Below are 288358 nucleotides of genomic sequence, written 5' to 3'. Positions count from 1 at the left end.
GCATCACCTCGTGCATTCGCACTTAACCATGTTCACCCTCGGGGAAATGCTTGGGAGTTTTTTTTTTCATGGCAGTGCTGCTGCTGATACAAAAGTGACAGTGGTTATTTACGCAGATGGCTTCCGCCTTCATTGATAAATTTTAGTACCGGATATGAGCTGACACCCATGACCTAGAAGAATTGAAAATGTGCGTATTTGTCTTGAACAAGTTTTCTTCTTTGAACAAAGCTGCATTTCTTGCTTGGCAGAAGCAAGGCTTTGGTCACAATTACACTGATAGCAAGACGGGAGGTTTTTATAACACGCAACTGTGAATTTCACCTTAGGTAAAATGTTGAGGCTGGAAAAAATGCTTTCAAGTCTGCTTTGTAAAACTGGTCACCTGTATGATTCAACGCTGGCTTGTATGCTTCTTAAGGATGTCTGACTTGTTCCCGCTTGAATTGATGACGTATATAATTGGCCTGCTTGTTAAATTTTAATATGTGTAACATACTTCCAGCTACCTGGTTTGCAAAATTATATAAGATTCACGCTGGCTTTTGTGAGATTTCTTGGGATGAATTATTTTAAACAACTACAAATGGTTTGGGCAAGTAACGTGCCTTAAGTCAAAGGCCTTTTCAGGACGCTCATAAAGTCTATTTTGCCTACAAATAGCTTGATGTTACACTTACGTCTGGTGTCAGGAAACTACTATCTTTAATAATCATGTTTTATTGGTGGCATACTGCCACATGTGACCTCTCGTGTCAAAATGTTTTATAGTTAATCTTGGCTCGAGCGTTGTTTTCCTAAACTCTTGCACTGCACTGTTGTAGGTTTGTGATAATAGAACCGTGTATGGCTTGTTTTTAGGCCTTTCCCTACAATTTAATAGCCAACTGCGTTTTCCGAAACAGTTATGCGTAATCATAGTATGGCAAGCGCAATGAGTCATTCCGCCTTTGAATTACCTTGGTTTATCTGATAAGACAGCATATTTGATGCTCACTGTTGTATAATGTCTGTGTCAGTGCCGCGGTAGACGCACACGTTAATTTATTTGTGAAGCAGTTGCCCCTAATACCGTCTTTATAAACCATGTTTTTGAGTAAAGGTGAATATGTGAAAATGCCACTTGGAGCCTAGTGTTATCGTTATGGTATTTATTCCTTGTACGTTGGTCATTTTCTGTGTCATTTAAAATAGACAGCTATTCAAATCTGAAATGTATGCATACTAACACCCAATAAAGTTGTATAGTATATTGAAAAGCAGTGTATGAGTCATAATAATTGGTTTAGTGCGTATTTTATTGCAAGTATATTGTTTCTTTTACATGCAGCTGAAAGTCAGAAGAGGATTCTGCGGGTGAAGCCAAAGACTGTGTGCCGCTCTAGGTGCCTCAGACCAACTTTTATATAGAACTGTGCTCCGATAGGCAACTGTTGGGAACTGTCAGGGACCACACTGCTGCGGTGGTTTCTGCTTTCCAATTGTTGGTATCACTGCGGGTTATATATCAAGGCTGTGTTAAAATGGTGGTTGCGGTTTCCTGCTGATACCAATGCATCCGCTAGCCTGGCATATGACCTCGGTGTATACCGACAGGAAAGCAGAAATATTGGAAAAGTGGAGTCCCATAGACAGCTTCCCAATGCCTATAGGAACACAGTTTTATATAAACAGCTGGCCTGAAGGTACCTGGAACGGCGCACCGGATAAATTCCATAATCATTTTACATGGATCAATGTTCCAGTAACCTAAACTACCATTTTATTTGGAACAGTGATCCGCATACTTTTATTTCGAACACCGATCCACATAATTTAGTTGCAAAAATATGTGGGGCACTGTTCCACTTAATTTTCAGGATATGTGGAACATGGTTCCAAATATATAACTGGAACTTTTTTGCAAAAAAGTTCCAGTTACTAAGTGGATCTTACGTGGAACCAGATTAAGAGTGTAGGGCCGGCCGAGCTCGACATCTCGCCGTCGCGCAGACGAATTTTCGGGTTCGAGGCTCTTCGGGGCCAACGAACCGTTCCAGCACGCACAGCCGCGACCTTGCTTCGTATCGTAATCCCTTCACAGGAGGTTGGCCGTCATATCGCCAACCAGAAAAGGTAAAAATAGAAACGAGGGGAGTAAGGAACAGCAAGAACCGACGAGATAGTGCCAGTCGTCGCGTAAGTTTCGAATGGTGTTGGCTTGCTGCTGTCGTTACGAGCTCGTTTCCAGTTTACAACCACTGAAAACTCAGTTTGTTCAGTTACGGCAGGCACCCTTACGTTAGTTCACTCCTGGGACATGCTGGCGCTCGTCGCCGACTTCGTCAAATCACTCTGACCTTGGGGAAAAAATGCCGTAAACACCGCGCATTGACGCTTGTATCTTTCTGGTCGAAGCAGAGAGCTCGCGCGAACGGCTTTCCATACACGACACCGGCCAACTGGCATAAGTGATGATGCTACTGAAATTGAACTATTATTAACCGTAATCAAAATACGGCACATACGTACCAGTCTATATTCGTCCGTCGCGACGGGGCCGACGAGGCAGCGGTGCCGACGGCTGGGCGTTCGTCTGTTGTGGCTATCGCGGAATGGTCGCTTTCCCGTCCACCGCGTATCCCACAACTCTTGCCGCTCGTGCACTTAGAAGCATTGAGCGTTTTTGTGGTGTGAGGTTGTTAAATGCAAGCCCGAGCTCCTCGGCGAGAGTGTTGTTCTCCGGATCAGGCGATTCCATGACTAGGGCTGCGGGTGCACTAGGTTTTACTAGTATTTTTAAAATGGCCGCCGTCTCGATCGACTCCCGCGTCTGGGTGCTATATGGAGTCGACATACTAAGTATCTGTTTCATGGACCGGCTCTATGACGCCATTGTACACGTCACGGAATGTTCAATTTTAGCGGGAGATTTAAAATTTTGGCTTAAATTGCCTTATTTCTCAGTGAATAAAGCATCATTTGCTTCCGGGAAAGGGCTTGGGGTACTATGAAAAACCTAATCTTTCGAATAAAACAAACTTTTGTTTTCTCTTCATGGCTCCTTTAACGTATCATTACCGTGCGACTACTCAATTCCGTCGGGTCCGGGTTACCCAGGAGGTGCTTTAGAACACGTTTATCAAGCCATGGGAAGTAAGCGCAGAATGGACGCAAAGCTGCGCCAAAACAAGCCCAATACCGTCGCTTAAGCCAACGACAAAGCAGATGGAAGGGTCCCGATGACACGCCCGCCGGGGTGAGCACGGGGAACGCTGGGTGAGAGCTCCCTATCGGCGCGCCACCTACACTGTGCTCCGTGAGCGAAAAGCGCCCTCCGCCTGCCCAGCCGCGTTGGAAGTTTCTTGTCCCGCACGCTACGAAAGAACCGTTGGCTGGTAGAGGTAGAAAGCTTTGCTTTAAAAAAAATCTGGCCAAGCTTGCACTAAGTCGCGCAAGGCTTGAACCGTAGCGAAGATGCAGGATTTATGTCTATGTGAACAGTGAAGGACACATCACCACGCATTTGTAGAAGTTTGAAATTGTTCATTTACATTTCCCGTCGTCGCTTTGCACTGTGCTAGTACCGATCGACGACACTCGCCATGCTCTGTCAGCTTAGGGACTGGCGCCGCTGTCGTCTGCTAAACTCGCGCCGCTGTAGTCCTCCTGTGAGGGGCAGTAGTGCCTGTGCTAGTATACGCCCGCTGTGATGTTTTAGCGCAATAAAGAGCATATTTCCAGTTGTTCAGTTGTTTTGACAGCTTCTGACACTTCTGAATAGTTTCAAACTGTATCCCACACAAGTTTGAAACACATAAGGAGAGAGAAAATTTTTCTTAAGACCGACTGTCCGAAGATCGTCTGTAACTCGTTCGTTTTAGCTTATTTGCGAGGTTCAGTGAACAGAGCTCCTAAATAAGTATTCAAAATGAGTAGGCTTCCCTAAAGTATTTTTGAGATGATCTTATTAAGACTCAACCATCTAATGATACGCACCAAGCAGCGGGTCCCTACACGCCTATCGCACACCTGGAAATGAAACTGCTGTCTCCTATTTCTTTCGATGTTGTTGATTTGTATCAGATGAATGTTTTTTTCTCTGCCCAACGTATTAATTTTTCTGCACCCTCAGAAACGTCTTATTAGGGAGTTTGGGGTGTTTTGGAGACTAACAAAGTTATGTGGATATTGTCTTGAGGATGTAAGGCATACAGTACCTTCTTCAGAAATTGGCTTCCGTTACAGCTGCGCTCAAGAAGGTGTATATCCGCAGCGTGCACCGTTTATTCACATGGAAATGAAATTAGAAGGTCTGGGCTACGTTACCACGAAACGGCGCAGACGACGTTGTCCAGAGCACTTGAAAGCGGCGTTTCTGTGCCAAATTTCTATCGCAACCATAGTAATCGTAATGAACTGAACCTCAATCCGAATAGTTATTACATTATTACGGTTTTCATATACTCGCCAACGAACGCAATAAATATTATACGTGCCGGTTTCAGTATGACAAGAATTGAAGCCGATGAATATTTCCAAGCAGCTCTTGTTTTCCAACCCCTTCAGAAGCCAGGAACAAATCCTCACCTACTCTAGATTACGTTCTATGAATTGAAGAAAATTATTCTTACGCTCTAGCCTTGGAGTGAGGAGACCGCCCACTAAACATTTTGATTTTACTGTTAAATAACGTTTTCTGCTCCTCGGCTTCCTCCTCCTGTAAGTGCACCTTTATTTGAAAATTGGGAAGATATGGGTGGGGGAAATGTACTGTAAATACCCTCCAGTTCTGAACAAACATAGTGTTACTGTATTTTAACCGTACACGTTACTCGTGTTGCTCAACAAGCCTCCATACTTGGTTAGAAGCTTGGTAGAAGTGGGCTATTTGGAAGTCAACCTATATTTTTGTGCCCCATAGTGCGTGTCGGCATACTTATACGCTATGACAACGTGAAGTGATGTGATACAATACTTTCGAGTATTTGGCAAGGTTGCAAAAACTGTTTTACCTCACATACGATTTCCGGGGATCGTAATGCCTTCTGCCAAACTGACCGCCCCGAAGGCCCGGGATTTGTTTTGGATTTGCACTTTCGCTGTTGTCGGTTATTAGACTCTGACTGTTCCCGTTGTTCGAAAGATTGCTGAATACAGAAGCTGACACTTAAGTTCGGACTCTTCGCGCTCCGCACAGGACCGGCTTCGCAGGAATAGGGCGACGGCAGCAATGTTTCTTCCGGAGCGTTATCAAAAACTCTGCTTTAAATCACGCCATATGCGATTTTAAATGTTGTATCATGATAAAAAGTTGCGCATACGCGAAATATGGTGCGGAAAACCATCAAGAGTCAAGCGAGCAGAAAGAAAACGGGGTAGCGAGCCCGAGTGAAGCAGACGACAAATGCGAGAATCCCTAAGCCGACGTCAAGGAGCCTAGGGTGCCTGGATGTTCCTCCTCGCCGCCCCTCGGAGGGGCGGGCGAGGAGGAACATCCAGGCACCCTAACGGAGCCGCGCTCGCAGCGCCGCCCATGGTCGCGCTCACCGCCAAAAGTCGTTGCCTTTTCGCAGCACTGTCCGCGGCTAGACGCGCTGGGTCGGATCGCCGTCGACGCTATCATTTTCGATTAGCAGCTCGGCGAGTTCTGCGGTACGTGGCTTCTTCCTCGGGCGTGCGTACTTTCCGTGGCCGCCCCATGTCGAGAACTGGCTAAGCTGCAGGATTTTTTTTTTTTACGTGAGCAGTGAAGGACCTATCACCACTGAGCGAGCCGGGGACGCTGAGAGGTCACCGGTAGGCATGTATTGACGAGCCCCGGGCATTTTGCTAGTATCTTTAACGCATTACGCTTTACACGCCACACTTCACGGCCACGTACAACAGCTCCGCTGTCAAAAAATTGACGGAGCCAATGGGCGTCAGCAGGATCTTTCCGTGAGGGCGGCAAACCCTTTGCACCGGTGCAAAATATTTTCATCAAAATTCCACAGAATTCAAGAGATATTCCCAGGCAGCTCGTTTCTATTCCGAAGAGCAAAGACTAAGTTTTAAGATGTTTATTAACGCTTATACATCGCAGAAAGAAAGCACTACGCTACATAACGACGCCGTTTTAATAAACAGAACGATGGGGGCGCAGGGTTTTGAAACAATTGTCGGGAACTGATCAGATAACCATGTAAAATTAAGGAATGATGTCAGCCGAAATTGGGAAAAATTGGTATTTTCTTTGTTCCAACCTGTACTTATATATAAGACTTATTATGAATAAATGACTGATGAATTATGAGACCTTTTATGTAGTTCTATAGAACTACATAATAAATCTTATAATTCATCCATAAACATAAACAGCGTGCGGCTACGGGCGAGCGCATGGCAAAGTAATTAACTCTGTGAACACTATTTGCCTCTATGTTTTAAAACATTTTTCACGATGCAGCTGAAGCATGATGAGTCCACGCAGAATGCTCTCGGACACCGACAAATGAATCACGCTAAACAAACGTTGGATATGTGCATTGTGTCGTCGCGGAGAATATAATGACTGTTTGCTGAGTGCGACGGCTATTAAGATGTACAATCGGCCACAAAATAAAAAAAATTAAAGCAATTCCACCCAACGTGAAGGGGAGCGCAGAGCAGTGATTCGCCATAATGTGCTGTGGGGGCGTCATCCGCTCGCCGGTACCACCGCTCACGCTCTTCTCCTCTCTGTATCACTTCTCTGCTGACGCATTGAACAGAGGTTTGTGCAACGCCATTCCAATTTCCCGCCTTCGAATTGCTAGCGCGCCATCTGCCTGGCACACCACGAGCGGGAGTTCTGTTCTCTCTGTTTTTGCTTTTATCTCACACGTGCTGGAGCCTTACTGCGCAGTTTTGAACAGTGCCTTCCGAGGCCCCTTCGTTCGCTTACTATCGTAAACACCAACCCAACGAGAGTTCCTAAGTACGTGGACGCGGGGGCTGCTGGTTAATTATGCAATTTTGCTTCAGATGTACCTGCAGTTTTCTTTGCGTTAAACAATTGGCAGATGTATTAGGACAAGTGCCAGCTTTTCAGTAGTGTTGCTGAGTAGTTTTTGTAGTGTTTTGTAGTAGTAGTGTTTTCAGTAGTTTTTCTGTCCTCGTTTGTAGCGCTCGTTTTTCCTTAATTCAATGGTTATGATTGTTTTTCAGAGCTTGTGTTACTACATAACGCCTCGCCATGGGGCTCAGTTTGTGTCCGTTATGTCGCTACTTCACCTGACCACGGCGATGGCTAGGCATCGTGACAGCGAACGAGCTACGAGGACAAGCTCTAAGGTGCTCTGCACTTAAAGGGCACATCCCCTCTTACCCACAGAAACTCTGGTGATGTGGTAGTACAGGGATGACACCAATAGAAAATCGCTGATGCCATATGCTATTTCTCCTTGCTATGGTTCGAATGAAGGCACTAACGTAAAAAGGATTACCACATTAAGCTTGCAGCCAGCAAGTCGGTTTCAGAAGGCAATACTTTAAAGTGGCCATACCGACAAAATCCCACTTTGGTTGGTTCTGAAGATTGCCTCGGTAGAGTAGCACTGACACCCATTTCATGTAAACTTCACCCAAAAAGGCTATATAATTAGGAAAAACATTAAATAGTTTCTATGTTATCTGTTATTGTGGTGTCTGATCGTCTTTCTCGCGGCACGGCGACCAATGTCGCACACGCCGGTGTGTAGTGCCTGTCGTGAATTTTTTATGTTTTCTGTTTAATAAGGGTTCCCCCACGAATACGAGAGACAGACCCTGGTTGGCGGCTAGTGCGGGCGCGCCCACTGAGGCAGCAGCAGCCTGCAGCGCAGCAGCGGTCGCCGCCGTGGCGACGGCGTGGCAATTACCTCGCTGAGCCAGCTGGGGAGGAGCCCAGCCTTCTCTCCACTCTCACGGATGGACGGCGCTGCATCCTACTCTGGCATCAGGAGGCAGCACCAACATTTGCGCCAATGCACGGCAGCACCCGCATGGGCCATGCTGCTGTCGCGAGGGGGGCAGCTGATTTGCTCGAAGGACTCATCAGCCCCTCACGGTCTACTCAACGTGAAAGCTGTCGGAAGGGCAGAGCAGTGACTCGCCATAATGGGCTGTGGCGCCGTTATGCGCTCACTGCTACCACCCATCACGCTCTTCGCTTCCCTGTCTGAATACTGTCTCAAAGAAATTTAACTGGATTGCCCAATGCAATTCAAATTTCCCGCCATCGCAGTGCTCGGCGCACCCTGCTCGGAATAGTGAGCGGGAGTTCGGTTCCCTCCGTTATTGCTTTTATTTCACACGTGCCGGAGCCTTACTGCGCAGTTTTGAACGGTGTCTTCCGCGGCCCCTTTTTTTCGCTTACTGTCGCAAAAACCAACCCAGCGAGCGTTCCTAACTAAATGGCCGCGGGGGCTGCTGGTTAATTACGCAGATTTTGCTTCAAATGTACCTGCAGTTTTCTCTGCGCTAAATAATGGCTAGATGTATGACACGCACCACCGCTTCAGGGGCTTCGAACGGTTATTCCTATATGTCGCTTGCGTTTCGAAGCTTCTGTGTTACGATTGCGGCGGTGGCTGGACAGCGTGACAGCGAACGAGCTACGACGACAAGGCGGGACCCTAAAGTGCTCTGGACCTAAAAGGACTAATTGAGCGGCGCGCGAAAACTATCATTACAGCGACTCCCGGGCGAAGGCCTGCTGTCGAGATACCTGAGCCCGCATGCGGGACCTTCGCCAGTCAAGGCATATCCGTTTGCTGTATTTCGGCCGCGACGCTTCCTCTGTCTCCTAAGTAGCACCCGGTGGCGCCTCACGCGGCAGGTCAAGCGAGTGGCACAATTCGTGGAAGCGTGCGGCACGCCCTTTAAGGAGCCACGAAGAGAAAACACACGTTTGGTTCATTCAAAAGATTGCATCGTTATAATCATACTGACACCACTTTTAACGTAAAGTTCGCTCAAATAAGCTGTACAATTAGGAAAAAAGGGAAAGGCCATGCGACCCACTAGCTCATTTCCCGCAACAGAACCTATGATGTCATACCGAGCAGCTTGCTGAACGAGCTATTTGCGCTTAAATTTAGGGCACATTCTTTTTAAAGCCCTAAGAATGGTTGGACAAACAGTGGAATTTACGAAAGCACACGTAAACATAGAAGTGCCGATGCGTATACTGCTGTTGGAACTGCGCCCACTATGCTTGGTTTAGTTGCACAGGACTGCGGGGCTTTGGGGTTGTTTCAGACGACACTGCACGATTGACGCAAGCGACGATGTCTTACGTGACCGTATTTGTCGAGCGACCACCATGTTTCACGAAACGATTGTTCCCATGAACAAAACAAGCCACGTACGAACACGTTCACAAACAAACCAAATGCAGAGATCCGCTTGCCGTGGTGTGGTGGCGCCATCTATGCTCACTAACGGTACACAAGGCCCTGTGATGTCATTGCAGACAACGAAAAATGACGATTTAGAGGGAAAATCAAAATGTTAACCTAGATAATTAATTTCTCATCATCGCTCAGCATCGTTTGCATTCGGACAAGCGCTGGCGGCACTATTAAACACGAAATCTTTCGAATCACACAAACTTGTGTTTTGTCTCCATGGCTCCTTTAAGCTGTAGTTCTCTGGAGCTCCAAGAAATGTTCTGTAGAGCTCGGCTGTAGAAAGTTGCAGGTTGGGGGGAATAACGGGTGTTGGTCACACCCGCCGACCACATGGCGGTGCGTTCCGGGTTCTCCGGAAAGTAGGCCTAGCGAAGAGATCTGGCGGTTAAAAGGTGGAGCCGGATAGGACGGGGAAATGTATTCGTCTGGAGAGCGCGTAAATGGCGCTCTTGCTCTCGGGGTAGAGATAGGTATGGGGAAGCAAGTGTCCGACGAGTCAGCCTGTTCGGCAACGCTTCTCTCGGCGTCAGCCGCCTCGTTTTCAGGGAGGCCGTAATGTGCCGGGGCCGATAGAATTATGATTAGCCTCTTCGGGGGCTGCTGCTGGATTATGCGTAGCGTTGTGTGCAGGTGTACCCTAGCGAAATTACGACAAGCGTGCTGCGAGTCAGTGACAATGACCGCTGGGTTAGTTTGTACAACGAGAGCGATTGCCGCTTCTCCGCTTGTGAAGGATTGACGCCGGCAAGAGAAAGGCTGCAACGGTGCTCGTTTTTGACGACTACGGTGAATACCGTTGCGGACCTACCCGGATAAGACGCCACGTCCGCATACTCCGTTGTTTGTTGGTTACCATAGATCTTGTATATGGCTTTTGCTCTGGCTTCCCTCCTGTCGACGTGGTGCACAGCAGGCACCCGCCCGGGAGGTGCCACGCAGACAGTTGTCACGCGCGCCGCTCGTTTGGTCCGTTGTTTTATTTTGTGGTCGCCTGCATCCTTCATTAAATGTAAGGAACCCTCGAGGAATTTGCTGAAGTCTTTGTTTTTGCACGATAGACGCCAAAGTTCAGCTCCGTAGTCGAAGTTGCCTCAATGACAGTGTTTCTGAACTGCCTCGCAAAGCGGCGTTTTGAAATTTTGCTTGTTCCCTCCACTCCTCTAGGTGGTGCAACAAAAAGACAAAACAAAAACAAATGCGGGGGTGTCTCCAAATCTTTGTTCTTGTGCTGATCGCAAAGAGCCCAAGTAAGGGATAAAGATTGTACGAGTATTTTTCGGGAGTTTGGGTGTGTTTTGCCGGTTTGTATTCGGCCTGCAGTGCGGCGCAGCACACTTAGTACTGTACCAAGCGGTCGTGCTGTCGTCTCATGTGGGATTCAACATTTCACACACTGGTGATTTCCCACCGCGCAGCCATCCGCGCTCAGCAAACATGCCTTGCGAGCGCCGGCTGCGGACGGGTCCGTTGTTTGCGGAGACAGACAAAGGCAGAAGGCGGCGAGGGCAAAAGATCAATGGCAGCATTTATTGCAAAGTGCAAATCAAATACACTGCATACAGAGTGATCGTAGGCCATAACGGTAACATTGGGAGTGAGACATTAAACAACGCTAGAGATCGAGAGGGTTCGACTCACCGATGGCATACCGGAGCAGCAGAGCGCAGCGCTTGCGAGCGCGATTGCAGTCTCCCAGCTCGCCCGGGCGCGTTCCTTTGTGGCGCGTTCCGCAGGTCAGGACCAGCGCGCTGAAACGTCCGCGCACTAGCGCGTCCCCAAGACAAGAGAGCGTCCCCTCGTCATACTACGTCCCACCAGACTTCGCCTTACGGTGGCGATAGTATCGAGGAAGAACTAAGGTCCCTAGGCACCTTAGGAAGAACTGGTTCTCGGTTAAGGCAGAGGGGAAAAGGGTCAACGCCTCCACCAGGGCAACAACAAAACCGTCCGGTCGCTGGCGCCCTCCCGTATGGTTCCCGTCGCGTGAGCGAGGCGCACAATTGTGCAACACCGACCGCGAGGGGAAGCTAGCCAGAAAAGGGGTTCGCGTGAAAGTCGCGATCCCCACATCCCTCCCTCCTAAATTCCTTGCGTACGCCGGCGAGAGCTGATTACAGGACTAGAGGCGACGGAAAGGTCGTTCGTCGATTAAATCGTTAGTCACTGCATCGTGTTGCCTACGCCGTCTTCCACTCGTCCAATGCCACCGCTGGTAGTGTACCAGCAGGCCCGGTCGTCGCCCGCTGATGTCTGCAGGCAGGTAGCTCCCGGAAGAATCGCACCAGCCAACCCAAGCTAGCGTTGCTCAAGTGGCGGCACATCCGTGATGGCCCGTGGCCGCCGAGAGACGAGAGACTGCCGACTCCCTCAGCCAGGCTGGTGGCGGCATGCCGCACCGCACCGCTTCAGCAGGCTCGGCAGCTCGCCCGGAACAGTAGACAGCAGCATAAACACTCTCCGTCATGTGGTCCAAGCCGGGGTGGCTTAGCTGCACAAAGAAACTCCCCGCACCTTCAGTGTACGGCAGAAAAATAGCTCTCCGGTCGCACCGCCTTTCTGGCGCGATCCTAACGACAACTGCCGAGTTGTCAGCATTGCCATCGCTCTGTTATTGTCAACAAAGCCCAATAAATAGTCCGAACCCTACAATGTATATGGCAGGAAAAACTGGCTGCAGTAGCCCTTTAATCCCATTCATCACGTGGTTCGATGTCGAATATCACGATTGCCATGGAATCGACATAACTACCTGCTTGTTAACGTCAACAAAGCACGCCAAAGTGTCCCTAACGCTGCAGAGTGCAGGGTAGGTAGAATACCAACTCGATTGCATTAACAACGTGACACAATCTGACGGTTCAGCTGCTAAGTTTGTCAGCATTGCAACCGCTCTGGAAATGTCAACAGAGCTAGAACCTGTTCTAACCCTATACGGTACAGGGCACAAAGAACACACACGGTCGCATCGACCGCCCGGCGCGATGCTTAACCACACAAATGCGAAAGCAGTATTTGCTCGCATCGGTAACACTTCGTTCATACACATGAACGCGAAAACAGTACTTGCTCCCAACGACAGCTCTATGTTCACACACATGAACGCCGCTTGCGTGAAAATGCTGAAATACGTTTCAACACCCTGGCGCTTAGTTTACGTGAACAGAGCTTGGTCTCTCGTGCCGAACAAGAGGGCTCCTGCGACGTTACAATCAGCGGGCGCAAAGTTTGCCTCGCGTAATTCTCCCCGTCAGTGGAAGAAGGATGAGGCCCCCCTTCAGTCCCGTCGCCCGCGTGGTGCGACAACAAAAACAGCTACGCTGCGGGAAGCAGTTTTCCAAGCAGCGAGGGCTCAAAGTAAGTCTTTCGTGAGGCGGGAGAGATTCCTTTCTGTCGCACGAGGCGATCAACAAAAGAGGGGGAGAGCTCCATGCGCCCTCGCATTGTTCCTAAGGTCGTGCCTTCTCCGGGAGGACCGGCTGTGAAAGCCTTCGGGTCACTCACTTCGGCAAATGACCCGCATCCAAAAAATCCCCGCACCTCCCCGAAGGGGATCGTGCGGAAATGCGAGTGCATTGGGTGCACCGAATTCTTTTTTGGTTGTGACGATGAAACGTAGGTCACTGACCAAGTCAAAGAAGCGGTTTGACGTTTCGGTACCCCTACGGGTACCTTGCCAACTAGCAAATTGCGTTCTGACCTCGTCAACGTAAAAGACCCCCTCTCACGCTCCAAGTTCCCAGGTGTTGTTTACAAGATTCCGTGCGCCGATTGCAAATCAGTGTACATTGGCGAAACGGGCAATCTTCACAGAAGATTAACGCAGCACCGGAACGACGTAAACAAGGGCCATGCAAGAACAAGCGCACTGGCGGAGCACTGTGAGAAAACGGGACACGTGGTCGACTGGGACGAGGCGAAAGTTCTGACAACCGAGCGCAATCTGTCTTCCCGATTGCTGCTCGAATCCCTCATCATTCAGACGACGGCCGACACTATCAACAGAACAGACGGCAATCTGCACCGTATCTATGCCACCTCATTGCGACGCCTCATGCCCAATATATAGCTTCGTTTTCCACGCACATGCTCATTGTGATCAAGGTACCCGTAGGGGTACCGAAACGTCAAACCGCTTCTTTGACTTGGTCAGTGACGTACGTTTCATCGTCACAACCATGCTTTTACCTGACCAGACGGTATTCCGTCAAACTCTGAACTACGAATTCTTCTTTGCGGTATCGTTGCCGCGAGGGATTCCACTTCACCGACTTCCATCGCCATCAAGGCGCCAGTCGGCAAGCAGTCACAGAGAGAGGCGCGCGCTCCCTGCATTTATATGCGCAGCGAGCGGAGAGGGGTACGCGGAGAGGAGAGAGAGACCCGCGCCAGCCCGCGCGCGAGCTCTCTCTCCGCCCCGAGCTCCGCGATTCGAGCGCCCTCCGGTTGTTAGGCGCGCGCCACAGCTGTTGCTAGCGCACGCCGCTCAACGACGCAAGATAACCCGCGGCTAAGAAATGCATTCGCATTTAAAACACAACAAAATAAAACAGACGAAACGAAAGAAACCCTGAACGTGCCCGTACGTGCAGCCGTGAGGAGACATCTGCTTTGTTGAGGGTCCTACACGCTCGCTGCAACACAAGCAGCTTATGAGCGAATGGCGCCTACCGCAATCAGCAGTATCGGAGCGCCTGTGCCAGGCTGCAATACCAGCTAGCCTTTTGCGGCACACGTGGCCCGGCCACACGGCTCCCAGAGCCTCGACTCCCGGAGTCGATAAAACAAACGAAAACTCGGACCCAAATTGCAGCTTCCGTACACACTCACTTCGGCCTGACACAACGGCGTGGGCTCCCGGCCTCGCGTGGATGTAAACTCGGAAACCCTCGTTTCCATAAACAACAACGTCCCGACAAAAACTCGGCAACCACGTGTTAACTGGCAGCGATGTTCTCCCATAAACACGATTGCTACAAACTCAGCGCTTAACAAATTCAAAACACAGCAGCAATAAATAATTCGCCTCACTCTCAGGAAAGTTCGCCTCTGCTAATAACTCGCTCCAATCAGTTAGGCCTGAAGTCTGTTGTCTGTGCTCGGATCGCCCGACGCCAGAACAAAGGATGCTGCCGTGCCTCCTGCTCGTCTCCGCAAACAAGGCCTCACGTTGGGGCGCCAGATGTGGAATTCAACATTTCACACACTAGTGATTTCCCACCGCGCAGCCATCCGCGCTCAGCAAACATGCCTTGTGAGCGCCGGCTGCGGATGTGTCCGTTGTTTGCGGAGACAGACAAAGGCAGGAGGCGGCGAGGGCAAAAGATCAATGGCAGCATTTATTGCAAAGTGCAAATCAAATACACTGCATACAGAGTGATCGTAGGCCATAACGGTAACACTGGGAGCGAGACATTAAACAACGCTAGAGATCGAGATGGTTCGACTCACCGATGGCATACCGGAAGCGCTGCGCATTGCGAGCGCGGTTGCAGTCTCCCAGCTCGTCCGGACGCGTCCTTTGTGGCGCGTTCCCCATGGTCAGGACCAACGCGCCGAAACGTCCGCGCGCTACCGGATCCCCAAGACAAGAGAGCGTCCCCTCGTCATGCTACGTCCCACCAGGCTTCGCCTTACGGTGGCGCTAGTATCGAGGAAGAACTAAGGTCCCTAGGGTAAGGTGGCTGGAATGGGGAGGTGTGAGTACCGGCGGCGGAAACGTGACTCCACAGCGCGCGGATGCCACGGGCGGCGCTGTTGACCAAGGCGCGGTAGGGCGCGGTAAGGCGCACGGCTGGAATGGGCGCACCGCCAGTATCGCGTCGGCTGCATTTCTATCATCAAGGTGAAAATGAACCCGTTGAGGTATCGTGCGCTTTCTGGAAGAGTAAAAGAACGAATATTATCACTAAAAAATTTTTGTCAGCCCATTTCATTACACCCGTGGCCGAAGGAGTCACGCGCGGCCGAAGGAAGGCGCCGCGGTGCTCACACCTTCCCATTCTAGCCACCTTAATCGTGCCCCTCGCGAGGGGGGGCCCAGTTAGCATTGCAGTTTCAAGAGCGTTTGCGCATTACGTGAAGTGGTTCTATAAAAAAAAAAAAAACTTGGGGTTGTAGGGACTTAACAGGGACTTAGCGACAATTACGGAACACTAATACGGGCTTCCTTACGTGATGCGTTTGTCGGAAATGATTGTTTTTGAATTCCATTTTCCATATTGTTGTGTAAATATGCGTGAATTGCCTCGTCTGTTCTTTTTACCTGTATATGATTATGTGACGCCGAACCAATGCGTTCAAGCTCGCTATACAAGTATTTTATTGTTTTTATTTTTTTTGTGATGTTTATCGGCCTTCTCAAAGGTACTGTTATGCTGTATTCCTTGTTTTATTCGCATTGTAGAGTCGTCATTGAGCTGCCAATTTGGCTCGCTGTCCCCGACAAGCTGTAGCGACAGCTTTCTTGCCAGGGAGACCATCGACATTGTATTATGTTGAGGAAAAAATAAAATTGAATCGAATTGAAATATATATGCACTGACACCACCCGCTACACGGGCGCCATGCATTTCGCCTTCCTCGGAATACAGCCGCCGTCTTCCAGATCGGCACTACCGTAGAGCCTGCGAACTGTCATTAACTGAAGACGTCTCGACGGACACTGCAGCGCTTTCAGCTACCCGGCCGTAACAAACCGGCAGCCCGCACGCAGTTTTTCCGCTCACATCAGAAATTATAGTTGACATTACAGCAACACATCTGGTCTCGTCATGAAATCGTTTATTTACAATGAAAAAAAAAACGGTTTATTTGCGGGTGAAGAAGATGGACACTTAAAAAAAAGCATTTCCCGGTGAAAAGAAAACAAAAAGTATTCAGAGGGGAATAACTATTTGCAGGTGAAGAAAAAAAAATCTTTACAGTGAAGAAACAAAAAGAACTTAGAAGTAGGAAAAAAACTAGGAAAACAAACTACTCACAGGTGATGAAGAAATAAAAAGTACTTACAGGGGAAGAGGAAACAAAGTATATTTACAGGGGAAACATAAAAAGTATTACCAGCGGAGCTGTTGTACAAGCGCCGTTGCAGGAAAAAGATACAAAGAAAATGCCGAGCCCTCGTGAGCGCGTGCCTCGCGGCGACCACTGAGCGCCTTCGGTACGCGCGGTGGCTATAATAATAACAAAAAAAAAACAGCGCTGTCGTGAAGCGCTACCGCCCGTGTATAAACAGATAAAAACTTTATCGCAATGTCAAACTTAAAACACCCTGTTGGGAGAGGTCACGGGACCGCCGCATAAGCCATAATGGATAATTGGACAGATGGATTGGAGTGTGCTCCTCCTTCCCGGGACGACTTGCAGATCCCGCCACCGCTGCATGAGAAGAGCATAGTGGAAGTCTGCAATGCTGAGGATGACTTTGCATTTAAGACGACTTCTTCAATGCGTATGACGACGAATTACTAGCCCCGCAACTATGCAAATGAACAATGATAATGAAACTTACCTATGGGTCCTGCAATGCCCACCTACAAGAGCTTCGCCATTCAAGTACTGCGCGTAAATGCAAGCTTCCCTTGGTTTTTTTACAGGTGAAGAATTAAAAAAAACAAGAATTTGTGAAATTCAGCCTGCATCACGCAAGGCTTCACTGCATGCAGTTTCTTCTTTATTACCTTGATGGTTCACACCTTAAGTATAACGTGTATCCTCGTAATGCAATAAAACCGTACAACAGTTGCCGTCAGGGCAGCAGAATGCCCTGGGCAGGCAATCTGCGTGGCACATCACCCATTGACTAGCGAATTTCTGCCGCCGCTTTAGCATGCAAACGTGTTACGCTGAATGCGCGAGTTAGCTTGTTTTCTCCGTTTGCGCCGTCTTCTTTGCTGTCGACTGCATCGCGACAAGAATGCATGGGAGAACGACGCGAGATGGTCCACAACGCACGACGAAGCTGGCCGCGGCAAGGGCAGGGCGACCGCGGGCAGGGCGGCGCGGCCTGGGCGCGGCCGGCTGCGGCTACAGCGCTTCGACAGGCAGCGCCACATTCCCCCTGGTGTCATCTGCGCGCAAAGGAGTCACGCGCGGCCGAAGGAAGGCGCCGCGGTGCTCACACCTTCCCATTCTAGCCACCTTACCTAGGGACCTTAGGAAGAACTGGTTCTCGGGTAAGGCAGAGGGGAAAAGGGTCAACGCCTCCACCAGTGCGACAACAAACCGTCCGGTCGCTGGCGCCCTCCCGTATGGTTCCCGTCGCGTGAGCGAGGCGCACAATTGTGCAACACCGGCCGCGAGGGGAAGCTAGCCAGAAAAGGGGTTCGCGTGAAAGTCGCGATCCCCACACTCATTACCTGAAATATCTACGTAAAGACTTCCTTCGGTTTTATCCTGAGCTCGCTGATTGTTTGTCAGGAAACAGCATCTTGTGCTGCACCTCCAAACTGTCAATTTGTTCATTTACAATGTCTATTCGGTTACAAAGTGAGCGGAAGAACGCAAACTGAGACCGTGCATACTCCGTTGTTCTACTTCATTGTTCACATGTATAGCATCTAGATTTAGCTAGGCCTACATGGCCAGGCTCATTAAAATCATGTCGTCTCTCTCTCCCGTTGTAAAGCCGACGGGCGCTTATCTATTACGCAAGATTAAAACCTTATAGGCGGCTTTCTATGGAGCTAACCTGCACAGGCTTCACCAAGTAAAGGGTGAGCGTGAATTTGCTCAATAACGTATGCAGCACGCGTGTATATCTTAAGCAAACGGGCCAACCTAAAGGCTATGTTCAAGCAAGGGTTAGACAGAACGAGGACGTTGGTCCTCAAAGAACACTGCAGCTACGTAACAATATTGGGAAAAAAAGAACAGAAGAATATATAAATCAGTAAGGAATCGGCTTTGATTATTTTTGAGCCCCAAAAGTGGCTGCATCCAAAAGTGTTGAAGGTGAAAGGCTGGAACGGTACCATTTGGTCTGGTGGAGTTTATCTGCGAGGGATGATTTGTATGCGAAGCGATCTGGGGACGGCCATGCGATGGTTGAGGCTGCCCAGGTGCGGCAGTGGCGGTATAAATATCTTCGCATTCGGCATGGCCGACCGGCTCGGAAAATTTTCTTTTTGTCAAACAAGGCAATACATTAAAGGGGCCCTGAAAGGCATTTTGAGCACACTAAATGAACTAGCGCAACCGTTAGATTGGGTCGTCAACGTCCTCTGTGCCAAGTATTACTCTTTTACGCGCAGCGGAAAGCTCACACTTTTGTTGCAAAGTTTGTCGTTTTTTTCCCACCCTTTCCTTCGTGTTTTTGGACGCCGCCATCTTCGCATGTCTACATCATCGATTCCCCGATGTTCGTCATGAGCTAGACATCCTGCTATTGGGCGGCGTTTTCACGCACTTCCGGCAAAGAGATGAGTCGTCTGCTCAGCGTCGGCTCGCCGGCTGATCTGCCAGCGGAGTGCCGGAGTGCTTGGGCATTTTACGACAAACGAAACAAGTGTAAAACAAACGCTTAACCGTTTGTATTGAATGCAACACGGCCATAACACGACATGGATATTCTCTTACCTGAGTACGTTCCATACAGAAAGCGTTCAAGCCCCGTGGCAGTTCTTTCGTGCAATCGCACTTCTTTCGTGCAAACGCCCTGAACCGAATGCCCGGGTTTGATGCATACATTTTATTCAACTTCAAAACAATCCAGAGATGCGTTTCTAACGAACACAACGTCACAACATGCGTTGAAAGTCTGAACCACGATTGACAGAGGATGGGTTGCCTCCTGCCCGTCGTAAATTCGGCACTCACCTCGCGCGCGGTTTGCTGGGACGAACAGCAAGTCACTTAACTCTGGCGCACAAGCCGATGGCTTTTAGCCACGCACACTGCACATACCCCATGCGAGGTTGAGTCGTACGTCGCTCGAGAAAGATTATCCAGACCATGGGAAGAACTATCCACCCGCAGAAGCACAACGTCGCATTTCATCGCGAAACAAAGGCGTCCACAACACACACACCATCGCCTCCTGTAATACCAAACGCATCTCGCACTTCCCAATAGGAGTGGGTGGTACGCCTGCAGTGCCCACATGTCGCGAGGTGGGGCCCCAAGCTGAACCGGGATCACGGAACCGTAACTGACTTCTGGAGCGGTTTGTGCCTTGTTGCCAAGGCAACCGATGTTTGAGATTGTCAAAGAAATGGCGCTCGCTCCAGCGCTAGAAAGCTCAGAGCCGCGGCGGAGAATGTTTTGCCAACGTTGCCGCTCTCCACCACGCGTCGCCCCAAGCTGAACTGGTCACATCATTGAAGCGTTTTGTGCACGGGTTCTGTATCGGTTTAAAATGTCTTTTTCACATGCCGCCGGCAGGAATTACCACCGCCGCAAAATAAGACCCGGCACCAGCGGGGCCACATCTGATACGGCGCTTTTTGGATAAACAGTGCGTGGTGCATCAAGGGAACGAGCGCACGACCCTCCCCGTGCGGCTGCGAGTTCGCCGCCAATAAAAAGTCATGTGCCGCCAGCAACGTACACCGCGAAAGGGCAAGGCCAGGCCGCCGCATACATACGGCCAGATTTTTCGTTCGCTTTTCCAGCCTTGAGCGGAGTGCGTGCGGGATTCATGGTGTCAACAAAGCTTGCCCGTAGCAGACGACAGTCTGAGCAGCGCAATAGCGGAAGTACGTCACCGCTGCGGAGCGCAGCATCATGGGAGGCAATGCTCGCGCGCCGTCAACAGCGGAGAGTAAGTCGAAAGGAGGAGGAAACTAGGAGCGACAATAATGCGCGGTTTTTGATTTACGATTTCTCAGCTGGTGAATTCAGAAAGCAGTACCGGCCGAAGGTCGTCGAGAACGTGCAAATTTTTTGATTTTCCCGTCGAGCGTTTTTGATGCAACCCTAAATTTCTATCTAGGCGGGAGAACAGCATCGCGCGAGAGAGCTCCTCTTCTATGTCCTCACGCCTGGCCATTTCGGGGTGCTCCCGTTTCAGGCATTAATTTATTCACGGGGTAGCGTTATCAAGCTCATTTTCCGATTTTTACGTGGATGCTAGTCTCCCTCTATGAGCCATTATCATCAAGCGTCCGCGGAAGTACGCCATCACTGCCAAGCAGAAACTACTACTGAGACATTCATATTTTGAGGGCTCGCCTTAATCCTGAATACGGCGCAACGGAAATTTCAGTGCGGAAAGGAGGACAGCGATACTACAATGCAGAGGAAAGGATCAGGGATTTTAGCAGGCACCGTGCCTCCGCAGTGAAGTTCGTTCTGCGCCCTGTCAGTAGTCGCATGCGCGACATGTATACGGCCGCCAGCAGCTCCCGAAACTTCTGCCGTCCCACCAAGGCGCCTTTGTCACCTCCACTGATGCTGCTCCAGCGTTGTATGGCGAAAGTAAAAGGAGAAAAACAAAAATCCGCGCTCTGAAAACCTAGGAAGGCCCAGAATAAACCGTAAACGAACTAGAATGTGTCCCGATGCGAAGTAAAATCGCCCATAAGCCGCATACTTACACAAAATTTAACATAACGTTTGAGATTCACGTCCGTATCACCGCCACATGCACGCTCTGTCCGGCAGACGGTGGATGGTAAGAAGTGGTGAATTTCAAAATAAAAAATCTCTCTAGAGATTTGTCTGGACGCCCTCCCACAGAACGGTGACGTGAGAATCCTCGGCATATGGCCTCACCGGGAAGCGACAGAGCTGTTCACACAATACCCAAAAGAAGGCAACATACAACCATTGGACCCACAATGCAACCTACTAAGGAGTATTCACACAGGCGATAAATTGAACCACGCACTCGCAGCGCCGCGTATCACGTGACTGCACGTCACGTCTATGTGAGGATACGTGCGTAGCCGTCACAAACGCGGGCGGCCAGCCGGCGGTAGCTGCGCCTCCGGGATAGGGAACGGTTTGTCGAAGCTGCAGAGACGACCTTCCGGCTCTTTCGGGGAATCCTTCGCTGTTGGCGGAATGTTTCTCACCCGTCTGGTTGCTCTGCTTCCTTTAAAGTTGGCACATCGCTCTTATCTGAGTTGCTGAATATGACGGATGCGGTGAGTCCGAAGGGCCCAAGATTTGGGCTGGTGTGTGGTGGCGGCTGTCGAAGCGCCGAGTAATTCCACCGGTTATCACCGGCACTTGGAAACGTAATATGTAGAATGTTTCAACAGCGCACCCAAAGAGCAACCTTTGCGCGTTAAGCTGAAGCCTTCACCAACGCAAAAGAAATCCTTCCCGAGAGTTCGCCTCCCGCGAATCCGCTGGTTGCTCCTCATGTTTACGTTCCGAGGCGCAACTTGTGGTCACGTGATACGTGGCGCTGGTAGGGAGTGGATGGATGTTATCCTCCGTGTGAATGCCCTTAATTGGGGAAGAGTTAGAAGGTGAGCAGAAACGACCAAACTTTTCTTGTTGAGGGCCATTTTGTATGCGAGTTTGGCACTAAACGTACCGGTGAAAAGGTGACGGAATTTGTCGATGATTTCGTCGGAGCTTCTACGAGACAGTATTGGTGGTGAGATGTTTGAGTGGTGACCCCTTGCTCTGACGTCGGCTTAGGGACTCGCGCCTCTGTCGTCTGCTACACTCCGCTTGTGAGGGGCAGCTGTGCCTGTTTGATGGGCAGGGCAGCATCGCCCGCTTTGATGCTTTAGTGCATTAAAAAGCGTTTTTTTAGTAATGCAGTAATTTTTGCAAGCTTCTGACACATCTGAATAATTTCAAGCTGTATCGCCCGAAAGTTTGCAACACACAAGAAGAGAAAGAACTACTTTCTCCAGAGCATCAGTCAGGAGCTCGTTTTCAACCCGTCCTTTCTAACTTATTCGCGAGGTTCAGCGCACAGATAAGTATTCAAAATGTGTTGGCTTGCGTACAGTATTTTTTAGATGCTCTTATGACGACTCAACAGTCTAGTGCTACGTACTCGCGCATCGCACAGCAGGAAGTAAAGCGGCTGTCTTTTATTTTTTCGTTGTTGTTGACGCGTTTCTTATAAATGTTTTTTTCTGTGCACAACGCATTAATTGTATAATAACTAACCACCACAAACGTCTTATTAGTTGGTTTGGCACTGTTTGGGAGGCTCGCAAAGATCGTGAGGATACTTTCTTCAGGCTGTATGCATGGCATACATTCCCTTCACAAATCGGCTTCCTTTATGGCTACTTGCAAGAAAGTGCATATGCGCACATGCGTTGTTTATTAACATGCAAATACAATGAGAAGGTCTTTGCTACGCCACCGCGATCGCGCCCGAGGCAACGTTGTCCAGGGTACTCGAAGGCGGCTTTTATGCTCCGAATTTCTATCGTAACCACTGTTATCATAACGAACTGACTTTCAACCCGAACAATTACGACATGGTTACTGTGTCATAGTGTGTCATACTGTGGTTACTGTGGCTTGACATACTGGCTAACGAACGCAATAAATAGTATACGTGGATATGTTCCAACACGTCGTGAACCTGCAGTGGGTGCACGGCCGCTTGCTCGGAAAACACAAAGCCGGAAAAAGGATAGCTAGAACTGGCGTCACACAAATGGAAGCACATGTATGTGACCACTCAATTCTTCGCGAGAACCAACAACGCTAAGCGGCACTCACGAGCGCCAGTTGTTATAAACGGCAGCTGAAGTTTTGGCGGGAACGAGCGCGAGCTCTCCCGTACCGCGCAAGGAAAAATGAAATGGTGACTTACGTTTTCAGCGGCGGCTGCAGCAGGAAAACGATGTTATTCCACCAGTCAGGTATACTTCGAACACAGCCACCGACACCAAAACGCACCTCACAGACACGTACAGATCACAAAAGAGACGGATACGTCGGAGCGACGCCTCCGCCCATCAGCTCCACTGCGGAGAACAAGGACGCGTAAAGGCACAACGCTCAAGTAGTCCGATGGGCACCGCTGCGTTAGGACACACAAATGACCATTCCTACTGAACGTGTAACGCTATCTCTCACGCTCTTTTGAATGCGCTGCACTTTAGTTTAAGTACGCTTTGTTTCATGGCCCGGTGCTCTTTAGGTGGCTACTTTTTGCTGCGTTGTGGCCTGCTCACCCGCTCTAACCGCCGTGTTCAGACGCGCTCGGCGCACGACACGCGCGTGGAAAAAATGCGCTTTATCCGTCAGGTGAAGCTCGGCCTCCGATGGGCTATCCGTGTGACGTTACTTCCGCACTCTAAGAAATGTGGGCAGTAGTTGAAGAATCAAACAGCGTTCCTATTCCTGCCAGGGTCGTTTGACACCGTCCGCACCACCCTTGGCGTTTTAGATGGCGTGTTCACTTTACTAGGAAACCAGAAGAAAACTGCTGGCGAACTCTCCCCAGTCTTGTTGGAGCTAAGCAGCGGTTGTACCACTTTCGCGTGAGAGAATAGAACCGCGTACCCACTCTGTCTCGCATCGATGGAGTTGGTATATCCTCCGTGAGAGAGAATAGAACCGTATATCTACTCTATCAACTTCAGCTGCACGCTTTCACGTGTGCAAAAAGGCAGACACCTGTATGGCGGACGCGAACTGTTTGAAATCGTATGAAAAAGTAGTTACCTAAAGAGTCACAGCACCGGGCCATGAAACAAAGCGTACTTAAAATAAAGTGCAGCGTATTCAAAAGAGCGTGCGAGATAGTGTTACACGTTCTCTAGGAATGGGTCATTTCTGTGTGTTCTAACGCAACGGTGTCCGTCGGACTACATGAGCGTTGTACCTTTGCGCGGTCTTTACTCCGCGGCGGGGCTGGTGGACGGACGCGTCTCTCCCACGTCTCCGTCTCTTTTGTGGTATTGAAACCGCCGTAGTACTCCTGTACGTGTCTGTGAGGTGCGTTTTGGTGTCGGTGGCTGTGTTTGAAGTATACCAGACTGGTGGAATAACATCGTTTGGCTGCTGCGGCCGCCGCTGAAAACGTAAGTCACCATTGCAGTTTTTCTTGCGCGGTACGGGAGAGCTCGCGCTCGTTCCCGCCAAAACTTCAGCTGTCGTTTATAACAACTGGCGCTCGTGAGTGCTGCTTAGCGTTGTTGGTTCTTGCGAAGAATTAAGTGGTCACATACATGCGCTTTCATTTGTGTGCCGCCAGTTCTAGCTATCCTTTTTCCGGCTTTGTGTTTTTCGAACAAGCGGCCGTGCTCCCATCGCAGTTTCACGACGTTCAGCAAGCGTTGAAGCAAGACTGGTGTGCAGTATACGAGTTGCGGATTTATTAAGCTGGCTTGTTTAAGCACTGGACACGTGTACGATTGGCACACGCGATTCGCATGCGACTGATCGTTACGACTGTCGCCACGAGTAGCCGTATGCGTGAATTTGAGACACATGGCCCGATGCACGCATGCGATTTGTCGTCGGCGTCGCTCCGCCCACTGTTTTTGCTCCATGGTCAACTACGACGATCGCTGAGCTGAATTTGTAGATTCCGCGCGTTTGTTCGCAAGAAATGGATAAAGCAAGCAGTCTTGAAGCATTTTCTGCCTTCGGGAACAGTTCGCGCACACGCCGGCCGCGCCTGCCAGCTCGACACTCTCACCGGCTCGAACCGGCGCAGGCCACGGTAGCAACCGCTTGTCGCTGCTCTCCCGAATCAATCTGATCGCTAAAAAGAAGTTCCACATGCGAAAAAGTAGGTGTTAATGTGGTGAAAAATTGTGCTAGGGATTGTTGTCAGGGCTTATTTTAAAAGCGGCGATCAGATATCTGCCGCTATACAAGCCTACGCTGACCGGCCGTGGATGCCGCGGCGCGCGGTGCGCCGAGCGGCCGAGAGATGGCGATACCTGCGCGGAAGCATCGAAACAGGCTACGCAGATGTCTCGGTCACCGATCGCTCAAACGGCAGTTGTAGCTCAAATAAAGTTTCACATGCGAGAAAGGGGATGATAGTGTGGTGAAAAGTTGTGTTACGGATTGTCATCCGCAGTTGCACAGATAGCAGCGATCAAATGTCCGCCAGGATGCCAAACCTAAAGTTCCCAACACCCGAGCCGACCCGAGCAACGCAAGCCTGTTGCGGGCGGTTGGGGCTCAGCAGGCTTTCAGTGGCTGTGGCCTCACGACGATCGCAATGATTGCACGACTGCATCTGGCTTGCCAGTCACACGTCGTGAGCCTCCTCAGACCGGCGAACGACGCCAAAACAGGCCCTAACGATCAATCGTAACGATCAGTCGCATGCGAATCGCGTGTACTAATCGTACATGTGTCCAGCACTTTAACCTCTAGCTATAAATTAGGCTTTCGTTTCATTATTTTCTTGAGCAACGTAAATATATTGTCGAGCGACAAGGTAATTACACTGCCGCTGGGCTTATCCGTCGGTTCCGTTCCCATCTGGCGCGTCTGACAAGACAGAAGTGAGCGACGGCGACAGCAACACCGTAACCAGTTTAATACCCAATCAGTTAGGTTGGTAGCGTCGCTTTATTTGGTTACCCCTTAAAATATAACGCATTCAAAGGTCACAAGGTTTTAATTCAACCTCCAAGTTGGCATAGAGGTCTTGCAAAAAAAAAAAAAGAACGTGAACGTTCGTGCGTTCCGAACCCATTGTGTAGTGCGTTGCCTTGTAGCCTCTGGTACCGTGTTGTTAGAAAACAATACTTACGCTAATAAAACGTTGACGGCACGACATTTCATCGCGAATAATTGTTTATGTGGCTACAGTAGCCACAACAAAATTTCAAACCGCTGGCGTGTTGCTTTGTCTATTAGACTTTTTTCTTATTACCTTGCGCGACTGCAATAAGAGTGAAGCCCATTTTCGATGAAATTCCGTACTGTTTTCTCAAGAAAGAGCCAAGTAACTGCTACCGTAAAACATAGCATTGAAAAATGAATACTGTAGTACGTTTTATGTTTCATAGCGAGTGTTGACAAGCTAGAACTTTAGGCTGAATATTTTCACGTGGACATGTGGTAAAACTGGTGCTAAGTGCTGTATTTTTTTACTTTTTTTTGCTTTTTACTTTTTACTTTACTTTTTTTACTTTTTTTACTTTTTTAACTTTTTTTTACTTATTACAGGTGCTACGACGTAGAGGTGTTTCCCGTGGATGTTTCCAGGGCTATTCTACAATAGTGCTGTTCAACAACATATTGTGATCGCCTGGCGTTCGACAGAAGAAAGAGAGCAAAGATGCCTGATGCGGCAGACAGCTGTAAGTATTAAACACTTTGTCGGGAACCGCGGGGTAGCAGTGCAGCGCAAGAGAGAGAGTACCAGCGTAGCAGGCTTTTGGAATCGAACTGCCACTGCGTGCTCATGCACCCAGCAAGCGCAGCTCGTCCCTTTATTGCCGTCGTCTTTAATAGCCAGCACCTTGGCGCCGGATAAGAGCGCTGACAAAAGGGCGCTACAGGGCCCCCCGCCCAGACGGAATGTCGAACCTCACGTGACGGCGAGGCAGATGAGCGTTGGATTTGGGGGCGAGGAGTTGAGTGTTTATGCCTGTGATGTCTGAGCGGAGTTCGTTGGGTGGCGTCTCGAGGTAGGCCGGTTTGAGGCGGTCCAACGAGACGACTTCTTCTCGGCCATTCAACAGTATGGTGGCGGACTTCTGGGTCTTGTTAAGGACACGGTACGGCCCGTCGTAGGAGGGAGTAAGAGGCGCCTTTACAGCGTCTCGCCTGAGGAAAACGTGTGTCGAAGACGCCAAGTCGGGATGCACAAAGATGCGGTGGTCAGAAGACCGAGGCGGGACCGGTCGCAGGTGCTGCATGCAGTCCTGTAGGCGTTGGAGGTACTCAAGCGGCTGGGGCGAGGAGGCCGAAGGGACGAACAAGTCCCCAGGAAGCCGCAGGGGTGCGCCGTAGACAAATTCAGCAGTTGAACAGCCGAGGTCGCGACGAAGGACGGCACGCAGGCCAATGAGCACTACGGGAAGGTGATCGACCCAGTGTTGTCGATCTAGACGCGCAGTGAGAGCACTTTTTAGCTGGCGATGGAGCCGCTCAACGATGCCGTTGGCACATGGATGGTACGCCGTGGTGTGGCAGTGTTTTGTGCCAAGCAAGCGGCTGAGGGAAGTAAACAGAGTACATTCAAACCGCCTGCCTCGATCCATGGTAACAATGCCGGGGCATCCGAAACGGCAAACCCATGCCGAAACGAAGGCTTTTGCGACCGTTTCTGCCGTGATGTCCGGAATCGGTACGGCTTCGGGCCAACGGGTGAAGCGGTCAACCATTGTCAGAATGTAGCGGAAATCACGAAAGGGAGGAAATGGCCCGACCAAATCCAGATGCACGTGGTCAAAGCGACAGCTAGGTGGCAAAAAAGGCTGCGCGGGAGTCTTCGTGTGGCGGGTCACCTTGGCTGTCTGACAAGCGAGGCACGAACGGGCCCACTGGCGGACATCCGCATTGATGCTCGGCCAGACGTACTGCTGTGTAACGAGGCGCTGAGTGGCTCGGATGCTGGGGTGGCAGATGTCGTGGAGCGAGTGAAAAACAGCACGACGAAAGGCAGCCGGAAAGAAGGGTCGAGGCGCCGCCGCTGACATGTCACACCACAGTGAGCCAGGAACGAACGGATCAGGCATAAGTTGTAGACGGAGGGAACCCGGGTGGTCCCGGAGTGCTTTCAGCTCAGGGTCTTCAATTTGCGCCTGAGCTTGGCGTTCCCAGTCCACAGCAGATGCAGCACTGCCGATGGAGGTAATGCGTGAAAGTGCGTCAGCAGCCTCGTTGTCGGTACCTTTGATGTGCCGAATGTCCGTCGTGAATTGCGAAATATAGGCGAGCTGACGGAGCTCCCGTGCGACGTATTTGGAGGAGTTCGTACGGAAAACGTACGCCAGAGGCTTATGGTCCGTGAGAACGTGAAAGGGCTGGCCCTCCAAAAAGTGCCGGAAGTGCTGGATGGTGGCGTAAATGGCGAGCAGCACACGACCAAAAACGCTGTAGCGCGTCTCGGCAGGTTGGAGCTTCCGAGAGAAGAAACCCAGCGGGTGCCACTCGGAGTCGATTCTCTGCTGGAGAACAGCGCCAATTGCAACGCTGGAAGCATCCGCCATGATGCGAGTGGGGACGTCGATTGTAGGGTGGATGAGAAGCACCGAATCGGCGACGGCTTGTTTAGCAGCGTTGAAAGCCGACTGAGCTTCGGGAGACCAGAAAATCGCGGATGAGGAGCTCTTGGTTGTGCGCAGAAGCTCAGTCAGTGGATGCAGAAGTTCGGCACAGTGGGGTATAAAGCGTCGCGAGAAATTCACCAGGCCCAGGAACTCACGAAGCTGGCGGAGGCTGGTAGGTTCGGGGAAGTCCTTCACGGCTTGAACGTGAGAGGTTAAAGGGCGAATTCCTTGCGCCGAGATGTGATGGCCCAGGAACTCGAGCTCGGAAGCCCCGAAGACGCATTTCTGGGCGTTGACAACCAGGCCAAATTGCTGGAGGCGTTCAAAGAGTTCTCGGAGGTGACGCTCGTGATCTTGGGGAGTGCGACTCGCGACGAGGATGTCGTCAATGTACGCAAATACAACCGGAAGGCCACGCGTCACCTCGGCAATGAACCTTTGAAATGTTTGACCTGCGTTGCGTAGCCCAAAGGGAAGCGCACATACTCAAACAAGCCGAAAATTGTAGTGATGGCCGTCTTCGGGATATCGGCAGGCTCGACGGGGATTTGGGGATACGCCTTGAAAAGGTCCACTTTGCTAAAGATTGTGCACCCTTCCAAGTGGCTGGTGAAATCCTGGATGTGGGGTAAGGGGTAGCTGTCGTGGACAGTCTGAGCGTTGAGCGCCCGGTAATCGCCGCACGGGCGCCAGTCTCCATTTTTCTTTGGAACCATATGCAGTGGAGACGCGTGGTTGCTGGACGATGGGCGGATAATACCGAGTTCCAGCATGTGCTCGAATTCACGTTTAGCAGTCGCCAGACGCTCACCGAAGAGGCGGCGCGGCCGAGCTGCGACTGGTGGACCACGCGTGACGATGTGGTGGGTAACGCTGTGCTTGGGCGGCTGCTTTAAGTTGCAAGGTCTCGTAACCTCAGGGAAGTCTTCGAGGATTCCTGCGTACGGGCATGAGGTAAGCAGCGTGCGGATGCCATTTGGAGCGACAGTAGACAGTACGCCCAGGATGGAAAGGCGTGTCTTGCTGTCAATCAGGCGATGGTGATGCATGCTGACGTCGAGGTCAAAATGGGTGAGGAAATCGGAGCCGAGGATGGGCTGATTGACGTCGGCTACTACGAAGACCCACCGGAAGGCGCGCGCCGCAACCCGAGGTCGAGGGTGAGGGACCGCAGACCATACGTGGCGATAGAGGTAGAGTTCGCTGCACGAAGCGTAGGTCCAGGTGACTTATGGCGAATTCCATTGGGCGAACAGGAGCAGGTGCAGCGAGCAGCCAGAGCAGCACACGGGAGTAACAGGAACGTGTGCTTTCGTTCCACGAATGAAACATTCGCGCTGCTCCGGGAGCAGAGAAAAGAGAGAGAGGGCGTGATGTCAAGGGTCATGTGACCAAACTTTTCCCGCGCTTGCTTCACGGAGCATTTCGCGCGCTCTCGTTGTCCGCACGCAGTTATTCCGCGCCAGTTTCGCCAGATACGTGCCGGTGGTTTTGTGTTTGCCTTCCTCATGGCGATGAATGATGAAGCCGAGCGGATGTTCATGTCCATGATAAAGGGGTCACCACTACGCGCTACACCAGGTAAGCATTGTGCCTCGCAAAAATTAGCTGCGAGCGATAACAGCGTCAATCTTTGTTTGTGCTCACTACAGTCGTTATCGATGCCTTGGCCACGCGGGAGAGCATTGACGGGAATCCCCACGGTAAGCGCCAATAACTAACAAGCAGAGGCCATATTACGCAATACTTTTTGCCAGTTTTTTTTTTTTAATTTCTCGTGCTGAATGGCCCATTTCAGGTAGCGGGAGCGTCGCGGTGTGTGAGAAAACGACGGGCGAGGACGGAGCACGTAATTTGCGTATGTATACGTCACGGGGCCGCACTTTTGTGCTGTACTGTCGAACTTTCTTCTGCCGTTTATCGTCACTTCTACTGGTTGACGCTTTGAAATTATTTGTATGCCTGTTTGAGTTTAGAAAACAAACCTCTTTATGTTTGCGTTCAGCAAGGGCTGATGACATGCTACATTCATCGCACCAGGAGACGTTTACTTCGCGAACAGAACACCATATATAATCATTTCACGTCCCACAGAATAGGCACCTCGGCACAGTTTTTACACTCGCACTTATTTTTCACGTGCAGAAACCACCACTTTATCAAACGCCGGCGAGATGGGAACGGGCCCAGCGCCACAAGGGAAAAGAGGTGGCGGAGGTGAGCTTCTACCGCTGCAGTGCCCGACACATGTGCTTTAAAGCTAGCCTTATTTCTATTTCAGCTCCTGAGTGGACACCAGGGGAAACTAAACTCCTATTAGACTATTATTATAAATACTTCCCTCAAGTTGGCCCTTTCAAAAAGTTTAAGAACAAGAAGATGCTTTTTAAACAGGTTTCCCAGGATCTGGCTGATGTGCTTGGATGCAGCAAAACGCCACAGCAATGTGAAAATCGCGTAAAAACGGTAAGGAGGCAAAAGAGAAAAGCTTGCGATAATAACAACACGTCCGGTGCTCAACCTTGCCCCGTCCCATTCGACGATGAAATGCGAAAAATTGAAAGCATTGATGTCAGCCTCGAGCCCGAAGTCCAAAGGGACTCTTATGGAGCGACGTACAAGGCAACTTCATCAAGTTCCGACAGCTCATCTGATGTCCCCTCAACTTCACCTGAAATCTCCAGTACTCCGGCGAGCGGTTCAGACAGTGGGCAAAGCAGAAAAGGGCCAGCAGATGCCAAGAAAAGGGAACTTCGTGCTAGTACCAGTCGTATGCAGCAGATGCAATATTTTTTTGACCAAATGCGAGCTATTAGTGCCGAGCGAGCGGCTCGCAGGGAAGAGCTGGAAAAAGAAAAGGAGAAGAGGCGCGCCGAGCGGCGAGCTGAGCGCATTCAAGAACGCCAGGAGCGCCGCAAGATGCACGAAGACAAACTTCAGCTCATCCGCGAGGCCCTGGGGTTCAAGCAATAAAGAGGTGCACTTTGGAGGAACATGTTTTCATGACTGTTTATTTCATACTCAACAATAATGTCCCTGAACATTGGCAAAATCAGATGCTGCTTAAGCGTTGCATTTAATGTTTGAGCAGTATGCTTCCATTAAGACAGATTTTGTGGCTGCCTCCTCTTTAGCCCCATCTTGGATTTCAGTTTTTCTCTCTTAACATCAGCAAGTGCCCGTAAGAGGCTCTCTTCTCTAGATGTTCCACTGTAGACTCTGGCTGCACTAGGGCTCGGATCATTAGCACTCTGAGAGTTCACATGCATGTCTGGAACTAGACCATCAGGTGAGCCACCGTTGTCAATGCAGATGTTGTGGAGGACACAACATGCGAGAATAAATTTTGTCATGTTGTCTACTGTCGTGAGGTCCACACGCTGTAGCTGCCGAAACCTACCCTTTAACTCCCCAAACGCATTTTCAATTAGCACTCGGGTAGATGAAAGTTTGGCATTAAATGCCTTGTCACAGGCATCGAGGCTTCCATAGTCTCGAATGGGAGTCATCAGAAACTCGCGAGATGGGTACGCTGCGTCCCCAAGAATGTGGTATTTCCCAGCGCAGAGTTGAGGCAGTTTCTTCGAAATGGTTGAAAGCCGGAAGATCCTGGAGTCGTGAATTTTACTGGGTGCACCAGTGCTGGCATCTAGGAACCTCTTCCGGTTATCGCATATTCCCTGCAGTGTCAAGGATGGGTAGTGGTGCCGGTTCACATACACTGACCGCACCTTACCAGCAGGGCACCTAACCGGAATATAGCTTCCGTCAATGCAGCCAATAGTGTCCGGAAACCCTGAAACCTAAAAGGTGGAAAAAAAAATGTTATAACGTTTCACACAAAGAGCAAAATGAGCTAACAAAGTAGCAAGTGAAGTCGTGCCCTAATTCTTCAAGCTTCAAGCACAGCTCATTTTCATATGATTTCCTTGGATGTTGGTTTTGTACTTGTATCTGTTTGTTTTGTACAGTACTAACGTAAATTCATTGGCATGGTTATGTGCGCAATAAAGCGTGAAATGCATCGACAGTTCCAGCAAAGGGTCATTACGCGTAGTAGCCGAGAGCTTCAGCTTGACATGTTTTCGCAAACTCTACTACGTGCAGGTGTGAAGAACTTACAATGTAACTGAAAACAATGGCTTTGCGAGCTCTTCAACATCCCCATGCAGCTTACATCATAAATGATAACTCACTGCTTGTTCCAACCTTACTGTTATACACCAAATTCAAGGGTGCCCTGTATATACTATGTTTACCAGAAGTTACATCGCCTTCATGAATAAAAACACAGCTTTGAAGAATCATTCCGATGGTAAGCGACTGACATGCAGCTTTGATTAAATCAAAAACATTTTTGCAGTTGAAATTGAAAGTGGGGTTTTTCTTACCTGCTTAAACTCGTTGGAAAGTTTCTCCATGTCATCTGGGAAGGTCACGATGCGGGGGGCAATGTCGAGAAGGAAATCCATGACTCGATACATCATCCTGTGGTGCGTGCTTTCCCCAACTTCAAAACGTCCTGCAACATCCCGTATTCAGGATTTGTTGGCGGCATACCTGCAAGAAATGTGATAACTCTATAATAATCCTAAATGGTAAACAAGCATTTTACGTTGCCAACAAGCATTGAGCGAAGTATCGGAATAATCCACATCTGCCCAGTTGTCTGAACAAGCTTCAGAGCACATTTGGTGCAGACGTGCAGTATTTTACCCCTAGAATGCCTTAAAACAGCACATGCAAGAATTGAATGAAGAAAATGAGCAAATAGAATCGAGTGCGATTCGGCAACTGAAATGTACTTGAGCCTGGGACTAACGGAAGATCAGTGGCACGTAAAAGCAAATTCCAGGCAGCATAAGCATTTAGTGAAAAATCAGTTGGTAAACCTTCACGCGGCGCATTAGTGCATTCAAGTTCAGGCTTCGCTCGCGGGTACATGTGCCGTGAATTTCATGCCCTTAAAGGAGCCATGAAGAGAAAACACAAGTTTGGTTCATTCAAAAGATTGTGTCGTTAGAATCATACTGACACCACTTTTAACGTAAACTTCGCTCAAATAAGCTACATAATTAGGAAAAACGGGAATGGTCATGCGACCCACCAGCTCATTTCCCGCAACAGAACCTGTGATGTCACATGGGCTAAGCTCTGCGATTGGCGGAGGCTGGCAGAAGCAGACGCAAATTAGGTAGAGCTTACAAACTAGACGAACGAGCGATTTGCGCTTAAATTTAGGGCACATTCTTTACAAAGCAATAAGAATGATGGGACAAACAGTGGAAGTTACGAAAGCACATGTAAACATAGAAGTACTGATGCGTTTTGCTGCTCGTACTGCGCACAGCATGCTTTGGTTTAGCTGCACAGCACTACGGGGCTTGGGGTTGTCTCAGACGACACTGGCCGATTGACGCAAGCAACGGTGTCTTACGTGACCCCATTTGTCGAGCGAGCACTGTTTCAGGGAACGAATATTTTCTCCCAGAACAAAAACAAGCCAGGTTTAAATGCGGGCAAAAACAAACCAAACGCTTGCCACGGTATGGTGTCGCCATCTAGGTTACGGAACGTAAAGAAACGCGGGAACAAACCACACCGCTGTACAGGGTGGAGACAACCTTTGAACGGTCCCGTGCCGCCGCAATTGGGCCAACGGGCTCAACGCGTTATTCTTTTCGTTTCCCACGAGACCTAGCAACGCGAAACAGACAATATGATTCAAACTTCTTCAGTAAACCGCGTTGCGGCGATAATTTTAGCGCGGTTTTGACACAATGACTTGCTTCGGCGGCGAGCGAGCAACCGAACATGGCGGCGCCAGCGTTACGTGTCTCTACCCTGTACGGCGGATGCGTGAATGAAGGTACTCTAGGCTGCAGAGCGGTCGGTTCCCGTGATGTCACTTGGGACCACGAAAACGCACGATTGAGCGGGAAAATCAACATTTTAACCTAAATTGTTTAATTTCTCAGTGAATAAAGCACCGTTTGTATCCGGACAAGCGCTGGGGGCACTATAAAACACGAAATCTTTCGAATAAAACCAACTTGCATTTTCTCTTCATGGCTCCTTTAAAATTTCGGCAGGCGCCTCATAGAGGTGAAATTACCCCCTCTCCTGCCCCCCCCCCTTCTTCACCCGAGACCATGTTAATTCTTGCGAGGTCATATGCGCACATTTCACCTTGCGCGCGAAAGTGGGTAGACGGAGCTGTAAGACTGCGACGTCCGGTGGCCGCGAGGAAGCGTCAGGCAAACGAGGGCCCGATGGCGCGAGGTTGCTGGGGTCGGTCATGTCTTAGTCCGGAGTCACCACTGTCGGGAACCGCGGGGTAGCAGTGCAGCGCAAGAGAGAGAGTACCAGCGTGGCAGGCTTTTGGAATCGAACTGCCAGTGCGTGCTCATGCACCCAGCACGCGCAGCTCGTCTCTTTATTGTCGTCGTCTTTAATAGCCAGCACCTTGGCGCCGGATAAGAGCGCTGACAAAAGGGGGGGGGGTTGTGGTTCGCGACGGGAAAATGAAAGGAAATTCACTGGGGATATTTTGAGCTCGGCAGGGAGCTCACCTGCATACAACCCAGTGCAGGGGAAGGGAAATAGAGGGGGAGTGATAGGATAAAGTAGAAAGAGAGAGAGAGAGAGAGAGAGAGAGAGAGAGAGAGAAAGGTATAAAGAGAGCTGTCAGTCCTAGAACGCTGTCAGTCCGGGCACACCAGTCAATCACTGCACTCCGGGCTACAGCCGCTGCGTGAGGCCGGTCGTCTTCAGGAAGTGCAGCAAATAAGTGAACACTTCCCGTTGGGTTGCCGCAGGTCCCTTCGGGAACAGAAGGTCCTCCATGTCGGCGCTAGGAAGGCCTCGACGCTGGAGCGCTCGGTGGAGCTCTGCTCTCGGGCCTGCGTGGTGGGGGCAGAAGCAGAGTAGGTGCTCGAGCGTCTCCAGTTCGGAACAGTCCGCACATGTAGGGGAGTCCTTGCGGCCGTGTCGGTGCAGACGCTCCGCCACATTGCAGCAGTTCAGCCGCATGCGGAGAAGCAGGCAGCGGGCGTCCCTGCTGATGCGTGCGGGCAACGGTCTGGGCGCCAGGCCGCTCACGACCCGAGGGTCGGGGTGCATCGTCTGCACCATGCGGGCCAGGGCAGTGCGGGCCTCGTCGAACGCGGTGACGTCTTCGGAGACTGGGGTGCCCTCCTGGTGGGCCTCCCTGGCGCGGGCGTCGGCGTCTTCATTGCCCCGGATGCCACTGTGGCCCGGCAGCCAGTGGAGCCGCAGGTCGCAGCCTCGGGAGGCCACAGTGCGCAGCTTGATTGCAAGGGAGCGCTCCGGGTAGCCGCTGCTGTTGGTGGGTTGATCGGCCGCGTGCAGCTGCAGCAGGGCAGTCCTGGAGTCCGTGAGGATGACCGCCCCGGGGTGGTTATGGGGCCCCCTTTCGAGGAGGAGGTCGGCGGCCAGGTGCAGCGCTGCCAGCTCCGCCCGTGTGGAGGAAGTGGGGAAGGGCAGGCGGCAGCTCGGGCTGGCTCCCAGCTCAGGCACCACGCACGCAGCCGCCCCCTCGCAAGTGCTGTGCTTGACGGAGCCGTCCGTGAAGAGATGCAGGTAGCTGCTCAGCTTGTCCTGCAGCAGGACGGCCGCCTCTTGGCGGATGGCCTGGGGTGGTGTGGTCCGCTTGTTGCGGACCCCGCGGAGGGTCGTGGTGATCTGCAGGGCCTCCCCGGTGTCTGGTTGTGGCGGCTCCAGACAGGGTCGGTTCGGAACCTCGATGCCCTCCTCGAAGATAGTGAGCAGCGCTCCCATGTGCGAGTTCGGCCGGCTACGGAACCTCTGCAGGAGCGGAGCCCCGTCACGTACGGCCAGCAGACGCTGGATGTGCCGCAGCCCCGTCTGCAAGGCCCGCATCTCGATGGGCCAGGTTCCCGCCTCGGTGTAAGTTCCCGCAACCGGCGACGTGGAGGGGAGGCCCAGGCAGAGGCGGATGGCGCGGCGTTGGTCGATCTCCAGCTCCTGCCAGCGTCGTGGTCCCAGGTAGGCGACAAAAGGGCGCTACAACTTCATCTTTGGTCACTTTGCAATAGTCATCTGGCAAATAAAAATGTGTCTTTTAGCCTTCATGGTGTCATTTGCATACACTTTTGCTTTCTAGCATCAACTGACCTTAGTTGTGTTTTATTATAAATGTCATTAAAGACATAACATAACTGCGTAACCAACTTTCTGCTTGGTTAAAAATGGGTCGTTTCCACTGCAGTGCATTAATGCTGTAGCTTTTTCAGACTGCCAAACACTGCAGTATTTTTTAACAAACTTATTTGGTCACGAGTAAGATTCGATGTGCAGCTTCAAGATTGATGGGGATTAGGAATGCGGCTGTGCGGCATTTATTTTCTGCTTGCCTCTTGTTGCTCTGCATGATTCGGCCTTGTTACTGTTCACTGATCCCATGATTAATTCCAATAATGAGAGGCTGACAGTTTTGCTGTAATATTGCTTGTCTTCAAGCCACCCTTTTTGATAACACCAAGTACTTGCAGGTCGGCCTGAGGTTGCAGGTTCTCTTTTTGGTATGGCTGCTTTTTCTGAAAGTGGTTGGAAAAAAAGAGGAGGAGGACCTTGTTGGTTTAAAATTTCAATAGGGGATCAGGACCCCGATGCTTTAACTTAATCCGTGCTCTCGTTCTTCTCAGATGGCTTTTCAGTGGCAGTGCTGGTGAAAGAAAAGCTCTCAAAGCTGGTATGCATATTTTTCCTCTGTATGTTGAGTAAGGGAAATCCATTGCAGTACTTGTGAATTAGGCTAAATATTCTATGTGTAGACCTGCCAAGCTGTATCTGTGTTTTATGTGAAGCTTTAATATTTTTTTCCCTCTACAACTGTTTAGGTGAGATTTTTCGGGCCGTCAGTGTTCCAACATTTCCCATTGATAGGTATGCGGCAGAAACTGTGAAAAGTGAAAACGGCTGCTGCTCCTGCTGGCAGGACATCTAGTAGTGGAGCTTGGTATTTCGGCACCTAGTCTTGTTTGACAATCAGTAAAACTGCATTATTGTTCTGTCTGATCACAACAGCTGTTTCAGCAGACCACTACAGAGCAAATGCAAAGGGAGAAAAAACTGCAGTCCCACATACTGCACATGTTGCTGACGCCGTAAGAAGGTCAGTTATTTTGTGGGTGGTTGGGGTCAAACACTGATACAGGCAAGGCAAGAAATCGCCTGCAAACGGAACATCCCTCTCGGGGAGAAATACCCCTCAGGGATAAATTTATCTCTGAATTTAAAGGGGCCATGAAGACAAATTACAACTACGGCTCATTTGCCCCGACAACAATAATGCTATTTTTATTGCAAGCTTCAAAAAATATTCAGGATATTAAGGGGAACAGATGAAGCAGTGGCTCGTCCCCAGCCATTTTCCTGCAACACCTCTGACATCGCAGCATCTTGTTTGGGCAATGGGCAGCCACTGACCAAAGCAAATGCCAATTTAAACATGAATGGGTGATTGTAGTGCAATGTTCCTGATTCTAGGATTTAACGCACCCATGCAATGCAGGCAACGCATACCACTTGAATGGTAACGTGCAGTTAACGCACTGAAAAGTATGTTTTTCGTGCGGTCCACTCTTTGTATCAGGCCTGCACATTATCTGTCGCTGTAGCATGAAATTTGAACGCTTTCCAATATTGCTTGTGTTTTCTTCAGCTAAAAAAGGTATTCTGTGGCTGGAATGGAGCTGAGTAAGTTACCCAAAGATAGTTCTTTGAAATTGAATAAAGTTTTGTCTTAATGGCCTCTGTAACTGCAGGCTTGGGGAGCTCTGGGCAAGCTAAAGCTAATGCAGTAAAAATTGTCAGAAATGCCGTGCTGAAAAAAACACATTTTTAGTAAGGCTACATCTTGAGAACTGCATTATGAAAGCATGAATATGGCTTTAAAGTAAAATATCTTTAATTTGAATTCGAAGGGGACCATAACATTGTTCGAATTCAGCGGAGTTCGAATTAGCGGGCGGGCACTTCAATGAATAGACATCGTGCCACACTGCGCGGGCAGAACACAACGAAGCCACCTCTGGAATCGTTATCGCCGATTAGATACCACACTTTTGTTGCGCATGCCCCGAGATCGCAGGCCAAAAGCAGCGACTTCGGCACAAAGAAAACCTGAACCGGTGTGCACCGTTGCAGCGAAAAAAGCCATCGCAGCAGCAAAGCGAGCGCTAAGCTGTTGTTTTTCTCTTTCATTGCGTTGCATCTCTAGTAATTTTGGTTTGTTTTGGATTTGCAACACATTGTAAACTCTCTGGGCTGACGTATTCTGCGGAGAGCGAAGGAAACCAAGGGATCCCAGTTCGACCTAATCGTTCTGGATACATCAGAGTTCGAATTATCGGGCGTTTTCCTCCACTGAAATATACAGGGCTTTGTCGGGACCAGGGCGTCAGTTCGAATTAACTGTAAGTTCCAATAACGAGCTTTTACTATATTTGACTGTTAGTGTTTAGCTACTGTCATGAAAGAAATCAGCATGAACGACATTGTAGACAAGTGTGGGATGCACTGGGGTTCTTGCTGGACTTTGGTTGCCCCTTTTAGTGAAGCCACAATGCCTGAAGCAATGATTCTGAAAAGAGTACGCTAACCCTTCCTGGTGAAGTATTGCAAAATGCTGTTTGGTGGAATAGGGTAATTCTGAGGGGTGTAAGTTAACCTTCTTGGAAGAGGTATCGCAAGATTGTGGTAAAGAATTGTATAACTCCCTGACTGGAGGAATTATTCGACCCGTGGTGAGGGAATTGCCGGATGCGGTTCCCGCAACTCCTGTGAGAATACTCCGACCCCCTCTCCGCGAGAGGCTGGCGACTCCCTTGTGAAGGATAAGGGTATTCTGCTAAAAAGGGAGTTGCCTGATGCTGGAAAAGAGAATCGTATATGGGACAAGGGTTTCTATTCTCTTTGGGGATTGGAGGGAATCCCTTAGTTCTTAGAGTGCGGTCGCCGTTTGCTTGGCGCTCAATCAATCTTTCAGCCGAGTTACCGATGAGTTGCCGATAGCTCGGGAGCCAGTGGGGACCCATGGGGTTTCCAATCATTGGCTATTGGCCTGTGCTGCTTGGGAATGCGAGAATACCTAAGCCGACGTCACGGAGGCGCACGTCGCAGCGCCGCCCGTGGTCGCGCTCACCGCCAATAAAGTTTTAGTTTCACGTTATTACAGAGTTCACGCACGGAAACGTGAAAAGTATACGTAGCCCGCACGCATGTAGTAGCCACGCGCAGAGTGTTACTCCTAGCGCCATCTACTAACAGACACAGACGCTGCTGTAGCCACTCGTAGTGTCTCGAGCCGGTTGCTATGACGATGACAAACGCTTCTTCGTCAGGCTGAACTGCTGAAAAATGTCTCTTCTATCTGAAAAACAAAAGCTGTATGTCAATTTAAACTTTAGCTGGAGTAAGAATTAGCAAATTGAAGGCGAAATAAACAGCTTAGGATGCGATATCGCTCCGAGGGATGAGCGACGAAGCTGTCTTCGCTGCGGAGAGGGAGTGCAGGGCGCCGCCATGTCGGTCGACTCTGCGTACGGAAGCAACGTGAACACTGAAACGTAAAAAAATGGAATCTCACGTGCGTCCATGAGACTCACGTAGGCCCTTTGCGTTCAGAACATGCGCACTGGTCAGCCGTGAAAGTTCTACGTACGTGGAGTTTCTACGTACAGTGGTGAGCTCGCTTAGTGTGAACGTAGTATTGACTCTATGGGGTGAACACCGGAGCTATAGTGAACTAGAATACTAGTTCACTATACGGGAGCCTGGCCGGCGGTACCACTGGTCGGCGACTTTGGCTAGTTTCGGTTTAGAAAATTGGGGCAATCCTAGCGGCAGGTTGATGCGGCGTGGCCCTCCTTTTTCTTTCCCTCAGCGTTTTTTTCCTTCCGCACCGTCCTTGCTTCTGTTCTCCTGCACAGCGGGCAAGTTCGGTGCGTGCGTGAGTGAGCCGGCGTGCGAAGGGTTGCGCGGGCTGAAAGTTTCGCTACAGTATAAAATATATTCGAATGCATTTTAAACGGGGGGCCCCGGAGGAAGGCGCGTCACCAGTCCTGCACCGCTCTGTGGTGCATCTACACCGGGCGAAACAGTTCGCCCAAGTTTTTCGTCTTTCCCAAAGATGACATGGTAAGCAAATAAGCTTTGTACAAATTATACGACACCCTTCTGTTTTAAAAATACTTCGCGCATGTAACGTGAAGTTAAGGAAGCAGGTCAGTTGCTTTGGAGTGGAAAAAATGGTCAAATATATCCCAGTTATTGCAGGTGCGCGAGGTTTAAATGAGAATGAAAGCGCCTTCGGTGCGTACACTCCTGCTCGTGAGTGAATTTCTGTCGCCATCGGTGTTTTGTGAATGCCTTACAAACTGCTTAAACGTTGATTCACGTTTTTTATCAATGTATTTTTTTTTGTTTCGTGCGGCATTTTTGAGGCTTGGGGAGGGCCCCAAGTCAAGGACGGTTTGAAACTTCAGTGGTCGTTTCCTTGGTTTCCTTTCTCACCCGCTTCAAAGTCATCACGGCGCACCTGCTCACAAAGAAGGCAGGCTTAACTGTACGCGCTCCTTGCTGTTTACTGCGTACCTACTAGAACGGCTATTGGTGGCATGCAGGTACTGCGCCCTAACCAATTTTTCCGGCAGTTCTTCCTCCAAAACGTATTAGGTGCGGCGTACCTTAGGACCACACAATGTCCGTCCGCGTTCGCGCGCATAGCATTTACAATCTCAAAAAATCACACAGAAACCGCATTCTTCGAGCCTGTGTTTGGTAGACCAGACAGAGTTAGTGTCAGTCGTCTTACCCACTGGGCTACGACCATTTTTTTTATATTTATTGCCTGGTTTGGGTCAAGGCATACATGCAAAACATCAACAAAATGACACCACGTGAAAAGGCACTAACACGTATACCTTGCTAGTGTGTCAGGTTTAAAAAGGCGGTAGTCCCTCCACACTCTCCAGCACAGTCAGCCACTCGGGTGGACTAGGCTCGGCTTTCAACACCTCTACTACATAGCGGATATTTTCGCAAAAATATTCCCTCCCTGGCATCGCATCGACATCATTGTACCGACGGGCCATTCGAGCCTTCCATATACCGTGTAGGGCCAGTAACATTATGAAGTCGTATGAAACTTCACCTTCATTTTCTATGGCTAAAAACCGAATTCCATGACTATCCACAGGAAAATCTTTCTTTAAGGTACGCTGTAACACGTCCCATAGGAAGACCCCGTCCCAACAATCAATGAACACGTGTTTGATGGTGTCTGGTTTTTTGCATGGGAAGCAGCCAGGGCCCCAAGGCACAAATAAACCTTTCTCAATCATCCAGGTTTTTACAGGTTGTACACCGACATGCAATTTAAAGAAAAACGATTTATCATAGCCAGGAGCTGGCATTCTTTTCACACGCCAAAGAACATCTTGTCCCGCCCCACACGGTATAGGGACCTGTACGTGGGATCGGCAAAACCGTATCCACGAGATCCTTATACAATTTCTTCCTCGGAACATGAGATACATATTCCAAGGTGAAGCGGGGACAAAGAAACCTTGTGGCATCAACAACTTCACGTAGGTAGCCATGGATTCCACCACCATTGTGCTACGACCGTGAGTTAGTACCCGAGAGTCAAACGGCTTACTCCATCGCCTGTAACGGTGCGGAGTACCTTAGGACCTTTCAATGTCCGTCCGCATTCATCCGTGCGCCCACAACCATCAAGCGAAAATCAAGCGAAATTTGATTTGAGCCGTGAGTGGCAGTTTCATTCAGGGAATTATCGAGGTGCAACTGACGGCTCAAATCGAATGACGGTCCGGGCGCAAAGCGGATGTCACTCGGGGCGCAACTTGGATGTCATTTGGAGTACCCGTACATCGCACCCTCGCCATCATCCTCGGAGGGGAGATGCTGGTATTTATTTGCAGCGAAACTGCGTCTAAGCGTTACCTCAGTGCTCCTAAAAATCTGGCGCAATACCGCAATGTTCAATGCCAGTAGATTTGCACAGGGAGCAGTGGAAGGCCAACCCCAAAAGCATGCGTTGTCTGTAGGCGCAATTGAATCGTTTCGCTCACCAAAAAAAAAGACAAAGTATCATTGCCGGCTTCGCTGTTCAATCTCACCTGCGCGGCACGCCTTGTCATTTTATCGGGAGTGAGTTTGCGGTTCCATAGTTTTAAAGCTTTGGTACCTTCCTGCCATATCGGACAGGATGAGATAAAAGGCGCTATTCAGATACGAGCTAGAGGGTAGCTTGTCGCAGCCTAGCCGAAATTTGCAAAACGAGATCGGCAGTTCGGCTTACAATACAGGAACGCTTTTAAAGAAAAGCTTTTTACCTCAACCTCCCAAGGGTTCTTTTGCGACCGTTGGTGTCAACGGAAAAGTTCCGCGAACAAATAAAAGAATTTACTGCCACCGCCAGGAATCTAACCTGGAACTAATTGAGTAACAAAGCCAGCCCCCTTGTCTTACCGATCCAGCTACGAGCCCACGCAGAGACGGGAAAGATAAGTGGTGCGCTCACCAAGCGCATCTACGGGTTTAACCCCTGCATTCTTGCTGAATGCCACCCGATAGCGATTAAACGACGCTCACACCAACCCATGGCATCTAACTTCTAGTACGCCAATGTGCCAAAGCCTGTGGCATCCACTGTTCACGTAAAAAATCTCAGCTCCTTGTCGTCCGCCATCACGCCAGACGACTCCTCAAGGAAAGGAACACATTCAAATACTCCTTGATGGCCAGGCCATCACTCCAAGCCCCAGCATCAAGATACTGGGCCTACATCTCGAGGCCAACAGCAAGAGTCCAGCATCCCTGCAGCGCCTCAAAGACAGCATCAATAAAATCACACACATGATCAGGCGAGTTGCCACCAAGAAGCGAGGCCTCGAGGAATCTGATACCTTTCCATTAGTTTAAGCTTTTGTCCTCTCGAGAATTTCTTACGTCAACCCCCTATCTTCTTCTCGGGAGGACATAAAGATGCTTTAGGCAATGATTAGAAAGGCGGTTGAACAAACCATTGGTCTTCCCATGAGTGCGTCCACAGAGAGGCTGCTCAGCACGGGGCTCTATAACATGGTGGGAGAGCTGATAGAGGGCCATCTTTCTATCCAGAAGCTCCGAATGAGCAGAACGGCGGTGGGTCACCGCATCCTTCACCAGATTGGCTGGACAGCACAAAATGTCCCTCCGCTTGATGTACTCCTGCACTTTTGGCGACAAGAACTAAAGATGCTCCCTTTGCTTAGAAATATGAAGCCCTCACACGAAGAGGGTCGCCGACAAACACGGGCTCAAGCGGTGAACACCATCCTCGGTGGGGATCATGCAATTATCTACACAGATGCCTCCCAACATCGAGGGCAGCAGTACGCCATCATCGTGGCTACCTCCAGAACCAACCTCCTTGCTTGTGCCTCACTTAATCCTGAAGACATGACGGCAGCAGAACAGGCAGCCATCGCCTTCGCTCTCACTCAACCAGGGGGTCGTAAGGTAGTCATTTGTCAGCTAGGTCGTGGCTCGAGTGAGGATCGAATGGAAGAAACTAGGGTTTGAGAATTTAAAAGGTTTAATAATAGAGAAAAACTGAGGTTACAGTAGATCAGGACAGAGGAGCACGGAGAGAAAACGTCTGACGCGGTGCACAGGCGTGGGGCGACTCTCCGTGCACGAAGTTCAGTTTACCCTCGCAAGCGAGGGTCCGAAATCCGAACCACACGCACACAGCACGTATAAACGCGGGCGCCGCTCGGGGCCGCGTGATGGTACGTATAAACACTGGCGGCGACTCGGGGAGGCGTTGGCGGCGTAAGCTGTGGCGGTGTCGTATACGCTGCAGGGCCGTCTTCTCCGCTTTCCGTTCGTTCTTCTATTTTCTTTCGTTCGTCGGCCCCCAGCGAATTCTTCGTAGCCCCTGACACGACCTCCCTTTAGAAGGATCTGTCCCCAGGTCCTTCGCCGAGTTGGCGCCCGATGGAGCTATCCGCGAGCTCTGTGGGTGTCCGCGTTGTTTGACGTCCGTTCGTATCCAGAGACGCAACTGTGCACGAACGTTTGCGCACTTGCTCGATACTGGCGTTTTTTTTTTTTCGTTGCTCCGGGTAAACTTCGTTTAGTGGGCGTTCATTTCGAAGAGGTCGGCGAATTTCAAACTGACTTGATTTTTGCGTACCGTGGGATTCGTTTCGTCGGACGTGAACTTGGGAGCACTAACGGCGTTGCGTTGGTCACGTCGCTTCCGTCGGCGATTGAGTCTGTGTAGCTTCTTGCGGGTTTGATGCGCGTGGGAACGTTGGCGTGCGTTTCGTCTGGTGGCCGGATGCGTTCCGTGAAAGTCGCGGAGTTCGGTGCGTTGAGGGCGTTGTTTTGCTCGAGGTGTGCGTTTCGTACGGTTCGGGAGCCGTTTGTCCTTTCGTTCAGCCTGCGGTGGCGTGGCGTTGTCGTGAAGTGGCGCGGCTGATCGGACAAATTCGTTGCGACTCCTTGCTCGCCTTCGCCGTGGTTGCCCTCGGAAGCGAAGCTGTTGTGGGAAAATGGGCGTAGTTCGTCTCGCTCGTTCGGTCCCACAATTTTTGTTGTCGTAGGCTTGGCCGCCTCGGTAGGGCATTCGATGTCTTCGCGTGGATCGGCCTCATTCGTTGTCGTTCTCGCCGTGTCCGTGTCGTCGCTAAAGCTCTCGTCACTTGCCGGCTGGTTCGAAAGTGGTGCGGTCAGCATTCCTCTCGTGCAAGTAGGCTCGATGGCGTCTCGTTTGCCTGGTGCCCGTACGCTCACGGCTGCATCCTCCTGTACCATGGTGGTGTTTGTCGGATGAGCCTCGATCGGAGCAGCGGGGGCCGGGGAACTTGTACGTTCCGGCTCGAACGTGCCGCGTGCGCTGGGTGCGTAGTTGCTCGTAGACGGGTTCACCTGCGCGAGTGCGGTGTCGTTCGTTGGGTGAACTCGGGCTGGAGCAGCGGGTGCCGGAGAGCTCGTACGTTCCGGCTGGGTTGAGCCACGTGCGCTTGGCGTTTCGTTTCTCGTGGCAATGTTGGTTCCTGTGGTTGTTACGTTCGCTGGCCAAGTCCGGAAGGCAGCAGCGGGATCGGAGGGTGTCATGAATAGCGTTTCCTCCGTGCGTGCTGGCTTAGTCGTGTTCCGTGCGCCGTGCGTTTTGTTGGTCGTGGTCAGCGCCTCTGGTCTGGGTACGATGTCGTTCGTCGGTGGTACCTGGACTGGAACAGCGGGTGCGATGGTTGTCGTGCGTACCAGCTCGGGTGCGTTCCGTGCGCTGTTCGTTTCGGCTGTGGTGGTGAGCTCCACCAATCCGGGTTCGATGTCCTTCGTCGCCACTGGTGCGTTTTGTGCACTTTGCGTCTCGTTCGTCGGGGCCATGTCCACCAATCCGGGTGCGTTGTCGTTGGTTGCGTGGACTGGGGCCGGGACAGCATGTGCGGAAAATTTCGTATGCACTGGCTCGGTTGCGTTCGGTGCTCTGGGCGTTTGTTTCGTGAGCTCCACCAATTCGGGTATGGTACCGTTCGTGGGCGAGGTCTGGACCGGAGGAGCGGGTGCCAGGTACGTGCTGCGTTCTGGCTCGTGCGCGCTGAGTACGTTGCGCGTCTCGTTGATCGTTGCCGAAAGGACCTGCGCGTTGGTGGTGTAGCTCGTCGGTTGGCTCGTTGTCAGAGCAGCCGGTGTCCGCGATTTCGCCAGGAATTCACTGACCTTCGCTTGCGTTTCCGTAATCGTGGCGATCACCTGGGAGAGGTCCAGTGAGCGGGCGGTGCACCGTTTTGCATGCGTCGTTTCGTCCGTGTGCGTGCCGTTGTGCTTGCCGCGCGTCTCCGGATCAAGGTGTGCGTCGTATCGTTGAAGGCTTGCCGCTGGCTCCGGCACCGTGGGAAACGTGTGGCCAATTCTCGCCAGTTGTCTCCGAAGACGTTCTCGTTCTTCGCGCAGCCTCCTGTTCTCGAATAGCGCCGCTTGCAGGTTCGTCTGCCATTTGTCGTCGTAGGCAGCCTGAAGTATCGTTGGCACATTCGATCGTTTGGAGAGCTGGCGACGTTTTTCGTTGTCTTCGAGGAGACGCGAGACGATGTCGTCCTTACGGCCAGAGCAAGGTAGCCCTCGTGATCGTAGTTCGTTCACCAAGTGCTGCTTCTTCGTTGAACACAGGACGTCGCGTTCCGTTGAAATCAGCAGCCGGTCGATCACCATTGACGTGGAGTCCGTCGTTGCCCCTCGTCCGCGTGCCGCACTCTCGTAGTCGTGGTGCAGTTCGTCCGCGTCGTTCGTCTCCTCGTCCTTTCGTTCCGTGGCCTCAAATCCTGATCCTGTCCGCTGCGCCATGTCAGCTAGGTCGTGGCTCGAGTGAGGATCGAATGGAAGAAACTAGGGTTTGAGAATTTAAAAGGTTTAATAATAGAGAAAAACTGAGGTTACAGTAGATCAGGACAGAGGAGCACGGAGAGAAAACGTCTGACGCGGTGCACAGGCGTGGGGCGACTCTCCGTGCACGAAGTTCAGTTTACCCTCGCAAGCGAGGGTCCGAAATCCGAACCACACGCACACAGCACGTATAAACGCGGGCGCCGCTCGGGGCCGCGTGATGGTACGTATAAACACTGGCGGCGACTCGGGGAGGCGTTGGCGGCGTAAGCTGTGGCGGTGTCGTATACGCTGCAGGGCCGTCTTCTCCGCTTTCCGTTCGTTGTTCTATTTTCTTCCGTTCGTCGGCCCCCAGCGAATTCTTCGTAGCCCCTGACACATTGATTCCCAACAAGCCTACCGGAATTACCAGTCGGGTTTGGTGTCCCGACCTGCACTGCGTGTGCTAAAAAACCACTCCCCAAATGGTTCCATTGAGCTCATCTGGACACCCGCTTATGCATTCATTAAGGGCAACGAATACGCCCACCAAGCCTGCCCTTTTAACCCCCGTGCTATGGAGCTGCACGAAGACATTTACCCGCTTGTCTCGTTCAGGGACATAACTCAACATTATCGCCTTCTGAGACAGACCCTACCTTCGCCTTACTCTGACCTTTCCATAGAACAACAAACTACCCTACGGCTCATACAATCAGGCTCCTTCCCACGCCCGACGCGTCTTGACTTAATGCACCCGAATCGCTACTACGCTGTATGTAAATTTTGCTTAGAAGTAGGAACACTCAGCCACATAATCGGGGTGTGCGACTTTTGCCTTGAGCACCCTCCTCCTTTTCCGTCGACTACCCAACAAGAGCAATGGGAGAATCTGCTGTCCAGCCCCTGTCTGCCTACCCAGCTTCAGCTGGTGGACAGAGCACAGGCGGCGCGGACTGAATATGGGCTATGGTGAAGAAGGAACCGCTCCCCTGGGCTGTGCTCCGGGCCGTTCAGAAATCTGAATAGAAGTAATTCCTCGTGCTGCTCCTCCTCCCCCTCCTCCTCCTACTCTGCGTCCTCCTGCTGCCGCCGATCTCATCGCCTCCGTCCGCGACGGCACAAACGGAGAAGTGAGGTCTTCTAACACAGTGTTTGACCTTTAGGTTTATAAAAAAAGAGTTTCGAGTCATTTGCTACACCAATACAACTCAACCAACCACCGTTCATGCATCGTGCATTAATTTAACCTTCACAAGAATACCCCTTTGAAGTAATAGAGGGTGTGGTTAAGTGCATTTCCCTTCTCTCTGGTTTCACAATTTGTAGAGCCACCTGAGTGAATTTACCTTACGTCGCATGCGTAACCGTTCTGTTTGCCGTTTACAGCTTTGCTTTCCAAACACATTCACGGGGTGAATTGGCGCTAATTTCTTTTTCCTTGAAACTCATCAAGACTCAAATAATAGACAATGGTACGAGCGACGTGCGGGGTATTCTCCAGCTCGACTTGGAGAAGACTTTCGATAATATATCGCACAGACACATTCTACACTCCATCTCAGAATTCAACCTAGGCCAGGCCTTTCACGGCAACATGCGGTCGATCCTGGAGGGTCGAAAGCTACAGTAGAGTTCAGAGAAAGCAAATCGGAAGAGTACTCGCTCGGGCCCAGAGGGACGCCACAGGGAACCATGATCTCGCCCTTATTGTTGAACCTGCTATGAGGCAACTTTCTGTATGCCTTACCAAAATCGAGAGAGTTAGTCATACTATATATGCAGACGACATCGCCATCTGGTGTACCGGAGGCTGCGAAGGGGAGGTGAAATCGAGCCTTCAGGAGGTGGTAGACCGAACGTAAATTTTCCGCGATGGCAGAGGGCTAAGATGCTCGACTGAGAAGTTGAATTTGAAGTTTTATTCAGACAGGAGTAGCCTGGGGTAGAGAGGCAAAAGGCAGATGTACCCTGCCTGACGACGGCCTACTGCCCCTGCGGTCGGCATTGCACAGTGTTGACGAGAGCAGCAAAAAAGAGAGAGAGAGGGAAAAAAGATTTTCAAAAAAGAACAGCGTTTACAATGACTACAAAAGGCGATCATCAGCAATGGTGATGGAAAAAAAAGAAGAAAAGCAAAAAAAGGGAAAAGGAAAAAGAACGAAAGAAGCCAGCAAAAGCAACGTTATACACTGTTTACAAGAAAACCGACAGAGAACATGCAGTGTAACACAGAAGCAGAAAACTGAACACATAGCACATGCATTGACCTCGTTAAAAAAAAAGAAACCAGTGCAGACTTCTAGACAATTAAAGTAGAAAAATGTCGTTTGATATTTCGTTTAAGTCTGAGCAGCGAGGTAAATTGAAGAACTATGTCGAATATTACCGTGTTTGTATTAAGAAAATGGGGTATTATATAATCTAGTTTTTGTGCACCAGAGTTAGTTCGAATAAATGGCGTCTTAAGATCCCCTGGTCAAAGATTGTAACGCGGGTTAACTGGAGTGTATGGATCAAGAAACAGTGCGCCTCTATTCATTTCACCGCGAATATGAAGAGCAAGCTTAAGGTCGAACAATTGAGTTACTTCGAGTGGTGGGAGCTCGGCTTCCCATGGCTTCGAGTGGTGGGAGCTCGGCACATTCTCTATGCATCGAACTGCCTTTTTTCGTAAAATTAACAGCCTGTCTAAATTTGTTACGGTTGTGGTACCCCAAACTAAAAGGCAATAATGAAGGTGCGACTGCACAAGAGCATGGTATAACCAGAGTCCTTCAATGCTTTTCCATCAACCAGGTTGGAATCAGAAACTTGATTTTGAATAACATTCCTATAGACCGGGACATACTCGCGTGAACTGTATTTACATGATATATCCAATTTAAATTTTCATTGAAGAGAACACCTAAAAATTTGTATGTGGACACACGTTCGATTACGGTGTTACGAAATTATTACGATATACTGCAATTGTCAGGTTTATTCTTGGGCTTAAAAACAACAAATTTGGTCTTATTTGGTTCAGTTGGAGATGATTGCAAATTAGCCAACTTGAAAATTCGCGAAGCCAAGTATTGACTGACGACTCAATCTCACGCAAACATCTTCCAGAGAAAAAAGCACTCGTATCGTCGGCATAAAACGTAATGTTTGGAGTCAGAGGTATATGCACAATGTCATTTATGTAAAGCAGAAAAACAATGGGCCCAAAATAGAGCCCTGCGGGACCCCGTATTAAATTAGTCTCATCGACGATCGAAACCCATTAAGGCAAGTAAATTGTAAGCGACCCGACAAGTAGCTGGTGATCAAATTTAATGCAACACCACGGATTCCATAGAAGGGGAGTTTATGATACAATACATCGTGTCGAATTGAGTCAAAGGCTTTCCTAAAATCGAGGAACAACCCAACGGTGAACGAATTTTGTTAGAAATTGTTTGCGATTTTCTCTTCTAGATTTAGGAGCGCCATATCAGCTGATCTTTTTTCCCGAAAGGCAGATTGCTCGTCTACAATAGCATGAGTAGAATCAAGAAACTTAGTTAGCCTCGTTTTTATTAAATGTTCTAGAACTTTTGAAAAAGCGGCACGACAGATATTGGGCGATCATTACTAATATTGTCAAATGGGCCACTTTTATGCAGTATAGGCACTCGTGCAATTTTCATTCCTTTTGGAAAAATGCCAGTGACGAATGCGCTGTTGCAAATATGCAATAAGGGGGAACTCAAAATATAGGCTACAGTTTTGATAGGCTCAGCTTTTATATCGTCATAACCAGGTGCGGTGCTTTTAGCTAGAGACTTCAAAAAAGTAGTTATTTCGACCTCTGTACTTGGGGTGGGGAAAATTGTGTTTGCAGTTCGAGGAAAAGTACTCTCGTCTAATCCTACACACGAAGAATGGGTCTGTAATGGCGCACAAGAAGTAAGGAAATGTTGGTTGAATTTTCCAGCTAATGCCCGATCACTATATTTTACACCGTCAATCGTGAGTGTACTTGGAAGGGAGGTGTTGGGAACACCTATGATGCTCTTCGCCAAGTTCCAGATTTTCTGGGGATCATTAGATATGGAAGCCGATCTTAACTTGTAGTAACTTATCTTTGCTTTTCGTAGGTCCGAGTTTAACTTATTTCTTACGCGCTTGTACTCAGCAAATATTTTAGGGTCTTTTCGGCGAATGAATTTATCAAAAATTTTATCTCTTGCTCTTATTCCATTACAAAGTTCTCGAGTACCCACGGCTTTCGGGATCGTCGATATGTCTTAACCGGCTTTAAAGGGAACGCATTCTCATAACAGTCCTTAACCTTCTTGAGAAAAAGGTCGTACGATTCATCAGGGTTTTCACAACTGTACACGTCATCCCACTTAGTCCCTCCAATCATAACCCTGAACGCAACTAGGGCTGGCTCATTGAAATTGCGACATAGCACAGGATGGTCCATCAAACATTTCTTTTTCGTCATTTTACTAAAGAAACCAAATACGGGTAAGTGGTCGCTCACATTAACTGTAAGGATGCCTGCAGTAGCAGTACTCGGTTCAAAATTAGTCACGCACAAATCTGTGAGGGTTTGGCTTTTTGGAGTTATTCTTGTTGGAAAATTATTCACATTCCGGCAGAAAAAGAAAAATTCTTCAATAACACCTTGAAAATTTCGACATCGGGCGTTAGGGGCAAGCATGCCAACATTATAGTCACCAACAAGGATAACGGGTAGACTGAGATTTAAGGAGTATTCAAATACACTTGTTAGATAACGCATAAACTCTGTTGTATCGCCAGACGGTGGGCGATAAACTGACATAATTATCGAATCAAGGCACACAACAGAAATGGACTCATAATGATCGCATACTTTGGAAAACTGGGATAACATTTTATACCTTAGCCCTTTTTTAATGTAAATAGACGTTCCTCTTTCCCTTCGGTCGTTTCGATATACCCCTTCTGAGCTATACCCGTGCAAAGCAGCAACATCATCCTTATTGCAGAACCATGTCTCTGTAAAAGCCAGAACGTCAAAGGTGTACCGGAGGGATTGAGAAACATTGTCAAGCTCGAATATTTTATTTTTCATGCTTCTAATGTTAACATGAAAAACCGACAAGTTGTCATTCTTTCTAAGGTTCAAAGAGTTAATGAGAGGGATAAACGCTTAGGCATCGTAATATTCAGATGTACGAGGATTGTCCATAAAAAAGGAATGAAGACGACGATGCGCAGTGCTACTGTTCAGCAAATCTTATCGAGGTCCGCTTCACACTCGATACGTATGGCACGTGGACCATCGGCTCTTCGCACGAGTAGTTTACCATTGTCCTGCCAAGCCTACTCATACTGCATTTCGGCGCACCGTTCTTTCATCATCCATAGCAGTTTATTGTTCTGGGCCGTCCGATTATCATGAAAGTAAACATCCGATTTCGCAGCCCTCATGTTGCCCTTTTGCGCCATCCTTTGATCACGAGTTGGGCGCGATACAAAAAGAACGAGCACAGCCGGAATTCTGTCTCGTTTTGGCGGCAACCTATCAAGGCCTTCAATGTCAGAATCAGTCAACTGCGCAAGTTTGAGATCACTTGTCTGTGTGAGCTCTGTGTAGCAAGTGTGAGCTACTTCTCTACAGACCGGTCAGAAAAGGTCCCAGGCCCAAGGGGTGGAAGCCCCTCGACGAGGTTAACATCAAGCTTCACACCAAGAGTGGTGCCAACATTCCTAGTGTAGACACTCTAAGGGTACTCGGAATGTTCATTGAATCTAGCGGAGTTAACATTACCACACTCCGTAAAATCACAACCAACACGGAGTGCATGATCGGCCTGATCACTAGAATCTCTTATAAGAGGGGGGTGGGGGTCTGAAGGAGGATAACCTCAGACCCCTCACGCATTCCCCCCGCATTCAGAACCTCCAGGCATTCCTCATGAGCCGCATCATCTACGTGGATGCAATGGACAAGTGGTACGTATAAAAAAAAACAAGTTGGAAGCGCTAATCCCTAAGAGCATCAAGAAAGTATGAGGAGTTACGGTAAATTCCAGCACAGAACTCCTTCTAAAGCTGGGTGTACACACAGCTGGACGAAATCCAATTGACGAAATCGTTGAAGCCCAGGAAACGGCTCAAATATCCCGCCTCTTCAGCACACCCGTCGGGAGGGAGATCCTGGCGATTCTGGGAGTCGGCCCCACCATTGTGAAAGAACGTAGATGTTCTATGTCGGATCACCTAAGGGACAACATCATGGTTGCTCCTTTTCCTAAAAACGTACAGCCGCAACACAATGCGGGTAGACGGAGAGCACGGGCTGTGGCACTGCTGTGGCAGATCAAGGGTGCCCCTCACACGGTCAGCTTCATGGATGCGGCTCAGTAAGAGCGCGCATCTAGCTTCGTCGCAACAGTAGCCAATCACGAAAGCCAGGTCACTTGCGCAGCCAGCATCAGAGGCTCCACCCCGGCTAGGGTGGCGCAGGCAGCGACCGCTTTGGCACTCCTGTACGAAGAGATACCTCAAATCTTCACTGATTCGAGGGCGGCGGTCAGCGCATTTGCCACTGGCTCCATCGCCGAAGAAGCATATAGAATCCTCCACGGTAGAGTACTCCATACACACTCTATCACGTGGTTCCCGGCACATCTCAACTCCCAGCTCGATTCTGTCGCCAACCTCAACGACATCGCGCACGTCCAAGCGCGCGCACTAACCCACCGCACGGACGCGAATACGAGTCGAGGTCTTGTTGAACCTAGGTTTGTCGAGTTCCGAGACATTCTTTACACCTTTAATGAGGTACCTAAGCACTGCTACCTTGATAGGAGAAGGAAGGAAGAAGGAAGGAACAGTACAGGAAAGGCAGGGAGGTTAACCAGGATACTGTCCGGTTGGCTACCCTACTCAGGGGGGAGGGGATACAGGAAATGAAGGGGAAAGAAAGGACAGCGGTACATATTAAAGAAGAAAACGAGAGGAAGAAACTTAGGAAAAACACAAGGCGTCACCATGGCAACTACAAAGGCAGTACAAAGGACGTACACAAAACCAGAAAATGCACAAAACTATGGCGGTGCACTGATAAAACTTGTGAACTAAGGGCACTGCACAGTAGTAATGTCCCTACAATTGTACAGACAGGCCCCTGTCCTTCAAAAAGCGAAGTAAGGCTTTTGTAGCCTTTTCGGCCCGTGACGGACAACGCCTATGACACAAAATTGTCTGTGCTGTAAAGGGGTGGTCGTTGAGTCGGCGAAGTGTGGGGGAGAGCTGTTGCCTCGGCGTAATGAATCGGTCATACTGGCACAGAAGGTGTTCAATCGTCTCGTCCCTGGCGTACACATCATAAGCAGGGCTGTTGGCCATTCCAATAGTGTAGGAGTAAGCACCGGTAAAGGCAACACCTAGCCACAGGCGAAAAAGTAAGGTGACGTCCTATCGTGGCATGTTATTAGGTAGGTGAAGCTGCAAATCCGGGTCAAGCGAGTAAAGACGAGTGTTCGAGAACTTTGTTGTATCCCACTTGGCGAGAGTGACTTTGCGGGCAATGAACCTCAGCGACCTTGCTGAATCAGTGCGTGATAGAGGGATGCAGGTCAATCTTACACTTTTGTCGGCGCCATGAGCATGTTCCGCATGTTCGTTTCCAGTTATGACGCAGTGCCTTGGTAGCCACTGGAAAAAAAACCTGCCCGCATCTTCCCACGAGAGGAACTCGAGTAAATGCGTCGCAGAGTGGTGGGGGTGTCGCGTGAATGTTGCGTAATTGGGTATGGTTGGAGAATACTTAATTGTTATTTCGTCTTTATTATTCTTATTTATTGAATGAAGGAGAAGCGAAGGCAAGGAGTGTAAAGTTAAAGTCTGTCTTTATTGCTTGGTGCCGTCAAGCAAAGCGTCAAGTCAAGCGAAAGCCATGCAAAGACGCCCTTGACTGAATTCCGAACGCGCGCTCGGCCGCTTATATACACACCGCCCGTGTTCGAGGGAGAGGAGTACGGGGGAGAGACGCGCATGCGCACACTTCCGTACACAAGCGCGCGAACTTTCCACGCACCCACCACGCCGTTATCACGTGTACACGCCCTGCCGCCGTTACTGTTGAGCGCGACGCAGCGCACGGGTAGCTACGACGCATGCGCGCACAGACGCGCTCCTCCCGCACCGGCGCACCTGTTGTTGAGAGCGAGGAGGGTACAGGGGAGAGACGCGCACCTGCGCCTCGACGCGACGCGCATGCGCAGTGAGCGTATGGACGGCGCCGGCAACATCGACGAGTGACACCGCGAGCCTAAGAAATGCTCCGCATTTAAAACATATCATGCCTATATTGTGTCATATAAGCACCGGATTTCAGCTACAACTTGTCTAGATTGGCCGCGGTGGAGGGCAGACTGGATGCACTGAAGAACAGGCCTCGAGTCACATAGCACAACCCATTTTTCTGGCGATTCCCGCTGGGTGAATTGAAGGGCCTACCGAATAGCTGCCAATTGAGAAGCGGTTGACGTCGTCGACTTTGAAAGCTTAAAATGATTGTTGATCGACTTTCGTGGTATTATAACAGCACCGGCAGAACTACACGTGGTTACCGACCCATCCGTGTAAACATGGACCCGGTGTCTGAAAACCCCATGTAGAAAGAGTAGGGAGAGATGTTGAAGACCTTTCGGTGGAAGGTCCGCTTTCTTTTTTATTCCCGGGGGACGTTTAGGTGCAGTTGTGGCTGTAACAGCACCAAAGTAGCGAAGAGGGCCGAGACGGAGGTGCATAGCTCGATGGAAAGCTCGCACTGAAAGCGGCAATCACCTTACAAAAAGATGCCTGTGATCGTGTTGAAGACAGTGATGCAAGGTGGTGCCCCTACGGTAAACTAAACAGACCACAATCTATCACACTGCGCATGCTTCAGACATGATCGTATCCAAACTTGGCTTTATTTCACTTCATCAATCCAAACGGATAAAGTCCAGTATGCCCGAGATGTGGCCAGAAAAGTAATTTAGAACCCATACACTGGGGAGGCCCCTCTGTACAGATAGGCCCGAATAGCTGCATCGAAGAAGAGTGGAACTCTGCGCTACGAAGCTCCGAGTTTTCACGTTAGTTACGGGCTGTCTGGAGAGCCCACGATGCGGCTGTGAAGCTTGCACTTCCCGTCCTAACGCGGCTTCATCACCTCCTAAAAAGGGGGTGATCGGAGTCTCTCAGGACCACCAATAAAATTTCTTGTCTGTCTGTGCTTCTGCTTTCAAGTACTTTCAGTGATGCTTTTATGTACTTTAACGCACTGTGTGGCGTAGTATTCCTCTAACTTCATTACAACCACCGTATAGTCGTCCGCTTTACTCTCTCCATCTGCGAACGTGTAGGCTTTTAAGACTTCGAGCACTTATTCTCCAGTAACACTCAGGAGCAAAGCTTCCTTCGTCACTGCCGGTCGAGGTTTTTCAGGTGAGTTGGGTGCGGTCAAGGGATCCTATACATTAACAGCTTCGAGATCTGGCTGGTTTCTTCTAACACACGCAGCGGGTTCGCTGGCTGTTCCGTCGTCGCCGTCCTCCAGTGAAGTAGTAGCCTTCACTACCACTTCTGGCACCTTAAATTTCCTGGTTGATAGCATGTGACATGGCAAAGGGTGCGAAGGTAATTTAGAATACCCGTGCATGTTTATTTGGGTGACCTTTGTATACCGAGCAAAACAATATAGGGGCGGACTTTCGCCAGACTACCACATCGGGAAGGGGCGGGTTTGACAGAAGGCGCATGCTGCACAAGATAAGATACACAGGTAAACGTCCTTTACGTCCGCTATCTAAATACTTCGCGATTGAAAGTCTTATCATGGATTTCCAACCAGCTCGAACACACACATGCATAAATACTGACAGCCAACTCACTAGAATCCCCAACCCCTATATACAAAAAAAAATGGCGTACTCTCCCACACCCGAGTAATCTGCCCACACTTCTATCTCTCACATAAGTACCCCACAAGACAAGAGGTAACCGTACTCTAGAAACTCCAAGCCCACTAGTTCACAACCCTCTGGTTTTTTACAGGGTGAAATTTGCCCTCCCTTAGAATACGCTTAACAGCCACACGCAGGAACAATTAAATACTGAACTTATGTAGGCCACGTTTTCGATGTCAATCTCTAACTCGTCTGAGTTCTCCAGGATGGTTACGTGGCTATAAATTATTTCATTGGGTCACTAGGAAAACCCATTGTTCTATATACCGTATACCTGCACTCAGTGCTAAAGCGCGCACTATGTAGTGATGACAGACTTGTGGAACCAAGCGACAAATTTTTATTAAAATTAGGAACTTGCTTTTTTGGCTTTTTCGCCGCCAACTGACCCCCACAAGATATTTACGAACACAAATACAACTTTTGTAAATCCTTATTGGCCGAGTGTATGTAAATTTATTCTGGCGAGGTCTTCCTGAACCTCTATTTCGTTCACCAGGTTTTCATTCCATTTTGCTGATCTGTTCTTTGGTTAAGCATTGTCCGAGAGCACAATACTGGAAAAGAAAAAAGCCCCAGTGAGCAGAATGTAGTAGCTCTTGGAGAATTTTTGCCGTCCCTGCCACCGGAAATACTAGTGTAATATTCTAAATTTTGTAACCCTAATACAGACACTTAAAAAATCAGACACTTTTCTAATAAGACTAGCCACTTATGTCTTTCACATGTCCGACTAATTGTGGCTCTCCATGCGTGGTAAGACCGGTAAATGGGAGATAAGACTTTCAGGCGCCAGAAAATACACTCTACCATATGCTTAATGTTGCACTCATACCAATCAATGTATGATATTGCTTGCAACATTAAGGCGTTGCAAGGAAAGTGGCGCGATGGCAAACAGTTTTTTTTAGGCCACCCTCAGTTTTAGCGGGAAACTGAAATAAAAGTTGATTTATCGATGTCGTCGTTACAGCAACTAGTCTCATTCGTGGCTGTGCGTTCGTTATTGGGATTGAAGTTTATTCATTCTAAACAAAGAGGCGGCACCGTCGACAGTCTTGTAACAAAAAAGTTAGCCGTTAGCCCTATCGTATAAACTAGGTCTTTTTTTTCTTTTGGCGCATGTTACAGAAAGATAGGAAAGAAAAATCACTTCTCAGGTGCGGCTAAATCCGTTTAACCACAATTCGTTTTAAATAATACATGGCTGTTATTATTGTAAATACTGGCAGCGATACTTCGAAAAAGGTTTTCGAATCTGCAGGTCAACATAAACGTTTAAAGTACTAAAGTGGAAGCAAAGCAAAACTTTTGCTCGACTGAAAGGGTTTAACGTGATAAAATAATTAAAGCAGCGAAGTTGAAGCCACTATTTTGTTGAAATAATTAGATGGATTACTTATTATTTTACATGTTAGAATGTGAAGTGGTCTAGACAGACAAGTTTACTCCTCTTTCTCCTCCTGAAAAAATGAGTCAGCACTTTAGCCAGCACTTTAGCTATAACAGGTGAATGTAGCAGCAGCCCTCTTCGTTGCTTTATTCAAAAGTGAAAAGACGGGCGACATTCCACCCTCCCTCGACTTCCGCAGCGGAGTGCGACCCTCCGCTGCGACAAGTTCTGTGAGACAAATTCTGCGCTTTTAACCTGAAGAATATTCCTCATTTACCTTCCTACTATGCACACACACTGCACTCGCGTCGACATCGACGTAGTACACATAAGATTTCTTGTAAAAACACTGCGCTAAATAAAATTAATGAGGATGAAGGGCGGCGTCCTTTTCTTCTTCGTTAATTTCCATTTAGAGCAGTGTTTTTACTAGAAATATTGTACCAACTGGTCCAGAAGCAAGCTCGCATTGACTACGCATAAGAGACGTTTTCCAATACGTCTGCCATTAGCGCGCTGACGCCATCTTCAAGTGAAAATGACTGGTTCTCTTGCAAAATATGCGTGCCGTAACTGAAAAGCAGTATTTCTGGGGGCTGATTGGTACATCTCTAATGTTGAGGTCTCCGCTAGGGGGCCGAGCGATGCAAATGCATTCTACGTCGGCTCCGCAATTTATCGACCGTGTGGTTTTATAACTGCTCCACCGAGGTAAATCACCTCCGTATCCGATCCGTGAACTTTTCCGCTCTCACGGGATAGCAGTTTTATGTTCCTGTGCCTCTCCAAACGCCACCGGCGAGTTATCTTCTTGGACGCGCCAGCATTCCGCCGCTAAGCCTCGCCAGGAGATCGGCTCACCGGGCGAGCCAGCGCGGGGCGACGCGCGGCTGCCGGCAGCTCCCCTTCTACCTCCAGCAACATGAGTACCGTTCAAGTTCCCGGTGAGTCCATTTCTCCCGAAGAGTATCACAATGGCGTGGGTTGGATGGACTGCTTTCGCCGGCGAAGCCAAAAAGCTCTTCTTGAGCTAAACCTAGCAGCTGAGAACAAAGGAAAACATGGCGCCGGCACCGCAGCTGTTGGCGGGAAGGGCCCAGGCGACGTTCCGTCATCACTCATCCGAGGGCGCCAACGAGTTCGAAAGGCCCCAGAGCTTCCTCCTACTGACATAAAAGTAGTAATGCGCCCTAAGAATAATCTTGACTTGAACAAGACCAGCCAGGCGACGCTCTTCGATAGCATCTGTACCACAGCTGGCATCCCTCGTGAGACGGCGGCAGAAGACACTTTACGTATCAACACTCTCCGCAACGTGCTTGTGGTGAGCACCCCAAGCATTGCCAGAGCGAAGATGTACGACAGCATCACGCAGATTACGATCGGCACCTCTGTTCATGGAATCAGTGCGTATATCGCACCCCCCGAAGGCACGGCGAAAGGCGTCATTCATAACGTTCCGGACACAGACGACGAGGAGACCATAACTAGAAGCTTGGTGAACTCCCGCAACCCAACTATCCTACAGGCACGTCGCCTAGGCCCCACGCACTCGGTGATTATAGCCTTCGATCATGGTGAAGTGCCCTACTTCGTCTATTACCGAGGGACCGAGTACAAGTGCTATCTGCATAAAAAACGTCACGAAATATGCGAGCGTTGTGGACAGTATGGGCATCGGGTCGACGTGTGTCCCAAACCCTGTGGCTACGTGCCGGAACAGTGTTTCACGTGTGGTACGCGTAACCCTGGACCGGGATATCCCTGTGAACCTCGGTGCGCCATGTGTGGCCAAGGACACAAAACAGGAGACCGAGAGTGCAAACAGAAATATCGCACTTTCTACTTAGTGCAGCGCAGAAGATGGGATCGCGAACTATCTCACCGCCGCCGGTCCCAAGAACGTGCCACGACATCGAGAAGCATCCTTCGTACTGGTTGCAGAGACCGATCGCAGTCGTACCCCCGGCTCGTAATCCCGGTCACGTGAACGCCGTCACCAGACCACGGGATCGTCCCAGGAGACGGCACCACACAGCCAGGCCCTACAACAGGCCGGGATCTTCCCCAGCCCATCCCGGAAGATCTCCTTCACGGAACCACCGTCCTCCGACCAGTGGCAAGAGCCAAGATCGTGCAGGCAAGATCCCGAGCCGTCGTGAAACGTCTCGAGAAGGAGACGTCAGACGTCGAAGCCCAACTCCCCGGTTCCAGAAAGTGGCGGGGACCTCGTACCTGGACACGAGCTCCACAACGGCGACCTCACCTCAGGTAAGCTGGGCAGAGACTGTCTCCCCGTCTAATATCAGGCAACACACGCTAGACAAACAACAAACGGAAATTGCTGAAATGAAACAAATGATCGAACTATTAATGGAAGAAAACGCGAAACTACGGCAACAGATTGCCTCTTTCACCAAAACCAACCAAACGTCGGAGACTGAAATAATGGACATTAGTACAGAGCAAACACACAAACGTGATGAGCAAGGCGACATACCCACAAACACATCCCCAGCGGGAGCTACACAGGAAATAGACAGCGACACAGATACCTCTCCAACGAAACGCCGACGGGGGAGCCGCACCCGCTCACTCATTGACGAAAGAGCACAGATACTTCAAACTAAACTGGATCAATCAGTAGATTCCAAGCTTGAGCAACTAGAAACAAAGCTTGACGGCCAAATTAAGACTGACTGCGCAGACGTGAAGACCATGATTAAAGAACTTACAGACTATATAAGCAAACAATTTGAGAAGTACGAACATCGCCTGAGTGAACTGGAGACCAACCAACGACTCTCCGCTTCATCCTCAGGGGGAGGTCCACTGAAACACAAGCCCTACACTCGTCCGGCAGCGGAATCAACACGCAACATTCATAATGAAAATGCGACGACGGCAATCACTCATACCAACTAGCAATGGCCAACAAAACCAGGACACCCTCGGAGCCCCTCCGAATCTGGCAATGGAACTGTCGCAGTTACTCTAATAAACGGCATTTATTACATCAGCACATACTCAATCTTACTCAGAACCAACGGCCGGACGTCCTAGCTCTTCAGGAAACCCACGGAATTGCTAAACTTCCTGGTTACAGCGCGTACACCCCGCAAGCCATTGAGATCCCGCAGCTGACTCTTCTGGTCCGCCGGAACATCCCAACGGAAGTACATGACACTGGCATTACTGGTCCAGAACACCAGCTATTAGAAATTATTCTAACGAGGGGTAAGCGGCGATGCAGTGTATTTGTTCTCAATCTATATAGCAGCCCTCGGGAGAACCACTCTTTCTCCCGCCTCCTCAAAGTTGCCGCAACAAAAGCGGGTAAAGAGAGCCCGTTAGTGGTGGTGGGGGATTTTAACGCTCCACACACCGCCTGGGGCTACCGTAAAGACTCGGCGAAAGGCCAACGGCTTTGGGTGGCGGTGCAGCAAGAACAGTTCACCCTACTTACCGACCCTACACAGCCTACTCGTCTAGGGACTGGTAAATGCAGAGACACGACACCCGATCTCACCTTTCTCAAGAATATCCTACAGCGCACGCATCGCTGGGCCAATTTGCACGTGAATATAAGCAGTGACCACTACATACTCCAGACGGAACTCGATGTGATGCCGGGAACTCCCACGGGTGGCCGAGAGAATCGCATTACGAATTGGTACGCCTTCCGGCAGGCCCGCGAGGCATCACCACGATCATTGAGTGACTTAGATACATGGGTGCGTGAAGTACACCAGGACGTGCGACAGCACACCACACTGGTTCCAGAGGAAGCCAATATACCAGAGGCGGATGCCCGCCTGGCTGGCCTCTGGGAAGCACTCCGGAGTCTTCGTACCCGATTGAAGTCGCATCCTCGCAATCGTTCGCTTCGTCGAAAGATTGCGCAAGTGCAACGAACTCTTGAGGAGCACGCGGCGCGACTCTCAAACCAGCAGTGGTATTCTTTCTGCCAAGAGCTAGGCAATCAGCTCACTACTCGCAAGGCGTGGAACATCCTTCGACACCTCCTCAACGAAAACACCACCAAGACGGCGCAGCGCAATCAAATTGCGAAGCTTATTCACAACAGCAAGACAAATCCGCGAGATCTCCTTCTAGCTTTGGCTGAACGATACCTTAATACGTCCCCGCCAATTGATCCGCCTGCATATCAGGGAGCCCCCAACTCTCGGCTCGATGAGCTCTTTACGGCGGCAGAGACTCGGCGGGCCTTAATGGCCCTTAAAACCAGCACGACACCCGGCCCCGACGGCATAACCAACAAACTCCTGCGCAATCTCGACGACCTCTCTATCCAGCAACTAACTCAGCTTTTCAACTATCACTGGACACAGGGCACGCTCCCACAGGAATGGAAAACGGCTCAGACCGCTCTCATTCCTAAACCTGGAAAACCTATTGATCAAGAGAATCTCCGCCCTATCTCAATTACTTCTTGTCTGGGCAAGCTTTTTGAGCATATGGTACTTCATCGACTTGCCACCTACGTGGACGACAACCATCTCATACCGGAGACCATGTATGGATTTAGGAAGGGCAAATCAACTCAGGATGTCCTGTTCCAACTCCATCATGACGTAGTCAAAGGCACCGGAGTGTCACCCCGCGACACAAGAGCTATACTCAGCCTCGACCTTAAAGGGGCGTTTGACAATGTTCACCACGCCGCCATCTACCAAGGACTCACTGACATCAATGTCGGCCTCCGCACCTTCAATTATGTTCAAGCATTTCTCACTGGTCGCACAGCGTGCATAACCTTGGGAGATCTTAGGTCTGACGTTATGTCACTGGGTACTAGGGGAACACCGCAAGGATCTGTGCTATCCCCTTTCTTATTTAACCTAGCTCTGCGAGACATACCTCCAGCACTCGAGCGTATCCCGCAGCTCCGGCACAGCCTCTACGCTGATGATATCACTCTATGGATGGCGGGGGGCTCGGATGGCAGTATCCAGGAGGCGCTTCAGAAGGGCATGCTCGCAATTGAAGCTCTGGTAACAGCTAAAGGACTTACGTGCTCGCCCCAAAAATCGGCATTGCTTACCATACATCCTGGACGACGCCAACCTTCGGGATCGCAACTCATAAAAGTATATACAGCCCGAGGGCATCCCATTCCCAGAGTGGCTACACTCCGTATACTTGGTCTGACCATCCAGGCCAACGGGCGTAACACGACTACGATTGAGACCCTGTCACAATTCTCCCAGCAGGTAGGGCGAATGCTTGCCCGGGTGGCCAACCGGCGCCAGGGAATGCCTGAGTCGACACTTCTCCGACTGCTGCGCACATTTATAGTTGCGAAATTTGCGTACGCGCTACCCTACCTTGAACTCTCAAAGCTGGAGACACAGAAAGTCGATGCCCTGCTCCGCAAAGCTTATAAGCAGGCCCTTGGACTCCCTCCCACCACTTCCACGGCGTTATTCTCAGCTCTTGGAGCTCACAATACGATTGTTGAAATTACAGAAGCAGTGCGTACAGCGCACATTCAGCGTCTAGCGAAATCTCCTGGTGGTCGCACGCTCCTCACGCGTTTGGGGATCACCATACCGCTACGAACCCCTGACGTTCGCTCCTTACCGACAACTGTTCAAGCAGCCATACACGCGACCCCGCTACCTCGCAACATGAACCCGGATCTACATCCAGAGAGAAGGCAAGCACGAGTTCGGCAGCTAACAAAAACACTCCGCCAGAAGTCCAACGTATGGTACACTGACGCTGCGCAGTATGCCCAACGACCCAGCTGCTGCGCGGTCGCCTGCAACTATCCAGAGACCAGCTTCACGGCCTGCACCGTTCCAACGCCGAATATAGCGGCTGCTGAGGAATGCGCCATTGCCCTGGCCATAGTGCGGATAACGGCCTCCGCAACCCCAGGAACCATCGTCACGGACAGCCAGGACGCCTATCGCACTATATCGAACGGCCTGGGAAGCCCTCACACGCTAGCAGTTTTACGGACGATCTCTGATATGCACCCACTTCCGCAAATCAACCTCATATGGGCACCGGCACATGCTGGGCTGGAGGGCAATGAGGCGGCACACGATTGGGCTTGTGAATGCACGAACCAGGACACAGTCGATCGACCCGTCTCTCCCGACTTGCACTGCCACCCGCTGCTCACATACAGCGACATTCTTCATTACTACCGCGAAACTCGTCAACAATATCCTAACCCCTCCCGCCAGTTTACCCGACAACAGACTACCACACTCAGACTCATACAAACGAATACATACCCTCACCCCAAACTGTTATGCCGCATATACCCAGAGACTTATACCGACCAATGTCCAAGATGCAAGATTGATAAAGCCACACTCCCACACATAATCTGGGCTTGCCCGAAGGCACCACCGACTTTCATTAAGAGTCATCACGACTGGGAGACAGCTCTGCGCAGCAACGACCCGGAGATCCAACTGCGGCTGGTCCGCCTGGCTCTGGACGCGCCGCCACCGGTGGCCCGCCCTCACGAGGGCACAGGGGGTGTCGGGGCGTCCGGGACCCGGGGGACTTGGCCGTTCTCACACGGGTCGCTGAGGTGAGGGAGCTTGGCAACATAGGCACCGGCTGAGGCCCACCGCTGAGACTCCAACGCCTTGGCTGCTGGCCCTCCCGCAAGGGGCTCAACAGAATAAAGTTTTTCTCTCTCTCTCTCTCCCTAATGTTCGATAACAGCGCTAATGCGGGACAACGGAAAGTGTAGGCGAGACTTCAGAGCGCCCAGTCTCGTTTTGCCTTTTGTTTATCACGTCTTAGCGCTGTCATCGTACTTTAAATCCGTGCCGTAGCCTCTGTTGCGGTACCAGTGAGATATCGCAATCACGTAACTGGCTGTTTTAGTGTATTTCTTTTCTCTCTTCGTTCCGGAGGTGGCGCAGTTTCGTTGTTTCGGAGCCAAGTGGCAGGCTCCATAACTCCGGAGCGGTGGCGCGTAGTTAGAATTATCAGTGGCTGTTCCTGTGTAACGGGTTTGATTGACAGAGAAAAATCGTATAGTTTGAAATATTGAAAACATGGAATAAGTTCTGAATGACTAGATTTCATGGTTTAGAGGGAGGGGGGGGGGTTAAGTGGGGGGGTGGGTTAAGTGGGGAGTAAAGAATAAAATATTAGACGCTTTACTCTTTGAGTAGTAATACACATAAATACGTTAGCACAAACACCCCTAACTTACCTTTTCGTGTGCGCACTTAACACCATCCACCGCAGTGTGGATTCTGCTGTTGTAGTGTCTGTCAATGATGCATCTTACCATACAAGAAGAGGTCTTGACATATGCCTGCACAAAGATGCAAAGGGCCACTGTAAGTGTAGAAAGAAGCTCCAACTTGGAAAAATTGTGAAATTGCACGGAACGGCACAGCATTCTTTGCCAAATTACGCTCACAGCAAGGACTTTCTAACACTCTGAATTTACAAAAGCATGTATAATTGATGAAAGGAACACATTTAACAGTTATAATGGCGCGAATAAAAGCAATTGGTCGAACACAATCTTCTAGAAGCAAAAACCCCAAAAAACACAAGACCGAAGGTGTAAAAACATGAACAAAGGAAAAAAGTGCATTTATACATCGTAGCAAACAATGAGAGCTGAAATAAAAATCCTGGAAACGAATTCTGGAAGCATCAACCAAAAAAAGACTAAGCGGGCGGGCGAACTGTGTAATGCAGGAAATATGGATAAATGGCGGAAATAACACATTTAATTGTTATGTACAGTAAATAGGGATAATTGGGAGAACAGTATTTTGAGAAACCCCAAAACACAGGCCTATAAAAATAGAATAAAAAATGAACTGATGAAATCAACGTGGTTCATCTTGTACACCTGCTGCAAAAAAAGGAAGACTGGAGTTGAAAACGTACAAAAAATCAGCAAAAACACGAATGGAATGGACGGCTTTACTGGAGCGAGGAGGCCAAGAGGCCATATTGTAGGAAATGGGTATAATGGTACGGGAAGAGGGTTCATAGAAAGCATTTTCGCTGCACTTGCAGCGAATAAACCGCGATAAAATACATAAAGAGAACAGGGCAACCGTGTAACGCGTTGCGTGTGCTCAAAATGTGTATCTGGCGTGCATAACGTTTGATCATTTTATTAAGATAAATGTAGATAATTTGTCGTGCAGGATTACTCATAATAAAAAATACAAAAATGGAGCTGAAAAGAATTTATTAAATGAACTTATTAAATATCCTTAAAGCGAGGAGCTAAATAAAATTAACACCGCACAACAACGTAGAAAACAAAAAACGGGCGGAGCTTGCGACGCCCCTGATGTGCAGACAAATGTATAACTGGCGAATGTAATACATTTCAACTGAAAAACGGACTTTGTGCGCGGGAAAGAAAAGAAAATGCAGCGTATTGCCATTTATATTTGACAATAATATGGTTAAGTGTGGATATGGTGGACATTACAACTGGAAGCGATGAATTCTCTGTCCTCGTGTTGCCGTATTACCCCATTTGAGGTCAGAAATGGCGTGTGACCCCCTAGACAGTTAGTGAGAGGGAAGAGAGGGAAGGGGGTCTCTCGACGTACTGGAGGCCGCATAATACAGCCCCGTGGGTCACATTCGGCCTGCGGACTGCAGGTTGCCGGCCCCTGCAGTACAAGATAACAGAGTCCGTGGCGATCGTAAGTACGTATTTTGGTGGCGCGCCGTGTATGCAGCTGTGTTATGTTATGTAAATATAGAAGTACACATATATGGAGACAGCGAGCGTTCGATTTGGTGCTTGGTTTGCGGCCTTTATTTGCGCTTAATTTGTTCATTTGGCGCTATTGCCTCACCTACTCGCACGTACACATATACACTGCCCTTCGTAAATCGTGTGGCCTAAAACGTCAAGCAACAACCATTCATTTCGCAAATATACAAAACAAAATTTCCACTCGTTTTCAAGGCAAGGTCAGCTGAGTCGGCTGAGCTTGTCACGTCGGAATGTATACTTCCGCCGAAGCTACCATTTACAGTTACCTAAGGCTATAGGATGAGCAACGTTATGTGTTTATGCTACTTGGGAATTGTTCCTTTGTCGACCGTACGCAAGAACAAAGAACGATAATTATCCTCTGTAAGTCAGACCAGCCGACCTGGCGGTACTGTTCCACGTCGCGACGATCGCGACAGCTCGCTCAAAAGAAAGCCGATAAATCAGCTTGTTGTACCGGATCGTATTTTGTTGAGCCTCTGCAACTGATGATGATGATGATGATGATTGTGATGATGATAGCTCCTGGTTTCCCTTTTGTATCGGGGTGATGACATGTCATCTTACCAAAAAGGGCAAATATACCCACGTTTTACACTCTTGGTTTAATACTAGCGCTGCTTGGGGCAGGCACAAAAAGCTTATTAGGCACAAAATGCTTTTTTTTTCCTTTTTGCAGGTGGTAACTGTCCTAGGCAATATTCCACTCTCTGCTTTTCATCCGCCAGCATTTCAATCTTCTTTTCGTCGCCTGGACAGCCTTGAAGTTAACTTCCTCTGTGCTACCCTTAAATCCTAGGGTTTCTGGAAGCCGAATATTTCCCTCAATTCCCTCATACCATATACCCTCACATTCAAACTCAATCAACGCCGCCTGTATTAACATTGCCTGACGCGTCACGCGCTTTTCAATGGGAAGGGTAGGGACGCTTAGTTGAGGCACTGATCCGCTATGTGGCGCGTGCCGGCGGACATCTCGCCTTACGTCACTGCTCGCGAGTCGCGAACGCTGCACCCACTTCTACGACGTGTGTCTGTCAGCTTACCTGTTGGGCTTCAAGGGCCGTTTCGCTTACATCTTAGCCGCGACGTGGCGCTAGTTCTGTGGCGCAATGGGGATCTCGTTCAACGTGTCGCTCGCTTCATACTTGCTGCATTTTTCCAAAGATAAAGACGGAGGCGGACTGAAATAGTGTACGAACATACTGATTATCAGGTAGACATATAGCTAACAGAAAAACGATATTTTCGGATGGGGCAGCCATTATTTTACTGATATTTTTCTTTCTGGAGTATTTAGAGAAGAAAAAATTGTGTGCACGTTTTTTGTTCAGGCGCTCACTTCTACGATTACTTTCCAATAATATCACGTGCTTGTAAACTTCAGAAAATTATAGGAAACAAAAGGGTAAGCAGCTGGGATCCCACCACGCTGTCCGGCGCTTCTACAGCACAGTCCTCAATTTTAGAAGTGCGTACCGATGCGGAGTGCCAACAGCGGGGTCAAAACAATACCTAAATGCGGAGGTGATAGAGGTGGGATGCCCCACTCAGAAAATTTCAGGGCCTGTGATCCGAGTAGATAAGCGCGCAAAGCCGGCATGAGCCTGTGGCAGCGCAAGGGATTTTGCTTCGTGACAAAGGAAGGTTTATCAGTGACAGACCAAGACAGACAGGCATGGTGAAAAACAAGAAGGCGTAGGAGCGCCGCCTCGGGAACGCTAAACAAACTTTCCACTATTTTGCATAGTTTCTGAGAAGCGGCGCTGGCTGGCGGACACGAAAGCACGCTGGAAGGCTACGGAGCGGGAAAGGGTAGGAGAGAGCAACAGGAGAGTGGCTGTTTGGCCATTTTTCGCTCACGCGTTAGGCAATGTTTATACAGGCGGCGTTGACTCAATGTACCGCATAGTTTCTGTTTCTTTTCCGCAGACCACGCACACCCTATCATTTTGTGAGTACCCCACAAAACTCTAAGTTCGCAAGCAACGTGCTCTAGCCTCAAAAAGCAAAGCACCGCCCTTGGAATTAGCGTAGAAACTTTCCTTTCTGATGCCGATTTCTCCGCCCTGTGCATCTCTAACGACGTTTAACTTCCATTTTATCCCCTCCATTTAACCGTTTCTGTCTGCCTTGCCCCTTTTTTGGTTACCTTGGTTGTTTTAGATTCTCCACTGTTCTTTCCGTATTTCGTCGTTAGCCTTCTAGTCTTCCATAATCACTGCGTGTCCACGCGTTCCAAGTAAAGGTACCCAAACACCTTAGCAGCCCAGCTACGTTGAAACTGCAAATAACTACTTTAACGTCTATTTTATCTGGCATGCAGTCATTCCAATGCACCACAACGCGCTTAAATATGTACAAAAAAATTTCGCTCCGGCTTGTAATTGAAAACACATGGAGGGCGGCAAGGTTTGTCTGGTTTTGTACTACCCAGAGGTGTCGGACATGAGGGGGTGCTGCATGTCGCCAAAACTCCAGCGCAGGAGCCCTATAGTACCCCTAGTTCGTTTGAAAGAAGGAGAAAGGAGAGCCGTGGTTTGAAAAAATAACACCTGTTGAGAGATGTTTCAAATATTTTGGAGCCCCAATTTACCGCATGTAGTGAGGTAAGGTGACTGTGAGAGGGAAAGAGGTTCCCAGCCTGCACCACATATGTATCGCAGGGAGAGAAAGGGAACGGGAGGGGGTAGAAATATGGGTTGAGGTAGTGGTACAAAGGTGGTTGGGGCAGGAAAAGGAAGGGGTAATGGGGAAGAGAAGATAGATCAGCGACCACCGCCCGGGAACGGGAAAACTATCACCGGGCTTTTTTTTTGAACATGAAAGGAAAATTTCCTTGTTTGAAACGAAAAATCAGAAAACTCTACAAGTATTAAAAGAAAAACAACAAACACTAAACCTTGAGAACACTTGGTTCTAAAAATTCATCTTCACTGTTGACTTGGATCCTTGGTAGACGTCTTGTCTTGTTTGTTCTTGTTGATCTTGAACTTTACTTGATTCTTGATTCTTTGATCTTGGTTTGTTGATCTTGTTCTTCATGATTTGTTCGTGACCTGACTTGACCGGGTATATAGATCTGTTACCTCTGATGGTTTGTGATTATGTGTTGTTGGTGTTCTGCTTGGTTTCCTTGTGTTGTTATGGTGTAAGAAGGGAATGACTGGAGATGTGGGCGAAGGAAGCCTCACCAACATGGCGTTTCTGCTCTATCCCATCTTTATATCCCATCTTTATATTGTCGTGATTTGTCGTCTTGGTGTTCTGTATGTTTATTCTATTCTTATGCTTGTAGAATTAATTCGTTAATTTTTAAAACCATATCTTCTAAAATTAATCTTGTATCCTCTTTGTTAATTATTTCCAGTTTTCTGTTCTCTAAGTGCTCTCCTAGTTTGTTAACGAGTCTTTTCCTTGCATTTATTAAGAATGGGCATTCTGTTAGATAATGATCAAAGTTCTCTATATCCTTGCTACACTTGCATGTAGATGCCTGTTGTGGTGCAGGTTGTTTTTCTGGATGAGGAGGTTAAAATCTACCGGGCGGCAAGAGTAGAGACGATTTGGCTACGGACAAGGACCAAATTATATTGACGGGACAAATTACAAAATAACGCGCACAAATGAAATCCAGCTAATCTAATGACAACAGTCCTATGGTAGCAAAGTCCCCTGCGAGAAGTCCCACTCCAAATTGTTCGCGCTCACGTGTAGGTCACAGTTGGTGAGTTGACTCGGTGCGCAAGGCTCGGTGCGCTGGGCTCGGTGCCCTTGTCGATGCCGGTGCTGTGCCCGATGAACAACACGTCGTATTCGGCCGGGGTGTTCTGTGGACCGTCTCGTCTGGAAGAGACCAGGTGTTGCTCGGTGTGAAGATCTCCTGAGCGTTGACGCCCAGCTGAGAGCTTCCAGCAGGGATGTGCGGCTCCGGGACGAAGACCCCGTAGGCGTTCTCGCCCAGCCGAGAGCTTCTGGAACCACCTGCTTCCTGCCTCCAGCGCTCGCCACCTCTTCTTCCTCCTCCTCTTTGCCTCTCGCGCCCTGCTTCCGCCTCCGCACACACCTCGTCTTCCTCGCTTCGACCTGCCGACCCCTGTCCGGTAAGCAGCGCCTCCTCACACCTGTGTTATTCTGAATCTTGAAAAATAAAACGGGAATCTACCATGCCCTGTCAGGGCTTGGGAAGAGTAGAAGTTTGTAGGAAAGGGGTCCGGAATTAGATTTACGTTCTTAATCCACCTATAAGTATAACTTGTTTTGCCATCTTTATTCCACACCTTATTCCACTCCTGGTTTAACTTGGAATATAAATATTTCGAAATGAATGATTTTGTTATTGAAACATAAGTTGGTTCTCCGTTTCTTGCGGCTTCTTTCGCCTATTCATCTGCAAAGTTATTGCCTACTGAGGAGCTGTGTGCTTTTACAAAACTGAGTTTTATACTTACTGCTGCATTCTCTCTAAGAACTAGTTTTAATTCGTTAATTAGTGGATTTGTGTTAAGTGGGTTTTTTAGTGCTTGGTGTACCGACCAACTATCGGTAAATAGTTGATGGCTATTGTTTACTTTGTTATTATGAATTCTATTGCCTTTTTAATGGCTATTAGTTCAGCTTTGTAGTTGGAACTGTATTCTGGAAGCTTAAATTTTTCCGTTCTTGCTGTTTGGTTGTTATTGTTAAATATTACAAACGCTGCTCCTACTTCTTTTTCCGTCTTTGAACCATCCGTATATATACGGTAGTCTACTATTTCTTCTGTAGGAGTGATTATAATGCCGCTTTTATTTGCTGGGTGATCTGTCCAGATATCGTATTTTTTCATGATTTGATTACTTGTGTATAGCTTGTCGTCACATGAAAATGTTTTGTCCTATTTTAGTACTTCATACTGTTTAATTTCTTTTTCAATTGTTAGAATCACTGGCGGGATTTTTGCCATAATGTTTAAGGACAGGTTTGATGTTGTTTTAAAAGCTTTCGTTATCATTAGTAACGGTAACCTTTGGATCACCTGTAGTTTCCTTAAAATAGTTACCTTCCGAGTGTACCACACCGGTGCTACGTAGGTAAGGATTCTTTCAATGCCTCTCTTATACATAACTCGCACTAATTCTCTTTTTGACTCTTGTCGTCGTTTAGCGTCCTGTTCAGATTGTATGTTATCTTAGCTATTTTTTTTCTTTTAAATATTTTAGATGAGGTAAAAATGTTAACTTATTATCTATTATTACACCGAGTAACTTCATTTCGTTGACTGCTCTTATTCTGCTTGAACCTATTTGGAGTATAGGTGGATGCGTTCCATACTGTTTTCCTATTATCATTGCTTGTGATTTGTCATTATTTATTGTTATTCCTTTGCTTACAGCCCAGTAATTAGTTATTTTTAATACTCTGTTTGGTTTTTCTTCTGCATCTTTTCTTGATTTAAACTGAACGATGATTACTATATCATGTGCGAAAGCTTAGATGTGGGTTTCATATGGGAGTTCTTTACCTAGTAAGTCAGCTATGGTAATATTCCAGTAAAGTGGGCTAAGGGGTGAGCCTTGTGGCGAGCCCACGTCTAATGGTTAATAACCTTAATATTGTCAGATTCGTAGTCAATCTTCCTCCTTGTAAGTAGACTATGGGTCAGTTTAATTAAATTACTGTAACATTTGTATTCTTCTAGTTTTTTGTTACTATAACTTGGTTAATAGAGTTGAATGCGTTCTTAATGTCCAAAGATACGATTCAGGTGTTGGTTTTGTCTAGTTTCGCTCTTGTAGCCCTCTTTTTTATTTCTTGCAAAGCCTCCATTGTTGATGTATTATGAGTAAAGCCATACTGATATTTATTAAAAAGCTTATTTTTATAGAGGTGGTAATATAGTCGGTCCTTAAGTAACTTCTCCAGAACTTTACCTAGGATGGAATTAATAGCTATTGGGCGAAATTTACTTTCCTCGCATGTCTGGTCTGGTCTTGCTTTGGGGATAAGTATTACCTTTGATTCCTTCCATCTTTCTGGAAAATAACCGTTTATAAAGCAGGCATTAAATAAATTAAAAAAAAACTGCTTGTGTTTCCTGAAGATTGCTTGGATAACAGTGGTTTTAAGCTTGTCCGGTCCTGGTGTTATATCTTTCCTAAGGTTATTCACAGCTAATGTTGCTTCTAATTCGGTAAATGTGGTGTCGCTACTTCCAGGGTGTTCTCCGTCCCCTGGAGATTCCGTTCGACTACTACTAGTATTCTTATCCTCTGTTCGTTTCACCGTCTGGTGCTCCTGGACTTGTGGTGTTTGTTCTGGGTACAGTTCACTTAGTAAGTATTCTATTGCCTCTTCGAGAGTTTTTGTTATCTCTCCATCTTCTTTTACTATGCTCTCAAAGGTTACTTTAGTCTTTAACTGATTTTGTGCGATTTTGTATGCCAAGTTGAAAGGATTTTTTGTTAATTTTGACGTTAGTGCTTTCCAACTATTCTTTTTTGCTAGCTCTATCATGTTGTTATAGCATTCGTGCTCTTTTAGTATTCCTTCTTATACTTCTCTTTCATGTCTCCTATAGCTTTTTGATATCTTCTCCTATATGCCCTTACTCTTTTGCATTCAATCTCTAACTCCATGTTCCACCAAGGGTTGGGTTTTTGTTTGGGTGGTTTTTTCTTTTTACTGTACTTCACTCTCAGTATGTCAAGCTTGTTATAAAATGTATTAATTACGTTTTCTATTGCATCTGCCGTTCCAATCCTATTTTGTACTTTTTCGAACCATACGTCGCTTCCGATTTCATCTACCATTCTAGCTTCACCTTTTAACGCTAATCCATAGACTTCTTCTATTCTGACATTTTCGATTATAGTTCTTATATATCTGTGGTCACTATTATTGAAAGTCTTTAATACCTTCCACTCCTTAATATCTCTCGCTAAAACTGCGTTAACTATTGATAGATCTATCCACCTTCTTGCCCTACTTGTCTTAAATGTGGGGGGCGAATCTTTCTTATTTAGTAATGTTAAAGCATTAGTGACGATAAGCTCTAAAACTCTTTCCCCTCTTTCATCAGTTGTCTGGCTGCCCCAGATTTGATTTCACGCGTTAAAGTCTCGACCTATTAATACCTCTACCGACCTATGTCTTTGTACTATTTCTTCCATTTTTGAAAGTTCTCTGTTGATGTCTCCGTTTGGTGGGCAGTAACAACTTATTATTAGTATTTCTCTGTTCCCCTACCGCTTGTAGTACCACTTCGTGGACGAAAATCAAAGCATACAGGTGCACGAGTTCACTCCTAAATTGCTTTTCTTCCACGGCGCCGCGCTACCCGCCTAAACAAACCATAAGTAATCGCGAAGCGACTGGCCAATACAATTGCTATTCCTGTTGGAACTTTTTTTCCCCGAAGACAAAGAAGTGATCGCAGATGGTAGTAGAAGAGGACGATGAGGTAAGATGGCGGTGATCGGACGTACTCGGTGTGGGATCTCATGTAAAAACAGTTATTTTCCTTTACCGAAGGCGTTGTAGTCACGACAAAGTGGTGCCGAAATCCGGCGGGATCAACGAACAATGGTATGTACCTCCACGGTTGCGACCAATGCCTGAAAAGAACTGAAACCGCTCTCATCATGACTGAATACCGAACAAAGCCTACTGGAGATAAGCTATACCGAAAACGAAGTGTTCAACGCTCTACAATAACGAGACTGATCTCCCAAGTGAAGGCTGCCATTTTCAAAGCGGACACAACCGATGAAGAAATTTGCGTCATACGCCAACGCCTTGACTACGTGTCCGGACAACTACGGAACACCGACCGTGACATCATCGTCACATGGCAATCGATTTTAAAGAAAGCAATGCAGTGCCCACGAAGCGAGCTTTGGAGTGTTTGCTTCAAATATGGCAAAGTAGCGTCGCAGTTTCTCATCCGCACCAAATCATGCAACTTCAATTGCCCCAGTGACGCATCACGGGTCAACACATTTCTTAGAGCCTCAAGCCACTGCATGAATGCATCCACTGGTATCGAGGACTCTACCGACAACACCGAGATGCATGGAAAAACGCCGAAAGCTACCTTTGAACCTGAACTGGGAGCTCAAGGTATGCCTGCAGAGAAAGGTGTATACCTTTACGCTGTGCTTTGCCTCAATGGACAAACCACCAGAGAACAGAATTCGTCAACGAGTTATACCCCAGCCCAAACTGGAAACATTGCAGCTAACCACGTCTCCCCAAGGCAGTTGTGGCTTCCAGCTTACCTAAAAGTAGGCGCATGGAAGGAAGCCCTGCCGAAAAGAGCGGGGGTGAATGAAATACGAAAAGACAAGAGGAGGCATAACAAAGACATCGATGTCATCGCAAGATTTACTTTTGAGCTCTCTCTGTACCGATGCACGAACATGAAACCAAAACTCGCGTCACACATGGCGTGCTCGGCGGACATTGGGGTCATCACGACCATGACCGCTTCCATTCTCCAATAAAGGGCAACAACCGAATGAAGGCTTGTCATGCTGTTCGACATACTTGAACATATAGGCGAAAGAACCGTCAGCGAGGCTACAGTCTGCTCGGAACGACTCGAAACGGACCATGCAGCAAACCACAGCGCTGGTGGAAGTACAGACGCAAAGACAGGTGCTAGGACTATCTCCTACGCCTCACTGTTTTTTTTTCGCCGCGGGGGGAGGTTGTTGGAACTTTTTTCCCCGAAGACAAAGAAGTGATCGCAGATGGTAGTAGAAGAGGACGATGAGTAAAGATGGCGGTGATCGGACGTACTCGGTGTGGGATCTCATGTAAATACAGTTCTTTTCCTTTACCGAAGGCGTTGTAGTCGCGACAATACCGGTAACGTTGCGCTCAATCACCCAACCTGCCTTCCAGCGCTGAGGACACTGACGACGCTTGCCAGTAAGTCTATGGCTCTCGCACTTCTCGTGAATTAGAATCAGTTATCATCCTTGCTAGGACTGACGTGTTCTTTGATGATTTTCGAAAGGCTCCTGGCATGCTTAGAATTTTTATTTCTTGTGCTATCTGTGGCGAACCGTTAATGTCAAGTCCAGTAAGACCCTGAACGTCTACGGCGAAGAGAAAGGGGCGCCCGTTAAAAGAGAAACGCGCCATTTTGTATAAAGTTCGGAAAAAGATCAAGAAGATTTACATTGGGCGCTAGTATATCATTGCACAGTCGAGTTCTGCGACCATCGTGGAAAATTCCAACAAAATTGATGCCGCTTAAGAGAGTGTTGTTGCCAGCGGGGAGCGGAAATGAATTCACGCTGTGTCTTATGCCGACCTGAAAGAGGGCATCTGCAAATTGTTTGTAGACGCCCCCGCGAAGAATGCGGCGCTGAGTGGGCCGATCCTGCTACCAACGGCCAGTAGTTTGTGGATCATTCATGGTTACAACGACATCAAGCCGGGCAACGGATGGCTGCTGCGGATCAAAGAAGGGCACGGCATCACGTGCAAAAGCATTGTGGGTGAAGCTGCGTCCGTCCACGTTGGATAGAGAAGCACAGCGGCCGCACCTTCGAGACTTATGCTGAGAGGCAAAAATACAACGCCGATGAAACAGGGTGTTTTTTCGTTACTTTCATGAAGAACTCTTGCGAGCGAAGGCAAACAAGTATATGGGAGGAAAAAAGAGCAAGAACCCCATCACATGGTGTTGGTGTGCGCCAACACGGATGGCTCAGACAAGCGGAACCTCTTAGTTATTGGAAAGTCTAAGACTCCGCGCGGCTTGGCGAAGTTGGTGTCAATTCCAGTAGTGTACACTCACGACTCTAAGGTGTGAATGACAAGGGAGATCTCCGGCAAGTGGCTGGTTGACTTCTGCGATTAGAGTCCTGCAGAGAAGCGTTCTGCTGTAACTCTACAATTTCAGTGCACACCATGTCAACGCCCATATAAGCTCAAATTGTGTAAACTGCGCTAAGGGAGACGCCAACCAGAGTGAGGTACACAAGGACAGGCGCAGTCCTTGTGTAGCAGGTGTAAACTGCACTAAGGAAGACGCCACACAGAGAACGGTACATAAGGACACGCGCAGTTCTTGTGTACCTTGCGCACAAGGTACACAAGGACTGCGCTTGTCCTTATTAACCTCACTCTGTGTGGCGTCTTCCTTAGCGCAGTTTACACCTATTGAAAATATGCAAAGACTAGCCCGACAACAAGTCCTTCTAAAGCCCATTTAAGCGCTGTAAAGCTCCTCTTTCTTCCTCAATACACTACCGCCAAGCTACAGCCGATGTACCAGGGAGTACTAGCAAACTTCAAAGTCCACTATCGCCGCCGTGTCCTCGAGCGTCTCCTCATCGACGTACGGTCCGCTAGCAACTCAGCAGACTTGAATGTGCCGCTGGTGAAGGCAATATTTTTTATTTTAGAAGCGTAGCTTGGAGGGATGTGAAGTCGCAGACTATACTTCACTGCTTCCGTATAGCAGGTTTCTCGCGGTGTAGCAGCGGTGCAGGAGACGAAGAAGCAGCAGGTTACATCGCTGACGCAGCAGGTGGTGCCGCGGCTGCCATTAGCCTAGGGAAGCTTCGAGGGTCTGCTAGCGCTGCAAATCTTGTACCACGTGGCTTCAACGCCATGGATTTTGCCCTCCCTGACGAAGACGTCGTAGCGACTGAGGAACTCTCGATCGATGAGCTCGCCAGCGGTGTTTCTGACAAGGAAACGATCGCCGATGACGGCGCCCGGGACTTCGAAGGTGACGCCGGTGACGCACCTCAGACGCACCTCCGGTGCACCTGTTGCACCCATTGACACGTTGCGTATGTAACTGAGTTCAGAAGCGAAGGTTGGCTCACACTTGGACGTTATTGACGCCGCTGGTTGAAAACGTGCGCTCACGAAACATGTGCAGGGTACCCTCGACCACTTTTTTGAGAAAATGTAAATGAATGAACATGCTTTATTTAAAGGAGGCACAAAGTCCTTTTGGGGAAGGAGGTAAGTGGGGAGGGGATGAAGAGGGATGCCACTAAAGTTAATTGTGGGATCATAGGTCCTTTCGTGGGCGTCTTCGCTCTTGTGGGCCGCCTAAAAAAACACATGGTCAGGCCCGCTCTACACTGCTTTGTAGAGACCACTCTATAGTGCGTATCGCCCTATTGCTCCGAGTAAGGATGCGTTACTCCGGCGTAGCTATAGGTGCGCGTCAGCGGCAGATGGATTTATCAAGCAGGGCGCTTCTGCCCTTGACGAATGTCGTACAGTGCCATATTAAATGATATAGGGTAGGCGTTGCAGCCGGCACAAAAAAAGGTACACGTGGGTGCCGATGTGAGGGAAGTGGCGCCGTTATACCATTTTCGGGTTACGTCAGGGGTATATGCCGCGTTTGCGTAGGCCTTGTTAATAAAGATTTCTTCTTGCCGTCTGAGGGGGATTCCCGCAGGCAGCAAGCCCTGAGGGGTAATATCTTGGAGCCGCTTACGGCTTTCTTGTTGGAAGCGTTGGCGGTGCAAATACCATGTTACTGGAGTAGGCGCCGGCGGAGGGTTGGAAATCATGGGAGTAGGGGTTAGGAGGCATTCTCTTCTAGCATCGTGGGCTTGCTAATTTCCATCTGCTCGAACCGTGTGCCCAGGGGTCCAGGCAAGTCGAACAATCGTGCCTTGTAGCTGGAGGGTCTGTATTAGGGCTATGATGTGATTGGCAGTTGCATTCTTAGTGTAGGCATTGTTGAGATCCTGTAATGCTGTATGAGAGTCCATAATTAGTCTGAACTTGGTAACGTTAGTTGGTGCAGAGTTGCAGTTGTTGTAGCGCCCAGAGTATTCAAAGAAGCTCAGCTTCTTTGGCGAGGCCGTACGTGTGCGCAATTTGGCGGCGGCCATTGAGGGCAGGGTGTTCAGGGCATACCCAGGAAATGGCCGCTTGCGCCGTGTCCAGTGAGGCATCTGTGAATTTTCTTTCTTTCTCATACTGTTTTCCCGTGAATTCCGCGGTTTTGTGTAAATGCTACAGTGTTGTTCCCGAGTATGTCAAAGGTTTTATCAACCTTTTGATTTTTCCTTTCCTATTATTGTTTATATTTAGTTGATGTGTGTATTTCAAATATGGAAATATGTTTCTTATGCGTAAACTCCTGCTGCATTGCCTGTAGAGTGTTTGACCCACCACTCCTCTCTGCAATGCCCATGTGCCTCGAGAGTAAATAAATAAATAAATTGAGACGTCCCATTCATCAGGACCTCTGTCTTGCTTAAGTTTGCGTATATATTGTTCCCGTACAGCCGTTTATCGTCTTGGGATTGGTTTACGGCGCACGCCTGCTCAACGATCCCAGGGTCGGATTTAAGGGGGTATTTGCGCGGGGTCGACTTCTCATCGTCTGAGTGCTTGGCCTTGCGGTGTGAGGTCAAGGTGTTGCTGGTGCCTAAGTTGCGTTTCCTCCACTATGCTGGTGAGGGGCGGCAGTTGAGCGGCCTGTTCGAGGATATCAATGCGGGTGTTTTTTAGGAGCCCGGTGAATGTGCATGGTACAGGACATTCAAGTCCCGTATATGTTTTTTGTGACAGAATGTATGCTGGTATTCCATAAGTGATTCTGCCGACCGCCACCGCTAGATCAGGCGTAAGACGGGCCCGTTGGCTGGATACGCCGAACTTGCTTGATATGCTTGAAATTAGGTGAATTGTCTGTAAATAAAAATATCTGTAGGTTATACTTGATGCTTGCACTTTTTAAGTCCATATACAGCGAAAAAGCGGCTATAGCGAAGTAATTTTCTATTCCCGCCGATTTCGTTCTAACCGGGCTAAACTCTAATGCATTTGGACGTTTAACACCGGATACCAGACAAAGCAATTGCGTGTAACAGCCCAACATGCTGTTTCGTCTGTTCAAGCGTATCTTGCAACAGTAGGGCTGACATTATCCGAGGATAAATCGTGTTTTGTTTTATTTCCTGGTGTACGACGCAGGTCTGCGCGTCTTATTATAGAAATGATTGGCATCTATATCGCCAAGCTACTCATGTACGATTACTGGGAATTGTTCTCGACCATAGGTTGAATTGGCGAAAGGCCGTGGACTTTATGGTTTCCTCTGTGGCGCTCAGACCTAATGTACTGCGAAGAATTGCCGGTGTGACGAGGGGAAGCACCCAGTCTTTATGGTCAAGTTGCACGAAGCCTTGATCTTGAACCGCAGGCTATATCAGCTGCCTCTCATATCGCCTTAAGAGACACAATGCGAGCGGTTGGAATCCTTACACAGAAAAGGGCTTAGGCTGTCTCTTGGCATTCCTTAAGCCGCTGGAAACAATAAGATCCTCCAAGAGGCGCAGTCAACACCTATTCGTCTTCAAGCGTCTCAACGTTTGATTACTCGAGTGTTGCGCCTCGGTGAAAGAAGTGCCGGATTAGCATTACTGCGGCGGAAGGGTAGAGTCTCGTGCTCATGCAACCCTAAATACTCTTGGAGTGCTGTGTCCCAAATGGCCTGGGAAAAGGGCTACTTTGGAGCAGTCTTGGTCCCACGAGAGTGTGGATTGTGCGTCGACCATCCCTCATACGTGCTCGAAGCTTTGTGCACCTATTGCTGAAGAACGATCACTGGTGCTGGAGCATTTAGAATGGAAACATTGTGACCCTCTGCACATATACACTGATAGATCAGTTGACGCAAAAAGTGGGGTGTGCGCGGCGGCTTTTTTCATACCCAGTTTTGTGGGCTGTCATGGTGACGCCTCTGGTTTCATCTACAGGGACTGAGTGTGTTGCTATAGAAGCTGAGCTGCGCAAACTATCCTCGTTTGAAAGGCAAAAAGTCGCAATATTCAGCGAGTCAAAGTCAGCCTTTCACCTGTAAACCGGAGCATACCCGTTGAAAAGACCTGTAAGCGATCCCTAGTAGTACTAAAGTGGCTCAAGCAAAAAGGCTTCACCGTGCAATTCGAGTGGATCTCGTCGCACGTCGGTATAGCGGAAAACGACCATGCTGACAGCTTAGCCAAGGACGTCTTATCGTTTACAAAGATGGTGCAAATGCGGTGCGATTTCCAACGCATACAGAAAGAGACCGTTCGCGAGCACTTTATGCAGCTGTGGCGACCAGTACGTTAACCAGTCGTGACGAAAGGCTTGAAGAGAGCCGAAGCCTGCCTCCTCCACCGAGTAAGAACAGACTCAGCCCGTACACCAGCCTGGCTACATAAAGTAAACATTATTTCATCCCCTTTGTGCCCCTCGTGCACTGTGACTGGTGCATTGATCACTTCATTATGAACGCTCCAAAACCAACTCTGAGCGGACAAACTTTAGATGCGGTGCCTCTGTTGCTTCCGGGGATGTCACTTGTCCGTGCCCCGTCCACAGCACCTCTGATGATGATTGTGGCAGGATGCCCCTACGGATTGGCCAACCAAAAAATTCATCATGAGATTGCTTCGCATTCAACCACCATTGTCATCTTCCTGTAGGGGAACCGCTGAAGAAGAAGAAGGAGAAGAAGACAAAGGTGCGAAGAGGAGGGTGTGTACGCTGCTCTCAGCCGGTGCACAACGTCAACAACATTTACCTCACCAACGCTTAGATGCGAAGCAAGTCACTTGTCCCTGCCCCGTCCGCAGCGCCTCTGATAATGACTGTGGCAGGATTCCCCTGGGGATTGGTCAACCAAAGAATCCATCATGAGATAGCTTCGTGTTCGACAACCGTCGTCATCTTCCCGTAGGGGAACCGCTGAAGAAGAAGGAGAAGATTAGATGCGAAGCATCTCTTGCTCGGGGGGATGTCCCGCGTCCATGCCCCGTCCTCAGCGCCTCTGACGATGATTGTGGCAGGATGCCCCTAGGGATTGGCGAACCATAGAATCCATCACGAGATAGCTTCGCGTTTAACCACCGTCGTCATCTTCCCGTAGGGGAACCGCTGAAGAAGAAGACAAAGCTGCGAAGAGGTGGGCGATTGCCGCTCTGCAATCTCTTCGTGTCCTGATCTTTCGTATCAAATTTCTACGCTATCCCCGTGCATCATTCTGCTTCAGGAAACGCGGCTATCTCCTTCAAAATCTTTCGCTGTTCGCAAATTCAGATCGTTTCGCTTGGATCGCCAAGGTAAGGGAGGAAGGTTGCTAATTTTAGTTTCAACCGCCTTTTGCCACAGGACGTCAATCTCGTTCACGTTGTCGACAGGTGACTGCGAAATCCTCGGGGTTGACCTCTATTTGCCAAATACTGCTCCCTTATCTGTGATCAACGCATAGTTCCCATCTGGAGTAATATCTAAGATACCATTGGACGCAGCCCTCGCTTCCTGCAAACCCCACAGCGTGCTAGCAGGTGATTTCAACTCTCACCACGTATCCTGGGACTTCCGTACAGGTGCCTGTGGGCGGTGGTTGTGGGAATGGATTGGTGACAACAAGAAGGCATGCTACAATTCTGTGGGGCAACTTGCGGGAGGGGTCAATCCCGCTCGGCTGTGGATTTGACTCTTTCAAACCCATGCCTCGTAGTCAATTGGGAAACAATCTCGGATGCAACCAATAGTGATCATGTTCCTGTGCTTTTCGAAATTTTATGCCCCGTGCGTACTCCCAGAAGCAAAATACACGCATTCGTAAATATGAACCGCTTTGCTAAGGAATTACAAGTTGCCCTGTCTACGATGGCCCAAGGGGATGACGAGCATACGGCCGCGTAGGTTTTAAATTCGATTAACGATGCAGCCGTGAGTTCCAAATTCACAGTCTCGGTAACTAGGGATAGGATCATCCCGTGGTGGAGCGAGATGTGTACATGTGCACACAGACGCAGAAAGGCTGCGTGGAAGAGACCGCTCCGCAATCAGCGGCCTGCGAACTGGAGTATCTTCAAATTCATCCGCGCTGTATTTAAGCGGACTATCAATAAGGCAAAAGAGGAGTATAAGTCGCGCCACTATGCTTTACTCTCAGACCCACAGAAAAAGAGAAACCTGTTTTGATTTTTGCGCAGGTCCGAAAGTGTGGCTCCTCCAGAGCAAAACTTTGACTCAGTTATCAGCTCCCTGGATGAAACCGAGGATATTATTAACCAGATTGAGCAGGTATTACATGCACGTTTTACTTACATGCGGCCTTTCGGTCGACGGTTGCTCTCCGATCGCGCTTGAACCCCCCTCAGCGTCGCATCACACCAGGGTTCCCGCGAGGGGAGGTGGGGGTAATTTTGTTTCAGATTTTCTTGCGCGAACTTACCCGCGCGTCACGATTGGGGGCGCATTAGAATCGCGCAAATACGGTGTTCTCCTCGCGGCCCGAGGACTCAGCCCGACAAAAGAGCTAACTAACCCCTGCCGCCGGGTCGACTGGACTCGCCCCGACGGCTCCCCGACCCCACATGTCCGCTTATACATGGGGAGGGGGGTTGGTAGTGGAGGGGGGGAAGTCCAAAAAACCTGTTTATTTCGACTCAACGCGCCCTATGGGTTTTTCCTTTGGGGAGCGCGGCTCCCGTCTGGCCCGCCTCGAAGCAACGAGCCCAATTCCGGAACCAAAGCGCCGTAGCGTGCCCCGGAGGACCATCGTCTTGCTCTTGCAGTTACTAGGCCAGGACTGCGACGTTTGTAGCGCCACCCCCGCTGCCCTTTGTGGACACCGGCATAGTGGAATGTTGGAAAGCCAGGCTCCCGCCTTAAGACTCTTTGGAAGGACGCGCGCAGTTAGGGCAATAAAACGCCGTTTCGGAGTTGAGTGCCCCGGGGCTACCGTGTTACGCTTAGAGTGCGTAAGCCTTGCAGTCCAAAACGAAGTTTAAGTACAGGACCTTAAGACCCACGAGAAGCAACCAAAAAGCCAGCCGCTGTACAGAAGCGATGCGAGCCGAGTCACTCGGCCGAACCAACTAGACGCGAGGGAAGTAAGGAGCCACATCTGCAACTCAACTCCAGGTAGCCGACGGGCTCGGAGCCTCAGCGCAGGAAGTCGAAACACAGAGGTGAGTCGGCCAGCCTTCCTGCCCTTCACCCTCCCTCCTCATACAGACAAGCGCACGCAACGAAACGAATACAAGCCGATATGGCAGTCCAAGTCCTAAAAGCAGGCACTTGTGCGGAAAAAGCCGATTCCGTCAATAGCAGGGTCGTTGGCAATAAAAGAACGAGCGCTCACGCCAATCTAGACCACTTAAGTGCCGGCGGACACAAATTCGGCTGCATTTCCTACCGTAGCAGAGAGCGCAGAGCTCTTAGCAAATAGTGCACAGGCGCCTATGCAGGTCATAGAGACGTCGACACCCCTTATCGCAAGTGCAGCGCCTGAGCCGCAACAAGCAGAGAAACCTCACGAAAAACGACCCCATAGTGAGGTCTGAACAATGGAAGACCTTCTTGCGCGGCTAACCAAGCAACTGCTTGAATTTCAAGTATCCCTCGCAACCGAAGAGCAAGCCAGCAATGACCGCCTAACCAAGATAGAGGAACTCACCATCACAATGGAGGAAACTCTGGGCAAAGTGCACCAGACGCTCGAAGCCATGCAGGTTCGCATAGCCAGACTCGAGACTAACTCCACCCTCGAAAGCTCAACGATAAGCCGCTTCACATCAAAACAACGCCTACACCCTGTAGCCTCAACGGAAAAAACGGTAGCAACAGTGGGGACAACAACTAACCACAGTAGCATGCACACGCCAACCAACCCAACAAACCAGGAAGCACCGACTTGTCAATGGAACTGCAGGAGTTTCAGGAGCGATAGAAGCCTACTAACAAGATACATAGAAGCAATGCAACGAAACCAAGACACAATATTGTCACGAAGTCGTCTGCAAGGAAAACAAGTTTTCTTGGAGTGAACTTGGGCTCCCCTAACAACTCAATAGCACGTTGCGCTGATGCTTGCCTCGCAAGCAGCCGCGCCGTCTTCTATATCCTGGTGGTTCGGGGGGGTCATTTCTGATGTGAAAGATGCCACGCATACGACGGGCTCGGTTCGTAGCCTTCATATTACGTAAGTGTCGGCGCTCTGTCCGAGACACCAGCAGCCGGGATTATCACGAGTCACGCACGGGCACCCACACAAAGAAGGCATCTAAGGTAACGTCATGATTACAAGGCCGAGAAGAACGAACAGCTTAAGTGGCGCAAGAGAAAATACGTCAGTCGCTGCTATTGTAGCCGACCAGTCAGATTGCACATAATAAAAATGGCAGGGAGGAACCGATGCATTCATCACGGCCGTCGTTCTGTACATAGTGTCTCAGTGTCAACCCCAAAGATTGTTGGCCCAGCATGGTGCAGCCAGAGGGTGATAACTGCTCGAGAAATCGTCGCTCCTTTATCGATGCCCTAGCGTGCGCTGCAGACAACTTTAGTATGCTCACAGCGGCCTCTGTGCGGTGCAACCTGCATATACAAAGGTGGCGAAGCAGCAGTCAACAAAGGGACATGCGCAGGTGAGCGTCGTCGAGTCGAATGCCGCAGCGTCTGCTCTGCAGGCTTTTATCTTTCGGCAAGAGTTTTTCTCGAACCATCGATTTACACGCAGAACATCGTAGATCAAAGAAGATTATTCGAGGCCAGTGACATGAGGGCGAAACGCTCTGCTTATCCGAATTAGATAACTCGTACGGCATAAAAATACAGAAAGAAACATGCGCTTCGCTTGGGACACAGATAACACAGCCGTGCGCAACCGGGCAGTAAAAACAAACCATCAATAAACAAACCTAATGCACGGTTTGCGGCGATTTTATTACAGGAGACAATGAGTTCACCAAAGATAGGAGGGTACAACACATACGAGCCGCAAGCTACCCAAGTTAATGTAGAAAGCGTTGCAACCCTGGTCAACAAAGCCCTAACTGCGGCGGAAATTACCCTATACCATGAACAGCAGTTCAGTGCCATTACAATGAAAGTACTTGGGAAGCCAATGCGCAGGGGCAAAAAGGGGCATGAACTGTACGTAGCGAATGTGTACAGCCCACCGAGAGCCTACAACGTGGACTTCAAACAACTTTTTGGAGGCACTACGGATAAGCGTGCCGTCAGCATTATAGCTGGGGACTTTAATGCCCAACACCTTGCATGGGGGTAGAAGAAAACTACCGCCAAAGGAAGGAAACGGGAAGCGCTGATCTGCAACTCCGGGTATACGATCCCCAACAATGCCAACGAATTGATTAGGGAAGGCAACTCAGTTGAACGACATACCAACGCAGAATTGACGTTGTACAAGGGAGCCTACAAGTGTAGCTGGACGAACACACGGGAAACAATAACGAGTGATCACGTCATTATCGGGACCCACTTAAGTATTTGAGGACTCAAGAAAGAGAGAAAGTCCATCCGTCTCACAAATTCGCCCAAATTTCGGCACAGCGAGGATCAGAAAACACCCCTTGAGGATAGCGATGAGTTGGTAGGACAACTGCAAGTGCGAATGGACGAAAATTCGACAGACGTCCAAGCCAACGAAGAGTACGCCGATGTGGACGCGCATCTGCTACATCTACGGGAAGCACAGAATGAACTTGTTAAGAGGTTGAAAAACAAAAACAATAAAATACTCATGCTCAGGATTCCCTGTATCTCCAAAGAAGCGCAGGATTATGCAGAGGTGCTTACACGTACCAACTGGCGTAACCTGTGCGAGAAGCTCAACGGCAACCTTAGGGACAAATTCACGTGGGCACTTTTACGCCGCCTCATACGGCAAACCATCAACGAAAGACAAAGCTAAGGACATAACTTGCCTCCTATACAGACAAAACAAAGATCTAGGGCAGACACTGGAGAACTAGCCAGCATGTACCTACCTTCCAAGGATGACCCGGAATACCGAGACTATGGAGGAGACGCAAACGATCTTCAATACTTTAAAGGTCCTATTACCATCGAGGAAATACCGGCTGCCCTGGAGTTCACGAAACGCAACACGACACCGGGACCGGACAGAATACAGTACAAGCTCATCAGAAATTGCTCGGATGAGGACTATGCCCGCCTTGCAGCCTTCATGAATCAAGTCTGAGAACAAGGATGGATCCAATCAATCAATCAATCAATCAATCAATCAATCAATCAATCAATCAATCAATCAATCAATCAATCAATCAATCAATCAATCAATCAATCAATCAATCACTCAATCAATCAATCAATCAATCAATCAATCAATCAATCAATCAATCCCTATATGCCAGTTTTTGACAGGTAAAAAGAAACTGAGGATGGCAAGAAAAAAGCAGTCATTAACGACTGCTTGACGAGCCTCCCCACCCCTACGGATAGCATACGCAACAAACTGTGCGATTTCAAGAAAAAAATTGTCATTCTTTAGAGGAAACAAAAATAGCAAGATTAATTGAGACACTCGAAACATTTGTTCACAACCAATATGTACACTTCAGAAGCATTTGTTCATACAAGGATATCACGAAATACCAGGCGAAGTGGAAACGGATACACTGGCTAAAAGAAGAAGGTAAAAAGCTTCAAAACTGTAAGAGCAAGAAACAAGACGCTTCGCGTTCGCTACCGAAGCTTTGTTCACAGACAGGCTTCCGGTTTCATTAAATATCAGGCACTTTCCATTGGAAGCAATGACAATCAATTTTGTACAAAAGTGTATTCAAACCTTATGTTACAGAGGTATTGCAAAGTGCAGTAAATACCATGCGGATCACCCGATAGCATGGAAGACGGCTCGGGTCAAACTACTACCTAAAACAGGAAAAAAATCGATCGCCACAATTTAAGGTCCATATCACTAACGTCCTATTTCGGCAAGCTCATGAAAAAGGTAATATTATTCAGGCTCACCAAGTACCTCGAGGACACGAACGCGCTTTAGCACACGCTCATTGTTTACAGAGAGAAAATCTCGGCACAGGACTGCCTTCTCCAACTCAAGGAGGATATATTGGATGACCCCAGCACTGCTGAAATCCGAACGGTACTCGCCGTAGACCTATAGAAGGCATTTGATAATGTCTCGCATCGCCTAATACTGGCGAACATGCAAGAAACAAACTGCGGCTCAAAAATTTACAACTATGTGCAGAGCTTTCTGCGTGACCGGATGACAACTCACGTTGTGACCAATCGAGTCCCGCGCAAAGCAAAGGAAGCCTCCAACCGTGGTACACCTCAGGGTTCCATACTATCGCCCCTCCTTTTTAATATCGTGATGAAGAACCTACCAGCGCAACTTAACCGCATCGGTGATATCAAGCATGCAATATATCCCGATGATATCACCATATAGACGACAAAAGGGTCCCCAGCACAAGTCGAAGAAGCACTTCAACAATTGGCCGAAGTGGTGGCGTGCTACGCAAGTCCCGGTGGCCTCGCCTGCTCTGCTTCGCCTGCTCGCCTGCTCGCAGATCTTCTCGTAGTAACTAAACACAACAGCAAACAACAAGTTCAACTGAAGGTGCAGCCGCAAAGCTGAACCATACACAAAAGCGCTCGCACAATTAAAGTACTCAGATTAACACTGCAAAGCAACGGAAAAGCCAACCCCACAATCCGGAAACTCTGAGATAACGGAAATAAGGTGATACACACGCTACGGAGAATTACGAACAGGCACTGTGGTCTTCGGGAAGCTGATGTCCTCCGCCTAAACGCAGCTCTGATTACTTCCTGGATGCTTTATCATTTACATACTAAAATCTCAAAAAATCTCATCTCAACTTAAAGTATAGAGGTGCTTTTAAGAAAGGCCCATAAGATCGCAGTCGGCGTGCCCACATATACCTCAACAAAGGCACTGGAAGACACCGGCACAACAGTTTCTTAGGAGGAACTGCTTGACACGCACAAAATCAATCCGCTGCAACATCTGCAAAAGCACGTCACAGGGCATAAGCATCCTTCACAACCTAGAATACGACACCTGCCAATACGAGAGAAGCACGTACGGACAACTGAAGCCTTATATACGGGGGAAGATCTGCACTGTTCCTCTACCCCGCAATATGCATTCCGAGAGGAACAAGGAAAGATGGACCCTTTGTGTTAAGCCCATCCTGAAGCAGATCAACAAGACAGAGCCACAACCTGAACTTAGATGGGACGTCCCACAATAGATGGGACGGGTGTCAGCGTTGTGGTAGACGGAAATCATGCCCTCGTCACAACAGGCACAGAACGTCGCCTTAACGCAACACCCAATATGGAGAAAAGGGCAATCGCGCGTGCTATAGATCACTTTTTTGCCATTCTGTGCCACACATCTATATCTATGCCGACTCTCAGGCTGCATGCCGACAACTTCTATGCAACCGAATGCAGAGAAATACCTCTCATGTACTCAACAAGGTCCTCGCTTCAAGTCAGAAGTGCTGCAAGGTAATCTGGGTACCTGGGCACGAAGGCATGCCAGGAAATGAGAGCGCACACGCGCTCGCCCGAGCGTTAAACCACCGGGCTCCTGAGCATGCACTTCCACATTCAAAGGAACGTAGGACGCAACCAGGACCTGAAGAACCAGTAGACACCAGAGATCTGCTACGAACAGCCCGTCAAGACAGGCAAAAGAACCAAACACCACATAAAACACTCACTGGCCTGGAATCCGCGGTACTAATGCCAGTTCAGACAAACACACTACCTACTGTACACCTAACACACCGATTCCGAGGATTACCGGGTACCCGCAAGTGTCCGAACTGCGGGGACTACCCTAGCATCTATCACACTCTCTGGACATGTACACAGAACCCCAACCTTCTCCTTTCTCCTAAGCTTCTCTTTACTTCTCGCCCAGTATTTGTTGGCTGCGTTTATCGCAGCCCATCTTCAGACAACGAAAGCTTGGAAGCATTGCACACTTACATGCATCGGCATGTACTCGGAGCCAGGCTAATCTTGCTAAGCGATTTTAATTTACCCGATATAAACTGGCACACAATGCAACACCACAGCGCATGCTCAGACGCACTCATTGATATCATGTTGAAACAGCCTACCCGTGTTGAAGGGTGCTGTTCTAATGTACTTGACTTGGTGTTCCCAAGTGATCATTTTCCTGCAGATCAAGCACAGGTGGGAATTCTTGAAGGCATATCAGACCACGAAATTATTCAAGGCTTTGTTTCTATATTTGACATACCAATATCGTTCAACTCCTTTGCTGCATACCTTGACTTTAACCATGCGGATGACACAAGCATGCTGGATCATCTTTTTCATGAGTTTTCTCCTTTTGAACTACTGGCGAATGACGCAAACACAAATATAGAAATACTATGGGCAAGGTTCAAAGCGGTCGTTAAACACTGCCTTTTTTACTGTGTGCCGTCTGAAACAACGAAAACTACAAAACATAATCCCTGGATACCAAGTGAAATCATTCATGCCAAGCGTAAAGCAAAGTGCCTCAGAAAAACTCTGAAGGCAAAACCTACGCCGCACATTCGGAACAAGTTGAGTCAAGCTATTAGTTACATGAAATCACAAATAAAAATGTCCAAAGCAAACTATTTTGCAAGTACGCTCCCCAATTTTTTAAGAACGTCTGCTCAAAAGTTCTGGAACTACCTCAATCCTAAAAACCGTAATAGGCCAGCGCTCCCGGAAGAAAGAAAAAATAGAACCAACTCGCTAAATAACTATTTCCAATCTGTTTTCACGATTGATGACAGAAATGTGCCTCATATTGACATTTGCAACAGCCGACATGTTGAACCACTTATTGTGACAGAGTGCGGAGTGCCTAATGTGTTGTTAAAATTAGATACTAAAAAGGGTGGCGGTCGAAAAACTTGCCGAACGAATTTATTAGGAGATATGCTGAATGGGTACCAAATACTTGTGTATGCTTTTCAATAGGTCGCTATGAACGTGTTTCCTTCCCAGAGAATGGAAAATCGCAAAGGTACCCGCTGTTCATTCAGAAATCTGGTAAGGAAGCTGACCCTCCAACACAACCTGCCTAGTGGAACACATCTTAAGCATCTAACGTTGTACCTTAACCAGCAGCACATCGTATCGCCATTACAACACGGTTTCCGCAAAGGACTATCTGCAGTTACCCAAATGGTTGAACTAATCCACGACATCTCCCTCAATGTATACCGTAAAAACAAATTTTTTTAATTTTATTGGATTTCTAAAGGCTTTTGATCTGGTGCCACACAAACAACTTGTAGAAAAATTAGAAGCAACAAAAAATTACTCGTAGGGGAACGCTGAGTAGTATGCGAAGCAGGCATGGGGTCGATTCAAGTGCCCATTAGTTTTCATTTCGTCGTTTCCGTGAGGTTGAGGTACGTAGCTAGCTTTATATTTACCGTTTGGTTTCCATTACCTACCACACTTTTCACTTACTGGAACTACGAAATGGGAAATGGCGTTGACCCCATGGCTGTTTCGCATACTACTCAGGGTTCCCCTACGGGAAGATGGTGTAATTTTAGTGGAGGGGGTGTGGGGTGTTAGAGTGGAGAGGCAATAAAGAAAGAAAGAGAGAGAGAGAGGAGAGAGAGATAGAGAGAGAGAGAGAGAGAGAGAGAAAATATTTTTATTTCTCCAGCAGAGGCTGATGTGCGGGCCTCGCTCCGTGGAAGGCGTCCCTAGTCCGGGATGCCTTGACTTCGGCTGGCCGTCCGTGCTCGGGTCACCAATTAAGCTAAATATCCGGGTCCGGGCTGACCAGGGAAGCCCTCCACTGCTCGAAGGCTCGGTTGAAAAGGGGGGTCAAGTGTGGAGCTCGTTGGCAGTCCCATGTGATGTGGTAGAGGGTGCCAGGCTGGGACAGTAAGCGCAGAGGGAAGGTTGTTGGGTGGGGAAGATGAGGTGGAGGCGGGTGGGATGTGGGTAGGTATTTGTCTGGAGACGCCGCCAAGTCGTAGCTTTCTCTCTGGAGAGGCGCCAGTGTGGTGGTGGGAGGCTGCGGCGAGTTTGCTTGTAATAGGAGAGAATCTCTGTGTAGCCGCTCAGTGGGTAGGGTTTATCTTGAGGGGGTAGACATTGGCCACCGTAGGCAATGGCTCGGTGTATCAAATCGCACGCCGCGGCATGTGCCGCTTTCTTGACTGGGATGGCGGCGTGTCCAGGAGCCCAGACGATGCAGATATCAGGGGCTGTCGAGCAGTTTCAGAGGATGAGTAGGGCTGATAATGAAATGCGGCCAATCTGGTAGTTTCGGCCGGCTGTCTGTGAATCGGTGAGGATAGTAACAGTTTTAGGGCGGGAAGTGGCGGCCAGGGCAATGACTATTTCTTCAGCGACATCGATTGAGGTTGCTGCAGTAGTAGTGGAATTGGTGCATTGTCCAGTATGTGTCACTACGCAGGCTACCTGGCTGGCGCGCGCAGGGTAGGATGTAGCATAGGTGTACAGGGTGCTGGGGTCGTTCCCGTATCGCGCAGTAAGGGCTCGAGCCCGAGAAGCCCGGCGGCCAATGTGGTAGTTGGCGTGCATATTTCGAGGGAATGGGGACACTCGAATGCAATCTCGCAAAGCTAGAGGGATGCGTTTTTGTTGCTCCCTAGGGGGTATCGGGCGGTGTCCTAATGCTTTAAGGATTTGTCGACCTGTGGGAGTCAATTGCAGGCGCCGTAATTTAGCTGAATGATGGGCTTCTTGCAGCTCTTCCCACGTGTTGGGGACTCCCAAAGCAAGTAGTTTTTGGTCGCAGTGGCAGTGGGGAGGCGTAGTGCAGTTTTGTACGCTTGCCGAATCATGATGTTGAGTCGAGCCTTTTCGGTTGTTTTGAGAGCGAGGGCATTAAAATCTCCCACATTTACCAGTGCATGGTCTTTGGTGCGTGCCCGCACGGTTCGAATGAGTGGGAGTAACGTGGGGAGCAGTTGAGAGGGAGGGCTTTAGATGTTCAGAACAAAAGTGTTTTTAATCTGGCGTGTGCCCGGGAGGAGTTCCACAAACACAAAGTTTAAATCAGTGGGAAGGGGGTGAATTTGGGCAGGCTGGTGCGATTGTACTAATATGGCCGTTCGAGAGGCGGAGCCGGAGACAAATGTGGAGTATTTTTGCAGGCGGGGGTTTTCTGTGTCCGTTTCTTGAAGCGAAATGAGAGTGGGAGGGGAGGGTTGGGTAGATCATATTGATTCAGTACATGCTGCTTGTTTCGATATGATCTGCAGTTCGATTGCCAGAGAGAAAGGTACGAGGGAGTGTGGCACTTACTGCGGTGGGTGTTCTTGGGAGAAATGCTCGTTGTCAGATTCGCCCATTGCTGTGGAGCTGTCTGATGGTGCTTGGTGCTTCCGCGGGATAGGGCGTTTCGGGTCTGGTGAGGCGGGGATATCTGACTGGCTTTCAAGGGCAGCTATGCGTTCCGAGCGGGCTTGGCCGATATCACGGATGAGACTTTCAAGGCGAGCGGTGTCCGGTGGTGTGAAGGGGTTTGGGGGTGGCGTAGGGTTGCCAGAAGAAGGAGTGGCTGGTGTAGGGGTAGTTTGAGGGGTGGATGCGGTTTTGCTGAGTAGTTCTTCTAAACGTTTTTCAAGGTTGGCGGTGCGTTCTGCTTGGGCTGTCAACACTTGCCTGAGCTGGCCATTTTCTTCTCGAAGTGCGGTGATCATGGCTTGGCTGTCAAGGTCGGGCTGCGTAAGAGCGGTCTGGTTGGGTTGGGTGCTGCCTAGAAACATGGCTCTATGGCTTCGCTAGTGGTGGTGGTGGAAAGGGCGAAGGAACGGCGACTGTATTTGAGGGGGTGGATTGCGGTTGGGTGATACGTTCGGGATAGGAGTTTGGCAAGTCCTTCACGCACTCGTAAGGGAGGTGGAGGAGCCCTGAGTTTTTTTCGACACTCCTTGCTTGCCGCTGGGTGTTCCAGGTCACAAAATTTGCATTTCGGAACGCATTGGTGATTGTCGCTGGGATCGCGTTCGTGACACTGGAGACAGATGTGGACGTCTGGGTTTGGGCATACGTCAAGGCGGTGACCCACATCCCCGCAGGTAGCGCAGCACTGTGTAGAGTGGAAGCATGGCCGACATCTCATTTGCAGAGCATAAACATTGACGTAGAAAGGGATGTGTGGCCCTTGGGATGTGTGGCCCTGTCGTAGACGAGCCAAGCACTCGGGCATGGATGATTCTGTGACGTGGGGAGGCGATGATGTCCGGTAGTTACTGGATAGTTGTGCCTTTTCCAGGCCAGTGATTACACCACGAACAGCGCCAGGGAAATGCTTCAAGTACGGCGCGAGCGCATATGTAGAAGTGCCGAGTTGAATGTTGGTAACCTCGCTAAGGGCGGCCGCGCACGCAGGCATAGGGGTGCTACCCACCATAAGGTTCTGTGTGGCCTGGACTTGTATTGTGACATGCTGGTAAAAGATGTTTTGCGGGATGTCGTGGGTTAGTTGCCGATCGCTCCATGTGGCAAGTCTCAAACCATCGCGAGGTCGATAGACGACTTTATAGCCGGTGTCGGGTAGTCGGGGAGCAGAAACCTTGCGAGGGGGTGCCAGTGGCTCACTTACTTGGTGCACAGGGTAGTTGGATGCAAGCAACCGTGATTGGGGCTGTGTGGATTCGACGCAGCGTTGCCTGAGCAGAGTTTTCCATGGTACGGGATGATAGATTGTCCTGCCGCTGTTTTCGCCATAATTCATTGCGTTTGCACACAGTGCTGGCGGGTTGGTGATCGACTATTGATCGGGGCCGCCATAGCGGCAGCGGCGTTAGGCTTACCGCGCCAGGCGATGTAGTCCGGGGTTTTAGGCCAGTACTGGGGCACTCGTTGGTCAACGGCGAAGATTCTGGTGTTTATCGATGCGCGAAGTTCTTAGCTGCACATTGATTACAGTTGTTGGTTGGTTTCCACACAAAAACCGCACTTAACAACCATTAAAGCAGAGACATGATCGAAGGGGGCTCAGCGGTAGATCTTCGTTTTCTTCGTCCTCTCGAGAGAGACGTTGTACATGGTATGAGTTTGTCTTTATTGAGCATTATCATCATCATATTTAACGTGGGGGACATTCAGCTGGGGTTTGCGTTCCACTTTGATTATGACCGCCTTATGGTCTGTGAAATCTAAGTCAAGGGCTGTTATAGTGGATGTACCCTAAAGTTGCTGAAGATGAGGTCGATACACGTTCCCGGGATAATTGTGGGCTGCTTGTAATCACGGCCCGCCGAGACTGGTCGACGCAGGCCGCTGCCGACGACGATGAAACGTCGAAGGCGCGTGAAGCGTGCTTGTCTCTTGCCCACTCAGGAAGACACCGGCAACACTGTCGCTCCAGGAGCCCTTAAAGGGGAAGCGTGCTCGTCTTGTGCCGGCCCAGGAACATACCGGCAACACTGTCGCTCGAGGAGCCATAGAAAGGACCGGGCGTTCAAGGTCAACTGCACTCAAATTTCACCTCGACCAAATTTATTTTAATGCGTAGCAAGTACCCCCAAATCAGCTGGGACAGAAGTGGTAGCCCCGTAAAAGGCGTCGTAAATTAGTCAGAAGCGTTTAAAAAAAACTTCCCCGCATTTCCCCGAGGGGAAGAATGTGAAAGTGCGAATGCACGAGTTGAATTTGCGCGGTTCGGTAATGTTCGCGAAAGAGAGATCACACACACACACACAACTACAAAGAAAGAAAGATGCATTTATTCACAGACACCTATTTGTGTTGTCGTTGTACTTGATTGCTAGAGCGGATCTCAGCTTTGAAATTTCATGTCAGCATTCCTTTAAGCGGGTACATTAGCCCTTCTCACGCCCGATTCCTGGCCAATCCCCCACGTGGGTATGTGCCATGTCAGCAGGACCAACAACAAGAATGAGCCATGGGGACGCGGCCAGGCAGCGCGCGCCCATCTCCCCCCGTTGCTAGGGAAGACGAGGAGCGCGCGCACCCGCAGCTGTTGCTATACGGACTACGGCGGCGGACGATTCACGCTCGTTTAAGAAGTGCATTCGCACTTAAAATTGGGCCCATCTCCCTACGAGGGGGGACTCGAATAAATGCGTCGCGTAGGGGGTGGGTGTATTGCGTTGACGTTAGTGTTTGGGGGGTGGTGGTGGGGTGGTAGTGAATGTGTTAACTATTATTGCTTATTACTGTTAATTATTATTATTTCTTTCATATATTAATTATTACTTTCGTGATTTTGCGACTCGAGTCCCCCCTCGTGGAAAGATGGGCCCAATTTTTCGTTTTTTTGTGACGCAAGAAGTGAAGGCAAGGAGTAGGTTGTTGTAAGTCGTTATTTATTTATTTGTTGCTGTTGTCGTTGTATTGGACGCTGAGAACGACGGCTTCGTGGTCGCTAAAGTGTATTGTTAAGGGGTCGTTAAGCAGTGGTTGTGCGTTGCAGCAGCTGGTGAAGACGAGATCGATGCAACTGCTGCCGTTATCAGCAGCTTCTTGACGTAGTTTGAATGAGTCGAGGATATAAGGCGCGTTCGTACCCTTTGATTCTGTGTCGCTTTTGTGGCGCAGTGGGAAGAGCACCATGTACCTCGCGTTCCGCCCACAGGGTCGTGGGATCGAAACCAGACGCCGATAACTATTATTTTTTTATATAGTGTAGGGGGAGGAATGCGGACCTGTTGTTGAGAGCGAGGAGGGTAGCGTGATGCGGGAGAGGAGGAGTGGGGGAGAGGGCGCACCTGCGCGCTGAGCTGTTGCGGACGGACAGCGGACGCTACATGTGAGTTAAAGAAATGCTCTGCATTTAAAAGCTCCGCCGCAGACTACGGTGCACCTGCCGGCGGATCGTGTAAACAGCCATGAGGTGCCTATGACGTTCCAGCCGACAGGGGCTTCTTCCTCTGGCCAGCCACGCAGCTGGAGAACCGGTCGAGCTCTGCTGCCCCGTGCGCGTGTAGAGCTTGCGCGCAGACTTTCTCCCGAGCTGGTGACCGTCCGGGCGCTCGCTGGACGGCTGCAACGTCACTACAATGACCGCGGTCTCCTCGGTTTCGGTTTCAAAATCGCCGATTTTTGCAGGCCGCTTGCGGCACCCACGCGCGTATTTTAAAAGTTGTATTTTGTATGTTGGTTTCTTTTTAAGCAGACTATACGAAACTAGGTTTTTAGGAGGTCGAAATTTTGAGTGCAGTTGGCCTTTCAGCAAGCCGAGCATGCGCAGTGGAGGTATGGATGGTGCAACAACGACAACGACAAGGAAAGGACATAGCCCCGACGATGAGATGCTTTGCATTTAATAGGCACAGGTCCACTTACTGACTAGATCGACAATTATCTGAGTAAGCGAACACAGTACGTGCAAGTCAATCGCGAAAATTCTACCATAGCCAATGTTACGTCAGGTGTACCACAAGGCACTGTTTTGGCGCCCATTTTATTCTTCATCTTCATTATAATTTACCTGCTGGAATTGGGGTTAATGTAAGGCTTTTCGCCTAAGACAGTATACTTTACCAAAAAATTACCGCCCCAGAAGATCACGTAAAATTGATCAATGCCTTACAGTATATATCTAGATGGTGTGCTCTCTGAAAAATGACCCTGAATGTAAAAAATCTTCTCTCTTGAAGATAACCAGAAAAAATGGCATGTATCTCAATTCGCTTACGTTATAAATAACCTACACTTCCGGTAGTAACTGAACACAACTATCTAGGCTTAACTTTGTCGCAAGATCTTAGATGGGATATCCACGTGAGCTATGTAACATCCGCTGCATTAAAAGGACTGTTTTTCCTCCGTAGAAGTCTCGGTGTCGTGCCCCATGAAACAAAACTCGCCTACAAAACATTCGTCAGACCCTTCATCGAATATGCAAACGTCATGTGGTTTCCTTTTACAAACAATCTCATAAATGCCCTAGAGCGAGTACAACAAAAAGCGATAAGATATGTGTATAACAAATACCGAATGACAGACTCCCCCACAGAACTAAAAAAAGCAGGTCTCTTAACAATAAAAAACCCAGGTAAAACGGGGCGAAGTTGTTCCTTTGTTTAAAAGGGACAGCGTGGTATGTTATGTAATTATCGCCGAATCACTATCTTGCCGTTCTTTAGCAAACTCATCTAAAAACGTTTTGTTGACCGCCTAATCAGCTACCTTAACAAATTTAGCTTGCTCACATCGAAACAATTCGTTTTTCGTCCTTGCTACTCTACGGAATTAGCTCTGATATCATTTAGTGACTCCATCAAAACAATTATTGACAAGGGATACTGGGAAGGGGCCTTGTTCATTGATTTTACAAAGGCATTTGACACGATTAATCATATTATACTTTTTCTAAATTGGAATCACTCGGAATTTGTGGTGCCCGTCCTAAATCCTTTACGCAGTTATTTGGCTAACAGGAATCAAGTTGTACAAATTAAGGATTCCTTATCAAAACTAGCTGCTATTAACACAGGTGTACCACAAAGTTCTCTGTTAGGGCCTCTCCTTTTCATTTTGTACATTATTTATTTACCTGATTGCCTTAAATACTCTAATTGCATCCTCTATGCGGCTGACACCATTCTATTGGTTGGGGACGAAAACTGAACTCGTGTAACGGAATCACTCAACAAGGACTGAACAAGAATTACTTTAGACGCCTATTTAAAATTGAATCTGCATGCTAAATCACTCGCTAAGAAGATATACTTTGGTGTCCGTGTCTTCTGCGATCACGTTTTAATTTCCCTGTTCACATACTTAGTTTGCTTTTCTTTGCCTTCGTTCACAGCCACATCTCATATTGTATTTCATCATTGGGAAACACTTACCAAGCCCATCTATTCGGCACTGAACACTCACAAAAGCAAGCTCTTCGCATAATCAGCTTCAGCACATACAGGGCACCTACATATTCCATTTACAACAGCGTAAAAATCCTTCCACTCAGACGCTTAGTGCAAGTCAAGTTAGGACTATTGATCTATCGCCTGCGCTCTCACGCCACCGTTATTAATGGCGTTTCTCATCATCACCTCAGAAACCATAACATTACCAGATTTTCTGAACATCATAGCCTTCTCCTCCCAAAAGCGCGCACCAATTATGCCAAATTAACAGTTCTGTTTCAGGCATTACATTCTTGAATACAATATCGGTTGAAATGAAATGTTCGCGTTTCTTAAGTTCGTTTCACTGTAGAATAAGAAGCTTTTTCTTTCTGAGCTATTCGGATCACAGCACTTAACGCATCAGTGTGTTGTATTTATTGTGTAAGCATTTACGGAGCCTGAACAACTAAGACAACCTAAACTGCACCCTGCTTTCTTTCTGTGCGATGTTTTTGCTTTTTCTTCTGTAATTTCGGCTACACTACCGCAATCGAATGCTGTTACACCTCTGCGAATTTTTGTACCATATAACGTGGTTACAGGAGGTTCCCCCGACAGTGTTTCACTCTTGGACATCTTTCTGTACGTATCAATATTGCATTTCAATGTACCAACTATATTTTTCAATAAACCTTCAAACCTAAAATTGCACGTGAAAAATTGCTGTATTAATTAGTTCACGAACAGCTGAACATAGACAGTTCGAAGTATATGTCATACACAGAGACAAGGCCAACACGACAAAAGCATTCGCATTATGAATATCAGTGCCGGAATGACTGTCTCAAATATTCTTTTTTCCACTAGCAATTAGAGAGCGGAATAATTTGCCCATCAGTATAACAAACAGTCAATCATTGGAAACGTTTTCATCCCTGCTCGAATGTTATTTCCTGCCTTTAGAATGACGAATTGAGTTCTTTGCCCACTGTTTAAAGTGCTCACTACTCTTTTTTAAGTAACTACTTGGTATTGATGTTCGTTGGTAAATATATAGTTATATTTGGTGTGGTACTGATGTAGTCATAAATTGTATTGCTGTCAGTTTTGTCTCGCTCGTTAATGTAATAGTTTACTTGTTACCTAGTACCATTTGTATAAATCTTGTCATTTCACAATGTATGTGCCCTTCCTGCAATAATCCCAAATTGGAATTGGCAGTATATGTAAATAAATAAATAAATAATAACCACCCCCCTTCATGGGAAACGAGGCTGGCAGACTCTATCGCGGAACCACAAAGAACAGTCATTGAACGCGCAGAGAAGGTCCTGTCGGCTATCCCGGGAGCTCCGGACTAGGGGATCCTTATCAAAATAAAGTTATTTTCTTCCTCTTCCGGAAAACGAAGATTATCTTCCGACCAGATCAACTGCCAGGCTTCGGCCACTTTCACCGTTACAAACAGCCCGCAAACAGGTCGTACAAACAGCCCGCCAAACGGTCATCAAAACCATCAGGACGTGCCTAGGGGAAGGTGCCCAAGTCCTGGAAGGCGGGGAAACTAAAAGCGGCAACCTGAGGGGGCAAGGTTGCTGAGACGACAGCTATCAAGCCCCTCCAACGATTGATTGATTGATTGTAGGGTTTAACGCGCCGACGCAACGCAGGCGATGAGGCGCGCCGTAGTGGAGGGCTCCGGATTAATTTTGACCACCTGGGGATCTTTAACGTGCGCTAAAATCTCGTACACACGGCCGTTTTTGCTTTTCGCCTCCATCCAGGCGACCCAGGCGAACCCCAGGCGAACGACCCAGGCGAACAATCCTACTAGGTGGACGTGCGAGGAAAGTGGTGACTGCGTGGTAACCTGGGGTCCAACGACACTGACAACCGAAGAAAGCGCCGACGACGCTGAACTGCTTCTCTTTGTCGACGGGGACATGGTGACGCCTTTGTTGGACACTTTAGCGGACTTTTCTATGATTAGCCCAGGTCTCGCAGCATGCTGAAGAAGAGTTATATCCTCGTGGACCATACCTCCACTTCATCCTGATGTTGGACATCTAGGGAGCCCGTTGGAAAATGCACTGCCATACTTCGCATCGGCGCTATGGATTTTGTTACCTCATTCGTCATTCTGCCGCAGTGTTGCAAAGACCTCATATTAGGAATGGACTTCCTGCGGGAACACCAGGCAGTAGTAGCCCTCAGCGAGCGTTCCGTCACATATTCGACTAGCTGTGTACTTTCAGAACCCCAAGACGACCGATGCTCGGCGTTGCGTGTTAGCGATGACGGTGTCACTTTGACACCTCGATCATGTGCCTTTGTATCTGTCAAGTTCGACTCGTCATGTCCTAGGGATAATATAGCTGAGCCGAACAGCGCTCTTTTTATAAACCTTGACGTCGGCATTGCTCGGGGTAAAGTGAACCTAAATGATGGTTGCACCGCGACCTTTCTTACAAACGTTGGAAATGAGCGTCAGCAAAGCCCCAAAGGTACCGCCACGGCTTGCTTTGAAAACATCGCTGACAAAGCATAATGTCTAGTGTTGCACAGAGAAACATCAGACACTTAGCGACCCTCCGCCTGCCCCTCCCCCTTTCCACAATTGTGCAGACCCACCACCCGGAAAACAGCAAGGACTTCTGCGGTTGTGCTCGAATTCCACGATTGCTTTTCTTCAACGACGAGGGTTCGCCAGACAGTCCTAACAAAGCACCGCCTCGTTACCACCGACAACCAAAGGCCTATTCATCGAAATACTTACCGTGTCTCCCAAAAGAACACGATGCCATACACCAGGAGGTGCAACAAATGCTGGAGGACGATGTTATTCAGCCATCTCTAAGATCGTGGTCGTCACCTGTGGCCCTACTGAGGAAGAAAGATGGTACTCTACGCTTTTGCGTTGACTACAGAAAGCTAAATCGTCACGAAAAAGTATGTGTATCCTCTCCCGCGCATGGAAGACTCTCTGGGCAAGCTGCGAAATGCCCACTACTTTTCGTCGATGGACCTAAGAAGTGGTTCTTGGCAGATAGAAGTCGATGAGGGGGATCATAAAAAAACTGCCTTCGTGATACCAGAAGGACTTTCTGAGCTTTGGATTGTGTTGAGCTCCGGCAACGTTTCAGAGGATGATGGACAATATTTTGACCGGCTTTGAAATGGCAGACGTGTTTAGTCTACCTCGACGACGTTGCCGTGTTTTCCCGAACCTTTGACGAAAACGTGAAACGACTGACTTCTGTCCTTCGTGCCATGCGTTCAGCTGAACTCTTCTTGAAGCCTGAGAAATTACATTTTGGCTACAAGGACGCCATGGTGTTAGCCGTCAAGGCGACCGATCGGTCCCGACAAAACTTCAGCCTTCGCTGACTTCCCTGTGCCTGCAGATGAGAAGTCCGTGCGTCGCTTCTTGGGCCTGTGTTCCCACTACCGACGATTTATGCCGGCCTGCTGCCCCTCTGACCCAACTAACACGAAATGACTAGAGTTATACGTGGGCTGAAGAACAGCAAGCCGCTTTTCACGAGCTCAAGCAACGCTTACAAGCTCCATGTGTGCTCGCGCACTTCGATGAAAATGTCGACACGATGGTCCACACAGACGCAAGCAACATCGGACTCGGAGCGATTCTCGTGCGATGGCAAGGCGGCAAGAAAAGAATTATTGCTTTCTCGAGCAGAGCCCTTTCGCACACTCAGTCCAACTACTCCACCACAGAAAAAGAATGCCATGCTGTTGTGGGGGTTGTAATGAAGTTCCACCCTTACCTTTATGGCCAGACATTTCAGGTCATAAGCGACCACCACTCGCTGCGCTGGTTGACAAGCCTCAGGAACCCATCGGGACGTCTTGAACGGTGGATATTACAGCTGCAAGAATCTTACATGACTAAATTCGGATGCTCACTGTATTTCGCGGGCACCAGTAGAAGCAGCGGACACTAACTACGAGGACGATGACATTTTCGTCGCAGCCGTGGACAGCTTCACAATTTCGGAGCTGCAGCGGCAAGACCCAGAACGGCGCGTATTGAGTGACTATCTGGAAGAACACACATCAGTCGTGCCAAAAGATTTTGCAAGAAGCTTGCCGTCCTTTTCGTTACACAGTAGCGTTCTCTACAAGAGGAACTTCGGCTTTACCGGCAAGGCTTTTGCTGGCAATGGCCCCAAGTCTGTGCGACGAAGTACCACTGGCCTGCCATGTTGAGCCAAGTGCTGGTCAACTTGGCTATGCCCGAGCACTGGTGAGAGTCAAAGAAAACTATTACTGGCCAAAGCTTTAAGCGACCGTTAAGCACTACGTATGCACGTGTCGGGATTGCAGCGCCGAAAAATGCCTCCTGTCCACCCTCCCGACTTCCTACCACCCCTTCAGATTCCAGCCGCACCATTCGAGCAGGTTGGCATGGACCTCTTGGGTCTGTTTCGCACTTTTCATCGGGTAACCGATGGATAATCGTCACAACGAACTACCTCACCCGCTATGCAGAGACGAGCGCTCTACCTCGAGGGACAGCCGTAGAGGGGACCCACTTCTTGCTGGAGAATATAGTCCTTCGACATGGTGCTCCATTCAAATTCATCACGGGTAGGCGAACAGAATTCATGGCCCAACTTGTCCAAAAAGGTATAACGCTCAGCGGGAGTTCTCACAGGAAAACTACTGCGTAGCATCCGCGAGTGAATGGACTGCTCGAGCGGATGAACAAAACAATCGCCGACATGGGGTGCATGTATGTAGACGTCAAGCACAAGACGTGGGATGCCGTTTAGCCGTATGTGACGTTCGCATACAATAGGGCACCACGGGAAACGACGCGAATGACTCCAATTCGTGTTCTCGCGGTCATGACTTAGCCACAATGCTATACGCGAGGCTGCCCCACGCCCAAGAGATTAAGCAGCGCGATGAAGAGGCAAAACAGCTAGCATGTTTCCTATCACGAACCAGCAGCACCACTACGCAAGCCACTACAATCTGCGCCGCCTCCAGACGGAATTCCAGCAAGGTGATGAAGTCCGGGTACGGACACCCCTCAGACGCCGCGGGCTCTAGGAAAAGCTGTTGAGATAATACTTCGGGCCTTACAAAGCGCTGAGACGACTAAGCGACGTTACGTTCGAGGTCGTACCATCCAGCCATGTTTTCCCGGCACGTCGCCAGCCTCGACCAGAAGCAGTTCATGTAGTTCGCATGAAGCCCTTATATAAAAGGTAACATTCTGTAATTACACGCAAGGTACCTGACACAAAGACTACCTTTTGCGCATCGGGACGATGACCCTTAGGGTGGGGGGCTAATTTCACGGAATGGGAGGTTGCCCGCGCCCGGCCACAAAAACAAAAGAATATAAAGGATGCCTCGTGAAGCAAGCAACCAACGAATAGCTCGCAACCAACCACGCACGTCACATGCTGAAGAAGGAGAAGGGAAACTGTGTTAGCGGCGCTAGGTATTTTGTTTTTGTGAGACACAAGTTCTTAATAAGTCTGTGTGTCGTTTTGCCGCGAACATCGCTTTCTTGAGTTTGCGCCTCACTACAGTTTATAAGAAAAGACGGACTTTTACGATTTGTTGAATTGCACTTTGGAAGCGGGTGATACATTCCAATAACAAGGTCAAAGAGGAGCCTGCTGCGTAACGGCAGACGCCCACAAGCATAGATATCTGTTAAGTTAGAAATCTGAAAAACGTGCTGCTCTTACCCGGTCCGCCTCGACTTCTTTGCGGTCTCCGTAGATCTTGCGGCAAAACGTTTGGCGACTTGACACTTGACCCGGAAGGCGGCTTGAGTGGAGACGAGGCTTTTTAACGTTTACTTCGATAAGGCATCTGTATTCTGGTCGGCTGAAATGATCGAAGGTTTTACGTTTTGAATATCCGCGGCTAAATGCATCCAGGAGAAAAATCAAACGTACTAACTTCACCAAGTTAAGTATCTCTCGCTGGCAGCATGATGAAAAGGAGAACACGTTCGGCTTTTTGAATGTGTAGCTCATCATATATCCATCTTCCCAAGGGCAGTCCTTAGATCCAATGACTCCAGGTGGCCAGTTTTGTGGCCCCCATTCATCGTGGTCACAACCAAGGCTGCAAAGAACATTAAATGTAAGGGCGTAATAAGTGGCATGAAATATTTTTACACCCAAAGTGACAGAATGTAGCTTTAAAAAAAATGGGCATACTGCGGGGACACACCGCTACAGCCACGTGGAAGCCCTAAGCAAAAGTTTGTTCTCCATCCTGTCCCCAGCAATAACCTCGCGCTGCAGCCAGGGTATACAATTTCCCTCTGTAATCACTGTTTCATGGAGAATTCACTGCCTGGGGTTCTTACATGGGAATTTACTGCCATAATGTGACACAATGCCCAACAGTCAAACACCGTTTGGGCACCTAACAGCGTGGAGGTTGTTTGGTGGTATGATGTAAAGAGATATTACAGAATAAATGGATTTAGAAGACGATATTCACGATCTTAGTCTGCTTTACCGCAAAACTGTGGTCTGTCTGCCTGTAGTACCGCCTCTCGATGCAACAAGGTCTTAACTGGAATCAAGTTTTTCAACAAGATGTGTACTGCTAATATGGTACATAGCTTGGGCGAGTTGGTAAAGGTTTAAAACAAAAACACAAGGGTAAAAGAAAGTAACAAAATGAAGACAGAGCAAACACATGCAGCACTCTATCTTTGTTCTCTCTTCCTTTTGCTTTGTCCTTTTTGCGCTGTTCCTTGTTTAAACAAATTTATACTTAGTCAAGATCGCTCTAAACTGCTGGAACAAATTTCATGCGTCATATATGTTGTCCTAACGCAGCCCTGAAGAGACATGAGGCGTGTCTGCGGCAGGATATCACTACTACTGAATGAACCTTCATTTAATTACGAATTTACACTATAGTGATTTCTCCAACGGCAAATGAAAACGTGCAACAAACATGCAGCACACAACACGTGTCAAAAAAAGACCCTTGCTGCCCCACCAGATGCGGAGTACGCAGTGTGGCAGTGAAAAAAAACCAAATGGAATTGAGAAAATCGGCGTGTAAGTACCATGGCAGGAGAAAAGGGGAGGCGAAAAGACTTAGGGGAGAGTACCGATAGGACAGCGCGTGGTAAATTAGGCTTGCGGCGAGAAACTATTGCCTTCTGACAAGATTTCCAGCGGCGAAAGCAGACACGCTACCAACGTTTTTTTGGTTTTAGATAAAACAACATCGTTAAGCAGCTGTCATGGCGTTTTTCAACGGCGAACGATACGTTGTTTACTGAGAAATAATAAATAACAGGAAATTTCGTTTACCATTCCTGTTTCATTTTGCGACGAAATTAACAACAGTTTTACTAATAACAAGTGTAACAGCTTAATAACGTGCTTAATAAAGGTTTCATTATTAACGCGTTGAACAGCTTGATACTGCTGGACATCCACTACTGGAGTCTTGTTCCTGCTTGTACCATGACAGTGGCTGCCTCATGCAGCCGCTTCCCCGCTTGTTCTCGGCTGTCCACTCCAGTCAGAAGCTTGTCAACATGAAGGTAACTTCCTAGAGTATCCGCCGTTGCGACGGTCGGCTTCGGCAGGCTTTTGAAAGGCTTCTGAAGGTAATGGGCTTGATGCCATGCCAAAAAGTACTCCTGTCATGTCGTTGCAACGGTTAAACGAAGATTTTCCCCTATCTTTGCCGTTCTTTTGTACCACCGGAACAGTCATGGGCACGTTACCGAAAAAAGTAACAGTGTTACAGTTACAGTTATTTAACCCAAAAAAGTTACTCTGTTACAGTGACAGTTACAAATTTTCCAAAACTAACTAGTTACAGTAGCAGTTATTGCAAAAAAGTAACGTCGTTACTTTTCCGTTACTCTATAAAACTAAGAATTAGCTAAAAAGATTTGGCTTAATAATTAGAAACGTACATAGGCATGCCCGTAGTAAAAATTACACCCAGTAATGACTACACGTGGGGAACCTAAAATGATGCACTCTCATGCCCAAACCAACAATCATTGTGTATGCCCCATTTTTTTTATTACGGAAGTTTTGCTATCCATCATGAGGAACTTTATTTTTTCGTTACTTCACTCTCGCTGCAAGAGATTTATTTGCAAACTTCATTGCAGCATAGAATTAGTTGTTTTTCAAAGTTGGAATCAGAGAGGCCGAACTGATACCACACCGAGCTGGAGGACAACTCAAACGAAACAATCCTTCAATGTCAATTTAATTTATTTTCCCCTACAATGTCCTCGTTTGACCGCCCCGCGTTGAGAGAGAGAATGGGAAAAATGGGGCGGAGGTGGCGGAGGTGGCGGCTCGACGGAAGGCCCTTAGAGGAAAGGGGAAACGGACGTGGGAGTACATCGGTTGTCGAGGTTTTTTTGAAAGATACTCAAAAAAAGTGGTTCGTTAACTTTTTATTTCGTACTTGTGGTCGGAGACAGAGACCAATTTCAGCCATTTCCGAAGCGACGTTTGTCCGTGTGCCCTCGGAGTCGTTCTCCCTCCCCAACCCCAGCCACCCCCATTCCCGGAATGAGACAAGATATTTCCCAAGGGAATAGAAACTGAAATGAACGCTTTACTGTCCCCCCCCCCCTGTCTTCACAAAGGCGGATTTTGCCGTCTCGACCGGAAAAAACTGCTCTCACAATTCCGGCCTTGCACAGCAATCACGTCGTCGATCCCAAGAAACCCCCCCGCCACCCCCCCCATCTTCGTTCGCTTTGAGGTGTAGGCCGAACGAAGCTCGCCCAAGTACTCCTGGCACCCAACACTCAAAAGCATATCTAGCTACTGTTTTAGTTTCAGCCACAGCACTCGAAAAGAAGTCGCGAGGCTTTCCATGAACATTTCTTCGTGCAGTGGCAGTGGGGTCAGGCGTATGCCGGCCAAGATGCTGGCTGGTGTGAGGGCACTCGAGGGCCACGATCGTTGAGGTCGTCGTATGTGTGGAGGGGCGTGAAATTTATTACTTCCTAGACCTCACTCTAAGAAAAAGGGTGTGGTTGCTCCCTAAGTTGCTCCCTAAAAGGACTAACTACGATGTATCATATGTTCGTCCCCAAAAGGAGCAACGTTGCGCCTTTAGCGGAGGCAGCAACGTTGCTCCCTCCAACTAAAGTGGCAGCCCGTAAACAAGCCCGCTCAGTGCGCCGCTCGTTATAGATGCGACTGCATCTCATTCACTCGCCTTGTCCCTGCATCCGGCGTCGTCGGCGCCGCCTCTTCCCCATTCTCCTCGCCGCGCGAGCTGCGCTCTCCGCCACTCACCCCCTCTCCTCTCCGATTCCCTCTCTCGCGAGGGGCATTGTGTTGGATTCGAATGAATTGGCTTGGATTGGATTGGATTGGGATTGTATTGGATTGTATTAAAGTGGATTGTGTTGGATTGTGTTGCGTCATAGCCGCGGCAGACGCACTGGCGCCGGCGCATGTGCAGTACTCTCTCTTCCGCGGTCTCCTCTCCTTCGGGTGCGCTGCGCATATAACCGGTGTGCCGCTCTCCGGCGGTCTTTCGGTCGACGGTTGCTCTCCGCTTGCGCTTGAACCCCCCTCAGCGTCGCATCATACCAGGGTTCCCGCGAGGGGAGGTGGGTGTTCTTTTTGCTTCTGATTACGTATATCTAATCGCCAGGAGGCTACGCGTATACAGTCAAACCCGTTTATAGCGAATTGCAATATGCACCGCGATTAGTTCGATATATCCAATAGTTCCATATAGCCGAACCTGCAAATAACGAACTTATCGTTACAAGTTCGCAATCCGCGGTAGCCCCCCTCCGCCTCCTCAAGTCCACCATCCCCGCATGCAAAAACGAACACAGTAAAGTAGCCGTTACCATACCCAAAATAATCCTTTTATTGCAAGTATTAAAGCTACTTTCCGCCTGAACTGCCTACTTTGCAAAGACAAAAAGCGGTGATTTTTGTTTTCACTTTCGTTTTGGCGGCTACAACTAGCATAGCATTCTCTACACGAAACATTATTTGCACCAGTTCGAGTCCGCGTCCTCCAAAATCTAAGAAGCATTGGCGGAGCACATTGACTGCCGAAAGCGCTTCATTATAAGCGTCGGACGGCTTTCACTCGCGACATAATCGGGAGTGTGGTGGAGCTCTTCCCACAGTTCACCGATGCTGCTGTCTTGGTCCGGACTCGCTGACTGCGCGGGTTTCGTCGTGAGTCCCGCGCGTCGGAAACAGTTATGGAAAGTGTCGGGCGTCGTGTCGCTCCGTGCGAGGCGCAATGTCTAAGTCGCAACTCTTGCTCCGTGGTCGCGGCCAATCCACATCTCCATCGCCGCTCCGAGACCATGCATTTCGGCGGCCATTCTAGGCGCGCAGAGTTCGATATATCGGATGTGAACTTCGTTATAAGGAATACGTTTCCCATGTATTTACGTAACTGAATTATTTTTGTTCGATATATAGCATAAGTCGCTCTATCCGGGTTCGTTATAGCCGGGTTTGACTGTAGTACGCCCCACCTAAGGGGTTCGAGCAAGCTGCTATGAGCGTGTTTGAATACATTGAAGGGCATTTTCGAGCACTACGACGATCACTGCTAGCGCGGTTGAGCACGCTGAAAGCATTTGTTTATTAAAAAAAAAAAACCATCGTTCGTAGATTGTGCTCGCAATTGATTGCTAATCAAAAGAGCATAATGGAAGGTCCAATAGTTTTGCCCTAAAAGTGTCTTGAAAAAAAAAAAAAAACACGTCGGCCCGAAGAATCTTTTCGGACATACGTATATGTAATTCACAGAGGATTGCATTTACACACGCCACACTCTGTGCAAGGATACGCCATAACCACAACGTCAGGAACACACCACATGCACACTACAGCACAAACGACAGAAACGGAAACATGCGCGGTACTAGAATTCGTCATTCGTATTGAATACACTTCATATATATATATAGCCATCGTTTGTCAAATGCGGCAGCCGGGTTAGGCGCGCCACTCTGCATGTTTATGAAACTGCATTATTATTTCTAAAATACAATAACGGTCCACATTAGGCCGTTACGATTGCACATATCTTATTGTTTACATGATAGTTAACTGAAACCAAAGAGTAGAGAAAACTGGAACTGGTTACTACACGTGGGCGAGGATCGGCGCGCGCGGCGCGCGGTGGCTGCCTCGGGTGATTGACGTGTTTCTCTCAGACGTGCGGTCGTACGTCACGCTGCCCCGGTGGCGGTAGTTTTGAATCGCTGAGAGAGGCGAAGACATCTCCGGCGGCCGGAATAGGCTTAGTATAGCGGGCGATATGTGATAAGCGCCGCTATATTAAGGGTGTGTGCAGCCGTCTGTGGTAAAATATTTATGCACAAAATTCGCTTATTTCATGCATGTGGCACTTAGTTTGCGGAAATCAAAACACTGTGGCGATTGGTTGATGCCGCTGGCTGCCGCATGCTCGGCACCGATGAGCAGACATGTTTCTCGCCGCGGAGGGTGAGAGGGAGCGGTTCGTGGAGGAGCAACGTTGCTCCTCGCCCGATACCCGCGCGGCTGAGGGACTAACCAGTTAGTCGGAGTGAGGAACTGCGCGGCTCAAGGAACGAAGAGTGAAAGTTGCTCCCTTTTTGTACCCTTGCTTAGAGTGCTCGTTCGAGCACTTGGTACAGCTCGATGAAGCCTCTAGACCAGGGGTCCCAAACGCGTGGTCCCAAATACCGCCAGGGGTCTCTAAAGCGCACAATGGTCGCAAGCAACTGTGACTTGTGAGTCGAACACTCTACAGTGCGCACAGGGCTGGACGAGCGCGAGGCCGCCAAGAGACTCTCCGCGGCGTTTCATAACCCCGCAAACGGGGCTGCACGTCGCTAAGGAGAAAGCGGCGCCCTGACCGGAGTTTCCCAGGATTCCGCGAAAGTGCAAAGGTTTCAGTGCGTTCTACGGCGTTTTTGGGCGTTTGTTTTCCTCTTCGCCTTTGTGTCAAACACCTTTACTGCACTCCAGATGCGGCGAAAATGGTGCAGCCGCGCGTCGGACTATAGGTTGTGGCGCGTCAACATGCATCCACGTGCGCTTAGGCGCGTGTCGAAGCGTTATTTATGGCCTGGGTGAGAGCGATGTCGCGCTGCTGGGGAAAATACTGCAGCATAGACTTAGAAACTTCGGGCCCTCAGTAGACCACGTGGGACACCACAGGCACGTGTACGCCTAAACATTCTCGTTTCACCCATGAGAAGGGAGTGCGCTGGCATAGATGAAGTAGACAAACGTTCTGCGGAAGAAAGGCCGAAAAGGTGAAACGCGCGTACTGTACATCGGTCGTTAATGAGTTTTGCTGTTGGATAATTTTTTTACAGAAATAAAGTAACTGTAACGACATTCCTCGTTACAGTTACCTCACAAAAAAAGTAAGTGTTATGGTTAAAGTTCCTCTAACTTAAAAGTAACTAGTTACAGTTAAAAGTTACTAAAAAAAGTGACTAGTTAGCGGTAACGCGTTACTGGCAACTAGTTACTGCCCAAGACTGCACCCGAAGCACACTGTGGTCCTGCCCTCCTCGGAAAAGGACATCTAAAGTAAAACCTCCTCGCTGTCCCCCACAATAGCGGTGTTGTGATTGCGGCATCTTAGTAGTACGTCAATAACCTCGAAATTTAAATTTCGCCCCTCTGCAAAGCATCTTTTCAGAGAGAGACGACTGCTCGCACATCAGAAATTATGGCCCACGCGATGTACAACGCTTTGGTGTGGCATATAGAAACCAAAACTGTTCCACTTTTGTCTTCTGTGATCTTCTCCGCGAAGCCTTTGTCAATGTAGTCACACACCGAGGCGTTGTACTCTGTATTAGCTGCTTGCTTTTACTGAGAAGTCTCGGCAGACGGTTGACCAGTCCCTTGACGATGGCCCAGTGAAAATCAGCACAAATGAAGACGCCCATCTCCTCGTCACTGTGACCACTGTGGAAAACGTTTAGGATATTCATACCATTTCCTGCCATGCGCAAAACGTCTGCTAACGAGGGAGCAAGCTTGAAATCTGCGCATATGATGGAAACCTCTAAAGCTTCAACCCGAACCTCTCTTGTGTCATGCTACCTTTAGAGCAAAGCTCCACTCGAAATGACTTGGTATGCTTCAGCTTCCGCTCCTTCCGAAGCACAATTTTTAAGCTCTTCTTCGCCCAGAACCTTACAGTGGAGATCTTGCGACAGGTCGCTTTGTATGAATGTTCAATGGCTATCTCCGCAAAGGAGAAGTCTTACAAGAGCACGCCTTCGTTGGTCCCCAGTTGTAGCTCGCACTGTCTGAAGAAACACCTGTGACCCCTGACCACGAGCAGCCAGCGATCACTGCCACACTGTTTTTGGATCCGTCATTGTTCTTCTGATTGTATTCATTTTTGTCGTGTTGTCAGCACGCGCCAAGTTGGGGGTGGCACAAGGTGGGGAGCTGTTTTCCTGCGCAACTTGCACGCTACAATTATCTGGCTGCTCGGCCAGCTTAAGACGTGTTTGCTTTCTTTGTGAAGTGGAGGCGACGACTTGCGTGCTTAAGAAATTCCATACTGCCTGCCCCTATTTTCGTCAAACGACGGGACAAGCCATGAATGTGCGGTATACACCGGGTACACCAGGTCATAGAGTTTCTTACTATATACACTATGGAGAAATCTCGCGCTAGCGTATATGCGGTTAATATCAAGGCTGTCTGTGTCGTTAAAAACGCAAAGAATGGTGGGTTATTATATATTTGAAAAATAAAACCGGCTGTTTTAAAGCTAATAAAAATGAAGTAAAGCGTATTTTGCAGGAACGGTTGTTTTGTCTACTATTCTTCAGGCCAAGCTGATAGTCAACAACGATGTTAATATTTTGGGGAAAACTCATAATAGACTGTCATTTTAATAAATCTTGTTATCATTATTTCAAGTAATGAGTTGTTTGAAGCGCTTGGAAATGTTTTTGAGCGTGCCTACAAAAAACAACGCCTTCGTGGGGAACCGGTGCACCGACTGTCAGCTACAGTTTAACAAAACTTGTTGCTGAGCCAGTTGGTTCATTCTTGAATAAAAAAGAAAACCGGGCGTAAAACAACTCCATTATTAAAAAGGAGAACCCCAACGACTACTACAAGGAACTGCTCCGCAAGCTGCAAGTGAACGTGCTCAAGGGCGTGGAAATGTCCGCGCAGGAGGCCGCCTGGTTCTTGCTGCAGCAGGAAACTTAACATCCCCCTCGCGAGGGGCACGATCAAATGCAGAGCATTTCCGGGGGCGCACGACGTTAAGTAGTTTGCGTTACGTTAATGTTGTTGCACTTGTTGTAGGTTGGTTGTTGTATTGTAATTAAATGAGGAGACGTAATTACGTGGTCACGTGACATCATTTATTAGCCGGTGGGTATGATTATTGTGGTGCAGTGGGAAGAGCACCATGTACCTCGCGTTCCGCCCACAGGTAGTGAATGCGTTGTATCAGCAGCTTCTTGACGTAGTTTGAATGAGTCAAGCATATAAGGCGCGTTCGTAGCCCTCCATTCTGTGTCGGCTTTGTGGCGCAGTGGGTAGAGCACCATGTACCTCGCGTTCCGCCCGCAGGATCGTGGGATTGAAACCAGGCGCCGGTAAGTATTATTTTTTTATATAGTGTAGGGGGAGGGGTGCGGACTACGACGGAAAACTAGAACGGGTGACATCGTGAGTTAAAGAAATGCTCTGCATTTAAAAACTCTGATAGGATGTATACAGGTGTCGTAGCTTGTCTTCGTCGGAGTACGCTTCGTTTCTTTTCGTAAGCTACAATTTTAGCGGCCGCATATTACCCGCTCAGTCGCACGTTTGTGGACTCCGGCATGACGAACGTTCTGTAGGATGACGCACTGCCTGCTTTCACTGAACGCGCAGTTGCCACGGCTCACGGCTGCCACAGAACAGAAAGTATTTATGCTAATTAGTATCTTATAGACGTGTTAATGCATACTGAAGAAACGAAATCCCACGAATAGCTTAATAATCCACTTGTCATGCCAAAGTTAAGCCACAAGCTGTAGTTTTCCCATAACCACCACGACGAACGACGACACGCATTCGCGGTTGCAGTTTCCATTCTAGTATACTTACCAAAAAACTGTATGCACCAGGTACGCGGACCAACGCAAAGGTGATGCGTCGGAGGCGTTCACAATCTATAAAATGGGGGATTCCTATGTTATCTATAGCCCTGCATCCTAACGAGGAGTTATTCGGGCGGCGTGACTGCACTGGGTTACACCGCTGTTCAGTGATCTGTTTGTAACCTTTGTTTCCCTTTATTGTTTTGCTTGTGCGCTTGCTTTTTCATATATATTTAGCTGTTTCTTGCAATAAATTTTAACTGTCAGACAGCGCCCGCACTTTTCAGGTTTTTTCGTCCTGTCCCTTGCGCTGTGTTAAATTTGTATCCTTAACGACTCGCCCAGCTTCGCACTCTTTGCATAGTTGAAGGATAGCGGCGCATTCACGTAGCTCTGTGCAAGTTGGGATGACACATGTTTGCGCTCATGCAGCAGACCAACACGGTAACATGGAACGGAAAGCCTCAACCGGTGTTTCAGTTATTAGTATGCTTTACAACGTGTTGCACTGATTGTCGTTACCCCGATGAAGGTTCCACGATAATGAACAGGCGACATTACACTGGACAAACCTCCGTTCATTACTAACCACACATTGCCGCCGTTTCATTCATGTGCACTTGCAAGCGAAATCCCTATGCTAGGGGACATGAGTAAGGCACGTTTTAATGCTACTTCCTCCAGCCGGTCACAGTTTTCGTCCGTTAACTATTAGGGGTTAAAGGCCATAAAAGCCATTCTGCTTCATAGGATTAAACTACTAGAACAAGTAACCTTAAAATAAAGAAGTGGCTTGCCCAGTAAAGGCTGGACAGATTGCCATACCTGTGTGCAAGCTCGTGTCCAAAGACATACACGCCATAAAAGCTGCCGACTCGTTCCTCCGACACCCCCACTCGCCACCGAGTACAGACACCTCCCATGTAGGCTCGTCCTGCAAATACATGGTTAATACACAAAACATTCCTTGAAGTGTACCCAATGCGAAAATAGTACAACGCCCTTTTGCTGCGACACTATGCGTAATTGGCGAAAGCCTCGTCGGGAGACGTACAGTCGGGGACTTAATTTTGCAGACCACGCGAGCGCGTGGAAAAAGCCACCGATGCGCGCTCTGGAGGCCCGGCGCCTGTTGTCGAGACCGGCGTGGCGCGCATGCGCGTCCTGTCTTACTCGCAGGCACGCCGACTTTCTCGCTTCCTGCAGCGGTGCTGCAATGGTCACTCAAGCACCGCATAGCGACGCCTTTGTAGCATTCCTTTCTTCCCGATGGCACATCTGGGGCCTAACGTGACGATTACGAGGGCTTTGGCGCAAGTGCTCTTCGCGTCCTGATAAACACTTGCGCGTAATGTTTTATTTGTTTGTTTTGCGCTTTATCGTTTATAGCCGATGAGACTAGCGCGTCGTCGGTACGCGCTACCGACGACGAAATGCCAGGTATATGAATATGGAACCTTTATTCACCTTGCAATTTGCCACTGAACATATATTCGAGCTCGCTCTCCGCTGCCCATATAGTAGGCGATTTGCAAGTTATATAAAAGAAATTATTTCGGCGTTTTTGCTGCCTACTTCATTATTTAAAAAGGATAGAAATACGTACTCACATAAATTGTCGGTTCACTCAGCCCGTCACATTCATAAAATGGCACCTCGCGCTCCAATTGAATGCCGTAAAATTATACGCTACTTTTCTCCGTAATATTATTCGCTACTTAGGGCCTTCCTAATGTTTTTGTCACTATTGAACGGGTGTTTAACCACTCTAAAACAATCAGCTTGTCCTCCTGTTTCGTTGTTGACCTTGTCTTTCCGCTCCACTGGGCATCTGCAAGGTGGCCCTTTTCTGATGGAGGCGAAAAGCGAAAATGCTCAAGTGTGTTCGGGATTTCGGTGCATGTTACACATTCCCAGATAATCAAAATTAATCTGGAGCTTTCAACCACGGCGCGCCTTATCGGCTGTGTAGCATCGGCGAGTTAAACCTCATAATCAATAAATGGAAGCCGACCTTGAAGAATTGCTCCGGCCTCGGAGCAATTGATTTCTGTAGACATTAATTCCTCTGCTAACAGCATCTCTTGGGCTATTAGTAAGCCGGCAAATGTCCCTTTGAGAAACAGCTTCTCAAAAGTAGCGAACAATTTTACGGCATTCAGTGGGAGACCGAGGTGCCATTTTTACGAATGCGACGGGCAGAGCGAACAGACAATTTATGCAAGTACGTATTTCTATCCTTTTTAAGTTATGAAGTAGGCAGCAAAAAGGGCCCATCTCCCCGCAAGGGGGACTCGAGTAAATGTGTCGCATAGGGGGTGGGTGTATTGCGTTAACGGTTAGTGTTTGGGAAGTTGGTAATAGTGAATGCGTTGTATCAGCAGCTTCTTGACGTAGTTTGAATGAGTCAAGGACATAAGGCGCGTTCGTAGCCTTTCATTCTGTGTCGGTTTTGTGGCGCAGTGGGAAGAGCACCATGTACCTCGCGTTCCGCCCACAAGGTCGTGGGATCGAAACCAGGCGCCGGTAAGTATTATTTTTTTATATAGTGTAGGGGGAGGGGTGCGGACTTGTTGTTGAGAGCGAGGAGGGTAGTGTGATGCGGGAAAGGAGGAGCGGGGGAGAGGGCACACCTGCGAGCGATGCGGACTACTACGGACGCCTAGAACGGGTGACATCGAGAGTTAAAGAAATGCTCTGCATATAAAACGCCGAAATAATTTCGTTTATATAACTTGCAAATCGCCTACTTTATGGGCAGCGGAGAGGGAGCTGAAATATATGTTCAGTGGCCAAATTTCAAAGTGAATAAAGGTTCGCTATTTATATAGCTGGCATTTCGTCGTCGGTAGCGCGTACCGCGAGACTGTGCTTCGCAAGAACTTCATTCGGGGACGCCGTTCGCAAGCCGCTAGTCTCATCGGCTATAAACGATAAAGCGCAAAACAAACAAATAAAACATTAAGCGCAAGTGTTTATCCGGACGCGAGGAGCACTTGCGCCAAAGCCCTCGCAATCGTCACGTTAGGCCCCAAATGTGCCATCGGGAAGAAAGGAATGCTACAAAGGCGTCGCTATGCGGTGCTTGAGTGACCATTGCTGCACCGCTGCAGGAAGCGAGATAATCGGCGTGCCTGCGAATAAAACAGGACGCGCATGCGCGCCGCGCCGGTCTCGACAACAGCACCGGGCCTCCAGAGCGCGCATCTGTGGCTTTTGCCACGCGCTCGCGTGGTCTGCAAAATTTAGTCCCCGACTGTACGAGTCTCCTTTTGCCACACCACGGGGAGATAACTACCATTATGTATTTATGACCAATATCAATTAAAATTCAAATTGAAAAGTAAAACATTGCGGAAGAAACTCCATTCAAATAACTCATAAAAACAAGAGAAAAACAAATGACCACAGTCTATGCCGTTCCTTACTCTGGGGCAATCGGGAAAAAACGAAAACAACAAAAACACTACATTTGTAAAAATTCACGGACCGTGCAACGCCTTGTAGTGCAAAAATGCAAAATTGGCAACTTGTGATATTTAGTCGTTAGAATGGATTTAATTAGGTTTTATAGCCGGCCACATCGGGCAAGAAATCCATCAATACGCGACCATTGCGCCACACCTCCCCCAAGTTTTGTTGCTTGTAGCATTGCTTCCTCTCGTGCTTTCATCATTCGGGGCTACATTGCGGGACATCTAGGCATTGTTTCAGCAAACCTTTGTGAGGCTCTGCATGTGTCTGCAGTGTCAGTCACTCGGGCGTCTGCGCCGAATTTTCCCTTGTTGCACCACTCAAACGCTCAAAGGTGAGGCTTGAAATACACAAAATATACGTTATCGTCTGACGCGCACTATTAAAGGGCTGTGTAGACAAAATTAATTTTTGTTCAGTTTGAAAAAACTGTCCTTTGGAGACCTACTCAGAGTCATTCAAGTTACAAAAGTCTTTTTTACGCGGAAATAGAAGAAAAAAAGAATATGTGAAAATTTTCAAATTTCGCGCACCAGAGTCGTGTTAAGAGCAGGAGTGACGCAAGAGAGGGCAGCCGTATAATCATCGCTATCAGTTTGTTAAGTGAACGTAAGCATCCAAGTCATCTGATCCAACGGAAGGCGAGGCACCGCTCCCAGCTTTCGGTTGATTGTCTTCGCGGTAGCTTTAATTGGTCGGCGGCCGCGCATCAGAGTCAATGCTGCGTGATGCCATGGAGACATGGTCAGAAAGTACCCTGGGCGTTGTCACTCCCCTACTTCTTTTCATGAATATCTTTGTTAATTTTGGGAAGTTCCTGTTATCTTGGGATTGTATTCAAAAGAGTGACTGCGCCCATTGCGTGAACTGCGGCCTTCCCTTTACCCATCCCTATACTTACTTCTTCCCCCAAGGCGCAATGGCCCCTCGATTTGTTAAGTGCTTCAATCACTCACCTATGTTCTCGTTAAGGCTCTGTCATTGCGAATGCCCCAGACGTTTACTCCGAGGTCGCTTTGTGAGGTGAAGAACTGAGTAAAAAAAAAAGCGTGCTTAGGTACAGAAAATCTGAGTGCTTTTTGGGAAGATGAAGCAGCAGTGGCTAAAAAGGCCTCTGGGAAAGGGCGACGGGCGCAGAACATTCTTCATGCCCCTTGCACACGTCAACGCGTAAGCTCAGAATTTCATTTCAATTGAGTGATTGTAGGGTTTAATGCGCCGACGGAACGCAGGCGATGAGGCGCGCCCTAGTGGAGGGCTTCATATTAATTTTCACCTCCTGGGGATCTTTAACTTGTGCTCAAACCTCGAACAAACGGGCGTTTTTGCTTTTCGCCTCCATCACAAAAGCGGCCGCCGCGGCAGGGAATCGAACCCGCGTCCCCGTGCTGAGCAGCAATCGCCTTAGCCACTGAGTCACCGCGGCGGGTAGACCTTCATTTCACATCACGATTTATGACGCCGCTAGTCGTGGGTCGTAGATCACACGAAAAAACGCCCATCCAAGAAGAAAGGAGAACTCTAAATGCCACTCGTTGAAACCGCCGTCGAGAGGAAGCTACTATGAACGAGACGGCGGCACCGCCACTATGAGAACGACATTAATGTTAGAAAGCATGTCAATAGCATGTCCACCTGGGCTTCACCTTCAGAATCTAAAAAGGTATATGTATCCACCGTATGTTTTCTTGATAATAAGCTGCTAGCTGAAACTTTGTGAAGCCAGTCGATCCATTGCCAAAAGGTCATCTAACTTAGCACGGTGTTAGCTGACCGCAGAAAAGCAGGTGGCAGTAGATTGGATGCGTATAGTCTCGATCTGTTCGTTTTCTTATTTTCTTGTGTAGCCTGCGCCAGTAGTATATGTTGCGAACATTTATCTATAGAAATGATCTCTTGAGCTGCTAATAAATGAATCTCTTCAGTTTTTTTGTTCTCGAACAGTGGCAATAGAATTTTACTGAAAAATGCATGTACATAATTTTTCTTACCCGGACAGTTAGTTGTCCCGGAAACTCCTCGCGCCAGCAATTCAGACGTAAGGTCTGCCCCGCGGGCGCTATTAGCGCAATATCTCCTAGCCGGGCGTTAGCAATCGGAAGACGTTTTGTAACATGAAAGGCTCAGCTGTGTTCGTATGTTTATCAAACTTGAAGTGGTGTGACTCAATTCGTCGACGCCCACGTCCTGTCATAGCCAAAAGCCACTCCTACTGACACGAAACCTCTCATTTTTCGTCCACTTTCTCAGCAACGATCTTGCTTTAAGATAGAAATCTAAGTGACGTGGTCTTTTGCGCCAAGCGCTCAGCAGCTGTTCGCGGATAATTACCAGGCGATAATAAATTTCAGACAATTTATGCACCTTCTGTTCATTTGTGCTCGTAAAAGGGCGCTAGACATAGGAGTTACATCTTGGCTTAACGAGAAAATTAAACACTGATCATCGCTGAACATCAAGATAACATCTTTCTGATAGCTTGCACTTTATAGCTGGCGTCTATGTTTAGGGACATTTGGACCCTTCATGTCAGTTCCCAGCATTATATTTGTTTTATTGCTTCAAAGTCAAACCAGTAAACGTAATTGCATGGTTTTCTTAAGAACACTGGTGCATTCTCAAAATTTGTCAAATAAATGAAAGCCAGGCAAATGTTCTTTACCGATTATAGGTGTTTTATACACGGGTTGAAGTTCTAAGAGAAGGAAAATAGTTTTTGTGCTGCCAATTTACCACTATGCTGAAATATTTGCTTTCACCCTTATATGACCCTGAGTACATTTCATGATAGGCCCATGATACTCAGAATACGCCATAAGGCATCATATACGAAGTGTTTATTTGGGATTTAAATGTACACCTCATGATAATTGGAAAAAATGTGCGGAATTACCAGCATTTAGGAATTTAGTCCTATCAGGAAAATGTACACCTTTAACTTATCCATAGGCTATTTCTGTGACGTGGGGCTGTTTCGATAGCACATTGCTGGCTTTTTTTTTGGCGAACTATGTGTGGCAACCGCAGTGTGAGCGTGCTCCAATGTTTAATGAAGGCGTACTGAAGCGTCATCGTAAGTATCGCTTGAAACGGGACACAGAAGAGAAGACACACACGACGGCGCCGTCGTGTGTGTGTCTTCTCTTCTGGGTCCCGTTTCAAGCGCTACTTACGATGAATCAAAACAAACTAGCCCAACTGTCAATTTTATTGAAGCGTAACTGCAATTGCAGACACGCTGAAAACAGGATACCAATGAAATGTTTACAGAATATCCAAGTGTGTACTTGCCTCCTTGCCAGGATTCAAGGACGCCGTTCTCCCAGCTGGACAGGTTTCGCCTAAAAGATCAAATAGTTACTGCTTGGGCTGTTTCATGAAGTGGTGGTACTAAACGGTTATATCAAGTTGAGCAAAATACGCAAACTGGAAAAATTATCAGCGTAAGTTCCTACTGTTATATTCTAACGATTGCGAAACCAGCAGCACCAAATAGCCGATGTGTCATCGTAATTGTGTTTTTCTTAGTTCTCTGGGTTATAGTGACAGGGTTCATATCCAATCTTTCGCATGACCAAGCAAAGGAAACATTTACCTGACAATTATTTTGAGAGCTGCCCATAGGCTATTTCTCTAATTAAGATTCTGATAGTACCCACGTAGGCCCCTTTACATATCTCTAACAATTGTTTCAGTTTAACCCAATAACGGCATAACCCTAGGCCAAATGCTTTTTCTCCTTGACTCCGTATCAAGGCTTTTTAACATATAAGCAGAAAATACTATAATTGATAAGATAATTGGAACATTTTAAGAAATAATTTACTGTGCTTATAGGTGCCTATTTCTAGGTTCGCGCCTATGTAAGTTTATTAGGGCGTCAAAATGCGTTTCTTGCACGCTATATGCCTTCTTTGGGTTTGTCGAGCCTATGTTCTGCTAGGACTGTTCTCATTTCAGAAGCATGTAACTCGGCGTTTGTTGCACACCGTTTACGAGTAGAATCCGCTCGCGTTCCTAGACGCGAAAACCGTGCTCAAACAGCCCCGACCTTGATCTGGCGTATCACCTAGAAAATAGGCTACCAGACGCTGCTGGTAAACAAGGCCAGGGAAGCCTTGCCGCCGGATTGGCTTCACGTCACCCCTGTCTGCACGAGCTCTCATTCTATGTTATTCAGTCACGCTGTGTACAGGTATCAAAGAAGAAAAATTTGCATATTTATTGATTATGCAATGTAAATTTGCAAATAATAAAATGAACGTGACAAAGACAGGTCAATGCTGTGCAAGGTTGAAGACGCACCGCGTGAGAAACCCACGTGAGCGACTGACAGAGGAATCATTCAAGATGACGCCCGAAAACGTGCGCAGTCAGTGGTTGATCACGAGAACACCACAGGGCGGCAAGGGGCAGCACGCGTAGCGCAAAGATGAAACGACAGGCGGAGGCTATAGAGCGAGAGCGCGCGCTCGAAAGGGAGAAAGGACTTAGCGGAGCGGTGGTCTGCTGGTTTGAGGGCGGCGGCGACGGTGGCTCCACGGTCACCAGAGCTATCTGGACCTCTGGGTCTGAGATTCCTAGAGCTCTCTGCCACTGCTGTTCGTTAACTATGCAGGAAAGGTGTTCTTGAGGACAGGTTCTCATTGAGTGAATTAGCTTGGCTAGGTCCCCCTAGTGTTGACAATTTTTCAGGGGGAATTGCGAGGAAGGAATACAGTAAGAAGTGCTCGGAAGGCCAAGGAGTCTGTCTGCAGGAGTTCATCAAGTTGGCAAGATGGTACTGATGGTGAGTGACGCGGTAATGCGTAGTTTTATCATCGCACGTAATGAAGTTGTCCGTGGTTGACCTGGCGCCGTGGTAGGGGACATCTCGGCACTTTTCAAATAGTCTGTTTCTGATAGCCGACCTCTTGTGGTCAGGGCAACCTTCAAAGGGTGTTTGCAACCTAACTCTAACGGTCAGTTACAAGTAGCCTTGCGTGAAGCTCGTTGTTAATCGGTATATCAGTTTCATAGTCACCGCATTCGTAGTAGCTTTTCTTGTCATTCATTCCAAGAACCCAAGATGGCTCAGTGATATAGCTGGAAATACTGCGCTTTACTGTACTATTTGGAGCGCTCATCGTTGTTGTGAAGAGCTGGGAAGGTGACTTCTGCCAACGAACGAATAGCTGCATTTAAGACAGCGTTCCTTCAGGAGCGTACGTGTCTTCAAGGAGTGATTACGGAGTGTGGCTTTTCCACCCGTTGTTTTCTTTTTGGAATTTTGGCTAAGGGTGGCAAGCGACAACAAACACCAAAATGATATTACTAGCTTAACACTCCATAAAAACCTCTGTCTGACGATGACGATCGCTGATCGCGAAGCTTTATCATTAGGGATTGTGGTTTGTCATCTGAGCTTGGACTTGGACTTGTAGATGGTTTAGACTTTGTCTCTTTGAGCTTCTACTTTGACTCGCACCCAGTTTGGACTTTTGATCGGAGTGGTTTTGACTTTTACTTTCACCATTTTGTTTCTCGCCAAGAGAGCATCACGTTCGACCATCGCCGTCGTTACACGGAAGGTGCATGATTTTACTGTGTAATTCGCACCTCTATGTACTCCTTTCCAAGCCAAAACTGCTTCGACCATGTCGGAATATCGCAATCAAATAGACGTCGGCTTCATATCCCGAGGTACCCACCTTTCCTTCGAACCGCGGGAAGCGTTTTTTTCTTCATTTCACCCCCTATTGTCATCCTTGGCAGACAAAGTTGGCTTTCGCGGAGTTCATTTTCGTTCACGCAACATATTCCATCAGTGAAACATGCTGCAAAAGCGACTTTGGGGGTCTTTTTCTTTGTTTTTTGTGTGTCAATAAAGTTTACCAACAACAACAACGCAACCCAAACTATTCTACACGAAGCTACATTTGAACATGAATTGGCGCATTCATGTGCTGACTTCCCATTCTTGTTAAAAAGCATTAAACAGCTCAGAACTTGAGCGCCACTGTGATTTAGGATCCTTCACTCATTTCGAAGGTTCGGGAGAGGTGGGCCGCTATCCCCGAAAGACCAGTCGCTGACAGAGCCTGACCGATCTGTCAGCGACAGGTGGGATTGTCTGAATCCTAAATCTGTTTCAAACATAACATTTCCCGAGTCCTTTTGCATAAAACCTGTCAAAGATTCTGAGCGGCAAACATTCTGAGATTTCTATAGGAGCTGGATGATGAAGCGCACCTGAGTACTAGCATGCTTAGCCAACTTTAGAGGACGTCCAGCGTCCCATTTTCGCCCGCACTAAACTTTTTAACACCCTTAAAGGTGCTAAAAGGGTGCACTCAACATTTTGCATCCTTTAAGGTGCAAGGAGGGTGCACTGAACATTTTGCACCCTTTTTGCACCTTTCAAGCACCCAAATATTGCTCGGGCACCCCACCTCGAGGGTGCCAAAATTCAGGGGTGTAATCAACAGTTTCATAGGGTGCTACGACCGTTGAAGGGGTGCTAAAAAGTATTTCTTCTCGATTGGGGTGTTACCACGGCACCTTATCGTTAGGGTGCCTAAAAGAACGGTGTGTGAATGCAAGCATGCAAAATTGCACAAAAACAGGCTGAATGTTTAAACCGCACATTGCACTATTTCACCGCCCGTTGAGAGAATAAATATGAACTCTCCACATAGACCAGGGGAAAGGCTCTAAAATTGCTGTTCGTAAATTGAACCAAACGTGCTGAATGTTTAAATTCCACTCTGCACTAATCTACTTCTTCGAGTGTATCACAAGGTTCGTTTCGATGTCTGGGTGCACGGGAAGGGAAGGCTACAAAATGCCTCTTGTAGTCCTATAAATAAAACTTTTACGCGAGGCATCGGTGTCCTCAACGAAATCGAATTTACCTAAGAATTTGTTCCCGTATTATTATGCCCCGGGCAAAAAGTCCAACAAGACTTTCTTGTTGGGCTCACAGCACGCCTGTGGGGCCAATACGAAGTTCTGTCGGCACTCTATCGTTCCAATAGCCTAGTCTTCCAACAGGGAGTTTAACCTTGATGGCGTTTGTGGGGCCAATAAGAAGCTCTGTCGGCACTCTATCGTCCCAACAGCGTAGTCTTCCAACAGGGAGTTTAACCGTGATGGCGTTTACCGGCTCGCCAACACGATAAGTCAACGCCAACAGGCGCCTCGTTCGTAATCAGCGGCGCGAGCGCGCCATCAGACAGAACCAACAGACGCCCTGAAGGTGGTTTTTAGGGCCTAAACAGCAGCGTCTATGTCTGGCATAGACGCTAGACGTCAACGTTTGTGTTCTGAATTTTCCCTTCAGTAAGTAACAGTCAGACGGACGATAACATAACGATGTGAAGATATGCTTTGGCTCATACCACGGCAAGCGGATGCGTTTGTGGCTGCAGCCTGGGTTGCTCTTCGTCCACAACAAACTGAATCGGCTGTACAGCTTTCTTCGAGGGCGTGTATGCAGGGGTTCTATATTCCTTTTTTGCGCAGGCCGACGGGGGCGTCGTGTAAAATCATTTTCGCTCGTCGCTGCCGTAGGGTTGCCACCTTCCCGGTTTTGGACCGGCCCGACCGGTTTTTTAAACAGCGGGCCGGTTGCCGGTCCATATCTAAAACCAGCCGTCATCAGCCGGTTTTTTGGCTTTTGTGCTGTGATTATGCCCGTTTTGGCGTTTTATAAGCGTCAATTCAACAACTAAGACGATAAATACGTGTCGACAAGCTGCGCAAAGACACGCGAGCAGAGAAAATACGCGGGCGACCGCGCTGCCTCAGATGGAGGGGGACCTAAGGGAAGAACAAAATAACGAAATTCTACCGCCGCGGTCAGCAATTGCGGTTACTTTTCAGTGAAGCACATGCAGAGCGATTAACCAAGCTCTCAATCACTTTCAGTACAAACGTTATGTTGATTTCTCTCTAAGAAAACACTACAATAAATGGCACTGCATGTTAAAAAACATGGCGTCTTTTTTCAACACAATCCCCCCCCCCCGAAGGCCCGTTTTTTTTTTTTCGGGGAAAGGTGGTAACCCTACGCTGCTGTTCTGCCTACCTGCTTGCTGTACCTATTACGTCGCCGCCACCGCAAATCCCCACTTGTTACAAACTCAGAGGTTTTCGCACTGTTAGCAGTCGTTTTACACGATGGGTTTGATGCACCTGACATGCCAGGAGTGACATCGCTTGTAGTATTAGAGCGACGTTGCTTGTCTGCAAGACGGTGCCGGTCAAACAAGCGTTATCAAAGCCATAATTCTAACGGCACATTCCATTTATTTCGTGGCTGCCGTGGCTTGCGCAGAAAAGGTCGGGTTGACTGCGATAGCTTTTCTTGAGTCAAATAATGGAGCTTTGGCTCAATCGCTTGCAGCGCTAGCAATGCGGCCTCGTCTGCAAGACCGGTGCGTGAGAAACAAGCGTTAGGACAGCCAGAATTTCAAAAATGCAGCATAAACTAGACACAAGCGACAATATTCGTTGACAACTTACGTAAGTATAGAGTTGTTTCAGGCGCGTCGAACACCGCCCGACGACATAGCTGATTGTTTCATTATCGCATCTGTTTTTGCGTCAAGTGGTAAATCGTTTTTTGTTTCTTCGGGATGTGAAGGACCCCTTTTTGCGCACTGTGTGTCAGGTGAAGTTGGCCAGAGCGCTTCCTGATTTTGTTGTAACGTCAGCTTCTTTTTCGTTTGGCGCAACGAAAGGCTACTTCCGTGAGGTGGTACAAGCCACCATGTTTTTGCGTGCACGCTTCACGCTAGAGTACTTATCTAGTGTGACGCGTAAAAGATTGTATAATGACCTCATTGATTCCGTACTTCCCGTTCCATTGTATAGATCGCTCTACCGTGTAGGGTCAGGACAGGATGTGCTTAAGCGTGTGAAACGTATGGCGATTGGCCCATGGGTTAAGACTTTTTTCTTTAAACTTCACTCGGGCGTCCTTGATGTGAAAACGTGGCAGAAGGAAAAGGGAATGTTTTTGCCGGGTGGGGTGGACTGCTACCCGTGCAGAAAACCCGAGACTGTAGAACACGTGTTTTTGGACTGCTGGGACGGGGTCTTCTTTTGGGACGTGCTTCAGCGGACCCTCAAAAAAGATTTCCCTCTGGACGCTCACGGCATTAGGTTTTTACCGATTGAGAGTGACGAAGTACCTTACGACCTCGTGATGGTCCTGGCCCTACATGCAATTTGGAAATCCCGCATGGCCATACGCCATAGGGACGTTGACGCTAAATGGTCAAGGGAATATTTCGTTGATTCAATGCGCATGATTATTGAAGTGTGGAGGGCTCAGCCTGAGCCTCCAGAGTGGTTGCCTGTGATGGAAACACTGACCAACCTCAAACAATTTTAATCGTTTTTCTGCTGGCAAGGTGATGACTAGCATTTTTATCGTTGCAGTTTTTTGTTTGATGGTGCTTGTTTTGTGCTGAAATATTGCAATAAAAAAAAAAAGACATAGCTGATTGTTAACGCGTCCGTTTACTGTTTTGTAGGTCAATGATTCGATTCCTCGTTGAACGTGTTTTTTTTTTTTACGTGAGGGTTTCATTAGCTCCTTTTTTAACGACCAGGGTAAGCGCCTGTTCCTTGCTTTCTATCACGCCGACATTTACCGCCCTCTTCCTAAACCCAAAGTAGCTCGTTTTCTCGCACGTTCTCTCTTGAGAAGCCCGCCGTGAACAAAACCAAAACAAACCTCTTTACAATATCAGTATATATGTCAATTACTTTATCTGTATTCACTTTTTGTGTTTAAAAACCTTAAATTTAAGTTATAAACACATTTCAGACTTTGAAAGCAGAAAGATAATTACCAACATTACAGTACTAACACAATTTTCGTCAAACTTAGAGGTGCTGCATTTGAAGTCTGGCAACTATCTCTCACTTTTTGTGTGTTTTTTTATGGCGTTTTGTGCCGAGTGGTTGGTGGCGTGATTTAATCTGTTTTATCTATTTCAAGCTTAATTCATAGTTATAGAAGCTTTATGGGTGATGTCTACCCTTCCAACCTACGCGTGTGTTGAACATGGGGACCGCGGAAGAACGATCATTGCCGGATACTGCGCGTCAAAAGTGGATGGCACTGCATCAGAACAAAGCGTGTTCGTGTGTCCGCGAGATGAAGACAGTGAAGGAGAATTGTACGTTGGAAACATCGTTTTTGCTCGGGTAAGTACGTATTTTTTATTATTCTGTATTTGGTTGGAACGAGTTCTGGTGTTTATGGGTCAGTAATTCGCTAGACCCCCATCTCGTTTGCTCTGAGAGCCTACGTGAGTTAGTATACTTGTTTGGCGCCCAGTCCACCGTTTCCGCAGAAGTCAGCATCAATTTACGCTGAAGCTAGACCTTGGCTACGATGCTCGCGCTATGGTACACGGCTGCTAATAATTTCACATCACGCAAGGCTCTTTAACACCGGGGCGTTTGTTTATGTGTCTCTCAAACAGTGCCTTTGCGGTTGCAGATCGCAGTCGCAATTTCGCGTGAGTGGCACAACGCTGTGAGTAGTCCTCCCTCGTGAATACCCGCGGTATACCAAGAAATCACATGAACAGGAGGTTCCCTGGAAGTGCATGTGAAAACGCGTACACGTGACTCGCAGGGAGTTAGCATAGTCTCGGGGTAGTGGGGGAGATTTCACAACGCCTACGAGGCGTCTCGTAGGTGTTGTGAAATCTCCCCCCCCCCCCCCCCCCCCCCCACACGAATTCCGTGCAGTGCGCTTCGCAGCTATTGCGCTCGCGAGACCGGCGACCGTACGCCTCGCGCTGTTCGAGCCGCGATATGTGTGCTGTTCTCGTGAAGCTCGATAACAACGTCATGAAATTGCCGTACTCGCTCGCCAACGCGCCCCGACAGCGTACGCGTCGACCGGGTGCTGACGGAGTTGTGCTGGAAGAAAAGCAGGCAAGAGATGAGGGCGCACGAGGTGTAGTTAAACATGAGAATTTACAAAGTGCAAGGTGGAGAAAATAGTATGCAAGGGCAGGAAACGGTGAGAGAGTTCGGGCCGCGCGCCAGCGAGCGAGTGTGGTAATTTACGTTGCCGAGCTTCACGAGTCCGGCACGAATATGACGACGCCCGTCTGAGAGTTCATAGAGGTATAGAATTCACATACGTGCAAATTGAAGGTGAAATGCGCGCATGTGGCCTCGCAGGGAGTTAGCATAGTCTCGGGGTAGTGGGGGAGATTTCACAACGCCTACGAGGCGCCTGCCGATTCTGTCACAGTAGCTCTCGGGAAGTCTGGGGCTTGATATCAGAGGCATATGTATTGTTTAAATTAGTGCAGAAAATTGAGCCAATTCGCAAGTTCTCATTTTCGCAAAACCGCAGGCCATACAGAGACTAACAAGAAAGCTGTAGGCACTCACTCAACTCGATTTATATTGGAGAATTGAACGTGCAGATACAAGTCAGACATTGAAATGGAGGAGCCTCAACAATCACACACCAGTTCCGATTGAAAGCAAGGGATACAGATGAGCTGCTAGCATGCGTTCCATGCAAATTAGCTCAGTAGCTAGCTTTGCATATATCATGCATACCCCACTCACAGTACCTGCGGGTCTAATAAATACATTCTTACTGTGACCTAAATTTCACTTGGGGTGTTCCGGGCATGTTCTTATTAGTGCCTTGGTGGTTACTGTCTTTAAACGATTAAAAATCTACTTGATGCAAGCATTCGTGCTTTGTGTGTGCTCTTCTTGTATTTCAACAAGTGTCAGCACACTCACAGATTATGCACTGCAGGTGCTGCTGCTGGCTGTCCTGGGTCAGCTGCCTTCCAGTCCAGTTTCAAAGGCTTTGCCAGGGCCTCCCTTGGCCAACCGACACTGCACCTGCTGTACCCAAGTACTGCCTGGCCTTTCGTTGGTGCTCCGTACGCTTTGCCGCCAGGAATGGTCATTCATCCATCATCTGGCCGCTTGGACCACCCGTTCAGAAGTCAGCGCATTTGCTCGACACATCGGTCCAGGCACTGCTGCCATATCGGTGCACCCACCGATTATGTACTTTCAGGTTAGTTATTGCATGTTGTGGAACCTGCCATGATGTATACCTGTTAGCAGTGCTGTGGCCTCTGAATATTTGAAACATTTTCATGAAGCAGTGCTGTGCGTATGGAGCGTGTCATTGCTTAGCAGAGGTATTGAAGAGAATCTGGGGCTGACGACTAAAGGGCAAGAAGAGAAATTGAACTGCCTTTGAAGCAAGTATTCGTATGTAATCAAGCCAAGCAAACATTTAGGATCTTTTGATATGGTTTTAAACTTGCAATACAAACTGGTCTACTTCAGATCATACTGGTATTAATCATACTATACCGAAAAGTACATCCCACAGTCTGTAGAATTCTGACAGCGCTTTTTTCGCAGTCTCTCATGACAGGCACTAATCTCAATGGTTGGAAGATAGTCGAGGTAGCACCAGTCTTTAAATCAGGAGACGGTACTTCACCATTAAATTTCCCTAACAAGCACCATATGCAAGGTCGGGAAACATTTCATCCACTCTCAGGTCGCTAATTATTTATAAAATCACAATATCACATTCGAATATCACCACGGTTTTCACAAGGGTTACTTGAGAAACACAACTTTCAGGATTTGTTCACGATCTACATTGATCCATTGACACAGGCTTACAAACTGCGGTAGTTTTTCTCGATTTTTCTAAAGCATTCAATCGCATTGCACACCACAGACTACTTCTCAAACTTCACCCTAATGTCCTCACTTGAGCAAAAGATTTTCATTCTTCTCAAATGCAGTTTACTTCTAATAACTATATACTTCTTTTGCTCGTGCCACTTTGTTGTCCCCCCAGGCAGGTTGCTTGGTCTATCTTCCATGTTGCATATCCTCTCATGTAGGTCTATTTGCAGATGATGTGTTAATTTATCACACAATTTCTTTCAACTACTACCGTCAATGCTTTCAATCTGATCTTAACACAATTAAATCCTGGTGCTGCAAATGGCTAATGTCGCTTATCTCTAAAACAAAGTGCATGACTTTAACGGTGACAAGTCTCGGATTGTAAATACTTACTTCATTAACAACAGCCTGATTACCTCTTGAGACAAAGGTGTTTTGGTAGGCCGGTAGGGGAGGGGGGATTGCATAGTGGATTTCAAAAGGTACATCGATTGGGAAAATAAGACGTGTGATTAATATTTTAATTTGCACTCCAAAACTCGCTTTATTTCTTATGTTTAACCCACTGCCGTGGCTAGGGTGGTGTGCTGTGGAGGCGAATGTCGGTTAGATACCGATTGGTGTAGCCGCTTTTCAGATGGAGGCAACACGTAAAGACGCCCGTGTTTTGAGATTTCGATGCGCACAAAAATACCCAGGTGGTCAAAATTAATGCGAAGCCTTCCCCTACAGTGCTCCCCATATCCCAAGTGTAGCTTTGGCGTGTTAAACCACCGTTTTTTTTTCATGTTTTTGGTATATTACCAGCTGCTGTAGCAGGTGCAACTTAAAGGTAAAATTATACATAATGTTTCCAAGAGCTAAATATAAAGGCCATATTGAAGTGCGTTTATGGGTCTATCTCATAGCAGTAGTGAAAGGTTATATACTCTGGTGCAGGTTAAGAACGGCAATGGCTGATGTGGTGTAGTCCAGTGTTTGACGGAATGCCGTGTAGGCAGGTAAAAGCATTATTGCAGTGATGAAACGTAGGTCACTGACCAAGTCAAGAAAGCCATTTAACGGTTTGTTGCTTGTTCACGGTGACCATGTGTCGTGGAAAACGAAGCTATATATTGGGCATTACGCGGCGCAGCGAGTTTGCATAGATATGGTGCAGATTGCCATCCATTATGTTGATAATGTTGGGCGTCGTCTGAACGATGAGGGACTCGAGCAGTAATCGAGAAGATAGATTGCACTCAGTTGTCAGTAATTTTGTCTTGTTCCAGTCGACCACGTGTCCCGTCCTCTCACGGTGCTCTGCCAGTGGACTTGTTTTTGCATGGCCCTTGTTCACTTCGTTCCAGTGCTGCATTAATCTTCTGTGCAGATTGCCCGTTTCGCCAATGTACACTGATTTGCATTCAGCGCATGGAATCTAATAAACAATACCCGGAAGCTTGGAGCGTGAGAGGGGCTCTTTCACGCTGACAATGTCAGAACATAGCTTGCTAGTGGGCACATGCACGATGTATGCACTGCGTTTCTTGAAAATGTGTGCAAGAGTTTCACCGATGTGTGGGACGTAGGTAATTGCTGCACGTTTTGATGCAGTCCTTGTGGTTGCCTAAAGCATTATATTCAGAAAGAAGCGAAGAGGGCGACTAGCAGGAATCCGCATTGACATTAGCAGGCAGAAGCGTCTACAAGGTCTGTGTCAAAACGTGCTGCAATTCTCGTCTTACACATCAATCAAGCTTTTGCACGCATTTTCAAGAAACACATTGTGCACATCATTCACGTGCCCACTAGCAAGCTATGTTCTGACATTGTCAGCGTGAAAGACCCCCTCTCATGCTTCAAGCTTCCAGGTGTTGTTTATGTTTTGAACGAAAAAAGGGCCATTTAAAGGTGACACCTCCTTCCTTGCCGATTTCTGATGCCTGATTGTTCAGTTTGTGGGGATAAGTTTAGCAGATTGCTCACATGTCTAACCTGTATTTGAGCTTGAGCAGTCAAACGCTGATGTTAGCAGTGAAGTAGGTGAAAATTGTACTTTGATTGTAGTTGTGTGCAGATTACTTACATTTTGTTATTTCGTAGAAAAGCAAAATTGAGGTAACCCTGCTAACTGTTCCACATTGCAGCATTTTATTATGCAAACGTTAAGGAGTTCAGCTGCTTGTTAAAGGTGAAATAAACAGTGGTACAAAAAGAAGAGCATCTACTAAACAGAAATATCTTCACAATCGCAGGATGCCAACGGTCCGCCTAACAACTTGTGTCCTGCATCGTTGCTGCTGGCTGGAGCGGCTCATGGAACATTTTCCAGCTTCTCAAAGTTTGTGGTCAAGCGCTCCTCCAAGTGAAAGATGCCGCAGAGGGATCTTTTGTTGTAATGCCACAATTTTATGTGCTCATCAGCTAATTTACTCGTAAGGCTTTTTAAACATTCATCACCCGAGAGGGCATGTTACCTTCGTCTTCGGTGGAATGTGTCTGCACTCGGGTTATTTGTGACAGAAACAAGTGAACCGCGTCGTGAGAGTCATTGAGGCCTTGTTGATTGTGCATGCTTCTGAAATGACATTTTCATTCGGCTGAATACTTTCCAAATATTACGATTTGTGAACAAATTATGGTAAAAGTCATGATTAGTTGTACTACAGTGCAGGAAGGAAATGCCAACATACGTTTTAAGCACCTCTGATATTTCAGATCGTTGGCTGGTGAGCAATAAAACAAAACTGAAAATTTTTTAAAGTAAAATCAAATATTCGTTGTCACCAGTGCATGACCATAGTAAAAGCTATCTAGTCACCAAATTTAGAATTAGACACGAAATGCCAAGAAAAATAGGGAAATAAACTAGACAACTCGCTACAATAAACCAATTCGTAAAATTTCTCAATGTTTATAAAGTGATGATTCAGGCGGGTTAGTAAAGGTGTCACTGGGTTTACACACCCAACTTGCAGGGAAGCACATGAGCTCTCAATATTAACATGTTTTTAGTGAAGACCGTCTTCTTTCATTAAGCTGCTTTGCACATTGATGATGCCAGTCTGATAAATGTAGTCCTGAATTTTTGTTATTCCCGGCCGCGGCGGCCGCTTTTCTGATGGAGGCGAAAAGCAAAAACGCCTGTGTGTACGAGATTTCGGCCCACGATAAAGATCCCCAGGTGGTCAAAATTAATCCGGAGCCCTCCACTACGGCGCGCCTCATCGCCTGCGTTGCGTCGGCGCGTTAAAACTAGGGGTGTGCGAATATCAATTTTTTAATTTCGAAGCCAATTCGAATAATAAAAACAAGGTTCGAATCGAATCGAATATTTTTCGAATATTTTTCGAATACGAATACTTATGGTTTTTTGTAAAATTAATGTTTTCACCATCTAGAGACACAAAAACTGCAACTTTATTGCACAACAAATCGCACAAAGGAAAATTAGGAATTACACAATACCATTGCACTCAACAGATTAAGGTCTGCACTCACTTAAATGTTAACATGGAGAAAGGTTAACTGCTCGACATGTTCGGGGAGCAGTGACAACCTCCTGCTCGTCACCACTTTACCAGATATCGAAAACAGCCGCTCACTTGAGACACTAGTAGCTGGCATGCCCGAGCCCGTGCACATTGCCGCGCGCTGATACAGTAAAATCTTGATTATACTAATCTCGCAGGACTGCGAAAAATATTCGTATCATCCGAAATTCGTATGAACCAACACAGACCAAAAAATTTAGCGCTGAAAAAGGTTTTCGTTTATTTCTTTTCCTACTTTTGCGTGAAGAAATTCGTGATTTTTCTGCTTTTTTTAACCCCCGTGTCGCAAAGCAGTCCTTTCTGGAGCACGTAAAGCTTCGCGCTCGTCTCCTCACTCGGTGTGCCCAAGCTCGCTACATGCCCCAACAGCCAAGCGTGAACCGCATGGTGCGGTTTTGCACGCGATTCGCTCGCCTCGGCTCTGCGAGCGCTGTATTTTCACGCCCACATCGACGATTTCGCGCCCGCGGTAGCGCCTACCTCGGTCAGAAAATGACGCAGTACGCGCGCGGCAGAATGGAGGAGCCTGACTACTTGCGATGAGATCGAGACAGCCGGCTTAGCTCCTCCAGAGACGGTTAGGCTTAGCACCCCGGCAAATATTTTATGGGCGCTTTCACTAGCGGCACGGATGATGTTTTATAGTACCGTTATCGCATGAATTATCAGCTCCTTTACCGCACAAGCAACTTCGTGTCTCCCGTGAGCCGCATTTTAAAGAGCGGTTAGAAGCGGTCGCTCGAGCGCCCGCGCCAAATCGCGGCTGGAGCCGACGCCATGTTGACGTCGCCGGCCGCGCCGCGCGCAGCGTGGGGGTGGTTTCGCGGCGGTGTCAGCGCGTTGGGCGTGCGCAGAGCGTTTTCGCGAGCAGAAAACAACAGCCCGGCCGTTTCTGGAGAAAGAGTGACAAACAGGGGAGCGAGAGCCGTCACTTGCTCGTTCAGCGGTCGGGTGCCTCGCCGGCTCGTTCGTACCTTCCGCCGGGCCGCGCAGGTTCGTTCGTAACAGCCGAAATTTTTCCCATTGCAAACGATGCAATTTCGCCGGGACTTTTCGGAAATTCGTATCATCCCGAAATTCGCACCCCCAGAATCGTATCAACGAGAGTCCACTGTAAATAACACCGATACAGACACGCTCTGAATTTTTTTTTTTTTTTTAGTTTTGGGTGGTTCGAATTTTTCGAACAATAAAAGTGTCGTTCGAATCGAATCGAATACCAAAAAATTCGAATCGAATATTCGAAGTTTGGAATATTTGCACACCGCTAGTTAAAACCCTACAATCAATCAATCAATCTGAATTTTTGTTATGATCAATCTTTGTATGGGAACCATATATTTTTATATGATGTCGCTGTGTATTTCTGAAACTGTATCTAGTCACGAATTCCAATTTGTTGTGTTCAGGTTTTTTCAAATAATTCGTAGCTTTTTTAACAATTATGGTATATTTTGTGTGCCTAAAGGAATGCCTGATTGCATGTTTAGCCTATGTAGTGTTGAAAGCGGACATTTTGCTTCAAAGTGGAATGTCGGGCTAGCAACATGGTACTTTGCGTGCTGCTCACTTTCATTCATGCCATTATTTTTTATACTATCATTTAAAATTAAAAGCCAACCAATTTGCTGTCGTTTTAATTTTGTCACCTACTTTATACTTTTTTTAAGAGAACGACGGGACAAACTTGTGCCGTCATTCTGTTTTAACTGTTTCCTGTGTTTACCACTGGTTTTTTATGCATTCAAACATTTTTTATGAGTTTGTTTAACAGTGATTAGTTCAGGTGCTCAAACAATTTTTGGCTGCGAAGGCTCCCTGTAGCATTTATATAAGTGCTCTCTGCTCTATTTTTGAGCCAATACCCCATCACCAGTCTTCATGAGGTGGTCTTTTGTAGAAATGAAGTTGAAATAAATATTTGTTTGCATTGCTTTACATGTTTTGAAAGAATTTCTTGTTCATTCTTGTTTCTTTCAACCCTGTTTCAGAATCCTGCTTAAGGAATTTCCTCTGTTATTTTTTTTCAGAACCAGGAAGGGTGCTCATCCTCGGTTCTTCCTGAAGCAGCAGTATCCATACTTCACACGTGAGCTCTGAACACACAGTAATTATGGAATGAAACATTCTACCAGCATAAGCTTGCTTTGTAGAGGTAATTGTAGATGTCAAAGCTCTTGACAGTGTAGCCCAATTTCTGGTGTAACGTGCAATGTCTACAACTTGTAAAAATTAATTTTGTGGCTATAATGTTTGAGATTATTTTAAAATGCACGTCAACTACTATTAAGAATCACTGTCTAAATTGGCAGCCATTTTCCTGGTGGATACAGAAAGTGAAAAAGTGCATGTGTAGAGATTTCAGTGCACCTTAAATGTCCCAAATTTGCTAAAGCTAATCCAGAGCCCTCCCTGTGGTGCACTTCATATCCCATGTACAGTTTTGTGTAAAAACAGCTAAAAATTTATGATCCATTTAAACTTATTTTAATGTTTTTAAATGCAAATATTCTCAGTTTAAGCTGCTATATTTTGAGTAAAATATTTTGTAACAATTATATAGCTACCAAAGGTTTACAGGAAAGCTTTTTGCTTTTGGTTATGCACCTTCTTATGAAAAGAAAAATGTTGTCAAGAAAGGCAGAAGAAACCCAAATATGGAAATTAGCAAACCCTAAAGCTGCGGATAGACTGAATGTTTTGTAGAGAATCTTTTGCTGATTTCAGTTCTAGTCAACTCTACAAAAGTCTATCGACGTAGAATGCTTGCCGTGAGGCACCTCGTAATACTAGCCAAAACTAATGGGCCCCGGCTGTTGGCTTTTCATTTGCAACAGTGACAAATGACCCCACATCTGCCGGCAGGGACATAATGCAAGGCACAATGTACAAGCTTGCCTCATGATGAAATAATGTTTTATGAACCATGACATTACATTTCAACCATGGGCTTCACCAGGGAACTTGTATGCATTGTTCTGTGATGTTTGCAGTTCTTGTTATTGCTATGTGGGGTCATTTAGTCTAAATGTATGGTTATACAACTCCATATACCACCAAACCTTCCACGTGCTGTACCATATGAATATTTTTTCGTAAAGCAAAAAGAATAATGCAAACGAAAATAAATGGTTGGGTACCCAACTTTTATAAGTAGATTATAAGCCGCAGTAAGGAGGGAACTATATTATGAGCCGCAGTACGGAGGAAACAATACATTTTGCATTTGGTCTTCCTTCATATTGAACCTTCCTGCTCAGCTCAAGAATAAGGCACTAAACATTGTAGGTAGCTACCGTGATTGGAAGTTTGATGCAATACTGAGAAGCCAAGGGTTTTAAGGTTCAAGGAAGTTTTGTGTGGTTGAAGTGTTGCACACCTAATTGCTTTCACTGCATAGTATGGTTATGCTGTGCAGTGAAGCTCGAAGGATGTGTACTGCAGTTCGGCAAAGTGAACATATAATTGGTTTTTTACGAAGTTTTGGATAATCAACTACCTCTAAAGTTATAACTCTGTACTGAGATGTGGCTCCTGACTCTTTAAATATATGTTTTAACAATCGGTGACACAAGTTCAAGGAAATTATCAGCTGACATTGAGCTTCAATAGAAAGTCTCACAGAACCGAGCTTGGAAAGCACGAATGTTTCATACCATAATCGTGTGTCATATTGTGCAATATGTGGTCTCACACCTGCTGCACCATTTGTGAACCGAGGATGACGCACCCTTTTTGTACCCCTTTAGGTGGGTGCTTTTGCAGAAGATGCTCCTACAGATTGGGGTGCTATGTAGCACCCTAGGATACTTTTAGGTCGAAAAGGGTGTTATAAGGCACCTGTCTTCTGGGGTGCTTCACCAAGGGTGCTCCTGTGGCGACAGAGTCCAAGCACCCTAAAGGGTGCAAAATTTTCAGTTTTTAGGGTGCTCCTGCGGCGACAAGCTGAAGCACCCTTTTGGGCGTAAAAATTTTTAGTGTGTAGAAGGGGTTACAGCTTCAAGCTGTAAAAAATAGGATAATGCTGGTTATTTATAGGTTTAAGCTTTTTTTCACGTTGCATCCCCTACATTTCTAGTAATTTTTTTGAAACGGCGATACTTGTCTGGCCAATTTTTGCGAAGAAAGTAAAAGTACTTTTCCGAAGCACCAGATGTGTACCCCCGCACGGGGAACCTTGAGTAATTTGGTGGCGGTATTGGCGACACCGCGGATCCTGAACCCCAGTACTTTCACTGTAATCTACAGTGGCTAGGAGTTTTAAGGTGATGAGCAGAAACCTCAAACGGTGGCCGTCGGAGCCCAGGTCAAGCTCCGGCGGATGGACTCCCTGTCTGTTTACCAGGCAGGGAGCTCCGGAACCTCTCTCGGTATCAGGGTAACCTGAGCGCAGGAAGTACCCCCGTCCCCTGCTTATACACTATGCTGTATGCTACTTTCTAAACCCCCAAACGTAATCGGTCCCTGAAAAGGGGCTGCACCAAAGTATCCTTTCCCAACTTGCCATCCTTAACCTTCCCTGAATCGGATAACTACTCTCGATATCTTTTCATTCAATCTCTCAGTTCAGTCCAACCTCTTCAATCGCAGTCAGTCTTCTTGATCGCAAAATATTTTGAAGCCATAATAGGGAAATCGTATCTCTAACAAACAAAGCATGGTGAAGTCCTAATCGAGGTAAACGACAAGCAGCAGTTCACAAAGCTTCTAGGTCAAACTAGACTGGCTGATCAGGGTGACTGGCTCATCAGCGCTCATCAGGCTCATCAGGGACTGGCTCATCAGGGTCACACACCATCGGAGCCTGAACAGCTGGCAGAGTGTGACATCCGAGCCAGATCTGCTGAACGAAACGGATGTCGATCTCCTTGCAGGCTTGAAGGATCAAGGTGTTACTGCCGTGAGACACATCACCATCCACAGAGACAAGGAGATTCCCATCAAGCACATCATCTTGACCTTTAACACTCAACAATTCCGCAGCACGTAAATGCCAGCTTTATCCGATGCTTCATCCATCCCTACATCCCGAACCCTCGGCGCTGTTTTAACTGCCAGCGGTGCGGGCACGCTGGCATGTGGGATGTGTCTCTTGCCATGGCCGAACAACCTGCGGAAAATGCGCAACACAGGATCATCCTACCGACAACTGTCCATCCGACACCATCTCTTCTGTGAACTGCCGGGGGCCGCATGGGACTTACTCCCGCAAACGCGAAAAACTGCAACTGGAAAAAAAGGTAATCAACATCAAGGTCACTAAGAACATCTCCTTCCCAGAGGCGTGGAAGAGGTTCGCCTCTCTACCTTGGGGAGGTACGCCGTCCCAGCTCGCCGGGAGGCGGAGCGGCGTCTGGTTTCCACAGGGACCCAGTTCAGTGAGTCTGACCTGGTCGCTCCCTCGCCCCCCGCTGGGTTGCCTCAGGCAGCCCAGCCTGTCATCATACCGCTTTCTGAGGCAGCAGCGGTTGTGCAGCCAGCCGTTTCCGTAGTGACCGGGGCCGCTCCCGTCCCTCCCTCCGCTTCCTCCATTGCGTTGGACGCTGACGACGGGATAGACACCGGCGACCCGGCATCGGCTCCCACCGCCACCGCAGCGTCCGTGCCACCTCTAGAACTCCCGACGCCCTCGGTGGCGGCGGGTCAAACGAAGGGCCCTCGAAGGGGGCCAATTCCGGGGGGTCCGGTCCGTCCGGCACCCCACTGACATCCAACGAGGAGATGGACGTCGGGCCGTTTCTGCCTGCAATGCAGTGCACGGGGCAGCCTCCTACGTCCAAGCCAACAGAAAAGCCCAAGAGACCTGCTCGGACAAGGCCGAAAGACAAAACACAAACACACACACGTTCCAGAAGCTCTTAAATTTACATAATAGGAAGAGAAAATATCATACAGTGGCCTCCTTAAAAGCCTTGATGATGTATACGAAATATTGCATTTCAATCAGCCAAGTGGGATGTGTCTACAAGAAACGCCTCTAAACTCAAAACACGCAAATTTCTTGAATAGTTACATTGTATTTAAGAAGGAAATAGATGGTTGTGGTACATCTTCAGGGGGTGTGGCATCATCGCCCTAAAATCATTGGCATTTCACCCTATCCCACTACAGACGGTCGGTGAGGCAGTTGCCATTAGAACCATAATTTTGAATGGGCTAATAATCGGCTCCATCTACATCTGTCCTGATTTCCAACTTTCAAGCTCAGATTTCCAGGGCCTTGTAGATCAGCTCCCGGAACCTTTTATTCTGATAGGTGACCACAATGCACACAACTTTCTTTGGTGCTCTCTCCGCACGGATGCATGAGGTGGCCTAACCGAAAAATTTCCAACATCTTCAGGAGCATGCCTATATAACAGAAGCAAGCCTACATACCATAACATAGGACACAACACTTATTGAAACCATGGCTTGGCTATTGGCTCTGCAGTACTCTTTCCATCGACTGAGTGGGATGTTGGCACTAACCCATATGGCGGTGACCATTTGCCTACCTGACTCACGTACATAGATGACGGCCTAAGAGTTCACCTTCCCATTACAAGTTTATTGAAGAGAGAGCAAACTGGAACACATTCACACAGACATCACAACAACACTACACATACATGGCACACTTACATGTAGAGAAGGCAACCCAACTTGTCCGGCGCACATTAAAAAGTCAATTCACCAGACCTCCTTTGCCCCGCGCTACCCAAGGAGGCCCTGGTGAAATAGCGACTGCAGGCGTGCACGGGAGGCCCAGAACAAGGCATGGGGTATCCTCCATAGATACCCCACAGTTTTTAACCTCATTTCTTTCAAGAGGGCAAAGGTATTAGGCAAGCGTGTGCGCCGTGAGGCAAAAAGGGAGAACTGGCGCGCCGTTCTCACATCCATCAATTCATACACAGACACCCACAACGTATGTACCCGAATACGTAAACTAAAAGGACAACACGCACATAGCCTGTCCCTGGTTAGCACGACAAGGGACACCCTGGAAGATCAGGCTAGCACACTTGAAGAACACTTCCATCACTTATCTAGTTCTGCATATACACAAACACTTTCATGCAACACAAAACATCTGCCGAAAAGAAGCCTATACGTGACAAGGACAAGTCAAAATCAACATACATCTGAATGTACACGTCATGAGCTGAAGATTGCTCTTAACACTTGTAACCTTTCTGCTCTAAGTGCACACAACACTACATACACTATAATTCAGCACCTGCACGCAGACACTCTTGACACTCCTACACCTATGCAACCAAATATGGCTTTCGGGGCACATTACAGCGTCTTCGAGGGAGCACATTGTTGCGGCTTTTCTGAAGGAAAGAAAGGTCATTTGTTCTACCGCAAGCTATAGAACCATTGCCCTGACAAGCTGCCTGTGGAATCTTTTCCAGAAGATGATTCACCAGAGGCTCATTACTTTCTTGAGTACAATGGTCTTCTCGAGAGCTGCCAGGCAGGCTTCTGGGCAGGGCGATCCAGAAATGATCAGCTTGTCTTAATAGAATCATATATAAATGCAAAGCAGTGTATGTCTAAGCCCCCCAGTTTTCATTCCGGTGTCATCGATTTACTTGGCGTCGTTTCGGGGTTCCTCCTCCCCACCGTTGGCACCTCTTTCACAACTATTTTCCTTCTCACCTCCACCGATTTCCCCTTGTAAAGTTGCGCAGGCGGCAGCTAATGACGATATGCGGCTATCCGATGATTGCGAAAAATAAAATGAGTCACGGATGGGCGTTAAAAATGCACTGACCATTACTACAAATTACAAAGAGAGGAGTGGAGGCGTGCACAAAGGGAGGAGTGGAGGCGTGCCCACGCAGCTATAGGTTTCATGCCCGTACTGATGGATGGTATGCCTGTTGTGCTGGTACGAGGTTTAACCGCGGACGTTAAACGGCCCAATGAGACCTGTCCGGAGTCCATAGTGGTAGAGCGGATTGGGTTTGTGTGTTCGGCTAAGTTCAGATTACCGACGCAACACCCATAACGTAAAAAAATGCCATGTCACGCAGTTCGGTTAGCTGCGACGTGAAATAACGTCATTCTTTAGGACATTGCGACAGTTGGGGCAACAGTCTGAACCCGGCCTCACACAAACAATAAGATGCTTACGACGCGGGAGGGACACAGGCAGTTCCATGTTTATCTGCAAGAACAAAGCTTCTATCTGTCAGAGGGCCATTCAGCTAATGGCCTAGGAAATATACTCAATCGCAAATTACGACAAACGTGATTTGTTCCGTGCACTCCGCGGACTGCGTCCAGCTTTGCAGGTCATCCTTGTTCACAGAGTGGAAAGGCACTAATTTTTTAAACCTGCCTTTCTACACAAACTGTACTGCACGACCGTATTTTGTGACGTCGAAAAAGCGTATGATACGGCATGCCGTTACGGCATCTTGCAGACTTAAAACCCTATCGTGTTACAGGTAACATGTTGAACACTCTCGATAGTTACTTGTACAAACGAACTTTCCTTGTCGCAGTCGGCTCGGCACTGTGTTCACATTCGAGAAAATGGCGTGCCTCAAGGCGGGGTTTTGAGCTGCACGCTGTTTATCGCCAAGATGAATTTTCATTTTTTTCATTTCTTTTCATTTTTATTGCTTCAAACATGGGTTTACAGAAGACTGGAGAGATCATCTGGCCATTAGCAATAATGCTAGTACCGGGCGCATACTGTTAATACATTTATAACAATGCAAGCACTCAGGTACACTCCATGTAGAAACAAAATAATACAAAGCAAACAAGCGGAATATAGCGAATGCCAAATATAGGGTTTATAACAGGACACATAAACAAAGCATCTTGTCAACAAAATGAAACAATACGCGCGTACACAGTTCATCAGATACTAAATACAGGAATTATACCAGAAAACATGGAATTGAAAACACGTTATGAAAAATAAATGATTTCTTTCGTACACACCTGATTATAAAGTATAGTTTCGGTGATTAAATAAGCGACGTAAGCTCCTTATTGTACGTGCTTTTTCAGTGTACTGGAAACATTTTGACTTTGCTTGACGTGAAGTGGTATGATATCCCATATTTTAGTTCCAACATATTGCAGAGTCCGTTTCCCATAACAGTTATGTACCGGAGGAATGTTGAAATTGTGATCCGATTGAGTTCTTGTATTTCTGACTGGTGTTATAAATATTGATGATGGTAAGGGGTTATTGTTTGATATGATGTTCCGTGTAACACAAGCTTTGTTAAAACCGCGTGCAAGTAAAAAAGGCATTATTTCGAGCTGTTTCAAGAGTGGTGCTGAATTCGCTTCGGAAAGCATTGCCTCCATCGATATCCTGTTTAGTGCATGTGGATGATGTACAAATATCTTTTAAATCTTGTAACATATATATGTGAACGTCAAGTCCAGCCTGGTGTAAAGAAACTTTCTTGCTGGGCATACTAAAATGGTTTCAAACTGAATCCCACGAAAAGTACTTGTGCCGTATTCTCAAGGAGACACGGAGTAAGGCCTGATCCTGAAATAAATCTCAATGGTGACGCAATTCCTGTTAAAAACGAACACACGTTTTTGGGTGTGGTGGTGGACGGAAAACTCACATTCATCTCGCACATCAAAGAACTCAAACAAAAATGTCTAAAAGCCATAAATATTCTCAAAGATTTATCTAACCAATCATACGGTGCAGATAAAGAACTCCTGCTGCGCCTTTAAATAACCACAATTAATAATGCGCATGCGCTACAGGATGATATTAATGCTATCTCTTCTTAGTGTGGTAAGTGGCAGATGACCTTAAACGTTGACAAGTGCAAATCTATGCGAATCTGTCGTGCCGCTACTTACCCGTTTTCATATCACTTAAACGGAACCCCTCTGCAATCTGTTTCATCTTTAAAATATTTAGGCCTTCATATTACATCCGACCTATCACGGAAAGTTCATATCGAATTTATCGTCAACAAAGCTAACCGCATGCTTGGCTATTTGAAACGCAACTTTCATTCCGCCCCGTCGTCCGTAAAACTTCATTTTTACAAAAGCATCGTACGCTAGAAACTTGAATACGCATCATCCATATGGGATCCTTCCACGGAAACTCTTACTCATTTGCTGTAAATGGTTCAGAACAACTCGGCACGTTTTATTAACTCAAACTGCCACAGAACAATCAGCGTAACCACAATGAAAAACAATTTGGGCCTTCCACTACTAAGTTCACGTCGCAAAATCGCACGTCTCTGCCTCTTTTATAAAGTTTTGTTGCACAGCACTTTGCGAGATTGTTTATTCACTTCGCCATCATATGTATCATCTCGTCTGGATCACACGCGCAAAGTCGGCGTCATCAGTTGTATTACTAAGGCTTTTTTTAATTCATTCATCCCGCGTACGTTGAATGGCTGGAACCACCTTCCACGAGACATTTTAGAAATTAACGATGTGAATTTGTTTCGCTCTGCATTGTGTAGTATTAATTGAATAAGTCTTGTTTTGTGCACGCGCAATTTCTTACGCGTGAAATGTATTTCAATTACTGTATTACTCCCGAAATGTATCTACGTGTACAAATTTGCATGTCTGTATAATGTGTTAAGTATTTTTTTTATATTGCTCGAGGCAGCTTGGTAATTTTTTTAATACCTGCCTGTTCCATGCTTTTCCCCCTTAAACCCACTCCCCTCGGTAATGTATTACCCTGAAGGTAACAATAAATAAATAATAAAATAAATAAATACCGCTTTGGTATGGTCTCGTTTGGAATACGGAAGTGCTGTCTCCGGGTCGGCCACAAAAAGAGCGCGGAACATTCTCGACCCAGTGCTGGCTGCACTTGGGTCTTCGCCTCTCGTGCGGTGCTTTATGTACAAGCCCTGTTTAAAGCCTGTATGTAGAATGTGACAAATGGGGCCTGGAGTACCAGCGAACTTATGTTACTTTGCTTGTGTTGCTGTCACTGGCATTCATCTATTTATTTTTTGGGGCTGTTGTTACTCTTTTTTTCACGTCGTTTACTTTTCATTTTGTTTCAGTGTTTATATTTACTATTCTCTTTTCAATTGTATTTTTACGTTCGGACTCTGCTGGCAGCATTTTCTTGTTTTTACTTTCTTTTTTCAACGTTTCTTGTTTGTCTTCTTCCTGCTGTAACCCTAATGTCTAATATTCACCACTCATCAACGTAGTCACCCCCCCCCCATCTGGTGTAGCAAGCCTTGTCCCTAGCAGGGCCGACCACACCATTTCACATTACAGAACCCTCTCTCTCTCTCTCTCTCTCTCTCTCTCTCTCTCCTATGTTGATCTTTTATATGCTTGTAAAATATCATCAATCGACAACCATTCTTTTACACCTGTTTTTGCGGATGCATCCGCACACAGCTCTTTGGAAATCACCCATCCGTTTCTGTTCTCTTCTCAAAGAGAGTGAGAGAGGAGGCGGCTTTACTTAGTGTGTACTTTTTAAACACCTTCAAATGATCTAGCACTGATTTTATAGCACCATGGCACCTTTGCACTGTGTCGTGTGACTTGTCTTCCTTGCAACTTGATAAAAATAGGGTACCGAGAAATGCGATTCTGCAGCATTTTCTGTCACTACAGGAGAAGTATCAGAGTACAGAATTGTACAGCGACGCCTCCAAACATCCTCCGCCGTGTCATACGATGTGCAGGGACCCAATTTTAATGTTTCTGAGACCATGAATGTAACTTGTAGCGTCCTCACAGCAGAGGCTTGTGGAATCTTTCATGCTGCGAATCACATTGTCAGATGTTCTATTCCAAAATCGGTCATTTACACTGATTCACTAAGCGTTGTACAGACGTTATCATTCCGAAAGAAGTCCAGAAATTACATCAACAATCTTGTTATTAGGACAATTACGGCGGCATATGGCGCAAACCTTGAGGTGACTCTTTTTTGGGTCCCAGGCCACTCAGGGACCGCTGGAAATGAGACGGCAGATGAAATCGCCGCTGCTGCACTCAGAAACACGGTGCACATAACGGCAGTACCCGACACCGACTTCAAACCAAACATAAAACAACTACGTAAAACTTGGCGAAAACATTGGCGTAATCAGCCAGACAACAAACTGCACATTGTAAAACCATACTTGGGACGATGCACAACCGATTTACACAACAGACACACAGAAGTTGCCTTGGCGAGGTTACGGATAGGACACACACATTTAACACACTCCCACCTGCTCACTGGATCCCCAATACCCATGTGCGCCGGGTGTGGAGAGGGCCTATCCGTAATCCACGTAATAATTTAATGCAAAGCACTTGATACAACACGACGCAAACACGTCCCACAACTCTACACACGACATATTCCACATACTTCTTAGGAGACGAGACCATGTTTTGAATCAAACGTGTTTTTGAGTTTCTTACCGAGGAAAACTTTTTACATCTCATTTCTTATCCTGCATCTTGACAACCTGGCCCTTTACACCAGTAATCTTGATTAGGTTGTGTCTTACTTTGTTTATTTTTACGGAAATGTTTTAGTTTTACTTCCCTGTCGCTCTCTTGAAATGACTTGTTAGGTGCTTCTCCCTTAGTTGGCTTGCGCCACTAAAATCGAAGAGTCATCTTCATCACCAACCAGATGTGTGCACTGTTTTCGCTGCGAGTAAAAAAGTTGTGGCAAGATTCGCTGCAGGAGTACACACGAGGTGAGCTTATAAATGCCTCAACGAGATGTTCTGAGGACTATGTGTGCCTAACGGACCCTTTTCAGTGCCTGTAAATGAGGCCTAAAATCTTGTTTTTTGTTGCCTAAACTAACAAAAAACTAGTATGTAGCAATGGCTGGTTGAGAATTCATGGCTACTCCAGCGATCCTCTAGAGGGCACTGCAGGCAGGGTTATTAAGAAAAGTACTGCGGTCACAGCGGCCTCTGTTCACGGCCGGGTGACTATACCGGCCCCGCGAAACATTTGCCTCGTCAGTGGAAGAGCGGATATGAGGAAGCATGCAAGGGGTCTTGATCGTTTGTATGGTCTGAGAGCGGCATCAAGGCCGACGCCGATTTCTGGACACACTGGGTTCACGGTTGAAGCGACAGCCATCAGTCAAGCAACTGGAACCCACAGACAGTTTTGAGGTGCGTCGATGAAGAAATGTGAACAGAGGGGTTCTCTGCTGCCAAGCACTTGGCTGTTCAAAAGACAGTGGGGCTCCAATCATTCGTGCGCGACCACCATTACGCACGTAAAAGGTCAGGACGAAGAAAAGCCGTGACATGAACTAACGAGCTGAAAATTGAGTGGTCGGTGGGTCTAAAGCGACAGTACACGCGGCAGTAAAACAGCGAAGCCTGCGGAATGCAAGTGTTGTAATCTACAACCAATTTTGCTAGAGTAGGAGACTTCTAGTCCAAAAGGCATGTCACACAGAGCATCAATTTTTATCCCGCTCGTGCGAGGACAATAAGAGCACTAGGATGGGAGAGAAGATTGTCGGAACCCACGTTTGTGTGGGAATCGACGGGAAGCGAAGCTGATGATGATGATGTTTGAATTTTTATGGCGCAAGGCCGATTGAGGGCAAAGAGCAAAGGATAGTTAGTTCATTTGAGTGACGTGAATGCAAACGTAAACCATTTCAGTAAAAATAAACCACGTAAAACTCAAGGTAATGAACGTGACTGGTGTAAAGGGCCCGGTTGTCATGATGCATGGTAAGAAATGAGATATAAAAAAATTACACCATCTTCCCATAGAGGAACCCTGAGTAGTATGCAAAGCAGCCATGGGGTCGATTCAAGTGCCGATTAGTCTTCAGCTTGTAGTTTCCGTTAGACTGAGGTACGTAGCTACCGTTTTATTTAGAGTGTGTTTCCATGGTAACTACCACACTGTTCACTTACCGGAACTACGAAATGGGAAATTGCGTTGAGCCCATGGCTGTTTGGCGTACTATACTCAGGGTTCCCCTACGGGAAATGGTGTAATTTTATTAGATGAGAACGGGCTATGTCCCTCCCTTGTCGTCATTGCACCGTCCACACCCCCACTGCGCATGCTCGGCTTGCTGAACGCCCGGCGGTGTCTTAGCCTTTAATGGCTCCTGGAGCGACAGTGTTACCGGTGTCTTCCTGGGCCGGCCCGAGATGAGCGGAGCCTGCGCAGTGGGGGTGTGGACGAGGCCACAAAGGAAAGACATAGCCCCGACCATGAGATGCTGGAGCGGCAGTGCGGCTGGTATCTTCCTGGACCGGCACGAGACGAGCACGCTTCCCCTTAAAAGACTCCTGGAGCGGCAGTGTTTCCGGTGTCTTCCTGGGCCGGCGGGTGGATGGACGACGGACGACGGAGCCGAGAGGAAGAGAAGCTTTGCTAATAAAACTTTACATCAGCGAGAAACTTAAAAACACGCTTGATGGAAAACATGGGTTCCTCTCCTAAACATTATAATGGGTGAAACGGGATGTGTTGTCGGTACAATTGTGGAAAGTGTTTGCGTCGTGTGGTGTCAAGTTCCTTGCATTGAATGAGTATATGGACTACGGATAGTCCATCTCCGCACCTGCTGCACTGGTGTCTTGAAGATCTTGTCAACAGATACGAGCGCGTTGAATGGGTTTGCCCTGTCCGTAGCCTACCCAAGGCGACTTACATGCGCCTGTTGTGTGAGTCAGTTGTGTACGCCCCAATTGTGGTTTTACTACGTGTAGTTTGTTATCTTTCGTTTCCTTTAACTGTGCTTGCCATTTGCTACGAAGGTTTTGTGGAATTTGTTGGTTAAGGTCACTGTATGGTAGTACTATATCTACTATGTTCGTGAGCGCGGCAACAGCGGCCCTGTGATCAGCAACCTTATTGCCAGTTATCCCAGCGTGGCCTGGAACCCAGCTCAACACCAAAACAAGTTTTTTGGGCATATATAGACATGATAGTGTTGAAAACCATATTGACAATTTTGTTTTTGTATGGCTTGTGTGATGCCAATGCGCGCGCTACACTCAAGGAATATGTATTTATGATGGACTTTGAGATTTTGTGTTGAAGAATGTCTGGTGCAATTAGTAAGATGCCATATTCTTCAGCTGAGAAAATTGTGGTGTATGTGCTCATGGTTCTGTATGCATTATAGTTTGGCCCATGGGCAGCACAGGACACTGTGGTTGCGGTTTTTTGATGCATCACTATAAAACTCTGCACATTGATAGTTATACTGCAGGGACTAGAAGTGCTGAAAAATAGCAGTTTGTGATATCGTGGATTGATCAGTTTTTATGAAAGACAAGTCACAACATACAGGTTGAAGCTTCCAGGGTTGTAAAACCTCAGTAAAAGATGTTTAACTCTGTAGAAAAATGTTGAAATCCGAAGCGTCCTGTCTTACTCTAAGTGATTACGGCAAAAGAACGGACGGGCCATTTACAAACAGTGGTGATGTGGATGTATCACTAAAAACAGTTTTAGAAGCATTGGTATTAAGCGATGAAATTTTAAAAGCGTAGAGCAAGTCCATGTATGTGTGCTCGTCCTCAAGGCATCATTTGTTACATTCAACGTATAGACTCTGGGCCGGGCTAATGCGGAACACACCCCACGCAAGGCGGAGGCCCAAGTGGAGTACTGGATCAAGAATCTTTATTGCTGTTTTTGCTGCCGACCCATACATGACACTGCCGTAGTCTAACCGAGACCCGACTAAGGCGGTAAAGACCCGGAGAAGCAGTTCTTTGTCTGCACCATAGGATTGTTGGGAGATGACCTTGAGAATGTTTAGTCTTTTGGGGCATCTATGCTTAAGTGCTTTGATGTGTGGGATAAACGTAAGCTTTTCTTTATCTATGACACCTAAAAAGTTGTGCGCCCTTTTCATAGGAATAGATGCACGGTTAAGAGTAATCTCAGGGTCCGCATTAATCCCGCGCTTGCGGGAGAACACAACACAAGTACTTTTGCCCAGGTTTAGATTAAAGCCATTAAGGTCCGCCCAGCCAGCAAGTTTCTTAACACCGAGCTGTACGTGACGTTCACAAATGGAGAGGTTACAGGATTTAAAAGATATTTGCACATCGTCTACACAGATGGAACACGGAATGGTTGGTGGCAATGCCTTTCGGAGGTAGTTCATCTTAACTATGGACAATGTGCAGCTTAGAACTCCACCTTGCGGCGCACCGCTTTCCTGCACATGTATCCCGGACAGGGATGACCCAACCTTAACACAAAATGTCCTGTTTGACTGTAACTAAAAATGGTGCTCAAAATGTGACCAGACTACTTAAGGTCGCTGAGAATGCCGTACCACCAGGCTGTATTAAAAGCTTTTTTGATATCGAAAAATACAGTAAGGCAGTACTGGTTACGGACAAGCGAAATCGTTTATGTAAGATTCCAGTGCAACAAGTTGATCGTTGGTAGATGGCCCAACCCTGAAGCCTGGCTGGCAGCTCTCGAAAAGACCATTGTACTGCAGAAAGTACACGAGCCTCCGTTTTATCATCTCGAGAAGTTTGCACAGGCAGCTGGTCACAGCAATGGGCCGGTAACTGACAGGAGAAGAAGGGTCCTTCCCTTTTTTCAGGAAAGCCACTACTATGGCGTCCCTCCAAGAGTTTGGAATGTGCCCCGAAAGCCATATCTTGTTATATATGTGCACGAGTGTTAGAAGAGTGTCTGAGTGTAGTTGTTGTATCATTGTATATTGGTGTTGTCTGGGGATGGAGCTGAGGGTTTACAAGTGCTCAGAGCAGCCCTCAGCACAAGAAGTGAAAACTCGGAGTTTTAAGAGGAAGTGGACTTGTTGCTATCAAGTGAAGACTTCTTTTCGGTAAATTTGTTGTGTTTCTTGAAAGTACTAGTGTAGTGTACTGAGCTGGACACGTGTTGGAATTGTCGTGCGAGTGTTTGCCTGGTCTTCCAGTGTGTCCTCTGTTGTAATAACCAGGGGAAGGCCGTGTGTCTGATGTCCTTTGAGTTTTCGTATACGTGTCCAGACCTTGTGTGTATCAGTGTATGAGTTTATGGATGTCAAGAAGGAACGCCAACTGTCTCGCTTTGCCTCACGGCGCACACATTTTCCCATCGCCTTTGCCCTTTTGAACGAAAGGGGGTTATCCGTCGTGGGGTACCGACGCAGGATACCCCACGCCTTGTTCTGGGCCTCTCGCGCCCGCCTACCGTCCTCATTCCACTACGGCTTCCTTTGGTTGCGCAGGGCACCAGATGCGAGCAGAATGGACTTTTCGGCGGCGTCGAGGATGTGTGCCGTGAGTAATTGGGTTGCCTGTTCAACGTGTAGGTGTGTTATGGATGTGTAGTGCAGTTTAGATGAATCTGTGAATGTGTTCCAGCTTGCTCTTGCTTCATTGAACCTGTTCTTGGAATATTGACTGATTGGGCCTGTACCTATATATTTTAGTGAAGTGAAGAAGTGGCCACTGCCTAATGGGTCCCTGTCCACGACCCACTAAAGACAAGGAAAGAGAACCGCAAGACCAATAGCCAGGTCAATACATGAGTATGTGTTGTGTCCTCTATTAACGCGCGTGGGCTTATTTTTGTTGAAGAGGCACGCTCCTGAAGATGTAAGGAATTTCTCGATTGGGCGACCTCGGGCATCCGTGCGAGACGACCCCCAAACAGATTTGTGTGCATTAAGGTCGCGTGTTAGGATGTATGGTTCGGGCAGCTGGTCAACCAGAGCCTCGAAGTCGGAGCTCAAAAGTGCAAAATTGGGAAGAATGTAAATGAGCATACCGTTATCAACCTATTCAATATTATTGTGCGAATTTCTACAGCCTCAAGGACAGTGTTCAAGGAGATAGGGTGGCATGCTAATGATTTATGGGCGATTATGGCCACACCACCCGAAGAGGGTGTGCAGTCATCCCAGTCCGTCCTGTATACCATATTACTATTCAAAAAATTTGTTGGTTTGGAATTGAGGTGAGTTTGTTGGAGACGCATAATACTCGGCTGATTGGCATGCACCATCTCATACACATCGTCAAGATTTTTAAAGAGGCCTCTACAGTTCTATTCGATGACGTTTCATGTAGCCATTATGGAGGTTTAGGAGCTACTGGAGTCCCTGTGTTTGTGTGTTCTGTGTCTTTCGGGGCTTGTACGCTCGGAGGGGGCTCTTTGAGCCTTTGTGTTGTCTTGGACGTCGGAGGCCGCTCCTTGAGCTGCGTTGCAGGCAGGAACGGCCCGAAATCCATCTCGTCGTCAGATCTCCTGGGGTACCCGACGGACCGGGCTCCCGGAATTGGCCCCCATTCGGGGGTCCTTTCTTTGACCTGCCACCGCAAAAGCCGTCGGGGCGCCAGAGGTGGCACGGGCGGTGCGGTGGTGGTGGGAGCAGATGTGGGGCCCCCGGTGACAATCCCCACGGCACCCTCTAACGCACTGGAGGACGGGGCGGCAGACGTGGGAGCGGCACCACTCCTTACGGGCGCAGTTGGCACCACAACCGCTGCTGCCTCAGCAAGCGGTGTGGTGACGGGTTCCGCTGCCTGAAGCAACCGAGTGCCTCGGCACCCTCCAACGCACTGGAGGACGAGGAGGCAGAGGTGAGAGTGTCAGGTAGTCTGTCGCTGCCACTATCCGTTTATTTCCCTTTGTTGACGTCGTAAATGGGCCAAGAATGTCCATACCGACTTGCTGGAATGGTGATGTAGGCGGTTTTACGGCTGAAGAAGCCCTGCCGGTTTCAAAGGTGGAGCCATCCTTCTTTGGCACTCACGGCATCTCCTCACCTACTGCTGGACCATTTGCTAAAGTTTCGGCCAGAAGTACTTTTCACGAATCCTGGATACTGTACTTCTCACACCCAAATGGCCGGCTGACGGTTCGTCGTGACATGTATACAAGATTTCCGCACGCATGGCCGTTGACACAACGAGTAGAAACGCCTCCTTTGTATTTCCAAATTTGCGTTTGTAAAGCACGCTGTTTCGGAGGCTGAAGGAGGTGATCTTGCGGATAAAAGGTGGCGGTGTGCGAACTTCACGACCTTCCAGATGCTGGATAATGAGTAGCAGCTCTTGGTCAGCCCGTTCCAGTTGGGCCATTTCGGACGTGTTGACGGCTCCAAGGAACGGTATATCCTCCTCTATTTCTTGGCCTGGTGAGTCGACAGGTGCTCTGGACAAGCAGTCGGCATCATTTTGGATGCATACGGACTTGTAGACGACCTTCATGTCATACGCTTGCTGCCGGAGGCCCCATCAAGCAAGGCATCCAGATGGGTCCTTTAAGTTTGCCAGCCAGCACAACGAGTGGTGGTCGCTGATGAGCTTAAATGGCCTACCGTAAAGGTATGGCCGGAACGTGCTGATGGCGTAGACTGCGGCGAGGCACTCGTTCTCGGTCGTGGAGCAATTGACCTCTGCTTCGGAGAGTGTGTGACTTGTGTACGCTAGGACTCTTTCAGAACCGTCCTGCCACTGCGCGAGAACTGCACCGAAACCGATATTACTGGAGTCTGTGTGGACTTCGGTATCCCCATGTTCGTCAAAATGAGCAAGAACCGGAGCTGTTTGTAGCCGGTTTCTCAGGTCGTTGAAAGCGACTTCTTGCTTTTCTTGCCACACAAATGGTTCATCGTCTTTGTCAGGCGTGTCAAGGGTTCTGCGATGTCCGAAAAATTCTCAACAAAGCGTCTGTAACAAGCAGAGAGTCCCAGGAAACGCCGAACAGCTTTTTTGTCAGCTGGTTTCGGGAAGCTTGCGACAGCCGCCGTCTTCCCAGGGTGTGGGGCCACTCCTTCTGCGCTGATAACGTGGCCAGAAAAAACGCAGCGTTTTGTACAAAAAATGGCACTTTTCCGGCTTTATAGTTAAACCAGTCGAACCAATACCTCCAGCACCAGCCGCAGTCTATGCAGGTTTCCTCGAAGGATGCCGAGAAAACAACGACACGGTCGAGGTACACCGGACATGACTGCCATTTTAACCCGGCTAAGACAGTATCCATCATTCGCTGGAATATCGCGGGTGCTGAGCAAAGGCCTAACGGGGGCACTTGAATTTCATACAGCCGTCAGGTGTGACGAACGCCGTTTTCTCCCGGTCTGTCTCATCGACATCAATCTGCCAGTATCCGCTTTTGAGGTCTAATGACGAGAAATACCTTGCGTTTCGCAGCCGATCCAACGGGTCGTCTAGGCGCGGAAGAGGGTGCACGTCTCGTTTTGTCACGCTGTTTAGCTTTCTGTAATCCACACAGAAGTGCAGGGCCTTGTCCTTCTTTTCTACCAGCACTACAGGGGATGCCTACGGACTTTTCGACGCTTGAATTACGTCGTCTTGAAGCATTTCCTTTACTTGGCTCCGGATGGCTTCCGATTCTTTGTAGGAGACGCGAAATGGGTGCTGGTGCACGGGCTTTGTGGTTTCATCCACGATGATGCGATGTTTCGCGACGGGTGTTTGTCGGACCTTTGACGACTAGGAGAAACAATCGCTGAAGTTCGCCAGGAGGTCTGTTAGCTGCTGCTTCTGGGTAGGAGACAAATCTGGACAGATGTGCACCAACTCCAAAACGGCCTTGGGATCCGAAGCTTCAGGTCGTTCTGTCCCCACGGTGCACAGATCTTCCAACTGATCGAACTCATGCAGGCAAGCAATGGCAGTTCCTTTTGCAGCGTGTTGGACCTCGCTCCCGAAGTTTGTCAGAAGGACGTGTGCGCAACCATCCCGCAGGTGTACAAGGCCTCTTGCTACGCAATTTTTTTCCAACAGCAAATTGCTGTTCCCTTCGGCTAGGCGCTCACAGTTTTCAGATGCGTCTCCCCTTACGAAGACTACGACACTGCTTCGCGGCTGTACAGTGACATCGTCGTCAACAACCAGGAGGGCAGAGACTTCTGCTGGGTTATTCGTGGCGATGGTGCCTCTCGTCGAGAGCGTCACTGTGGATGACTGCAGGTCGATGACAGCTTCGTTCGCTCGCAGGAAGTCCATACCCAGTATACCATCTCTTGAACACTCTAGAAGTGCGAGGAATTCGCCGACGTAGCAGTAGCCCCGGATGCCAACCCTAGCTGGGCGTGTTGGAGCAATCAGATGACCCCCCGCAGTGCGAACATGAGGCCCTCTCCACTGCGTCTGTATTTTCTTGAGCTCCTGCGCCAGGTTGCTGCTAATGACTGAGCAGTCCGCTCCTGCATGAATAAGTGAAGTAACGTCGCAGTCATCGATCGTCACAGTCGTCGATCGTCACAGCCATGTCGGAGGTGGCTACTTGTTCAGAACTGGCCGGCGGTGTCTGTTCAGCGGTACGCCGTCGAGAGCAGGTTGGAGGATCTTTGCTGGAAGCCCTTTCAGCGACCGCACCTCCAGGCGTCGCTGATCTTAGTTTTCCCGTCGCGGGCTGGGCGAGCGACGCCCAGGTGCGCTGGATAGGCGATGAGGGCTTGGAGACCGGTAACGGAATAGCTACGCTGATCCGACGTCCTGACAGTTGGACACAGGGAAAGGTTGCCATCTGAAGAGGTACTCTCTAATTTCGCTAGGATGCGCACCGTTCCTGGGGCAAGGAGCATCCAGATGAAAACCACGAAGGCAGGTACGTCGATACGGGCACACCCTGTAGAGATGGCCGGCCTCTTCACAGTGATAACACAGTGGAGTGCGGTCCGGTCCACGCCATACATCCGCCTTGCGAAGTGTGCCCTGGTACGCAAGTTGAGGGCGCCGTAATCCAGGCTGGCGGGGACCAACGGTGCCATTTACGTGCGCATAAGGCGGGGTGGACACGGGAGGGGTGACACTCGCCACAGCACACGTGCTGGGTTGTTGCAGAGCTTGAGCGTATGTGGCGGAGTAGAGCGTAGGCGGCTGCAGATTCAGTTCTACTGGTTCTCGAACAGCTTGCCTTACTTCCAATTCAACCACTTGAGCGAGAGAGGCAATTGAAGCAGGTTGAAGCAGATGTAACAATTGAAGCAGATGTAATCACAATTCAAGCAGATGTAACTTTGGCCTCCTCAAAAATTGACATCGTGAGTTCAATAAAAACATTAGGTGTTTAGTGTGATGAACATATGACCTGTAGTCATCACGTACACTGTCTTGCTGGCAAACTTTCCCAAATCGTAGGTGCACTTTTTCGCCTTAGGTACCTCCCTCGCAAAATCTAATTACTGATTTACAATGCCTTATTTTTTAGTTCGCTAAGTTACCGCAACCTTGTATGGGGTACAACATCAGCAACAAACTTATATTGTCTCTTCCTACTTCAGAAAAACGTAATTCGAATAATTTGCAATAAGCCGTACGATTTTCCTACAGAACAGCTTTTCAGTGATGGTAGGATATTAAAAATTGTACACTTATTTTTTATCGTTTGGCATTAGTATACAATACGGAACAAAAGAATAATTTAAACTATATTTGTAATATAGCTTCTCTGGGGCGTCATAATATTTGCTACAACACACGATTTCCTGATTCTGGCAAATACCCCAATCAAGAACTAACTATGGAGTACAAATGCTACGCCACACATTACCAACCTTGTTAAATTTTCTTATTGATCAAGATGTATATCCTGGATCCCAATCAAACCTACTGGCATTTTACCTTCAGCAGTGATGTATACTTTGTCTGTGATTGTATTTCTTCCTAGGTATTTTTTTGAAATCTTATTTCTCCCACGTTTTCCCTGTTTCTATGTGGTGAGAAAGGCGTAAATTTTTTTAACTACAATATACTGGTTATTCTTGTTTGTATTTTATTTCTGTGGTGACAAAGATGTCAATTTGTTTCGATTACATTGTAATGGTGATTTCTTGTTTGAATTTTTATTTTTACTTGTCGTTTTCTTTTCTGATTTTTTTCTTAATTTTTCTCCTCCCGCTGTCTTGCTGCCCTGTGTGTCTACCGGGCTTTTGGGCTGGTCAAGCTGCCTGCGAGCAACATTTTCCAAAATCGTCCGTCGTACTGTTTTTGTAAGCTTTACGAGAAAATAAAGTCATTCATTCATACGCCGGCGAAGGCCTAGGCAGGTGCGCTACACACCAGAAATCAGCGTACCAATGAGAGCGTGGCTATGTACTGCGACGACATGTACCGCCTTTTAACACTAACCGACCCTAGTGGCTTCTCCCTTGGCTTCTGCCGTGGCTTCTGTCATTCGGAGTTCTTCCCGCACAACAGAACGAATAAGCTCCCGTAGGGCATCCTGGCTGGTGGCCAATGCATCAGACAGCACATTCGCTGGCGTGCAGCTGACATGTCATACTATCTGGCGCGCTGTTCCGGTGTCCTCTCCATTGCCGTGGCTTCTGCCATAAATTCTGCGACAGTGTGCGGAGGGTGGCGTACAAGCCCGGCAAACAGCTCCTGTTTCACACCTCGCGTGAGGTGGCGTAGCTTCTTGTCTTCAGACATACTCGGGTCGGTGCGTCTTAAAAGGTGGTACATGTCGCAGTACATAGCCACGCTCTCATTGGTACGCTGATTTCTGGTGTGTAGCGCAGCTTGGGCCTTTTCCCTCCGGTCGCCTCTAGCATGGGCAGCCAGAAACCTACTGAGAAATTCGTCTCAGGTTGGGAACTCCCTTTCGTGGTTCTCAAACCACGTCCTCGCGTGGTGGTCGAGCGAGAAATACACTTGTTGCTGTTTCAGCACTGCATCCGATCCATTAAAGCTCGCGACGCGCTCGTAGAGGTCAAGCCAGTCCTCAGCGTCCTCAAAGACGTTGCAGTTAAATATTGGCGGCGTTGGCGGCTGATGGATCACGAACTGAGTTGGGACGGAATAGTCGGTCTGCGTCGTAGTTTAGGTCATGATGTGTGTTTCGCTGCCCTGGTTGTTACTGGCAGCAGTCCGAATTCGGGTGAAGTACCTTGGAGTCGACGACTGGTGAGTTGGTGAACAGGAGTCAGCTCCGTGCGATGCGCTTCGTCTCCAGCAACGCTATACTCTTGACGCATACGGTGTCACAACCCGCACCCTCCACCAAAAATGTAGCGTGTGGGTAAAACAAGGGGGCACTTTTAATTACTCAGCAGACGGACAGTCATAATGGCGACACAGCTGGAGCAAGAGCACCGGCAAGAGACCTTCGCCCTTCTCTTCGTCCAGTCCATTCTCGCGCTACCGCTAGCGGTATTGACCGTGTCCACACTAATAATAGACACCGCTTCAATATAATACATCCATCCACTCCTCCGGCATTTGTTTGATTTGTATCACCTCATCTATTGCCCTGCTAAACGATGCCTTATTTCTAGGTCCAAGCAGGTTTATCAGTTGCATTGGTATTCCGTCCGGGCACTTTGCTGTTTGCGATGAGGTGGTGCGGCCCTCGTACGGTCAGCACCTTAACTACGCGTCAGAAAAATCCCATGCGCCGGGCCAGTATTGCGAAGGCCGTAAGGGGAGCGCGGAAGGAGGAAAGTCGAGTCCGTCCGTGCCTCTTTCTCGCCACCCCGGCTGCGAGCGAGGAAGTACCGCGGGCACGCAGTGCCCGGCAGCGCATTCGGGCAGGTAATAGTAGCAGTCCCCAAATATTTGCGAGATAGGCAAGTAAAGCTTTACATGGAAAGCTGAAGTGGAGGCACAACCTCTGCAACAACGAACTAGCTGCGTGCGCGAACACTGGAGAGAACGGCCTAGGTGACGCTCCCAGGTCACTGGGCGCGATAACAGGTTCTTTTTCCCCGCTACTTGCCTCTCTTGTAAAATAAAGAATAAGGAAATCTCTCATTTTCTCTATTGCTTATAGCGAATTGACCACTCGTTATGTAGTGTAATTTGTCACTATTTTCATGAACTTCTGACGAAACAAATTATTCGACCAGCCACCCAGAGTAAATTGCGTTCCGGGAACACTCGGTCTTGTGAGCTTTCTATGAGCTACGTCGTACCTCGAATAAAGATCTAATGGGAGAAAATGGGTTTTGAGAATTTAAAGGTTTAAGTATACAGAAAAACTGAGGTTACAGTGTATCAGGAAAGAGGAGCACGGGGAGAAAAAACGTCTGACGCTGTGCACAAGCGTGGGGCGACTTCCCTGGGCGAACAGCCCACGCACGTGATAGAGTTAAAACTTGAACATGAATACTCGCGTTGTGTGTGGCGTCGCCTCATGTTCTCGGGCATAACACACTCGAGTCAGGCGCGCGTCTCTGGAGGAGCGTGGATTCTCGGCGTGGCCGTGGCCGTAAATTGCGGTTTTTTCTGCGCGTCATCGGGCGGCAGCTTCGGTGGTGTCGAGGGCCTAAGCGCCCCGTGGCCGACCGTTTTCGTTTCTCGGCGGAGAGAATTCTTCGAATCGTCGGAGCAAGCTGACACGCCCCTGCTTAATTTTGTACCTGTTTGCAGGCACAAGTGTCCGCGTAGACTGACGTCTGTTCGAATCCAGAAACACAACTGTCCACGTTTGTGCAGTTGCTCGATGCTGGCGTTTGTTTTTCGTTGCTCAGGATATTGGAAACTTCGTTTAGTGGGCGTTCGTCTCGATGAGGTCAGCGGATTTCAAACTCGCTTGATTTTTGCGTACCGGGGGATTCAGCTCGTTGGACATAAACTTTGGAGCGTTTACGGCGTTGCATTGGTCACGTCGCTTCCGTCGGCGATTGAGTCACGGTAGCTTCTTGCGTGGTTGATGCGCGTGAAAACGTTGGCGTGCGTTTTCTCCGTTGGCGACGTGCGTTCTGCGAAGATCGCGGGGTTTGGTGCTTGGAGGCGTTGATTGGCTCGAGGTGTGCGTTTCGTGCGGTTCGGGAGCCCTTTGCCTTTTCGTTCAGCCTGCGGTGGCGTGGCGTTGTCGTAAATTGGCGTGGCTGATCGGTCAAAATCGTTGTGGTTCCGAGCACGCTTAAGCCATGGCTGCCCTCGGAAGTGAAGCCATTGTGGTGGGAAAGTTGCCGTAGTTCGTCTCGTCCGTTCGGACCCACAATGTTTCGCGTCGTAGGCGTGGCTTCCTCGGTAGAGCATTCGATGCCTTCGTGTGGATCTGCCTCGTTCGTTGTTGTTCTCGCCGTGTCCTTGTTGCCGCTCAGCCTCTCGTCGCTTGCCCGTTTGGTCGAAAGTGCTGTGGTCGGAATTCTTTTCGTGCAAGCAGGCTCGACGGCGCCTCGATCACCTGGTGCCCATATGCTCGCGGCTGCATGCTCCTGTACCATGGTGGTGGTGGTCGGATGAGTCTCGATCGGAGCAGCGGGCGCCGGGGAACTTGTACGTTCCGGCTCGTACGTGCCGCCTGCGCTGGGTGCGTAGTTGCTCATAGACGGGTCCACCAGCGCGGGTTCGATTTCGTTCGTTGGCTGAACTCGGGCTGGAGCAGCGGGTGCAAGAGAGCTCGTACGTTCCGGCAGGGTTGAACCACGTGCACTTGGCGTTCCATTGCTCGTGGCAAGGTTGTTTTCTGCGGTTGTGACATTGGCTGGCCAAGTCCGGATGGCAGCAGCGGGAGCGGAGAATGTTGAATAGCATTTCCTCCGCGCATGCTCGCTTGGTCGTGTTCCGTGCGCCGTGCGTTTCGTTGGTCGTGGCCAGCGTCTCTTGTCTGGGTACGATGTTGTTGGTCGCCTCTGGTGCGTTTCTTGCTCTGTCAGCCTCGTTTGTCGCGGGAAACTCCGCTAAGCGTGGTGTGATGTCGTTCGCCATGTCTGGGGCATTTCGTGGGCCGTGTGTCTCGTTCGTCCTGGCCAGGTCCGCCAATACGGGCACGATGTCGCTAGTCACCTCGGATGCGTTTTGTGCGCTGTGCCTTTCGTTCGTACTGGCCATCTTCACCGATTCGGGTGTGGTGTCGTTGGTTGCGGGGACTGGGGCCGGGACAGCGTGGGCGAAAAATGTCGTACGTACTGGGTCGATTGTGTTCCGTGCTCTGAGCGTTTGTTTCGTGAGCTCCACCGATTCGGGCACGGTCCTGTTCGTGGGCAAGGCCTGGGTCGCAGGAGCGGGTGCCAGGTACGTGCTGCGTTCTGGATCGTGCGCGCTGCTTACGTTGCGCGTCTCGTTGCTCGTTACGGGAAAGCCCTGCGCGTGGGTGATGTAGCTCGTCGGTTGGCTCGGTATCAGAGCAACTGTTGTCCGTGATTTCGCCAGGAATTCACTGATCTTCGCTTGCGTTTCCCTAATCGTGGGGATCACCTGGGAGAGGTCCGTCGGTGCATCGTTTTGCATGCGTCGCCTCGTTCGTGTGCGTGTGCGTGCCGTTGTGCGTGCTGCGCGTCTCTGGACCAAGGTGAGCGTCGTGTCGTTGAAGGCTTGCCACTGGCTCTGGCACGGCGTGACACGTGTGGCCGACTCTCGCCAGTTGCTTCAGAACACGTTCTCGTTCTTCGCGCAGCCTCCCGTTCTCGAATAGCGCCGCTTGCTGGTTCGTCTGCCGTTGGTCGTCGTAGGCAGCCTGAAGTAATGTTGGCACATTCGTTCGTTTGGAGAGCTGGCGACGTTTTTCGTTGTCCTCGAGGAGACGCCAGGCGATGTCGTCCTTACGGCCAGAGCAAGGGAGCCCTCGTGACCGTAGTTCGTTCACCAACTGCTGCTTCTTCGTTGAACACAAAATGTCGCGTTCCGTTGAAGTCAGGAGCCGGTCGATCACCGTTGACGTGGAGGCTCTCTTGCAGTCGTGGTGCGGTTCGTCCGCGTCGTTCGTCTCCTCGTCCGTTCGTTCCGTAGCCTCAAATCCTGATCCCGTCGGCTGCGCCATGTGAGCTACGTCGTGGCTCAAATGAAGATCGAATGGGAGAAATAGGGGTTTTAGAATTTAAAGGTTTAATTATAGAAAAAAACTGAGGTTACAGTGGATCAGGACAGAGGAGCACGTGGAGAAAACGTCTGACGCGGTGTACAGGCGTGGGGCGACTCTCCTGGCCGAACAGTCCACACACGTGAGAGAGTTAAAGCTTGATCATAAACATTCGCGTTGCGTCTGGCGTCGCCTCATGTTCTCGGACATAACACACTCGAGTCAGGGGCGCGTTAACGCTCTCCAGGAGCCTAGATTCTCGGCGCGGCCGTGGCCGTGAATTGCGTTTTTTTCTGCGCGTCTTCGGGCGGCAGCTTCGGTGGTGTCGATTGGCCAAGCGCCCTCTGGCCCACCGTTTTCGTTTCTCGGCGGAGAGAATTCTTCGAATCGTCGGAGCTAGCTGAAAGTTCTTTGGGAAGTGTCATTAGCTTTTGCCGTCTCACCATGCCCGAATGATATTTTAGACGAGTGCAGCCGGTAGAAGTGCGCATAAATAGGCAGGAATAAAAAAATACGTACCCTGTGAGGAGAAATACGATATCTGCTCCACCGTAGAAAGACTCCTTTTCAACGTAGGTATTAAATTCAGCCATTGTCTTCATATCCAGAATGTTCGTGGTGTCCTCATACCCTTGTACAGGAACCATATACGGTTCATCTTTCTTCTGAACATGTTAAAAGAGGCAAGCAACACTCTCGGTCATAGGCTGCACTTAGAGCCATGGTTCACTTTTATTTTTGGGTTCCATGTTCGCGACAATTCGCGAAACAAGAAATATAATACACCGAGGCAATTTCCTTCCACTGAAAATTTGAATTTAACCTCTTACATTTTCCTTTACGGCCTCTGTACGCAGTACAACAGCAAAACCTTAAGTTCAAGTTTAAGGCAGTAAGTCCCACTGCCAAAGGTGAACAGACCTTGAACATCTTGCGGGATAGAAACAATCTTCTTCTCTTGAATTCACAGCGCAAGCAAGAAACAAGGACGATAGGGAGAGCACGACCCACAGGCGCTGACTAACAATTGTAGTTTATTGCTGTGATGCCTGGTATATAAATGCACCAGAAATGAAGGCAACAAAGAAATCGACACATAATATTGTGAAAACAAAACAACAAATCCGTCACGACATCACTACCGCTATGGGCTTATACACCATCTAGATAGGTGATTTCTTTGGCTGCTAGCGCGACAGAAGGGACGCTTACACACTTTTCTTCTTTTTGCTATTTTATAAGCCTCAGCAATTTCCCTTGTTGGTTTATGCTTCTTTTTACACAATATTGCGGTACTACTGAAGAGAGGCTCGCATCCAGGACGGTCTCTACAATCAACTCCTAGGTGACTGGTTTTGCTTTTTTGCTTGTTGTAACTCTGCTCCTTTAGCCTGCCGTTAACACATCTCCCCGTTTGCCCGATATAGTCTCTGCACACAATAAAGGTATGCTGTAAACTACCTTTGTGGCACATGGTATGCACTGTCGTTGGTGCTTCTTCCTGCAAACCGGAGAACTAGGGCTATCACTAATAACGTGTCTACAAAGTCTGGAAAGTTTATCAGGAGCAGAAAAAACAAGAGTCACATCGGCACGCTGGGCAATTCTTTTCAGACTATGTGGTGCATTTTGTATATACGGCAATACTGCAACCTCCGCTTTACTTTTGTTATTCTGATCATTTTTGCCTAGCCTTGATTTTTTTTCAAAAAACATTCGGAAACGAACATTAATATATATGTATGGTAACCTGCATTAATTTGGCGATTAACCTGATCCATGAAACTGGAGCGTATCATATGAATGCAAGACTTAACAATTGAATTTTTCTGGCAGGGATTTGCAATTTATATTTTAACCAGCTTCGAATATGCCGAGTCATACGCATTTGCGACTTCTTGCCTCGAGGTTCGTAATTCCAGGAAATGTGCTCATGAATAAAACAAAGGTAAAAATAGAAAAATCGGATATGTCCTCCATCGGGTTACTACTTCAAGCAGTCTTCAAGCTTCAAGCAGTCATTAAAAATTTTTAGAGGTTGTTGCATCAAAGTATTAGTGTTCTTTTTGTCGCATGAAAACACTACTAGGTTATCATAAACAAATCTAAACATTTCTGATGGCATGGCTGTCTTCAGCCGGTCTGCTAAAACTCTATCTTTGCGAGCTAAATAAAAGTCACTTAACATGGGTGCGATACATGAACCAATACAAACGCCATTCTTCTGGAGATAAGTTTCGCCGTTCCACTTTGAAAAAGTAGAGTTAAAAAAAGGCAACATGTTCTAAAACTCCGGCAACCGTCAACCGGCTTCCAACTTTAAAGTTGTTTGTCAGCGCCTTTGTGTCGTGCTCTCCTCGTCGTCTTTGTTTCCTGTTTGCGCTGTTAATTAAAAATTATGGGACACCAACTCGGCCAAGCATCGACTTTAACCGGGTAGAAACAATTTTAAGGAGATGCAGTGGCCAGTCTCGGTATGTTGAAGGTCTAACAAAAGGCTTAAATGATCAAAGAAAACATAATCCCTTACGGGAAAGATGGTTAAAACGCGAATATATTCCCCATGCAACCTTCATCGAAGGGATTCTCCAAAATGCAAACCGCTTTCACAGGGTCGGAATAGCACAGTCGGGTAGACGTCAGCTTCATAGCTCGAGGTACCCAGGTTCCATTCAGACCAACGGAAAACGCTTTTTTATCTAGAGTGGTTTCATGCTCCTTTTTGGAAACCCATTGCGTAAGTTGGCTTCCCTGTAGTGTGTTTTGGGTGCAATGATTTGGAATTTGGACTTTGGACTTCGAAGATGAAGAAAAGAACTTTGCACTTCGAAGATGTTTTGCTATAGTGAACTAGAATTCTAGTTCACTGTAATCTCAGCTTTCGATTAGACAGAGTTTGGCGTTTTGAACTATATTTCACTTCCCTCACGATGATTTTCCTCGCCAGGGAAAGCTGGCTTTCCTGCATTGACTTCTGGTGCGACATCTAATGCCAGCAGTGAGGAACGGAAAGCAGCGATATGGATGGCCACCATAGCAGCGCTATATTGACAAAGCACTCGAACTGCAAAGCAAGGAAAACACGCGGGACATTCTTAATTACGCCTGTTTCACATTTAATGCAACTTTAGGGCGTACAAATGTTACTGTGGGCATACAAATGTTTCTAGCGAAACGTTATTGCAGAAAAAATGTCCGTAGATCAGTTATGTATATCAGCCCAATGAAAATTTTGAGGAAAAAAAAGGCCAGAAAGAAATTCAAGGACACCTAAGCACTCCTTATGTTGCAGAGAACGCGAAGGTATCAGTGCCGAATTTCGAAAGGGGTATGCTAGTATTGTGTGCGCCGCCACCCGACAGAGCTGCTATTGAGGAAAACAGTAAGAAACCGTCGTCTTTGCACGACTCCGATGAAACTTGTCGACCAATTTTATCATGCATATTTATGTGATGGTGCCCCCATGGAAATAAGTACACTAGTGCGCGAGTGTCGACTCATTAACATCGTCACCATTTTCTATTGGTCCCCTTTGTCTCCACTGTCTGCTACTCTGAGAGGCTTCGGTCAGTAGCTTTGCTCGCATTACCTGTACGCTAATGATTCGCTCGCTACCTAATCGATACTTGCACAAATACCATGCTCAAATTCCTTTCGGTATTGTTGAGCACGCGTCTCTACTACACGTTTCTAATTGGAATTCTGCAATCCGTTAACTAGGTTCACCTTCAGTAAAATTGAATCTTTTGGCTTTCGTGGTTTGTGAGGTCTCGAATTCCGTCTCGAATTCTCGAATTCCTCGTCTCGAATTCCGTAAAACCCCGGTTGGAATATCGCTCAACGAAAAGTTAGCGCAATTTTTTTAACTCAAGTAGTTCCTTTTTACAGAAGCTTTGTTGGGAAATTTGGCCTCGTCTTGGTTATTCACGGGCCTATTTTATTTTCTGCGCAGTCACCCCTTTTCTGTACTACCGATCGACCACTTCATTTAGAATGACCCCAGATTTTCCAACCAACATAGTTGAGTAATGTGTCCTGTCATTGAATGGAATCAAAGGGTGGCCTCTTCAGATATCGAGACACATCAGCTGAACGTGTGAAAGAATCAAAATTTGGGCTTCAATTCGATCATTTTTGTCTCTATCCAAGGTCAGTAAAATTTCGCTTTTGAGGAAAGGTTTTTTTTTTTTTTCCAGAACATTACGCCTTTGAAATTACCCCTCCCCGAAACCCCAACATCGGAGCGTTATTGAAAGGACAAGCGAAGGGGCTTATAGCACATTCTTCAATTTACAGCGGAAACAAGGAGGAAACGATGACGAGAGGGGAAATGAGACACACAGACAGGTCTCTCACTCTCGAATTTCTTTGTTGTTTGCACTATGAATCCAAGAATATGGAACACCCACTCGTGCAATTATCCACGTTGACTGGCAACAGAGTCAAATGATTGACATCTCTGCGTAACTGGCGACTATGTTCCGAGCAGGAGTCGCCACAGGTCGAGAAGTTCCCTTTAAAAATCACGTAAGATGCTCTCATCTTGTTGGAAAAATGCTGTTATGGCTTGCCTGAGGCTTTCTGCGTTGATCTACACCTATACAAACAAGAGCCCGATCGACTGACTGATTCCTCAAAGCCCGGCCAAAACTCCTTAACCTTGAAATTTGGGGTGTACATATAATAAAGTTATGGCGCCTCACTAAGGCGAGCAAGCACACGTAGGCGAGGAAGCATGCCGACTCGATAGTGTCGGGGGCTAAAGCGGCTGCGGCTACCGAAGAGCAGCCGTTCCAACTGCGGTGTGTGACACGGATCTCACGGCAAGCGCCGCCGCTGCCGGGGGATTCGATGACAATAGTTTTTCCGCCTTTGTCCATTAAACGCACAATACTCAGGGATTGGCGGTGCAGTCTGGCTTCGCAAAGGAACGATTTCTCGCTGCGTTCTCTCCGTACCGACGAGCTGCCTCCCTAACGCGCAGCAGGGAATGGAAGACGGAAAGATTGTTACAGAGCATTAATTAAATTCCTCGCTGAGAGGACGCTACATGTACTGCGCTACGCCACTATCATCATCAAGAAAGCGAATGAAGAAGACGCTGACGGTGAATAGTCCACTACGGAAACCAGTCATGCAGTGTAGAAACATGTTTTTACAGCTGAGACGCGACATCCTCGTAGCAATGATGACTACGATCAAATTTAATTAGCCCTGAATCTGACAGGGGCATTTGACTACGTGTCGCATGAGGCAATATTGAAAGCAGATGAAGAGGCAGGATGCGGCAAGAAAGTTGATGATTACATCAGAAACTTCCAGTCAAACAGAAAAACCATGATTGGCATTGGAAACATTAGATCCGAACCTTTCGAAATGCCTAACAGGGGAACTGCACAACGGGCCATCATCTCCCCAGTACTGTTCAACCTGACAATGATGATTGAAATAGCAAAAAAAAGTTGGAAGAGAAAGAACACATCGGCAAATCAATCTACGCAGATGACATCACCATCTGGAGCAAAAGTGGAACCCTCTCAGAAAACATACTCATCCCACAAGAAACACTCAACGAGTGACAAGCGCCGATACGACGAAATGGCCTAAAATGTGCCCCGGAAAAAACTGAACTCATTCGAACAAGACCCTCTGAAGAGGAAATTCCTTCTGGAAGCATAGTAAATTACCCCCAAAACATTGTCTTCAAGCCGACGATAAAAATATTAGGCATGCACATACAAAACGACTACAAGGCTACCACCACCTTGGGCCAGCTAAAGGAAACAACACAACAATTGGCTAGAGTCGTCCGAAGAATCACAAGAACAAGAAAAGGCATGAGAGAAGACGACAACAGCTCTCGGCATTCCCATACACACCTCAAATGAGAAATTCTACAAGTTGGGAGTGTGCAACACCTTTCGGGAGGTCACAGAGACTCTCTTGGAAGCCAAGAAAGAGCGACTACTGAAAATCTTAGACTGGAAGAGAAATACAGAGAGGAGCCGGGTACTCAGTCCACTCAGAGTACATACAGAAAGGGACAGAACTTTCTCCTCAACAAAGCACAAGCCTCAAAATTCCCCCCATTCCCCAAAAAATGAACCCTACATACAAAAAAGGAAGATGACTATCGAGGAAAAGATACATTAGGAAGGCCTACGGCAAGGACCCGGACGCAGTCTACACCGACGCGGCAACTAACAGCTGTGGCAACGCCTCAGCGGTGGTAGTCAACTGCGACTGGAAAACGATAGACTTCCTAATGTGCAACAAACAGAACATACAAGAAGCCGAAACCACCGCCATCCTAGTGGCCATAATGTGGGGCGACCACAAAAAAGAACAATCTCACCATAATTACTAACTTCACGCGAGCAATTAGAAACCTAATTTGCGGAATAATTTCTAAAACAGCAACGGTTATAATGCCTCTGACACCGAAAGGCAAACACAAAATAATATGTACCCCAGGCCATCAGAGACTGGAAGGAAACGAAAAAGCGCGCTCCCTCACGTGGCAAATCATGGACCGCGGTGAGTCTAAGCACTCATACGCCATATAGTGCGGCTACCGACTGCCTCCGGTTATACAGACTAACCAGCAAAATAATGCCGACACCTCACCTTCTACTAGACGCAGAGGAGGCTAGAAATCTTTAAAAAATCCAGACCAATACCTACCCACACAAGTCCTGAGCAGCCCTTATGTTTCCAGATAAGTACAGCGAAGAATGTCATCAATGACATCAGAAGGCAGACCTCTTCCACATATATAGAACTGCCCGATCATATGGCAACAGAATAATCAAAACACATCAATGGAGTCCCAGCAAGCGTCACTGTCCAGCTTAGACCACTCCAGTCAGCGAGAACTGCTGGAAAGAGCCAAGCTAGGGGCTTTCGCCACTGAGTCCTGCAAATAGGATTCCACCCTTAACTCTACCCCCTGCCCTTCTACCTTTGGTGTGAATAAAGTTTACTACTACTACTACTACGCTGATGGTGAAACGCGTGGCGTTCGCTCTCTGGCTTGCGCGGTGGTCTCTTCCAATATGCTTTTGTAATAACTAGCCTCTAAATACTCCTTCGTAAATACCGCTCTACCTTCGAACACGTGATGGTCTATCTCTTGCGGAGATCCAAATGGTCCACATGCCTGCGCTACTTCGACGACGTTATCTCTTCTCCATCGTTCGACGCTCATCTCCATCACCTGTCCGAAATCCTAGTCCGCGAAATGTCGATTCGCCAGGCGCGAACTAACCATCCTGGGTTACCTTGTCGATGCTAATGGAGTGCAGCCTGACCCCGACAAGATCAAGGCGGTTAAGGATTTTCCGGTGCCCCAGTCATCGAAAGACTTTCGAAGTTTTGTGGGCCCGTGCTCCTATTTCTCTCGGTTCATCCGAGGTTTCGCTGATATCTCCCGCCCTCTCACGGAGCTTCACAAAAAAAAAAACTGGCTCCAATCCACGCTGTGAAGGTGGTTGGAAAGCAAAGCTTTAAACGACACCCACAACAATTGCCCGTGCGACGTCACTTCAATTCACACACGTGGCTCTACAAAGAGTGAAACCAGAGATTCTGCGAGCCATTACCTGGAAGTCGTAGGGGCGGCGTCCCGAACGCAGCAGCGTCGGCCACGGCCGGGCTAGAGCGGTGGACGCCGCCGCTGCACCCCGGCCGTGAGTAGCGAGGAATAAAACGAAGAGGAGCGTCTTTCGAAGGGTGACACGTCGGAACCTAGCCATCCTGATGTGCTAGCGGGGGGCTACACCACCGCACGACACAAGCGGAGACACCGAAACAATTCGGCATGTGAGCTGAGTGATTCCTATTTATTCCGATTCAGACATAATAGTTTGGTAAGTTTGAGAATTGCGAGAGAGCTGAGGGAACATTGGTAATCACTATTTATCAGAACCAGTTGCTACTTTCGCCTTTTTTAATACCTCTTAAAGCACAACCGAATTGGTAATCACCAATTTTGAAAACGGAGACCCATTCGTGGCAAATAGTGTGCAAAAGGAAGCGTTTGTCTAGTGGCTAGATGTTTGTATGTGGTTTTCCCACCGTGCAAACGAATCCTTAACGTATGTTTGCCGTACGACCACTTAAGTCTGTCGGGTGCGGGTTACCCTGGAGGTGCTGTCAAACAAGTTAATCAAAAGCCGTGTGAAGGCACTGCGCAATGGACGCGAAGGTGGACCAAAACAGGCCCAAAACAATTGTCGCTAAAACAGAGGACAAAGGCGTACCGCCGGCGGCACTGTCGGCTTTGGCAGGAGGCATTACAATTCCCGGTAATCGTATGTAAGGTAAAAGAGTTTTTGCAACCTTGCCGAACGCTCGAAATTATCACTTTACGTTGTCATGGCATCAAAGTATGCCGACATGCACTATGGGCCGCAAAAAATGTAGCTTGAGTTCGAAATAACCTACTGGTGTATCGGCGGGAGCTGGTTTTATACCAGGCTTCTAACCGGTATGGAGCCTTATTGAGCAGAACGAGTCACATATACGGTAAAATTATAGTAACACTGTGTTTGTTCAGACCTGCAGGCATATTTTGGTGCATTTCGCACAGCCATATCTTCAGAATATTCAGATATGCGTTACAATCAAACTGCACACAAGCGGAGGAGTAGAAGGCGGAGAAGAATACTTGGTTTAAAAGTGAAATCGAGCAGTTTAGTGGGCGGGGTCCTCAGTCCACGTCGCGCCGCTCTTTCTCGCAATAGAGCGCGCCGCTCTTTTGCGTACCTGCGCACTATTGCGTGCAAATTCAATAAACAGAGCGTCAGAAGCGTGAAATCTATTTTGCAATTCCGAAATTAGTGGCTGTAAAACAAGGTGGTCGGGTGAATTGAGAGGCCACTCGCTTTTTTTGTTTGCTCTCCCTTTACTTAATTTCGATCTTGCATCATATATCCCCAGTTCGCACTTAATAGGCTAGAATAAGGGTCAGCAACGTTTTGAAGTGTACGGCCCTGCAGTAGGATGCAGCCTACACGGAGGAGGGCTGAACGGCAAATCGGGTGGGAGAGGGAGGGGGGCTTTGAATGCAAAGAGAAAGAATTCAGCGAATTGCCAATAATATTTGACAATAATCTGGCGAAGTGTGAAGATGGGGGACTATTCAACTGGAAGCGACCAATTCTCTTTTCTTGTCCCGCTGTCCAACTCCATTTGAGGACAAAACTGGCGTGTCGGCGTTCAGATTGTTAGCGATGACCCCTGCACTACAAGATAACCAACAGAGTCAGTGATGATCGTATGTAAATATTGGGGGCCTTGTACCGTGTATGCGGCTGTGTTCTATTATGCAAATATAGAAGTACACATCTCTGCAGGCAGCGGGCATGCGATTCGGTGCTTCTTTTGCGTCCTTTAATAGCGCCGAATTTGTTTTTTTGACGCTATTGCCTCACCTACTCGCTAGTATACATGTACCCTGCCGTTCGTAAATCGTGCGGCGTAAAACGTTTTCCCAAGAATCATTTAGTTTGCGAAAATGCAAAACAAAATTTTCACTCGCTTTCAAGGCGGTGCCAGGCCAGCAGTGTCAGCTGAGTCGGCTGCGCAATTCTCGCGTTCGCTTGCATGCTCCCGTTGAAGCAGCCTTTGGCAGTTACCTCAGGGTATAAGACTAGCAGCGTTCCGTGTTTATGCTACTAGTCAACTTTCCTTTGTCGACTGTACGCAGGCAGAAAGAACGATAATTGTCGTCAGGAAGTTAGACCACCCGACCTGGTTACTGTCCCCCGCCGCGACGACCGCGACAGCTCGCTCAAAAGAAAGCGGATAAATCGGCTCGTTTTAGCGGATATTGTTTTTTTTTAGCCTCTGCAACTACTTTAATAGATATTTCATATTCATACGTGTAAACGTGCCACAAAGCGATTAAACTAAGTACAACCAATGTTTACTCTGCCTTGTAATTGAAAACACTGGAGTGCGGCGAGGGTCGTCTGCTTTTGTACTACAAAGAGGCGTCGGCCAGTAGGGGCGCTGCATGTCGCCAAAGCTCCAGCGCAGGAGCCCTATCACGAGTAGGGCAGGATTTGTTCTTTACAGCCGAAATGCTTCGAAAACAATAAAGATCTGCTTGTGCATATTCCTCGGTTACGATTCAGGTCTCTGCGCATTCGCAGTGGTTGTACTGGAAACCGTGTACTATTTATTGCGTTCGTTAGCGAGTATATCAAGCTTCGACACCGTAATCATGTGTTAACTGTGCGGGATGGCAGTCATTTCGTTGTGATAACGATAGTTCGAATAGAAATTCGGGGCACAATGTCGCCTTCCAGTACTCGACAACGTTGTCTGCGCCGTTTGCCGGGGGAGAAGCAGAATCCTTTTACTTACATTTGCATGTGAATAAACAACGCACGCTGCGGATATGCATCTTCTTGTATGCAGCCACAACGAAAGCCGATTTGTGAAGAAGATAGATATATTGTATGCCTTACAGCCCGAAAAAAAAAGATCCACACCAACGTCGCGAGCCTCCCCAACACCCCCAAGCTTCCTAATAAGCCGTTTGTGACTGTGCTAGAAAATGAATGCGTTGGGCACAGAAAAATACATTGATCGGATGAAACTCAACAACAAAAACGGCAGAAGAAATAGAAGACAGCCGTTTTATTTCCCGCTGTGCGGTGCACGTGTAATTGCCCGCTGCTCCGTGCGTAGCATTACTGTTACGTCATCATAGGAGCATCTCAAAAATACTTTGGGAAGCCTACGCATTTGGATACTTATCGAGGAACTTTGAGTGCTGAACCTCGAAAATGAGCTAGAAAGCACGCGTTACACGCCATCATTTGCCCGGTGCTCTGAAGAAAGTTGTTCCACTCTCATCGTGTGTTGCAAACTAGTGCGAGATACAGCTTGAAATTACTCAGAGGTGTCAGAAGATGGCAAAATAACTGAATTATTTGAAATGCGCTTTTTAATGCACTAAATCGTCAAATCGGGTGATTTCTAGCACAGACACTGTCGCCCCTAACAAGAGGAGTTTAGCAGACGACAGCGGCGCGAGTCCGTGAGCCAACTTTCCAGCCAGAGGGCGCCGCTCAAACATCTCAACGCCAATAACTCCAGCCTAGCACATAGAAAAATATTTTTCACAAACTGCGCCCTTTCCCTGTAAGACGCCACTTTAACAAATCACTAAGCAAACCGTTCGCAGTGTTTAAGTGACACTCTAGTCAGCAGAGTAAGCACTAACAGTTCTAGCTGGCTCGAGCGACAGCCACGCAGAAGAACTGGAACTGTCAAGTTCAGACGGAACAAAAAAGGCTTTTTTCTGTAACAAACGTTGAACATCTTACGTGTCTTGTCACGGTGATACCGACTATTCTCAATTGAACTCGTGGTTGGTGCAAGCTCAAGTACCTCAAGTTGGCCTGCGAAAGAGAAAAAGAAAAGAATTTTAGAAATTACGTTGTTAATTCTCTGCTGCAGGTATGACAGGTTAAGAAGCTGTGTTGATACCCTGGTGGGTTTACGCGCTTGTTAAATAAAATTATTGCGCTAAAAAGGGACACGGACGGAGTGAGGACAGACACACACGGCGCTACGTCCGCACTCTGTCCGTGTCCCTTTTTAGCGCAATCATTTTATTTAACAATGGAGTACCAACGTGCCCAGGACGCTACCCTTATTTACACGCTTGTACACGTACACCCACACCCGCCACGGTGGCTCAGTCGCTATCGCATAGTGCTGCTGAGCCCAAGTCCGCGGGTTGGATCCCCATCGCGGCGGCCACTTTTCTGATGGACTCGAAAAGCAAGAACGCCCGTGTGTTCGAGATTTCGGCGCACATTAACGATCGCAAGGTGGTCCAAATTAATGCGGAGCCCTACTATACCTGTTTAGATTCGGGGCGTTGAGCCACACAAAAAATCAGTTACACCTGAGTCCTTCAATGTGCTTCGCTTGTCATGAAACTCCCGGCCAAGTTTCGTACGGGGACAAAGGCTACCGCGAGTGGCGCCACCGCAGATCGGAGGGCATAGGGCGGCCGCCGCTGCTCTGTAGCCCGACCGGCAGGCAGGAACCCTGTAGCAGCATGTGCGTTCACACCAAATTTTTTCGCTACTCACATAAATCCATTTGAGCGGCCCACGACACGTAAAGCGAAAGCGCACAGCGGATAAGGCTGCCAGCGTCTGTTTTATCTTACTCCGTGGTCCGTTCCCTGCCAAACGCGCTATGATCACGCCCCCGGCTGCCCTCCGATGAACACCAGCGCCGCGGCGCGGCAGCGTACGCATCTCTCCCATAGCGTGACAGACAAGTTTCATGACCAGAAAGGCATTGAAGGACTCTGGTTACACGTAACCCACACGCTCAGCCCCTCATGCATATATATATATATATATAGGAAATGAGGGGCTCGTTGAAAATAACACAGAAATAAGGGTTGGCAGTCGAGAAAACCTCGGAAAGCAAAGGGGAGGATGTGGTAGATCATTGAAACAGATTAAGAATTTGGAAAGAAAGAAAGAAAGTGAAGAAAAAATGCCCGCCAGGTGGGATCCGAACCCACGACCTCCAGAATCGTACCAGACCGGTATTCTGGAGGTCGTGGGTTCGGATCCCACCTGGCGGGCATTTTTTCTTCACTTTCTTTCTTTCTTTCCAAATTCTTAATCTGTTTCAATGATCTACCACATCCTCCCCTTTGCTTTCCGAGGTTTTCTCGACTGCCAACCCTTATTTCTGTGTTATATATATATATATATATATATATATATATATATATATATATATATATATATATATATAAGCAAAGAGGAGGATGCGTTAGGTCATGGGAACAGATAAATAATTTGTGAAACAAAGAAAGTGGAAAAATAATCGCCGCTGGGTGGGTGCGATGACCGCTACGCTACAGGCGGGGTTGTTTTTCCCCTCGACTTTCTTGTGTATTTATGTTAAGGTACCTACCGCATCCTCCACTTTGCTTTCCTTGGCATTCTTCGCTGCCAAGCCAATCCTTATTTCTGTGTTATTTCAACGAGCCGTTCATTTCCCATTCTGATTCGCTACAGGCATAGCGAGGGTCCCTGTGCTGGCAGTCTTGGGGACATAAATAGCTTAAGAGGATTCAACGATGGTCGACCACTCTTGACCTGTCGCAGACGCTCGAGTCACGGCCCGGGGGCAAAAAAGTAGGCCCCCTCCACCCCTCCCATAAGCGCAGGCTACCTCCCATAAGCGCAGACAAATTCCTTAAAATTTCCCCTCCACCCGAGAAAGTGGAGGGGAAAAACAGCCCTACCGGTAGCGTAGAGTGGTCATCGCACCAGACGCGTATTCTGGAGGTCGTGGGTTCGGAACCCACCCGGCGGGCATTTTTTCTGTACTTTCGTTTGTCCAAAAATTCTTTATCTGTTTAAAGGACCTACCGCATCCTCCCCTTTGCTTTCCTTGGAATTCTTGGAGGCCAATCCTTATTTCCGTATTAATTTTACGAGCCCCTCATTTGATTGATTGATTGAAGGGTTTAACGCGCCGACGCAACACAGGCGATGAGGCGCGCCGTAGTGGAGGGCTCCGGATTAATTTTGACCACCTGGGGATCTTTAACGTGCGCCGAAATCTCGTACACACGGGCGTTTTTGCTTTTCGCCTCCATCAGAAAAGCGGCCGCCGCGGCCGGGAATCGAACCCGCGACCTCGTGCTCAGCAGCGCAACGCCTTAGCCACTGAGCCACCGCGGCGGGTTAGCCCCTCATTTCCCATTCCGATTATAAATATATATATATATATATATATATATATATATATATATATATATATATATATATATATATATATATATATATATAGTAAGGAAATGAGGGGCTCGTTGAGGAAATACAGAAAGATAGGTTAGCAGTCTACAATGCCAAAGGAGACATAGGGGTGTGGTTACGCTCTTTTCTTTTTTTACTACGGTTAATGAAGTAAACATTTTTTTACTATACAGAAGAAAGAAAGAAAGAAAAACACGCGCCCAGAGTGGGGACCGAACCCACGCCTTTCGATTGCATATCGAATGCCTTACCAATTCGGCTATCTGGGCGACTGTGTTCTCCTTCACTTTCTGGGATATTTATATTTACTAGAAGTGTATCTGACACTTCAGGGTGATAGCCAGCGCCACTCTGACTACACGGGGAGAAGGGGACCTTCTTTTCAACCCCCGGGGCGTGACTCCAACGTCTACAGCCTGTCATGAGCGGGTAACTGGCGGGAAGCCCTCTTATGCTACCTAGGCATCAAGGCTGCCTGAACCGAGACCCTCGCTAGGCTTTCGCAGAATAATATAGTAAGGAAATGAGGGGCTCGTTGAGGAAATACAGAAAGATAGGTCAGCAGTCTACAATGCCAAAGGAGGCATAGGGGTGTGGTTAGGCTCTTTTCTTTTTTTACTACGGTTAATGAAGTAAACATTTTTTTAATATACAGAAGAAAGAAAGAAAGAAAAACACACGCCCAGAGTGGGGACCGAACCCACGCCTTTCGATTACATGTCGAATGCCTTACCAATTCGGCTATCTGGGCGACTGTGATCTCCTTCACTTTCTGGGCTATTTATATTTACCAGAAGTGTATCTGACACTTGAGGGTGATAGCCAGCGCCACTCTGACTACACGGGGAGAAGGGGACCTTCTTTTCAACCCCCGGGGCGTGACTCCAACGTCTACAGCCTGTCATGAGCGGGTAACTTGGCGGGAAGCCCTCTTATGCTACCTAGGCATCAAGGCTGCCTGAACCGAGACCCTCGCTAGGCTTTCGCAGAATAATATAGTAAGGAAATGAGGGGCTCGTTGAGGAAATACAGAAAGATAGGTCAGCAGTCTACAATGCCAAAGGAGGCATAGGGGTGTGGTTAGGCTCTTTTCTTTTTTTACTACGGTTAACGAAGTAAACATTTTTTTAATATACAGAAGAAAGACAGAAAGAAAAACACGCGCCCAGAGTGGGGACCGAACCCACGCCTTTCGATTACATGTCGAATGCCTTACCAATTCGGCTATCTGGGCGACTGTCTGGGCTATCTGGGCGACAGTATAGCCGAATTGGTAAGGCATTCGACATGTAATCGAAAGGCGTGGGTTCGGTCCCCACTCTGGGCGCGTGTTTTTCTTTCTGTCTTTCTTCTGTATATTAAAAAAATGTTTACTTCATTAACCGTAGTAAAAAAAGAAAAGAGCCTTACCACACCCCTATGCCTCCTTTGGCATTGTAGACTGCTGACCTATCTTTCTGTATATATATATATATATATATATATATATATATATATATATATATATATATATATATATATATATATATATATATATGCCAACGCTCTATACGTGGGATCAGCGTGGGGAAAGGCATGGGCACCAATTTTGCAATGGTACGCGGCGGCTAGCAGCGTCTGCAGGGCTGAGTGAAACAAATGGCACGCTTTAGGCATCCTTCAGGCGATATAAAACATCGGTTCCTGACGAAATAAAAGCTATCTGTCTCTCCCTGTGCACTTGTGAAGGAAAGTTTGACATCCACCTAAATGCAGCTAGAAAGGAAAGCTATACAGCTTTCTCAGAAACTTCGCAGTTGAAGAAAAATTCATCCTGGACCAGGACGAATTTTTCTTCAACTGCGAAGTTTCTGAGAAAGCTGTATAGCTTTTCTTTGTAGGCGTATGGCTGCATTTAGGTGGATTTCAAACTTTCCTTCACAGAAACTTACTTTACCTTGGGGATTTCCATTAAATCTGGTCGATTAACATCCTTGTGCACTTCCGTCAGTCACTTCGACATGTTGAGTGCGGTATCCAGTGGGTTGATCAGACGGACACGGCATTCCGCATGCGCTTTTAACAACCTTTGTGTCCATGTCCATTTGCGCCCAGACACCTTGTCCCGACCGATAATGTCCGAAAACCACCAATTTGCTGCCATAAAAGTTACACTTTGGCAGAGTGGTTTTCTAGTACAAAAGAAAGCGAACAGTGCGAATCAAAGGTTGTACACGAGTTTAATATCGTGAGGGCTGGAGGGCTGTGAGGCCGGGCATATTGTCGCCTATACGTGCTCTTGAACGTTTCACTGGGGAATAATTTCCTTTTGATACATACATCGTTGTTTTTTAATGTTTTATGTGCTCATTGCTTTTTTATTTGTGTGTTTTTGGACAGTCGGTGTAACGCCTCGAGCTTCGCGATCGCTGCGCCGCCTGCCGGCTCTTGTCCGCGGCGTTGACGGGGTGTGCGCTGCGTGGTTGATAGGGGCTCGTGCAGTGTTTTGGTTCTGTTTCGCTTCTCTTCGCTTTTCCGCGCCCTAAAAAAGCTTGTTATGGTGACGTCTATAAGCAAAGAGTACGTTTAGGTCACTTGAAAAGCTTCTGCGTATTTGTAGAGCACGCGATCACCTGCAAGAGCCACCCGGGAACGCGGTTCTGCGCGCTTCGTCGCCGCTCTTCCGGGCGTCGGCGACGGTAGCAGCATATCACCCCTGTCACCTCCAAATACATCAGGCACAAATGAATTCTACTGTCGCCTCGTTTGGACCTCATACTGCCACAGTGAGCGGTTGGCTTCATTTTGCAGCGCGTACAACGAATGCGGCTTCGTTTTGAATATATACGCCGCAGAAAAATATGTTTCGGTGATGTTATTAGCCAATTCCGGACAATAACTTATGCCTTTTATAAGAATATAAACCATGCGAAAATGTTAAGTATATTCCAAGCCTGTACGTCGTTACATATGTGCCCGCACACGCCTTATAGCAAGAACAAAGGCAATATCATATGGAACAACGGAAAAATGAATGCTGTGCAAGTGCGGAAGAAACCTAATAGCTCTAACGGAAATAAAAAAAAAACACAGTGCAGCTTCTGACACGCTAAAAACGTTCGTCGAAACTTAAGCCAGGTAGGGCTCACCAGATCAACTATACGCTAAATGCACTGCTATTTCGCGAGGTATAGGGGGGGGGGGGGGTACACGAGGGAGACGCTGTGTACAAATGCGGAGCGAAATCAAGCAATGAACGTTTTAGTAATCACACACACACATCTCGCGTTCACTGTCGTTTTGTTTTTAGACTTCAAAAAACAGCTGATCGTTCGGCGGACGCATTTTTGGAAGTATACAGGGTAGGCAGTTTACAAGAGATGAAAGGTGTCGTTGAAAGAATTAAACTGTGAAACAGCGCTTTAAAAGAGGACAGCGAGAGAAGAAGACACAGACACAAGCGTTGCTCGTGTATGTGTCTTCTTCTCTCGCTGTCCTCCTTTAAAGCGCTGTTTCACAGTTTAATTATGAACCAACTAGCCCAAACCCAAACTTTAGTCGTTGGAAGAGTGTGGTATGTGATAAGGCCATCTGGTTTCAGTTTCTCCTTTATTCTGCAGGCTCCCTGTGCCATGTGACGATATTTCCAAGAAGCGTTTAGTCGCGGACGCCGATTATATTCTAAGCCCATCTGCGGGCTGCTCTCATATGTAGCAGATGAATGCTTGCAGGCGCTCACCTCACGACAAGACGACTCTTTGTCGTGTGCTGATCACCGAGCATAATTATGCAATATCCATCTTACTTACGTTGAATGTTCCTGAAATTAACACACACTCGTTTGTAAATGGCGGTGATCAATATATGAGGTGTAATATTGGCAAAAGTAACTGGCGTGCTGTCAGGTATGAGTGTTCCGCTGAATATATAAGTGCACAAAACGGATTAACATCGTAGTGTATACCCGTAGCATGAACATCTGAGGAACTGGTGGTTAGGGAGACACTGCTAGTAAAATCGGGGCAGTGTAACTACAATCAGGTCCATGCATACGACGTTTCCGCGACGCTGGCCTGTGACACACACCTGGGGCTTATACAGATCGAATATACCACACTAAGATCGCGTCAGAAACATTTACACTCTCGTAAACACACCCCCCTTTGAGAACAGAGTGACTGCTCCACATAAACATGAATTTTCAACGCCTGCAAACGCTAAATCTCAGTCGTGAACATGCCCCAAAAACAGCGGCGACAGTGGGGTGCGGGATGGACACTCCCGCGCCTACTTTCGAAACGGGCCGCTAGGGGGATTTTAGAGGCGTCCCTACAGGCCGCGATCGAGGCGTATACCACTACCGAAAATAAAGGGGCGCGCTTGCGTTCTTCCCAACACGGGGTTCGCGCTACCCCCGAGTGTGGGGCGGTAATTGTATTTGCACTTAGCCCTTCACCCCGGTTTATGGTCAGTGGCGACCTCTTAGGCCGCCTGGCCAAGCTGGGGAAAAATAGGCCCAACAGTGATGAAAGAGGAACGTCCTTCCGCTGCGACAGCTGAATTGCGCATGTTTTAGGCTCTGAACCCGGAGACCATGCCCATGCTTTAGCTACCATGCCTATTTGCCTGTAAAGTTGTCGTCAACGAAGCATAAGCGCGGCTTCCACCGCTTTCTGTGCGCTCTCCGTTAAGGTCAGTGGCCATCTTAATTTATGTGCCACCGCCGCGAGTGATTGACGGCCCCTGTCGTGTTTCTTTTATTTTTCCGGCTATCCTGACGCCGGCGTTTCTTTTGTCACTCACCTTGTCACTCTTCCTGCAAGCCGTCGAACTGTTCTGAGTTGTGTGTTCTTCGGTCCCATCTGCTTTTTTAGTAAAGAGCCTAGAACTGTTCTTTGGGGAATGCCTCATATTACGGGGGCAAGCAATGAATAACGTCGTTACTTGTGACAAATCGTTCGCTATTAGTAAGAAAACGTTCGAGCCACTTTAATACGTTAGTTTCAATTCCAATATTTCGGAGTTTCCGTAGAAGTACCACTGAGAGACTTTACCAGAGGCTTTCGCAAAATACAAAAAAAATGAGAGTGCGAAAGAAGCGCGGTCCAGAATGGCTTAAAGTTTGTGAGTGAACAGAACCAATTGCATCTCATAAGAGAATGTTTTGTGGAATCTATAGTGAAATGTGTGGAAAAATGAAATGAAATCTAGGAAGTTGGATATGTGCGAATAGAATATAGGCTGCAGAATGCTGCACAGCACACTAGTGATGGAAATGAGTCTGTAATTTAAGGGTGAATGTTTGTCTCCAGACTTAAACGCTGGTACCACCATCCCTATTTTCAAGTCATCTGGTAATTCGCTGGTGTCCAGTGATTGCTGAAAGATTTTAGCTAACACAATAGAACCTTGGTGTTCTTTTAGAAATTTATTACTTATACCATCAATGCTAAACGCTACCGATGTTTTAATAGAATCAATAATCATACAAATACCACCGGTGTCAGTTATTATTGGATACATAGGCAACTAAGTATTGCGGGGAAACTCTGGTAGTTGTGAAATTGACGGCTTTGAAAAGGAATCAGAAAACAGGCTATTGAATACGGTTGAGCATTCTTTGTAATGAAATGATTTACCTTTAGGGCTTGTAAGAACTGTTCTACTGCTTTCAGAGGGGTTAAGAACATTCCGAAATTTTTAAGCAACACTCTTGACAAGGTGTTTTTAAGAAAATATTTTTTTTTTTGCGGTTTGAACTGCTGAAACATCCGCTTCAGTGGCTGCGCGGTACAGAGTCCAGAGATGTTGGAGGAGGAGGAAAAACGTTTTTATTTGAGCCGACAAAAAATAAAAAAAGAAAAATTGCGCCCACCTCCCCGCGAGGGGAACCCTGTGTAGATGCGACGCATCGTGGGGTTCACTAGGTGTTTCCGTTGGATTGATTCTGAAATCACGTCAAACGTGTCGGGAATGCGTATGATTATTATGTTTTATGGTTATTATTATGTTTTACTGGCCAATCTTGGTCAATCTCTTTAAGTGATATGCTTGGGGCTTCGCTGTCGCAACGACCTTTACTCCATCATTGTTGCTGTAAGTGGGAGCTTCTTTTCTTTTATTGCAAGTGTTAATTATTGCCCCATCATGCGTTGTATCGGTCGCTTCTTGACGTAGTTTGAATGAGTCAAGGATATAAGGCGCGCTCGTAGCATTTGATTCTGTCTCGGTTTTGTGGGGCAGTGGGAAGAGCACCATGTACCTCGCGTTCCGCCCACAGGGTCGTGGGATCGAAACCGGACGCCGCTAACTATTACTTTTTTGTTGTAGTGTAGAGGGAGGGGTGTGGACGAGAGAGGGGCATCGGAGTAAGAGGGGGTGAGCGGCCGAGAGCGCAGCTCGCGCGGCGAGGAGAATGGGGGAGTGGCGGATAACAACAACGCCGACGCTGCATGGACAAGGCGAGTGAATGAGATGCAGTCGCATCTAAAAGGGTTTTAGCGTCTCGACTGGGGCCAGTTGGTTCATTCTGAAGTTAAACAACAGCGCAAAAGACAAGGACTAGGAAAGAAGCACAGACAAGCACTGACAAACAGCGTAATTTATTGCGGCTCGCTTATAAATACGCTTGTCACACATAAAATACACAAAAAACAGAAGATTTACATAACCATGAGAAAACGTAATCACGTCTTGTCGTATCTACAACCACACATTTACCCATTAGGGTAATTTATCTCTTTTTGTGTTAAAGCCACCGACGGCTTACTGACGCATTTTTCTTTCTTCATCGCAATCTCGAACGCTTCTTGTATCTCCCTCGTGTCTGTATCTCTGTACCGCTTCAAAATGGCGCAGTCATCCAGAAAAAAGCACACAGCCGCATGATGTGCGATGAAGAGCGAGGTTGCTTCCCCTGCGTGTCTTCATCGAGTTGGCGTGTTCACGCAGCCGGTCATTCACGCATCTTCCAGTCTGCCCGATGTACGAGCGACCGCAACGAAGGGGAATGTCGTAAACAACTTCTTCGGTGCACTCCGTGAAGCGTGTGGCATGATTCGTGGTGCACGTTCTTCGATCTTCATAATGCGACTCAGCATTCACTTTGCCTCACAAGTTACCCAACATGTTTTTTGCTGAGAAGACAACTTTCACGCCCGCCCGGTTGCCTACTTTCTTGAGCCGATGCGATACGCCATTAATAAACGGTATAACCGCGACCTTCTTGACTAGCTCCGGCTCTTCCTGCCTACGAGTCCTACGTCCAGTAAACACGGCTAGGAGCCTTTCCGCTACCGCCGTAAGGCATTGGTTCGGAAAACCTGCCGCCTCCAACCGCCTCACTTGGGTATAAAGACTTGTTGGGTCCTGGTGGGGGCACGGACGAAGCAGGGCGCTTCTTAGTGCAGTCATGGCGATACCCCTCTTCACCAATTTCGAATGCGCCGACGAAAATGGGAGCAGACTTCTTTGGGAACGCGGTTCGTACCTCCAGCACACGTGGTCTTTTGCGAACAGGAGACTCTGATCCAAAAACCTGAGGCGTCCTTCTTTAGGCAGTTCCTTCGTGAGGGTAAACACATCCAAGACCGAAGCAAATATCCCATATATCCGCTCCACCTGTGTCGCCTGGTCGCTACCCTGTTTGTACACCACCAAAAAATCATCCACGACGCGGAACACCTTCACGACGTCTGATTCTTTGAGGGCCTCATCCAGTCTTCGATCAAAGCGGGCCAACAAGAGGTTGATGAGTGCGGGTGCCAGGCATGAACAGATGCACACCCCATCCTTCTGAATGAATACTTCCCCATCCAACTTCACTATTGTAGACTGCAGGTAAAATGACAGCATGTTGACGAAGTCATCCCCACTGATGCCAACAGAATTCTGGAACCCAATGGTTCCGCCCTCGTCAATTGCATCCTTGACCGCATCGAGAAGCAGCGTTTGTGGCATCGAATACTAAAGATCCTTCACGTACACCGAGACGGCGCTTTGACCTTCCTGGTTTTCCTGGTCGAAAAATTCGGATACCGCCGGCGCTCTTTTTACAAGAAAGGGGTCCACGATTGGGATGAGGGACAAGCCTTTTTGCAGGTACCTTCCCATTACGTTTTGCCACGACAGCTTTTCAGAAACAATCACCCGAAGAGGACACCCGTCTTTGCGAGTCTTCGCCGAAAAGAATGCGCACAAGCTGAGCCCACTTGCCGACTTGACTGACTTTGTTAGGCTGTCCAGTCCCATACTTTCACATAGGTTGATTGCCTTCTTTTTTAGCTTCTCTGGCTTCCTTCTCTCCTCCTTTTGGAAATTTTCTTCCATCGCTTCACGGGTTCTGCGTTTATACTCTTGAGCTGGCATCACCGCAAAGCCTCCTTCCTTGTCTGACATCAGTAGTCTCAAGTCCGCCCTCCTCAGTGACTCCACCACCTGTCGGGTGCGTAAAGTAGACCCTCCCTGCAAGGACTGAGGAAGGCCATCAACCCCCTCAAGGACGCATCTGCTGAAATCTTCAGAGCTAGCTTTCGCAGCTACCCTTCTAACAAGCGACAGGAGTTCCGGCTTGTACAGTTTTGGCTGAGTGCAGAACTTCGGAACTAACTGCAACACTTTTTCTACTTCTCTTGGCACTACAGTATTCCCAATGTGATGAATGGCCTGACCTGAAGTTCTAGATTTTCTCCGCTTAGGCAGCAAGGCAATCATCTTACCCCAGATAAACTCCGAGATCTTTGCCGCAGTCTTGAGCTCTGCCTGGAACCGCTGGTGGCCTTTGCTGGGTGGTCCTTCTTGGTGGCACCTCGTGCGAAGACTATCCTTGCACATCTGGATCTGCCTCCAGGCTTCCGACCTCAAGGAGCGGGAGACCCTCAGGTTGAACCTTCTGGACGGCGGAAGTGGTCCGACAAGAGACAACACCTCCGGAGGGACGTAGTCTTGAGCAATAGCAAAGGTATACAGCCTGGCGTGGCATGTTGCCACTATTAATAAGCTTACACAAAAAGGGGGATTGAGGAAGAAGGAAGAAAAAACAGCGGCCCTTTGGCATGAAATGAACTGAATTAGCGTCTCGACTGGGCCAGATGGTTCATTCTTAACTTAAACAACAGCGCAAAAGACAAGGACTAGGAAAGAAGCACAGACAAGCGCTGACAAACTGAGCGTAATTTATTGCGGCTCGCTTATAAATACGCTTGTCACACATAAAATACACAAAAAAACAGAAGATTTACACAACCATGAGAAAACCTAATAAAGTCTTGTCGTATCTACAACCACACGTTTACCCATTAAGGTAATTTATCTCTTTATGTGTTAAAGCCACGGACGGCTTACTGACGCATGTTTCTTTCTTCATCGCAATCTCGAACGCTTCGTGTATCTCCCTCGTGTCTGTATCTCTGTACCGCTTCAAAATGGTGCAGTCATCCAGAAATGGCACACAGCCGTATGATGTGCACTGAAGACCGAGGTTGCTTCCCGTGCGTGTCTTCATCGAGTTGGCGTGTTCACGCAGCCGGTCATTCACGCATCTTCCAGTCTGCCCGATGTAGGAGCGACATCAGCGAGGGGGAATGTCGTAAACAACTTCTTTGGTGCACTCCGTGAAGCGTGTGGCATGATTCGTGGTGCACGTTCTTCGATCTTCATTATGCGACTCAGCATTCACTTCGTCGGTGGCTTTAAAGCCGTCGGTGGCTTTAACACAAAAAGAGATAAATTACCTTAATGGGTAAACGTGTGGTTGTAGATACGACAAGACGTGATTACGTTTTCCCATGGTTGTGTAAATCGTCTGTTTTTTTGTGTATTTAATGTGTGACAAGCGTATTTATAAGCGAGCCGCAATAAATTACGCTCAGTTGTTTGTCAGCGCTTGTCTGTGCTTCTTTCCTAGTCCTTGTCTTTTGCACTGTTGTTTAAGTACAGAATGCACCAACTGGCCCCAGTCGAGACGCTAATTCAGTTCATTTCATGGCAAAGGGGCGCGCTGTTTTTTCTTCCTTCTTCCTAAATCGCTCTTTTTGTGTAAGCTTATTAATAGTGGCAACATGCCGCGCCAGGCTGTATACCTTTGCTATTACTCAAAACTACGTCCCTCCGGAGGTGTTATCTCTTGTCGGACTACTTCCGCCGTCCAGAAGGTTGTACCTGAGCGTCTGCCGTGCCTTGAGGTCGGAAGCCTGGAGACAGATCCAGCTGTGCAAGGATAGTCTTCGCACGAGATGCCCCCAAGAAGGACCACCCAGCAAAGGCTAGCGGCGGTTCGAGACAGAGCTCAAGACTGCGGCAAAGATCTCGGAGTTTATCTGGGGTAAGATGATTGCGTTCCTGCCTAAGCGGAGAAAATCTAGAACTTAGGTCAGGCCATTCATCACATTGGGAACCCTGTAGTGCCAAGAGAAGTAGGAAAAGTGTTGCAGTTAGGTCCGAAGTTCTGCACTCAGCCAAAATTGGACACGCCTGAACTCCTGTCGCTTGTCAGAAGGGTAGCTGCGAAAGCTAGCTCTGAAGATTTCAGCAGATGCGTCCTTGAAGGGGTTGATGGCCTTCCTCAGTCCTTGCAGGGAGGGTCTACTTTACGCACCCGACAGGTGGTGGAGTCACTGAGGAGAGCGGACTTGAGACTACTGATGTCAGACAAGGAAGGAGGCTTTGCGGTGATGCCAGCTCAAGAGTATAAACGCAGAACCCGTGAAGCGATGGAAGAAAATTTCCAAAAGGAGGAGAGAAGGAAGCCAGAGAAGCTAAAAAAGAAGGCAATCAACCTATGTGAAAGTATGGGACTGGAAAGCCTAATAAAGTCAGTCAAGTCAGCAAGTGGGCTCAGCTTGTGCGCATTCTTTCCGGCGAAGAATCACGAAGACGGGTGTCGTCTTCGGGTGATTGTTTCTGAAAAGCGGTCGTGGCAAAACGTAATGGGAAGGTACCTACAAAAAGGCTTGTCCCTCATCCCAATCGTGGACCCCTTTCTTGTAAAAAGAGCGCCGGCGGTGTCCGAATGTTTCGACCAGGAAAACCAGGAAGGTCTAAGCGCCTTCTCGGTGGACGTGAAGGATCTTTATTATTCGATGCCACAAACGCTGCTTCTTGATGCGGTCAAGGATGCAATTGACGAGGGCGGAACCATTGGGTTCCAGAATTCTGTTGGCATCAGTGCGGATGACTTCGTCAGCATGCTGTCATTTTACCTGCAGTTTACAATAGTGAAGTTAGATGGGGAAGTATTCATTCAGAAGGATGGGGTGTGCATCTGTTCATGCCTGGCACCCGCACTCATCAACCTCTTGTTGGCCCGCTTTGATCGAAGACTGGATGAGGCCCTCAAAGAATCAGACGTCGTGAAGGTGTTCCGCGTCGTGGATGATTTTTTGGTGGTGTACAAACAGGGTGGCGACCAGGCGACACAGGTGGAGCGGATATATGGGATATTTGCTTCGGTCTTGGATGTGTTTACCCTCACGAAGGAACTGCCTAAAGAAGGACGCCTCAGGTTTTTGGATCAGACTCTCCTGTTCGCAAAAGACCACGTGTGCTGGAGGTACGAACCGCGTTCCCAAAGAAGTCTGCTCCCATTTTCGTCGGCGCATTCGAAATTGGTGAAGAGGGGTATCGCCATGACTGCACTAAGAAGCGCCCTGCTTCGTTCGTGCCCCCACCAGGACCCAACAAGTTTTTATACCCAAGTGAGGCGGTTGGAGGCGGCAGGTTTTCCGAACCAATGCCTGACGGCGGTAGCGGAAAGGCTCCTAGCCGAGTTTACTGGACGTAGGACTCGTAGGCAGGAAGAGCCGGAGCTAGTCAAGAAGGTCGCGGTTATACCGTATATTCATGGCATATCACATCGGCTCAAGAAAGTAGGAAACCGGGTGGTTGTGAATGTTGTCTTCTCTGGAAAAAACAAGCTGGTAACTTGTGCGGCAAAGTGAATGCTGATTCGCATAATGAAGATCGAAGAACGTGCACCACGAATCATGCCACACGCTTCACGGAGTGCACCAAAGAAGTTGTTTACGACATTCCCCTTCATTGCGGTCGCTCGTACATCGGGCAGACTGGAATATGCGTGAATGACTGGCTGCGTAAACACGCCAACTCGATGATGACACGCACAGGAAGCAACCTCGCTCTTCATTGCACATCATGCGGCTGTGTGCCCTTTCTGGATGACTGCGCCATTTTGCAGTGGTACAGAGATACAGACACGAGGGAGATAGACGAGCGTTCGAGATTGCGATGAAGAAAGAAAAATGCGTCAGTAAGCCGTCGGTGGCTTTAACACAAAAAGAGATAAATTACCTTAATGGGTAAACGTGTGGTTGTAGATACGACAAGACGTGATTACGTTTTCTGGTGGTTGTGTAAATCTTCTGTTTTTTGTGTATTTTATGTGTGACAAGCGTATTTATAAGCGAGCCGCAATAAATTACGCTCAGTTGTTTGTCAGCGCTTGTCTGTGCTTCTTTCCTAGTCCTTGTCTTTTGCGCTGTTGTTTAAGTTCTAGAAGGGTGCGTAGCATTTTCTCAGTTCAGAAAGCCGCGAGCGACTGCTGCTGCTCTAGCCGGGAAGTCAGGCGTTCCTGAATCTCGAGCTGAGAGCTGGTCAGCCCGCACTCCCAGTGCTCCGGGGTGGGGGAAGGGAGGGGGATCGGGTGGTCGGCGCATGCACATACAAGACGGTACGTCGTATTGGGAGTGTGGCAGGTAGGGCAGTTGTAAGAGTATGTAGTGGGGGATATATGGTGAAGAATGCGGGTGTTAAAATATGTTTCCGTCTGGAGTCTGCGCCATAGTCGGGCGTCGCAAGTGCTGAGGGAGGGATGAGGGGGTGGGTAACGGAGTCGGCTCTGACGGTAGTGGTGCACTATCTCGGTGTAGCGACTGGGAAGGGGAAGGTTAGAGGACGATCCAGTAAAGCTTGATGTCAGGCTAGTTGGTGTAACATGGTTTTGAAGGTACGTTGCGCTTGCTGTGAACAGAGACTTGCACGGCAAAAAAATCGTAGACTCATGTAAGTCTACTGTTTTTTCCCGTGCAGGTCTGTGTGTTCACAGCAAGCGCAACGTACCTTCAAAACCAGGACGATCCAGCCAAGTCGTCCACCCGTGATGGGAATGCCCTGAGTAGGATATCGCGGGCAGCGGCATGTGCCGCCTCATTCCCCTGGAGTGAGGGATGACCTGGGTTCTATACAATTTGGATGTAGGGCAGAGTTTTTATTGTCTGGAGAAGGTTGAGGGCGGGAGGTGAAATGCATCCGGTCAGAAAGTTCCGGCAAGTTTGCTGTTAGTCGGTAAGGATGGTTACATAGCCGGTAGGTGTTGTGGTTACGGCGAAGGCTATGGCTGTCTCTTCGGCAGTAGTGGTGTTGGTACCAGCGATGGTGGCGGATGTCAGGATAGAGCCTTAAGCGTTGAGGGCAACCATCGTATGGGCTGTTCGGTTTGAGTAGGTTGCGACATCCGTGTATCGGGTGTCGGGATCTTTGGAGTATCGTATCTCCAGGAGGCGAACGCGTGCTTGTCTTCGACCCACGTTGTAAGTAGGGTGCATATGGCGCGGAATTGGCGAGACTTTGATGTGTGCGCGGATTTGGGTGGGCATGCGTTGTGGTGCGTCCACTAAGTAGGAACGGGACGACCAAGCTGTGTCAAAACGGTGCGGCCCATGGGGGTGAGGGAAAGGCGAGCGAGCTGGCCGACTTGCTGTGCCTCAAGGAGTTTAGACAGTGTATTGTGAAGGCCGAGTCGGAGTAGGTTCGTGGTAGCAGTGGATGCAGGGAGTCCAAGAGCAATTTTGTATGTTCTGCGAATTAGTGCGTCGAGTTTGGAGTGTTCCTCTGGTTTCAGTTGGACGTACGGTGCCCATATATGACGCGACTTATCAGGACCGCATGAATGAGTTGGCAGGTGTGTTTTTCTCGGAGGCTATGGTGCTGGATGCATACTCTTCGAATGAGGTGCGCAAGCTGCGTGACGGGTAGATGAAGTTGCGGAAGAAGAGCGGCTCGCGAGCCGTCGGCTTGCAAGGGAACGCCGAGAATTCGAAGAGTGGTTACTTGTTGGACGGGAACGGAGGATATGGTGACGGACGGGTCAAGGGTTGGCTGTGGAGGACGGCCGCGTTTGCGTGCGCGGAGAACAAGCAATGCCGATTTTTGGGGTGCACAGGTGAGGCCTCGGCGCTGTAGATATTCGAGCGTGTAATCTATGGCTTGCTGTATATTGTCATGCTGTTTGTCCCGCTGATCGGGTGTTGGTCCAGATTTTTAAGTCATCAGCGTAAAATGCGTGGTGGAGATTGGGGATTGTGGAGAGTTTGGCTGGAAGTTGGGGGAGGGCGATATTGAAAAGTAAGGGGGAAATGACACATCCTTGAGGGGTACCTTTTGCCGGCGTGGGAAAAGGGTCAGATTGTATGGTTCCAAGGCGTATTGTGGCTGTCCGATCTTTCAGAAAGGCTCGGACGAAGTTATACGTAGTCGCTACACAGTTCGTCGTTTGAAGGCCTCGCAAGATGGTCCTGTGCGTGACGTTATCAGAGGCCCCTTGGACGTCAAGAGCGAGTATGGTGCTGGGCTGGGTTTATCGATAAATTCTTAGGTTATCGATAATTTCTTCTTTTAGTTGGAGGAGTACGTCTTGAGCGGATAGGTGGGAACAAAAGCCGAACATGGTATAGGGATAGAGATCGTTGTCTTCGAAGTAGGTAGTTAGGCGATAATGCACCATATGTTCTAACAGCTTACCTAGGCACGAAGTAAGGGAAATCGGCCGAAGGTTGCCGATGGCTACAGGTGTGTGGGGCTTCGTTACGAGTATACTGTCTTAATGTCGCCATTGTTGGGGGAGGGTTCCGGCTTCCCAGTGTTTGTTAAAGAGGGTAAGGATGGATGAGAGAGTTTCATCGTCTTGGTTTCGGAGCGTTCTGTTTGTTATGCGGTCTTTTCCCGGCGTGATGTTGCGCGTCAAGCGAGTGAGGGCTTGCTCCAATTCTTGGATCGGGAAGGGAGCGTCGAGATCGGGGTTAGGACGGCCAAGGTAAGGTAAGGTCGTGAGAATATGCGAGTTTTCAGGGGAACCAAAATGTTTTGTGCAAACTGCATCTAGTAAGTGGTTATGTGGATGCGGGTGGTTGTGAATGAGTCGTTGTAGCTGCTGCTGCGCTGTTGTTCTGGAGGGTTTGGACCATAAGAGGTGGCGCAGAATATGCCATGTGTGCTTGGTGCTCAACGGGCCTCCAAGTTTGTCGCAGAAAGATCACCACTTCTGGGTTCTCAGCTCCTCAGCGTATTGAGCGGCCTGCTGGGTGATTTCCGCAATCCTGCGTTCTTCGGGATTCTTTCGCCAGGCAATGCAAGCATTTTTTTTTCTGTTTGAAAGCTGTCGAAAATGGGTGTTGTACCAGGGCGCTTTAGGGCTGTACGAGATTACGCGTAGAAGAAGGCAGCGGTGGGTCAGCTCAAGGATCGTGTTTCTGGCTGAACACCAATTATATTCTACAGAGTGGTCCTCAAATCCTGTCAAATGCGTCGACCGAAAAGTGTGTAGGTTGTGATTTGAAAGCGCGTTCCGGTAATCACTTAAAATTTTGGTTGGACTAGTCAGCTTTCTTACTGAAAATAAAATAGAAAAATTTAGCAATAAATGATCACTCACATGCACATATTGGAAAGCACAAGTCTGGGAAAGATGTAAGGACTAGGTCCAGTACGTTTGCACTTGTGGGTGATCCGGATAGGTTGGCCTACTATTTGCGTTAGATTAAACGTGGAACATAAATTTATAAATTCCTCACAAATTCAGAAAACGCGGTGTTAGTGGCGTCGGTTCGGTCCACATAATCCCAGGGAAGTTAAAATCACCCAATAGAAAGAGGGGGACTGAAGGATAACGGGTTATAACAGAGTCTATGGCGTTGTGAAGCTCGGCCGAGAAACCGCACTAGGCACTTGGCGGCCGATAGCATAGGGCTAAGATAATGGGGCGATGGGATAGTTTTACGGTTAGACATACTATTTCTAGGTTTGACGGAATATTGAACTTGGCGGAATATTGGCGGAATATTGACGGACCTGTTTAGACAACTACGCCCCCACTTTTCCCTGCTTCTTTATCGGCGCGATAAATTTGAAACGCATTGGGTATTTCGAATATTGCAGAGTCACGTATATTCCGGTGGAGACATGTTTCTGTTAAAGGAACGATGCTTACGGAACACGAATTGATTGCCGCGGAAAGTTATGGACGCTTTTTATTACGCTTCTAATGTACGTTAAAAGGGCAGAGACGTCCTGAAGCGAGAAATGCACAGCCCCACGCCTTGGCAACCGGGATTGCGATGTCGTTTGGGCATTGGAAGTGCTGGCTACTGGAACCCCTTGTAGGGTGAAGGACATGTGGAAGGAGTTTGGCCATGTTGGTGCAGGGGACGCAGTATCCGAAACATGAAAAAAACGCGCCGGTTTCTATGACTTCGGCCCCACGAGTAATATTTCCTGTTCATTTGTAGTTGTCTGTATTTCAGTTTAAAGGAAGGGGTACCGAGCTAAGATTCCGCAAATTGAATTCTCTTTTTTGGTGCCTAGGCGCGTTCCTGGCGAACAGTTTCGCTAACCCGCACATCCATTCTTGCAGCTCTGATTTTGTTTAAAAATTTTATCTCTAGTTTTAAAACTAGGGAATTTCACGATTACAGGACGCCACTTTGTCGCATGAAACTGTCCCCGTGGATGCGCACGCCTAATGCAGCTATCTGAGTATCAGTACACGATGGTAACATTTCTATTTTAACGCAATATGGTTAACAGACTAATTTTTCCATTTCCCCATGGGTGCTAGCTGTCGGCTATCAGCCGTGCGCATCAACCGTCCGCAGAAATACGCCATCGCTGCCACCAGGAGGCTATCACAGAGGCAACAAGGTAATAGGGCTCGCCAGTATCTGTGAGAAGGCGCAGGGGCAACTGAAATGTGGAAATGAGCACAATTATACTACGGCGGAGACGAGAGAAAGACACACATCTTCAAGAGGTTCCGTCCCTGCTTTATGAAGTTCGTTCAACTTCCAGCCAGTGGTGGCATACCTAAAAGACCCCGTCGTCAGCCACAAGTGGAGCCGTCACACCAAAGCGTCGTTCCACCAGAACAATAAAAATCTAAATTTTGGGAAATTCACGTGCCGTAGTACTTCTGGGCTACGAGGCATGGTGTAGTGGAAGGCTCCGTAGTAATTTCGACCACCTTAGGATCTTTAACGTGCGCCGAAATTTCGACAAATGGGTGTTTCAGTTTTGTGCCCCCGTCAGGACAGCGGCCACCGCCGCCAGGAATTGAACCCGCGACCTTGGGCTTAGCAGCGTAACGTATTACCCACAAAGCCATCGCGGCGTGTTTCCCGCGGGAGCTGATGCCGGCACCAACACTAGGTTGCCTAACTAAAACGGGGAGAAAACGCTTAACATCAGCATCTCAAAAATAAAGGACGGCATATATTATGAATAGAAACCAACTAAAATAACAGCCAATAATGGGGCCAATCACATAAATTTTTATACTACAATTCCCACATTTCAGTCTTCGCTGAAAGCTCCGTTTGGCAAGCCACGGCGGGCGCAGCGCGGCAAAGTTAAATATCGCCCTAAAATAGGCACGAATGTCCTCCCAGAGACCAGTCAAGTAAGAGTAATCTACTTGGCTTTAGAGTCGAGCAGCAAAGACGAACTCACAATTGCAAAACAAATCTTTAACCAATTGTCCACGTTATAAAACGTTATAACCAAGAGAAGAGCACGCTAGAAAGAAGAAACGGTAACACTCATTCAGGCACTCATCACGTCAACCACGAATGATCACCGGTTATCTCCGTCAGCCGCGCTCACGGAGACAACCGGTGGTCATTCAGCCGGAGGAAACAGTGGTAGCCCTCGTACTTCCAAGTTTCTTGACAGCAAAGATCTGCAGCGCAGTGTAAAAACGATGACAGCCGAGATGCGCCTCCAACTGCCTTGAGCTCCTGTTGGACAAGTTGGTACTTGTCTCTTATAAGAGGGGATTGGGGACTAGGAGTTGACGGGGACTAGGAGGGGGGGGGGGGGGTGGGGGACTCGGAGTTGACGCAAGAGCAGCGGGTTCTCTGCTCGCAAATAAATGTGCTACTTCTACTTCTAAATAGTGACTGCGTGTGGAGTGGTTCGGATTTTGATAAAACTGCCATTTGAGCCTTGAAGACCTAGATTTCTTCCCGCAGCGCTCTGATTTCTGACTTTGCAACTGGTTTTTTCTCTTAACAACGCGCCAAAAAAGCCAAGGTTGAAAATGAGAAAGCTAAAGAAAAAAAAATGATGCATTGTTCCGGCGCTTAAAAAGGCACCAAAAAGTAAGCCTGCTGTTCACGCGCAAATATCAGCTAAATTGTGAAACCTATAGGTTTATGTGAGAAATGTACGTGAAAAAAAAACGGGGTACCCTTGCACACTGTGACTGAGGATTACCAGAGAAGCTTAATGGCGCAGTGCAAAGAGTTTAGGAAACAAAACAAGTTAGCTATTTGCGATTGAGCATAGATCCTAGCCAAGCAGCTGAATGAATTTTGAAATGACTCGAGCTTTATTATAGCGGAGAGACATGAAGTTGTCCTTTTCCCCACCCCTGTCGCTCCGCGTCGGTGGCATCTCATTGGTCTATGTAGCACACCAACCAAAACCGCTCGACCAGTTGTCGCAGTGGGCCGTGAGACGTCCACGTTTAAATCTCCAACCAGTACAGCGGACAGGTCATCCGCGAGGGCCTAGCTCCCCGTGCACTCCGCATTCTTTTCTCAACCCCCACTCTTGCGCGTAGAAACCGGCAGCCGGCTTCTATCCTCCTCCTTGACTCAGACTTGACTGAGAGGCCCTCAACCCGAAAGGCAGCTATCGGCTGGGTCATTTTCACCTTTCGCTTTCAATAAAACAACACACGCACTCTTGCTCAAACAAACAGTACAGGAGAAAGTGTCGCTCCAAAATCTGTTCAATCTGAGCAAGAAGTACTGGCTCCCCGTCGGGGTTCGAAGTGGGCAGGTTGCCTTTGTCCAAGAAGAATTAAATTTACACAGTGGTTCGAATAGGGGACAGTTGACGCGACAACGGTTCTTTTCTGTGACAACAACAAGTGGGGGTTCCAGCTTTACGTTGTGCAACAGCGGATTTCCGTTGTTATCGCGTTTATTCGTGCTTCTGTGCCTACCACCTCTCTCCACGTTCCGACTCTTGTTCCTCTGAGCCAACAGTATGCGTCGGTCTTGTGGTGAGTCAAAAATGCCACTGCTGATACCGGTGCTGGTGGCGTTGCCACCAGACTGCACAACTTTTTTAAAGACGATAGTCTTTCTTGGGCTACTTAAACCGAGAAATTTTGGTCTGCCTGTATGTCTGTCTCTCTGTATGTATGTCTGTCTTTCTGTCTGTCCGTCTGTCTGTCTGTAACTCGATTCAGCCACCCGGCAAAAGCAAAATTGATATTGTGCAATAGTCTTCAAATACTCACACCCAAATGTAAACGTCTAAGCCCGGTTTATATGTTCGTACTTGTCAAGTTTGTTGAACAAGAACAAGACATCAGGCAAATATAAGACAGGAAATTAGTACACAAGGGACATTTGGAGTGTTCCCTTATTCAAAAAATTCATGGATGCGTGGTTTGTCGATAACAAATGATATTCTACATCTACTGCAGAAAACCGCCGCCTCCTGGCGGCATATGAAAAATCACGCGGCAACAGCAACGAAAGGTTCCACTAGCTAGGTTCCATGATGTGCTTGTAGTCGGCCGCCTTGTAGCCGGCCGCCTCCATTCACACCCATCTCCACCGTACTGCAGCGCGGGCATCGAGGAACCCGGCCTGTAGCAGTGGAACGCGGTAAATTCAAATCGCCTTGCGCAAACCTTTAGTGTGTTTACCTTGGGATGAGCGCGACGGTACAGGAACAGTATGAGAGTGAGCGGGAAAGCAAAGGGGGGGCATTTCCTTGGCAAATGTCTACAAAGACTATCGTCTTTTGACGACATCTGCAACGAAATGAGCAGATACGCGGCGAATGTTTTTTTAAAGAGGTGTCGCTTGGGGCAAGGACAAGCGGAGAGGAGGCGCCGAGTAAAACGGCTCCCTCAAGAATCCGAAGTGGGAGTAGACATATGCAGCAGCGATGTAAAATGTGTATTGGAGCCGAAGAAAACAACCGAAAAATAAAGGTGGGCGCATTTCTCGATCAGAAAGCCGCAAACTGTTGCCGCTGCTGGCGCGCGTGTGATCAGGTAGTCTCGACCCTCAGGCGGTGAGCTCGGGCTCTTGCGGCAACGGGGATGGGCAAGGGAGGACTTAAAGGTCACTGGCAAGGTTATTCGCCTTCGTCCCGCGCCTCATGTGAAAACGACAGGTAAATCGTCTATTTTCTGTGCACGGCTGAAAGCTTTAACTGGGAGTTTTCGGATTCGTAACCGCGTAAGGAGACGACACGCTATCTGATGGAAGAGTTCGCCGGCTGGTGTGTCCCGGCGCTATCCAAGCAACTACATCCGAGTTTAGGAATTCACGAGTGTAGGAATATATGAAGCTAATCATTGTCGCAAGTTAGAAGGCCATTATGGATCACTCAGCAGCAGCAGCCCACGCACTAACAAACGGCTTCCTGCTCAGGAAATGTAGATGTGTTTCATACAGACCACAGCCAGCCGCAATTGGAAATAACCGTGTAGTTGATACCACAGCAGAAACATACCTAAAGCGCACAAAACTATTCAACCTGAATAGATAACATGAAATAACGAATCTAAAAGGGGCCAACGGTATTCTAAAAAAACAAACACACGTACATATATGGTTAAACCAGCAAATTCAACCAGTCTATCGCTGGTGTATACAGATAACAAAAAACAAATCTAAAGGATACAAACAACCCAAGTTAAAAATCAGTCAACCAAATTCTACGCAACATGGGAACAACCGCGGTGCGACAAACGTTTTACAAAACGAGTCACCCGCCGCAGAGGCTGCGCCGCGGCAGAAGAATTACAGTCGAACCTCGTTATGACGCAGTAGTACCGGGACAGCAAAATTAGTTCGTTATATCCGATATTTGTTGTAGCAATAGAGGTAAAAATCGGCTTTAAAAAATCGACAATCGGGATCGCGCAAAAATATTGGATACCAAAACGCATTTTTTCGTCTTCGAACCCACTCTAAACGGCAACCCTTCCCTTTCTCTATGTTGCATTTCAAGCTCAATGAACCGGAGCATCAGTGAGTAGTTGAAATTACAACACAACAAAGTCGACTTGACAAAACAGGCCTGCGTCCTTATTTATTTAATGAAGGATGTGATTTTCGTCTAGCGGCTACTCAAAGCACTCAGCAGGATGAAGTTTTCCATTGTGTCCATGAATAAAAAGACTTTAAAATTCTGCAGTTTCGGATGACGGAGGGTTCTTCAAAGTAGGTTCTCAGTCTCCTGGCTAAACTTTTCTTCGTTATATCGGATATGGCGCGGGGCTGTCACGGTTTCAGTTTAGTTATAAAAGAAAGTTGCATAAATAAAGCGTGCCCAACCAAAGTTCGTATTTAGTACGCTATAGCCGACAATTCGCCATATCAGTGTTCCTTATAGCGACGTTCAACTGTACTTTTTCTATGTAGGTCCCTGTTAACTCTTTCGCTACCGCCAGAAAATTGACTGACTTTAGGGGTCCAAGAAAACATATTTTTCCTGCTAAAAAATTGTTAGGCACTAATTGCAGGAACACAAAATGCAGATTATTTAACGGCCTTTCAATAAAACCAGTTTTTTAAAGGTTTTTATATATCATAGTTGCAAAAAATATATCAAAATCAAAATTTTTGTCAAGTTGTCAAAAAAAAATGATAAGAAAGGAGTTGTGTTTATCAAACCACCGGTAGTAGAAAAAAATTAGAATATACATTCTGTAGGGAAACATTTCAAAAACACGCCATAGAAGAAATGTCGACTTGCGCGGAACAGTTTGTCAGATATATATAAAAAAAGTTAGCAAGCACGGTGCTCGTGTCATGCGGTGAAGCCCAACCTCCAATTCAAAATGTGCAATTTCGGGTGGTTTCCTGAAATAAACCTGGCAGTTTGTCATTATCAGAGGCACCAATTTTCCCCCACATAACGTAAAAACACCATGTCAATGGCTGACTTTTCATTTACAGCGAGCACAATATTTGGGACTAGCACGCGATGCCGAAAAAAGCATGCATGAAGTTGAAAACGGAACGCCGTGGCTGATGCTTGTTGTTGTTCACGGTCAGTTATCTCTCAAAACATAAAGCTGAGCTTTATTATCATCTTCTTACTCGCAATTGTAGCCTTGCTCGCAAAAATGAGGTACGATGAGCTAGAATCGTGCCCTGCGGTCTTTGGCCGAGTGGCAGTTGCGCGATGAAAGAGATCAGCACAACGAGCCTCCTTTATTGCAGCGCCACCTAACATTTTTCAAATGAAACAGTACAAAAACTTATTTAACTTGATTGATTGTAGGATTTAACGCGCCGACGCAACGCAGCCGATGAGGCGCGCCGTAATGGAGGGCTCCAGATTAATTTTGACCACCTGGGGATCTTTAGCGTGCGCCGAAATGTCGTACACACGGGCGTTTTTGCTTTTCGCCTCCATCAGAAAAGCGACCGCCGCGGCCGGGAATCGAACCCGCGACCTCGTGCTCAGCAGCGTAACGCCTTAGCCACTGAGCCACCGCGGCGGGTACAAAAACTTATCGGAGCCTCCGTCCGACTAGACAGTTCAACTAAGCAGCAACATTAGACACCCGGATATACCCGCGCATGGAAACGAAACTGGAAGTCGAACAGCTGGCAGTGTAAGGCCGTTTTGAAGCGCTGTCCTCGGCGGAACAGATATCTGGCGACTGGGTGTGATCTTTTGACTTGCATCTGAAGTTCTTATCGCAGAAATCGGGTTAGGGTGGGGAAATCAGGAGCGCCATGCTTTGTTCGAGGATCAGTCGCGGACGCTCCAGGCGCCATGGCAGGTAGCCTTGAAGTTGGGTAACTGCGTAGTAGCGCTAAATATGAATTTTGCGATTTAGAAACGAAACCGAAACTGTTGTAAACGTTTGCGAATGGTCCTGGGGTAAGCAGAACTACCACACTACTTAGAACAACGTGCGCAAAGGCAATAAAACTGCCTAAAATCATAAAGTAGCTTTGCAACCAGGCACTGCTTGACATTTTCAGCCGATTTCTGGGATTATTATTGTCGGAGCGCGTACCTGACGATTGAAAATTGTTTGCTAGTTCCCCATTCACACCCTGATAGCAAAAAACAAGCGCTGGTGCAGAGTAATTACGAGTTGCACGCATTCTTCGTTGGTAGCCGTGATGCGCGATGACCACGCCCCTTTTCCACACCCAGGTGATTCAAAAGCGTGTCAAAAATCACGTTTCCGTTGCAAAAATGAAAACAAAACTGATATTGAAAGGTCATTTTCTGATCTAACTCCGAAAAGCTTTACTTGTTCGAAAAACGCTCGTAACGCTATGAAAAGGCGCTCCCAAAAGTATCGATCAAATTGATCGATTTTGATAGGCGCGGTAGCGAAAGAGTTAAGGTACATGCTTCAGGCCCGTTCGAGTCACTGCTGTCCATGTGGCTTTGGGCTCTCTATGCATAGACTGAAGCTGGAGGGACGTTTCGGAAAACGAAATTGCGAAATTTTATGAAGACAACTTTTGCCAAAAAAGACCGTTCTCTTCTCGGCGTTTTAGCTATGTAGATCTCTGCGAAGCGTGGGGTCTTTTCCGATTGCTGGTAAGATTTATGCGTATTCATAGTTAAAGGTAGATTTATAATCGCTTTATCAGTTAAGATTGCGTCTGCGCACCGGGGAAATTGACCTGGCCGTTGGAAAAGAGTCCCGTCCGTTCGTTGCCACTGAACTGGTTTGTGTACACTTGGAGCATAAAAGTTAGCCTCGGAATTTTAGGGGCTCAGACGTTCGGTACGCTCTTGGAGCTGCGTTTTGCTGTTTGCGAAATGCCATGACCAGAGGCGTGGGCCACCTCATTATCTGGGAGGGAGGTGAGCCACGGAGTTCACACCCTTTTTGATGCACGGCAATGTTGTAAAAGCGTGGTGAAGCTTAATGGCTGGAGAGGATATGCCGCCTGGGAGGCAGCTACGCCATGCTCGATGCCAGCCTCAAATGACGGCCACGCATCTGCCTGGAGCTGTGGTGGCGGGGGCACAATTGTCGTTTCTTCAGCGGTGGTCGTAGTGCCATGAGCGAGGGCGGCAGATGTCCTGCTTCACCCATGGGAGTCGTCGACGGCAATGGGGTGGGCCGGCCGGCTGAGGTAAACTGCGGCATCTGTGTACCAGATGTCTGTGTTGTTCGCATGCCTTTCTAGGAGGAGGCGCACTCGTGCTTGCCCTTCGCCCACATTGCACGTGACGTACATGAGACGCAGGTCGGAGAAGACCGAGATGTACGAGCGAAGATGTCGACGGATACGTTGTGGAGCGTCGGTGGCTGTAGCGACGGCGCGACCTATCTGCGCGAGCACTGTTCGACCAGTGGGGGTGAGGGGGGGGGATTTTTGCTGCGCTTCCAGTAGTTGTATGGGTGTGCTGGGAAGGTGGAGTATAAGGAGGTTGGAGGAGGGATACCTAGGGCGATATTCTGGATTTGTTTACAGTGGTGTTTGGGCATCAGAAGGGCGTGGATGAGAGGGCAACCTTCTGGTTTTTTTACTTCGTTGCTTTGTGCGCACACGCGTAGATGACTTTCGTTACCTGAGTGACTGTGAGATGCGCCTGAGGAGAGCAGTGCAGCGGTTGAGCCGGTGTCTTCGAATGGGACACCAGTCATCTCGACTGTTCTTGGGGTAGTTCAGGCAACGTGATCCGCGTAGCTTCTGCAGGTTCTTGCTTACGTCACTCCGTTGGACGCATGGTCTCTGCGGTCCTTCACCCGGTTTACCGCAGGCGGCTTGCACACAGGCATCCATTTTGTTTGTCCATAGATGGCTTGTCATACACTGAGTCGCCCGAAAATACACTCGTGGTAAAGTTTTCACGCGATTGCATATTTTTAACGGATACTAACTACGACTTGCGCCACTGTTTCTAGGCAATTGATTATTACGTGCATTTTATCCGCTGATGTAGCATTCAAGAGAACACAGTTTTTTTTTGCACTGTGCTTGACGACTTCATTTGAATGGCAGTCTTTCTCTAATAATACTAAGGTATACTTGAGACGTCATTTATCGCTCTATTTTCAATTTTAACTACGTGCAACCAAATGACAAGGAAACGATACTTACCGAATTTGCCATGATTGCAATGTACCGGGACACGATTTTCACACTAAATTTTAAGGCTTTTGAGAGGATGTAATCGAATACGACATGAACTTCCGGGAATATAATCGCCGGTATCCGTCTGGTATGCTTTCCTGAAAATAAAGATAAACTCAATGTGAAAAATTGAATGTAGTGTCTGGAAACAGCTGTTAAAGTGGGGTCATGCAAGAAAAAAAACAAGGCAAAATATGCTCTGGTTTCTCTACATTCAACAAGACCAGAGATAGGCAAAGCACGCAATATCCCAACCTTCCTTCACTCCAAAACAATGGGGTAATAGCATTGAACAGCTGTGGCGGCAAATGCAGATCTGCACAAGTGGGTAATTACGTGCATATCTGTTACTTTTGGGTGAAGTTATGAAGCCACAATTGTTATTTTCGTGCTTACGAATCACACTATGAGATGTTTAACTACAGAACGCAGTCATTCTTTAAGAAGCGTTTTCAACGAGTCCCATTACAGTATTTTCACTCTTCTAGTAAAGCCCAATAGGAGAGGCAACATGAAAAACAAATGCGGTTACCCCAAAAGAAGTGTTGGCATTGAGGACGCAGCAGTAGCCCAATAGAACGTTTATTTAAGGCGGTAATGGCACTGCACCTGGCCGACGATTGTTTTTATCCGTTTGTCTTGACCACCACATCCTGCTGTATTGTGTTGATATACACTGTGAGCCTCAGTTGAAGACACGACGTCAAACAGCACCCGTTTTTTAAAGAACCCCAAAGCAGCTCAGAGACAGGCACCCCTGCCACCACGTCGGCCCCTCCCATTCAAACCTATGTGCGAAATAGCCCTGATGTTGCACTTATGTTTGCAGGAGTGCTTGCTTGTCAGAAAAAAATGGTCGAGGCATAGCCGGTTGTTTTGGGAATTCGTTCTCCAACGATATCATATGGCTCAGGCTCGGAAACGGGGTCTCATTGGGCACCTTCAAAGAAAACATGTATCTACCGCCTGCGCCAGGGAAAAGAAAATGCCGGACAAGAGAACAGCAGCGTCCATTGGGGGGCAAACTCGTGTAGCAAACGGCTAGTCCAAATCACGCGAAAACGCTGGGCTGGGCAAGTCATGTCATGTGAATGAAAGAGAACGGGTGGACAATCCGGTAAACGGGATGGTTAGCAAGGAATGGCAGACGAAATAGAGGAAGCCCAATACTCGACGGAGGAATGAGCTAAGAAAATTTGAAGGGTCGCTGGTAATGATTCGGCTAGGTCACGATAGACGTGGCAGGAAATCTTTCGCAATGCATTCTACAGTGAACCCAATCAGGATGGCGATGGTGAAGGAGATGATGATAGCAAGTAGAAATATACCGTGTAACGTTCAATTAATGAGATTTAAATCACCTGTGGATACAATATAATAGTAGCTCGAGTGACTTTCGTTTTGTTTACTCTTTCAATTTGCCCCCTGTTTCTGGCCACCTCCGGCTCTGTCTTCTGTTTTTGAAGCGAAGTGCGGGTTCCCTGCTGATCCATCTGTATTCTTTCCATGCCATCGTATTTGGTAGGGAGAGTGTTCCGCCCTGTCGTCGATCAACTACGATTATCGTCTTTGTTCGCCAATGTTCTGAATATAATTCGATTGTTCCAGGAGTAAATGCAGGGAAAGATAAATGCTCGCAGGCAAAAAGGACACGGCCGTGGATCCGCGGACACCCGTCTGTGCTCGCCCCGTTGTTCACTGCTCTATCGGCGTTTGTGCACTATTTGAGTTCAGAGCGGAGCGCAGGTTCGCTCAGTAAACTATTGTTCCACCAGGAAACCTGCGTTGTCCTTGGCTACGTGACATCTGATGAGGTGCGGGGTGCGCACCCGTTATGCTCTGTATGCCATCTAGAAGGCGCCAAGCCACTACAAGGCGCCAAGCCACCGACTGCAAGGTTTACTGCCGGAGTTTTGTTTCCTGCCAGAAGGACCCAAGGTAACGACCGCTGCAACCAACACCATGGTGCAAGAATCAACTTCACCAATTGTCCTGCAGCAAACCCGTGAACAGCCATCGTTCCGGGGATGCCCCGCTGATGACCCAGAAGAGTGGTTAGGGAAGCTGGAGGGCATCCGAATCTTAAACAGGTAGGAAGACGAAGAACCTTTCCCACATGTGTTGTTCTACTTAGAATATTTACCTAGAACTTGATTTGAAAACCACGAGAGCTCCATCGCCAAATGGACTCAATTGAAAAGCGAGTTCTTTAAAACCTTCGCTACCGTCGTGGTAAAGGATCAAGCTGCGATTTTGCTTGAAACGCGAACAAACACCCAGCAAGGGCGTCGTGACCTTGTTGATGAGATAAAGAGTTTTTCTCCGTGCGTACCCGAAGACGATGAAAGAAAAAGATTACGGCTGTTGATACGACGGGTAAAGCAAGAGGTCTTCGCTCTTCGCTTGCTTTTTCATTAACCCCAATAAGATCATGGCCTAATTCGCATCGGAGCTGGTGGCTATGTTTAATACAATCGAAATTCGTATGAGGCTGTAGGACGGCCCAGTGAATGCCCTCGTTTAGGAGGCGATCGGTGCTGGCGCTATCAGCACTGATACTTGAGACTATAGGCGAAGTAGTCTGGGAGGTGCTGTAGACACTTGTCCCAACGATGCTGCAACCCCACCTCGCTTCCTCAAGTGACGTCATCCGCGATGAAGTGCAACAAGCACTGGGTACTTCTTTGATGCCGTAACCTCCGACGCCGACTGCGAGCAGAGCTCAAGTTCGCTCCAATAAACTTTTCTTCCTTGAAGAAACCGACGTCGTTCTCAGATATGTGACAACGTAGATTAGAGGGAGCCGGCTCGGAATCCACGTGTGGTGTTCTCTGTTCTCTCATCTCGAGTTTCATAAGCGAATATACTCACAGCAAAACTCACATCGAAAATACATTTTAACTTTCTAAATCTCTCCTTGCCAACGGTTCTTTCGTGGCGTGCGGGACAAGAAGCTCCCAACGGGCAGGCCATAGAAAGGGGGGAGGGCGCATATCACTCCCGGAGCACAGTGTAGATGGGGCGGCGATAGGGCGCTATTACCATGCATTCCCCGCACGCAGGTGACTGCTCGTACCGGCGGGCGGGTCGGCGGGACGGCTTTTTTGTCTGCTTTAGCGACAGTTGTTTTGGGCCTGTTTTGGCGCTGCTTCGCGTCCATGGCGCACTTTCTTCGCACGGCTTGAATAACCTTTTTGACAGCACCCCGCACCGAACAGGCTTAAGTGGTCGTAAATAATAAATAAAATAATAAATAAAATAATGGTCGTGCGGCAAACATACGTTGATTGGTTTGCAGGGCGGGAAAACAAACTGTACAGACCACAGTCACGCATCTGGCCTCCAGAGAAACACTAACTTTTGCGCACTGGTTGCCACGAATGGGACTCTGTTTTCTAAATTGGTGAATACCAATTCGGTGGTGTTTTAAGAGCTATTACAAAAGGTCAAAGGAGCAACTGGATGTGATAAATAGCGATTATAAATGTTCCCTCAGCTTTCTTACCAAACTAAGCAAACTAACTTTCCAAACCAACTAGTTTAAATAAGTAGAAATGGGAATCACTAAGCTCATATGCCAAGTTGTCTCGGTGTCTGTGCTTGTGTCGCGCGGTGGTGTAGCCCCAAGCTAGCACATCAGGATGGCTAGGTTCCGCCGTGTCACCCTTCCAAAGATGCTCCTCTCCGTTTTCTGTCCGCTCGAGCTCGCCCGTGGCCGACGCTGCTGCGTTCGGGATGGCGCCCTCGTGAATTCCAGGTAACGGGTGGCATGATCTCTGGTTTCACTGTTTGTGGAGCCACGTGTGTGTGAATTCAAGGAATGTCGCATGGGCATAGTTGTGGGTGTCGTTCAAAGCTTTGATTTCCAGCCAGCTTCATAGCGCGGATTGAAGCCTTTCGTTGCGTAACATAGATCTCGACGCAGTAATATTATCCACGGCCATCTGGAATGCAGTAACAAAGACAGTGACAACATGGTGGTTATTTTTTCACAGAGTCTACACTGCCGTCCGACGGCACTCCAGCTCTGCGTACAGCCATAGCTGGAGTGCTGTCCGTCGACATTTGAATATAGACTGGGCTGACTGAGGCTAGAGCGTCTGTACTGTTTTAGATATTCCGTCTTATCTTCCTGTTGCGGTGGGTCGAATCCAGCGCTTCCCTGCTTTATTTTTTACATATCTAGTTTAAAGTGAATTGTTTGTGGCTCAGGTTAGTTTTCGGTGTTTTAAATGATTTTTTTCTGTTGGTTCGGTTATCTTAGGTTAGTTTACGTTGCGTTACGTTAACTGAGGGCGAAGCTGTGCTGGACGATGGAGTTTTTCATCAAAACGATGGTGGACGTCACTTTAGTGGAATGCTTATAGTAGTACCGTAAGACGGCACTACAGGCAGAGGTCTATTTCTGTCTACTTCTCCAGAGATTGAAACTTGCATGTTCCGCTTGGTATGATTGTCCAGATTTGTTAAATCACTTGAAAGAACCCACTTTTTTTAATATTCCATCCCAATTTTCGCCATAAAACAACACTATTTTATTTACAGTAGTCCCTCACTATTTTGTAGTCATAAAATGCGCTCAAAATTTTCAGACAGCGGAGTTTCGAGTTAAGTGAAATGCCGGAATATTGTGGCCAATTCACTCAAATAGGAGCTAGTGCTGGTAACAAAAGTTCCAGTGCCCTGGGAAGCTTTCATAATACGGGCAAAATATTTCGCAGGGGAATGGAATTTCTATCATAGAGGGAGAAAGAACTGCGTGATGCTCGCTCATTTCGGGGTCGCATCGCCTGTCAGAAAAGCGTTGTTAATCTGGTCAATGAATCGCATCAATTGTGGGAGGCCACCGATACAATTCTACCTTGCTGCGAAGCAGGCGCAGCATGTTGCTTCTTTCTGCCGTTGTAGGCCCTTCTCGAGGCTTGCCGTCATCCACATGTGCAGCTGCGTCGTCCATGGCTATGTCAGCTATGCAGGCATTGGACAAAATATACATTGTGTACTCCGGGAAAACTTGTATTTTCTGCATTTGCAGGACTTTAAGCCTTGTTTTATTTCCATTAAATTTTACACCTGGCTTGGTTGCCTTTTTGATGTATGCCTAGTTTTAAGGGGCAATCTATACGATGTGTATTCTTGACTTCCTGAGTTTATTTTTATCCTTTTTATATTTTCTGTTTTGTACTTTTTTGGTTTTCGTGTTTTCCTTGGAACAATTATTTCCATTTATGCTTTTGAACCATTACATCTCCTAACTCCGCCTGTTAAGTAGTACAGTTTTCTGCAAATAGAAGGCGCTGTGTAGGAGTAGGCCGTCTTCGCGTTTTTTTTTATTTCCGCCGTACTTAGGGTATTTTTTAGTTTTTGCTTTGCTTCCGGGGGGAGGTGTATAAGATGCATATTTTTATCAATCCACTTTCATCACGTTAACGTCTTTCTATTTTTGGGGATTTGAGGCAGTTTAAAATTCCCTTGAACCAATAACCACCATTTAAGACGAGGTAATGTTATGCATCAGTTACGCATTTTTATGCAAATCCAGGATGTGACACGATTGGGGCATGGGGGGGGGGGGGCGGCACAGAATATTTTGCTCTGAAAGAGCAAGGGTGATTGCGATCGCCGTGTACAGGACCCGTATATTGTATGCTTTGCAGCGATTCAGCGCAGAGAGTTGAGATAAGCGACGCGTCTGTAGGTTCTCGTGATTGAATGATGGTCTGATTGAGGGGTTCAGCGCGCCGACGCTACGCAGGCGATGAGGCACGTCTCAGTGAAGGGCTCTGGATTAATTTTGACCACCTGGGGATCTTCCACCTGCGCAGAATTCGCAAACACACGGCATTTTCACTTTTCGGCTCCTTCAGAAAAGCGGCCGCCGACGCCCGAAATAGCAACCCCGTCCAATTGGGCTCAGGAGCACAACGCCTTAGCCACTGAACCACCGCGGCCTGTAGTAGATGCACGCGCTCCAGAACAAGTGGAGAGCCTGCATAGACAGCTCTCTATATAGACACAGTGCCAGCAGAATGTCTAAAGCCCGCATAGATGGTCTGGGGTTTTGCGCCTGGCTTATTAGAAGCAGAGACGCAGATGGCGGCGCCGCAACTGTGCAAGAATCCTTTTGCGCATATATACAATCATCATCATCGTGCTCATGCTGACCATATTGCATTATGTTGTTGTTGTTAACTTTATTAGAAAGTAAGGCCAAAGACTGCAGGCATTAAAGCAAGCAATTATCATTCAGTCAGCCAATCATATCATTGCGTCGCGACGTTATCCTTCTTTATCATACTGAACAACCTCCACTTAATCTGTACAGCTTTAGAGGTGGACACTGGCAGTGAAGCACCATCTTAGGTTCGTCGCCCCCAAGTCAACAACATTCATGCATTCAAAAATCGGACGACGCCGCTGTGGTAAAGAGTTACTTGCTGCGAGACATACGAAAAAAAGATCCGTGTTGCGCTGCTGCCTCTGGCTCCACTCTTCGTCTGGCGACCGTTGTAGAGCTCCGAAATATCGTACTAAGGTATATCGTCCCGAAGATGCACTGGACCCTTTTGTGCGTGCGGTGGCCGTTGGTTGTTCTTGGCTTCCTCACTGCCATTTAACGAAGTTAAAGTTCTACTCATCAGAAACATACCCACAGCCCACTCATTACGGCATACGTTTCGAGATTTCCGAAGAAATCTTCACCCATTCATTCGTACCCGATCTCATAAACAACGCCTGTGCCACTGGACAGAGTGCGAGTTTAAACACGTATCTTGGTTAGGATACACTCACCCTTTGTTGGCTTCAAATCTCTTGATTCCATGTAAACTAAGCTGGTGTTGATATCCGGAATCACTGCAAAAAAATGCACGAAAAAAAGATGCATTTTAGTGCCATAAGCACTGCGCTGAGAATTCTAGAGAGAAAAAATTGGCCGCGTATCTGCTCCTTTCGTTGCAAATGTCGTAAAAAGACGATAGTCTTTGTAGACATTTGCCAAGGAAATGCCCCCCCTTTGCTTTCCCGCTCACCTTTCATGCTGTTTCTGTACCGCCGCGCTCATCCCAAGGTAAACACACTAAAGGTTTGCGCAAGGCGATTTGAATTTACCGCGTTCCACTGCTACAGGCCGGGTTCCTCGATGCCTGCGCTGCAGTACAGCGGAGACGTGCGTGAATGGAGGCGGCCGACTACAAGGTTTATAGAACCGCGTGGCCGTGCTCCACGTGCCTTCCAAGCAGAACGTGGAACCTAGCTAGTGGAACCTTTCGTTGCTGTTGCCGCGTGATTTTTCATATGCCGCCAGGAGGCGGTGGTTTTCTTCAGTAGATGTAGAATGTCATTTTTTATCGAAAAACCAAGCATTCATGAATTTTTTAATAAAGGAACACTGTAAATATCCCTTCTGTACCAATTTCGTGTCTTATATTTGCGCAATTTCATGTTCTTGTTCAACAAAGTTGACAAGTATGAACATATAAACCAGGCTTAGACGTTTACATTTGGCTGTGAGTATATAAGGCTATTGCGCAGTTAGCAGTTTACTTTGGCCGGGTGGCTGAATCGATTTACAGACAGACAGACGGACAGACAGACAGACACCTACAGACAGACCAAAATTGCGCCCACCTCCCCGCGAGGGGAACCCTGTGTAGATGCGACGCATCGTGGGTTTCACTTGGTGTTTCCGTTGGAATGATTCTGAAATCGCGTGAAACGTGTCGGGAACACGTATGATTATTATGTTTTATGATTATTATGATGTTTTATTGGCCAATCTTAATCAATCTCTCGAAGTGGTATGCTTGGGGCTTCACAACGACCTTTACTCCATCATTGTAGCTGTAAGTGGGAGCATCTTTTCTTTTATTGCAAGTGCTTTCATAGCCTTTCATTCTTTCATTGCCCCATCATGCGTTGTATCAGTAGCTTCTTGACGTACACTCTTAAGCAAAAAGGACTAAAAGTTCGTCCTTTCGGGGACTAACGGCCTCTGCCAGAATCATTAGTCCCTTTGGGGACTAAATGCGAGGGGACGAACGGTCAGTCCCCACCCGGATGGTCCGTTCCGATACTCCCCAAGGACGAACTGCGTAGAGTGCAGAAAAAAGAAGAAAAAAAACTCTGGAACAGGCAGGGATCGAACCCCTGACGCCCGGAAATACACACAAGAAACACGACGCGCTACCCGCCGGACCACGCCGCCGGCTTGTAGCTGCGATAGATAATATTTGAGTGTACAGCGTGTAGTTCTGTACATATCGCAACAGATCCATTGCAACTGGTGCCTGAATTTCTATCTGTGCAAGCGAACGTGACCGCGTTTTGCGCCTTGCGCTTAGCGCTTTGCTAGGTTTAGGGACTATTACTCAGTTCGATTCGAAGTAGAGCCTCACAACCATAGTTTTTCTCGCAAATAACAATCAACTCATCGTCGCCTAGTTGAGATAGGTAGCTGGGCGATCGGACGACTCATTTGTTCCCGCACAAATTAGCGCAAGCTAAGTGCTTTCTTAGTGTTCGATACATATGTTAAGTGCTCCATGTAACGTATGTGAAAAGTGTCGTCTGTGTGAGTGTCAGAATAAGGAAACATGCCATATTTTCCTGCATCGGCGAAAGCGGATTCGGTGTTGCTAAGCCGGAATTCTTCAAATTTGCGTCGCTAGACGATTGCGACTAGGAAATGCAAGCGGGTTTTACAGCAGTTGCAGCATTGTCATAGCTTTGGTGCCCAAGGCAATTATGTACCGAGTGTAAAAGATATCTTCGAGGCGCTTCCTGTCGCGAGCATTTTTGTTTTGCAGTTGTCATCAGCAACAACAGTTTTTTCTCGTCTGTTAAACATATACATATTCATTACGCTCAGAAATCCACTTTTGCTATTGTCACTAACTTTTGCGTTACTGTTAAGGCGCTTGAAAGCTTTCATTGGCCGTTATTACCTCGCAAGAATCGTATGCAACACAGCGTATCAACATAACCTCGCCGAGAAGCGTATGGCAATCGCGCTTCGCCGCTCCTTGCCATTACCCGCCGCACTACTAACCCTAGGCGATATTCTTATAAATAACACCAATATTTTCTCCGGTGGCACCATATAAAGCACCCAGTGACTGCAATGGCTTGTGTTTTGGAAATATAAAACTGTTCTCAGACATATGCGCGAAAGGGCAACGACGACGCCATTAGGGGATTAACGACGCAGCAAAGAGACTAACTGCATGCGTTTCGTCTTCCCGTTACTCCTTATAGATCGGCGGGGACGAACAGTTAGTCCGCATTTATGCACACGGCACGTACTCTGCCGCAGATACTCCCCTTGAAGATGAACGGTCGCCCGCGAAGACTAACGGCTGTATTTTAGTCCCTATTTTAGTCCTTTTTGCCTAAGAGTGTAGTTTGAATATGTCAAGGATATAAGGCGCGTTCGTAGCATTTGATTCTGTCTCGGTTTTGTGGCGCAGTGGGAAGAGCACCATGTACCTCGCGTTCCGCCCACAGGGTCGTGGGATGGAAACTGGGCGCCGCTTACTATTATTTTTTTTATAGTGTAGGGGGAGGGGTGTGGACGGACAACAACGCCGTATGGAGGGACAAGGCGAGTGAATGCGATGCAGTCGCATCTAAAATTTCTTGGTTTAAGTAGCCCAAGAAAGACTATCGTCTTTCAAATTGCGGGGTCATCTATAGGTTCCTTGGGATGAAGCGAATACCAAATCATCTCTCTTTTAGGGGCGGAGCCCTTAGGGGCTCGGGATGTTGGTGTTTCCTGATGTCGTCGTGGCGTCTAGTCACAGTACTAACACACCGGCACACTCGTTTTTCAACGCCTCACGCTTGGACGTAACGCGCACTAAAAGAACACACTGGGACCGTCGTTTTCCAACGGCTTTCGCAAGAACGTTTCATGCTTCAAAGAGACTATATTTTTACAGCAAAGCTGTAAGCCGCTACCCATGAGCGGTTCCATCTGCTTGGGCAAAAACGCCAAGGCACCAAGAATACACTTTTAGCTCCATTCTTCGCACCTTTTCAGGTTTCACGGTAGCGGAGATGGCCCGGGATTTTTTTTTCCCGAACATGTCCGCTGATTTTTATTGCAGTCATCACTTTCTCCTTGAATGATCGTTGGGTTCAACGCGCCGACGCAACACAGGCGATGAGGCGCGCCGTAGTAGGGGACTCCGGATTAATTTTGACCACCTGGTGATCTTTAACGTGAGCCTAAATCTTATGCACACGGGCGTTTTTGCTTTTCGTCTCCATTAGAAAAGCGGCCGCAACGGCCGGGAATCGAACTCGCGGCCTCGTACTCAGGAGCGCAACGCCTTAGCCACTGAGCCACCGCGGCGGGTCTCATTTTCTCGTTATTATTTTATTGTAACTTTACAATTATTTGCGTCTTGATAAGTTATCATAATCACGACTAATAAGCATAACATAACCGCATGAACTGTTGCCTGCTTTATCTAGGATCATTAGCCTGCATTCGTGTTTGTTCATAATGTTTGCTCACATCCTATTGATCATATACCACGCTCACGCTATCGACAAGCGGTTTATATAGTCATAAGCGTTCGAAGCTCGTGAAACGCTGGCGCTTGTCATACATCTTCCCGTTGTTTAGCGCAAAGAAATGTATAGGTACATTTGAGGTAAAGTATACGTAATTAACCGGAAGCGCCCGCGTTCCTTTAGTTAAGGACTCTCGATGGGTTGGTTTTTACGATAGTAAACGCAAAATGTGGCATTGCAACGCCGGTACGTGCGGGGAGAAAAGCGCAAGAGATCAGAACTCCCGCTGGCGCAGTTTGAGACAGGGGGCGCGCGATGATCACTACGCTACCGGTGGGACTATTTTCCCCTCCACTTTCTGGGGTATTTATGGTAAGGTATTTTTGTTTCCTGCACTTGGGGGTGGTACCAGTGCCACTTGGACTACTCTCGGTTAAAGAGACCTTCTCTGGGTGAAAGAGGCAGAAAATACCACCTTTGGCGCCTACTTTCTTTAGCCGGTGCGAAACCTTGTGAATGTAGTTCATGACAACTGGCCGAATATTAAGTCTTTCCTTTCTCTTTGGAAATTCCGGTGGTATTTTCTGCCCTGTTGAAACTAAAGGGGTTGTGCAAGGCTGCAAACCAAAAGACGAAAAAAGGTTTCGAATGTGGCACACGGCACAGCCGCCAGTTCGTCAATTGCGCAGAGGGTATTGCATACAAGATCCCCCTCTGCTGTGGTAGGTCGTACGTGGGGCAATCAGGCCGCTGTCTCAACGACAGATTACGCGAACACAAGAATGCATGCGCGCAACTGGCGGCAAATGGAAATTAGGCCGCGCATTTTAAGAGTTGCGATAAGACTTGTTCGCCCAATTTCGAGGGGACAACCATCTTGTTCCGCTCCAAAGACAAGATTACCCTCGAGAGCATATGCAATGTAGTCAGGAGTGGAGGGAGATTGCGTTAGCGCCCCTTCAATCCGGCTTTCGGCGCGTCAAATAGGTTTCCTAAGTGAGGAATAGATATCATGTCGCGTGTAGCGTTTTATTGTTATTTTTTCGTGTATGTTTTTCATGTGCATCATATATAACCGCCCCCCTTCACATGATAATAAACAGTTGATAGTTTGCGCTTCACCTTGTCTGTTTTTGTGTTATTCACCCTGTTCTACGTTTTCGTGCCAAGCAGCGCACCTCTGCATTTCAACATGTTAAAACTAGCCCACTCCCAAGCCTTGCGGAACCAGGGCCTGTTTTAGTTAAAGCAGCTGTTATTGCGCAGCAAAATATCATTGTCTTCATACACGCTTGAAATATGCCGTTATTATTTCTCGTCAAAATAGATACACTTCACCCCGACCTATTCTTTCATGCCAGATCTAATCAATAAGTTGGAGCTGCACCTTTTCAAGATAGATTAAATTGGGAAACGGAGGAACAATAACATCAAACAGTTTTGTCTACCGTAATCAGTAGGTCCAGCGCTGCTCAAACGTGGCTCTTCAGCGTGATACAGCATGTGAGCAAGCACACCATCCACAGATCGTTCTTCTGGCAATGGCTTTATCCGCAAAGTATGGCCCAAGGTCCCCTCCTAAAACGAGGCAAAGGATTTGTCAATATCTTCCATGGAAATATTGCAATGCCACGCTGTTAGTAGCGTCAAAACACTTTTGTCTAAGTTATTCTCAAGATCTCTATTTCCTTATTTGAGCGCACAAGACAGCGTGACTTTCTTTTACAGTTTGGAATAACGCCAATACGACTACTGGCATTTGATGCACAGGCGGCCGCAAAATAAAATGGACCAAAAGAGCGGCCCGCAAGCATCAGTTTCGGCGCGACCCCTTCCGGCTTGCGCGTTCTCTCAAGATATATGAATGCGCATACGGGTGCTTTGCTACTCAACGCATACAAATTTTCTGTGTTTTGGCCGCAGCACTTCGTTTCTCTCTAAAGTGGCACTGGTCTGCGCCTCACGCTCGGGAAGTAGCGAGGGGCGGGATCACTGGTAGCGTCCGGCTTGCGCTGAGGCCGTACCCCCTGAAACTCTGAAATACGATCGTCAGGCGCTGTTTAATTGCGTTGTCGTTATTTGCTGAGTACCCCACTACACCAACCGTGTTACGCCCTCTATGCGCCCAAAAATACATGATTGGTGAGCACGTATTTTATCCATTGCTTAGTGAGTACGGTAATAGCATGTGTAGAAGTGATAACGGGTTGATATAATTTTTTTAAAGGAGAGGTATTTAAATAAAGAAAATAGGAAGTAATAACAATAAAATTACGAAATGGTAAAGTTCTCTTTTAAGCGCCGGCATGAGAACACGCAGAACCCCCCCCCCCCCCCCCACAAAAAAAAAAAAAAAAACCGAAGCATATATAACAAAAATCCTTAAAATCCACCAAGCATGAAACGTCCTGCATCGGCTCAGTTACGCATAATTGACGAAGTTACCACGTTGAATTGTTGCAATAGTGTAAATTCACATACTTCGTAAGAGAAAAAACAAACTTACAATCGAGAGAAGCGACGCAAGAATGCTGGATATTAGCTGCCTGCTCGCTACATACCGACCGGCAGTCGCTCAGTCACACACGAAGCTTTACCGCCGAATTGCTGCAGTGCCAATATAATGTAGGGCCAACAAAGCGACAACAGCCGAGCTCCTGGCGCACATATCTAAACGCTGAACACGACCCGCTGCACGGCTTAGTAACATGCTACAGGCTGCCGGCTGCTGCAAAGAATCCTGCCGCTCGCTCGGCGGGCGGTTCAAGACGCCGCAGGGTCCCTTCTATGAAACGAGGGCTCCTCCCGGAGGCAAGAGAACTGACATGCCGTGACTGACCAGCGAAGAACCCACATACGCACTCAGCTATCTCGACAGCAAGCACTGGGCCAGGAGGTTTCGCGCCAGACAGTTTTCACGCACCGCTGTATGTTTGCCCGCTTTATTATGTGGCGTAGTGTACGTCTACGTTGTACTCTACAAAATAAAAGGTGAAGACCTGATGAAGGCAAAATACTGAAACTATTGTGTGACGTTATACCGGTGAAGTAAAGTTATATAACCATCAAATTTCTTTTACGTCTTTTACCTAAAGGGAGGGGTAATTCATTACTCAAGTACTACTTTTAGGTAGCGGCAAAATTTCTTTTAAGTTCGCTATTCTTTCTTCCTCAAAGTTATTTATGTATTCCGGAACTTTGTATTGTTTGGTTTTCATTTTTTTTTCATTTATCTAAACTTATTAACGGGGCTTCTCTGTCAGATTTATCTTTTGGGCCGTCTGTAAAAACTCTCAAGTATGTCTGCAAAACTGTTTCTGTAAAACACGCGAAATAGTCTGCCTAATTATCTCGTATAATTACTGTTTTTTACATTTGTTCTCGATTTAAAAATCCAAACATACCATTTAACAGTATTTTTCTTTACCCGTTATACTTTGGTGGTAGCGGAAGAGTCTCTATGCATGAGCCGTTTAATAAATACGTAGGCCCAATAATATTTTCTGCCCTCTATGCATGAGCGCGTTAATTAAAGAAGTAGCGACGAATAATTTTTTCTGCTTTTTTGTTATTGTTTGATGTGCTCGTACGCTTGGCAGTTTACTTGAAAGAACGTTTCGTATACAGACTTGACGTCTGAGACTAGGCCAGTTCATACTCACAACTCGCAAACCACCATCATCCGATACGTCAACCGACGCCATGTGCTTCAGGTCATGGTACAGATTTTTCTCGGCTTCCTTCCCCAGCATCTAGGTGAAAAAAAGAAATCATTAGGCTGCAGAATACTTTATTACTACATCATCGTAATTTTACTCAGGAACGCATTTCACAAAACTGTTCTTTCAAACCAAAATGACTGTTACCAAAGCAGTGGTGCACTCGAGCTTCAAAACGACCAGAAATATAATGACAACTTAAGCTGGCAATTTAAGAAGTTAGAATGTGGACCCAATACGTTAGTGTGTCGTATGAACGTTTAAAATGTGAAAAGCGCTTCTTATGACTGTTCTTAGAGCAGTCCTTTTGGCTGCATTCTACTCAATCATAATAATGAGAGTTAACCTTCTTTCCTAGAGGCGGGGTCGTTAATCATACAAAATTTATTCATTGTATAAAACGTGCCCGTGTCTCGACAGCAGACACCACACCATAAAATTTGACACCCCGTGGTCAAATTTTTTTAGAAGCACCGAAAAAATCAATTCCTTGAATAGCCTATTAGAGAAAGCCCACAGAAAGAACACCACCAAACAGCAACCGCTGTTTCCACACCGGTTACAGCGCTCGCGAAGCTTCACACTTACTATAATTCTTGACGTCATGCTTGGTTATGGAGCTTGAGGTTTGGCGACAAGCCTTGTCTGGAAGATTGCGTAGTCAGTAATCACGTCTTTGCCGTTTACTCATTATAGGGCCATGTTCATAGGTTCTATGGATTTTGGCAATGCCAGGTATAGCGTAGTGGCCATTATTTGAGACTAATTTCCTAACGCCAAGTGGGCCATGTTACCCCTGCACCTTATTTCTTTCCTGTAGTTTAAGAGTAGCCATAACAATGATAAAATATAGTCTCTTCGAGTGTTCAAGTACATACAATAAGTTATACATTTTTAAGCATGTGCATTTCACACAACTCTCGATTTCTTAATATTGTAACGTGGTGGCAGAGCCAGTGACTTGAGCAATGGTTGAAGGATGAGGAACGATCTATTTATAGAATTTACAATGCGGCCATAACAGCGCGCGCTGGGACCCAGCCACTACTTCGTCGTCGTTGTCATCGTCGTCGTCTTCTTCTGCGATGAGCCGTGGCAGTATAGGGCATTGGCCGCCTAGGTGTCCCGTGACATTACCCCCCCGGTCGAGAGCGACCGTCCCGGTCGAAGCTGCAGCGTGGTGAGGATGGTGACGTAGATGAACAATGTGGGAAAAGGCATGTCAGGCAGCGTGCCCCACCCAGCTTCGTCGTCGTCGCAGATGCTTGTTGGTGACGCTACATGCGGCTGCTGTCTTCATCGTCTTTGATGGCGTAACGTACCCCTTCCCTCGAAGGCGACCGTCCCGCTCGAGGCCGCAGTAGCATGATGAGCTCGGTGAAGGTGAACGATGTGATGAGAATATAAAGCGAAGCTCTTGCCACCACGGAGGTAAGGGATGGATTTGGTGAGCAATGTCCAGAAGCGGCGACGTCCTCAAAGGAACGATGAAACGGTGAGGGCTTGCAACCACGTCGGGCCACAGGGCTCGGGACACGTCGTCGTCTCGTCACATGTCGTCGAATCTTGGCGGCTCTGGATCGGCTGGTCACGGGCTGGGGACACGGGGCGGGGGACGTCGACGAGTGCTTGTAGCGGCGGGGCTGGGGCTGCCAGACGCGGTTCACGCACCCTCAATGATTCCAGCGATGCCGATGAGGTGCGAATCTGGGGCCAGGACGGGGATGACGAACCGCGCACTCCACCAAATGTAACGTGGTGGCAGAGCAAATGACTCGAGCAATGGTTGAAGGATGAGGAACAATCTATTTACAGAATTTACAATGTGGCCATAACAGCGCGCGCTGGGAACCAGCCACTTCGTCGTCGTCGTCGTCGTCGTCTTCTTCTGTGATGAGCCGTGGCAGTATAGGGCATTGGCCACCTAGGTGTCCCGTGACAATATCCATATATAACGGTACGACGGCGATTTCATAACACCCTTTCTGGAGCATTCTTTAAAACAATGTCGTCGTGACATCTGAAGGGGGCCAAGTACTCGGTATCAACAAGTAGCCCTGAAATCTACCAATGGGGCTTCTTGACAACTTTCTTACACAAGCTGCCAGAATCACCTGATGAATGTTTCGTCCTTTTTACGTGCTTTATAATAATAAACCTGACCTTTCTTCTGAAGGACTATTCTTCCGGCACATCCCCTGCAAATTTATTTCAAGATCCCGGCGTACGTCTCCGCAAATGCCCAGAATATATTTAGGCGGAATCGTTAGATGCATAATCAAACACGAGAATTGTTGCCGTCATTCGTCACAGAAACCATACAAAAATGGCCGCCGCTGCAAATATAAATTATACCAATAATAAACCCTTGCATTCGTGTGGAAAATGAACTAAGGTGGCGAGAGGGGAAGGGAAGAGCGATAATCATGGAGCTAATCCGGCGCCACGGCACAATTGCCCACAAACTTGCCCGAAGTGTTTTCCGTGATACGTGCACGTCACGACATGTCAAGAACAGGGGCAGAATGGCAAAAGCTTAACTGTGGAATCTGACGCGTGAATTTGCGACCAGTCCAGTGTCGGAGTGATTCCCGTGAAATGTGTCGGAGCGGCACGGACCACGAGACGGAGAGGTGACTCATCATTGAACCACGCGGACCGCTGCATGACGTGTGTTGCTGCCGGTCTACAAGGGGCTGGGTTGAGGCCGCAGTGGACATGCAATATTCCAAGGGATTCTGCAACGCTGCGTAACCGACGCTGTCAGTGTATACGGTGCTGTTGTTGTTTGTAAACTTTACTGACACACACACACAAAAAAAGACCCCCAAAGTCCGTGGATCTGACAGGGAAAATATATATCTATACAGACGGGAGGACCTTACGTATGTGAGCCACCAGAGCTCGCCACCAAGCCGCACAGTCCAATCCCTCCTGCAACGCGAGCCAGTCTTTTAGAGAAGAGGGAGGAGGTGAAAGGGATTTACGATGAGTTGAGAGTGATGGTTGCGAAGCAGAACCGTCCCAAAGAACATGCGGTGTGTATGGTATGACGTATCCGCGGGTGTCGCGATAATTGCACCACAGTAGCAAAGCGCCAACACATGGCAGAAGATCTATGCAACTCAAGGTTACCATCCGAATTACGAAGAATGAGGCAAGGACCGCATAAGACCGCACGCAACGAAAGATCGCCTTGAGATAGTCGGTTTTGCCCCGGATAATTGGCCGATGGTACGACGGGGTGGACATTCCGACTGCAGCCAATCGCAATTTCACGAGTGAAAAATTGCTGTTGTTTTTTTAAGTTGCTAAAATCTCTTGTTTCGAGAAGCTCTAAAAAACGTCATGTAAATAACTTGTATATTGAGGAGACGAATTAAACATTGTCTTCTCTCAGATGTCGTAGTAGTCTCATCCTCAAGGTGTCAGCAGGTAACGAGTTTCTTTTCATTCCCCATGTAAGCAGTATCTATCTGCTGCTCCAGCAGCAAGGCGAAAGAGAAAAAAGTAAGGGAAGAACGTGACTCCAGTCATCGAGAAATAATCCTTTGCTTCCAGTAGTTCGGCGGTGCATACTGGGACATGTTTTTGTAATCAATAAATGCCATATAAATCGGGTAATACATTCTGCGAAGCGGCCTATTTTGTCATTCATGGTATACAAGCGGTAAAATATTTTTATTGTTTTAACTCCAATCACCGATAACAAACTCAAGCGCGTTAGCAAACTCGTTTATTTTTTTCTGAGTCCATTTTTTTCTGAAGCGAGGGCTGGCTCATAGTTGTTCACTTCGTTACGTTTTTTTTTTGGCAATTCATCTCTAATACATCGAATTTATGTTTTCTAAGTAGGCGTTACTTTCGAGTTGTGAAGATAATATGTCAGTTTCCTCCATTATGTAACTCACAGTTATTGCTTTGTCTCCTGCATCTTTCCTTCTAGCCTACACCTTAAACACCCTGTCACCTGGTTTTTCGCTGCTAAAACGTCCCCGGGAACTAAGTTGCTTCTTTCAGTACTGTTTACGTGCTTTTTTTACCATGCAAACGTATTATAGCTCAAGGTATCTTCGCTACTTTGATTCCCCCATGCAACCGTTGCCAATACTACTTATATCGAATATTAATGTTGATATTGTATATTTTCCGTATTCAGTGTGTCTCAGTGTATATAATCAACAAGTGTTTTCATTTTTGCCTTTAGGTCTTCTTCTATTACGCGTCCATTCGTGTAATGTTATCGGCCCAATTTTCAGTAAGCTTCCTACTGGCGACCAATTTCTGCAGCTCTGCGAATTCCATTTGCATCTGTTTTCTGATGAGAAAGCATTAGTTCTCTATGTTTATAGGCGTTCGCGCAGCGCTTGTACTTCCTCGGGAGTCACATACTTCTTCGGCCGACCATGTTTTGCGCGATCTTGAACGATGTGCTCGGGGCAGAGTCACGAGGCGTTGTGTATTGCCAACACCGCTTCTCGTACGCCGGTCATTGCCCGCATAGAGCCCGGCTGTGAGGCTAGCTCTTGACGCCGCTGAAAGCTGGGGCAGACTACAGTTGAGGCCATCTGGGAGTCTAGCGAGTTGCTTACGCTGTTAATTGGCGCGCGATGCTTTCGTGATCTCCCTCCTCTCCAGGGGGCACTGCGTGCATTTTTGTAGCGAAAGTTACAGTACGCTAGCTCGGGCAGTTTTCGCGGGGTGACCAGTTTTGACCTTGAGAGTTAGAGATCAAATGGCACCCCCTTCCGCAAGCGTACGGATTGGAGCAGCGCCCGATGGCGGGGAGAGATAGGAAAGGAGGGAACGGAGAAGCGCGCGGGAGCCGTGCTGCCACCTGGCGGAGAAAGGCGAGGACGCCGCCGCCGCAGCGATAAGTGCGCGCGATGAAGGAAGGTGACGTGGGCCCGCAGAGCCGTGTGCGATGGAGTGCGATGAGGCACACCGTGCGTGAGGCGAAACAATGCCGTGGGGCGGAAAAGAGGAAACACACTCCTGTTGTCTCCAGCTTCACTACCTTCAAGTCGGGTATGTGTGAGGTTAGCCGGCGTGCGTGTGAGCTTACCCGGTGTAAGTGTAAGCTGCCTTCATTTATTCTCTGATAATACCCCTTCCATAACACTCCCTTTCATAATGCCTAAGGAAGTGAATTGCTTTTTCAAGCCCGGGCGAGTGGGTTGCGAAGGAGAACGCCTATCAGCGAGCCGGTACAGGAAGAACTGTTCGCAGGTTGCGGTAGGGAGCCAGAAAGCATGCCCATATATTGTAAAGGAGTGCAAAGGTACCCGTCCAGTCGTCAGCGAGGAAGACACCCAGCTTCCGGAAGCCCTTACCTTTAAGGTTAATGGAAAAGGGAGTTGGACAGCAGTAGAGGTTAGTAAAAAGAAGGTTAGAATGTTTCTGGGCAAAAAGCAGGGAACAATCTGGTAAGACATGGGAACATACAAGTAAGACTGGCACAAAAATTCTATACAGGTTCTTTCTTTGCCAGGTGATTGTACCAAGTGTTACGACTGAGGTCGCTGTGCAACGCCATCCCGTTACACCCGCCGCGGTGGCTCAGTGGCGAAGGTGTGCTGCTGAGCACGAGGACACGGTTTCGATTCCCGGCCCCGGGGGCCGCTTTTCTAATGGAGGTCTAAAGCAAAAACGCCTGTTTGTACGAGATTTCGGAGCAAGCTAAGAATCGCCAGGTGGTTTAATTTAATCCGGAGATCTGCACTACGGGGCGCCTCATCGCCTGCGTTGTGTCACCGCATTAAACCCAAGAAGGTTTAAAAAAATTGGTGGAGTGGAAGTCACCTATACCAACCAATGGGCTCGGCTGAAACCGCAGGCGGCCATCTTGCTCGGGGAAAGAAACCAGATGCCGATTGCTTTGCAGCAGTATTTTCCGACTTTCCCAGCGGTTTTAAATTACGTAACGGATTCTCACGCTCTAATTCAACACTGCGAGCCATGTCCGACGTATCCGTATTGATTTGTACCACAGAAATGTCGTTAAAATTCAGATGTCCGAGTACAGGGACATTGTTTTTTTCACCTTATGGCTCAGATATGCAGCTTCTACAAAGTAAAAAATACATAAGAACTCGTTTATCTTCTTTATTCTAAACTGTTCAAATGCAGAAATTGATCGTGAAAGTTGTAAGAACAAAAAAAAGACAAAAAGCAATAGAGTTACAACTGTAATGTGAAAAACAGCAGTCATGACCAGAAAATGCAGCATTTTCTGAAAAACAACAGGAAACACCCAAAATTATTGTGATAATAGACATAATGGAGTGACAAAAAACCGATACAGAAAACTTTCATGAGTGTATGATAGGAACCAATGCTATTACGTTCATTGCATTGCTGCCCAACCTAACACACAAATAAACTACAAAAAATGAACCAACAATCTTTCTGGTAAATCACACCATGAGGTTACATTGTCAGTGACATGAACTACCGAAAAAAATGAACCAATTTCTATTTTTGGAAACAAAGTGTTTATTTCTTGAAAGAAGACAGACTTATGATACGAGACGTCAATTAAACTGCTAAAACATACTATCAAATGGCAAACAAAAGACACTGACAAAGGACAGTGACTCAACATCTTTCGGAAGCCTAGCAGCAAAGAAATTAAATGTGTAAGGTGCATACTACGCGACACAATGCAACAAGCATGACCGCAGTTTGGAATCAACTTGCACGCGTGCAAGTTACGTGCGCAATGCGGCTCCCGTGGCCGGGTTCACACTGTTTGTACAACCGTAAGCCACACACGGACCAACCATACTTGTTTTGATCTCGTTACATGGCGCGCACACGAATCAACATCACTTTTTCGTGCACGCAAGGAGCGCGCGCTGCAACAACTACGCGTCTTCTCCCCTAGCAAGGTGGCGTCGCGGCGGCTTCACTTTACGGGCGCCCCTTCCACTCCAGCAATTTTTTTCAACCTGCTTGATTAAACCCTACGATTTATCAATTATCCTGTCACAAAGGAGAAACCGCTAAGCATCACCACTATCCTCTTCATCATCATTATCTTTGAGTTTTTGCTTAAGCGAACAGACAATCTCATGTGTAAACAGCTCTGTCATAAAAAAGTAGGTCAGTAAAAGCTTGGCGTGACTCGGGTTTCGGGGGGAAGCTTGAGTCACGCAGGAGGAAGAGGCAGGCCCCCGGCCGTAGCTCGTGCTTCGCGGGATTTGTTCGACTGCAGTCGTGCCGCTTTTTTTATGAAAATGAGTGCGGGCTCCCCACACCTCCCCATACAAGCTTGCATTGCTCACGTAGTGCGGCGGTGGACAGCCACCACGGAAGGTTTTACACAATGCAAAGGTCCATGCACATTGGTTTTTCGCGCGTCAATGATGCGCCGGAGTATGTCTTGTAAATTCCGCTCTGCAGCAGGTGTCATTCACAAAGCCGCAGCGAGAGGGGGTCTTTGGTAGGGACCAATGCGCAGAGCGTTGAGCACTGCGAAATGAAGTTGTCCACAGTGCAGAGAACGGTCGTAAGTAGTGTACGAAAACAAATGCAGATGGCCGATGCAATGCATGATGGGATGATGTTGTGCAGGCTGGGTTTCTACAAGTCGGATTGAAAATTAATTTTGCGCGGGGAGGGATCCAAACTAGGGTCCTCCGAGGAATGATACAAGCTAAGATCCTTAGGAACACCGCGGCTCTAGAAATATAGCTAAGCAAAGGCGAACCTAACCAAAAGGTTCGCCTTTACTACTAGTACTCAATATTGGGAATGGCTGCATGGTAATTACACAAGTACAAATTATAGCAACAGCACGTTCCAAAAAAATTCCCCGCATTTACCCGAGGGGAAGAATGTGAAAGTGCGAATGCAGGAGTTGAATTTGCGCGGTTCGTTAATGTTCGCGAAAGAGAGATCACACACACACACACAACTACAAAGAAAGAAAGATGCATTTATTCACAGACACCTATTTGTGTTGTCGTTGTACTTGATTGCTAGAGCGTATCTCAGCTTTGAAATTTCGTGTCAGTACTCCTTTAGGCGGGTGCATTAGCCCTTCTCACGCCCGATTCCTGGCCAATCCCCCACGTGGGTATGTGCCATGCACAGACACCTATTTGTGTTGCCGTTGTACCTCATTGCTAGAGCGGATCTCAGCTTTGAAATTTCGTGTCAGTACTCCTTTAAGCGGGTGCATTAGCCCTTCTCACGCCCGATTCCTGGCCAATCACCCACGATGGTATGGGCCATGTCAGCGGCCAGGCAGCGCGCGCCCATCTCCCCCCGTTGCCAAGGAAGACGAGGAGATTCCTGGCCAATCCACCACATAGGTATGTGCCATGTCAGCGGCCAGGCAGCGCGCGCCCATCTCCCCCCGTTGCCAAGGAAGACGAGGAGCGCGCGCACCCGCTGCTGTGGCTATGCGGACGGCGGCGGAATGCGGACGGCGGCGGACGCTTGAGGCTCGCTTAAGAAGTGCATTCGCACTTAAAATAGCGCAAATTCAGGGCTGACAATGCTCATTGCATAATCCTGTGAGTCAGTAGCCCCAGATGAAGCGAACGTCGCATACGAGAAAGAGCGGGAGTGGTATGCGAAGAAACTTGCGCACGACTGGACACATGCACTGAACGCACCTTGTCAATAATGTGCGTAAAATGAACGCATTGTCATTACGTAGCACCTATTCAAATTGCTTCCGTGCAACATATGGTCACGTGCATATTTGTCAAGCAGCGATATCCCCGTTTTGCGGTGTGTGTGATCGCCGTGCAGTGTTCAATCCCCAGGTAGATACGTTCGTGCTCCTTAGCCAGCCAGGTGTTCGAAGACGACGACGTCCACCACTAGCACGCTAGACAACTGTTTTTGAAGGAGCCGATTGAGTGGTTGGGGTTGACTTTATCGATAACACTTATATTATCTATTGGCGCATCAAAGCTGGGGTTTGCAAGAAGGGATATATATAATTGCATTCAAAATTTTCGTTCTGCCTCAGGTCGTTTGAGTTGCTAAACGGTGCTGATTAATGGGTAATTCGGGTTTCATTCACATCTAAGTTTCCTTTTACAGCCTCTTTCCGGAAATAAGTATTTTGAAGTCCCCATGTTTTTAACCGGTTAAGCCCTGGCCACTCCCCCCTTGTGGGTACGTGCCAAAACATTTGAGGACATCATCATCATCATCATCAGCCAGACTGCTTCAGCCATCTTCGCTGAGACTCGCTGTGCTGCCTGCACTCTTTGGTGTAGCGCCTACGCCTAATAAATAGGTACATCGCCACCCTGTTGTATGCACCTCCCTCTACTAAGACGCAGCACTGGATGGTGCCGGGTTTTCTGATGCCTGGATCCCTGTCCGGGGCCAGCCCAGAAAGGCCGTGTCTAATCAACACCCCGGTCCATCGGAGCAGTCGGCGCCAACTGCATCTCCTTCCTGAATTGTCGGGCCTTTCTAACGTCCGAACCCGTCCGGAAGCTCCCGTTATGGCCACACCCCAGGTGGTAATTCTCCACCCACGAGAACCCAATAAATTGCAAGAAGATGTCTTCGAGGACGTGAAAGAATGGGTAGCTCATTTCGAGCTTGTTCCACTTTTATTGAGTGGGACGACGCGGTCAAACGGCGGCGCGTCTACTACTCGTTGGAAGACAGCGCTCGTACTTGGTACGAGAACCATGAGGCTACATTCACCTCCGGGACCAACTTCCGCCAGGAGCTTCAGGAAGCCTTTTCCGACCAGGATCGTCGCGACCACGCGCTGCGGTTGCTGGAGTCGAGAATTTGGCAAGGACATGGCACGCCTTTTTCGCCGCACTGATCCTGCCATGCCGGACGCGAAGAAACTTCGCTACCTTATGCACGGCGTCAAGGAGCAGCTTTTTGCCGGCCTTGTCTGAAACCCGCCACGCACTGTGCAAGAGTCGGTCAGGGAGGCCACGGCTATCGAGTGGGCTGGGCAGGAGCGGAGTCGTCAGTTCAGTTCTTTGCGGGAATTGATCAAGTCGGTCTCGCGCGAAGAGCTAGGCAAGCTTGAAATTGCGACCCCACAGTCGACACTCTCCGTTGCCAGGATTGTGCGCGAAGAGCTGCGCCAAGCATTCTCGCCTACCGACCCGCCCATGCAAGAGAGCCCCGCAAGCTACGCCACAGCCATGCGTGAGCAGCACCAAACCTGCCGACTGTCCCAACCCGTCAGTCACCCCCGGCTGGGCAGTCGTCGCCCACTTCTCAGCCGACATTCCCACCGACCCGGGTTCGAAAAACAGATTTGTGGCGCGCAGCTGAATGGCAGCCCCTGTGTTATCACTGCGGTGAGCCTCGTCCCGTCTACAGATGGGGCCTCTACCACGAGATCGGACACCGTGGCTTCTTCCCGGCTGCTCCTCCTCCCCGAAATCGCCGACTCCGCACGCAAAACCACGTCGACTACTTGATCCCGCTCATCTTCTTCAGCACCGCACCTCCACCCGACGCGTCGTGCCCCTCGAGACGGCCCCGACGTCCGGTTTTCCAGCCCCCAGCGGGGAAACTAGTCGAAGAGACCTCGGGAGGCAGAAGCTCGGAGGACCTACCACCGCCGCCGACGTCAACCAACGGATGTGCCGCGACCACTCGACAAGAACAAAGTGCCCATAGAGTATTGCCGCAGTGTACGCACACAACGACGACGACCATTAACGGCGACGAATGCCCTAGTCCTAAGCTCGGGGTTACTATCGACGGGCATTAGGTGACCGCTTTGCTGGACATCGGAGCAGAATATTCGATCGTGAGCCAGCAATTTGCCGAGCGCTTGCGAAAGGTAAAGACTCCGTGGGACGGGCCTCAGTTTCGGTCTGTCGGAGGCCACCTCATGATACCAGTCGGGAAATGCACGGCTAGGATTCGTCTAGGAGATACTGACTTTGTTGGCACTTTCGTCATTCTACCTCGGTGCTGCAAAGACGTAATCCCCGACCTGGATTTCTTGCGTGAATACGACGCCGTTATATACATAGACCAGGGCAGGGTGAGCCTATCGACGAACCTGCGTCCAGTACAGCCAGCCTATCGAGCGCCCACGTCTGACGACGTAAGTGGGCCACCGCGATCCTGCGTGTTTGTCGCAGTAGCGTGCGGCGATCCTTGCACTGCCGATGGCGTTGCTGACCTGCATACATCGATTTTTCTCTACCGCGGTCTTGCCATCACGAGAGGCCTGGTGCACCTGTCCTGTGGCCGCAGAAATCTCCTGCTCACCAATTTCGCCAATGAACGACAGCACATCTTGAAAGGGACTACTTTAGCCTTCTTCGAAGGTGTCGACGACAGAGAGGGCTATTTTGTGCTCCAAACTGGTGCCACCGCCACAACAAGCTCTGAACTCGCAATAGACGTCAGCACCAACCTGTCGTCTAAAAACGCCGAGCGCTCCTCCACCTACTGGAACAATATGGGGACTGTTTTTCGTCCACGGCAGGTGTCCGTCACACGCATCTGACAAAGCACCGAATAATATACCAAAAAAACGACGAGGCCAATCCCTCAGAACCCGTACCCTGTGGCCCCCAAGGAGCGTGATGGAATATGGCGGCAAGTACAGCAAATGCCGAAAGACGACGTCATCGCACCGTCGAATAGTCCCTGGGCATCGCCAGTCGTTTTAGTGAAAAAGAAAGGTGGGACATTCTGGGTTTGTGTGGACTCCCGCAAGCTCAAGGAGGTTACCAAAAAAGATGTTTACCCGTTGCCTGGCATTCACGACTCCATAGACATACTACAACACGCCCGCCATTTTTTGCCTATGGACCTAAACAGCGAATATTGTCAGATCAAGGTCGGTGAACGGGACCGCGAGAAAACCGGTTTTGTAACGCCTTATGGACTGTACGAATTTAAAGTGTTGCCGTTCGGGATGTGTTCCGCTCCAGCCACTTTTCAAAGACTGACGGACATGGTGCTGTCGCGCCTCAAGTGGCAAACTTGCTCGGTGTATCTGGACGACGTGATCGTGTTCTTAAAAAAATGTAAATTTTCTGCCACCTTTGTTAGTTCGGAAACACTAGTGACCTGTCACTCAGGAAAAATGGTTCTGGAAAACATGATACAAGGATGTAATTTTATTACATGAAAATTAGATTGTGGTTTATGCCCAACACTTTGCTCTGTTTATCCCAAGAGAAGCGGCTCCGCTTTCTCGTGCCGATAATAGATGACGCGAAACTTTCACACGAGACCCGGCTGGGTCGGCCAACACGCCTCAATTGGCTCTACGGGAACGTGCCGACACAATTCGTCCAGAGCCATCTGGTTCGGCACTGTTCTCTGATCGAGCGAAGAGCCGTTGAGGTGGTGGTGAAAAACATTTTTGAGGACTATGCACATGTGAGAGATAGGGGCGGCCTTAAGAGCCGACCCTGTACAAACTTTAGGAGGCGTCTATAGTCCGGGACCCCTGTGGCTTCTGCGGCGGCGCGCGCAGTGACCACGAGGGCTCTTTGGCTCTTCAAGGTCGAGCAGCCGAGCAGGGCAGCCTCCCAGCTCTCGCGGGTACGGGGGGAAGGGGATGTGATTGGGGGGACCGCCTGGTGAGATGGGCATGCCAACAACACGTGAAAAGTACCCGCAAACGGATGATCACAGTGTGGGCATTCCCCGGAGAAGGCCGGATTGAAGTGCTTAAGTTATGCCGGGCACAACACCGCGTTAGTGTATAGGCGTAAGAGCCAGCGCTCGTCAGCCTTAGTCAGGCCCGGCGCCGGAGGCGGAAATCGGAGCCTGTTCTATTTGTACATCGCTACGATTTTGCAAAATGAGGTGACCGAATTGGGTTCTGCATCGTCAGGCGATGGAGGGCGAGGAGGGTTCCGGGAATCAAGCGCGCGGGCTGAGGCATCGGCAGCCTCATTACCACCTAGTCTTGCATTAGCTGGAGTTCAGATGACTAAACGTGTATTGCGCGGTCTATATAATAACAGCCCTTGAGGATTCGAGCAGCGCGAGTGGTGATGCGACCTTTCGTGAGATTCTGGCACGCACTCCGCGAATAGGTAATAATAATCCGATATGTGTGGTCCGCTGCAGCGAGAGCTATGGCGACCTCCTCCGCGTGAGTAATGTCCGAGGCTTGAAAAGTGAGCCCTTGAACTGGCTCGTTTCGATGAACTACGGCTACCGTGCACCACCACCCGTCGTGAGGGCCAGATGCGTCCGCCTAGAATACTCCAAGCCGGGACCCAGAGCGTCCTTTCAAGGCTGTAACCAGAGCGGTTCGCCTGCCTTCGTGAGTCCCCGTAGCCATGTTTTGAGCACAGCCTGGATATCCAACTCACCACGCCACTCCTCTGGGGGTGGTTCTTTGGTAGACCCGCTACTCGCCGAGGACCTCCCTCCAAAAGAACCCCGTTAAGCGATAGCCGAGCGCCTAGAAACGCCGCTCATTGGATCACGGCTCAGAAGATGCGGCTAGCTCCTGACTCGCTCTGTCTGCTGACGCGACATGAGCGAGGAAAGGCGCGGGGAGAATTTGTAAAATCAACTGCACCCATAGCTTGAATGGAAAGCGCTTAAACTTTGACTAGTAAACAAGGACGATGAAAACTACAACACAGGACCAAGCTATGCATAACCAACTAGCCCCAACAGATGCCCTGTTAACTGCACCCAGCACGAAGGGACAATTTCCTCGCACCGATAATAGATGGCGCGAACCTGGCATCCCAGACCGGCCTCACTATCAAAAGAAACGGCGCTCACGCACACTGAAACACGACTCCCTGGCTCTTCGAAAAGAGCGGCTCAAAAGATATGGCTCGCTCCTGAGCGACGTATCTCAAATTTTTCAGACACCGCTAGGTGGCGCCGCCGTTGTTGTAGGTGGTGCCGCCCTTAACTGCACATCATGCTAAGTTTTCTTCGGCCGCTAACCTCGTTCAAGGCACTGCCCACACTTGCATTTATTTACAATCATTTCTGGAGGGCCTACGGAGAAACTGAGCGCCATTTCCGTCCCGGACCGACGACGGGGCGTCGCTCCAGGCCACTTTAAATATTCAAAGCAACGGGGTACCTCACTAACTGAAAGGCATTTCGCCGCCATTCCCTGAATTAAACCCCTGCACCTGATGATTGATGGTGATGATGATTGATATTGGTTTCCCCTTTAAAGCGGGGTGATGACATGTCATCTTACCAAAAAAGACTAATATAACCATGTTTTACACTCGTGGTTTAATAATAGCGCTGCTTAGGGCAGGCACTAAAGCTTATTAGGCCCGAAATACTTTCTTTTCCCTGTTACAGGTGGTAACTGTCCTAGGCAATATTCCCCTCTCTGCTTTTCGTCCACCAGCATTCTAATCTTCTTTTCGTCCCCTCGACAGCCTTGAAGTTAACTTCCTCTCTGATACCCTTAAATCCTAGGGCTTCCGGAAGCCCAATATTCCCTTCATGTAGATTTGGATGGATACCCTCACATTCTAACACCATGTGCCGCATAGTTTCTGTTTCTTTTCCGCAGACCACACATACCCCATCATTTTGTGAATAATTCCCCACAAAACTCTTAGTTCGCAGGCAACCTGCTCTAGCCTCAAAAAGCAAAGCACTGCCCTGGGAATTATCGTAGAAATTTTCCTTTCTGATGTTCATTTTCTCAGCCCTGTACATCTGTAACGACGTTTTAGCTTCCATTTTTTCCCTCCATTTATTCGTTTCAATCTGCCTTGCCTCTTTTTTGGTTACCTTGGCTGTTTTGCATTCTCCACTGTTCTTTCCGCATTTCATCGTTAGCCTTCTAGTCTTTCTTAACCACTGCGTGTCCACGCCTTTCAAGTATAGGTACCTAAAAACCTTAGCTGCCCACCTTCGTTGATCCATTGCCCACAACCTCGTCTCAAAGCATATTTTACTCTGAGCTTCTATAACTTCAAACGACGCCCAGCCCATATCTCCCTGAACTGATTCGTTAGTTGTTTTTCCATGCGCGCCTAAGGCCAAACGTCCTACCGTTCTCAGGTTTACTTCAAGGCCTGATAGAACGTCTGATTTTAAGCAGAGTACAGCATTCGCAAACCTGAGACCCGGAACTATTACAATCTCAGGCTCTCAGCAGGCGTGCCGAAACTTTTCCAACGGTCGCTTGCACGTCACAACACTTCGACTAATCAGTCAGAGACTACCAACGAGACCAGTGAGGATTGTATGGGCACCAGCTCATAGCGGAATCCCCGGCAACTAGATCGCCAACCTCGTGGCTCGAGATTTGACCCGCCGAGCCAGCGCTGGTGAAAACGAAGCCGAGCCCGAGCGCTTGCAACCTCTTGTCACCTACCAGGAAATCACGCAACACTATAGGCTGTCCCGTAAAACCTACTCTTCACCACACAAATCGCTACCGAGAGATCAGGAAAGGTTACTGCGTGCCCTGCAGGTCAACACCTTCCCGCATCCCACCAGACTACACCTCTTTTACCGGACACACGTTTCTCCCCTTTGCCGCTTCTGTGGAGAGCCTGGGACTCTCAGACACATAGTGGGCGGCTGCGACAAGTCCACCCTAGACCCCCTAACATCCACCTTTCCACAGAGCTTTGGGAGAGAGCCTTGGCCAGCTCTGGCCTCGAAGGTCAGCTTTCCCTGATCGAAAGGGCTGTCGACGCGTCAACTGTAGGTCAACTGTAGGCGAAGAAATGGCTGTCGCTCTTGCCATTATTTCCAGCCCTAAGATTACTACTATAATAAGCGTCTCCAAATCGGCCATTACCACTTTCTCCAACGGGCGAGTTGACCCCCGAACTTTACACTTACTCCTGCAGGCACGCCAATTCCCGAAACGGAAAATATATATCGTTTGGGCACCGGGCCACTCCGAACTCCCAGGAAATGAACCGGCACACGAGGTTGCCCGAGAACTGACAATCCGAGAGCCCTGTGACGCTGCAGAATCTCCTCAACCGTTCTCCCATAGGGACCGCCTCTTGACCTGTCGATCAGTACTCGATCACTACCGACTGTCCAGAGCTCTCCTCCCACCACCCGATCCCTCCCTCTCCCGCCGCCACGCTGTTGTATGGCGCCAACTTCAAGCATCCACATTTCCCACCGCTGCCCTCCTATCACTCTACTACCCCGAATTGTACTCTAACTGATGTCCTCTTTACCATAAATACGCAGACCTACCACATGTGATTTGGTCCTGTGAAGAAAAACCCCTTCAAACTCTTAAAAAGCACCCCCATTTTACTACAAATTACGCACGAGGAGCAGTGGGAGGCCGCGCTGCTCAGCACAGACCCTATGACCCAGGTCTCACTAGCCCAGGTGGCCGAAGACGCCGCAGAGAACTACATGACTCTTGCCGTCACCGGAAGACACTGAAGTCGACCTGAAAACGGTCCCACCTGTGCCAACAATAAAGTTTTATCTGATCTGATCTCAGGAGGAGGGGGGGGGGGGCTGTCCAAACCCTTCTTGGGGGGTGGTAGGGGGGTGTTGCGAGGGGGCGTATGAATCCCTGCTATACATGTCTTGCGCACTCACACCACCAAACTATTGGTCGCATCGCGTCTAGGAAACATGGACTAACAGAATTAGAACGGCTGCGACTTGTGCAGTGCTTCCTGGTGAACCGTTTTTGCTCACCCATACGCACAGCTCACCCCCTCTCAACGCACCTCCCTCGATGCCTTACTTCGAAGAGCCTATCGCTCCGTGCTGCTACTGCCCCCACACGCACCCACCCAATGACTCTTCGCGCTTGGTATACCATAGACGAACTAATCGAAGCCCATCGCAGCTGGCCCAGCTCACGTGCCTTTTCCAGACCCCGGCTGGTCGGCAGATCCTCGATCGAATTCATGCCAACCCCCCGCTTCTACTAGACCCTACAGCTCACATCCCCCGGCTTCTTCGCGCGTCTCCACATAAAGCCGATCCCGCGAAATATGCATCCAGCCTACCACCGCGGACGCCGTCTAGCCCGAGCCCAAGCACACCTCTCCCGCTACCCTCCCCCTGAGCACACGCTCTACGTATAGCCGCAGCGGCCTACCCATCCCGTCCAGCCTTCGCACTCGCTGTAGTAGGCGCTTGTCCAACAATCCCTCAGGTCTCAGCTACAGTCACCACCACCTTTTCGGTAACTGGGGAAGAGGCGGCCATTGCATTTGCCCTTACTCAATTACCTACCCTATACCTATTTTATCTGACTCCCAAACTGCCCTGTGAAATTACACAAAGGGAGTCATTCACGTATCTGCCCTCAAAATTCTTCTTCAGAATACCCCTGCCCACCCCGTGATGCTGCTGTGGACTCCGGCCCACACCGGCGTAGGTTGTAATGAGACGGAACACCAACACGCCCGAGCATTGATATCCCGGTTTTTTTTACGCCTACATCCCCGAAATGTCCCACTCGAACCTACTCACGTACAGGGACATAGCTCAACATTACCGCCTCCTCCGCAGGACCCTACCTCCCCGCAACCTTCACTCACTCCGCCGGCAGCGCACATGTGGCGGCTTTTACAAACCCACAGTTTCCCACACCGCACTCTGCTTGTGCACATCCACCCACACCAATTCGCCTCCCCTCACTGCACCTCATGTGGCGCGCTGGACACACTATTCCACTTCCTCTGTGAGTGTCGGCGCGACCCCTCCTCCTCTCACTGGGAGCAGGCTCTGGGGAGCTCTGACCTCGCAACGCAAGAAACCGTCACGGACAGAGCCCTGGGCCGCCCCCGCCACCCCCCTACCCTGAACCCTATGTAAAATAAAGTGGCACTACTACTACTACTACTACTACTACTACTACTACTACTACTACTACTACTACTACTACTACTACTACATGTCTCCGCTAGAACAGTTTGTTTTGTATTTTTGCAGCTGCCGCTACACGAGTCACCGCCAGCTATGGGGACCAGAACGCGGTGGAGTCTCTTCTTCCACCGCGGACAAGAGATCCTGTTGTTGAGGTCCGCTGCCGTCACGTCTTTCGTTCCGAAACACAATCATGTCCCGTCTTCGCTGGAGTGCCTAGTTTCGAAATTCGCGCCTAGCGACTTGAAGAAAAACGAAAATGTGCCGACTTGCTGCAAGTACGTTTTACAACTTAAAAAAAGTACTTTAAAATATTCATAAAGAAAATAAAATTTAAATCTGATTTTGCCCACGAGCGCTTCTTCTCTCGTGGAGACGCGCGTGAAGAAATATTTTTTTGTTGTCGGCCTACCGGACTAGGACAGCCACCCGCAGCTCCTAACTCTTTTAACACGAAAGTGTTTTATTACAGGATACACCAAGATTTCGCTGACGTCATATCAGTCATGGAAGTGACGCCAGTACAACGTAGCAAGCGGCCTGAAAAGGGTGCACCCCTGCACACAGAGTCTTCTTGCGGGGAAGCAACTTTAAGTACTAAGGAGTACGTTAATTAAGTGGTTTATTCTGGTCTACACCAAGATTTCACTGACGTCATATCCGTCACGGAAATGACACCAGTACACGTTTGCCCGAGCGACCCGCCAGCAGGACGCCGCTCACCAAGCAGAGTGACGTCTTCCCACAAGACATCCGCCGTTGTGCAAATCATGCTCAGCTGCAGATATCGCTGCACATTTCAATTTCGTGTTTTACTGATTCCTATGACAGAGGAATCAATCATTTCTCCCCTACCCCGTCCCTGTTGTTTCAATAAACGTTTCCTCTTTCCCTCTCTCGCTATGTATATGGCTACAGCCCCTTCATCGCCCGATGAAGAGACTGTGTATTAGCACAGATGTATTATTTCGGTTTGCAACACTGCACTTTAAAAAAAATATCGAAAAAAAAACTTACTTGCGTTTGTTTGACTATACTTGCATATTCAACAGGGATCTTCGCAATGAGTGCGTTTCTGAGATCAACATAGTGTGACAGCATCGTTCTTTGTCGAATCTGTTCCTCTTCAAAGAATATGGTTTCATAAAACTGCACGTGTGCGACGTGAAGCCTGTATAGAATATCTGGGCAGATACCAAGATTTGCAGATACTGCGAGGTCAAAGTGGGTACTGCTACGAAAAATGCCAGAATGGCAGGAAATTAAAAGCAGCCTCGATTAATTCCTGTGATTTCTTGAGCTAAAACAGCTGACGGATTTGAAGAGTGATTGTTTCACCGGTGGAATCCTTTAAACAAAGCGTTGAAGAAAAAAACTGGAACATTGGAGCTCTTCCGGCCGGTATGTCGGTGTCTGGGTTTTTAAAGAGATGGCAACAGAGGCTCTATGCTCCGCCGAGATTGTCCGCTTCGTGAAACTGGCCCTGTGTTTTCCTGGAACCACGGCGCGTTTTTTCCCGTTGTGAAGTCCACGTGGACATCCAAGAAGTCTCGTTTTGTGCTGTCCACATTGCGTGCAGTGTTGCTTGAGTGGATGAAATTTCAGTAGTTCGAAGATTTTTACAACCAAATCTTGCGGTATAAACTCCTACTTAAAAACAAAAATCAGCCTCCCGCTAAATACACCAACGAAGAGCCCAAAGTGGAACCTTCAAAATGAATGGACGTAATTGAGCTGTAAGTGGGGTTGCCTCGTCCTGAGTGAGTGCTCACTGCTTAGTAAAACTGCAACAATTTTTAATGAGTAATTTTATTCAGTTCTTTTCTCAAAATATAAACCTTTTCTGCTTTTGCGCCCCCATCCACACCCCACTCCCCTGGTGTGTCCCACTTTCTACCCCCACGAATATGGTCACCCTACCACGAGCAGGCCCCGCGCGGCGGGCGCATGTAGTAACGATGATGATGATGATGATGATGATGATCGCTATTGGTTTCCCCTTTTAAGCGGGGTGATGACATGTCATCTTACCAAAAGGGACTAATATACCCATGTTTTACACTCTTGGTTTAGTACTACCGCTGCTTAGGCAGGCACAAAAAGCGTGTTAGGCACAAAATACTTTTATTTCCTGCTACAGGTGGTAACTGTCCTAGGCAATATTCCCCTCTCTGCTTTTCGTCCATTAGCATTCTAATCTTTTTTTCGTCCCCTCGACAGCCTTGAATTTAACTTCCTCTGTGATACCCTTAAATCCTAGGGCTTCTGGATGCCGAATATTCCCTTCATGTAGATTTGGATGGATGTCCTCACATTCTAACACTATGTGCCACATAGTTTCAGTTTCTTTTCCGCAGACCACGCATACCCCACCACTTTGTGAATACTTCCCCACAAAACTCTTAGTTCGCAGGCAACCTGCTATAGCCTCAAAAAGCAAAGCACTGCCCTGGGAATTATCGTAGAAATTTTCCTTTCTGATGTTCAATTTTTCAGCCCTGTACATCTCTAACGACGTTATAGCTTCCATTTTTTCCCTCCATTTTATTATTCGTTTCAATCTGCCTTGCCTCTTTTTTGGTTACCTTGGCTGTTTTGGATTCTCCACTGTTCTTTCCGTATTTCATCGTTAGCCTTCTAGTCTTTCTTAACCACTGCGTGTTCACGTTTTTTCAAGTATAGGTACCTAAAAACCTTAGCTGCCCACCTTCGTTGATTCATTGCTCTCAACCTCATCTCAAAGCATATTTTACTCTGTGCTTCTCTAACTTCAAACGACGCCCAGCCCATATCTCCCAGAACTGCTTCGTTATTTGTTTTTCCATGCGCGCCTAAGGCCAAACGTCCCACCGTTCTCTGGTTTACTTCTAGGCCTGATAGAACGTCTGATTTCAAGCAGAGTAGAGCATTCGCAAACGTGAGACCCGGAAGCATTACTTCTTTCCGCATTCCTCTTAATACTTCATATTTGTTATACTCCCACAGAGCTCTATGCTTCATTATAGCTGCGTTTCGCTTTCCCTTAACCTTAAGTTGATCCTCGTGGGTTCTTAAGTAGTTATCCCCTTCGTTTATCCACACTCCCAAATATTTATATTCCTTCACTCTAGGTAGTTCGCCTTGCTGGATAGACACTACGTCGGTGGTAGCGTCATTAAAAACCATTATTCCTGATTTTTCTGCACTGAAATTTAACCCGAGGTCAGTGGCATCCTGGCCGCTAATATTTATTAGCCGCTGCATATCTCTTTGGTTATCAGCTAAAAGAACAATGTCGTCTGCGTATAACATTAACGGAATATGCTGTTGTACCACTTCGCCTTGCAGCATATGGGTTAGGCTAAACCCTACTTGACTTTCTTCCAGTTTCTTTTCCAACCCTGCCATGTAAAGCATGAACAGTACTGGGCTCAAAGGGCATCCCTGTTTCAGTCCCATATGGATGGTGACCTTCTGGGCGCATTTCTGTCCTTCCCAAGTAAGGTGCACTTTATTGTCTTTATAGATTGCTATAAGGAACTGTACTAACTCGTCATCTAATCCCTGGAGTTTCAGCATTCTCCAAAGCCGTTCTCTGTGTACGTTGTCATATGCCCCTTTAATGTCCAAGAACGTAATCCATAGTGGTCTATTCTGTGCTTTCCTAACCTAACCACCGCCGATGCTCTGCTGCCCGTCCATCCTCTTTGCTCCTACGTGTCCAACCCTGCTCAAGTTCAAGTTCAAGTTCAAGTTTTTTTATTTACATGGTGAAGATGTGGTTTGGCTCGAGCGAAAAGTGAAAGGAGCTTCACTTGAATAAGCCCGAGCACCCTTTGTACAAGGCATCAATGCAGTCAGGGCAGATAAAAACAGTTCTTCACAACACAGGTTACAGAATCGAAACAATTCTACTTAATGTTCGTATAACAGTTACATGTGACGCCACAAAATACACACGTTATTTCTATCAGTTCATTAATTAAAGAAACAACAACAAAATTAGCAATATAACACACAATCTAGGTACACTGTTCATGTGTAAAAATATTATGAAACGAAATAAACCCTAACACTTTTTAATAGTTCACATTCTGGGCTATGAAAATATTGTTAAGAAAGAAAACTTTGACGAAGGTTACGGAAAGCATACTGTTCTAAAATTATTTTCTGGCGCATTAACCTGTTCAATAGGTGAGGAACAGCGTAACAAAGCATTTGGCGGCCATATTCAGTGCGACAAAATGGAATGTGCCAGTACTGTTGGTTCCTTATACTATACATGGGAATGTTTACTTTTAATTGGAATAACTCCGTAAAAGAAGATTGATTATTAGGAATGGAGGTTTTGTATCGAAGTGCTAGGAAATAGTCATACAGTTTATGAATAGGCAACAAATTAAAACGTATGAACACTGGTTCCGTATGTGCGAAATACTCTGCATTTGCTATATGACGAATTGCTTTCTTTTGCAGCTGGTGTAATTTGTTGGTATTGGCGTCGGTAGTGGAATCCCAAACCAAAAAGCAGTAATTAACATGAGACATAATGAGTGCATTGTAAATTATCAGTTTAATCCGCACAGGAAGGAAATACCTACATTTAGCAAGAATGCCTACGCACTTTGAAACTGAGGTTATAAGATAATTAACGTGCGTGTCGCAAGACATATTTTTGTGGAAGAAAACGCCTAATGTTTTTATCGTGTCAACGACTTCAATGTTTGAGTCGCCAATGTTAACTGATATATATAGGGGGCAGGGATGCCCTTTTGGATGAAAAATGATGGCATTGGTTTTACGTGAATTGATAAGGAGCGAATTTGGTTCCCTCCATGTTTGCAATGACTGAAGTGCTTTGTTGATGACCGGCTGTAGTAGTCGTACGTCCTTGCCTTGAAAAAATAAACTTGTATCATTTGCGTATATGATGTATTTGGGATTTTTATCGATGGTAACAATGTCATTAATATAGAAAATAAATAATAATGGACCTAATATGCTTCCTTGGGGCACGCCTGTTGTAATTTTAAGAAATGACGAAAAGTAATTTTCTATTGTAACACATTGATTGCGGTGGTCTAAATATGAGCTTAGTAGCTGTAGTGGTAAGCCGCGAATGCCATATAATTCCAATTTTTCGAGAAGTGTTTGATGATTGATACGATCGAAAGCCTTTGAAAAGTCAATGAATACTCCGACGCATGTGTTCTTGTTTTCAAAGGCTTTCAGTATGATTACTTTCTGGGCGAGCAGAGCCGTTTCAGTCGACTTGCCCTTAAGGAAGCCATACTGGGATGAACATAATAATTTGTGCTTACGGGAAAAATTTTCTATCCTATTGTACATAATCTTTTCTAGGCCCTTTGAGAAAACCGGGAGAATCGAAATTGGTCTATAGTTTGACATGTCATCCTTATCCCCACCTTTGAACAACAGGATAACTTTAGAATTTTGCATACATCTTGGAAATTGGCCTGTAGAGAGGGAAAGGTTATACATGTAAGCAAGCACTGTCGCTATGACCTTTACTACATATTTAATTGGCGTGATTTGAATGTTGTCGATGTCACGCGCTCGACTGTTCTTAAAGGAAGAGTAAATTGTGCATATTTCGCTTTCATTCGTCGGTTCTAGAAATATGCTATGATTATTTGGGCTGATAGCTGAACAAAAATTATTCTGATTTCGAGGTTTTCCTTTCACGACATCCTTTAAAAATATGCTGAAGTGTTCGGCTAATTCTTTCACGCGGATACAGCGACCATTTATATTCAGTTCCGTAACACAAGGCGAGGTTTGTCCCCGATTAAGCAGAGTGTTCAGCTTTTTCCAGACTTGCGCACTGCCATCGCAGTGTTCCGTCTGAAATTGCTGCAGCAAGAACGCGTTTCTTCCACTCTTTAAAATATTATTAAGCTTCTTGCTATATTGTCTAAATATACCAAGATCATCCATCGACTTCGTTTTAAGAAATTTTTTGAAAAGTTTCTTCTTCCTTTTTATCACTTTCAAGCAGTCACTATTTATCCAGGGTTTACGGGTTTTGTTAAGCGCTTTATAATTGTTTCTTTGAAATGCTGTTGGTAAATGCGCTTAAAAATGACCATGAATTCATCGTAGGCCTCATTTGCCGTTTCAGTGGAAAATACACTTTCCCACGTGCAGTTCGAAATTGAGCAGTGAAAAGCGTCTAAGGCAGAAGGTGTAACACGCTGGGTTTTTATCGGAAAGCCTGTTTTAGATTTTCGCCTAAGCGTACTTCTGACAAGCATGTAAATGGGAAAGTGGTAGCTGATGTCGCAGCATAGTGCTCCTGATAGCGTGTTGCTCCCAATAATGTTAGATATAAAGAAATCAATAAGGGTTGCAGTGTGCACAGTGACACGCGTCGCTGTGGTTGTTGCTATCTCGTGGCCATTTGAACATATCGCTGATAGAAGCTGAATTTGCATGGTGGATGGCTTCGAAACGTCAATGTTGAAATCTCCTCCTAAGATTAACTTCAATTGGTTGTCATTTGCATAACTTAAAAACTTATCAATGTGGTTAAAGAAAGCACTTATTTTGGAATCTGGTGGTCTGTAAATAACAGCAAAAACGTGGTTTTGGGTTATTAATGTTAAACATTCTATTTCATCAGATAAGAAAGAAAACTGAGGTATAATGTCACAGCTTAGGTTATTTTTCATCAAGATAGCGACACCACCACCTCGCTTATTTGATCGGTTTAAGAAAAACGTTTCATAGCCATCGCGCCTGTATACTTCAAAATCATTTGTGTACCATGTGTCTGTCAGAATTATGACATGGAATTCAAAAGCGAATTCATTCAAGAAAATGCTTAGCTCATCATCTTTGTTCCTTGCGGATCGAATGTTTAAGTGGAAGCAGGTCAAATTTAAGTTTTTCTCAGAAGTAACTAAATTACTAGCATCGTTAGGAGAGACTGCCATCACCGACAGCACCCGGCAACGAAGGAGTTACCACTTTTTACACGATCCGGTCAACGTCCTGGGCATTTCGAATGTGGAAGATGGGAGCCGATTCATCCTTCCTTGCCATAATCTTTCCTCCATTAGTCCAGACAAAGCGCCAGTTCTTGGCCTTCTTCTGGGCAATGGCCATGCCAAGCAGTTGCTTCGTAGGCGGGCAAAGGTGTTCATTTATAAACACCGCAGTAGTGGACGGGTGACCAAGATCGTGAGTTGAGAGGCGCGCCTTTGCCTTTTGCAGCACTGCGTCACGTTTCGCGCGTCTCCGGAATTGGACAATTATGCTCGGAATGGCATTGGCCTTCTTCACCGCAACTCGGTGGCAAACTTCTATGTCACTTTCCGGAATGTTTTCCTCCAGCAGCTTGCCGACCTGCTGGAGCGTCTGAGGGAGGTTTTCTTCTTCCACGACTGGGATTCCTCTGATTTCCAGGTTACAATTTCGCGAGTATTGTTCTGAAGCAGTGATTGTCTGTTCATGCTCAGATATCTGGTTTTTCAAGTTTTCACGCTCAGTCACAAGTTTTTCGTTAGCCTCCTTTAAAGCCTTATTTTCCTTGGCTAGTTCAGCACGCTCTAGCTTCGCCTCCTCGAACTTCTCACTTAGGAATTCGCAGGTCTTTTTGAGCTCTCTCAATTCGCATCTCATGTGCCGCTCGAACTGTGCTTTGAATTCGCGCATTTCGTTTTTCATTTCATCAAGTATTTCAGCAGTTTTTTGCATTTTGGTCACAAAGGCAAAAAAAGCGCACAAAACACTGGCAGCAGCCGAGGCAGCAGTTCCAAAGAACCTCTTGTTCTTACCAATATAACAACCGAAAAATATTCCGGATCTGTGGAGATAAGGTGTAGCTTTTACAGCGACGCTGCGCACTGCTGTCCCTGCCGCTGCCAAGTCCCACCATGATCACTCCCACCATGATCACCGCTCTGGGCGACACCGACGAGCCCTCGCACGAAAGTCCTGACGCAAACAACTGAATTCGACGCTGCTGCCCTGTGCTACAATTGGAGGGACGCCTAAACCTCCAGTTCATCTGCGGCGCAAAATGACGACTTCGTCATCGCAGCATACGTCTCAATGCCTTCTCGGATTGCACTTCACGCCATGAGCAAGGCCAAATGCTTCGGGACCACAGCCGCGTTCCGGCTGTCTACAGAGTTCACCACTGATGGCGCCCCTTTTGTCCTACAACCGCAGTTCAGGCTTTTGATCGCGCCAAAAGCTGGGAACCGGAAACAGCGTCGCTGCTGGACACGCTTGCCGCCGCCAGCCCGGCCGGGGTTACGCTTTCTACCGTGCGTTCCAGTGCAACTTAAGTGCCCGCAGCCTTTCCTTAGTGTTCTCGCTTCCTATATTTCTACCAACCATTCCCACGTTATCATGGCGCCTGAGACTGACGAATCGGACGAAATGGATCTTGCTCCGCCCCCAGAAGACAATACGCAGTCCTCCCAAATCACCTGAGCACCGTTGGGCCAAACCGTAAATCTGGCTCTGCCGCCTTTCACCGCAACAAACAGACCACTGTGGGCATAAAACCTCCTGCAGTCACCTTCACTCCTAAGCTAATCATTTATTGCTTACTTGCCGCCATCGCCTCGGATCCGCAACTCTCCTCCAAGACCAGTTAAGGGATCACTATTCAAGCCAAGCTCCCGCGCTGGCTTCTACGCTGCAATTCTGTGCTGGGAGACTACCCTTCCGGTCTTGACGCTGCTAAACTAAAGGGACCATCGACAGCAGCTCCCATTTCTTCGACTTTTATACCTTCACCATCCTCATTTCAAAAGAGCCACCGATACTTCGACCTACGACTTGTGATTCTCCAACGCAAAAAACACGAACAACACAGCATATATGGATCTGCACAGCACATTTGCACCCTCACTGAAACACTCCCAACAACCACCACCCAACTTAGCTTCGAAGCTAAATGAGTACCTTACAATATTGCCACCCCTTCTTCGACGACCGAAATGGTTCCTTCGGCCTACTTAGTCTAAAGAACCCCCACGGCTCACGACACTTTATTACGTCAGCTGGAAACAATCATTCTCAAGAATCTGACCGCGATCAAAGACCAATCCCACCAAAGTACGTCATTTTGCTTCATTGCTCTTCCTCCACAAGAGTCACCTCCACCCGGCTAAAAAGAAGGAACGCCCCTCTTCCTTCACTTCGTCGTAGATGCTATGGCAACAGATGGGCTCGGTAGCCCAACGCAACAACGACGCTGAACGCGGTCGTTGTTGCATTGACACAGCACGCACTGCACTAAGACAACGACAAAGTGGACACGATGCACGGGACACGAGCTGTACGTGATGGGGACTGAAACGGGGGCACGGGCCAGTCAGTCTGCTAGCCGGGGCGAGTATAGGCGTTTCCTAGTCAGAATTTACCTTCCGTCCGTGCACTTGATTCCCGGCTGAAGTCAAGTGCACGGACGGAAGGAAACCTCGTTTCTCGGGCATCTGGGTGTCCGTTCTGCAAGCCGCGGCTGGCTGGAAGGACCTCGTAGCCACTATGCCCAGTGGTGAAATTCCGGAGACTTCAGAGGGGCAATCCCGAAACCTACATACAAAATAAGATTCCTCCCCATCAGTACCTCCTTTTTCACCCTTTTTTGGCTCATTTTATTCTTCTCTAGGAGGCTCCGCCCAGTTCACACTATTCCAAGTTATCGCTCCCGCTATGCCGCGGCGGACACATCATTCCCTCACATTTATATGCGTAAGCATGTGTTGTAGAGCCACTGAACATTCCCTCTGCCCTAATGACAAATATAGTTGGCGTGGTCTACTACACCCTTCTTACAGGGAATTCTGTAGGATAAATTTTAGGGAATTTCTCCTAAAATTCTACTGTAACTCCCTTTTCATTCTTTACGCTGTGAAAATTTCTGCGCTGCCTTCCGTCTACCATCGATCACCTCCATGGGGGCGACTTATATGCCCCTCACACTCTTTGGGCCTACTCACAGACAGTAAAACCGTTCGCCGCCTTCGCTGTCTTGTCCAGGAACGCCACGTCACCCTTAATAGTTCTCCTGGCTTCCGTACCTCAGCCCGCAAAACCTTACAGAAGCCTACAACACCCCACTTCAATTTATCTCGGGTACCCCTTTGCGTTCACCTGCAGATTTAGCCGAAACCCTCTTTGGCATCCATTTTAGAATTTTTCTAACAGTCTCCCTTTAGCGCATCCCTCGATAACGCCTATTCACTGAATTGTTTGGCACGCATTCCGCACGGCTCGGTTTCCGGCTAGTTTGCGTCGTATGGCGAATGGACGTCGTGCATTTCAGCGGAATTTTCCTGGAGTAGTCCTCGTGCTCGCATCCATCGCCCAATCCGGGACGTTTACCCCACTTTCTTTGTTTATTTTGGCACCGTAAATATCTCCAACAATCATTCCGCTCCAAACCTCACAATACCCAATGTTTTCCCAGAATCACTGTTTTGCGGGCCGAGATTGTTACTCACTACGCTGCCTTCAAACATTCTTGATTCAGTGTTCTCTGTAACAGCGTTAATACTGCATTGCGTTAACTATCCAAATTATCTCATTGAATCTCCCCTAGGCACTAAGCCCACGATTGCTTTAACTGCCCCTCTTACGGCTTGGTATTAAGACTACTCGGGTGAACATGATTATGATCTGAACCGCTATTTCACTGTCTGAGAGTTTGAACCAGTTTTGGCTACGGATGATACGCGGTCGGCTCCTGGTGAAGACGCCATCACATAAACAACACATCGACACCTTCCCGACCACGCGAAAGAATTTTTCCTTAAAATTTTCGATCCGAGATGGGACAGCCGCTGTCTGCCAATTTCCCCGACTTTTTTTATCAGACATACAAAACCCGACGAACCAACTTATTCCTAATCTTTGTCCTATATCGTTGACGTCGTGTGTTGACAGGACAGCCGAAAGAATGGCTCTCACTCGCATCTCCGCTTTCCTTGAAAAGGAGTGTTTGCGCCATTTTGTCATCTTGTTCTGAACCCGCGTCTGTGCGCAGGTTGCGTTTTTCACAGCGAAGATGTTCAGCAAATTGTGATTGTTCATGCCCACAGTTAAATGTATCAACAAATTGTCGAGCGCCCAAACTTCAGCGCAGGCCTCGCGGCGACCACCCGGCAGCTGACAAAACCAAGAAAATACCTAGCGCTCGTGTGTGCGTGCCTCGCGACGACTACCCAGCGCCCCCTGCGCACTTTTGAAAATGCAAGCATTTAGGGAGGAAGCATTTATGAAAGGCAAGCGCTTAGGGAGATTGGCAAACATTGGTCAAAAAATCTCCAGCGTTCGCCGTAATCGTGGCAACACTTTCTAGGAACGAGAAAGAATCCAGTGCTCACCTTATTTCACTCGGAAAGAGAAAGACACGCCTTTGGGTGCGCAGCTCCGTGTTGATGTTCAATTATTTTGACTTAAAAAAAATGAAAGAAGCTCACACTTATAGTCCACTTTGGTGTTCGTCGGGCTCTCCAGGTCACGTACAAGATATCTTCCGACGTGGCGTAGATCTCACTGGGTCTTTTCTCACCACTGCTGGCCTTTCTCAGGCTCCGAAAAATGTGAGCTGCTCCTTCACAACCGTTTCTCCATAGTTATGTTCTACCATTCCTCTATTCGCAAAATGTAAGGTTCGCGGCTTCCTTTTGCATGCAATTGAAAGCGTACAAACACCACGCCATCGCGACTTGAAACCCGGAACCCACCTCCTGCGGCTTATGGTCACTCAGTGATCGGGTCTCCATGAACCTAATGCTTTCTGGGTTGCCAACGTCCTCTTACTCAACAAGCCATTGAACGTGATTCCTTACATCTAGTTCACAAATAATCAACTCAACCACATCAAAATCGCCCTTATGGAACTCTACAAGGTACATATTAACGTTTCTATCGCCATTTCAACTGCCAATGTTTTGCCACGGGCTTTCATTCCTTCATATATCTCCTCAATCTCCACCACAATTCCTGGTTTTCTGAGCTGTCTCTTACACTGCAGGGCCAGGGGTTACTAGCCCATACGGGAATATCTCCAATTCCTGTCTCGACCTTTATTCTTCCCGATTAAATACCGGCTCTAACCTCCACATCCGCCTCCGCCCGTCCAACATATCCCGCTTCCTTCATGCAGGTCGTCGTCATGCGGCCCCGCACCAACATTCACATGTTTTCGCGAACCAGGGGATCGCTTACAGAGATGCTCCCGTTGTGGTTCCTAGAGTCTCGTGTGGCCAAGCTCGGTACCCCGCGCTCACCTTACTTAACCCGAAATCAGTAGAAGCGGCCTGTACCTTCACCGTCCCGAAGCCATCGCCCACACATGCGCTCCAGTACTTAGCACTCCAGTCCTTTTCGCCCGAGTACACAGTCTTTTCCGTATCCCACGTCGCTATTATACACACACAGAGCAGCTTCCTACCCTCTACATTTTATCAGAAAATCGAGCGAGTGGCCTCTACAATACAGCCACCCACCGTTTCCCTCCGTTTGGTCACTGGACATTCCGGGATTGACAATAATGAGTTGGCCCACAAACTGGCCCGAGACACATTATTTGATGCACCCTTGATTCCAGGTACCGGTCTTAGGAGGACGGCAGGACGCTCTCCGTGCACAACAGTACCAGGGAAGTGTACCTCCAGCTCCGTCTGGACAAACGCCTCTACTTAACCCCTAAGCCATTACTGATCGTTCCGGAGACTCGTCTTCTGAGGGGAATTCAAATGAGCGCTCTGAATACTACCCCCAACCTATTTGCCTATCGCTTTTGATCTGATCTCACTTGTCCGAACGGTCCCGCTACTGTCTGCTGATTTACCCCATTTCGTCTTCTACTGCCGGGCGGCTCAGCTATCGAGCTCGCCTCGCTCCCATGCCCTTCTGCTCCCTATCCGGCTGGGCTGGCTTCGCTCTGAAGGGGAAGAAGAACAGCGCAGACTGGTCGCCCAGGCGGGCGACGTGCTCGTTCGGTTGCTCCAGCCGAATAAAAAGTCTTTTCTACTACTACTTTGTATATGCTGCCCACTGAGCGTTTAATTTATTGCTAATAAAATACAATCGTTCATATAGAGAAACAAGTATGCCCAGATAATTTCAAGTTAAACAGTCAATCTTTCCTCTTAAGACACAAGCCCCCGAATTCTAAAATATTTGGAGGGATGGTCTCCTTCGCTGCTGTTGTTTTTGAAAGGCTTTATTATCCTTGAATTGTCTTCATTACGAGAGTATTATATCTATCAGAAAACTCAAACGACTTTGTACTTACGTCGCTCTAAAGGCACCATTCCATCGTGCTCAAAAAAAGAAAACAATTCGTGATTTTTGTTATCCTACAGTTCCTATTTTGCAGGGTTTTGTAAAAAAATGAATATTAGAAAAGCTCCAGCTCTCCTCTGTACTATAGCGTCATAAGTTTAAAATAAGTAAGCCATTAGGCACTTCCGCTTTGATGAAAATGTTACTCAGGACTGCTTAATTAAGCTCTTTGTCTCGGCGTCTAGCGTTGCCTGAAAACCGATCCTAGCCGAGCGTACGTCAGCGCTGGCCTCGTGAGAAGCGTCCGGTAAGATCCTGGCTTGCGCTTGCCCTGGCGCCGCGGGAGAAGCCCACACAAAAATACCAAGAAAAATATTGTGGCAGGCAAGATTGGAGAAACAGCACAGCTGGCGGCCACTTTCCCTTCGTCGGATGCCCGGCCGTTGCACCCGGATGTCCCGAATTGTCGCTGAAAGTTCTCCATGACTAACAGGCACACATCGCTTTGTCAGGAGCCTTTCACATCTCTCCCAAAGAGGACCGCGTAAGCACGTTCTAGAACTAGCGGCGACCGGCTTTCCGAACTCTGTGAAATGTTCCGCACGTGAACTGGCGAAAAGAATAGCATGCTGGAGATCACGCCACGAACGCTCGGCATAGTGTTCTTGAAAGGCGAGCTGACCTATGCAGAGCGCTTCTCACGTGGCGCACGCTTAGGAGAGCTCGGTATTTTTGTATTTTTTTGCGAGCACCTCACGTGGCGCAAGCCAGGCCCGGCGCCGGGTGCGACTCGTGAAGCGCACGCTCACGTGCGTTCGGTAATTTTTCTTGTTATTTTTTTCTGGTAACGCTATATGGCGGAATTAAAAGCTTAAGCAGCTCTGATGTTAATGGAGGTGCGCTGGGTATGCGTCCAGGCCAGATTGATCTTCTTGAACACAGCGCTCAGCTTTTGTGGCTTGATCTCTCGTGTGCTGTTCACCTCGCCAGTTCACGCGCGTTCGCTGCTGAACTGAGAAGCACAGAAACTAGTTCTGGCTACAGACGCCGAGTTCAAAAATCTGGTAGCCGCAGGTTTGGGTGCGTGCTAACTCGCCGCACTTTGGGAGAGATGTGAAAGGCTGCGGACAAAACGGTCAGGCAAGCCCGGGCTTGCCAGCCATAGAGAACTCGGTCTCCGACGAAGGCAAAAGGGCAGCTAGATCTACCCTTTCTCCAGGCATGCACCAGTAGTGCAAGCTGCGCCAATTTTTTATTTTTAATTAGGAACACATCTACCATTTCACTGTTTTTTTTTGGCAGCGTTGAATTTCGCGAAGCAACTCTTCTAGCTTTCCTCATAATTTCAAAGAAAATCTTGATATGATGGGCTCCAAGAAAACACACCCGCTATTGGTAAGTGTGCGTTATAAATAGTGATAAACTTCAATTATTACTGAGTGCAGGTTTGCTGAGAAACAGCGGAAATGTCTAAGCACGGTGGAGGTTTTTCTACTACTAATCGCCATGCGCACGTCTTTGGGAAGAATTTAGTCCAAACATGACTTCGTCCTTTTTATGAGTTTCCATATTGCTCAAATAAATTAGCTTTATGCATCATTACACTAGAGGTTATCAGCGCTGATTTGGCTGTAGTGTGACTGTGAATGCTGTTTTTTGTGGCGTAATGTGTGTTTAAAATCGACACCTCAAATCTTTGGGTGTAGGAAGTATAAGAGAGAGCTTTGAGAACACACTGCACCAACAATTTTTCAAGTTTTTACGAGTACGGATGAAGAACATTTTTGGGTATATTTTCCATTCTATTAACGCGCGAGAAACCTAAACAATGACACCCCGCGTAGGCGGGCAGACGCCGCCCTCCTATGCATGCCTAGACCCCTTCAAGACATACCTGACTCCCTGTAAGTGTTGCTTTTCCTATTTTTTATTGTGTTACAAGTGCTTCAAACATTCGACAAGGTAGGTACCGCACATGGCGCTGACCAAAATAAAATAAAAGTACTTACGTGATAGGCTATCGGTGTATCATCAAGTGTACTGTGAACAAAGAACTCTTCGGAAAATATTGTGCTTTTTTCCAGGTTAAGAGTAATGTCGTCTGAAATCTTGAGCACTTTTTGTCCGCTTTCGCTCCTACTCTCCAACATTTTCGGATACACAATCATTTCATCTGAAATATTCACCCAAATTAAATCTCCGTAGTCTTGATCATTACAAGCACAGAAAGTGGTCTTTGAAATGTAAAATTTTTTTCGGAGGGCCATGAAAGCACTCAAAGTGAAATCTTTTGATCACAAATCGCTGCTCTCCAGGCGAACTTAGTAGGCGATTCTATACTTCACCACAGGTAGCGCGGGTGGCGACTAACTTCCTGTCTGACTAAGATAGTGTCATATTAGGTTTTTCTAGTTAGTAACCAACACAAACGTGACAAAATATTGGTTATGTAGTCGTAGCATCAGTTTCAAGCAAAAAAAATAATAATTGTAGCAGAGATGCGGAGGCGAGATGCTATATCACACGCAGTTATAGAACAAGTCAAAAAGAAAAAAATATCTAACATATCTTCATATCCTAACAACACACATAAATTGTGTGAACTAATACTGCTACTTTGACGAAAATTTCTAACCGTTCATGGCAGAGCACATTGCGACCAAAACTGAGTGCAAACAGAAAACAGGCCACATCATTGCAGCTCCCATATGAACACTGTTCCGCCGGCGTAGGAATTCTGAGTTTATTACCAACAACGGTCCTGACATTGAGAACGACTATTTATAAAATCTCTCACCTAGTTCGGACTGCTTCAGCGTATCGGTTTGCTGGGGAACTTTTCAGGGGGCCAAAGAGCAGAACGTCCTTGGGAGAATGTCATATTACGGCTATCTCACATCGAACTTTTGCCTTATTCACAGACTTTTCGAATAACCTCTACGCCAATTCCTTTGAGAACTTTCTATTTGTAGTCTATAAAGTCCAGATTACATGACCTATCTGTGAATTTTTCGCAGTAGTATGAAGGCCTTTCTTAAAGCTTCTACAGCAAATATTTAGGTCAGAAAAACGACAAATAAAACAATATACAGCGCCGGAAGGTTAGTAAACTTAATATCAGTGCTTTTAACGGAAAGGTGAACGTACCATGAAATACAGACCTCGAAAGTACGTTCGTTGAACTCAGTGTTTTATAAAGTTTAAGAAAAGACACATTCGTGTTTTACGCCCAGGGACTTCGCCACTAGAGACAACCAAATATCCTGTCACCTTCTTATGGGAAACATGTTTGGTGCGGGTACTTAAGATTACCAGAGTTTTGATTTTTTTATGTTGTTTCTTTATATCCCTCTACCTGACATCTAGGGGGGGGGGGGAAATGTTGTTCTTTAAAGGCTTCTGAGTACGCATGCAAAAACTTGCGCTAGGGGCAAAGTCATTCCTCTGGGCTTCTGAGGCCATTGTACTTATTCATCAAAAAGCATGGGGGATACTGCCTAGCAGCACAACAGGCTGTTTATTGTCCGGACAAGCGTGTAAATACGCATAACCTACCCTCAGGTATCGGGGAGCTAGAGAAAATTCATCTGTGATCTTACGGCGGAGAAATGGCATACAAGGTTGAAATGTCGGGAGACTGGTTCTCATTGTGTACAGCCTTGTCATGGGAAGAAAATGACAGCCCGATGAGGTTCGGCTTTACCTGCGAGGACATGTTAGTACGCTTGTGAATTTATTACAAAACAATAACATTCACTACCGGGCGCGGTGTTGTCGCCATTTGGCTGTTGTGATCAATTTTCTGAATATTATCGTCATCATTTTTTGTTATTGATGATTGGATTTGCAAACGCATTCTTAACATGCTCAGGACCTCGTTGCATCTGTCTCCAATACCAAGCCAAAATGGCATTGCGGCGTTAACCATATACGAGAAATTTCTTTAAAAGATTTTTAAGTTCGCAATTATCTTCAAAAGCAAACTAAACCCCTTTTTGGGATCTCGCCTTTCGTTGAATAATCAATAAAGCTCTTTTATGACATGTTATGTTACTCGTGACCGATTTTAATTTATTTTGGGTGCCGGTACAGAAACTGTACTTGGGAAATATAGTGTATTTACAAACCCGGAACTACAGCTTCAGGGCATATCGGTAGACGCGTTCCGCTACTGCAATCTTTCTTAGACAGCTATGCCCAGTCGCACAAGAAAAGTTGTTTTCACCGTGGTGTTCTCTTAAATTTATTCCCGCAACAAATAACACAAGAAAATTTATCGTGGTGGCGTGCTAAAACTTCAATTCGAAGACATTACCATTACTAGTGTTATTCCCTCAGAAACACGGCAATGTGGTATATTTTGACGGTGAATATATAAGAACTGCATTTGCACACATACGCGATCTTCTGCTTGAAGGCATCGACAGGGACAAAGATAAAGAGAAACCGGAACAAGTTTGAGTGTCAAATGAACTGCTCGAAATAAGTGTTAAAGGCGCTACATTCACATAAATAATTAGAAGGGCCATTTTGTTTGAGAACGGCTAGGCCAATTGGTTTTTAGATGTTCTATTTTAACAGCTCAACAAACAAAGACGAGAGGCAGAACAGAGGCAGAGCCACACAGGTGTCTAATTTCGACTAATTTTTTTTTATTTCCATCATATCTGACAAATAAATGCAGTCAAGGCAAAAAAGCAAGAAAAAGAAAACACAACGCGTGTCAACAAAACAGCGAGTCCGTCATAACAGCCCTGATACCGCGCGCTTATATTCCGTCGAAATAGACCATATTGTGGCAAGCATTACAAAAAGAGGCAATACACATTTAAAAAATTGTATGCGTTTCTGCACTTGCTTTTGTAGACTTCTGTTGAATTTTGTTCAGCCCTAGCGGTAGTACCAGGCCAAGCCCGGGGGAGCCAAATACAAATGTGTACTGTCGAGCCCGCTTATAACCACTCTGAGTGTCATGCTGCCTCCGTTCGTTATATCTCGAAGTTCGTAGTAAATGGACCACAGTAAAAAAAATCTTAAGTCAAAACACAATTTATTTTAGATGCGACTGCATCTCATTCACTCGCCTTCTCCAGGCAGCGTCGTCGGCGTTGTTGTCGTCCGCCCCTCCCCCATTCTCTTCGCCGCGCGAGCGGCGCTCTCCGCCGCTCACCCCCTCTCCTCTCCGATGCCCCTCTCTCGCGAGGGGCATTGGATTGGATTCGAATGGACTGGCTTGGCTTGGCTTGTATTGGATTGGATTGAATTTGAATTGGATTCGATTGGATTGGATTGGATTGGATTTGGATTTGGATTGGATTGGATTAAAGTAGATTGTGTTAGATTGTGTTGCGTCATAGCCGCGGCAGACACACTGGCGCCGGCGCATGTATAGTACTCTCTCTTCCGCGGCCTCGTCTCCTTCGGGCGCGCTGCCCATATAACCGGTGTGCCGCTCTCCGGCGGCCTTTCGGTCGACGGTTGCTCTCCGATTGCGCTTGAACCCCCCTTAGCGTCGCATCACACCAGGGTTCTCGCGAGGGGAGGTGGGCGTAATTTTTTTCGCAAAGACGTCCGTGATGGCTTTTTGTTTGTGCAGTGCAGACTTGATGAGAGTGGTCTCCAGTTTATTTAGAGCCGCCCCGGGCTCTTCGCCTAGGCCCTTGGCGTAAACAAGTTGTTTAAGGTACTCTATGTAGCCCATTGCAACAGGCGCGCTTGTATACGCGCCGGCTCAGAAGTTTCGTCTTCGTCCGAGTCCGATTCCTCCACATCGCTCTTGCCCCCCAATTCATAACGATGCCCTCATCCGTGCACGGTTCCGCAGTGTCAGCATCTTCATCGGCACATACAAAATCATCCCAGCCGAGGTCACGGCCCCCCATGTAGGAGTCAATACCTCGCTGCCGTAAATCGCCGCCCGACTGACCATCAGAAGCATCGAACTCGGCTTGCCGGCTGTGTGTCGACGAAGCCGGCCTTGGGGAAACGATTCGGCACGCAAGTAGCTGTGACGGCTGCGACCTCCGACCAGGGAGCCTTCGCCATCTCTACAGCTGAATACAGCGAAACTCAAAGCGGCAAGTTGGCTTCCGGGCGGTCAACAGCTATGACCAAGCGCTCCACAACGCGGCGCCTATACCATGCTTAAAAGCACGTATTATTCCCACATGAAGCGGCTGCACTTTCGATGTGGTATTGGGTGACAGGAAAAGCAGGTTCACTGCCGTCCGGGAAGTTTGCACGTGGTGCGGAGAACAGTTATCAATCATGAGCAGCTCGCGCCTGCCGTGCCTCTGCATGTCACGGTGGAACTGGCTCGCCACTCCGCGAATAAATTGCGTGTCATTCACGCCTTAGCGTTGTGCTCGTAGCACACGGGCACATAGCTCCTAATGCAACGCGGCTACTTCGATGTTCTGATGATGAAGGCCACGCGCCGGTCGCTGCCATCCATGTTAGCGAACAGAAGTGCTGTGACGCGTACTTTGCTATGCTTCCCGCCAGTGCATGTGTCCCCCTTCATAGCTTGCGTTTTATCCGGCAACATCTGGTAAAATACCGCAGGTTCATTTGCGTTATAGACGGCACGCTCCGCATACCTTGAAATAACTTTTACATTCTTTCAAGCCCCGCTGCAACATCTTGGTCACTTGCGGACGCCGCCTCGCCGACAATCGACTTAAAAACAATGCCGTGCGCACCTTGAACCGATGTTCCCAGTCATTGCCTCGGTGGATGTCGGGAGAAACATCATGAATGAAAAGTCTCTGGCTCTGCGTAGCATCATTAGACCACTTATTCGTATGTTGCGAGCCCGTGCGTCGACGAACCACTTCCGTAGCGCGTCCTCCACGTCCGCGTAGGCGGCCTTCCGCATGCGCGTCCTGTCCGTTGAGTTGGCGTTGGCACCGCCTATCTTGTCCTTGTTTTTCAGAATCGTCGAAATTGTGGATTTTAACATGCCGTGCTTATTTACTAACTGTCGGTTTTTGACACCTTGGGAGAGTTCGGTTAAAATGGCTGCCTTTGTTGGTAAGGTTCGGGAAAGCGACCTGTCCCGGCAGAGCTGGGCAGAGGCCGTCATTTCAACTCACATGCCGGCGCCGGCCGTCAGCTGTAACCGATCGGCAGGGCTCAAAGAGGTTCGTTGTACGTAGAATTTCATGCCATTGAAATAACGTATATTTTGATGGTCACCCGGTGTTTGTTTGTTGTAAGCGAAAGTACGTTTTAAGTGGTGCCGTTGTATGTGGGCTCGACTTATAACGTATATTGAGTTACTCTTTCCTTGCATTAGTTCGTTAGTACCCCGCACAGCTGTGAACAGTTAGGAATCTCCCCATGCGCCCAATACATGGACTACCACCGGAGGGGTGCGGTTTAGAAAACAGCTCGAACAGTAAGACAGTCGGACAATCAGCCGGACAATCGCTTGTTCAGTAGGGGGGTCAGTCATCTGTCAGCCAGGGCACTTCGCTATATAGGAATGGATTGACTTACAATTGAAGATAAGCCAACACTCGCAGTATCTGCGAACTATGACGAGGTTGCTACCGATGCACTATCCACGTTGTAAATATGTTATTTTAAACTATAATTTACATCGCAGTTTGTCCGATTTATTTCCTCGCACAGGAATGCTAAAGCAACATTGTCAACACATGTCAACATTGTCAACATTGTCAACACGTATAAATGCTATATGGGCATCATGCAATGGAGTTTCAAGTAAACAAGTAGCGCCACCACGTAGCGTGTTTTTTTGGGCAAATATGAAAGAACTCACTCAAACTCAATCCCAATTTTTTTCGTTTACTCTGTACTCAGTTAATCTAAAACTCAAAAAGCTCTTGTGTTCTCAAAATCACCCGTACTCCCTCATGACATACTCATTTGTAATCGTACTCAGTTGTACTCAAACTCATTTGTCCTCACGGGTGTTGTACTCATGAGTACTCAATTCGTCTGTACTCACTTGTACTAATACTCAATGTGTACTCACTTGTACTCATACTCAATTTTTACTCACTCGTATTCAACTCGTATGTATTCACGAGTAATCGTACTCATTCTGTACTCATGAGTACTCGAACTGAATTTATAGTCATGAGTACTCAATTTGCACTTACGAGTACTCAACTTATCTGCACTGTAAGCTATAAGCTCGGTCGTGGCTCGAAGAAAAGACTAAATAGAAAACACTCAACCGTGTGTTCGAGATTTCGGCGCACGTTAAAGATCCCCAAGTGGTCGAAATTAATCCGGAGCGCTTCACTACGGCCCGCCTCATCACCTGCGTTGCGTCAATCAATCAATAAATCAATCAATCAATCAATCAACCAATCAATCAATCAATCAATCAATCAATCAATCAATCAATCAATCGATTAGCAAACATTCAAAATGCCTAATTGAGTAGAAAATCCGAGGTTACATATAGATCAGGACAGGGGACCATGGGAAGAAAAGGTTTGACGAGGTGCACTTTCGTAGGGCGACTCACTGCGCAAGGCGTGAGAGAGAGAATCAGAGAAAACTTTATTATTTGCAGTAGGTTTAAGGGGTCGGCGTGGACGCAGGCTCCAGCCTGGCGGCGACTAGCCTAGCCCTGTCTACGAGGAAGAGCTGTGTCCCTAGGTCAGAGCTACCCAGCGCCCCTTCCCACTGCTCATCTGAGGAAATTAGAAGGAAAGGGTCTTTAGGGCAGCCCCACATGGAGTGGGGTGCAGTTGAGCGTGTGCCTGACTGAGGTAGGACAATTGGGGGAGGGGTAAAGGGAGGGGTGGATGTGGTGAAGTACCGCTCGGCAAGGGAGAGTGCGAGTCTGGAGGAGTCACCATCTGCGTTACTGCGCTTTCGTGAGCTGAGAATTGGCAGGGGGGTATTTGCGGCGGGAGAGGCGGTAATGAGTGACAATGTACTGGTAAGTTGTAAGTCTGTCCCTGGCGGATCTGGCACCATGGTAGGGAGCGAGGCCGGCACCCGCTCGGATTGTAAGTCCTTGAGCGACGACGTGGGCTGCCTCATTTTCCCCGAGACCGGCACAAGCCGGGGTCGAAATTAGTTCTACCGGGAAGGCTGGGGAGTTTTGAGCCAGAGTTTTGAGGGCGAGTGGCGAAATAAGGCCACAAGCGAAATTTCGGACGGCCTTTTTGGAATCTGAAATTATAAACGCTGTGGTCGGCTTGTGGGTAGCGCTAGCGCTATTGCCGCCTCCACCGCCTCTCAAGGAGGAGGGGTGTTCACCGTGAGGGACTTGATGGGAGGGGTGTCGGGCCTGTTAATCACGGCTATCGCAAATGCGTCATGGTGGCGGTATTCAGCAGCGTCCACGTAGTGGATATCTTGGCGGATGGGAAGACGCTTCCCCAGTGCTCGTGCCCTCTGTGTTCTTCGGCCCGCGTTATATGCTGGATGCATATTGCGGGGTAGTCGCGGAACTATGAGTTAAGCGTGGGTGGTATGCGAAATGGAGACTTCCCGGACTAATCCTGCCGGGATATGAGACCAATTCTGTCAAGAATCTGTAATTCTGAAGGGGTATTTGAGCAGAAAGGTCCGCTTCTACTAGCTCTTCTGCGGTGTTGAGCCCCCCTAGATGCTCGAATCTGGCAGTGGATGTGTGTAGAGGCAGCGCTTTTTAAAGATACAAGCAATGCCGTACATGTACGCCATTCACCATTTTGAAAGTGTTTGCCGATGCCGTACATGTTCGGCCATGACCCTCCAAGGGTTAAGCTGCGTGAGGAATTATTAAGTGCAATGCACTTCTTAAGCGACCCTGAACCTGCGTCCACCGGCGATATCCGCGCACGTGGAGATGGGCGCGCGCAGCCTGCCCGCTGACATAGCACATACCCACGTGGGGGATTGGCCAGGAATCTCCTCGTCTTCCTTGGCAACGGGGGGAGATGGGCGCGCGCTGCCTGGCCGCTGACATGGCACATACCCATGTGGGGGATTGGCCAGGAATCTCCTCGTCTTCCTTGGCAACGGGGGGAGATGGGCGCGCGCTGCCTGGCCGCTGACATGGCACATACCCACGTGGGGGATTGGCCAGGAATCTCCTCGTCTTCCTTGGCAACGGGGGGAGATGGGCGCGCGCTGCCTGGCCGCTGACATGGCACATACCCACGTGGGGGATTGGCCAGGAATCTCCTCGTCTTCCTTGGCAACGGGGGGAGATGGGCGCGCGCTGCCTGGCCGCTGACATGGCACATACCCACGTGGGGGATTGGCCAGGAATCTCCCCGTCTTCCTTGGCAACGGGGGGAGATGGGCGCGCGAAGCCTGCCCGCTGACATAGCACATACCCACGTGGGGGATTGGCCAGGAATCTCCTCGTCTTCCTTGGCAACGGGGGGAGATGGGCGCGCGCTGCCTGGCCGCTGACATGGCACATACCCACGTGGGGGATTGGCCAGGAATCTCCTCGTCTTCCTTGGCAACGGGGGGAGATGGGCGCGCGCTGCCTGGCCGCTGACATAGCACATACCCACGTGGGGGATTGGCCAGGAATCTCCTCGTCTTCCTTGGCAACGGGGGGAGATGGGCGCGCGCTGCCTGGCCGCTGACATGGCACATACCCACGTGGGGGATTGGCCAGGAATCTCCTCGTCTTCCTTGGCAACGGGGGGAGATGGGCGCGCGCTGCCTGGCCGCTGACATGGCACATACCCACGTGGGGGATTGGCCAGGAATCTCCTCGTCTTCCTTGGCAACGGGGGGAGATGGGCGCGCGCTGCCTGGCCGCTGACATGGCACATACCCACGTGGGGGATTGGCCAGGAATCTCCTCGTCTTCCTTGGCAACGGGGGGAGATGGGCGCGCGCAGCCTGCCCGCTGACATAGCACATACCCACGTGGGGGATTGGCCAGGAATCGGGCGTCAGAAGGGCTAATGCACCCGCTTAAAGGAGTACTGACACGAAATTTCAAAGCTGAGATCCGCTCTAGCAATCAAGTACAACGACAACACAAATAAGTGTCTGTGAATAAATGCATCTTTCTTTCTTTGTAGTTGTGTGTGTGTGTGTGATCTCTCTTTCGCGAACATTACCGAACCGCGCAAATTCAACTCGTGCATTCGCACTTTCACCTTCTTCCCCCCAGGGAAATGCGGGGAATTTTTATGTGTTTGCCCACGTACACGTGAGAGAGCGAAACGGAACGTAAGCACTCGCGTCGCGACTGGCGTGCCCTGCTCTCAGGAATAAAACAACGAATTATGGGCTGCGTATGGCTCTCAGGGGGCTCGAGGCTTCTCCGCGCGGCCGTGGGCATAAATTGCGGTTTTCTGCGTGTCTTCGGGCGGCAGCTTGAGTCGTCCGTTTTCGTTTCTCGGCTAAAACAGTGCTAATACTCCGAATCGTGCTCCGGATGCCAATTGAGCGTGTTGCGTTTTGTGCGCCTTGCGTCTCGCTCGTCGTGGCAGTGTCCACCAATCCGGGTGCGATGTCGTTGGTTGCGTAGACCGGATCCGGGAAAGCACGTGCGGAAAATGCCGCACGTACTGGCTCCGTTGCGTTCCGCGCTTTGAGTGCATCGTTCGTGTAGGTCTGGACAGGAAGAGCGGGTGCCAGGCGCGTGCTGTGTTCTGGCTCATGCACGCTGTGTACAGTCGGCCAAATCTTTAACTAGCGTGCGCGAGCTGCGAATTTTCAATCTTATGACGCTGTTAGAAAGGAACTGCCCAGTAGATGCTGGGCCTGTTTGCAACTTGGCTTCCGACCTGTTTGGAAGTCGACCTGTTTGAAACTTGGCTTCAGTCACACGCCGTTTACACATAAAAAGTCGCCGCTCCTATAAGCTAGTTAAAGATTTGTCCGGCTATACGTGGCGCGTCTCGTGGGTTCACGCTAGAAAGACCTGCCCGTGGGTGATGTAGCTCGTCGATTGGCCAGGTGTCAGAGCAGCGGGTTCTTCGGTACTTAACTAAAATGGTACTTCAATAAAATGAAAGTTCCTCAATGCCAACAAGCAGGCAATCAATGAGCACAAAAACTGCGAATCTGCTCATCGAAATTCAATCGAAAGACGATAGTCTTTTGTAGCCCCTGCCACGTAACGCTCCTAACGAGGCGCATGTGATTGTGCACCTCGTGAAGGGCGCCTGGCATCATCCATGTTTACGTGTGGGCTTTCGCTCCGTGAGGAGTTCGTAAAAATACAAAGAAAAAACTCCCACCTCCCCTCGCGGGAACCTCTGTGTAGATGCGACGCACAGGGGGTTCACGTTGCAGCGTTGGATAGCGGAGGAACGGCGCAGGAACGATGAAGCGGAGCGGCGCAGGCATCTCATTTTATAGCGCGCATAACGGTAAGGGAACGCGCCGGCGACAGTGCGTATGACGCGGCTATGACGCAACACAATCCAACACAATCCACTTTATTCCAATCCAATCCAATTCAATCCAAGTCAAGCCAAGCCAAGCCAAGCCAAGCCAATCGAATACAATCCAATGCCCCTCGCGAGAGAGTGTTCGCTATCGGAGAGGAGAGGGGGTGAGCGGCGGAGAGCGCAGCTGGCGCGGAGAGGAGAATGGGGGAGGGGCGGACGCCGACGACGCCGGATGCAGGGGCAAGGCGGGTGAATGAGATGCCTTCGCATCTAAAATAACGGCGGCACTTGAGCCGGTGCCTCTTGAGGAGCTCCCGACGTCGGACAGATCGACCTTTTGCGTTCCTTCTGCTGTGTACGTGCGTTCTCGTCTGAAGCGGGGAGGAGAGACGCCGAGTTCGCGCTGCAGACGCCGATTTCGCGAAGCCGGTCAGCGTGGCTTCTAGCGCAGGATAACCCGCTCCCACGGAGCATGATATATTTATCTCGCTCCGTGCCCGCTCCACTTTGTGAGAGATGTGAAAGCCTGTGAACGCTAACGATCCGGGCCTGCCAGTAATGCAGAACTTTCATGGGCAACTTCTAAAATCGCTGTGAGGCGCAACAGCCGGGCCTCTGACGAACGGAGAGGGGACGCCATAGAGTTTCTCACTAGCTTGCCTAGAGTGGAATCTGGCGCTATACTCGGATACAAGTCAAGAAAAAAGGGGCGTGGCCCAATCCCTTCCTCTTCCACTACCCCCTTCCAGCCAATGGTATCGCTCTATCAACGTGACGTCGCGGCCGACCGCCTTGTACCTGCAGGCACCGCTCGGAGCCAAGCTTTTCTGAGTGAGTCCGCGCCGAAAAGTACTTCTTCAGGATGCCTTCATTTAGAGCCGAGATAAAAACCTTAGCTAAAAATTCCTTATTTGCCAATATAATGCAACGCGTCAAAGAACTTATTCGTCAGCCGGAGTAGTGAGTTTCAATTTTATTGCTGATGGTAAATTTCTGCTCTTCCGGGTTTTCCCTCAACCGCTTGCTTCTGGTTTTATGCATTGCTGGTTCCCTTTTCTGGTTTGGAGCCCGAAGAAGTCACGTCTGAGTGGCAGTGAGTGTGCGTTGTCGTTCTCGAGTGAGGATTGTGGTGCGTTCCTATCCTCGCCATGCCAATGGTACAAGGAAAAGAAAAGCGGCCGTGTCATCTGCAGCTGCGGACGGGAGATTATCCGAAACGCGTACGTTCGCTTGCGGCATCTGCACCCAGAGCGCAGCGTTGAAGAAACGATCTTCTTGGAATAAGCGTGAGTTTGGTGATGGACGTGAAGGAGGAGATGAAAAATAACGATGGCAATCTTGCGATGCCCTGCCGAAAGCGCCCGCGAAGCGATGGAAAGAGACAACGCACAGAAGTGTACGACGACTCACGAAGTGCGCATTGCGGTCGTCCGTGCATCGCCTTTTTCGCCGCAATGGGATCCCGACAGTGAAGGCAATTGCTGCGGATGTCAGCGCTAGCGGCGATGTTACTGCTCTCAAGCCTTGGACTGTGCGCCGGCTGCTGAATGACATCGGGTTCAGGTATGAGAAGAGGGGCCGGAACTCGCTCCTGATCGAGCGGCACGACATTGTCGCGTGGCAGCAGAAGTACCTCTACGACATCGCCAGGTACAGGATTGAAGATCTAAAAATGTTCTACTTTGATGAAACCTGGGTGAATGCGGGACACACGATATCGACTGTTTGACGGACACGACGGTTGCTTCCAACCACGACGCCTTCATGCGTGGTTTGACGACAGGTTTGAAGCAGCCGTCATGGAAAAGATAGCGCCTGATTGTAAAGCACATCGACAGCGAGGGTGGCTTCGTCGGTGGGTGCCTGGACATCTTTCGGGGCACGAAGACCGGCGACTACCACGAGGAGACGGACGACACCCGCTTTGTAAGGTGGTTTGGGGCCGTTTTGCCTCAACTGCCTCACGGTAGTGTAATTGTCATGGACAATGCCTCGTACCACTCGTGGCTGGAAGAAGCAGTGCCTACGTTGACTTCGCGCAAAAATGTTGTTCAGGACTGGGTGACGTCCGAAGGACCTGCTTGGGATGAAAAAAAGCGCTTAAAAAGGAGCTCCTCAGCCTTGTGGCCTCTGTTAAGACACGGTACATCAGGTATCGTACTGACGGTGCAACTGAAAGGACCGTATGTATTCAGGAGCTCTACCAGTCTGAGATCAGTCCAATTGAGCGCATATGGGCACAGATGAAGCGAGGCGTCTCAGCAAGAAATGCCACATTTAAGCTGGCAGATGTAGAGGTGCTCCTGAGGGAAGATGTTGCCAAGATAACAGCTCAGCACTGGGCGAACACTGTTCGGCATGTGATCACCATTGAAACAAAGTTCAGAGGAGATGGTGAAGCAAGTGCGCATGTTCAATCTGGGTGAAGACGACATGGACTCTGACAGTGACCTATCTGCTGTCAAGTCCTTTCAAGATGTGTAAGGCTGCGACCTATTCGCCAGTGCCGCCTTTGCCTTGTTCAGTTAGTGCGGAGTGCGGCAGTTAGCTTAAATACCTGTGTTTCCATAGCTGCAGGAGCAAGAAACTCCTTCAGACAGCAGAGAAGAGCAGATGTGCTGTTTGTGTGCGTTATTCAGACTTATTTCTGGAGTTAACTGAGCAGCCTGTGTGTGGTGCGTAACTTTGTCAGGGTTGATTGCTTTGATATGTATCTACGAGAATCAGAAGAGGCCATTACAATGTTTGGCTTGCAATCTCATTTGTCATTACTCAGTGTTGTCTGCTGTGTCGTAGACTCAACAGTTATCTTCCAGTATAACAGTGAGGGCGGCAGAAGCTATTTCAACAATTGGGTTATGATCTTAATTTCTGTAGTGAATGGAGCGGTGTGATGTGTGGTGCTGGTTCATGGTTTATTGCCTTGATATGTAACTATGGGAATAAGAAAAGGCTGTAGAAGTGCTTGGTTTTCGATCTCATTTGTTGCAACTGTGGGCCAGGAATTCAGCCGAATAGGTTCAGTCGTCACAGGATACTGCATGGCAGGTGTATCCATAAAAGAAAATCGTACATCTCGAGCTAAAGAGAACCCCCACCAAACTATTTTCTGGAAGCAAGGCCACGCTTGTACTGTGCGATAGATTAGTTTTTGCTGCACGGGGAGGATGACTATCGCATGTATAGCATGAGGTGTGTGCAAGCCGAGTCAAGCGAGTTCATAAATTCAGTTCGAGCAGAGTCACTTCTGCGGTGTGTGGCGTTAGGGCTCCTTGTGCGACACTATGTTAATGTCGATAAAGGCAAGTTACACCTACAGGACAAAACACTAGTCCGAGTTTTCACTGCAAGTTTTTTACATTGTTTGGATACTTATGCATGTATGGGATGCAGAAGCTGTTGCAAATAAAATGCCTACATGAAAGCATGTAACTGAATATTGTGTGCCCGTCTGGCTGGCTGAGCCAAGCTGTCTTCTGATAGAGCGTTAAGAACAAATACATCTGCTTCAGTCTCTTAGTGCTCATTTCATTTGCTCTGCATAATTCAGCAGTTTGTCTGTTTAGCTGTCAGGGCCAAATCTGACTTATGATAACAGCAGTGAGGACAAGAAAAGTTGCTTCGGTGTTTTATTTCTACTTTGATTCTGTTTAGCTTCTATCTGGCTATCTGCTGTCTTACGCAGGAATTAAGATAAATAGGGTTTATCTGTTGTCTAAGCCACTGGATAAATGCAGAAGCACAATGTTAATAAAAACAACCTCCAAAGCTTTGGGAAGAGGAAACAATGTTGGCTTCAAACGATCCTCCTATGTATGGGAATAATTTAATGTAGTGCATTTTTGGCAAGATAATAAATTTTTTCCTGAACATATGATCCAATTCCAGATCTTGCATAACAAGAAAAGAATGATATGCATTGACCAGTTTCAGCAGAGCGGTATGTACCATATGTGTGTTTCCATGCATCCACTCAACCGACATGTCATACATCAACCAGTGTAGATAACGTTTTATGGTACAGATCACTAAGTTACCCTTCAAACATACTTAATTGCCCGTGTTATGAATTTGGCATCAATTGATGTGCCGTCATTTTGATTTACACTCCTAATATATGTGCAGACATTGCACGTGTTGCGTTGTCAATAGCGCTGCAGCAAGCAGCAGCTTACTATTCGACTTGACATCCACGATGTTGAACACTGCTGTAGCAGCGGGCTTCTCGCTCCAGCAGCCACTTGTGATGCGACCAAGAGAATGGGTGAAATGCTGACTTGTTTTCCATCCTGAATGCTCTATTTCGAATTTAGAGCACATGCATGCAGATGACGATTACAGTAGCAGCTTCTTACTTAAGTGACATAAACACAAGGCGAGCAGTGCCTACATAGCTTCAATAATGCCCATCTCTGATGCAAGAATTTGGTTTTGTGAAAAATGTGCACGTGTAGGAAAAGCTGAAAGGTGGTTTATTGATTTCAGTGCTGCGTTTTATGTCTTCATGTGCATTGTTGCAGCTGGTCATACTGGTGAAATCTACCTCATAAAATGTCACTATCGCGAAGCACAGCTCATTCACGAAGCCTAAGCAAGACAATGAAATTGAACTTACAGTGGTAATACTCATGTGGAATCTTTATTGTCATAGACAATGCAAACTCGACCCAGATTTTTATTCGTATCTAATTCCCAAAGGTTTTTGTCCAAAACAACAACTTAAAGAGCTCTAACACAAAAAAAACAGGCGACGAAAACATACCAGCTGCAAATAACACATTTAACAATGGAACCTCAGCGTAACCGAGAATCAAAATCGAGAAGGTGGCAGATTAAATCACATCACGCAGCTAAGCTACAGCTCGTACGCATTCACGACAAAAAAAACGCGAAAATTCAGCTTCTTGTATTTGGCGACTTGATCACAATTTGGGCGAACACGCTTGCGCCCGGCATTGACTTGGGACACACGGCTCGACATTTGCTCTAACGAAATGCAGCGCGTGACGTCGCGCTGTTTGCGTTTCGCCCCGTGCATAGAAATAATATAGTGGCCCCATGCACAACTCTCCATGGAGTCAACGTCGGGCGCTATGCACAACAGCAATATTTACGACTGGCGTAATCTACGAGAAATAAACAAGGAGTTATCGCCCCCTGTCGCAGTCACTGGTGGATATCGTGGGCAGTACAGACAAAGGAGGGACTAATGGTATACAGAACGAGAAGCACTTCACGCTCAAGAAGAAACGCCCGCACAGGATGACGACGACCGCTTGCTATCACGCAGCGTACACAGATTCCAGCACCAGCAGCGACGGCTATTTCCCGGCAACGCCGATCACTCACAAAGCAGAAGAAAATCACCATAGCGATTGTCGTTACCGAGCATGTTCCGTCACAACACAAACAGCCGTCACAGCACGCACACAAGGTATACGATTGAACGGCACTAAAAATCGCCCTCAGAGAGCCCGACGCCGCCGACGGTTTGACGCGAACAGCGGAGGCGGCCATTTTGGTAGAAGTCCGTAAGCGCGGAAGAACATACTTTGTGATTTCTTCCGTGAGCGCGGCGTGGAGGCGGTCTACCGCGACGTCACGTTAATACGGCGACACCATTAGCTGGAGGGGGTCCTTTGATGAGGAAAAGCCTCATTTTTCTTGAGTTGTATCCGAGTATAGCGTCAACGTGGTTCGGCGGAAGCGCTCTACGCCACCATGAGTGCCGCCATAGTGTGTAGTTCGGCCGACAGTTCGGCATGGCGTGGCCGGCAATGACTTCGTGGCTACGCAAATTGAGTTTTTGTTTAAAAAATTGTTGCCGAAAGTGCCGCTGTCAACAAATTTTGTTTTGTGTAAGGCACTGTCCACTGTCTTCGAGGTTTTATGCTGTAAAACAAATTAGAGGGTTACAAAGAAAAGAAAAAAAGTAGAAGTCCTGCCTCTGGCTCACGCTGCCAGATACAGCGGGCCGTCTCGGATATATTTTTAAGTTATTACATTCTTCAAACTGGGTGAAGTTTTCTTTGATTTTTCGTAATATTTAGCTGAAAGAAATTATTTATGTTGTCTAAAACTGTGTTCTTTCTCCCACTCATTAGTCTCATCATCGTATGCTACGCGCCTTGGCAGGCGATGCAGCATTACAGATGTGAGAATGATATAATCCCGTTGTATTTATTTGTTTTGTCTAAGCAGGTATAAATTAACGTAGAAGTGAAGACTGTTACTGCAAGTAAGTCTTCAAGTACGCGCACAAAGCATTATGAAATTGCATGGATGCTTCAAATGCAAATAAATACTGGCTTGTCGAGTTGCTATGTATGTTGCCCCATTGCGCCTGCCAAGGCAGTGCATGCTTCAAGGAGTAAGTAAACGCAGCGGCGGCGACGACGGATGCAAAAATCGTAACTGAATGTGTGCAGAAAACAGATAGTGTGGGCTAGCGTAGCTTATTTTGTGGCTGTAGTGTGGGCGGCGGCGCTCGCTTTTTGCTGGCCAGAAGCAGCCCACAAGCGAGCGGCAGTGGTGATACAGTAAACTGTAGCGACGAGCGACAACGGCAGAGTACATTGGCGGTAGTGTATTAATTTTTTTTCGCTTGTCGCTGTCACCCAGTGCACTCTGCTGTTGTACCTTTTGAGTTACGTTTTCGGCGTCGCTTGTCGCCGTCACTGCATGTGGTCACCCCTTCATCTTAAGAAACTTGCCGCTAACGCGAGCACATGCGTTCAGTGCTAATGACGCTGTTATTTAGACATATCTGTGATAGCCATTGAATGCCAGAAAGTGGCATCCCGAAAACGGAAAAGCATACCGAAAACAGAACTAAGAAGCACTTCCCAGCCGAGAAGCTTAATCCATAGCCCTTTGTACTAGCCACTTGCTGCCAATCCGATTCGCACACTACCCACAATTCCCACGTCGGCGTGCGATCGCAGCGACACTTTCCGCGCTAGGTAATATTGAGAAACTCTATGGGGGACGCCACCTCTGCTGTTTCTCCAACCTTGCACCACTAGTGCAAGCGGCGGTAAATTTTTTCGTTTGCAGCTGAAATATTTGTTTTAACGCCTTTTTCTTAGTTTGAGATCGCAGAAATTACACCAACGTTTATTCTTCAATAAAGGATACTATTGTATTTATGTTTAGGGTTCAAATATTTGTTATGTCTATTTTTGCTGAACAAGCCTCATAAAAAGAAAATGCAGTATCAGATTTATAATCTAGAGAATATTTTCATTGAGGAATTCTTCGTTGAAGACATGTGAAGGTTGATGAAGTTGCTTGCTCAGCTTTTTCTTTAAACAGGCAAAACAAACAAAACAAACAGGCAAAAAAAACGATAAAGCTGAGCAAGCAATTTTACCAGCCTTCACATTCCCAGAAAAGGTTTCCCTGAAGAAAGTGAGAGCAGATGCGAAAAAATTGTGTAAAAGTTAAAGCTCGACGGTCTGGCAAAATCCATAGGAAAAAGTAGCCATATGAGATTGGAAATGTTCTTCCGCGCGAAAAAGCACAAAAAGAGGATATCGCTCTAAGGGTAATTATATCCCAGAACGGCACTGCGTTGTTTTTTGCAGAAACATTTGAACCTCTGAAGATTCGAAGACCTGTCCTTGTGCGAAAATCTGAAGAAATCTGTGTTTTTAAAGAATTGTTATGAAAAAAGCTATACGGCATGCTCCTTTGACGTTAAAGATCTATTTTACTTTTGCCGCATCGTGAACTGTTGCTTTGTGTTGAGGAGTGCATCGACAAGTACAGTTCCGTCGCGTGCAAAAATAGTTCGGGGGTGTCAGTACAAGGATTTTTGGAGCTATTGACGGTGTGCCTAAACTCACCTTTCACAACTTGGGATGACAAGCCAGTCTAACGGAATTTCTATCGTACCTTACATTGCACCCATTTTAAGTGACATGTTCTTAGCGCACCCTGATAGCATTCTGCATGACCAATCGAAGATTCCACAAGTAACCAAACATTTTTCGTTACGTTGATGACCTTTTAGTAGTTTTTAACATGAACGAAGCGGGTCTGAAACCGTTAATGTTTCAGGTACCCGGTCATTTTTGTCAATGTTTTAAGTCTTTGGTTCTAACTTTTGAACTTCCCGTAGACGCAACTCTCCGGTTTTTAGATCTGAAGCTACATTTTTCGCACAATCACATCGGCTGGGCGTACGATCCACATGCCAGCAAACCGCTTCTACCTTTTGACTCATCCAATTCTAAACTCCTGGCGTTTCGGCTTCCAGCACGGGAGGCTTGTTCACCATAAATGCATCACCAGAAGTGGGTCGTTTAAGTGGTCGTGAGTAATCGCTACAAAGAGCGTGCGTAGATCGGGTTGTGATTTCCGTCGTTACGATTGACTGTGTTAGATGCGGTTTGAATGATTAGTGATTCGAGATGTAGCCGTGGTGCTGTCATTTTTTTTTCTGTTGCGACCATTCTTGCGTTGCCCCAATCAATCTTGTGGTCATTCACGATTGATTGGGATAACACAAGATTCATGGTGAAAAATAGCGCAAGGAACACAGTGACAAAAGAGTGGACGACGCACAGCGCTGAACCCGCCACTGAAAGTGTATTAGAAACAAAACATGTATTTATAGACAAAAAACCGTACTATCGCGTTAACCGATAACACGGACAGAGCGTGTGAGCGACAACAAATTGACATCTTTAAACATTGTGGTGCGCGACAAAGTTCGGCATTCAAGTAGTTACACAATCTGCTAGCGGATAAGAAATTGAATTTCTTTGTCAAGTAATGACACAGAAAGAACACTAACGCACTTGCCCTCGTTCCTTCTAATTTGAAAAGTCTCTATTATCTCTCGGACATGCTGGCATTTATGTTTGGCTACTACTTTTGTGTCCTTAAAAACAGGGAAACAACCTTTACATTTTTTGCAGTGTTGTGCGACATGTGAATAGTCATCACCCTTCAAAGAACGTCTATGCTTCATTGGTCGAATGTTAAGGCATCGGCCCGTTTGGCCGATATAGAGTTGACCGCTGACAAAAGGAATCACGTACACCACGCCAACACTACAGGGCACAAAACTTGACACATGTTTTACTCCACAGCTTCCACCTGCAACCTCCTATCTACCACGCTACATATCTTTCCTAATTTGGCGGGCGCCGAGAAAAGGACGTTTACACCATAACAGCCTGCTACATTTTTTAAGCTATGGGACAACACGTGCACATATGGCATGACCGAGAAGTCCTTTTTCCTTGACACCGCTACGGAACCAGATTTCACCCACATTTTTACTTTGTCAACAGCAAGACGCATCACATGCTTGTTGTATCCGGCCGACGTCAACAACACAAGAATCGTACCCGGCCGACGTCAACAACACAAGAATCGTCGCAACAGAAGAAATAAGCATCTCGGCTACATCTCGAATCACTAATCATTCAGCCCAAATCTAACACAGTCAATCGTAGCGACGGAAATCTAAACCCGATCTACGCACGCTATTTGCAGCGATTACGCAAGCCCACTTAAACAAGCAAGCCCACTTAAACAAGTGCATAGTGAACAAGGCTTCCGTGCTTGAAACCGAAACGTCATTACGTTTTGTTCGGGTTGGTCGGCGTCTTTTTGTTGTTCCGAAGGTACCCTCCCGGCTAAACGGGATTCCGTCATGCTCTCGACTTCCTTTTGGACTTGCATGAACGCATTTGCCTGCGTTGGGAGAAGCTTTCACAAATACGTTTCTCCGTGAACTGAATGCCGCACGTGCACTGACGCCGTGGGGGGAAATTTTTTTCACTATAGTTGCGAATAGGGTGGGTTATGCGGACTCAACGAGCCCGAAAACACAAATGACGGCACTGTATGCGGCGACGTTGCCGCATACCGAGTTACGGCGCTGCTCATCCGGAAGAGCAATGCATTTTCGAAGCCGACGACGGTTGTGAACTGCTTGGAAGAGCCACACTTTTGCACGCGCACGCCGGCTCCTACGGCGTAGACGAGCAGTACCGGCTCTGATAGGAACGCAGCTTGACAAATGTGATTAATTCATTTTAGAATAACTTATCCAAGGTCCGCGTCCTGCTGTAGTTGGCACAAAATGGCAAATCTCCTCAGCCAACCTCCTCGACTCCGCGTCTGCTTTTTATTTAAACGCGCCGTTTTATTTCGTACAAAAGCAGCTTTTGGTCACTAACTTTCTTCGGCATGTACCATAGAAGCAGGTACGCTGGTAATGAGCGACAGGACGTCCAAAGAGCCGAGTCTGTCACCTCGGTAGGTCGGTATTTCGGCAACAATTTCGGCGGAGTGGCCGGCGTTCTTGACGTGGGTGGACGTTTTGCCAACGAGAGGGGAGAGCACCTAATGAAGCAAGTCGGGCATGGCTCCAAGTGGGGAAGTTGTGAAGTCTACAATGCGCCGGAGGGGCAAATCAGACTAAAGTATTTCGGGTAGCCCATAAAAACCAGGCGTTGAGCCTTTTTTGCGGATGAGTCAAAGATACAGTCTTCGGAAATCGGGGTACTTCTTGAAAATGTTGGCCAAGAGTTTGCTCCGCTCCCTTTGAAATTGTGGGTTGGGTCCTTTTTAGTCTTTTGAACTTTGAGCAATGGAGGAGGTCTTGAACTTTGGTTTCGTTGGCTTTCCGGTCAAGCACGACGGTACAATTTCCTTTGTCAGCAGGGGGGATGAATATGTTATCATCATATCGTAGGCTACGGATAGCTGCGGATTCATCTGGTTTCCAGTTGTGTTGGTGCTGTCGGGGAATGTTCGAGAGAACGCGAATCGCCTTCCGTCGTAGTTCCTTTCGGACGCTGGCTTCAAGACGCATGGTCCCATTTTCGATGGCTGTCACCATTTTTGCCAGAGCGGACCGGGTAGTTGTTACGTTAAAACCATGACCTTTGGCTAAAACGCCCGTCTCGGAAGGAGAAATTTTTCTGCATGATAAATTCACAACAAAGCTGGCATGGTCAGCGGGTGCGTCTTCTTTTTTTCTTTAGCTCTGGAAACCCGCTTTCTTGGTATTCCTGATGGTTCTCAGATGCAGAAGAAGCGACAATTTTCGCAAAAGAATCTAGTAAAACAAACTTGCCTGGTATGCGATAGTCCAGCTGCCTGCACAGAAAGAAAAAGGTACAATTCCTTCTTGTTTAGGGTCGCTTGGCACTCTTCAGGGACTCGAGCGCGCACCAAACGCCATGCAGCTTGCGCTACGATGTTGTTTCCGTCAGGAGTGGGGACCCGGTGCTTGAGCTTGACGCTTCGAGGCACGACGTCGAAGTCAGGCATGTCTTCATAAAGGTGAAGTGGTTCTTGAAGGACGAGATGCTCTGGGTGACACTTACATAACGTTCTCCCAGCTCTGCTGCTTCCTGGCCGAAGCCAAGACGTAAAGAATTGATTGCGTTCATCTTCGACAGAACTGTGTCTGCTTGGACTAAACCTGAGGAAGAGGCTAATACAATAACCTAGGGCGTTTATTGAAAGTGGTCACAACGTTTCAGAGCTTACTCCGCTCCTTTATCAGCGGTGACTGCGTAAGAGAAGAAGCAGCAGTTATATAAGGTGTCTTTTTCTTGTTCTTAGTCGCATGTTCCCTTGCGCATCGGTGGCCGTGTGCGTAGATTGTGCGAAGGGCTCCTAGGGATATATTCAGGTCTTCCCAATTCCCTTTTATGCGCCAGGACTCTTGGGCTATTCTTTGTGAGTATGCTTGCAGTGCCAATCCCCTACGTGCAGTCCAAGTCAATCTTGTGGTCAGATTCGGACAGTCCGGACGCTGCATTAACGAAAAATTGAAAGAGCCTAGCACAGCCGTAAATTTATTGACTGGGAGAGGACATTTGGCAAATCCTTGCCAGCGGTGCCTTAGCATGCGTGACTTTCATGGAACACACGTCCTGCGCAGCTTCAGGACGCAACAGCAAAGAGTGATCTTCCAAGCGCTCTAGAAATCGACAAGGAAATCGACGATTGCGTGAGCAAACCCTCTCTGGCTTTCCACACAAATGAAAAATCCTACCTACAGCTTAAATCCCATTTTGTGTGGAACTGCGCCTTCCGTATCTTTTTAGCGTTTCTGCGCATTTATACGTATGTTGAATTTCTCTTTAATAAAGCCCAAGTTTTCTAGCGCTCGTCCTGTGTAACAGTCCCTTCTTGTGTCTCCGTGTTGTCCCGCGTTTTACCATGTCGAAGTAGTATCACCAACTAGCGCAAATTTCTGCGTTTAATACCCTGCTCTTATGACCGTTTCCGCATTCTTGGAAATACTCCGGCAGTGTAAAGCAGCCTAGTTGCAGCGGTGGAGAATCTGTTTGAAGAAGAGTGATTCAGAAAAAAACGCACCAGCTTTATGAATAACGCACCAAGAGATCGGCGCGATGTAGGAGCCCAGGAGCCGGGTACCAGTTGAATGGGTTGACTGGGCACCGGCGGCGTTTCCTGGGAACACTGAAGCCAATGACAACCGGTGTTGGTTGGGAGCGCATTGTTCAACGACGTGTCTTTTTGGCGGTCTAAACACAAACCTTGAGGTGCATTTCAACGACTCCCCGGCGATTGGTCCTCAAAACACTGGACCTGCAAGGGAAAAGGCAAGGGTGAAGATGACAGATGACCGACGTGAGGGAAGAAGAGGTGCAGCGGGTGGTTGTCGAAAATGAATCCAGGCTGGATGTTTCGACTACAGCCAAACGAATATTTGGCGGACGGAAGTTTCGGCTTCGCTTTTGAACTTTAACTGTTTCTTTGTGCTAAATTGGTCTCTAAAACCCCGTGCATATATGGTGCAAACAGAGCAGGAGGAGGCGAATTAAACGTTCTCTTATTCCATTATGTCGGCAATGTCACATCTTCAGAGCGGAAGCAAATAGAAAAAAATGGCAGTATCTCCACTCCGTAGATGATGGCGGGGGTGCGGAGTAGGACTCGAAATGACATCCAAGTTGCGCCCCGAGTGACATCTGATTGGCGGCCCGACCGTCACTTGATTTGAGCCGTGAGTTGCACCTTGAGTTTCACACTAAATGGAAGTGCATCTCAGAGGTGACATCGAATTTCGCTTGATTTTCGTTTGATTGTGGTGTGCGAACGGATGGATGCGGGCGGACTCTGGGAGGTCCTAAGGTACTCCGCTCCGTTACAGGTGAGGCAGTAAGCCGTTTGACTCTCTGGTACTAATCCATGGTCGTAGCCCAATGGGTAAGACTACTGACACAACTCTGTCTGGTCTACCAAATACAGGTTCGAATCCTGGCGTTTTTTGTGTGGCTTTTTTTTTTCGATTATAAATGCTATGCGCAAGGGCGGGGACTGACATTGTGTGCTCCTAAGGTACTACGCACCTTAATGTTCGTCTTGGGGCCTATTCTCGACTGCACAAATTCCAAGGGAATCGGGGAATTTGCCGGAAGTCTTTTCTGATTGGCTTTCAATTTTGGTCGCGTACTTACGGTTGCAAAGCGGTTGTGTGTGCTGTCGTCATTTTGACGTTTTATGACGTTCACGGGCACCAGTTCTAAAATTTTCCTTATTTTTCCTTACTGAAAGCGCATTATTGTTGGCCGGCAATGAAAAACCATACTAAAAGTACCAGATGTGACAACGTAGGCCTATCTTTGCTATTGAAGAACAATAATGCTTGTAATACACGCCCTCTCTGTGATTGGCTGGGAAGGCATGACGTAATTTAAACAGTTGGCGGGAATGTTCACGTCATGCATTGGCAACTTCAGCCCACGTAAAAGTGACGTAATGGTGTGTAACAGCTTGAAAATGGCCGCTGCTTTTGCCGCAAAATAGTGCAGAAAATTTCCCCGGCTTTCGACGCCGCCAAATGTCCGCGAATTTGCACCAGGCGCAGTTCCAGTTTCGCATGACGCGAGGTTTAGAGCACGTTTTCTACCGAAAGAAGTAATAGCTTCAACTGTTTCCAAGTCAGCAATCAGGTAGCATAGAAATAACATGCCGTAGTTCGGTTATATGTTTGGCAATAAAATAAAAATTATTTGCTTGGCGTAACCGCAACGTAAGAGGTACAAGAAGTACAAGTCTCTCCGTGACAAAGAGAACCCAATGCATGGTATTTGTCCACGCACCTCCTAGTAAGCTCCTGGGTCACATGATCGAACTCAATATAAGAATAACAAAGGAAAGTGGCACCTTTGTTCATTACAGCGCAAATTGAAGGCGAGATTGACGAATGAGTGAATCCGCGACGTCGGTGCGCTCCCCGGTTATCAGGCGTAGCGCTTCGCTGCTCTTATGTGCCATACAAGCGATGGTTGCGGCCATCTTTTTCTGTGATCACGCCATAAACTTGTAACATAGCAGGAGACGATGGTGTGGCGGCGGTGGTGGAAGGGAAGGTGATAACGCAACAAAGCTTGCATTGAAGCAGAGAGCCCAGCTATGTTACTAAAAGCGATTGAAAGAAATAAATAGATACGGTAAAAAATTGTGTGATGTTCTTCAGCTCGACATCCGCCTTTCGCGCGCCTTTGGATCAACGTTACTGGATCGTCATGTGGTGTTGGCGCCAAATTTGACCTCCAGAAATGTGTTTTTCTTGCGAGCTTCAGCTACCGACCTAATTTTTATAGCACATTCCAAGTGTTTTTATATCGTTCATGCGCAATATTTGGTAGCTTGGTTGTGATCTGTATGAGTGAAGCGTCAAGTTACACTGCATGTCATAATAGCTGCAGGTGCAGCACGACACTGATTGCTTGCGTCATGCTTGCCCAAAAAAACATGGCGAATTGCCTGTGAATTTGTGAAGTCGAGAATAGGGCCCTTGGAATTTATTGCTGGTAGAAAATAAATCTTTCTCCACCAGCTGGGCTATTGAAAGAATAAACGGGAGTTTTATTGCAATAAAGCCAGGACCCGCTTGCCCGAAGCCCAATAAGACAGACTTAATCGCTGTATAATCTTATTGGCAGTCTTATTTGAGGTCTTATGTTCCCTAGGCTATATCACGCTTTTGGGAAACTTATAAGACAGTGAATGAGACTCTAAATAACATTCGAATAAGACTGTAAATAAGCCTGCTCCGAGCAGTCTTATTCACAGTCTTATGCTGGCGTGGTTGGTCATTTCATTATCAATATCGACCTACATACCGTGGAAAACGAATGCAGAAGTGGCGTACAAGTGGCCAATGATACCGCACCCTCGGCGGCCGCTTGACCGGCTGCCTTGAACAAATAAATACCTGCTCGGCGGAGATCGACGATGTCGAAAACGGGGTCTGGAGAGAGGGTCAAAAGGGTCGGACGACGCCGTCGCCAGAAGCCGCAAGGCTTGCCTGCTTTGATGCGGCAGCGACGGCTGCAGCCAGCCACCGTTTTCAACTTTGGCTGTGCGCTACGGACGTGTGCTTGTTTTTCACGGGTAGCGCGGCTTTTTTTCTCCCCCAGGTCAAACAAATTGGGCAGGAATTACCGTCTGCGGCCCGATATTTGTGCCGAGTAGACATCGGGCGGCCGAGCGCGCGGTGTGAACTTGGCATCGTCTGCTATGTCGGCTGCCGGTGCAGTGGCTACGAAAACGCGGCACGGAAAGGACGGAACAAATGTATTTGTTTTATAAAATCATGTCCATTAACACAAAAACAACAAATAGGCGTGACAACGTGACAACAAAACTATACGTAACAGCTAAGTGTTGACAGCTTGCAATACCTCCGCCCGTGAGCGTAAATAAAATCGCGTTTTCAAGGAGAAGCTGCACACTAAACTTTTTTACACCCTTTTGGGCCGAAAAGGGTGTAAAAATCTTGTCCAATGGCTAACACCCTTAAAAGGTGTTTTGGCAAAAAAGGGTGTATGGATGAAAAAAGGGTGTTGAGCTCAACACCCTAAAAAAAGGGTGTTGAGTCTCACACCCTTTTTTTGAGGTGATGGCATGCGCAGAGGCAATGTCAAACGGCGGAGCGCGCGGCATTCAACACACACAGCCAATACGTACAAGTTACAGTTGGAGCACGGGATGCAAGCGGTACAGGGAGTGCATACTTACTTAGCAATACATGTGCTGTTCTTGCTTTTATACCCAGCAGAGGAAAGCCCCCAGATGGAGTCGGTGGGCTTGTCGCAAAAAACTGATATTTTAGCGCTAATTTTGGAAGTATGGATTTTACTACGAGAATATACAAATCAACACGTGGATTTGCAAAAACTTTTTAATTACGCGGTAGTTTTTCTGATCCGTAACTTAAAGAATTTTATTAAATACCATACAAATCTTCCTTGCCACCTCAACACCCTTCAAAAAGGGTGTTCATTATTTCAACACCCTTTTTCCCAGAAGTGTGCAAAGCGTGCAAACTCAAAGCGTCGGTACTTTGAAAATAATTTGCCAAACTTCATCAGGAATGCCCCACAGAAGATTTGGCGTTTCCTGTCCAGTAAAAAAAAGCCCATAAAACAACTTAACCACGGTGGCATGCTCCTTGTTGAACCTCTATATATTGCTGAACATTTTAATGCTTATTTCCAAAGTGTTTTTTCTAACTCGAGTGATCCCATGCCTACAATCCATGTACCTTCAGCTCGCGATGATGACTTTATATCTTTACCTGGTGTTGTTTCATTGCTCCTTAACCTTAAAACAAAAGCTTCCCCAGGCCCGGACAAATTACCCAATACTTTTCTTCGTCGTTATGCCGAGATGTTGGCTCAATTTCTGGTTATAATTTTTCGCGCATCTCTCGCAACCGGAATTGTACCTCCTGACTGGAAAATAGCCCGCTTGGTACCCGTCTTCAAAAAAGGTGACCCTGCATGCCCTAGTAATTACAGGCCAATTTCAATGACGTCATCGTGTTGCAAACTTCTTGAGCATATCATAGCTAACTACATTCACAAATTTTTACATGACCGTAATTTGCTTTCTTCTGTCCAACATGGTTTTAGAAAAGGTTTCTCTACAGTAACGCAATTAGTATCGGTTGTTCACAGTTTTGCCGCTATTCTTGACAAGTCGGGCCAAGTAGATGCTATTTTTCTAGATTTCTCCAAAGCGTTTGATGTTGTTTCTCATGTTCACCTTATCAATAAATTACAATCAACTGGTCTTCCTGCATTTATAGTTAACTGGATATCTTCGTACCTGAGTAACCGCAAGCAATTTGTTCGCATTGATAATGACTGTTCACAATCCCTCCCCGTGTCATCTGGCGTTCCGCAGGGAAGTGTCTTAGGTCCTTTGTTGTTTCTCATATATGTCAACGATATTGTGGATGTAATTACTGGCCCTGTTCAAATAAGGCTGTTTGCAGATGATTTTGTATTATTCAATGAAATAACATGCCGCGAAGACCAATCAGCATTGGATTCCAATCTTTGTAACATATATGACTGGTGTACTAAGTGGAATATGAACCTAAATGCCGACAAATCAGTATTCATGAAAATAACCAATAAGAAAAATTCTCTATCCTTCCCTTACAACCTTTCAGGACAACCTTTGAACGAAGTTACTGAATATAAGTACCTGGGTCTTACCATAACAAACACCTTAAGTTGGAACAAACACATTTCAAACATCTCTGCGTCATCTTTTCGCCACCTGAGTCTTTTAAGACATAAGCTCAAACATGCTCCTGCAAGTGTTAGAATGCTAGCCTATACATCTATTGTAAGACCCAAATTGGAGTATGCATGCATAATCTGGGACCCTTACACAAAAACTAACATTCATGCACTTGAGATGATTCAGCGTAAAGCGGTTCGGTTCGTTTACTCTAAATACCGCTCGAGCGATTCACCAACCCAACTCATGAGAGACCATAACATCCCAACCTTAGAATTGAGACGCAAAATCCACAGATTAAAATTTCTTTACCTTCTCAAGAATAATAAATTGTCAATCAGACCAGAACAATATATCCAACCACTCACCGCTCGCAGAACACGACACCGGCATGCCGACTCCCTAACGCCCTTCAATGCTAGAACTAACATTTTCAAATTCTCCTTTTTCCCGCGCACTGTAACCGAATGGAATTAATTACCAGCATCATTTGTAAATAGCATTGACTCAACTGACCATATTGTATCTTGACCTGTATTGTTAAAGTGTGAAATTTCTTTCTTATTCATTATTTGAGTTATGTCCTTGATCTTCGCGTTCTCGATCTTCTGTTGTCCATATTACGAGCTTTGTAATTATGTCCCTCCTGCTTGGGCCCTTCACTGGGCCTGCAGTATTATGTAAATAAATAAAATAAATAAAGCTACAAATTAGGGTGTTCGAAACTAAGAAACAGGGCGTAAAGAAAAAAAGGGTGTAAGAAAAGACCGCCAGCGAAGAAAAAAATTCCCCCGCATTTCCCCGAGGGGGAGAATGTGAAAGTGCGAATGCACGGTTGTCGGCCCGCTTGCGGCGCTTGCGCTCGGCCCCCGCAGCCCACCGCCTCGCCGCCTTCTCTTCCATCTCTTCCATCGGGTTTGTAGTATCACGTGTACACCACGCACTTATCAAGCCGCTATAACGTCGCTGAGTCGCCAACGCACGCCGCTGACGACGTAGTTTGAATGCGTTAAAGATATAAGGCGCGTCACTAACACTGATATCAGCGTCGCGTCCGTGGCTTGGTCGGTAGAGCGTCGCGCTGCGGCCGCAAAGTCCTCGGATCGAAACCTGGCGCCGGATGCTGTTTCTTTTTTAAATATAGAGGAGCACTGCGGACGCCGACGCCGCCGCCGCCGCCGGCGGTGGATGGTTTGGGGTCGCTTATAAAGTGCATTCGCACTTAAAAAGGTGGAGAGACCTCCAATTTTGGAGGCATTTTGTACCTGTTTACACGGGTGGACTGAAAATTGGCATAATTGGCATAATTGGCATTAGCATAATTGGCATAATTTATTACCAGTGAAGCTCTTTAAGCTTCAGGAGGTAGTTCCGGCAGCATTAGCAAAAAATACAAAGAAAAAACTGGGGCGCCTGTAAAGGGTGCACCACCGCAGATAGGGTATTATGACAGTGAAGTCGGCTTTCGAGCTTGTTAGAGTGTGAGCACAAGGGGCGTATGCGTATCCGCACCTCTTACTGTACCATTTCAAAGGTACTAGTCTTTTTTGGATTCTAAAAGGTAAAAAAATTCGGGCAGCTTGCAATAGTGGTGCAAGGCTGGAGAAACAGCAACGCTGGGGGCCGACCTACCTTGTTTCCCTGTTGGATCTCCTGGAAATGGGGAGGGGGGGGGGTGGAAGGCGGGCACACTGGAACAGCCTTGTAAAATCCGGTTAAATTTGGCCTCATCCCTGAGCGGTCACCCTGGCTTAGCAAGAACATTGTAAACCTTAGCAAACATAACAAAACCTAGCAACACCTGAAGAAACTAGGTCGACCACCAGCTCCGCTGTTCTTTTTTTGCAACTGAACACCTATTTCACACCGTTTGAACAACCTACAGAAAGCCAAGCGTGTTGCAGTTCGTAAACATCCTTTTCGCCACACGACTACAGTCTTCTTAATTTTGAAGGTTCAAATTGGTGTTTCACGTGCCAAAGCTAAACTTGGGGCATGAGGTGCACCCAATAAGGAAACGAGCGATCATTGCATAAGAGCAATTATTTTTTTTTGCGTTTGGAAATTTCTTGCGAGTAGAGGAGTATATGAGAGGATGTCTTCTTCTTTACAGTGCTATTATGCATCCGAACATGGCCTTATTCAATGAACAGCTGAACACCTTTTCCACACCCTTTCAACACCCTAAGAAAAAGCCAAAGGTGTTGAAGTTGATCAACACCCTTATTTTCAAACAAAAAGGGCGTAGAGCTAGAAAAAGGGTGTTGAGACTCAACAAAAAAGGTGCAAAGGCCTCCCAACACCCTTTTTACACCTATGCTACGCCCTTTTTTGGCTAAAAGGGTGTAAAAAAGTTTAGTGTGTGCTCAGACTTCGCGCTTCGCGTCTTTCCATCAGTGACCAGTCTAGAGATGGGCAAAACGGCTCACTTCAGTGAGCGGCTCAGAACGGCTCAGTTCACTTAAGTGAACCGGTTCATTTGAACGGTTCAGCTTTTCATTTAGGTCAGTAACCTGTGTTAAGCATGCATAATCTTAATTACTGAGACATTTATTTTGTAACAACATCCGGTGTATTTGTACTGAAAAGAATTGGCCTCACCATCATTACAAAAGTTTTTGTGTCAGTGTTATTTCAGGATCACTCTCGGTCGATATATAAAGAGAAAAATTCAATTTTTTGTCAATTTTATTACCTCACAAATATGATCTCTACTATTGAGCTGTGACGCCAGAAAAAATTATTCTGGAAAACACGATACAAGAAACTAAATTTAATATTGTGGTTTGTGAACAACACTTTGTTCAGTTTATTCGAAGCGAGACGGGTCCGCTTTTTGGAAGCGATAATAGATGACGTGAAAGTTCCGCACAAGACCCAGCTGGGTCGGCCGATACGCCTCTAATAACTCTACCGGAACGTGCCGACACGACTAATTCAGAGCCATGCTCAGCACGAGTCTCTGATCGAGTGAGCAGCCGCTGAGCGGCGGTCCTTAGGAGAGCCGCTCTGCCAAAGAACCGCCGTGAGCCCAGAATCACCGCTGAACTAAGGTGCATTCTAGCCACCTTAGCTGAACTGAGCGGCTCAGAAGATCCGGATCGTCCCTGACTGGGACAACCGCTGAACGCACAAATGTAACTGTGGTGAATCATATGGTCACAGGAGTTTATTTTCCTATTACTTTAAAAATACAGACGCAGTTCGTTCAGTGCTGTCATTGCGGCCTCCCGATCCGCAATTTGGGAACCGCCGCCGCTGTTCCCAAATGGCGCCTCCGAAAATCCGCTTCGCAAAGAGCGGTCTCGGAAAGAGCGGGTCAAAAGAGCCGAAGAACGGCTCAAAAGTACATTGGGTTCTCCTGACTCAAATTGGCTGCTCCCACGACAGAGGGCACAGGAGGAATTTGTAAAATTTGCCCCAGCTGGCCCGGAGGTGCAGTTGATTTCTCGCGCCGGCAATAGCTGGCGCAGAGAGCCGGCTTATTTGTCCCGGCTATTCGGCTCCGTTGGCTCTTCCTCCACGTTTTACTTGGTTTTTACTTTTTACGTTGGCTCTTCCTCCACGTTTTAGACACGGATCACTGAGCGGGCGAGAAGGGGCTCCCTGTCTCCAAAAGAACCGCCGCTCACTTTTACGTCACGAAACTTCGGCGCTCGTTTCATATGGGGACCGCGGGCGCCACTACAGGCGCCACCGCCGCACAAAGGGCATCCAGCCGCAGCGCGTGCGGCATATTGGTATAGTGAACTAGAATACCTATTCTAGTTCACTATAATATTGGGCAGCTCTTGGCGTGCGAGCGCTCGCTGCTTTTAAATGCAGAGCGTTTCTTTAACTGACATGTAGCGTCGGCCGTCCGTCCGCAACAGCTCAGCGTGCAGGTGCGCCCTCTCCCCCACTCCTCCTCTCCCGCATCACGCTACCCTCCTCGCTCTCAACAACAGGTCCGCACCCCTCCCCCTACACTATATAAAAAAATAATACTTACCGGCGCCTGGTTTCGATCCCACGACCCTGCGGGCGGAACGCAAGGTACATGGTGCTCTTCCCACTGCGCCACAAAGCCGACACAGAATCAAAGGCTACGAACGCGCCTTATATCATTGACTCATTCAAACTACATCAAGAAGCTGCTGATACAACGCATTCACTACCTGTGGGCGGAACGCGAGGTACATGGTGCTCTTCCCACTGCGCCACAAAACCGACACAGAATCAAACGCTACGAACGCGCCTTATATCCTTGACTCATTCAAACTACGTCAAGAAGCTGCTGATACAACGCATTCACTACCACCAACTCCCCAAACACTAAAGTCCCCTCGAGTCCCCTTCGCGGGGAGATGGGCCCAATTTTGGTGTCTGCGCGCTGATTAAAGGAGCCATTAAGAGAAAACACAAGTTTGGTTCATTCAAAAGATTGTCTCGTTAGAATCATACTGACACCACTTTTAACGTAAACTTCGCTCAAATAGGCTACATAATTAGGAAAAACGGGAATGGTCATGCGACCCACCAGCTCATTTGCCGCAACACAACCTATGATGTCACATGAGCTAAGCTCTGCGATTGGCGGAGGCTGGCAGAAGCAGACGCAAATTAGGTAGAGCTTACAAACTAGACGAACGAGCGATTTGCGCTTAAATTTAGGGCACATTCTTTACAAAGCAATAAGAATGATGGAACAAACAGTGGAAGTTACGAAAGTACATGTAAACATAGAAGTAGTGATGCGTTCTGCTGTTCGTACTGCGCACAGCATGCTTGGTTTAGCTGCACAGCACTACGGGGCTTGGGGTTGTCTCAGACGACACTGGCCGATTGACGCAAGCAACGGTGTCTTACGTGACCCCATTTGTCGAGCGAGCACTGTTTCAGGGAACGAATATTTTCTCCAAGAACAAAAACAAGCCAGGTTTAAATGCGGGCAAAAACAAACCAAACGCTTGCCACGGTATGGTGGCGCCATCTAGGTTACGGAACGTAAAGAAACGCGGGAACAAACCAACACCGCTGTACAGGGTGGAGACAACCTTTGAACGGTCCCGTGCCGCCGCAATTGGCCCAACGGGCTCAACGCGTTATTCTTTTCGTTTCCCACGAGACCTAGCAACACGAAACAGGCAATATGATTCAAACTTCTTCAGTAAACCACGTTGCGGCGATAATTTTAGCGCGGTTTTGACACAATGACTTGCTTCGGCGGCGAGCGAGCAACCGAAAATGGCGGCGCCAGCGTATACGTGTCTCTACCCTGTACGGCGGATGCGTGAATGAAGGTATTCTAGGCTGCAGAGCGGTCGGTTCCTGTGATGTCATTTGGGACCACGACAACGCACGGTTGAGCGGGAAAATCAAAATTTTAACCTGAATTGTTTAATTTCTCAGTAAATAAAGCACCGTTTGTATCCGGACAAGCGCTGGGGGCACCATAAAACACAAAATCTTTCGAATAAAACCAACTTGCATTTTCTCTTCATGGCTCCTTTAAGGGTGCTTTTTTTCGTAGTAGTTAGCGATGTACTCCAGTCATTGTGTGCATCACCTGCCTTCAATCAGGTTATATTTTTTTAAGTAAATTACCGTAGACTTCGGCCGCGAACGGCAACGGCTTCTACGTCCTCTGGCACAAGCGCTGCGCCGTCGTGTTTTCGGATTTTTAAATCTCTATTGCTTCTTTTCTTAAAGCAAAAGCGGTAACTACCATACATATGGTAGCTCCGTAGTCACGGACCGCTGCGGGCCTATCAATAATACAATAAAAAAAAACCTGAACGAAACCAAGTACACGTCGTTCAGACTACGCTTAATGAATTCTTTCATTGCTCTGCAATGCACAGAACGCTAAAAGAGAAAGCCCAATAGTATCGTCGTTTCGATGAGCGGGTACATACTTGCTAAAAACGCTGCAGAAACGCGAAGGATCAAAACACGAAAAGATATATGTTGCACCGTGTGTCTTTCCGCTTCCACGCTTTGCAATGCTTGCAAAAAAGGACGCGAAGAAAGAACAATAAAACTGATTATACCACAAGCAACAAAAAAAATTAATATTACGAAGGGAGACAAAAGAGCGTGGTCCAGCGTACCAAAATTTATTTTTTCCCGCTGAGATGTGCAGCACATGGAGGAAATAGAATATTGCCACGTAACCAAGAAGGACGCAAAGATTTTCTGAATGAAGTGTATTAAAGCGGCCTCCTGCTCTAGAAAAGACTAGAATGAAACACAAACGTCGAAGAAGCACTCCGCAGCGTGACGGGCACAGATAAACGTCGATAAAGTTAGCTGTGTGGCGCTTGCTATGTATGCATTACACACGGAACGTTATTAAATTATTAAATTATTAAATGTTTTGTCGCGCCACAAAGAACAATAAATTGAATTGAATTGAAATTGAAGGGCTGGTCAAAAGAAGACGACGATGATAACCAAGATATGCGCCGTGGGGTAAGCTAAAAACCCGCCTAGAGCACTATCATGATCAGCTCCCCCCCCCCCCCCTTCACTCACAAGCCGGCCAATCGAAAGCTGCCAGCGACAGCGGCCGGTGGCGGAGGCGACCTCGTGGTGGAGACCAAAGAGAACATGGTGAAGAGAGACCGGATTGCTGGCCGCCGGGTGCCTTGACCCGGGCCAAGTCCGGGTGGCCCTTCACAACGGAACCCCTGACGCCCTCTCCTGCAAGCAGTTAGTGTCGTCGGACGTCGGCAGAAGGCAGCGACGTTCCAAGACAGCTGCGTTGCCTCTTCAGTGACGGGAGCTCCGAGCGCGTTCCCCAACCATCAGCCACGAGATGTCACGGCATGACTGTGCTCCCGGGAAGTGAAGTGTGGCGGACCATTGACGGCGACAAGCACGTACTTTATCTCCGTTTGCTCGAACTCTTTAGTATTTTCTATCCCGCGTTATCGCAGTCCCCTTCTGTTCTTTCGTTATCCTTAGTTTCGTTCCTTAGTTTCTTTACTCTATTGTGTGTAGTTTGATGTGGGTTGCGCGTATCATAAACTAGTGTCGCTTCGAAAGTTTCTTCTTCTATTTATTATTGTCCCCCGAACCTGACACCCTCCCACCTGCTGGCGGCGGTCTCCCAGGAATAGGCGCACCGCTGCGTCATCAGGGTTAGGTCGATGCATCACTTATGGACCGTGCCATGACGACAAGGACGGACGAAAGTAGGGCTGACGGTGTTGGCCACGTGCAGTCCACAGGAGGTGGCGGCGTCCAACAGCTCTCGTCCTCTTCGGGTGGCTCGGTTACCCTCCCAGGCCGGGTTATGTCCGTTGAAGTCGTGCACACTACAGCCTCCGAGCCCAGGTTTGCGCGCAGCCGGCACAGCCCCACGGCGTCCCATGGTTTCTCCGGCCGGATGTCGATGCTGGCCACGGTGGGTGTCCGTTGTTCCCATGGGCTCCGTCATGGCGGCACACTCCATGGGGCCGCCCGCAACTGGGGCCAGATCAACAGGAGCGCTGTTGAGGGTGGCCCGCACATATACCGCTGGCCGCGACTTTCCGGGTGGGTGGGTGACGTCGCGGCATGCTTTGCTGCTGCAAGACTTCAGGCGGCAGCTAGTGGCACTGAGATGACAGACGTAGCCCGTCAGGCGCGGGGTGTCACCGTAGGCGTGCACCTTCTGCAGTGCCAGCAGGTCGAAGGACTCCCACAGCTGGTGGTCAATCAGCTCCGCGCTGCGACGGCCCAGGCCGTTGCAGTTCCTCTGCAGGATGCGTGGAGTCTTTTCCATTTTCCACAGGGTCTCCTAGACATAGTGGAGGTGGGCGGGGGGGGGGGGGGGGTTCTGGACGTCCAAGGCGTCTGTGGCGGCCATCCTTGCAGGGTCATCGGTGGGCAGTCGGCTGACCAAGCTGCGCGCCAGGGCCAAAAGGACGGGTATCAGCTGTTCTGGGCCGGGGGCAGGATGCGGTACGACTTGGGCTGTGGGCTGGGTGGTGCTGGTCAGTGGGGCGCCTGGCTGCTTTCCGCTGGGCTGCAGCCCAGGGCTGCGGTCATCCGGGGGGTGGGGGGCAGGGTGGTGCGTCTGTGGGATTAGCCGTGGCTGCTGCTGGGTGCTCCTGACCATCTCGGCGTAGCTGGGCTGCGCTTGTCGAACCGACGCCTCGACCTCAGCACGGCACTGGCCGTAGCTGCTGGGCCATGGCTGTGGCCACGCGGCGCTCGTGCTGCCAGCGTGGGCAACGGGGGCCCGTCACACTGTGGCGGCCACTACAGTTGGAGCAGCGGGCAACAGCTGCAGTGCACTGTTGTGAGTTGTGTCCTCGCCTCCAACGCGCACACATCGCGGTACCCTCGCAGCCGGCCGCCACATGGTCGAGTCTCCCACATCAGCCGCACTGGATAGGTCTCGGGTGGCAGGCTCTCACGGGGAGCAGCAGCTTGTAGACAGCGACGAAAGGGGGTGGGACAGGTCCCGCAAAGTGCACCACCACTGCACCATCGCGCTGCCGGGACACTTAACATATCGGCACATCGGATTTGATGTTGCCCAATTTCTCGTCCGACGTGAATTGCCACGAGAAATTGCCACGACACGTGCCGTTTTCGAAGGGTCGGCAGGCTCGTACGGGTATTGGCGGCGAGATGTTTGAGTGGCTCCCCCTTGGCTCTGACGTCGGCTTAGGGACTCGCGCCACTGTCGTCTGCTACGCTCTGCTGGTCAGGGGCAGCAGTGCCTGTGCTATAAACCGCCAGCTTTGATGCTTTAGTGCATTAAAATGCGTATTTCCGGTAATCCACTTTCAAATTTTCAAGCAGTATCTCACCCAAGTTTGCAACATATGAGGAGAAAGAGAAAGACAACATATGAGGAGAAAGAGAAAGAGAACAACTTTCTTGAGAGCATCGGTCAGGAGAACGTGTGTGACTCGTCCTTCCTAGCTTATTTGCGAGGTCCAGCTCTCAGAGCTCCTCGATAAGTATTGGAAATGCGTAGGCTTCCCTACACTATTTTTGACATGCTCTTATGAAAACTCAACAGTCTACTGCTACGTACAAAGCAGTGGGCCCCTACACGCTCATCTCACAGCAGGAAATAAACCGGCTGCCTTCTATACCTTTCGTTGCTGGTGAGTTGTATAATAATAATGTTTTTTGTGTGTCCAACACGTTATTTTTCTGCACCATGACAGACGTCTTATTAGTAGGTCTGGGGAAGTTTGGGAGGATCACAAAGATAGCGTGGATATTTTTTTCAGGCAGTGCAGTCCCTTCTTCAGCAATTGACTTTCGTTATGGCTGCGTGCAAGAAGGTGCCTATCCACAACGCGCGTTGCTTATTCACATGCAAACACAATGAGAAGGTCTGTGCTATAGCCACCGCGATGGCACTCCAGGCGACGTTGTCCAGATTGTCCAGAGTACACGAAGGGGGCTTATTAAGCGCTCCGAATTTCTATCGGAACTACCGTTATCATAACAAACTGACTCTCAACCCGAACAATTATTACATGATAACAGTGTTAAAGGCTTGATATACTCACCAACGAACGCAATAAATAGTATACGTACATATATTACAAGACTCTAAAACTATGAATATATCCAAGTAGCTCTTTCTCATTTCCAACCCTTTCAGGTGTAAAGAACAAATCCTGGTGTTCTGGTGAAGGCGTTCTATGAATTGAAGAAAATTACTCTTACTCTGTCCCTGGACTGACGGCACGGCCCATTACTCAGCTCGATTTCGCTGTTAAGTAGTTTTTAAGTGCGAATGCACTTCTTAAGCGAGCCTGAATCGTCCGCCGCCGTAGTCCGCATAGCAACAGCTGCGGGTGCGCGCGCTCCTCGTCTTCCTTAGCAACGGGGGGAGATGGGCGCGCGCTGCCTGGCCGCTGACATGGCACATACCCACGTGGGGGATTGGCCAGGAATCGGGCGTGAGAAGGGCTAATGCACCCGCTTAAAGGAGTACTGACACGAAATTTCAAAGATGGGCGCGCGCTACCTGGCCGCTGACATGGCACATACCCACGTGGGGGATTGGCCAGGAATCGGGCGTGAGAAGGGCTAATGCACCCGCTTAAAGGAGTACTGACACGAAATTTCAAAGATGGGCGCGCGCTGCCTGGCCGCTGACATGGCACATACCCACGTGGGGGATTGGCCAGGAATCGGGCGTGAGAAGGGCTAATGCACCCGCTTAAAGGAGTACTGACACGAAATTTCAAAGATGGGCGCGCGCTACCTGGCCGCTGACATGGCACATACCCACGTGGGGGATTGGCCAGGAATCGGGCGTGAGAAGTGCTAATGCACCCGCTTAAAGGAGTACTGACACGAAATTTCAAAGCTGAGATCCGCTCTAGCAATCAAGTACAACGACAACACAAATAGGTGTCTGTGAATAAATGCATCTTTCTTTCTTTGTAGTTGTGTGTGTGTGTGTGATCTCTCTTTCGCGAACATTACCGAACCGCGCAAATTCAACTCGTGCATTCGCACTTTCACATTCTTCCCCTCGGGGAAATGCGGGGAATTTTTTTTCCTTCCCCTTTTACTCGTCCTCATCTTGAGTGCAGTTTTTCTAAAACGGATATCTGAATATTGGAAGATACGGCTCTGTGAAATGTACCGAAATATCCCCCCAGGTCTGAACAAACATAGTGTTACCGTATGTTTACCGTAGACATGACTCGTTTTGCTCAATAAACCGCCCAACTGGTTAGAAGCCTAGTATAAAACCAGCACTCGTCTATACACACAGTGGGTAATTTGCAACTCAATGTACACTTCTTGGAGCCTATAATGCATGTCGGTATACGTTCATGCCATGACAATGTTAAGTGATGTGATACAATGCTTTCGAGCGTTCGGCGAAGTTGCAGAAACTGTTTTACCTTACATATGATCACCGGGAATTCGTAATGCCTTCTATCATAGCCGATAGCTCCGAAGGCGTGGAATTTGTTTTGGTTTTCTATTTTTGCTGTTGTCGTTTACCAGCAGCTGGCTGATCCCTTTGTTCGAAAGATTGCTTAATACCGAAGCTGACGCCTAGCTCCGACTCTTTGCGCTCCGCACAGGACCGGCTTCGCCAGGAATGGGGCGACGCCGGCAATCTTTCTTCCGTGGCGGCATCCAAAAATACACTTTAAATAACGCCTTGACCTGGTGTATGCGATTTTAGCTGTAGTAGTATGATAAAAAGTTACCCACACGCAAAATCTGGTGCGGACAAGCATCAGACGTCAACCGAACGCAACGAAACAGCAGGGAAAGCGAGCCCGAATGAAGCACAGTACAAATACGAGGATCCCTAGTCCCACGTCACGGAGGCGTGCTTCGCAGCGCCGCCCGTTGTCGCGCTGACAGCCAGTACAGCATATTTCCTCTGTTGCTAGCGGAGCAGAAAGGCGCTCAGTAGTCTCGGAATCGGCGGCAACAACGTTTAAGGGAGTGTTCATGCTCACTTGGGAGTCACCGGCTACAACGAACAATCCACGGGCGACTGCCTCCTTCGATCCCGCAAGGAAGGCGGCAGAGCGGTCAGTGGGGCGGAACAGGCAGGTGCCGAGAGCAGGATGGTGTATCGGTCGCCTGGCAACCAGCTTCCGCGCTTTGCTGCGGTGTGCCTTTGGGATCTTCTGCGTCCACTGGCTCTCCACGTCGTCCGAAGAAGGCCCGGCGTTGGACCGCCCTTCTGTGGGGACCCCAGTGGCCCCAAATTTATTAGTGTGACCACACACTGCGCCGTATCCCCATCTTCTTTTTTATTTATTTATTTATTTATTTTCAAATACCCTCGACGTCACTGAGAACATTACAGAGGGGAGTGGGGGAAAATTGTACAATAAACAAGTAGTACAGCATATGATGCGGACATAAGGCCATGTCCAAAACAATCAAGAAAATATTACCGTTTTGAACATGAAATCTAGACCTATGAAACGTCAGAAAAATGCGCAAGTAGGGCAGCTTTGAATAGCTTGTTATCATGTATCGACACTAGCGGTTCGGGAGGGCGATTCCATTCACTCACAGTGCGGGGTAAAAACGAATGAGAAAATGCGTTTGTTTTGCAGGGGAACGGCGCAACGTTGTAGCGATGATCGACGCGGCGTGATGTGTAAGATGGGGTTGGTAATCGAAAATCGTGAAGATGCACGTGGAAATAAATTTTGTGAAACAAAGATAATCGAAGCATCTTGCGGCGCAACGACAGGTTAGGAAGAAACAATGTTGATTTCATAGAAGACACACTAGCAGTGCGATGACAGTTACACAGTATGAAACGAGCCGACCGGTTCTGGATTTCTTCTACCCCTGTAACTAGAAATTCGTGGGCTGAGTCCAATATTGCCGCGAACCATACATTGGGTTTGTTTATTTGTGTTTTGCTTTTACCGCCCGGCTCCGCCGGTCCGTGTTATCTCTGCGCCAAGGGAAGCGCGAGTTCCATTCTTTCTTTCTGTGCCCCATGTGTTATCTGTTGTGATAGGGAGAGCATTCCGATCTAACGTGAACAGCCCAGAATAATCTTCTTGGATCTGCTATGTTCTCGATGTGAATCGACTTTTCGAGAACCACGCGCGCCGAAAGATAAGAAGCCTGCAGTGCGGACGCCGGGGCATTCGATTCGACGACACTCGCCTGTGCAAGTCACTTTGTTGACCGCTGCTTCGCCGCCTCTGTATTCTTTTGAGTTGTTAGGGGAGCGCAAGTTCGCTCCAATAAACGTGTTTCTCATTCAAGACAACTGCATTGTCCTTGTCTTCGTGACAATATTGAGGCCGCATACTCTAGCTTTGGGCGAATAAGTGTTTTATACAGTTGTAGC

General features: G+C 48.1%; 2 protein-coding genes, 1 long non-coding RNA gene and 1 other non-coding gene across 4 annotated transcripts; 2 read left to right on the top strand and 2 right to left on the bottom strand.

Annotated features, from left to right (window-relative positions):
• Positions 1 to 30015: 30015 nt before the first annotated feature.
• LOC144153475 (uncharacterized) lies at positions 30016 to 30785 on the top strand. The gene is made up of 4 exons (XM_077685116.1): positions 30016 to 30088; positions 30160 to 30210; positions 30306 to 30365; positions 30653 to 30785. The coding sequence occupies exons 1-4, from the start codon at positions 30016 to 30018 to the stop codon at positions 30763 to 30765; spliced, it is 297 nt and encodes a 98-aa protein (XP_077541242.1). The 3' UTR covers positions 30766 to 30785.
• A 26528-nt stretch (positions 30786 to 57313) lies between these two features.
• Positions 57314 to 248414, bottom strand: LOC144151723 (venom metalloproteinase BumaMPs1-like). Its single transcript, XM_077682845.1, has 14 exons — positions 248310 to 248414; positions 247684 to 247847; positions 214571 to 214660; positions 212357 to 212486; positions 207183 to 207245; positions 200358 to 200488; positions 172555 to 172629; positions 161735 to 161880; positions 120585 to 120634; positions 114645 to 114753; positions 104654 to 104821; positions 104437 to 104578; positions 65523 to 65627; positions 57314 to 57476 (listed from the first exon to the last, which is right to left on the bottom strand). The coding sequence occupies exons 1-14, from the start codon at positions 248380 to 248382 to the stop codon at positions 57423 to 57425; spliced, it is 1500 nt and encodes a 499-aa protein (XP_077538971.1). The 5' UTR covers positions 248383 to 248414; the 3' UTR covers positions 57314 to 57422.
• Positions 127424 to 133026, top strand: LOC144151724 (uncharacterized). The gene is made up of 3 exons (XR_013318949.1): positions 127424 to 127493; positions 129085 to 129354; positions 132230 to 133026. It is a non-coding gene; the product is annotated as an uncharacterized LOC144151724 (long non-coding RNA).
• On the bottom strand, positions 175227 to 175298 carry Trnaa-ugc (transfer RNA alanine (anticodon UGC)). Its single transcript has one exon. It is a non-coding gene; the product is annotated as a tRNA-Ala (tRNA).
• Positions 248415 to 288358: the final 39944 nt, after the last annotated feature.

The sequence above is a fragment of the Haemaphysalis longicornis genome, unplaced genomic scaffold (assembly GCF_048455015.1).
Source record: "Haemaphysalis longicornis isolate Haplotype H1 unplaced genomic scaffold, Haemaphysalis longicornis Haplotype H1 scaffold_9, whole genome shotgun sequence".
In the NCBI taxonomy this organism is placed as follows: domain Eukaryota; kingdom Metazoa; phylum Arthropoda; class Arachnida; order Ixodida; family Ixodidae; genus Haemaphysalis; species Haemaphysalis longicornis.
Note: the sequence above shows the minus strand (reverse complement) of the source record. Positions and strands in the feature narration are given on the sequence as shown.

Bases quoted from the DNA above. Each gene is read 5' to 3' on its own strand.
- LOC144153475 (XM_077685116.1), top strand. From the start codon at position 30,016: ATGGCGATGAATGATGAAGCCGAGCGGATGTTCATGTCCATGATAAAG. The intron at 30,089-30,159 runs GTAAGCATTGTG...TGCTCACTACAG, and splicing joins ACCACTACGCGCTACACCAG to TCGTTATCGATGCCTTGGCC. The intron at 30,211-30,305 runs GTAAGCGCCAAT...GGCCCATTTCAG, and splicing joins CATTGACGGGAATCCCCACG to GTAGCGGGAGCGTCGCGGTG.
- LOC144151723 (XM_077682845.1), bottom strand. From the start codon at position 248,382: ATGGGAGCTGCAATGATGTGGCCTGTTTTCTGTTTGCACTCAGTTTTG. The intron at 247,848-248,309 runs GTTAGAAATTTT...TGAATATTTCAG, and splicing joins AATGTGCTCTGCCATGAACG to ATGAAATGATTGTGTATCCG. The intron at 104,822-114,644 runs GTATGGCAATCT...TGTTCTTTGCAG, and splicing joins GGACACGAGCTTGCACACAG to CCTTGGTTGTGACCACGATG.